Below are 288358 nucleotides of genomic sequence, written 5' to 3'. Positions count from 1 at the left end.
AAGGGGTAGGTGCTATTATTATCCCTTTTAACAGATAAGGAAACTGAGGTAAATGGATTAAGTGACTTGCCCAGCATCACACAGCTAGTAAGTATCTGAGACTGGATGTGAACTCAGGTCTTCCAGAACTGTAGCCGCTGTGGTATTTATATGCTTCTAATGGAGGATGAGAGAGATTAAATGACTTCCCATGATCTCACAGTTAGATATCACCCAGTTTTGAACCTAGGTCTCACCCAATTCCAAATTAGGTGATTTTTCTATTATACCACATTGCCTGAGAATAGGAACTTAATGAATGTTTTTTGATAGACTGATGGGTTAACAGAACAAGAGGGACTTACTTTGCTTATACTTGGTGGGGAGGTCCTGGAAAGAGGGATGTCCTGAGCTGAACCTGTGGATTTGTCATCCAGTGGCCCAGCCTGAGAATGGAGCCATCCTCAGGCTTACCCAGAAATACCTGCGCTGAATATGGTGCTGAAAGTGGTTTAAAAGTAGAAAGTCTAATTCTTCTCCATGCTCATCTATTTTCTCCCTTTACTTCTGGTTTCCCATTGGAAAAAAAATTAAATTGCCAAGAAATTGCTCCTCAGCAACCCCCCGCCGGCCCTTACTCTCTTCTCTCTTGCTGAGATTATAATTAGGGATCAGCAAATTTAAATAGAAAATCCATGAGCAGTGCTGGCCTCCATTTTTTAATGGCAGTTTCAGTTTATAAATCACACTTTCTTTCTCCTTTTGTCTCTGGGCTGTGATGGTGAGCCCCCCAGGCATGGTTGTGGAATCAGAACCCTGATTCCCCCTTGGTGGGACAACTGGGTAGGCATAGGTATAGCAGCTTCTATAGTTTCACAGCATGAGTTAGAAGGGCTGCTTTTGCTATGTCATCTTGTTTGCTTCAGACAAAATCATTGTTCCTATTTCTACCTTCCAGCTCATGCTCTCTCCTTCAGCTGCTGTTGCTAGATTTCCTGGTTGGTGTGAAATGCAATGTAGAGAAGGGAAGAGATAGATGCCTTATTTTTTAAAAGCAACATCTACTCTCTAGAGTATAACAATTAATATCTTAACACTCCACAGAACTGCAGAGAGGAGGCTTGGAGCAGTAGAAAGATGGCTGGCCTTGTAGCCAGGAAGACTTGACTCTTATAGAGCCTGTGAGCAAGTCACCTAACCCCTCAGAGCCACAGGCAACTTTTTATAATTCCAAGTCACTGAGGAATTGGCAACATGCCTCAGTAGAAAAACTTTCCACAGTAGGCATTCCACACGCTGATGAAATCATACGCCTAGACTATCTCCCTTCCTTACAATGGTTCTGCAGGCTTTTAAAAAAATCTTATTTTGATTGATACATGTATCTTTTATTTTACATGACCTTCATTTCTGAATATACCTCCTTGTGAAAGATAAATAAAAAGATTTAAAAAGAAAGAGAAAAACAAGTTCAGTAAAATTAACCAATGTATCAACTGTGTCTGACAGTATATTCTATATTTCATATCCATAGACCCCTACTTCTATAAAGAGTAGAAAGAGGTCAGTTTTCTTAATTCTTCTCAGGGACCATTCTTGGTCATTATAATTACACAACTTTCAGCTTCATTTTTTTTTCCTGTTCTGTTTACACTGTTGTAGCTATCGTGTGTATTGCTTTCCTGGTTCTTCTCACTTCACTCTGCATCAGTCCACACAAGTCTTTCCATGCTTTTCTGTTTTCATTATATTCATCTTTGCTTACAGGACAATCATATTCCATTACTTTCATGTACCACAACTTTCCCCCATTTGTTAAGCATCTACTTTATCTCCAATTCTTTGGTACAATAACAACAGCAAAAGGAATGCTTTCTTTTCTAAACTTCCACCCTTATTATCTCATTAGATACTCAGGTAGGCAGTAATGAACCAGAGACCACAGGACTTGGAGTTAAGAAAAACTTAGGTTCAAATTCCCTTCAACACTTGTTGGTCGTAGGATGGTAATCAATTCACTTCACCTCTCTGGGCCTCAGTTTCTTCAACTAAAAAACAGGAATAATAACACATGTCAAGCAGGGTTATCATAAGGATAAAATGGGATAATGTATGGTAAATGCTCTGTAAACCTTTAAGTGTTATAGAAACATCAGGGTAGGTACAGTCATACATTTTTGAAAGAGGAGGAAAGTGAATTCACAGAGAAGGGAAGGGATTTGCCCTGCCTGGACTAGTCTCTTGATTTTTAATCTACTGACCTTTCTACATATTCTTTGCTGTCTAGAACTGACTAGTCATATCGCTAGAATTTCCCACATGGCACTGCGATGTCTGTTAAAACGGGAAATGAAACTATAATGTTCCAGGAAAATGAAAGTGTCGGATAGGGTGTGGGTGGTGCTGACCCCCAGATCCTCTCTCTCGATGTGGGCTGGGACTGGCTTGATCATCTGTAATGGCAAGTAAAGTGGGACTTTTTGTTTTGCTCTTTTTGCTTTTGGAGTTCTAGTTGGTCTCAGCACTAAGGTAATCAAGTGCCTTTGATTGAGACTTGCTTTTGTTTGAATCCAGAGTCTTTGATGACCTGACTGAGTAACAAGAAAGCCTAAGTCACATGAGTTTGAGTCACATGTTTGTGATGCCCTTTCTGGGCTGACCCTGAAGAAATGTACATATACTCTGAGGTTAGCATTTTGCTTCGGGGGCTCACTCATTGGAAGAGCATTCATGTGATTTGGCCAGATAAGACTTTGGGTGGCTGTGAAGGAGCACCCTGGCTTTGAAAACCCAGATGTTAGCACTTCTCTCTCTAGTAACTACGTATGTTAGAAGCTCTATCTGCAGATTTGTTTTATTCGCTTTGTTTATATAATTTCTGCTTGTAATTTCTGTTTGTGTTTTCTCTGAAGTTCAGGATGCTGACTTTTTCCCCTAAACTAAATGAATGATATATGTATGTTTAATTAAAGTGAGATTGTAAACCCCTTAAAGTTACTTTCCTGAGAAAAACAGATCAAAAGAACCTGCGGTAGCAGCCCTTCTGTGTGCTGGTGTGATCGTCCTTACACCTCCAAAGCAGCTGCTAGCAGCATTGTTGTTACATCACCTCACCCACATCCTATCAGCCAGGGTGAGGTGGTCCCACAGAAGGAGGTAGCTACATTTCATTCTCAGTGTCCTAGTGGTGGGTAAAGACATGCATCTACTATTCACTGCGGTAGCTTCTGGTGTGCTTCCATTTAAATAAACCAACCAAGATCATATGATACCATTGACATAATGTAACATAACAACATAACATATGATATGATACAATGTAATAATATATTCTATATTTAGTGACTAGACAAAGAATATTACATATACAAAGTAGAATTTGTTTTTCAGTCACATCTGAGGTTTTCTTGGCAAGTGGTTTGCCATTTCCTTCTCTTGCTCATTTTACAGATGAGGAAACTGAGGCAAACGGAGCTAAATGACTTGCCCAGGGTCACACAAGGGTCAGACAGAAAGTGTCTGAGGCCAGATTTGAACTAAACTCCTCTGGACTCCAGGTTCAGCATCTATCCACTGTGCCACCTAGCTGCCCAACAAAGTAGAAGAGAAAAAAAGAAAATCTCATGTGAAACTTCAAAAAAAATCTGTTATGTACAGTTTGCTTCTTTAAAAAAAATACAATAATTTCAATATGTTACTTTCAAAACTGTCTTGCTTGTCTGTAGTTCCTTCTGAACCTCCTTTTACATTACCTGTCAATAATGAAACAACATAATAGAAAGCAACAAAAATAGTAATATAACAGGTCACCCACAAAAATGGGTCACATTCTCTCACCAAGGCACACAGGATCCATGTGATAGAGTTTGAGCAAACTTATGGAAACCCTTTAGTGGAGAACATGAGTAGGGAAAGCCATGTACCTGGGACAACTCAGCACTCTGGACTACAAACCTTGATATCTTTGGTCTCTTTGATGAAGAGTTTAAACCACAAGTCACTTTCTAAGTGGAATTTCTGAACCTCTCCACTGTCTTGCTGGATGAACTTTTTTTAATACTCTCAGTCTGTTGAATCAGTAGTAAGTTCTTTTTTTTTTCCTTTTTAATAAACATTAACTTTAATCCTAGGATCTGCAAACTTTCCTAGATTTGATTTCATGACCTGACATTATGGGGCCTTACACTATTTTAGTGAAAAGCAGTTTCCTTAAACCTTTGTCCTAAGAATGTATTTAGGTATACTTTCTCCGGCTGTGGGAGTAGTAAAGGGTAAAATGTCTCTGAGTGGTTTCCCCTCTCTCAAGCTATAGACAGGGATCCAGAGTAAGGCAGCTTTTTCCCAGAAAGTACTACAAACAATACAAGGTGCTGCATTTTCCAATCATCTCCCAGGATTGGAGAGTTCTCCAATCAGATCAGCTCCCAAAATTAGCTGCAGAGCTGGTCTTAGTTCAGAGTGGCTGCTATTATCTTTTTCTGTCTGCTCCATTTCTTTGCTTCCATCAACTTCTAAGCTCAATCAGCTTTTGGCTTCTTCTATAGCTTTTAATGTTGCTGTCTACTTTTTAATTCCCTGGCTTCTCTTATGGCTTCATAATTAACTCTCCAGCTTCAAATCAGGGCCTTCTTAGAGGAAGTGACCGACCTCTGTCCTAGGTTAAAAAAGCCCAACTTCACATTTCTGTCAGATATGACATGAGTAGTCAATATTTACTTTTCCCTAATTCCCCAAATAGTCCTTTCATTCAGAGTTTCCCAGCATTGCACTTAGGAGTTCTAAAAAGTCTTGTAAATTAAGCAATGCACCATAGCCATTTCTCCAACAGCAGATGCTTCTGTCTGTGAAAGGGCTGCTTTAAGTCAGGCCCTCTCAGGACTGTCTGTTCTTTCCTCAAGCAGCCTTTCTCTGTATTTCTCATGCAAATGTCCTTTATTTGTTCCTTTCAGCAAATAAAATGTCCTTATAAGTAAGGGTCAGTTGGCTCACAGCTAGAAGGGATCTTTGTGGGCATCTCGTTCAACCTCTTAATTTTACAGAAGAAGAAACTAAAACCAGAGAAAGGTTGAATAACTTGCCCAAGGCCATGGGTTGTCAATAGCAAAGCTGGGATTCAAACCTAGCTTCTCCGAATCCAAATGAAGCATTCTTTCCAGTACATTATAATGTTTCCCTGAAGCTTCATAGATAATGAATATCTGAAGGTCTTATGTAGTACTGAAAGATACTGGGCAGATTAGAGTTGTCCCTACAAGGACAGGCTTCCAGAAAGGACTTCCAGGAGCTGGGTACAGGAAGTTCAAACCACTTCTCAGGTCTATCTATGCCTCCCCCAAACTCTTTCAACTTTCTCCAGTCCCCATCTCTTCCAGCGGAGAAAGGAGCAAGGAAGGCCTTCCCAAGCCCACCCATATTCCCACAAGACATCAGTCTATATGACCATGGAGCAAATCTTGCTCATTGTGACCCATCTCCTCCCTCTCTGGCTCCCTGCTCTCAGTTTCAAACACATAACTCAATTTAAAAATCATCAGTTAAGTGAATAATCTCATGCATCAGGATAAGAGACAGTGTGGGGCACAATGGATACAGGACCACATGTCAGGAACACCTGGGTTCAAGACCTCCCTCTGATGAGTAATGGATGTGTGACCCTAGACAAGTCATCTATCCATCTAACTCCTCAGTGCCCTTTAAGGCTCTTTAAGACTATAAATTATAGATCAGTTATTGATCTTCACTGATGTAAAAAGCTCCTTTTATCAATGAAATAATAGAACTAAACCCCCAAAAAGTAGGAGTGCAGGCACAGATCAGGGCACAAAGGCATAAATAAAACAAGTCTCATTTCCAAGGAGTTTTCATCCTACTGGATGCCTAACAACACATAAACAGATAAAGTTTTGTGAGTTAGAGTGGTGCACATTAACAAGTGAGGGGATCTTCCTCTCTCTTTCCTCTGTCTCTGTCTTTGGTTCTCTGTCTCTGTCTCAATGGTCTGGACTTACCAGAGAAGAACATCTCTCCTGAGGCTTCCACTCCCCTGCCCTCACTCAGCATAGGCCTGTGTCCAGAGTGTGCCATGTGATCCCAGACCACTTTAACACTTCAAAAAATGTTATTGGGTGGGGGGTGGCACGGAGCGAAGATGGTGGCTGGTTAAGCAGGGGCTTGCTTAAGCTCCCCCCCAGGTCCTTCCAAACACCTAAAAAATGGCTCTGAACAAATTCTAGGGCTGCAGAACCCACGAAATAGCAAAGAGAAGCAGGGCTCCAGCCCAGGACAGTCTGGATGGTCACTGGGAAGGGTCTATCACATGGAGCTGGGAGTGGAGTGGAGCAGAACCCAGCATGGGCCACGCCAGGACCAACCAGACCAGGAGCCAGGTAGAACAGGCATAGCACCCTGAATCAGTGAGCTGTGGCAGTTACCAGACTTTTCAACCCACAAATGCCAAAGACAACAGAGAAGGTTAGTGGGAAAAGCTGATGGGACAGAGTGAAAGGAGCTCACCATTGGCCACCGCCCCAGGGGCCACGGAGGTGGTACAGCTCTGAGGCTGCTTCCAGAGCAACAGCTACAGTTGCTTCTAGCCCCAGGCCCACCTGGTGGGAGGAATTAAGCGGCAGATTAGAGCAGGAGTGCAAAGCCTGCTTTGCCCTGACGGGATCTGGGCCAAAACCCTGGTTGGTGGTTCTTGGGGGAGAAGGAGTATGGTGTGGCACAGCTTTCTGTGTAGAAGTAGCGCTGAAAACAGCAGCACAGCCCCTCAAGCTTGGGACAAAGTGCTCTCTACTCTACAAGCAGTCATATCCCGACGAAAAGCTCAAGGGTCAAGTCGTTGGCTGGGAACATGAACAGGCAGAGAAAACAGTCTCAGATTCAGACTCAGACTTTGGAATCTTTCTTTGGTGACAAAGAAGACCAAAACATACAGCCAGAAGAAGTCAACAAAGTCAAAGAGGCTACATCAAAATTCTCTAAGAAAAATATGAATTGGTCTCAGGCCATGGAAGAGCTCAAAAAGGATTTGAAAAAGCAAGTAAGAGAAGTAGAGGAAAAATTGGGAAGAGAAATGAGAGTGATGTGAGAAAACCATGAAAAACAAGTCAATGACATGCTAAAGGAGACGCAAAAAAAAAATACTGAAGAAGATAACACCTTAAAAAATAGACTAACTCAAATGGCAAAAGACTCCCAAAAAAAGCCAATGAGGAGAAGAATGCCTTGAAAGGCAGAATTAGCCAAATGGAAAAGCAGGTCTAAAAGACCACTGAAGAAAATAACACCTTAAAAATTAGATTGGAGCAAGTAGAAGCTAGTGACTTTGTGAGAAATCAAGATATTATAAAACAGAACCAAAAGAATGAAAAAATGAAAGACAATGTGAAATATCCCATTGGAAAAACCACTGACCTGGAAAATAGATCCGGGAGAGATAATGTAAAAATTATTGGACTACCTGAAAGCCATGATCAAAAAAAAGAGCCTAGATATCATCTTTCAAGAAATTATCAAGGAGAACTGCCCTGATATTCTAGAGCCACAGGACAAAATAGAAATTGAAAGAATCCACCAATCACCTCCTGAAAAAGGTCCCAAAAAGAAAACTCCTAGGAATATTGTTGCCAAATTCCAGAGCTCCCAGATAAAGGAGAAAATACTGAAAGCAGCCAGAAAGAAACCATTTGAGTATTGTGGAAACACAATCAGGATAATACAATATCTAGCAGCTTCTACATTAAGGGATTGAAGGGCTTGGAATATGATATTCTGGAGGTCAAAGGAGCTAGGATTAAAACCAAGAATCACCTACTCAGCAAAACTGAGTATCATGCTCCAAGGCAAAATATGGATTTTATATAATATATATATATTATATATATATAATTATATATATCATATAGAAAAGGAGGAGAGGAGAAGAGAGAGGAGAGAGAGAGAGAGAGAGAGAGGCACAGGTGTGTTGAATATGAAGGGGAGATGATATCTAAAAAACATAAAATACAAAATTAAGGGATGAGGAGGTGGGGGGGGAAATGTACTGAGAGAGGGAGAAAGAAAGGAAAGGAAAGATAGAATAGGGGTAAATTATCTCACATAAAAGTGGCAAGAAAAAGTGGTTCTGTAGGAAGGGAAGAGGGGGCAGGTGAGGGGAAATGAGTGAATCTTGCTCTCATTGGATTTGACTTGAGGAAGGAATACCATACACACTCAATTGGGTGTCTTACCCCTCAGGAAAGAAGGAGGAAGGGCATAAAAAAGGTGAGGCAACAGAAGGGAGGGCAGATGGGAGAAGAGGTAATCAAAAGCAAACACTTTCAAAAAGGGACAGGGTCAAGGGAGAAAATCCAATAAAGGGGGACTGGATAGGAAGGAGAAAAATATAGTTAGTCTTTCACAAAATGAGTATTGTTGAAGAGTTTTACATAATGACACATGTGTGATCTATTTTGAATTGCTTGCCTTCTTAGGGGTGGTGGGTTGGGAGGGAAGAGGGGAGAGAATTTGGAACTCAAAGTTATAAAAGCAGATGTTCCAAAAAAGTGCAACTGGGAAATAAGATATACAGGCAACGGGTCATAGAAATCTATCTTGCCCTACAAGAAAGTAAGGGAAAAGGGGATGGGGGGAGTGGGGTGACAGAAGAGAGGGCTGACTGGGGAACAGGGGAATCAGAATATATGCCATCTTGGAGTGGTGGGGAGGGTAGAAATGGGGAGAAAATTTGTAATTCAAAATCTTGTGGAAATCAATGCTGAAAACTCAAAATATTAAATAAATAATTAAAAAGAGTAAAAAAAGTAAAAACTGTTATTTTGTGTCTCATTTTTCATATTACTATTTTAAGCAAAGTTTGACAATTATTTTTAAAATAAGTTTTTTTCTTCCTTCTTTCTTTCTTTCTTTCCTTCCTTCCTTTTCTTTCTTTTCTTCTCTTTCCTTCTTTCCTTTTCTTTCTTTCTTTTTCTTCCTTTTCTTTCTTTCTTTCTCCGAGTGCACATCCTAACAAAATGGGTTATGCAAACCTATATCATTCATCTGAAATAAAGGGAGGGAGAACCGTCAGCATTATAACTAAAGCCCCCACCTCTTCTACCTCCCCTGGTCTTCTTTTACTACTTGAGAAAGTATTTGGCAGATTCCCTATGCCAGCTTCAGCTCTCCCAGCAGGCTTGGAAACACCTGCAGAAGCTCACAGAATTGAATGGGTGGACTCGGATGCTTTTCCCTACAATTCCCTTCTGATTGAAGGCCCCTCTGCTCTCGGTTCTAGAAGCAGCAACCACCCTGCTGGTGCAGTGCCCACTCACCAGCTCAGCACCTCGGTCAGGGCAAGTATTATGTATGATTGTAATTTCCCCCAGGCCTCAAGGAGTCACAACTAAGCATTACACTCTCTCTGCCTGCTCCTAAAATGTAAATAAACATTCTACCCTGCCAGGGAAGGGCCATAAATTGACCATGTCTCAGCAAAACAAAAACTTCTTTACCAAAAAGAGGCAAGTATTTTCTCTTGCTGGGTAGGGAAGATGAAAGGAGGACAAAGGAAAAGAAGGAAAAAAAGGAAAAGGGAGCGGGGGTGGGAGAGAGGGAGGAGAGAATGGATCTATGAGGGAAGAGGATAATTACATCTGCATAGCACCTTTCCCTTTCCACAGTCCTCATAACAGCCCTGAGAGATGGGCACTGCCAGGTATCACTCCCATTTTACAGAGTTGATAACTGAGATTCAGGGAGTTTAAGCTGTTATTTGGATAAAGTTCATAAGTTACTTACACCAGCAACACCCAGGTCTTTGCCACCCTTGGGTATATAACTCAGCTTTGGAATGAGCCCCAGATTGAGTCAGAGAATCTCGGTTCAAACCCCAGCCTGTGGCTTACTGCTCATGTGAGCCTGTACAAGTCGACTATTCTCTCTGGCCCTCAGTTTCCTTATTGATAAAATGAGAGCATTGGGACTACATGAACTGAATGTATGAGCTCTTCCCAAAAGTCTCCACAGAACCTCTGAGGGTAGATACTACAAACAAGGCTCTCATTTTACAGATGCTACACCTCCTGAGAGAACCTTGAAAGTGAAAATGGTTGAGGATACAGCCTAAGCCATAGAGCTGGAGACTTCTGGGTCATGTAACTGACCCACAAGATGGGGGACTAGACATTTTCTCTCTCACACCTCTCTAGAACAGAAAGCAAATTCAGCTGTCCCCATGGCCTAGGACAGTTAGAAGCCAAAAGAAGGTTTAAAAAAGTATGTATGTTTCTTGGCTGTGTGACCCTGGGCAAGTCACTTCACCCTGATTGCCTCACCAAAAAAAAAGTATGTATAGAATAATTATATATATAGAAAAATTAGAATCTTTGATGGTGAGTCTCACCAAAGAAGCCAAGCAGAGAACAGTTGATTGGGAATGCAAATATAAAGAAGTATAGGACAATATAGAAGAAGAGAATCAAAAAAAGCACCAATAATAAAAGAAAACATGTTCCCTAACCAAGTAAAACATACTGAACTTGAAGACTAGATGTGGAAAAACAATATAAGGATTATAGATCTCCTAAAAGAATGCCACAAGTCAAAAAATCTGAGCACAGTAATGCAAGAAATAACACAAGAAAACTGCCCAAAACTTCTTAGCACAGAAAATGAAATGTCAATTCAGAGAATTCACAGATCTCCTCCAGGAAAAACAAACAAACGAAAAACCCAAGACTGCCAACTCCAAGACACATAGTGGTTAAATGTGACAATTCAATTCAGATACAAGAAGTCTGACAAGCCATCAGGAGAAAGATCTTCAATTATAAAGGAAAGGAAACTTGAATAACACAAAACTACTCTATATCCACCAGAAAATGCAAGAGGGAATGAAATAACATGTTTCAAAGAGCGATGGCACTTCCGATGTAGCCCATCGTGACTTACCCTGCAAACCTAAGTTTACTTAACCATAGATGAAAACAAGATGAATTTCAGTAATGAAGACGTGGTTGAAGCGTTCTTAGAATGAAAACCAGAACTGAAGAGGCTGTTTGCTTCTTGAACACGCATACAACAGAAATGCAGGAAGGGTGAACAAATGCAGCAGCCAATGACAACAGAGTGATGTCAGGGAGACTATCAAAAGCTTTGTTTCTAAATATACAGGAGGAGACATGGTGAAGGTGTAAGTCAGGTGGGCATAACAATGGAAAGGTGGACCCAGAGCATTATGGCCAGAATCTCATGACACCCTACCTACAAGTGAATCAATGATTTTTACGTTATGGAATGGGGGGCTACATATAAGGGTGGAAAGGAGCAAGGGGATAGAGAGGAGTGTATGATGTGCCCAAGTCAAATCAGGGGCTAGCAACAAGGGGAGGTGACCCCTGTAGTTTCCCAGGAAGAGAACAACTGGCAGGGGAGTGAGTGATGAAGAGAAGGGGAGAGGGTGGAAAAGGGGGAGGAAGAGAGAGAGGCCTTGTTTGGTGGTGGGAGACGGTTCTATTGATGAATGACCCTATGAGTGAAGAGAGATGTTGAGTGAAGCGTTCTGTGAAGGGAGATGGGGGTCCTTGTGCTGGGTGTTGTCTGGGAGACTTGGTGCTAGAAGAGATCATTACTCCTACCTCGGGAGGGGGATTAAGTTGGAATTCCTGTAGGCAACTGGCACCTGGGGAAGTAGGAGGGCATTGACCCAGGAAGGAGATCTTGAGGCAGATGTGGAAAGAAGGTAATGAGGGGGAGGGTATAGGCCCATGGTGGGTGGGGGGCATCCTACCATGGGACAGAATCCTCTCTATTTCCTACAGGAATTGGTGCTATTCTGAGAATGAGGCACAATTGAAAAAGGGAATCCAAGGGGCAAGGTCTACAAGGTAGTGGTGGGAGGAGAAAACCCAGAGGGGAGAACTCAGAATGGATACTTCAGAAGTTTTGATTGTATGAAGAAAATGGAACATAAAGATAATTATAGGGATCATGAACCAGAGAATGAGTGTCTAAAGCAGACAGAGAAAACAGATAATGAAGAGGGGGTATCAAAAATGAAATTTTAAAAACTAATTAATAGGATTAGTTGAAGGGGAAGAGAGGAAATGAAAACCTATCCGACTAACTGGGGGTGGGGAAAGATGAAAAGATTTAAATAACCAAATAAAATCAAGAAAGACAATGGTTGGGGGAGGGATAGAAGAAGGAAGAGAATTTGGAGCTGAAAATAAAAATAAAAAATAAATAAAATAAAATCAAGAAAGAAAGCAATCAGTCAATAAACATTTAAATGCTGGGGACACAAAAAGGGGGAAAGACAGTCTTTGCCATCAAGGACATTATAATATAATGAAAAGAAAATAAGATAAAGGAATTAATTAATTAATTGATTGATTTTAAAAAGATAAGAAAAAGGAATTGATAAGCAAAACTTCAAATGGAAAGGTGTAACAAATAGCAGGGGAGGATCAGGGGTAAGGGGAACAGGGCCACCTTAAGAATATTAAGCCAGTCACAGAAGTACTAAGTGTCACAGTCAGGACTCAAACCTCTGCCTTCCAGCTCCGATGTTAGCTTCTGTCCACTATATTATGCTGTTTCTATATGTATAGGGTGATAGCTCTAGAGCTGGCAAGGACTTAGGAGGCCATCTAGTCCAGCCTCGTCATTTTACAGTTGAAGAAATTAAGTCACAAGAGGGTTAAGTGCCTTGCTTAAGGTGACACAAGCAGCATGTGCCAGAGGCAGGATTTGAACTTGGGCCTTTTAACTCCAAAGATTTCCAAGATGCAGCTCTTTTAACTGAATCACCTGGAGGATTTCCTTTGCTAGGCAACACAGCTATGTATGAGGGTTTGGCTTTATGGGGTTTTTTTTGTTTGTTTTTTAAATTCACTCAATGAGCAGCGTTGATGGTAGTGATGGGGTGGTTGGGTGCTTATGATTGGACCCCAATTCCAAGATCACATTTCTCCCTAACTCCAAAAAATACTATCCCTGACAGTTTTCTCCCCAGCCCAAGGACACTGTGCTTAGCAATAACTCATGAGTGTGCCCCAATAAGACAAGTTACCTTTCCCCACAATTACTCATGAGTGGGCCCCAGTAAGACAAACTACCTTTCCCCATCACAAGAACAAGCTGACCTCTGAAGAAATTCTCTTGTAAAAACAGGACTATCTTGTGACCACAGAATTATCATGTATTGATTCTAAAAGTTATCATACACAATCCAGAAGTCAAGCTATAGACATCAACTTTCGAAGCTATCTTGCTACAGATGTAATGGACCAAAAACACACCCCTGAGAAACCCCTTCCCCTGGTTTCCAGTAGCAAATGACTCCTGTGACCAAGGTTGTAAGTTGTCACCTAATTAGCATATCTGCCAGATAATCCACTGCTTTTCCTATATAAGCTTTAGCATCATTCTTGTTAAGTGGCAAGTCCTTGAAAAGCTCTGCCCGCCATATTGGTGTTACAATAAACCTCTTTCACCTTGACTTAGAGAATGCATGAGTCCATGAATTCATTCCAGATGACCCTCTCCTGTACTTCAGTCCTTGAGGGGTCCCTGAACCCCTTAAACCGCATCAATGGGAGGGACAGATTTTTTAAAATACTAGTTAATTAAAAATAAAAATAATAAAATATTTCAAAAATCAATCCACCTGGTCTCCCTGAGAAGGGTCTTCCACAATGTTAGCTCAAAGCACAAGATATTATACTTCCTATTTTACAGATGCCTAAACTGAAAGGTGCAGGACTTTGTTAGAAACAGGAAAAGAAATTGAGTAGAAAGTCTGCAAAGTCCCTAGGTTTTCACCTAGTCATCAGTGGAGCAAGCCGAGCTGACCTCAGACCTCCAGACCTCAGACAAGACAAGCAAGGAGTAGCATCAAGGAGTAGCAGAGTTTCCCCTAATCCAGAAGCCCACTGTTCCCAGAGACTCCTAAATCTCCTTGTGTACTGATTACCAATGAAATGGGGCTGGAGAGCACCCAACCCACTGTGCTGCAACCGAGCTATTTTAGCTGGGCTTAGCAAATTAATCTTCAAGCTTGTGCAGTTTTCCAGAGAAACAGCACATTTCCCAGTGAGTAAACACAATCATCTCCTTTTCTTTTTTTTCCAATTGTTTCTCCTCCCCCTCCTGCAGTCCTTCATAATGGAGGAAAGAAATTATGCATTGATGTAGCACTTTTAGCTAGAAACTAACGAAAAGGATATAAAGCAGAGGAGAGGCTCAGGGTCATAATAGAATTCTTTCAGAAATTGGGGGGCCTGGAGAAATCTTTTCCTGCCCACCCACCATACCCAGTTCCATGAGAGCAGATTGATTTATATCAGAAAGCTTATATCAGAAATCCCTTTTCTTCCTATTAGAATTCTACAAACTTGGAAATGATAGCTCACCTCTCCTCACACCAGGTTTGATGAGTTTCTGTAAGGAAAGACCAATATTAGCAAAATTGATGGGAATAGAACAGAAAAGCACTTATTATGATTCAAGAACTGAATCTGGAGTTGGAGAAGATTTAGGTTCAAATCTTACCAATGACAATTATGAGCTGTGACATCTCAGAAAGTCATTTGACCTCTCTGATCCTCCATTAGAGAGATTTACATAGCAAAATGCATAGAGAGTTGGCTCTGGAGTCGGGAAGAACTGAGTTCAACTCTGTGCTCAGAAACTTGCTAGTTGTGTGACCCTGGGCAAGTCACTTAACCTGCCTCATTTTCCTCAACTGTAAAATGTGGATAATACGAACACCTATCTTCCAAGGTTGTTATGAGGAGTATGAGATAATGTTTGTAAAGCACTTAATAAATTTCCTTCCTTCCCTTCAAGTGCTGAGGATACAAATACAAAAAAAAAGTCTTTGCCCTCAAGGAGCTTATAGTTTAAGAAGAAAAGATAGCATGTACAGGGTGTTTCTATAGTCTGGATACATAGCCAATTGATGGCAATGTGGAGTTGTTGCATCGAGTTCACATGAATTTTGCAAAGTGCATCAACCTTTGCTTCACAAATGATGGAAATCATATTGAAGGTGTTATTTCTTAATATTCTAATTAAATAAAAGTTTCATTTGTTTCATTTCTTGAAAATATGCATTTTTCCTATGTGTCCAGACTTTAGGAATGCCCTGTATACTGGAGTAGTGGCCAGTGACGGGGTATTTGGTATGGATTTGATTACTATTCTGAGAACTAGAGTGGATAGGGAAAGTGTAGATTGCCCAGTAACATGGCATTCAAACAGCCAGGAGTAGAGTGCTAGGCCTGGTTGAAGCTACGTGCGGTGAATGCCACCAAACAAAAGTCTAGAGGGTGTGAGAGTGGCAGCTTAGGATTCTGGGTCAGAGGTGGAAGGTGGTACAAAGGAAGATAGCAGCATGATGTTGACTGGGGAATGGTGTGGTAGGTCTGGGTGCAAGCTGCCTACGTCGAGGACCAGCTCCACCTGCCCCACAACTTTGTTTCAAGGAGATGTCATGGAATTTGGTGTGGTGGAACCAGCAGTACACTGATAAGTACTCAATAACTGCTCTCAAAAAAATACTATTGACACATTTTTGAAGTTTAATCTGTGTCATTGACCTTTTCTCCATCACTTTTGTAAGTCTAAACAATCAACAAAACAATCAAGTCCTTATTTTACAGTTTGCCAATTTCTGAGGTGCTAATGCTCACACTGAAAACTTAACAAATGGCTCTCCCTAGCCCTTGATCTGGCTCCAGCACAGCCATGGATGAAACCCATATCTAGACTATGGATCCAGAAGGGTACACCTGGGGGATTCTGGCTGTTAGAATCACAAGGGTTATTCTGTGCTTCTCAAGACTCCTGCCTCCTGGGAAAAGGGGGAGTCCTTAAAAGATAGAGCTTGGTCTGGGATACAGGACTTGGGCCCAATGGTGTCTGAGTATAAAATCACACCAACAGTGAGAGGTGGGAAGACCAATCTGATAATGGAAAGAACACTGGGTCAGGTGTCAGAGAACATGGATTCAAATTCTGCCTCTGATGCTTATGTAACTTTGGGCAGGTCAGCCTTCTCAGGCATCAGTTTTCTCATCTGTAAAATGAGGAGACTGGATAGAGATAATCTCTGAGACCACGTGCAGCTTTAAATCAATGATCCTTTAATTATTAACAGGTCAAACGACCTTGGAATTATAAAATTCCAAAGCTGAAAGGTAACATTTGGTGTTCAGTCATGTCTGACTTCTCGTGACCCCATGGACCACAGCAGGCCAACACTGGCCATGGGGTTTTCTTGGCAAAGATATTAGAGTGGTTTGCCATTTCCTTCCCCAGTAGATTTAGGCAAACAGAAGGTGGGTGGGTTGTGCTGGGTCACACAGCTGGTAAGGGTATGAGGCTGGATTTGAACTCGGGTCTTCCAGATTCCTGCTTTAGTCCTCTATCCACTAAGCCACCTAACTGCCTGAAAGGGAATATACCCCCTATCTGATGTCTGAGTCTCTCTCATTGCATTCTTTGACATGCAATCATCTAGCTTTTACTTGAATATCCATAGAGATGTTAAACTCACTACCTGTTGAGGTAGTGTGTCTACTGTATTGATGGACAGTTCTAATTCTTATGAAGTTCTTTCTTATGTGGAGATGAAACATGCTTCCCTATAACTTCTCTCCATTGATCCTTATTTTCCCCTCTGGAGCCATCAATCAATCAAACCACAAGCGTTTTTACTAAGTGCTGATTATATGTGCCAGGCACCAGGCTGAGCAGGAGGGGGCACGATGACAAGAGTCAAAGAAACAGTCCCTTCTCCTGGGGAGCTTACATTCTAATACAGCAACAGCATAAACTTTACAGAAGAATATAAACAACGTAATCAAAATGAGTACAAGGTCATTTGGAGAGGAGACACACTGGCAATTGGGAGGATCTGGAGAGCCTTTCAGAAGATGGCACTTGAACTGAGTCTGGAAAGAACCCAAGGGCTAGCAATGAGGTAGGCATGGGGGCTGTCAGTGCAAAGGTGCAGAGGTGGGAGATTCATGTGTGCTGAACATCGAATAGCCCAATCTGGACAGATCACAGAGCATGAGAGGATAGAAATGCATTAAAATGACTGGAAAGGTAGCAAAGGACCAGGTTGTTGAGAGATTTAAATATCAAACTGAGGAGTTTGTTTTTTTTTTTTCCTGGAGGTAATAGGGAGACAATGGAGTTTATTGAGCAGGGATGTCATAAGAGAGACAGATAGATTATTGGATTTATACCTTGGTGAAATCACTGTGCAACTGTTGAAGGAAGGACTGACATGTGGCAAGGTTTGAGTCAGGGAGATCCAAATAGAAAGTTACTGCTTTAGTCCAGGTGATAGGTGAATGGACCCTGAAATAGGGTGTTGGCTGAGTGGAAATGAGGGAACATATTCAAAAGCTTTTGAAGATAGCATTACAAGATTTGGTGACTGATTTTATATGTGGAATGTGTGATTCTGAGGAATTAAGGATGACGTTGAGATTGAGAATATGAGTGACTAGAAGGATGGAGGTGCCACCTTGGGCAGACTGGAAAGAGGGGTGAGGTTGGAGGGAAAGAGAACGAAATCTCTTTTGGTCAGATTGTCTTTGAGATACCTATGGTACGTCCACTTAGAAATGTACAGTAGGCAGTTGGTGATTCAGGAATGGTGCTCAAAAGAGATGCTAGGGCTGGAAAAGTAGATCTGGGAATCAGCTCCATAGAGATGGTAACTGAACTCATGGGAGCCAACGGAGTCACCAAGAGAAAGAATAGTGGTGTCAAATACTGTATAAAGGGGGATGAAGATTAACAGAAAGTTGTCTAGAATAAATCTAATACGTCTTCCAAATGGAAGGCCTTCAAATATTTAAAGGCAGTTCTCACATACAAAGGTACGAGTTAAAAAGAGTTTTTCTATGTTTTCCTTCTTTTAATTTTAAAATTTAAAAAATATTATCTCTTGTTTTTACATCATATATATATCCTAATACATCCTTTTCCCATCCCTTCCCCATAGAATCATCCTTTATAACAAAGAATCAAAAAGAGGAAAAAGAAGAGGGTCATCAAAACCAACCAAAACATTAAGTCCCACACTATATTCAGTGTTCCACACTGATAGTTCCCTACTTCTAAAAAGAAGGAAGTGAGGTAGCATATTATCTCTACTCTTAGTGGCCAACCTTGATTATTTAAATTTCGCAGCCTTCAATTTTAATTGCTTTGTTGTTTCTGTTCTTTCTCCTTTTTGTGATTATTGTATATATTGTCTTTCAGGTTCTACTTATTTCACTTTGCATTAGTCTATAAAAGTGTTCTCATATCATCATTTCTTACAGTACAGTAATATTCCATTATATTTATGCACCACAATTTGTTTAGGCACTCTCTAATTGTTAGGTAAAGGGCAGCTAGATGGCACAGTGGATAGAGTGCCCAGCCTGGAGTCAGGAAGACCTGAGTTCAAATCTGGCCTCTGACACTTACTTGCTGTGTGACTCTGGTCAAGTCATTTACACCTGTTTTCCTCAGTTGCTCATCTGTAAAATGAGCTAGAGAAGGAAATGGCAAGCCACTCCAGCCCCTTTGCCAAGAAAACCCCAAACGGGGTCGGAAAGAGTCACACACAACTGAAGTGAATGAACAACAACGGTTGAAAGGTATCTTTTTTGTTTCAATTCTTTGCTACCACGAAAAGTGCTGTTTTGGCGTACATGGGGATCTCTTTTTGCTACTTACCTCCTTGGGTGATGTACTGATTAATGGGCTTATGATCAATGCTTATGGACATTTAATTTCTTTCTTAGCCTAGTTCCAAATTTTGGCTCTCTGAAAAGATACCCCATCTCTCTCTTTGGGGGACAGATTCCCCAGGGTTGTGGTGACTCCTTCATAAGCCTACGTATCCAGGTGCATATCAGTGGCAGGTGGGTTTCAGGAAAATCACTGTGCCAGCTGTGTGAAGGAAGGAAGGATTGGTATGGGGCAATACCTCAATCAGGGATACCCAAGTAAGAGGTTCTTGTTATACTCTAGGTAATAAGCGAATAGGGCCTGAACCAGGGTGTTGGCTGAATGGAAATTTCATCCATTGGTGAAACTGTTCTCTTGGTGATCCTGAGATACTAGGATGATAAGCAATGAGGCCCTCACCATAGCTTACAAACAGCCCAGAGATTGTGGGGACCACAGGCAGAATTATCCAAGACACTGTGCATGTTCGTGATCAAAAACATTCATCAAGGATGCTTTCTTAATCCCCTTTCTCCTTATCTCCATGACTTCTTCCTAACCAAGGGAAGAATAAGTGAGCTCAGGGTCAGGAGCTAAGATGCCTTGGGCAATTCCTAACTTAGGAAGGATATTGATAAACTGAAGAGCATCCAAGAGGGCACAAAGGGTTTGGAGAGGGCCTCTGGACACCCATTAGTAGAGTTGACTGCTATGCACGTGTCTCATGTCTTAAGAACTCATAGAACTGTGGAGTCATAGACCATTGGAGAGGCCAGGAGAGGGCAAGGGTTTGGGAATGTCTATCTTCTCAAGCACTTCTCTCCTTGGCTTTCCAAAGTATATGGCTACATGTTTCTGACTCTCCTGGAAAGCAACCAAGCTACCATTTGCTGCCCCCTACTAGATGTTCTGGTGTGGCCTCAAATATGTTGTGTGGGTTTTGTTGTTGTTGTGACTTTGTTCTGTTTTAAGGAAACTGGCTAGTAATCCTTCCACCTCATGGATTTGTACTATCTGCTCACACCACAGCCAAAGGAAGGGCTGGCTATTTTCTAAATCACGTTAAATAAAACACAATTAGGCTTGATTTAATCCTTAGCTCCTCCTCTATTCAGAGTTCTCAATTATTGTATCCAGGCTTATGAAGTCTTGGAGAGTGGCCAGCTAGCTCCCTTGCAGCCCTTCTACAGAGGTTCCTCAGCTTGGATGTGAAAGCTTGTGTCTCTGAGAAGGGCCCTTGGGGTTGCTACACTGGCTCAGGCCAAAAAGGATTTCAGGATCTGAAAGGGAGGAAGATTTCTTGGATACAGAGAAAAAGAAGCTATCTCTCTGAGGGTGAGGTAGGAGGGTATATGGTTTTTGTTAGATGTGGAAAATATTCATTTGAAAATAAACAACAAAGAAAGGAACCAAAATTCTGGGCATTTGCCAGAAATGAATTCATTCCCTTCTTCTCCTTAGTGGAGACATTTGGAGTTGTAAAGCACAGGTTCTAATCTTTTTATTTTTAATTTATGAAATACGACAATCATTTTCATAACAGAATAGAATTTAAAAAAAGATGATTGCACATGAAAGTGCAAATCTGCTATGTACAACTAGCTATTCCTTTTACATATATAATAAAGTTATCATGTAAATTTCTTTTTTCCCTTTCTTTTCTTCCCTCTCTCCCTGCCCCTCTAGACATGGCTACCATTAGACATAAATATGTGTGTGTGTGTATGTATGTATATATATGGATGGATGCATATACAGCATATGTATATATACATACATGTGTGTATATATACACATATGCATATTACATATACACATATACACATTCATGTACATGTATGTATCTATACACATCTGTATATGTGTGTACATGTGTATGTATGTGTGTGTGTGTGTGTGTGTGTGTGTGTGTATGTTCAGTCTCTCTGGGCTTCCATTTCCTCATCTGGAAGAAGAGTGGGGCTGAAGGAAGGTCACAGGGGCATAGATTTAGATCCGGGAGCAATCTCGGAGACCATCAGATCCAAACCCCTCATTTTATAGGTGAAACTGAAGCTTAGAAAACCAGGGTTACACAGTGTCAGAGGCAGGGTTTGAGCCCAGATCTTCCTGACTTCTTTGTTCCATTTTCTGCCTCACTGCTGTAACACCCCACTTTTTAGCTCTGTCTCCCATTTCCCAGCTTTATCCTCAAGGACTGCAATCAAAGCTGGACAACTATTACCTTTGGAAAGGGTGTGCCAATCAGTTATCCTATTGTTTCACTCATCATCTTCCTGACTTCTCAGAGAGCAACTTCCTCCCCTGGTCACTACTCCCCTATATGTATTGTCTTCCCCATTAGAATGCAAGCCTCTTAAGGGCAAAGGGTAACTCACAGGGTTTAGCACATAGTATGTGATTTTTATTCGTTCATTTTTGATTCCTAGATCAGTGTCCTATGCTATCCTACACTGCTTCTGTTCACTACAATGTGTCTGAGACCTTTTCCAGCTCTAACTCTCAGGATTCACCTTTGGCATAGTCATATAAAAAGGGACAGACATTTCCAGTCAAAGGAACTAACTCTGCAGAAGCTCAGGTACCAGGTGGTTAGAGAACAATAGTGAATGTTGTCATTGCTAAGGAGGTAGGGATAGTAAACGGAGACACCCTGGGAAGGTGACACATTAGACTATGTTAGAGGGGAAGGGACTACGGGCCCTATACAGTTCCTTTCTTGTATTTGTGCTGAACTGCTGTGTCTGCATATACCAGTACCACCTATCTAACTCCAGAGGCCAAGATACCCTATCCACCCACCCCACCCCCACACCTGCCTCTCCAGGGGTTCATCTTATGGGAGGCTGCATGATACAATGGAAAAAAAGCTGCATTTGTCAATATTAATATTCTAGACCAATTACTTCACCTTTCTGATCCTCAGTTACTTCATCTCTAAAATGGGTTCGATATTTCTTCCACTCATCACTTCTTGGGGTTTTTTGTAAGGAAAGTGATTTGTAAGCATTAAAATACTATAAGAATGTGAGCTATTATCCTTCCTATTGTTCAGGAATGTTCGGAGAGGAGCAGATGGTAGTCCTGAGCCCTGTATCTGACCTAGCCCAACCAACCACCCCAAGAATAGAATTGGGTAGAAAGCGAACAAGAGGGGAATCTTAATGAAGAAACAACATAGTAGAAACATGTTTCTATCTGAAGAGCAATGTATGGAAGCACGCCCATTTTTGGTCAAGTGTATCTAGCTATCTAGCAGCAAATGACTAGATGGACTCTGAAGAATCCCGTAAAGATCATGTGGCAAAGGGTAAATAGCACTCAGTCTGGAGTCCAGAGTCAAAGTGGGCCTTAACAGTTCCTGGTTTTCTCAACCTGGGCTGCCAGTTATTAAGGTAAACAATTTCTACCCCAGAGCACTCTTCCAAATGACTCTGCTGGCAAAGCCCTGTTAGCCCAGGACTGCCAAAAAGAACAGCTGTCCTGTTGTATTGTCAGAAGATTTTGAGATGGAAAACAGTGCACCATCAAGACCGGCCAGAAGCCATTCAGAGGGTTTCTTTCCTCAACTGAATTGTGTTTTTTTTCCTTCCTCAAATAAAGAAATGAAGCCTACCTATGGAATCTTGACACCCAATCTGAAACCAAATGAATAAAAGGTGCAGTTTTACAAAAGCCCCAAGGGTCCAAGAGGAAAATACAACAGGTATGCTAGAAAACTGTGCAAAAATGGGTTGTTTATTTTATTGGGGGGCTCAAGATCCCAACAATTTTTTTATGATGCTTCTGAATGGCCAGATTGTGGCTGTCTTACCAACTCATGGGAATTACTATAGTCTTGTCCTCTTTATTGTCTGGGTATTTTCCAAACCAGCCAGGCTGTCAGAAGCGTGCTCAAATCTTATTGGTTTGGATTCTTTGAATTAAGAACAAGTGACAAATTAGCAGAAGACATGGTAAAGCTATACAAAGAAGTGGCTTGTAGGGTAAATTAAGAATTTTAAGAGAAATATAAAAATTTCTTAAGGGAATAAGCTTTAAGAGATTTTCCATGCAAACATGCTAGCTTCATGAGCACTCATTGAAATAAAACAACTGACTTGCTAATTATAAGCAGCCCACAAGTTGAAATTATTCTTATTAAGTCATTTATGAAGGTCTTTTTCAATTCATTGAAGCCACTTAAAAGTAGGTATTGATTAAGAGAGATATAGCTTGACTTAGTGAGAAGAGAGATTTGGAATCAGGAAGACTATGTCTGAACACAGGCATGCAGAGCATGGGCTGGGTGTGCCTGGATGTTACCAGGGAAGATGTGCTCTGCTCAGTCCTATGCCTTGACTTCTACTGCCTGTGTGGCATTGGTCAAGTGACTGAAACTCTCACTTCCCAGAACAAATCTCTAAACCAGCAGTTGCAAAGCAGGTACTAATTTGAATCTGTAGAGGGAATTTCCCCACCAGGAATTCCCTATGCTACTGAAATCATAGATTAGGCCTAAAACAACCAGCCAATTCCAACTTTTTCTGTGTGTGTCTTTCTTTTCCCTTAAATGAACCTGACTCAGTGGCCCTTCATGAGGCAGCTATGGGGTTCAGTAGGCACAATGCTGGACTGAGAGTCAGGAAGACAAGAGCCTAAATCTTGCCTTAGACACTTCTTAATTGTTTGACCCTGGGCAAGTTTAACATCTCTTAAGTCTCAGCTTTCTTATCTGTGAAACGAGAATTTAGGACTCAACAGACTCAAAATTCTCTTGTAGCTCTAAATCTATGCTCCCATGACTATTGTTAGGACTTTGTTGGGTCCTTGGGCAAATCAAATTGTGCCTATATTTTTTTAAAGGTGAAGTTAAAAGGAATAAGGAGAGTAACCTTAAGTGGGACAAGAGGTCACCAAAAAAAAATCAACATACAGACCACTAGGATGGGGAGTAGAGTCATAACTAGCTGAAATTGCATCTAGGGTAAATTCAATTGTGGGTGGCAGATCTGAACACAAAGGTACAGGGGACAATTTGTTGGAGATGGGTGGGAGCAGGCAGAGCAGTACAAAGGGAAGGGGGATAGCCAGAGAGTACAAAGTCACTGGAAAGAGGAAGCATGGAAGCCTACATTGCTGGAGAGGAGGTGTGCCCCCTCCATTCTGGCACCCTTTGGCAGAACTCAGTTGATTCCATGTTGGTCATGGTTCTCAAAGATCATATGGAAGAGAGATGGTTCCACTGGATTTTTTAAAATTAACACCAGCTAGCCTGAGTTATATACTTCTCCCTGATTCCATTTGCTTTGGCTGCTTCCTTGAGTCACTGTCTGGTGGTGAGCAGTGAAGTTCTTGAGATAATTGCCCCATGATCTCTAACAAGACAATGCAGAGTCATTTCCTTGCTTTCATTGAGCCATCACTGAGATTCCCTGATATATGGTGCCCCTTATCAGCCAAGTCACTCATTGTTTCTATCAATCTCCCAGTCATGCTTTTCAGAAATACCACGAGAGGAAATTGCAAAAATCACTAAGTCAGGAAGTATTCTTGGACCTTGGAGAAGCTGAAACAGAAACCAACAATTTCCCTTTGGCTTACTTCCTTTTCTGAAAGACTTGAGGTTTCTATACCCTCTGAGTGGCCAAGTAAAGGAACAAATGAAAAAAGCCCAAAGAAGAAAGGAGTAACATCCACAGTCCAGGCTAAGAGTCTCATAAGGGCAAATTCTCACCAGATAATGAAGGGCCACCAAAATCCAGTAAGTTGAAATTTTCAATAAAGCTTCCTTGAGTGTTCAGTTGGAAAGCCCATGGTAATAGCATCTATGTCCAATTAGCTTAGCTATTAAAGAGCTAGGTCATGAGGGCTAAGGCTATGGGTTCAATGTCCATGAGGGACAGTTTAGTTTGCTCTGCTCCATAACAACAGAGAGTAGTAGTAACCCAGAAAACCATTTTTTATAAATGAGGGCCATTGACTAAAAAGAGGCCCAGGCAAGAAAAGGTGAGTGATTTTTTTTGCCTTTTTTATATCTTTTGTACCTAGCACATTGTTTGGCACATAGTAGGCTCTATCATTGCCTTAGGTTGACTTAACTTGAAGCAAAAGAAACCCATGTATCACCAAAGCTCTGCCCTGGATCTTCTTATCTCCTTTCTCTTGGAGATTTCATTTGACCCCCTAGGTTCAATTATCATCTCTGCTCATATGATTCCCCAGATCTATATAGCCGGGTCTACTTTCCCTCCTGAACTCCAGGCCCTCACGATCAACTAACTAGCTGGTGCTGTAAAACATCTACACCTAGACATCTCATAGGTATGTCAAACTCAGTGTATTCAAAACAGAAATCTCTATCTTATCCCATTAACCTTCTCATCTTCTAAATTTCATACTTCTGTTGAGGTCACCTTCCAGGCATCTAGGTTCACAACTTCAAATTCTTCCTTGACTCTTCCCTCTTCCTCACCCCCCAGATACACTCACTTTTCAAGTCTTACTCATCCTACCTCCACATCATCTCTCACATCCAAGCTCACTTTCAAGATGTATAAGGAACCATTTCAAATTTATAAGAACAAGGACCATTCCCCAATTAATAAATGATCCTACCTGAGCCTACCCCCACTGGGTACCTTCATCTAGCTACACAATGCTGCCTAAAACCCTGAGAAGATTCTGTTCTGAGGCCAAAGCCCCCGGGAATTTTATAATTTGCTTGAACTTATTCCTCAAGATTCTGATAGCTGTTGTCTACCAAGCTTCAGGACATTCCCTTCCTTTCCTCGATGAGTTCAGTGCCTGGTTTACAGTCTTTCCTCCCCAGCTCTTGCCCGTATACTAGAGGCCTTCCATTCCACATTGCTATTCCTTTAAATACACTTGCCTCCTGATTCCTCAACTTACTCATTTGTCATACCCTACTCCTCTACCCCACTTCAGCTACACACAAAGATGATCAAATCTTTTATCTTTCTGTCACCTACAAATGTCCCACTTCCATGCTCTTGAATTCTGAAATTTCATCATCTCCTCACAATCTGTTGTCATCCCACCTCTCCCTCTTCCTTGAAACCCTAAAATGCTCTTCTTCATCCTTACCATAAACTTCAATTCCTCACACCTCAGTTCTTTTCCAGGCCATCACCCTTGCACTGTCTATACTCTTTTCCCTTCCCCATCTTGACCCTTTAGTGAAGCAGTTCAACTCTATGCTGTCCTCTTCTCTCAAGTCCTTTTGATCCTTTTACCTGTCACTGATCTTGTTCTGCCAAGCACAGATTATTCCCATCATCCTCTACCTTCACTCCTACTCATATGCTACTGAATGGAGCTAAAGAAAAACATGAAACCATACTAACTAGGTCCACTACCAATCGATGTTACATAATCTCAACTGGGGCCTCAATATGGCAAGGCAATCCTTTTATGCCTTCCTAACTGATATTATCCTACTCAGTACATCAGCTTTTCCAAACCTCTTCATCCCTCTTCAAACTTCCCATGGCTCCCCACCTCCCCCTCTCTCAGCTGGCAACCTTGCCTAATATTTCACTGAAAAATTGCGACTTTTAGCTGAGAGCTCCCTCTCCTCCTGTTTTTATCACTCAGATGCATTCTGCTACTATCTTTTCTTTCATCTTTGTCTCACATGAAGAAGTGGCCCTTCTTGCTAAGGCAAATCCCTCTACGTGCACAACTGATCCCATTCCATTTTGTCTTCTCCAACAGATTGCCTCCCTCTGTCACTTATCCTCAACCTCTTCCTGTCTCCTGGCTGCTTGCTTACTACCTACAAATACACTCATGTTTTCCCCAACCTCAAAAAACTCTCACTTGATTCAATCATCCCTGCTAACTATTGTCCAGTATCTTTCCTCCCCTCTGTACCTAAACTCCTAAAGATCATCTGCTATGGATGCCTTCACTTCTTTCACATTCACTTCTTAACTCTCTAATATCTTGCATCTGATCTCATCATTCAGCTCAAGTTGCTCTCACCAGATTTACCAATGATCTCTTTCTAAAAGAATAACGTTTTATTTTCCCCAATTATATGTTAAAACAATTGTTAACATTTTTTAAAGTTTTGAGTTCCAAATTCTATCCCACCCTCTCTCCCTTCCTCTCCCTCCTCCCTGAGATGGTAAGCAGTCTGATATAAGGTATCCATGTTCAAGCATGTAAAACATTTCCATATTAAACATTTTGTACAAGAAGTCACAAAAAAGAATGAAAGAAAGAAAAAGAAAAAAGGAAAGAAAAAGGAAAGTAAAAATGATATGCTTCAAATATTCAGATAATTTCAGCTCTTTCTCTGGAGGCAGATAGTATGTTTCATCATAAGTCCTTTAGGATTGTCTTGGATCCTTGTATTGCTGAGATTAGTTTCCAAATCTAATGGCTTTTTCCCCAGTCATCCTTCTTCACCTCTCTGTAGCTTTTGAAACTATTCATTACCCTTTTCTCCTAGATACTTTCTTCCATCTAAATTTTTAGAACACTACATTCTCCTGGTTCTCCTCCTTCTTGTCTGGCCACCCCTTCTCAGTCTCCTTTGCTGCATTTTCATCCAAGCCATGCCAGGTAACCACTGGTGCCCCCCCAAGGTTCTGCCCTACGCCCTCTTCTTTTTCCCCATCTCTACTATTTCACTCAGTGTTTCATCAACTCATAGATTTCATTATCATCATCTCCATTCTGATGATTCTCAGATCTACTTATCCAATCCTAAACTCTCTCCTAACCTCCAGAGCGGCATCTCCAACTCCTTATTATAGGTCTCAAATTGGATGCTGTATAGACATCTTAAACTTAACATGTCCAAAACCGAACTCATTATCTTTCCCCCTGAACCTTCCCCTTTGTTATCTTTCCTATTACTATAAAGAGCACCACTATCCTCCCAGTCACTCAGGTTCACAACCTCAGTGTGTCCCTTGATTCCTCACTCACATTCAATCTACATATCCAATCTGTTGACAGGTTCTATCTATTTTACCTGCATAGTATCTCTAGAACACATGCTCCCTTCTCTCTCACCTGGTACAGTCCCTTATCAGCTCACACCTGGACTGTGGCAACAGCTTTCTTATTGCTCTCCCAACCTCAAGTCTCTCTCCACTCCAGTCCATTTTCCAACCAGTTGTTAAATTGATCTTCAGAAAACACAACTCTTGGGGCAGCTAGGTGGCACGGTGGATAGAACGCCAGCCCTGGAGTCAAGAGGACCTGAGTTCCAATGTGACTTTAGACACTTACTAGCTGTGTGACCCTGGGCAAGTCACTTATCACTGATTGCCTCCAAAGGGAAAAAAAAAGAGAAAAGAAAACAGAACTCTTACCATGTCATTTCTCCTCTGTCTCTCATTCTACAAAATCGACAGGCTCCCTATTACCTCCAGTATCAGTTATAAAATCTTCTGTTCAGAATTCAAAGCCCTTCATAATCTGCCCCCTTCTTATTTTTTCAGTCTTGTGCCTTTCTATCCCTCCGCCAACTCTGCAGTCCAGTGACATTGGTTTCCTTGCTGTTCCTTGAACAAGATACTCAATCTCCTGACTCTGGGAATTTTCATTGGCTGTTTCCTGTGCCTGGAATGCTCTGTCTTCTCTCTGCCTCCTAGCTCTCTTCAAGTCCCAGCTAAAATCCTACCTTCTGTAAGAAGCTTTTCCCTCATTCCCCTTAATGCTAGTGCATTCCCTTGCTTGAATTGCTCCAATTTCTCCTGCATATGTCATGTTTCTGGATAGTTGTTTATCTATTATCTCCTCCATTAGACTGTGAGCTCCTGAAAAACAGGGAATGTCACTTGCCTTTCTTTGTATCATCAGTAATTTGCAGAGTATCTGTCTCCTACTGGATACTTAATAATGCTTGTTGACTAAATATTCATTGATTATACTCTTTGACCTAATGATATCATTACTAGACCTATTCCCCAAAGAAGTCAAAGAAAGAAGAACTCATAGTCACACACAAAAAAAATTTATAACAGCTCTCTTTATAGCGGCAAAGCGCTGGAAATTAGGAGTGTGCCCGTGAGTTGGAGAATGGCTGAACAAAATATGGTACACTAATATAATGAAATAGCACTATTACCATAAGAAAATATAAAAGGGATGGATCTGGGAAGACTTGTGTTGTCTGATTCTGAGTGAAGTGAGAAGAACCAGGAGAACAATTTATACAACAACAATATTGTAAAGACAAACAACACGATTCCAAAAGACCGATAATAAAATATGTTACCTACTTCCTGAGAGAGAGGTGAGAGTTTCGAAATGCAGAATGAGACACACATTTTTTAAGACATGGCCAACCCAAAAATTTGTTTGCTTGCCTACGAGTATTTGTTACAATGCTGTCATTGTTTTTCTCCCTAGCCCCAATATGTGCAGGAAGAGGGACAGGAAGGAGGGAGGGAAAATAAATGATTAATTTAGGAAAAATAAAAGTTAAACAAAGGGCAATATTGAGTTGAAAAAAGTTGCTATGAGGCACAATTTCATCCCATGATGACATCAAGTACTGAAAGACAACAAGAAATTATCCATTTAACCTGAGTAAGAAGGCCTTCATAGGTTCATTCATTCATTTTATTGAATGCTTCCAGGAAAAATATACAGGGGATTGTTAAAAAAAAACCGTGAAAGTAAATTGAACTTGCCCCCCATTGTAACAAGAAAGGAAATAAGACTAGTATGCATGCAGCACCTGACTCAGCACTGATTTCCTTATCCATGTCAGGAAGCTGTGGGCTAATTTTCCTTCTTCACTGGTTTACAATAGTTCAGAGTGTGATATCAACGTTGGCCACCAGGTGGCACTCTAATTGAGTTACCCATCCAGACCAGCCTTTTCAGTCATTCTCCATTGTGAGTAAATGGAATAGCCATTATTAACAGTTTCCAGCATCCCCACTGGCCATTGAAAAGTTATTAAATCAAAAAAAGCAAGTCTTCTTCCCAACCTTTCTCCAACTGAACCATGAAAACTTTTTCACTTGGTTAGAAATAAATTTCAATTGAAGCTGGGAGATGAAATGAAATACTAGTCAAATATTTTTAAAAATTAAATTTACTGTTTGCATCTGAGGACAGCCCACACTCCTCTGCAGATGTTTCACTCCCTCAGATGACTTCCCATGGCAATTAAATTTAGACACTTAGTATATTATGTGATTATATAGTCTTTGATAACATGAAATTAAATGCAAAAGAAATATATAATATCTCTCCACCAGTTCACACCCTCCTAAATGTTCCATGTAAGTAGGAGTCTAAACTCATATATTCTCAGCCTTTGGAAAAAAAATTAAATGGGAGGAGGGACATTCATTTCCCTTTCTCAGGCTCATGGGTTAAAGGGACACAGGAGAGATGAAGTAAAGAGAAGGATTCAAAGTTGTTCATGGCCCTCATGAGACTACAAGTGGCACTGATTAACGACTTCACTGGCTCTTACTGTTTCACATTCTAGTCATGTTCACTGCTCATGCAGTTGTTGCTTCTGCCTCAGTTTCCTGGTGCTGACATTTCAAAGGAATAAAGAGAGAGAAGGGGAGGGAAAAGATCACAAAATGTTAAATAGCTTGCTCTGTTGGATCCTATCCTGTTGCAAAAGGGAGGGTCATCTGGATCCCAGTTATATTTATCCCAGGTTGAGATCTCAGTAATTCTCCTTTAATCCTTCTATAAATTAGTTCCACAGCCCAGAAGAAAGTTATAATTCAGATAGAAGCCAAATCTAAGTCATCTTAATTTCATACAAACAACATTCAACTCAAGAAATACTCAGTAAGTACCTTCTATAGACAAATCACTGTGCTAGGTGCTAAGAATGCAAAGACAACGATGAAAACAACTTTTCCTCAAGAACCTTTTCTTCTATTTTAGGACTAACAAGATTATAGAATTATGTAACATTATAAGGTAAAATATAACAACAACCCTCAGAAAAAGATATTTTTAAAATGCTACAAGATCTCAGAGGATAGAAAGTTCACATTGGTTTGGTGGGAGAGGGGGATCAGGAAAGGCTTAAAAATGGCAGTGTTATTTGAGCCTGACTTTGAAGAATGGAGGGAGATTTTGACAAATGGTAGGGAAGGCACTTGATGCATATGGACAGAGTAAACAAAGGTAAGTGGAGAATTACATGACATGTCTGGGGAACAACAAATAATCCAGAATTTAGGATATATATAACAGAGTAAGTCTAGAAAGATAGATAGGGACCACAGAATTTGGGAGTTTAAACACTAGGCTTAAGAGTTTGGACTTGTATTATAAACAAATGGAAGACATTCAAAATTTTTGTTTAGCAAAGGAAATACAATCAATGGACCTTATCATTTGGTAAATTACTTTGGCAGGGGTGTAGAGCACAGGTTGATGAGTAGAAAGATTACAAATAAGCAGAAAAATTAGGTTACTGAAATAACCCAGACATGAGGTGGTGAGGATTCATATTAGGGTGTTATCAGCATCAATGAAAACGAAGCTAAAGATTTAAGTTGATAAGTTATACTTAAGAATAAGAATACATGATTTAGGATAAAGGAAGCAGTCAGAGCAAAGATTTTGGAATCATAGATTCAGAATTGGGAGGAATGTAGCGGCTATGTGGTCCAGGACCCTCATTTTATGCATGGGGAAACTGAGTCCCAGAGAAGTTTAGTGATTTACTTAAAGTCATGCAAGTTAGTTTGTGGCAGAGCATAAATGTAAACTTGTTCTTCTTCCAAACATGGACATGCTAGCTCCACATGTCACTTTGGAGGCTAAGCCTCCGCAAGATAATCCATTAACTTCGTGACAGTCCCTGAAGACCAATGATACAAGTTTTCATTCTCAGTGTCCCCTACTTACTGTCTACCTGACTCAGCCATTCTCTTTAACTCACTCACACTAATGGGCTCCCAGTAAATGAGGGAGCTTCCAAGTGAATGACTTTAATTCAGTCGCTTACAACAAATATTCATCAATTTATGCTTAACACAAGGCTGAAAAATCCATTGGCAGAAACTGATAAGCCAATGTTCCACACCTGCATAATGGACAGTCTTGGTGAGAGCTTGGGAGAAGAGAGACTTTGGTCTTCTGGCTTCTACTTTAAAGAAAGAAGACGCATGAGTCTAGATTCACTTCAGGTCTCAGAAGGGAGAAAGACTCTGAGGCGAAGCTGCCATGGAGAGGAATTGTCATCTTGATCATGTCTGTTTGCAGCTTACTATACTAGAGGCTTTGAGGAATTTCCCCTTCTATGAGATCTGGGACTCTTAGCTGAGCTGTGCTGACATATCTTGCTCCCAATGAGAAAGCTCATCCACTTTGTGTATTTTTTATTATACATTACTATCTGAATGCCTTCTCTAATTTCTGTATGCTATCAGCTTGCAAAATTGGATTGATTTGCTATTTGCTATGTATGTTCATTGTGCAGCTGGCATGTGGTGGGAAGGAAGTCAAGCCTTGGATATATAGCTTGGGGAACTCCTTCCCATTAAGGGATAGCAATTCTTTGGCCAAATGGCCAAATCTTGGCATTTCTATTTTCACATCTTTTGGATTCGACTCCATCTTTCTACTTACAAAGTCACCACCTAAGTTCATGCCTTCATCACACCTAACCTAGATTATTATAATGACCTCCCAAATGGTGTCTCTCAAGTCTCTTCACACTGTAGTCCATCTTCCATGTTGCTGCCAAATGATTTTCCTTAAGCTCATATATGACAATGTAACTTCCTTACGCAATTAACATCATGGCTCCCTATCCCATTGAGAACCAAATATAAACTCTTCTGTTTAGCTTTTAAGTCCTTCGCACCCTGACCCTAAACCTATATTTCCAGCCCTGTCCATTACTCCCCTTGCTATTTTTTTGATCATACTCTTCCCTCTTTTCCTCATATAGTACATCTTATCTCCAACCTCTGTGCCTTTGCAGTGGCCATTCCCTATGCCTATAATGCCCTTCTTCCTTCCTTCTACTTCAAAGATTCCCTCTCTTCCTTCAAGATACTGATGCAGCTCCAGCTTCTCCATTTTTTTCCTCCATTTTCTGATCCACTCCAACTGCAAATGCACTCCCTACCAAACTCCCTTGCATTTAATAAACATTTTGAATTTATTAAATACTTGTATTTTTTCTTAAATCTATTTTCACATACCCATATGTGTATTTGTTATCTTCCCTCCTAGAGTGTAAGAATTGTTTCATTTATTGTGTTTGTATCCCTGTTACATTACATTAGTAGGTGCTTTACAACTACTTGATGAGTCACTTATCTATATATTTCTATTTTCATATGTATTTTATTTTAATCTGAATTTATGGAATAAAGCAAGCATTTTCCATAACAAAGTACAACAAAAAAAGATGATTGTACACAAAACTGCAAATCTGCTAGGCACAATTTGCTATTCCTTTCAAATATACAACAGAATTATCATGTAACTTTCTTTTTTTTTTTGCTTCCCACCCCCAGCTCTAGAGATGGCCACCATTAGACCCAAATATGTATGTGTATATATATATAAATGCAATATATGTATAAATATATACATATATATAAAATTATTCTATATGTACTTCTATTTAGCAGTTCTTTCTCTGGATGTAGATGGCATCTTTCTTCATATGTCCTTTATAGTTAATTTGGGTATCTATAATAGTCAAAATGACTTATTAGCTGGCAATTTAGGGGTTACTGTATATATTGGTTCTGCTTATTTCATTCTGCATTATTTCATGCAAGTCTTTCCATGTTTTTCAAAAATCGTTGAGCTCATCATTTCTTATAGCATAGTAGTATTCCAGCACAATCATAGACTGCAACTTGTTCAGCCATTCCCCATTGATGGGCACCCCTGCAATTTCCAGTTCTTTGCCACCACAAAGAGAGCTGCTATAAATATTTTAGAACATATAGAAATTTTTACAACTATGATGGAAAATTATGAAATTTCTTTAAAATTTGTTTTAACAAATTACAAACATACTTTAAAATCTAATATATTACAAGTTTATTTTGGTGTTAATGAATTCGTTGAAGCTTTTTGTTATTCTGTCATTTCTCAATCAATGACCAATGATAAAAGTAGAGCTAGTATCATGAAGGTGTTTGAAAAGTATCTTTATATTTGAAGAGTTGAGAACCATTACTACCTATTACAGTCTTGCTTGTCCAGTGAGGAGCCTCAGATTGGAAGATTTTTGATGCTATTAGGCAGAGAACATCAGATCTTGACAAGTCATAGCTCATTAGATCTGAAAAGTACTTGAGAGCTCATGTAGTCTAACTGCCTTACTTTATGGAGTGAAGTAGGCTTGAGAAGGAAGTGGTTTACCCAAATTCATAGGCCTAGAGTGAGGCCATCAAGTGTAAGTGTCTAATAAAAATAGCTACAGTCAGCTATGTGTGTGGGAGTTCTGGTTTGCTGCCCTTCTCTCTGCCTTTTGGACTAGTCCTCCTAATAAGCAATTGTGTTAGAACCTATAGCTTGCCCATAGCTAGCTGTGAAACCAAACTGGGCATCTCAGTTTCCTGCTCCTTTCTTCTGAAAGATGAAAGATTAATTGGCCGGATGTTGCAGTTAGCATAGGCGCGCAGCAAAATAGAAAACGTAGAGGGACAAATTCAGAAGGAAATGGGACAAAGAGAAAAGATAGAGTTTTGTTAAAGATGTGGTCGTAGGGGTGAGGGCGGGGTAGGGGAAATGGCATGCAGGAATAGGAAAAGAGGTATTTTAATCTTAGGCTTCTGAGGATGAAGGCAAAACCTGTGTAGTAGGGAGATCACAGTGCAAGGAGGCAAGAGATTTGGGGTTTAGTCCCCAGGGTTTGCAAACTTGGAGAGCAAGCCCAAAGTCATCCTTGAATCTTCATTCTTATTCAGCATCATATTGAATCAGTTGCCAAGTATTTGTCAATTCCACTTTCCCAGAAACTCTCCAGTCTGTTCCTCTTTCCCCACTCATATTACAACCACTCTAATTTAGACCCTTGTCACAAGTCTCCTGGAGTATCGCAATAGCCCTTGATTGACCCTTCAGTATGCTTATTTGTCCATACTCTCCACCCTGCAGTCCCTCCTCCATACAGCTGCCAATTCTTTTCTTAAATATAACCATTTTGAGTCGCCTGTCCAAGATGCTCCTTCTAGGAAAAAAGTACCAACCTCTATTTGCAACTAAAGTTCTTTGAAAAATAGATCCAGCATGTCTTTCTAAACTGATCATGCATTACTGCCCATCAGGCTATCTACAGCTAGCCAAATGACCCTTTTTTGTTCCCTTCATAAGATATTTAGTTTTCCACCTCCATGCATTTACATACATTGTCCCTCATGCCCAGAATGCTTTCCATCCTGATTTCTGCCAGTTGGAAGCTCTAGCTCTTGTTTAGATATGGATTTGATTAAAAGGCCTTGAGGGGGACCCTTTCAACTCTCAGATTCTGCGAAATTTTATTTGCAAAAGTTTTTTTTTTTTTGAATAAGGAAGTATTTAGTGACATCCCCCACCCCTACTCCAGCTCTACTAAATAGCAACCAATGCCTCCATTAGAAAAAATACTTGGCTTTCTGGATCAAAATCAAAATATAGGAGCTAGTGAAAGGAAAAGTCTATTTCAATAAAGTGTGAGGTGTCTAGAATGGAGAACTGTGGTGGACTCTTGGCTGATAGGACCCAGTACATTGGGCATGTAAGAGTTCCTAGGTCCTTAGAGTAATAAGAATGATAATTATGATCACTTTTTTTCTTTACATTTTATGTTTTCTTTTTATAATGATAATTAGCTATGTCCCTATAGGGCTTCAGGGCTTCCAAAGCACTCTCCCCACAAAAGCCCTATGAAGTAGGTAGTGTCGGTATGGCTATTTCCATTTTACAGCTGAGTAAATTTTATCTCCTTTAATGTTATTCCAGCCCTGGAGGTAGGTATCTTATCACTTTCTATCAGCATCCATTATGGAAAGAGGGTGGTAGCAGTAGAAAGCCCTTGCCTAATCACTAAACATAAAGGCCTGATAATGAGGTATTAAACTAATAAAAATTTCTGCAGGCGAAGCGACCCCTTTCTGAAGTACAAAGAGGTCCTTTGATTGAATTAGAAAGTGAGCCTGACCTGATCCCTCTAGAAATTATGAACAAGTTCCTTATCTGAATTAGAAAAGAAGCTTAGTGATGGTCTGAGATGTATCATTGGTCCATTCAGCTGCCAAAGTGACCTTCCTAAAGTACAGTTCTGACCTGTCATCTCTGGTCATCTTGATCTATAACTTGCCACTGGACCCAGATGGCTCAGGAGGAGAAAGTGAGGCTGGTGACCTTGCATAGTCCAATTCACTTAAATCCAATTCAATTGCAAATCACAGCATCACCTCCCTGAAGTCATGGTCCTCTACCAGAGCAAGGACAAATGACAACAACAACAACCAGTCATCCCCCTACTCAATAACCTCCAGTGCTTCCCTATCACCTCCTGTATCAAATATAAATTCTTCTATTGATCTTCCAAAGCTCTTCATGACCTGTCCCCCTCCCACCCTACCTTTCCAGTCTTCTTACACCTAATACCCCCAATCTACTCTGAAATTCAGTGACATTGGTCCTCTGCCCTCAAACATGAGCTCTATTTCCAGTGTCCAGGCATTTTAACTGGCTGTTATGCATATCTGAAATATTCTCCTTCCTCATCTCTTCCTCCTACCTTCCCTGGCTTCCTTCAAGTCCCAAGTAAAATTCTTCCTTCTACGGGAAACCTTTCCTGACAGTCCCCCACCCCTCCCTATAGTGCTAAGTCATTCCTCTGTTGATTTCCCCCATTTGTCCTGGATGTACAATATCTTGTTTGTAAACAGCTGTTTACTTGTTGTCTCCCCATTAAACTGTGAGCTTGAGATCAGAGACTGGCCTTTGCCATCTTTGTGTTCTCAGTGCTTAGCACAACATCTGGCATATAGTAAGCACTGAATAAATGCTTATTGACAAACTAATTTAAAAGACAGAAGCAGGGGCAGTGGTGGTACTTTTCTGTGTCTTTTTTTCTCTACTTAATTTTAAACCCCTTGGTGACAAGGGCTCTATCTTATTCTTGTTTATATTACCCAGAAGATGCAGACCTGGACTTTATGCACAGCAATAGCTTAATGTAGAATCAGTGGAGATAAACTTTTGTCTAATTGATTTGATAATTGAACATTCTTCATTTTGCTTATCACCTGAAAAAGCAGTCTCAGTCTGGAGGAAGTCTTTGCTAGAAAGATGATTTTTCCAGCTCTGCCTAAACTGAGAAACTCTTTTCCTAAATCTAGAGTTGATCTGGAAAACAACACAAATAGTAAGGCATCTAGGTTGCATGGTGGATAGAGTACCAGGCTTAGAATCAGGAAGGCTTGACTTCAAATCTGTCCTCAGACATTTACTAGCTGTATGACCCTGGGCAAGTCACTTAACCTTGTTTGCCTCAGTTCTTCACCTGTAAAATGAGCTGGAAAAGGAAACGGCAAACCACTCCAGAATCTTGCCAAGAAAACTCCAAATAGGGTCAAGAAAAGTTGGATACAACAAAAAATAGTAAACATGACAGGTACCTTGTCCACTCTGCAGCCCAAAGGAATTCTTGTGAAGTCCAAATAGGTAGATACTTCTTGAAATCTGAAGCTATAAAAGTCAACCAGGCTATGACTTGAGGGGAGGAAAGCCTGTTACCGATTGTGATTATAACAGAATGACTGAATGAGAAACAAAAGCAACAAGGAACAAAAAGCTCATTTGCAGGAATCTGGCTCTTCCATGTTAAATTTAGAATTGCAAATTGGTCTCATCTCCCCCTTTTAAAAGATGTAAATCAGTTCTAAAATTCAGATGAAGAAAGACTAAGACAATTTTCTTGAAAGCCTCTACCAGATGGCTTCCTAAGGATATCTATGAGGGTGATTATGTGCAAATGTCAACCACTCTTTAAACACAACCCTGCTTGAGTCATATGTTAGTGCCTTTTGCTAGAAAACAGAGTAGATTTCGATCTTCAAAATACAGTATCTTTGTTTGAGAGATGCCATCATTCTGGTTAACTGAATATATCTCTTATATAGATTTTTGTTGTTGTTCAGGTGTTTTTCAGTCATGTCTGACTCTTCAGACCCTATTTGGGGTTTTCTTGGCAAAGATACTGGAGTGGTTCACCATTTCCTTCTCCAGCTCATTTTACAGATGAGAAAACTGAGGTCAATAGTGTTAAGTGACTTACCCAGGGTCACACAGCTAGTAAGTGTCTGAGGCTGGATTTGAACTCATGAAGACGAGTTTTCCTGACTCTAGGCCCAGCACCATCCAGCTGCCCATATATGGATTAGTCCCTTTCAAAGAATTAATCAAGCATACTTGCTGTAAAAATTATATAGAATAATTGTATAAACTCTATGGAGAGGGAGCATTAAAGATCACTTAGCCAGATTTCTTAATTTTAGAGATGAGAAATGTGCCCAGAAAGGTCATTGGATCGTGGTTTCAGATCTGGGAGAGATCTTCTAAAATCAAATAGTTCAACCTCCTCATAGAACAACTGATGAAAACGGGGCCCAGAGAAGTTGTGAATTAGCTAAGGTCACATAGATAACAAACAGAGGTAAGATTTGAATCCATGCCCTTTCAAAGGCATGCTCCTCCTACTGCTCCATACTGAAGGGGATTGCCCAATGTCACAGGGCCAGTGAGTAGAAGATGATAGGATCATAAATCTTGAACTAAAGAACTTAGAAGCCATCCAATCTAAGCCCTTCATATTAAGGTTGAGGAAACCAAGGCTCAGGCAGATTAAATGACTTGCCTAAGGTCACATAAGTAGAAGGTAAGAGGCAGGATTTGAGCCCAAGCCTTTTGTCTACAGACCCAAGTCAACCACTTCCCACGTTCTATCTGGGTTGCATCATGGCTACTTCCTGCTCAGGGCTGGCATGAGGCTGGGACAAACTGACAGGATAATCTGCCTCTAGACTCTTGTCTAGGCTTTCAAATGCTCCGAGGGCCACAATATCATTTGATTTGCCCTAAATCATGTTTGGAATACAACCTCCTCCTAGTCAAAACGTACCACGTCTTACTCATTCTTACTTCAAGGTAGGTTTTCAGTCACTTAAGAGAATACAACAACAGGACAGGTTGAGCATTTAAGGACCACACAGGAACTTAGGGCCTTTTGACCACCTACTTTTAATAGCAGAGACCCCTCTTACTTTGCCTAGAATCATTCCCAAACGGTCAGCATTTACCCACACCCTCCTTCTCTCCCCATCCCTGTGATACTGAATGGCTGCCCCAAAACAAATTCTCTCCCCCACCTTAGCTACCCATTGCCTTTTCCCCATCCACCTTGATCCAATCGACTGTGCTACTAGCTCTGGCCTTCTACCAAGCCCTCAATTAACAAACTTCCTCCCCTCTTCCACCACTTCTTATCTTGCTACTTCATCTTCTAGTTCTCACTGAGACCTGGCTACTTCCTGATGATACTACAACTCTAGACACTCCTCCTAGTACTGGTTAAACTCTTATTCACTACCATTTGCTAGGAGCTATGGCAAAGTTGGAATAATCCTTATTCCCTATTGCCACTTCAGACACTCTCTACTACCATCACTCAGCACCTTCTCCTCCTTTGATATTGATTCGTTCCAAATGTGTCATCCCGTATAGATTCTCCCCACTTTCTCAGTTCAGTGCCTGGCTCAGAGTCTTCTTCTCCACCCCAATTACTGCTCTCAGTCTATTGGACTTGAATATATACATTTACTTACCTAACAATACCCTAACTTCTCAGCAACACACAGGGATGGTAATATTCTTGATCCTACCATTACCTAAAAGTGTCCCATTTCTGGGTTCTAAATTTCCTTTCATATCACATTTTTTTAATCTTTCCATCTCTCCCTGTGCCTTAGTACTTCTAAGCATATTTTTCTCTACACCACAATCTCCAGACCCCGCTGAGGGCTGCTGTCCATGGAGAACATGGTTTGGGTCCCCTTGGCCTCGAGCCCAGGTCCAGCACCAGCAGCTAATCCTCCTCATACCTATGCTTTATGTGCTTACCTCCCCAAAAATATTCCCTGCTATACAGAGTTCACTTTTCACATAGTGAATAAGCCTTAACGCTTAGAGTGGGTACAGTCTAGGTTTGGTTACTGCGAAATGACCAAGTCTTGTGATTTAAATTAATTTATATTTAACTACCAGTGCTTTCAGCAGTCTCTACATTTAATATGTGTTGGATATTTCCTCTTGACATGAAGGCTCCACTAGCAGACCCAAGTACATCAAAACCAATCCCTGTACTACAATCATTTCTTCCCCTTTCCAGTGCAACAAAGACTTAGCTCTGGGCTGGGAAATTTTCTTTAGGGCTAATAGCCAGTTTGGCCACAACCCTTCAGAAGCAAAAGCCTACCAGGGCCCACAAGCCAGAAGCACCAGTGATGCAAAACCCTGAACTACCAGTGCCAGGCCAGAGAGCTAAGGAATTGAAGAAGTGGGACAGATCCCCGGACAGGACACTGTGCATGTGGGGAGCTGTGGTGCACTCCACCAGGCCTGAGGAAAGAGAAGCATACAGGTGGGGCCAGTTCTGACCATTCAAAGTCAGTTACAGAAGAGATCTAGTCTGGTAAACCATGAATTGACCAATGTGGGAGGAGGCTGAAACACCTTGAGATCCAGTCCCCAAGGAACCCACAATCATAGGAAAGGGAGTCAAAAGTGAGTGATAAGGAAAATAAGGAGGGGAGAGGAATACTGAAAGAACCAAAGATTCTGGAAAGAAGAAATCTCAAAGACCTTGAAGATAAACATATAAATCAACAGCAACAAAAATTACCCCCAGACCAAGGAAATGAGTTTAGGAATCTATGAATAAATACTGTAAAATGAAGGAAAATGATCCAACACTTGATGAGACAGAGGACCCTGTGGAATTTGAGAAGATGGAACTATAACATGTGACTGCTGAGTGGTTAAAAAGAGAAATGAAAATTATGAGAGCAGAATTTCTGTCTTATACAGCAAAAATCATGAGCAGAATAGAAAAACTTGAATCTGCAATGTTAAACCTCACCAAAAAAAAGAGAGAAAGAACAATATATTGGGAATGTGATTGTGAAAGACAACCCAGAAGAAGAGAAGCAAAAAACAAGAACATTAAGAGAAAATGTGTTCTCTATGCAAACAAAATATAGATCTCAAAGACACAATGCATAGAGATCCAGCCCCCAAGAAGAACATGGCAGGTCTCCCAGAAGAACACAACAGGACAAGTCCTGAACACTTTAATGAAGGAAATAATAGAGGAGAACTGCCCAGAACTTCTTGACATAGAAAATGACATTTGAAATTAAAATAAAATATAAATAAAAGAATAAAATAAAAATAAAAAAATAAAATTAAAGAATAAGAAAAATAAAGTAAAAAGAAAAGAAAGAATGAATGAATTCACAGGTCTCCCCAACAACAGCAATGACTCAAAGTTTGCAAATTCAAAGATATCAGTGATTAAATTTAACAGTTCAATTCAGAAAAAAAAAAAGTTCTGCAAGCCATAGAGAGAAAGACCTTCAAATACAAGAGGAAGGATATTGGAATAACCCAAGACTATTCCCCACCTACTAGAAACAGGAGAAGGGAATGGAATAATGTGTTCCAAAGAGCGCTGGCACTTAGAATGCAGTCCAGGTTGACCTGTTCTACAGATCTGAATTTAACTGCATGGGACAAAAGATGAACATTCAGTAATTAAAAGAAAGCTTGAAATATTTTTAGAAAGAAAATCAGGACCGAAGAGAATACAAACTTCTCAAACATACCAAACGCAGAAATTCAGGACAGAAACAGAATGACAACAGAAAGACCAATAAGAGATTTCTTTCTAAAATACACGAAGGGACCGGTGAATGAAGAAATTTGGTAAAGGTAACAATGAAGAAACAGAAAGGGTACTTTGGACAGAACTTGGCAATAACCTGCCTACAGGTGAATGGTGCTTTTGTGGGAAGGTACATGAAAAGGGGGGCAGAAAGAGGGGTACAGGGGATAGAAAGGAGTAAGAAATGTGCCAGTGTCAAATCAAAGCCAAAAAATTAAGGAACAAATGGAGTGGGACAGGCCACCAAGATAGGCCACTATGCATGTGGGAAGCTGTGTAGCACTCCACCAAGCCTGAGGGAAGAATACAGCATATCTCTGGGGACATTTCTAAACAACTTAAAGTCAGTAGGTGAAGAGGCCTAGGCTGGCGAACCATGAGTTGCCCAGTGTAGGAGAAGGAAAAGTGACCTCTGTGGTCATAGAAAGAGAAGAGCCTCCAGGGGAGTGGGTGAAGAGGAGAGAGGAAATGTTAAAAAGGGGAGGAAATGAAGAAGGCTTTGCTTTGGAAATAGGAGAGATTTCCACTGATAAATGCTTCTATGGGTGAAGGGAGATGAGGACCTTATCCTAGATGAGACCTGGGGGCATCTGGTATCTGAAAACTCTGTTTGTCCTGAAAGTGATGGCATTGGACCCCCCTGGGGCAATTGGCACCTGGAGGAGTGAGAGAGAATAGAGACAGGAAGGAGATTTCCAGGCAAATGTAGGGAGGGAAAAAGTCAACAAGAGAGGGTATAGAGCAATATGGGGGAGGAAGGGCCATGCCCTACCATGGGGTAGTGTCCTCTCTGATACCTGCACTAATAGGCATTGTTCTGAGAGTGAGGCACAATGGAAAAGTGGAATCAATGGGGTAAGCACCATGGGGCATTGGCAGAAAGTGCTTAGAGACCTTTATCAGAGACACTGGTTGTAAATATTTTTCTTCCAATTTTCTGCTTCCCTTCTAATCTTTGTTGCATTGGCTTTGTTTATACAAAAACTTTTCAATTTGGAATGTTGTTACATTGTTGGTGGAGTTGTGAATGGATCCAGCCATTCTGGAAAGCAATTTGGAACAATACCCAAAGGGCTTTAAAAATGTGCATACCCTTTGACCCAGCAATACCACTTCTGGGGCTGTATCCCAAAGAGATCACACAAGTAGGAAAGGGACCCGTATGTACAAAAATATTCACAGCAGCTCTTTTTGTGGTAGCAATGAATTGGAAATCAAGGCAGTGCCCATCAATTGGGGAATGGCTAAATAAGTTGTGGTATATGAATGTAATGGAATACTATTGAGCTATAAGGAATGGGGAACATGTGGACTTAATAATAACCTGAAAAGACCTACATGACATGATGCTGGGTGAGGGGAGCAGAACCAGGAGAACATTGTACACAACCACAGACATATTGCTTCTGTGATGACTAACTTTGATAAACTTGGCTCTTCTCAGCAACACAAGGCTGAAAGACAGCTCCAAAGGATTCACGATGGAAAGAGCTATGTATATCCAGAGAAAGAATTACAAAATCTGAATGGTTCTTTTTTGATTTTGTTTCTTCTTTCTCACAATTCATTCCACTGGTCATAATTCTTCTTTACAACTTGACAATTGTGTGAATAAGTTTAATGAGAAAGCATATGTAGAACATATATCTGATTCCATGCCATCTTGGGGGGAAGCGGGGGGAGCAGGGGAAAAAATTTGGAAATCAAAAACTTGTGGAACTGAGTGTTGAAAATTAAAAATAAAAAATCTAAAAATTTTAAATGAATATTAAAATTTGTTTTTAAGTGTAATTGGAGGAAATGAAACATTAAATATATATTTTTTAAAAACTTAAGAAAACTTTTCAATTTAACATAGTCAAAATTATCCATTTTGCATTTTGTAACACTATCTCTTATTGGGTTATGAATTCTTCCCTTTCCCATAAATCTGACAGGTAAACTATTCCTTGCTCTCCCAAATTGTTTATAGTAGCAGCCTTTATTCTTAAACCACGAACCCATTTTGACTTTATTTCTGTATACAGTATAAGTTAGCCCCGTTTGTACCATACCATTTTCCGATTTTCCCAGCAGTTTTCGTGAAATAGTGAATTCTTAACCCAGAAGCTAGATTCTTTGGGTTTATCAAAGAGTAGATGTAGCTATAGTCATTGACTATTGTGTCTTGTGTACCTAACCTATTCCACTGATTCACCACTCTGTTTCTTAGTCAGTACCAAGTAGTTTTTATGACTGCTTCTTCATAATACTGTTTAATATCTGGTATGGCTAGGCCACCTTCCCTAGCATTTCTCATATCTAAAATATACAGGGAACTGAACCAAATTTATAGGAATATAAGTCATTCTCCAATTGAGAAATGGTCAAAGGATATGAACAGGCAGATTTCAGAGGAAGAAATTAAATATATTTATAGTCATATGAAAAATGCTCTAAATCACTATTGATTAGAGAAATGCAAATAAAAACAACTCTTAGGTACCACATCTCTCCTGTCAGATTGGCTAACATGACAAAACAAAAATGACAAATGCTGGAGAGGATGTGGGAAAATTGGAACATTGTTACATTGTTGGTGGAGTTGTGAACTTATCCAGCCATTCTGGAGAGCCATTGGGAACTATGCCCAAAGGTCTATAAAAATGTGCATACCCATTGACCCAGCAATACCAGTTCTAGGGCCATATCCCAAAGAGATGATACAAGTGGGAAATGGACCCATATGTATGAAAATATTTATAGCAGCTCTTTTTGTGGTATCAAAGAATTGGAAATCAGAGGGATGCCCATCAATTGGGGAATGGCTAAACATTTTGTGGTAAATGAATGTAATGGAATACTATTGTGCAATAAGAAATGAGGAACATACGGACTTCATTATAACCTGGAAAGACTTATATGATCTGGTGCTGACTGAGAGGAGCAGAACCAGGAGATCATTATACACGATTACAGACACAAGACATCTGTAAGGAATAACTTTGATAGACTTGACTCCTCTCATCAATAAATACAAGGTTCAAAAACAGCTCCAAAAAACTCATGATGGAAAAAGCTATGCACATCCAGAGAAAGAATTATGGAGTCTGAATGCAGATTGATGCAAACTATTTGCTCTCTTTTTTTCCCTTCTTTTTTGGTTTCATTTCTTCTTTCTCATGATTCACTCTATTGGTTATAATTCTTCTTTACAACTGGATTATATTATATGTGAAAGTATATGTAGGACGTATATCGGATTACGTGTTGTCTTGCGGGGGAGGCGGTCAGAAGGAGGAGAGGGAGGGAGAGAAAATCTGGAAGCCTGATACTTATGGAACTGAATGTCATAAACTAAAAATAAAAAATAAATTTATTTTTAAAAAGTTCTTAGAGGGCAGAGCCTGGAATGGATAACTTGGAAGTCTTGATTGCATGAAGAATACAGAGAAGAGAAGGACCAGGTGATTATAGGGATAATAAATCAGAGAATGAGGGTCTAGGGTAAATATAAAGAGAAGATGAATAATGAAGAGAGTGAAAGAAATCCTTTTTGGCAAGGAGCACAAAAACAATGAAATAAAAAAAAACTAGTAAGTAGGACTAGCTGAAGAGAAGAAGAAAGAGGAATCAACCTCATTGAGGTAGAAAAAAAAAGAGGAGGAAGAAATATGTAATAAAATAAAAGTAGAAGAGAGGATCTAATAGCTGAAACCCTAAAGGGAAATGGGCAACAAATGAGAAGAGAAGATTGGAAGAAAGGGAAGAGAGCCAGTGGGAACATCGCTGCCTTAAAAAAGATTAAACTAAAGTAACTGAAGGGACATAATACTGTGTTTGTGGCAGAAGAAAAAAAATCATAACCTAAAACAGTTTTTGGAGAAACATTTTCCTCCAGATGGAGGAAAATATAAACCAAACTCTTATAAAATTAAATGTGAATGGATTTTAAAAATGAAATAAAACAAAAAAGAAGAATAGATTGGATAAGAAAATGAAGCTGTACAATCTGTTACTCGCAAGAAACACATTTACAAAATAAAGACATACACAAAATAAAACTGAGGGAATAGAAAGTAATTTACTGTGCATCAAGCAAATATAAAAAGTAGGTAATAAAAAGGAGTGAACAAGGAAATTATTTTTTATTGAAAGGAACCATAGACAACAAAGCAATATCAGTAATAAATTTATATGCCCTAAATGCCTTAGCAGCCAAATTCATAAAGGAAACATTATTTGAGTTTCAGGAAGACATAGACAGTAATCAATAGTGATAGGAGACTTTAATATTCCTCTCCCAGTTTTTGATAAGTCTAATAGAATGATAAACAAAAGGGAAAATGTGTAACTGAACAAATTGTTAGAAAAACTAGGGTTAAAAGACTTAAGACATCTTTTAAATGGGCCAGCAAAAGAAAATACATATTTCTCTGCACCAGATGGAACCTTTACAAAAAAAAAAATGACCATGTACTAGGGCAAAGAGATATTTCAAACAAATATAAAAATCCAGAAATAGCCAATATATCCTTTATGGACCACAATGCAATAAGAATAGAAATTGGTTCAGGGACAACAAACAAAAGATATAGATTCAAATGGAGACTTAACTTTGATCCACATGGGTCAAAGATCAAATCATAGAAACAATTAATTCCTATGTAAAAGAAAATGATAACAAGGAAATAGCCTACCAAAATTTCTGGAATGAAGCAAAAGCAGTCCTCAGGAGGAAATCATGTTCTTAGAATCATACATAAACAATATATAAAAAGAAAAGTTTAATGAACTGAATAGGCACCTTGAAAATTAGAAAATATGTGCAAGTAAACCTAAAATAAGCACTAAGGAGGAAATAAAAATTAGAGGAAAGATAGATAAACTGGAAACAAAAAACCTAGAAATGATAAATAAGGTTAAAAATGTTTTCTCTTTTTTAAAAAATAATAAACTAGTTATTTATTATTAACAAAATTGTTAGTAATCATAATAGTAAATTAGTCTTCTTAAAGACTAATAAAATTGATAAATCCTTACCTAACCTGATTAAAAAGAATAAAGCAGAAAAATCAAGTCAATAAAATAGTAAGTGAGCAAGGTGAAATCACAGCAAAACCAGAATAGAAAGAATATTTAGAACATATTATAAGCAGTTACATGAAAACAAACCTGAGAACACAACAGAAGTTTCAAAAATATAAAATTCCCAAACTATCAGAAAATCAGACAGAAATCTTAAAAAACTCAAATTTCAGAAAAAGAAATAGATCTAACTGTAAAGAAACTACGAAAGGAACAATAGCCCTCAACATATGCTTTATTCATTCTTTTCATATGGCTTTCTAACCATATGACAAGACCCATACTCACCAAAGTAGCCACATTAGAATTTTAAGATTGAACTACTTCTGAGGATGAATCACTTAATAATTATTTGTGGAACACCTGTCTCATTTCCAGTATTCATCTGTGTCTAACCTGTTGGTTCTTCTATGTAATCTTCAAAGAAGTGACAGCTCCTTCTGCCAAGACCACAAACACAATCTGATAAAACCAGGAAGACATGTTTTGAGTTCTCATTCACAGGCTTTTCTGCCTCTCTCACTTGGGGTGGGGTGGGGGTGCCCATTCTGTCAAGTCATTTATTGGATGCAAGTCATCTGCCATGCAATAGCAGCTCTTTGGAAGAGGTGGATGATCCCCTGCTCCCCAGATAAAAACAAGTTGGGAGAATTACCTTAATGTCAGAAATAGTCAACAAACACCCTTGGGGGATGAGCAAATCTATTACACTCAATATCTTTCCTAACCCCAGTCCCCTTAGCCCGCTCCAGTCTTGGCTAATAAATAAAGAAGAAGCCCTCTCCCAGTGTCATAGGATCATATATTTAGATCTGGAAGGGACCTTAGAGGTCATTTAGTCCCACTCCTGCATTTCACGGATGAGGAAACTGAGGCCCAGAGAGATGAAGTGGCTTAACCAATGTCATACAGTAGGAAACAGCTGAGCTATTTACTCAGATTGGAAAACAGGTCTTCTGCCTCCAAAGCCAAGGCTCTTCCCAGTGTGCTTTACTACATGTTGGGCTTCTTTCAACTCCAATTTATTGGGCAGAATTTGCAGAGGCTCAAAATCCCTGCTGTTCTCTTCTCTGTAAAAGAATGAGCCAAAGAGGTTTCTCCCTTAAGCTGTGCTATGCCTCAGAAAGAACCACAGCACTGTGATGATATCTGAAATTCATACAGCCTCTAACTTCTGCAAAATGCTTTCCATATATTATCTCATTTGACCACCATAAAAATCCTGAGAAATAGTTACTACGGCTGTTATCTCAGTTTAACAGAAGAGGAAGTTGAGTGATAAAGTGTCCTGCTTATCACCACATAGTTCTCCCTTGGGGGTGGGATGGGGGAGCATCAGAAGCAGAATTTGAACTGAATTCCCCTCACTCTAAAATCCAGCACTCTGGTGTGCCATCAATTCAAGCCAACTCAGTGAGCATTTATTAATTGACTCCTAGACAACAGGTGCCATGATGGATGCTAGGTTTACAAAGACAAGAACTCTAACAGTCCAGGTTCTCTAGGAGTTTACATCCTGCTGCTACAAAGAAATGGATTCAAAATTGATTTGGAAGACCAGATCTAAAGATTGGTGCAAAATGGATGTGTAAGTCTATCAATCAATTAGCATTCATTAGGAACTTACCATATGGGAAGCACTAAAACAGAACAGTCCTTGTCTTCAAGGAAAATACATTTTATATTTCACATGCATAAGTATATGGAAAATGTTTACAAAATAAGCTCAAGAAAATGGTGGAGGGATAGCAGGACACTAACAGCTAAGAAGATTAAGAACAGCCTCAAGCAACTCATCCAAGAGGAAGGTCCCTAGTAAAGGACCACAGGACTCGAAATTTGTCCCTATTCTGTTCAATAAATTCTACAATGACTCGGTGGGAGGTACAGATGATGTGCTTATCAAGTTTATGAATGACATGAATCTGGCAGGGATGAATGATAGGTTTAATGAGAACTCTTTTGCAATTCATTTTTACGTGAACCCACATGATAATAAAGCATTGTTGTTGTCAAGCCTATTTTAAATACCTAAGAAGGGGACAGGAGAAGTGAGGAAGGGTAATTGAGTTATTTACACCAACTGGCCATCAAGAAACCAATCACGTAGCCATTCCCCAATAGATAAGTGGCCAAAGGATATGAACAAACAGTTCTCAAAAGAAGAACTTCAAAGTGTTTGCAACCAGATGAAAAAATGCTCCACTCACAAGTAATGAGAGAAATGCGGATCAAAATAACCCTGGGGTTTTACCTCACACCTTGCAAACTGGCACAAAAAAATAGTAATAATGGCAACAATGTTGTAGTGGTTGTGAAAAGATAAGCATGGTAATACATTGTTGGTGGAGCTGCATGACCATTTTGGAAAGCAATTTGGAATTACACAAATAAAGTGACTACAATATCCAATATCTTATCTACCAATAAAAAAAGTCTCCATATAGGTATGTACGTATATACATATAGATAGATAGATAGATAGATAGATAGATAGATAGATATAGGTATATAGTGTGTATCTATGTATGTATATGTGTGCATATACATATATACATATATTGCAGCACTTCTTGTGATAGCCAAGAATTGAAAACTAAGTAAATGCCCATCCATTGGAGAATGGCTAAATAAATTGTGGTACATAAATGTAAAAGAATATTACTATAAGTAATGATATATGTGATGAATATAGAGAATCATGGAAAAATCTGTATGAACTGATGCTGAAGGAAGTAAACAGAGCCAAGAAAACAATATATGCAGTAACTACAATAATGCAAATGGAAAGGATAATGATATACCAAAAAGTTAAAAGAAAATGTAACAAAATTATAAAGATCAAGTGGGATCTGAATGAAGAGGTGTGAGAAGAAAGTCTGAACACATCCCTTTGTGGAGATGGGAGGTCTACAAATGTTACATACTGCACACATTTTGGGGACTTATTCGATGTATTGATCAGTTATGCTGCCTTTTTTTTCTCTCTAAAATAATACTGTTGGTTATATGGGATGTCTCCCATGAGGATAAGGGAGAGGGAGGCCATGGTGTTATAAGAAACAGGAAATATCAATTAAAATTATAAAAATTTGAAAAAAATAAACAAGGATAACTTCCCTTGAAGAACTTGGAAATAAGCCACTCTAATCTTTACAGCCACGTTAATAGACCTTTGGCACAGCCTGTTCTGTACTAAGTATTGATCATAGGTATTCTTCAAAAATAAGGTATAAAACCTTGAATCTTAGAAATGAGATTTCCATCCACAAAGGAGGATTTGTTAAATACCTGAATCCTGACATCCAGGAAAGATCCTAGGAGAAGTTGTGAAGTGGTGTATAGTGGCTAAAGCCTTGGACGTGGAGTCGGGAAGACCGGAGTTTAAATCCAGCCTTAAGACACTCACTAACTGTGTGACCCTAGGCAAGTCATTTAACCTCTTTCTGCTTCTGTTTCCTCAACTGTAAAATGGAGATAATAAAAGCATTTAACTCCCAGGGTTCTTTTAAAGACCAAACAAGTTATTTGTAAAGTGCTTAGCACCATAGTAGGTACTCAGTAAATGTTTATTCATGCCTTACTGTCTCTCTTTCCATATTCACTCCCCCCCCCCCACCCCCCACACACATTTGCCACTCCAACCTTGCTCCTATGCTCTCAGGAAAGAACTTGAGTAGATTTCTAGTGAGGCACCAATAAGCCCCAAAGTTTTACCTCTTCCAAGAGCTGTTCACATTTAACAGAGAACAAAAGTTCTTTATGGTTTAAACTAAAGTAAAAATAAACATGGTACCACAATTAGAATCACACAAGACTTGGCAGCAGCAACACTAAAAGACTCCAGGTCTTGGAACACTATATAGAAGAGCAAAAGAACAGGGTTTCCAGCTGAAAATACCATACCCAGTAAAGCTAAGCATAATCCTGAATGAAAAAAAAAATGGATTTTTAATGAATTGTCAGATTTTCAGAACTTTGTTTAAAAAAACAATAAAAACCTGAAGTTAATAACAGATTTGACATACAAGAGCCAAGTGAAACATAAGGCACATACCAAAGATCAATTACAAGAGAATCAATAAGAATGGACTGTTTACCTTTTATGTATGTGAAATGTATATCTAAGATTGTTATTAGTAATTAGGTAGTTCATAAGAAAGATTGGGGTAGACCTGAGCATAGTATGACTTCAGAAAGTAAAACCATTGAGGAACAGCTAAAAAGAGTAATTACCTTATACAAATAAAGTACAAGAGTAAGAACCAATACAAAGGAATTAGATGGGGGAGGAATTACAGCTGTTAGTTCTGGAAACCTACATTCATCAGGAATGGGTTCAAGAGGGAACAATACATATACATCTAGAAGAGTATAAAAGTCTTCTAAATTTAGAAAGAAATAAAATGCTAAGGCGATAGGGAGGGGGAAAGGATAAGGCAGGGATCTTTAGAGGGGAGGGTGAGGGAATAGGTTAAAGGTAAATATAGAAGGGTGCTTAGATTAATGGGAATGGGAGGATAAAGGAGGTATCATTGGTAGGGGCAGGGTAGATTAAGTAATAGGAGGGCAAAGTATCAGGCAGAAGTAAAGTAGAGGAGTCAGGACAGATAGGAAATAAGAGATATGCACAAACATAAAAAATGATTAGGAGTAGAATCTCTTAGGGAAAGTATATGCTTATATATGTATGTATGTGTACATGTACATATGTGTATGTATATATCAATATCTATATATAAATATATCCATACTAAATTGTAGGAAGGAGGGGAGAGGAAGGGCGAAAAAAGGAACAATTAAAAAGTGTACAGCAGAGAGCAAAAGAAAACCTACAAGAAAACAAAGATTGACAATTTTCAACACGGTGCACACAATCTTAGACATACATTTTATGTACATAAAAGGTAAACTATCTGTTCTTATTGAGTCCCTTGAAATTGGTTTTTGGGATGTGCCTTATGTTTCTCTTGGCTCTTGTATGTCAAATTTTCTATTAAGTTCAGGTTTTTGTGTATTTAGTATATAGGCTTTCTTGAAGTGGAAATTTACAGCTATATATTTTGAATTCTCTCTTACATTCTGTTATGCACACATGTTCTTTTTTCTTATTTTGTATTTATGTTCTAATATTTAAGTTTATAATATCTTTCTTTTTCATTTCCTATTATGTATTTAAGTTTTAATATTCAAATCTAAAAGAAAAAAAAGAAAAATAATAAACAACAAACCTTTAATTTAGACATTTCTGCCATCAAGAAGCCATATTTTCATGCCAAGGGGATGAGGAGGGACAAATGAAAGTGCCAGGAATCTAGGGCAAGGATCTAAGGATCAGATAGAAATTGGAAGTCAGAGCAGGCCCTAGTTGAGAACTGTGTGGGCCAGTGAGAGCCACAATTGATAGGGTCAGAGCAGAAGACAGGCAGACCTACAAGAACAATGAAGATACAGAAGGATTAACCCTCAAAGGAACAGAAAGAGGAAAGTCACTTTCTGTCTCATACTGCAGTTGCCTCCGGTCCGATCTCCAGCCTTCATTTGAAGAGGAGTACCTCCTTCGGTGATGAACTTTCTCACACCTGGTAGTATCCTTCACATCCCAGTGATTCTGAAACACCTCCTGATTCCTTAACCTCATCCTTTTCAGTTCTCCCACCCCAAAGTTCCAAAGTAGCTCCACGCAGTCCTTTCACTATGCCCTGTGGAATGCCTGTTCCATAAGCAACTAAATCTTCGTGCTAAATTTTTTCTTCTCCCACTCCTTCCATTAATAACCATTACTTAAACTGGATCCCTCATGATTAAACAGCAATTTTTACTCATTTTCCCCAGTAATTGCTGTACCTTCGCTCACTTTCTTCAGATCACCACTGTTCAAGGCAGAGGATTGGAATATTCCTTTATCCTCATTGTCATTTCCAGTTTCTTCCCCTACCTCCATCATTCAGGAACCTCTCCTCCTTTGAGGTTCATTCTATTTATATCTACCACAGAATCAAGATCTTGGTAGCAATTATCTACAGACCTCCAAATCATTCATTACTCTTCTTTCTTCCTCAATGAGTTCAGCAGATGGCTTACAATTTTTCTCCCCTCCCCAACTTCTGCCCCCATGCTAGAGAACTTCAACATACCTACTCTCCCTCAAACACTCTGACCGCTTCGTTTCCTAATGACTCACTTCCTATGACCTAGTCCACCACTCTACCTCAGCCACACACAAAGATGATCTTACTCTTGATTTTACCACCACCCAAAACTGTGTCACCTCCATGTTCAAGAATTCTGCAGTCTCCTTGTCTGACCATAATCTATTGGTTTTTTTTTTTCACTTTTCCCATAGACTTCCCTTACAAAACTCTACTATTTGTTCATATTACGACTTCAATCCCCTGGTCCCTCTATTCTCTCTTAGGTCATCTCCCCTGCCTTTGCCCATTTTTCTTTTTTTCCTCTTCTTGATCCCTTTGTGAAAGAGTTCAACTGTGCATTGTCCTCTTCTCTTGAGTCCCTGGCCCCTTGTGACTTTGTTAATTATTCCCTGCTATGTCTCAGGTAGGCCTTGCCATGTCTCCGCCTTGGATGATTCCCACAATCTATGATCTTCACTCATACAAATGTGCTGCTGAACAAGGTGGTTAAAATCATGCAATCATTCTGACTTGATCCACCACAAAATTACATTATCCAGCCTGAACTGGGCCAGTGTTGCTGCTAGTCAAACTGTCTCTGCTTGCCTTATCAACTCGCTATTCTACTTTCCATAAAAGGTTTTCTATAATTTTTCATCCCTCTTCAAAACTCCCATGACTCCCTCTCCTCCCACCTTCTCTGCTGAGAACTTTGTTTCATATTTTACAGAAAAGAAATTAAGGTCATTCACTGTGAGTTCCCTCTTCTCCTTTCTCCCTCATCTCATATCAATCATATGTCTTCTTTAACTATCTCCTCCTTCACCCTTGTCTCACAAGATGAAGACCCTTCTCATTACCAAAATTAACCCCTTCTACCTGTTCAAGTAATCCTAATTCATTCCTATTTCCTTCAAAAGACTTCCCCCTCTGTAATTCCCATTCTGCCTCTTATTTTCTATTGCTCCCTGTCTACTGGTTCATTCCCTAAAGCCTGCAAACATGCCCATGTCTCCCTCATCCCCCCCAAAAAAAACCCAAACTCTTACCTCCCCATTAACTATTATTCTACATCTCCTCTGCCTTTTGTGGTCAAATTCCCTGAAAAATTCATCTACAATGGGTACCTCCACTTTCCCTCCTCTCATTCTCTTCTCCACCCCTTACAGTTCAGCTTCTGTCCTCATCATTCCACCAAAGCTTCTCTATTCGAAGTTACCAATGATCTCTTAATTAATAAATCCAATGACCTCTTCTCAATGCTCGTTCTCCTTGACCTCTCTGCAGCTACTGGCAGAGTTGATCACTCCGTCCTTTTTAAGACTCTTTTCCCTAGGTTTTGTTTTTGGAATGTTGCTATTGCCTGGTTCTCCTTTCACCTATCGGACCATTCTTTTTCAGTCTTCTTTGCTGGACTCACACCTAAATCATGTCCTCTAAAAACATTCCCACCACAGGGTTCTGTCCTAGGCCCTTTTCTTTTTTTTTTCAACATTCACTTTTATAAGATTTTGAGTTCCAGACTGGGTCCTCTTTTATACTACTTTATTTCCTGATCTCATCAGCTCCCATGGATTTAATTACCATCCCTACGATGATGATTCTCAAATCTTTCTCTCCTATCTCAGTCATTGTACTGACCTCCAACCTTACATCTCCAGCTGCCTTTCAGATGTCTCAAATTTGGTGTCCTGTAGACATCTTAAACTCAATATAGACAAAAGTGGACTCATCTTTCCCCTTAAACCTTCCCCCCCTTTTAACTTCCCTGTTACTGAAGAGGACAACGCCATCCTCCCAGTCCCTCAGACTCACAACCTGGGTGTTATCCTTGGCTTCTCACTTATCTCTCACCCCCCATATCCAATCTGTTGCCAAGGCCTATCAATTTCACCTTTGCCACATCTCTCAAATACACCCCTGTTCTTCTCCCCGTTCTTCTCTGATACTGCCACCACTCTCCTTCAGGGTCACGTCATCTCCTGCCTGGACTATTGAAATATCCTGATACTGGATTTGCTGCCTCAAGTCTCTCCCCACTCCAATCTATCCTCCATTTACCCATCAAAGTAACTATCCTAAATAAAGTACAGGTACAACCATGTCACTCCTTTCCTCAATAAATCCCAGTGGCTCCCTATTGCCTCCAGAATCAAATACAAAATCTTCACTTGGTATTCAAAACCCTTCATAATCTAGCCTCCTCCAACTTTTTTTTATTCTTATAACATTTTCCTGATACATACACTTTGATCCAGTGGCATGGCCCCCCTGGATGTTCCTCAAACAAAACACTCTGTCTCTCAGCTCTAGGTGTTTTCTCTGTCTGTGCCCTATGTTTGGAATGCTCCCCCTCCTCATCTCCACTCCTTGGCTCCTCTGGCTTCCTTCGAATCCCAGCTAAAACTTCATCTTCTACAGGAAACCTTTCCCAAACCCTGTCAATTTTAGTGTCTTCCTTCTGATAATTATTTCTCCGTTGTCCTGTATATGGCTTGTTTGTTCATATTTGTTTGCTAGTTATCTCCCCCATTAGATTATGAGCTCCTTGCAGTCAGGGAATGTATTTTGCCTCCTTTTGTATGTCCAGAGCCTAGCACAGTGCCTGGCACGTAGCAGGGGCTTCATAAATATTGACTGATTAAGCAATGACCCCACACAGTTATTACAGGGATTTTATTTGTCCTTTATTTCCTAGTTTGTTGGGTGGGTGAGGAAGAGAAAATAAATCCTTGTTTATTGAAATAAAGTAAAATTTTAAAAAACACTAGTTAGAAAGTGGGAGACCAGCAGATGCTAGAGACATGAGTTAGCCCTCACTCCACCTAGCCCTCAACCAGGGGCTTATTGTCTCTTTCATTATTTACTTTGTATATACATGCACATATGCATGTCCATGTGCTATATATGTATGTATATGTATGTATGTGTGTATAAATGTGTGCGTATATATGTGTACATATGCATATGGATGTATATGATGTTCATGCTTTAGAATGGTAGAATGCAAGCTCCATGAGGGTAAGGATTTTTTTTATTTTTTGTCTGGCCTACCCAACATCTAGCACTGTGCCTGGAACATAGTAAACAATATATACATGCTTATTGACCTATTATTAAATCAGAGACCAGCCGAGAGGGATCACCAATTTAAAAAAAATATGTATCTTTAGTAAATGAGGCAATCTTTTATCTCATCTGAGGGGGGTTTTATGCTTCCTGTAAAACAGGGGTTCTTAACTCCTGTTGTTGGGTCCCCCTTTGGAAGTCTGATGAAGCCTTTGGAACCCTCCTCAGAATAGAGTTTTCAAATGCCTAAAGTAAATTACAGAGCTACAAAGGAAATCAATTCTGTTGAAATGCAACTAGTTAGCTCTCCAAGTTTACAGACTCCAGTTTAAGAACCCCTGCTATGAAGGTAGTGATCAGTTCCTCCAAGTAGAGCCAGATAGGGACTGGGTATATAGTCACTATTCAGGTTGAAGTTCTTGGCTACAAGGGAGCATGAGTTAAGGTAAAAAGAGCAAGTCATTTCCTGGTTCAGATGGGAAGATTTGGGGGGTAGGTGGGAAGGGTGGCTTTTCTCTTGCCCCTAAAATTGTACCATAAAGGTAGCTATCTACTCACAAAACAAGGCTAAGTCTATGGGAACAAACCTATCTGTTGCAGTACACATCTATCTTTTACTTCCCTAGAGCTATAGCCCGGGATTGTCTTTTGTCTCTTTTTGTAACCCTAGTGCTTGGCTCAGTGCCTGGTCCCTAGTAAGTGTTTAATATATGTTTATTGATTGATTTATTCCCCAGTATTAGCTGATAAGAGGAAGTTCCTCTCTCACCATATATTCATTACTGTTTCTGCTCAGTTCCAATTTATACCATCTAGTACATATGCCCCCTATCTTTCAGTAATAATCTGGGTGTGTCCCTGAACTGTGAAGTTATCAGGGAGGGCCAACTAAGTTTGTAACATCCCAAATGAGGACTCTTTAAGGAAGTCCAAAAAAGTACTTCCTGCCACCCACTCACTATTCACCTATTGAGTCACCTCAGTTAAACTGTAAAAAAAAAAAAAAAAAAAAAAAAATTAAAAAAAATGAATGAGTGAGAGGATGAAATCCGGAACTGTGAGCAAATGGAAAATATTGCTCCTTGTTGCCCCACACAATTCTGGCTTATGTTTTCCTTGTGAATGTCCAATCTCAGGGTGAAGGCGACTGCCTACCTGTTGTTTGTGTGAGTATCAGCCCCGACTAGCTGCCTTACTAAGGATGAAGTTTAGAGAAACGTTTTATGTGAGTACATTTCCTCTGTTTGCATCAAACAGATGATCCATAAGCATCCTTTTGCCAGGTCCCTTTCAGCTCTAAATCTATGACCCCACTGTAAATTCTCACAACTTGATGTGGGGTAAAGTCCAGCTCTCATTTTAAACTGTGTTATACCTAGTGATGTGGTGGTAAATATTTAAAAACCAGCTTTCTGGGGGGGAGGGGATGTACCAACAACACATGTTAAAGTTCTCCATTGTCAATATTCTCTCCATCATTTTTTTTAAGTCTAGACAATACATAAAACAATAAAAAGTCTCTGACTTGTAGCATTTGCCAATTTACAAGGTTTAAATGATCGCACGGAGAATTTAACAATCAGCTCTCCCATCAGTAAGATCTGGTTTCAGCACACTTCTTCCTCCTTGGGCATGCTTTTCTCTCTAAGCAAAACTTTGAGGTAGGCAAAATTCATCTTTGGCATTATAAGCAGGATGGAAAGGCTGGGATTTTGCCCCAGGAACTGATATAAGAAGAGAGGGTCAGCAAAGAGGGAACATCTCCTCTTCTCAGTGGAAGAGAAACAACTGTTCCTAAATGGCTTACAATTCTCAACCAACTCATGCTCCTTTTGGGGTTGGAGGAGAAGGCAGGTGCTGAAGTTTGGAGGAGGAGAGGGAGGGGAAAGATTGCTCCCTCTCCTGGTATGACCATGCCCACAGTCCTGCTATCTCTCCTGAGCCTTTCTGTGTCAATATCTAACAATGAACTTGCACTGGATACCAAGTTTTCTAATTTCACCTCTGATTAGTGACCAAAAGTCTCAGCTGTAATGCCCCATCCTCCTATAACTGAATTTATCTTCCTGGATTCCACTGGTTAGAAACCCTGGTTTTTCTACATACTTTGACAAGGTAATTCAACCTAAGGTGTTAACAAATACTAATGTTTATTTGCATTTTAAATGGTCCCTTTTGGAGATAAAACCTTGAGTGACTCTAATTTTGCGAATTTCAAGGAAGATGGTGGGAGTTTCTCAAAGTCTGCTCTGTTCATTAATTGTCTGTGATTGCCCCTAGGGAAAGTGCTTGGTCCTCACTTTGAATTCTCATAGCAATTTGTCCACAATTCTTAGGCACTTAGCACATCTCATCTTGAATTTTAGTTATTTAGGAACATGCCTTAACTTCCTCCTGGTCTATCAGGCAGTCAAGACCACCCTTGAGGTAAGGGAACAGGTTGTATTCATTTACCTCTCTATCATTCCCAGTGTCTGAAATAACGTTGGGCAGATAGTAGACATTTAATAAATGATTAAACGGCTAAATAAATGTCTGGATGTTCTGCTCTCCACAGAATAAGTCAAGTAGCATAATAATCCAGATAAAAGCTTCTCTTGGGTTCCTGGGATATGAACGAAGTGAGCTTGAGTTTAAATAGGCAAAGAGAATTGGAAAGGTGAGGTAATTACTTCCGATGAATCAGGACATTTAGAGAAAGAAGGTTTACTCAGCACAAATAATATAATAATGATCCCAACATTGGTACACAATCTTATACTATTCAAAGTAATTTTACATCTAATTCATAGCTGGTATTTTATAGAATTTGAAGGTATATCTACGCATATATGTATATATAGAAAGAGTATGTGTGTGTATATGTATACACACATACACATACAGATATACATATGTGTATTGTGTATATATCTATATGTCTGTCTCTCTCTCTGAGCTAGGTGGCTCAGTAGATAGGGTCCTGGAACTAGAGTCAGGAATACCTGAGTTCAAATCTATCTTCAGACACTTACTAGATATGATACCCTGGGTAAGTCACTTAACCTCTGTTTGCCTTAATCCACTGAGAAGTAAATGGCAAACCATTCTAGTATCTTTGCCAAGAAAAACACCATATAGGATCATGAAAAGTTGGAAATGACTGAATGGCTGAACAACTCTCTCTCTCTCTCTCTCTCTCTCTCTCTCTCTCTCTCTCCGTATGTGTGTGTGCACACACGTGTGCATGTGTACATATTTGTATGTATATACATGCATGTATTGTATATATGTATATACACATATGTGATAGTATTTTAAGGTTTGCAGAGCACTATATATACATATATACATATACATATTTGTATAGTGTTGTGAGGTGGGTACGATTAATATCCTCATTTTACAGATGAAGCTATTGCACAGAATTATACAGAAAGTAAATGTCTAGGGCAGGATCACCCAGTCCAAGGTCTGATGGCTGTTCATGACTGAATTCCAGGCCACTCTCGCTCCTTCCTCAGTGAATTCTGCACCTGGCTCAAAGTCTTCATCTTTATCCCAAATCTTGCCGTCATACTAGGATTCAGCAGCATTCATGTTGATGTTCCCTCAAATGCCCTAACTTCCCACTCTATTCTAAGGTTCCTCATTCTATGAATTGAACTGGTTATCTTTTAGGCATCTCAAGCCCAACATGACCATTTCAAAACTCATCCTTCCCCCCAAACCCACCCTCTTCCAAGTTTCCCTATTACTGAGAAGGATTTTGCCATCATTCTGCTCACCCAGTTTCATAACCTCACTGTCATCATTGACTATTCACCGTCACTTACATCACAGATCAGATCAGTTGCCAAATCTTGTAGTTTCTATGTCCACAACAAGTCTTGTATAAGCTCCTTTTTTTCCTCACAATTATGACCCTGGTTCAATCCCTCATCACATCTTTTCTCTATAAGCCATAATAAAAATCAAATTAGATTTTTATTTCAAATTTACAAATTTTGAAAGTAATTCAAATTATATTACTCAAGCTATTTTACAAAGTAAAAAATAAATGCCTAAAAATGTAGGTATCATGTTAGACTTATGAAATGAATGTGAAACCAATTGAGGGTAAGTCAATGTGTAATAGCTTCTTAATTGGTCTCTTTGCCTCAATTCTCTGTTCACTCCAATACATCTTCCAAAATACTGATTTCCTTAAGACACAAATATGACCATGTCACTCAGTCATTTGGTTAATAATACTTTGCTAAGCTCTGGGAATACAAAAAGAGGCGAAAGACAGTCTCTCTCCCCAAGGGGCTCTCAGTCTAATGGGGGAAATAACTAGTGAGCAGATACCGAAAAGCAAGCTATGTAAAGGATAAGGAGGAAATAATTAGCAGAAGGAAGGCATTAGAATTCAGAGGCCTTGGGAAGGCTTCCTGTAAGAAGGTGAGGCTTTAGCTGATACTTGAGGGACATCAGGGAAGTCAATCATCAGAGAGAAGGAAAGAGAGCATCCCCGGCAGGGAGCCAGCCAGAAAAATGCCTAGAGCTGGGACAGAGTATCTTGTTTGAGGAACAACAGAAAGGAGGCCAGTGTCACTGGATCAAAGAGTGTGTCAGGGAGTTAAGGTGTAATGAGAAAGAAGGTTTGGAAGAGGCTAAGTTATTAAAGTCATTGAAGGCCAAGCAGACGATTTTGTATTTGATTCTGGAGGCAACAGGGAATCAGTGGAGTTTATTGAGGAGGGAAGTAACGTGATTGCATCTTTAATTTATTTAGGAACATCACTTTGTTGGGTGAATGGAGGATGGACTAGAGTGGGGAGAGACTTGAGGCAGCAGATCCACCATCAGGCTATTGAAATAGTCCAGGTGTGAGGTGATGAGGGCCCACATTGGAGTAGTGACAGTGTCAGAGGAGAGAAGGAGGTTCATTTGAGGGATTTACAAATTGACAGACCTGGGCAACAGATTGGTCATGAGTGGATGAGAGATAAGTGAGGAATCGAGAATGACTTCTAGATTGTGAATCTGAGGGACTGAGAGGGATGTTGCCTTCTTCAGTGATAGGGAAATTAAAAAGGGGGAAGGGTTTGAGGAGAAAGTTTTGAATATGTTGAGTTTAAGATTTCTACTGGATGTCTATCTTGAGATGTCTGAAAGGCAACTGGAGATGTGAGATTGGAGGTCAGCAGAGAGGCTGGGACAGGAGAGATACAATCAAGGAGTGAAGTTATCATAGAGGGAGTAGAGAAGAAGACCCAGGACAGAACCCTGTGGGGTGACTATGGTTGGATGAATGATCTATGAGGATCCAGCAAAGAAGACTGAGCACAGTCTGATAGACAGGAAGAGAACCAGAAGACAGTGATGTTCCAAAAACCTAGACAAGAGAGTATCAACAAGAAGAGGGTGATCAAGGGTGTTAATGGCTGCAAAGAAGTAAAGAAGAATGAGGACTGACACAAGGCTATTGGATTTGGAAATTAAGGGATCATTGGTCACTTTCGAGAGAGCAGTTTTGTTGGAAGGATAAGATCGGAAGCTGGATAGTAAGGGCTTAAGAAGAGAGTGAGAGAAGATAAAGTGGAGGCACTCATTGTAGATGGATTTTTAAAGGAATTTGGCCACAAAAAGCAGAGGAGATGTAGCACGATAGCTAATCAGAAGAAAATTGTGAGGAAGCAATCTGGTGGAGGAGATGTGATGAAATGGGCTTACTTGAGCTGGAAGAGAGGTTAGCTTTGGTAAGGAGTGAGGATACCTCATTATGTGAGACAGGGTGAAGGAGGAGATAGTAGCAGAAAGCATGTGAGTGAGATGAGATGAAGAAGAAGGAAAAAGAGGGAGCTCATGGTGGATGACTTCATAATTTTTTTCTGAAAAATATGCAGTGAGATTCTCAAATGAGTTAGTGAGAGAGGGGGAGCCATGGGAGTTTTGAGGTGGGATAAAAGGTATAGAAGAGCTTCTATGGAAAGTGGGATAGTAAAATTTATAAGGGAGGTATAAAAGGATTGACTAACAGCAGTGAGTACCCAGTTGAGGTTGTATAACATGAATTTGTGGTGGACCTAGTCAGAATAGTTGCGTGATTTTTCTCTACCATTCTACCATCGGTTGGCAGCATATGTGTAGAAGCAAAAGCAGCAGATAATGGGAGCCATCTAAGGCATGGCACCATCAGTGATACGAAAAGGGGGTCAGGAACTCAAGAGAAGATAGTGTAGATTTTAGCTAGTTCACCAAAAGATCAAGGTGGGGAAAAGAAGAGAGAGTGGCTAGTGCAAAGGAGCTAGCCTGAGAGAGAATTGAGGGGTCAAGGGTTTGGTGGTCACAGTTTGGATAAAGAGTAGAATTTTGTAAGAGAAGAGAGAGGGAGAGATGGAAAACCAATAGACTGTGGTCAGATAAGAGGATTTCAGAATTTTTGAACATGGAAGTGTTACATTTTAGGGTGATGGCAAGGTCAAGGATATCAACATCTTTGTGTGTGGCCTAAGTGGGGAGGAGGAGTGGATTATGGGAAGTGAGTATATTGAGGAATTGAATGGTTAGAGTGTTTGAGGGAGAGTCAATATATAAGCTGAAGTCCCCTAGAATGAGGGCAGGAATTGGGGAGAAAAGGACAGTTGTGAGCCATGTACCAAACTTGTAGAAGAAGAAAGGAGAGTGACCTGGGAAGTGATGGGAACGCCACTCCCTTAAGTCCCCTCCCTCTGGCTCTATAAATTCCATTGGCTTCCTATTACCTCTACAATCAAATACAAACTTTTTTCTAGCATTTAATGTTCTTCACAACCTAGTCCCTTCCTATCTTCCCAGTTTTTCATATCACTCACTTCACACTCTGCCATCTTGTCACACTGCTTGTTGTTTCTCACACCCAACGCTATACCTCTGAGCCTTTTTTTACTGCCTGTCTCTCATGCCTGAAATATTATTCCTTCTCAATCTCAACTCTTAGAATCCTTGGCTTCCTTCTTCTTTTAGCTGAAAGGACAGCCTTCAGGAGACCTTTCCTGATTCCTTTGCACAGCTCTGCTCTTGCCAAAGCCTTGAGTTCTAAGGTTACCTTGTATCTATTCTGTATACATCTGACTAGATGTATAATATAATATAATATAATATAATATAATATAATATAATATAATATAATATAATATAATATAATATAATATAATATAATATAATATAATATAATATAATATAATATAATATAATATAATATAATATGATATAATATAATATAATATAATACGATACGATACGATACGATACGATACGATACGATACGATACGATACGATACGATACGATACGATACAATATAATATGATATAATATGATATGATATAATATGGTATGATATGATATGATAGGATAGGATGGGATGGGATAGGATAGGATAGGATAGACTATCCTATCATATCATATTATATGTTATAATACATCTTATTCATACATACATAATATATACCCACGTACATGTACATACACATTGTATTACTGTATATACATAAGTGAATATATAATGTGTACATACATATATGTATACAACATATCCACGTGTGAGCACATATTATAGAATATATACACATACATATATATATATATATATATATATATATATATATATGCAAAGAAGAAAACAGTGATGGCCCTTAGTATACAGTAAGTACTTAACAGGAGGAGGCTAGGTGACTCAGGGGATATAGTGCTGGGCCTTCAGTTAAGAAGATCTGCGTTCAAATATGACCCAAGCCAATCATTAGCTGTGTGACTCTGGGCAAGTCACTCAATCTCTGTTCGCCTTAATCTACTGGAGAAGAAAATGGCAAACCACTCCAGTATCTTTGCTAAGAAAATCCCATGTAGAGCATTGGTCCATGGGAGCGTGAAGAATCAGACAGGACTGAATGACCAAACAACAATAAGCACTTAAAAATATTTATTGATTGGTCCATTTTTATCACTTTATCTCTATAACCTACCAGGGTGGTAACTAGACTTTATTAGCCCCATTTCACGGAGGGAGAACTAAGTCCCAAAAGTTAAGCAACTATCTCTAGGTCACACAACTAGTCAGTAGCAGATGCATCATTTTCCACTCTTGATCCCTATCCTATTCCTTTCCTTGACACTGTATTGCCTCCTAAATGAACTCAATGAGATGTCTAAAATGATCAGATTTACTGGGTGATTACTGCCAGGCAGCCCCATTAAATGCTGTTCTTTCCACACGCTTAAATCTGTTAAAATGTAATCTTAATGTGTTCTATTAGACGTGGAAGCCAAGGCTCAGTTTCACCTTCTCAATGTGGTAAAAATCATTCAAACGGTAATTTTTCAAAGCTTATGATCAACATCATTTCCCAGAAGCACCAGGAGTAGCAGAGTTGCTGAAAAAGACCAGGACTTGAATGTTGAAGTTGGGACACACTCAAACTAATTTAATCTAAATCACTGTGTATCTTTTTGGTACACAGTTATCCCTTCCACATAATGATTTTCCCCATTGTGGTTTCAATATATTGCCGGTCAGCATAAGAAATTAAATGGGAATTTGGGGGGAGTTTCGCTAAGGCCAGCAGATGACACAGAAGAAGCTTAGTAACTCAGAAATGCATAAACTATATGTGAAGTATTAAATAATATCAACATATTTTATCTTTTAATACCATAATAATTCAGACTTCTTCTGTGATACGAAGGGAGGCAAAACAATTTTACATGGATTTTCCAGATCACAGGAGTGCCATGCCCCTTACCATTGTGACATAGAAGAGACAATTGCATATCCTTTATCAATCAATCAAGAAATCAACACACATTTATTAAGTGTCTGCCTTCTATCAGGCACTGTATTAGATGCTGGGGATAGAAATGCAAAAGAGAAACGCTTCCTGCCTTCAGTGAGCCTATATTCTCTTGAGGGAAACAACATGTACATATATAGATATATTTAATACATACAGAATAAATATAAGGTAATTTGGGGAGAAAAGAGGTGGATGTAAAAATTAGGCTTCCTATAGATGGTGGTGCTTGAGTTGAGTCTTGAAGGAAACTAAAAATCCTTCCAGGGAGAGAGGGAGTACATTCTAGGCATGTGGGATAGCCAATGAGAAGGCACCAAGATGGGAGATGGAGTCCTGTTGTATGAGGAATGACAAGTAGACCAATTTGGTTTAACTGCTGAATGTACGAAGAATAATATAACAATCCTGGAAAGGCAGCTTGGGGTCAGGCTAGAGGACTTCATACTTGATTCTAGAAGTAACAGGGAGCCTTTAGAGTTTATTGAGTAGAAAGTGGCATGACAGACTTGTGCTTTGTTCTGCATACAGCCATACATTCTTATTTGTAAACAGTTTGCTTGCCCCACCCAGTAGAATGGGAACTTCTGGAGGGCAGAGACAGTCTCACTTTTTATTTATATCCCCAGTGCCTGGAACATGACCTGGTACTTAAACAGGGACTTAATACATGTTTATTGATTGATTGAAGAGCTTTTTTGTTTATTTTTACAATATGAAAGGTACTAGATGAAGGAATCAGCAGGAAATTTCAGGAAGTTGAGCTGCTACTATGGAGTATAAGAATTACTGGGGAAGATGATGGAATTGTAACTGAATTATAGTTCTAGAAAACTCTCAACTACAAGACTTGCACCCCATGGAGTTTATATGCATGGCCTCCCTCACCTCCCAATCTGGCCCCATTCCACTTTTCTGGCTTTATTTCCCACTACTACTTTCCCCTATACAAACATGCCTTGTAGTTTCCCACCTCGATGTTTTTACTAATAACGTTGCCTTGTTCTGGAATTCCCTCCCCTATCAGTTCTACTTTCTGAAAGCTGACCTATTCTTTAATGCTCATTTAAAATGTTATTTTTTGATGAGCTCTTCCCTGACTATTCCAATAGGAGCAATATCTTTCTTCTCCGGTTGGCCATGGCACTTGATGCCTATATAATAAATGCATACATCATATGCAGTCTTATTTTAATATTACTTCTGTACTTTCTTATCTTCCTTCTGACATTGAAACATCCTTAGTCAGTCAGTCAACAACATTTATTAAGAGTTCACTATGTGCAAACCCCTGTGCTAAGCACATCCCCAAATACAAATACAAGGAGAACACAGTACTTGTCCTCAAGGAGCTTCCATTCTAATTCGGGAAGACAACACATGAGGCCTGATAGCTAAATCCAGGATAGTGAAGAATGCCTGGTCTGGGACCCTTCCCCAAAATGGAGATTCCACTAAGAACTCACCAAAGGGAAAAGAAACCTTCAGGAATAGAGAAAAGAAGCAGCTAAGGCATGGTAGCAAAGTGTGGAGAATGAGGGATGAAGAGTCTGGGATCCTTCCACAAAACAGAGGTTTCTACAATAGGGGTTGTGGTTGTGTTTTATTCCTTGTAGACAGGGGGACTGCCAATGAAAAGGCACTGAGATGGGATTTGGGGTTCAGTTGTATGAGGAATGACTAAAAAGACCAATTTGGTTTTACTGTTGAGTGTGTGAAGAGTAATGTAATAACTCTGGAAAGGTAGCCTGGGGTCAGGCTAGAGGAAATTGAGATTAATCCATGACACAAGGTCTCCCTCATAGCAGGTGCTTAATATTTCTCAGGTTTCTTTAAGAGGGACTTAACGTCAAAAGGAAACATGGCTCATATCATACGAAGTACTGTGTTCACTTTTGAACACCACGATTACTGAAGGACATTGATAAGTTAAAGAGCATCCAACAGGAGGCAAACAGGTTGGCAAAGGGCCTTCAATTGAGCCATATAAGAATCAGCTGAAGGACCAAGTGATGGTTGGATAGGATAGCTTTCTTCAGATATTTCAGGATCTGGCCATTGGAAGAGGTAGTAGACTTGTTTTGTTTGGCCCTAAGTGGTGAAACTGAACACAGTGGGTAGAAAATAGGTGGGAAATTTTAGATTTAATGTAAGGAAAAACTTTTAACAAGTAAAATTTCCCCAAAGAAGAAAGGGCTGTTTTGGGTGGTTGTGGTATCCCTCCTATTGTAGGTCATTAAGCAGGAACTGCATTGCCAATTGTCAGCTACATTATTGAGAAGAAACATTTCCAGGTATGGGCTGGACCAGAGGCAACTGAGTTCTGTTCTAACTCCGATGTATATATATATATATATATATATATATATATGTATATATATATATGTATATACACATGTATATATATCTGTATATATACATGTATGTATATATGTATATATACATGTATGTATGTATGTATATGTATGTATATATATGTATGTGTATGTGTATGTGTATGTATATGTGTATGTGTATGTATATGTGTATATGTATATATACACACATATATAATATATGCACATATACACATACATATATATACACACACATATATAATATATGCATATATACATATATAATATACACACATATATACGTATATACATATATACATACACACACATGTGTGTGTGTGTGTGTATAGGTTGTGCAGAGTTCTGTGATATGTAGATTTTGGAATGAATGGTTAATCTGAGGAAGGCTGCAGGACTGCTTGTCCCCATAGAGCTGGCACTGACAGGAATAGTAGACATAATCCAATCCAACCTCAGTCTACAAATGAGGAAACTGAGACCTAGAAAAAAATGTCTTTTGTTTTATTTTCGTTACATTTGAGTTCCAAGCTATTTCACTCCCTCCCTCCCAACTCTGCACTAGAGAAGGCCAACATTTGACACAGATATATATGTGAAACCATACAATACATAGTTCTATTTATCAGTTCTTTCTCTGGAGGTAGATAGTATCTTCCTTCATAAGTCTTTTGTAGTTGATTTTAATATACATGTAACTCAGAACAGTTTAGTCATTTCAAACAATATTGCTATTACTTTATACAGCATTCTGGGTTCTACAAATTTTACTCTTCATTATTTTGGGAGGGGAAGGCAAAGCAATTGGGGTTAAGTGACTTGCCCAAGGTCACACAGCTAGTGAATGTCAAGTGTCTGAGGCTGGATTTGAACTCAGGTCCTCCTGACTCCAGACCGGGTGCTGTATTCACTGCACCACCTAGCTGCCCCCTACTCTTCATTATTTCGTGGAAGTCTTTCCATGTTTTCCTAAAATCATCCTGCTCATCATTTCTTATAGCACAGTAGTATTGCAACACAATCATACACCACAACTTATTCAGCCATTCCCCAATTGATGGAAATCCCCTCAATTTCTAGCTCCTTGCCACTCTAAAGAGAATGGCTATAAATATTTTAGAACATACAGATTCTCATTCCTTTGCCCTGATCACCTTGGGAAACAGACCTATTAGTGGTATTGCTGAGTCAAAGGGTATTCAGTTTTGCCACTCTTGGGGCAAAATTCCAGATTATTCTCCAAAATGGTTGGGTCAGTTCACAGTTCCACCAACAGTGTATTAATGTCCAATTTTTCCATATCTTCTCCAACATTTGTCATTTTCTCCTATCATTTTAGCCAATCTGATAGATGTGAGATGGTATCTCAAAATTTTTTTTTAATTTTCACATCTCAAATCAATAACAATTTAGAGCATTTTTTCATGTGACTATATATAACTTTGACTTCTTCTTCCAAAACTGCCTGTTCATAATTTTTAATACTCAGAATAACTTAGTCGCTCACGGTTATTCTTCAAACAATATTGCTGTTGCTGTGCACGACGTTCTCTTCTGAGTTCTGCTCATTTTACTATTCATTATGTCATGCAAGCCTTTCCATGTTTTTCTAAAATCAACCCACTCATCATTTCTTACAGCATAGTAGTATTCCATCAAAATCATATACCACAACTTGTTTAGCCATTCCCCAATTGATGGGCATCCCCTCAATTTCCAGTTCTTTGCAACCACAAAGAGAATGGCTATATTGGTATGTACCTAGCTTCTGCCAAACTACTTTCTAGTTTTCCCAACAATTTTTACCAAACAGCAAATTCTTATCCCAAAAGCTTAAATTTTTACATTTATCAAACACAAGGTTACTATAATCATTTACTACTGTGTATTGTATGTTTCCTCTGTTCCATTGATCTACCTTTCTAATTCTTAGCCCATACTAGATAATCTTGAGAATTATTGCCATACATATATATTTATATCTATATCTATCTATCTATCTATATATATGATACAGCTTAAGATCTGGCATTGCTAAACCTCCTTCCTTTACATTTTTTTCATTAATTCCTTTCATATTATTGACATTTTGTTCTTCCAAATGAATTTTGTTATTATTTTTTTAGCTCTATAAACTATTTTTTTGATAATTTAATTGGGATGGCACTAAATAAGTAAATTAATTTAGGTAGAATTGTCATCTTTATTGTTTTGGTTAAGCCCACCCATGAACAATTAATATTTCTCCAATTATTAAGTCTGACTTTATTTATATAAAAAATTTTATATAATTATATTCATATAGTTCCTGGGTTTGTCTTGGCAGGTATACTATCAGGTACTCTATATTATCTATAGTTGTTTTAAATGAATTATCTCTTACTATCTCCTTAGAGGATTTTGTCAGTAACATATATGGAAATGCTGATGATTTATATGGGTTTATTTTATATCCTGCTACTTTGCTAAAATTATGAATTGCTGCAACTAGCTTTTTAGTTGAATCTCTAGGATCTTCCAAGTATACCACTGTATCATCTTCAAAAAGAGATAGTTTTATTACCTAATTGCTCATTCTGATTCCTTCTTCTTTTTCTTCTCTTATTGCTATTGGCAGCATTTCTACTACAACATTGAAGAATATTGGTGATGATGGGCATCCTTGTTTCACTCCTGATCTTACTCGGAAGTCTTGTAGCTTATCCCCATTACAGATAATGCTTGCTGATAGGTTTAGGTAGATGATTCTTATCATTTTAGGGGAAAATCCATTTATACTTATGCTTTCAAGGCTTTAATAAGAATGAGTGTTGTATTTTGTCAAAAGCTTTTCCTGCATCTATTGATGTAATCATGTGATTTTTGTTACTTTTTTATTAATATAATCAATTGTGTTAATAGTTTTCCTTATATTAAACTAGCTTTGTGTTCCTGGTATAAATTCCACTTGACCATAATAGATAAGCTTTGTGATATTATTGCTGTGATCTCCTAGCTAGTATTTTATTAAGCATCTCTGTATGCATATTGATTAGTGAAATTGGTCTATAATTTTCTTTCTCTTTTTTTGCTCTTCCTGGTTTAAGTATCAACACCAAATTTGTTTCATAAAAGGAATTTGGTAGGACTCTTTATTTGCCTATTATTCCAAATAATTTATTTAATATTGGAATTAGTTGACCTTTAAATTTTTGGTAGAATTTATTTGTAAATCCCTCTGGTCCTGATGCTTCTTTTGTTAGGAAGCTCATTTATAAATTGTTTAATTTCTTTTCCTAAAATAGGTTTATTTAGATATTCTACTTCCTCTTCAGTTAATTTGGTCAGTTTGTATTTTTATAAATATCCTTCCATTTCATTTAAATTGTTAAATTGATGGGCATATAATTGGGCAAAATAACTTCTAATAATTTGTTTAATTTCATCTTCATTAGTGGTATATTCACCTTTTTCTTTTTTAATACTAGTGATTTGGTTTCCTTCTCTTTTTAAAAAAATCATATTAGCCAATAGGTTATCTATTTTATTAATTTTTCATAAATCCAACTCCTGGTTTTATTTAACTCAATTTTAATTCAGTTATATTATTTATACCTTTAATTTCAGGATTTCTAATTGAGTTTTAATTGGGGACTTAAAATTTTGCTATTTTCTAGTTTTTTAAATTGCGTACCCAATCCATTGCTCTGCTTTTTCTCTATTTTATTGATGTAAGCATTTAAAGGTAAAAATAGTCCTCTGATTACTACTTTTGTTGCATTCTACAAGTTTTGATATGTTGTCTCATTATTATCATTCTCTTTAATAAAATTATTTATTGTTTCTATAACTTGTTCTTTAACCCACTCATTCTTTAAGATTAGGTTATTTTGTCTCAAATTATTTTTTAATCTATGTTTCCATGGTCCCTCATTAAAAGTAATTTTTATTATATTATGACCTGAAAATGATGTATTTAATATTTCTATTTTTCTGCATTTAACTATAAAGTTTTTATGCCCTAATACAGGGCTGTCCAAAATACAGCACACAGGCCCCATGTAGCCTGCAGTGCAATTTTATGCAGCCCACCTGTGGGTTTTAATTTTCACCAGTGAAAAAATAAAATAATAATTTGAATGGAATGCATATTAGATTTTTTAATTCCATCACTAATAAATAATCTCATTGATGTTAATTTTCTTTGGTGTTTTTAAGCAGACAGAATATATTGCATAGAATTTTCAATTGATCTGTCTGTACGATACAGACTAGTCAGTATGCACCTACCTTTATACTGTTGCGTTGTCGCTTTGTTGTTTTGTGTTTGCTTTCATGCTTTGCACCTTTGCCTGTTGTATTGATGACATGCATTCCCCCACTTTCTATTAGCGTACTGTATTTTTTTTTATTCTGGGTGTGGCCCTTGAATAATTATTTTATTTTTATGTGGCCCTAAGGTAACCTAAGGTTGGACAGGTGTCATATACTACTGAGAAAAAGTTTATTCCTTTCTATTCCCATTCAGTTCTCTCCAGATGTCTATCTTCTCTAGCTTATCTAAGATTCTATTCATCTGCTTGACTTCTTTGTTATTTATTTTTTGGTTAGATATATCTAGTTCTGAGAGAGCAAGGTGGAAATTGTCATTTTGTTATCTTTTTATACCAGTAATTCATTTACCTTTTCCTTTAAAAATTCGAATGCTATAGAATTTGATGCATATGTTTAGAATTGCTATTACTTCATTATCTGTGGTACCTTTTAATATGATGCAATTTCCATGCTTATTTCTTTTAATTAAAACTATTTTATCTTTAACTTTGTCTGAGATCATGATTGCTTCACCTGCTTTTTTTACATCAACTGAAGCATAAAAAATTCTACTCCAGCCCTTTATTTTTACTCTACGTGTTTTGCAATTTCTACTTTACCCTTTAATTCTAGAATTTCAGGAAAATTTTCTTTAATAATTTCTTGAAGTATACTGTCTAGACTTTTTTTAAAAAATTATAGCCTTCAGGTAGTCCAAAAATTCTTATATTACCTCTCCTTGATCTATTTTCCAGGTCATTTGTTTTTATAATGAAATGTTTCATATTCTCCTCTATTTTTCATTCCTTTGATTTTGTTTTATTATTTCTTAATATCTTATCAAGTTATTAACTTCCCATTGCCCAATTCTAAGTTTTAAGTAGTTATTTTCTTTGGTAAGTTTTTAGATATCTTTTTTCCCATTGGTTTACTTTCTTTTCATAATTTTCTTGATTTCCTTTCATTACTCATATTTCTTTTCCAATTTTTTTCTCAACCCGTCTTATTTGATTTTAAAGTCCTTTCTAAGCTCTTCAATGAATTCTTTTTGTGCTTGTGACCTTTTCACATTTTTCTTTGAAGCTTTACAGGAAGCAGTTTTTTTTTTTTTCTGAGTTTGAATTCTGATATTCTCTATCACCATAGCAGCAATCTATGGTCTGGTCCTTTCTGTTTTGTTTGTTTGTTTGTTTTTCACTCATTTTTAATGGCCTGTTTTTGGCTATTAACTTTATGTTAGAGTCACAATCTGTTCCTGGGGTGTGGGGAACAATATTTCATGTTTCCAGTTTTGTGTGCTGTTGTTTTCTGAGCTCTTGGTTCTTCCAGTATTCTATAATCCAAAGCCAGGTGTTGTCAATCCTTCTCTGGCTCACACCTTGGTCTATAAGTGACCTTAGGTAATCCTCTTTGCTCCTGAGCCTTGACCAGGACCCCTACCACTGCTGCCACCCCAAATTCTTTTGTGCCCTGTGGTCTCCCAGGCTGCTGCAAGCCTCAGCTCACCCTTCTGTCCTGGAACTGAAACTAGAGACTCTTCTCTCCTTCAAGTGACTACAAACAGCAGGATCCTTCCCCTCTACTACCCCATTCACCAATGTGTGCTAGCTCCTCCCTGCCAGTAGCCACAGTCTGGGACTGCATCTGGTCAGTATACCAGTGCCAGAGCCAGAGAAGGGCTCTTGCAATCTTCCTCTGATCAGCTCCCCAGTCCCTATTTGTGGGATGAAAGCTCCTGGAGCTAAGGTTTCCACTTACACAGCTATTCCCAGGGCTTGCTTTTTGTTGAACAGCAGTATCTGCCCTTGTGAGTACCTGCACTTCAGTCAGGCCAGACCACCACCCTGGGAGGTCAGATTTTCCTAAAGCCTTCCCAGTTGTCTTGGGTTGGATAACTGCTTTATCCTAACTTTTAATTATTTCTGCTGCTCTGAAATTTACTTTGAGGCATTATTTTAAGTTATGTGTGAGGGGATTTGGGAGAGCCAAATAGTTTCTTGCTTTATTGCACTATATTCCCACAATTCCCTTGTAAAGATATCTCTTATCAGCTCTTAACATAGTACCTGGCACACAATAGGTAATTAATAAATGCTTATTGGTTGATTGATTATCACTTCTCAGGAGTCAAAGGAATCTTAAGTTATTATGGGTGGCATGTTCCTTTGATAAATCTTTGAGGAGAAACAGAAATCGTTAAACAAACAAACAAATTTTCCTGCAGTTTTATTGAATCTATCACTATTTCAGGCAAATTCTCAGAACAGATTATTATCTAGCAAGCCATTGCTTAGCAGGGCCATATGTGTACAAATGTCCATTTGCACGTGCTAACAAGTCTGTATCTGTGTTTTTTGACTTTCTTTGTATCCTCAGAACTTGAAACTGTGCCTGGCACAGAGTAAGCCCTTCATTTTTTTTCCTTTTTCTGTACTGTTTACCTCTGTATGCTTCTCTTTAGGCTTGTATTTGAAGATCAAATTTGCCATTTAACTCTGGTCTTTTCATCAGGAAGGTCTTGAAGTCCCCTGTTTCATTGAATGTCCATTTCCATGCCTGAAAGATTATGCTCAATTTTGCTGGGGAGTTGATCCTTGGTTGTAGTCCAAGCTCCTTTGCCTTTCGGAATATCTTATTCCAAGCCCTCTGATCTTTTAATGTAGAAGCTCCTAGGTCCTGTATGATTATGACTGTAGTTCTGCAATATTTGAATTGTTTCTTTTTGGCTGCTTGCAGTATTTTCTCCTTGACCTGATAATTCTGGAATTTGGCTAGAATATTCCCTGGAATTTTCAATTTGGGATCTCTTTCAGGAGGTGATCAGCAGATTCTTTTGATGACTATTTTACCCTCTGGTTCTAGGACATCAAGGATGTTTTCCTTGCTGATTTCTTGGAAGACACTGTCCTAGCTTTTTTTCATTAGGACTTTCTGGTAGACCAATAATTCTTAAATTATCTCTCCTGGTTCTATTTTCCAGGTCAGTTGTTTTTCCAGTAAGGTATTTTATGTTTTCTTCTATTTTTTCATGCTTTTGATTTTGTTTAATTGATTCTAGATACCTCATAGAGTCATTAGCTTCTACTTGGCCAATTTTAATTAAATTGTTTTCTTCAGTTAGTTTTTGTACCTTCTTTTCTGTTTGGCCAATTTCACTTTTTAAGGAGTTGTTTTCTTCAGTGAATTTTTTTTTTCCATCTTGTCAATTACTTTTTTAAAGGAATTGATCAATATTTTTCTACCTCTCTAATTTGACCTCTAAAATCCTTCTTAAGCTCTCCCAAGAATGCCTTTTAGGCTTGAGACCAGTTCATATTCCCTTTTGAGGTTTCAGATGTGGATGTAGTATCAATGCTATTCTCTTCTGAATTCATATTTTGATCTTCCCTGTCCCCGTAGTAAAAATCTATGGTCTTTACTTTTCTAAGTTGCTTTTTGCTCATTGCGATTGAGTTTTTCTGGCTTTTAAAGCTGATCTCTGCTTCTGGGGCACAGCTTCTTGTGCTGGGGGCTTTGGGCCTGGTTACTGGTTTTGTATGCTGGGGCCTCTGGTACTGGCAGCTGGAAGCTGTATAATTCTGTAACTTACCTGGTGCTGAGCTGGAGCTGGCTGGTGTGTGCCAAGGCCAAGTAAGGTCTTTCTGAGTTTCCTCAGGGTTACACTGAAGCTCCCCGTGTGAGATGTGGGGGAGGGGTGGTCTGGCCACTGGAGGTCTCTTCCTCCCTGAGGACTGAGCTAGAGCACAGTTAGGTTTAGCCCTTGGTGGATACCCATCCTCACTGGTGTCTACCAATTCCCCTGGCTGTATGAAGGCACACAGGGGGTCCTGGTGTCGGCACTTGCCTGTTCCTCCACCCTGGGGTTCAGGATCTCCCACTGGTCCACTGAGGTGGGGCTTGCATCTGGCTTGCTGGGATGCCTCCTGTCCTGTACTGGTTTCCTTCAGTCACAGAAAAAGGGATCTTTCATGTTAATCCCCCTAGCCTCCCAAGCTAAAAAACTGCTGCACTCTGTCTTTCTGCTGGATCCACTGCTGCAGGATTTTTCCTGGGGCAGTATTTTCTGGGTTTTTCAAGGTCAGTAAGGGAGAGAGCAACTTATTGCTTACTCTGCCATCTTGGCTCCCAGAAGCAGAGTAAGACCTTTAGTAGATGATTATTGACTGACTACATTCTGTTCATGTATACATGCACATACCTTAATTTTATCAGAAAAAGACTCAACCAACTTGATATTTAAAAATATGTTTAAAGATTTAGGTCCTTTAATTGCACCTCCCACCCAGGCTGGGAGAGACAAGAACCCCAGCTGGGACTCTTTCTAGTCCCTTGGGAAATTACTAGGGAAGAAGATGAATATGTGATCTAAATTTCAATACCCCCGCCTCTCCCCCCATAAGCTTAACTTCCTTGTTTACTTATTTAGAACCCAGTAAAGGAAGTGGTAAAGGAAACGAGCTAGCTAGTTTTCTGAGAAGAGACCATATTTGTTCGTAGAGGAAGCCGTTGGAGTCTGGGCTACAACTGCCTTGTAATGCAGACACCAATTTGTCTTGTCTTATGAAGGAGACCTAGGTGCTGCTGGAAACTCGGAATTGCTGACTTTTACTACTGTTTCTGTCAATGGGTGAACCACTCATAGCCTGAGAGTGAGGGGTCCTCCAAAGAGCTAAACAGAAATGGCTTTGAGTAATGTACCCTACCGGTCCGAGGTCCTAGCCTGGGGTCCAGATGAGCTGGCAGAATACTTCAAGAAGGTGAGCTTTTTTTTTCACTTTTGGTGAAAGGATCTTTCCCCTGGAGGGCAGAAGGGTGAGAACTGCTTCCCCGGGGGACAAAAGAAGAGTTACTAGAGGACCATGGTCAGGTTTTTAAAATAATCAATCAATAGGTCATAGGTCCTTTTCTCCTTGAATTCTGAACTTGGACTAGAACTGATTTCTGAGAATTCCTGAGAAATTTCTGAGAAATCCCTGGCCAGCCATTTTTTTCCTATCTTCTCTTTGGTTTGACATCATAAAACGTCAGTGCAAGGGGATGCTCTCTGAAGTACTCCAATTCTCTTCTTAATTGAAGACTTTATAGATTATGACTGGTACAGGGTTGAACGTTAACATTTTAGAGCCTAAAGAGATCATCTTGTTCAATTCCCTCATTTGACAAATAAAAAAACTGAGACCCAAAGAGGAGAGCAAACGACTTGTATAAAGCCACAGAGTTAATTAGTTGCAAAATAGGTTCTAGGACCCAGGTTTCCTGAGTTCTAGTCCAAGCTTCTAATAAGGAATCTGAGGTCTTTAGTTTTCCAATGAGGGAATGAATGCTTGATGGGACCAGTAAAGATAGAAAAGCACCATATCCTGGTTGGGGGAAGTCTAACTCCAGGAACCGGAGAAGGTACTGACAATGCCTACTGGTGACTCTGATCTTCCAAAACATGGCAGCCTCCCATGCCCACAGACCAAAGTCAAGTGACAATGAGAACCAAGTAATTTTCAAACCAGTTTTCAGGTTCAAGGGCTGGGAGTGATCCTGGAGCCAGTGGAGTTATTAAAGGCATGAGACAGTAGAACCTGGGTTGTTTTAATCATGGAGAAGAGAGGAGGAGGGAGGAGGGGAAGCAACATTTCCTAATGAAGCAGCCAGAAAAAGACTTCCTCAGACTCTCCCCTCGGAAGAGAAATTCATTAACCATCAAATGAGGTAATATATGTAGAGCATTTTGCAAATATTAAAGCACTTTATAAATATTAGCTGTTATTATTCACCTCCTTTAATTCCCTAAATCAGAGGCTCATGAAGGTCCAGGAAAATGGAGGAGCTTTCATGTCCCTGTTTGATTGTTTCATAGGTTTAGTCTTGCTTCCCCAACTGAATAGTAAACTTGAAAGATGGGACTACATATTCTATTCCATGGTAATCCCCTTTCTTACCCATCCTATCCCACAAAGCCTATAGGGACTTTCACTGGAGAAAGTGGAACCAAAATGACCTCTAAGCCCAGAGTGGACTACAAACCCTAGATTAGGAAATAGGAGATGACCTCCACCTCTACCCATAACTTGTTATGTGACATTGGACAATCTTCTTCACTTTCTGGGCCTTATTTTACCAATCAATAAAATAGGAGGAAGGGTGGACTCAAATTTTCAAAACCCTTTTCATGCATTTTTTTTTCTAAATGGAGCTCAATGGGAGAGAGATTTTTGTTTTCTTGACTCTGGTTGGTAGGGCTTTCCATTTACATCTCTAGAATTAAAGTCACCTTACCTAAATGAGCACTATGCAAAGAACCTTCAGTCACTGATAATAAGTTAGAAGAATACCATTTTACTTTCCCCAGAATACAGGACTACCAGACATTATCAGGCAAAGACCTTGAGGACATTAAAGCTCAACCAGAAAGTTCAGTCTTAATTATCTAGTAAGGGAGTTAGGCTAATATTTTATCCATAAATTGATGTGATAGCAACCTCTTCCTCCATGGGCTAGCCCTCCAACCCTTTGCAACGAAGAACTATCCATAGCAACAGTCTGAGAACTAGTGAAAGACTCTTATAGCATTCTGAGTGGTGGCAAGTCCCCAGCTTTTGGGGAAGCAAGGGCTGGTTCTGTAGCTGCTTCCCCCATTGCTAGGCTCCCAGGGTTATCTGACGATGGTGGAGGGGGAAGCAAGAGACAATTCTCGCCTGCTGATGACAATGCTCTTCCCTTTCTGTTGGCAGCTTAACTACAAAGATTGTGAGAAGGTAGTGAAGAAGCACCACATAAGCGGTCCAAGGTTTCTGGTAAGCATGGCCAGTTATGTGGCTGGATTTCTCTTTGGAATTAGAATATCTGAATGTTCCTCTCCCCACTGTCCCATCCAACTGCTTTTTCAATGCAGTGATCCTGGACCAGGCTGAGGCAAAATGGACAAGTAGCAAAATTTTGTTTTTGGTGCCCTCATCCCAACCCCACTCCAACTCTGAATATCACTGCTTCAGTGTCCAGTGTGTACTCTCTCTCTTTCTGTGTCTCTCTGTTTCTGTCTCTTTCTCTCTGTCTTTCTGTCTTTGTCTCTCTGTCTCTCTCTGTCTCTCTCTGTCGCTCTCTCTGTCTCTGTCACTCTGTTTCTGTCTCTGTGTCTGTGTGTGTGTCTCTTTCTGTCTCTCTCTGTCACTCTGTCTCTGTCTCTGTCTCTCTTTCTCCTATAAAATTCTAATTTCAAATCTTTCATTCACACTAAGGTATAAGTGACTGATAACAGCTAAACTACACAAGTTCTAGAAATTCAAAGAATAGGGATGCAGACAGTCTCACACTAAAATGAATATAAGATTATTGTGGATAAAGGTATGCAAGTCACTAATGAAACACTTATTCATTCAAAAAGGATCAGTCAGCAAGCCTTCATTAAGTGCCTACTTTGTGCCAATACCTGTGTTAAGAGTTGAGTATACAAAGACAAAAGTGTAATATTCTTTGCCTTCAAGGAGCTTATTTTCTATTAGAAGAGACAACCTGTGCATATATAAATATATAAAAATAAATTAAAAGTAATGGGGAAGGAGACTGAAACTAGATACTAAAACATGATAAAGATTCATTCTTTTCTTCACTGCCATACCTAGCCTAAGCAAAGTTGCATTTACAACTAACTGAGTCCTATTTGGTCCAAGACACTGACTGATTCTCTATGGCCTGTACATATTATGGGGCTATGGGGTTTTGTACTAGGCCAGGCAAAGGAAGCTAGATGCTTTAATATAGAGAGAATCAACTACAGGTGCCTTTGAACACTCTGATCGTGATAAATTCAAAGTTAGGGGTTGGTAAACTTTTGTTTGGAGCCAGGGCCTACACTCACAGATAGTCATCAAGTCACCATGTGGACATTCTCTCCCCGCTCTGGGTGAAGGGAATTGATATAACCTAATTGTACCAAAAGCTTCAGGCTCCACTTCTGGGACACTTTTCACTTCTATGAAGGTCAAAGGCTTCAAGTAATGTCTAAGTTCTAAGGATACAATCTCCACATTTGAGAGCATAAGCTTGTAGGAATTGTAGAAATCATAATAGTGACAAATTGTCACTGTGATTGCACTAAAGCCTCTTTCCAAGCTCTTTATTTTTCCCTGATAGTTACGTAACTAAGGATGAATTGGCTTTTTTCAGCCAAATGGGAAATCTTCCTGGAGCTGTCCATAGAACAGGTGTGCCCTGCTAGGGTTTAGGATAGGGAAGTTACTTTAGCCCTGAACTTCCTATAAATCAATCAATCAATTAATCAATAAACATTTATTATTGTCCTACTATGTGCCAAGCACTGTGCTAAGCTCTGGGAATACAAAAAGAGGCAAAAAAAAAACCCTTGCCTTCAAGGAGCTTATACTCTAAGGGGGGAGATAACATACAAGCAAATATATACAAAATAGGGTAGATGCAGGATAAGTAGGAGATACTTATCAGAGGAAAAAGATTTAGAATTAAGAAGGATTGGGGAAGCCTTCCATAAAAGGATGGGATTTGGGGGAGCAAATTAGTCACGGAATTAGCATCAGAAAGGATTTTAGCAGTTACACAATCCAACTTCATACCCCCAGTATACCCCTTCTACTTGAATATTTCTCCTTATTTCTAGAACTGTCTCTTTTTCATTTCTCAATAGCACTAGTCATTCAAAGTTGTTGTTTTTTTTATATTGATCCCAAACCCATGATACATAGTGGGTGTAAGCAGGTTAAACTACATCACAGATTAGGAATTGCATAGGGGAAGCAATGTACAGGAGATGGCCAGAGAAATAAAAATATGATGGGAAAAGAAGAAAAGTCAAGTCCTGTGTCAAAAGGAATACCAATGGACAGCCCACATACTCTAATGGTATACTTGTAATGTCCAGATAACTCAAGGAAGCCTCCCAAATGGATAGGCATGTCCTAAGTATTAAAATTATGGGAAGAGATATGGGCAAGAGTCAAGCAGAATGGGCAGGCATGGATGGGTTGACCTCTACAAAATTGAAAGGAATTCCCATATGAATGAGATCGAAGTTCCACTGGAGTGTTCATAGGCAATAGCTAACATGTACATTGCACTTTATATATATGAGTAACTTGATCCTCATGATAACTCTCTGAGGTAGGTTCTATTTTACTTTATAGATAAAGAAACTGAGACAGATAAAGGTTAAGTGACTTTCCTAGAGATCATATAGCTAGTAAGTATTTGAGGCAAGATTTGAATTCAGGTCTTCCTAACTTTATGTCCGATACTCTATCCACTACAGCAAAGTAGAACAATCCTCTCTCTTCTGTAGGATAGCCCTGCAACAGAAATAGCTACCATGTCTCTCCTTTATTCTTTCTTCTTCTTACCAAAATGAGATGGTAGCTTCCTATGATTAAGACACTTATACTTACTTAATACAACCTCAGCCTGTGTTAGTTGTTTAGCAGCTCTATCACATGACTGATTCATACTGAGTGTGTCATCAACTAAAAACCTCAGACTTTTCCCCGTATAAACTGCTTCCAAGTCAGGCATCCCCCATTCTGAGCCCCGTTCATCATCTCCCATCCCTCAGCCTGTCACATGAACTATGGGGGTTATGCTGATATAGCACAGTGTCGTGGGAAGAGACAGATAGCTGGACTCTGGAAACTTGTCCTAGTCTCATCTTGACACTAATATCTATGTGACCCTGTAGATATTGATGCTTTCTAAGCCTGCATTCCCTCCTCTGTAAAATGCAGAGTGATCTTTAAGGTAATACTCAGAAATCTGACAGTCTGTGATTCTGAGATTATATGATTCCAGGCCCTCACAAGCCCTCTCTGGGGCTTTTCTTCAGACTTTCCTATGAAGAAATGGTTTCCTCTTCTGCTCTGATAACATCAGGGCTGCTGTTTCTGATCTTTTTGGCTCCAAACTGTTACTTGAACTCCTGCTCGATCTAGCCTCCTTAGAGAATGTTTTGGTTGCCCATGAAATGAAGGAGGAGGGAGAAGTGAAAAAGAGAATTAGAGAAGGGGACAGTGGCCAGAAGGCTTTTGTCCTAGAATATACTTCAAACTCGGGTTTATGCATGTGCTCTGTGGAGGCATCTTGGTGTTCACTGATGAAGGGTTATTGGCATTCTCAGACACCCCAAAATATGACTTCCATCAGTCTTCAAAAAATCGTTTTATTTCTCCATACAACCTTGTCTTAGATTGTTTGGCAAAGACTGACCTTAAGCCCTTTTTACAATAGCCTGATGAGAGTTCTCCAATAGATAGCTAATCTAACCTGCTTTGAAAAGCAAGATATCTGTGTACTGGTAACCAATCAAATGAAGTGATTGTGTTTTTCTATTCAATAAACAAGCTGAATAAATAAAGGAATGGGACCTAGATGCTAGCCCCTAACCTTATGCTCTCAATTCCTCCAAATATACACTACTCATCCCCCACCCCAATTTCAGAAACAAGCACATAAGACTCCTAGCCCACTATCTTTAAAGATGGCTAACACAAGGATGACAGTATCCTGAGAGATCAGATCATCTGCAAACCCTAAGTCATTAGGGACCAGGGCTTAAATGGCTAAAAAGTTCATAGCCCCCAAATCCCAGCCAATGGGCACTAGGATACCAGCATAAGTATGAGATTTAAATTATGGCTGTTATCATTATTATTTATAAAGTAATTTTCTTTTTTGTAGTTTATTTTTCTATTTTATTTTTATTTCATTAAATATTTTCCAATATACATTTAAAAATTTTTGGCATTTATTTTTTTGGAAAATTTTGAATTCCAAATTCTCTCCCCTCCTCCCACCCCTCCTCCCCACTCGTCGAGAAGGAAAGCAATATGATATCAATTGTACATGTAAAGTTATGCAAAACATAATTCCATATTAGGCATGTTGCAAAAAGACATACAAAAAAAAGCAAGAAAAATAAAGAGAAAAAAGTATGCTTCAATCGGTATTCAGATTTCATCAGTTCTCTCTCTGGAGGTGGATAGTATTTTTCATCATAGATCCTTTGGACTTGTCTTGGATCATTGTCTTGATCAGATTAGCTAAGTCTTTCACAGCTGGTCATCTTTGCAATGTTGCTCTTACTGCATACAGTGCTCTCCTGGTTCTGCTCACTTTACTTCGCATTAGTTTGTATTAAGTCTTCCAGGTTTTTCTAAAGCCATCTCTGCAACCATCCTGCTTGTAATATCTTTTTTTTCTTTCTCCCAAAATTATTATTTATTTATCTTTAACATTCTTTTCTTTTTGAATTAGCTCCAAATTATCTCTCTCCCTCCTACCCTTCCCCCATCTGCTTGAGAAGGCAAGGAAAATATCAATTATACATGCAAATTATGCAAAACATATTTCCCTATTAGAGATATTAGAGAGATACCCTCCCCCCTCCCACAAAAAAAAGAAAAATAAAAAAGAAAGTAAAAAAAATTTACTTCAATTTGCACTGAGTTCATCAGTTCTCTCGTTAGGGGTGGATGGCTTTTTTTTTTTTTAATCACAGCTTCTTTGGAATTGTCTTGGTTCATTGTATTGATCAGATTAGCCAAGTCTTTCACAGTTGATCATCAATACAATATTGCACTTATTCTGCACAATGATATCCCTGTTTTCATTTCACTCATAGAGGTCTTACCATGGTTTGTTTGTTTTTTAAACCACCCCCTATCCATTTCTTATAGCACTGTAGTATTCCATCATAATTATATGCCATAGCTTGTTCAGCCATTCCCTACCTAACTGATAAACATCCCTTCAACTCCCAATTTTTTGGTACCACAAAAAGAGCTGCTATAAATATTTTTGTACATGTAGGTCTTTTTTCTTTTTCTTTGATTTCTTTGGGGGTACAGACCCAGTAGTGGTATTGCTGAGTCGAAGCATGTGCAAAGTTTTATAGCCCTTTGGGTATAGTTTCAAATTGTTCCTCAGGATAGTTGGACCAGTTCACAATTTTACCAACAGTTTATTAGTGTACCTATTTTCCCTCATCTCTTCCAACATTTGTTATTTTTGAAAGATGTGAGGTGGTACTTCAGAGTTGTTTTAATTTGCATTTCTCTAATCAATAGTGATTTAGAGCATTTTTTCATATGACTATAGATAGCTTTAATGTTTTCATCTGAAAACTGCATGTTCGTATCCTTTAACAATTTATCAATTGGGGAATGGCTCTTATTTTTATAAATTTCACTCAATTACATATGTACATACATACATGTATATTTGAGAAATGAGGATTTTATTAGAGAAATGTGGCATAATGGATAGAGTGCCAGGCTTACAGAGAGTGAATTTAGCTAGAAAATGGGAATTTGCTTACAACCTATTCTGCATCATCACAGAGCATGATATAACTTTGGCAGGGGGTTGGGGGAAGGGGACAGGGGTCAGATGGAATCCACACTTGTGATTTCATCTTCATATAGAACTGCAAGTGTAGAAATTTTCCCCATCAATGCAGATAGACAACAGGAGAAATTTATATTTTTAGAGATTTGCCCAGGGCAATGAGAAGTTAAGGGAAGTTAGCTAGACATCATCTCTAATCTAGTATATATCAGAGAAGGAAGTGGAACCAAAATTTTCTTGAATCTGAGATCATCTTTATATGGTATCAGGCTATCTCTTTTACTATGAACAAATGAGTGAGTGAATGAATGAGGTACTGGGCATAGAAAGTGCTTAATACAGGTTTCCAGAAGTTCTTTGTGTCTTTTCACGAGTTGGAATCTACCCCTTCTCACATCTGCCTCTTAGAATCCCTAGCTTCTTTCAAAGCTCAGCTCAAACACCATCCACATGAGGTCTTTCTGGCTGCCTTAGTTGCTAGTGCCTCTCTGCCCTCCACTTAGCTTTCATTTATCCTCTAAGTGTAAATTTTGTCTCCCTTTATAAAAAGTAGACTCCTTGAGGACGGGGACTATCTTCATTTTTGTTTTTGTATACCCAGTGACCAGAACAGTGCCTGGTATAAAACTGATGCTTAATAAATGTTTGTTGGTTGGTTGACTAATTGAAGGATGAATAATTCTGGGTCGCTGTGGCTGACACCCCCAGGATGCAGTCTCCATCAGCATGAGCCCTTAATGCTCATTACCCTTAAAAGTGGATATAAGGCCTAGCAGTAATGTTAGATGGCCTGATAGAAGCATGGCATCTTTATGAGACTTGCCATTGGGCTCACTCCAATCTTGGCCTCAATAGGGAACAAGTATAATGGACAATGGATGAGGAAACAAAAGACCAGGATGGGAGCTGGCTCTGCCAACTCATTATCTCCATAACTTCAGGCCAGTTCCTTAATCTCCTTTACCCTCATTTTGTTCTTCTCTAAGATGGAAACTATAGTATCTGCCTAATTCACAGGACTCCTAAGAGATTTAAATGAGGCAGTAGAGGGGAAAGAAAGTATCAAGTGAAAACTAAGGCTATACTGAGATTAAATATTGTGACTAGCGGCTGCCCTTGTCACAGTCTTTGCATGCTTGCTAAAAGAGTTTGAAGAACTGAGAACTATAAGTCGCTAAATGTTCTTCCATTTACTCTTGACAAAAACGATTGAACTAAAACAGTGTTGGCAGAGGCCAGAGAAAGAATGCAGGGTTTGGAGGCAGAGGAATTGGACAAAAGTCCCAACTGTGGCACTTTTTATATATGTCAGCTTGGGCAAGTCACTTCTTTCCTTTGGGCCTCTGTTTTCTCATCAACAAAAGAGAAGGTTGGACTAGATGTCTCTGAGATCATTTCTACTCAGCCTATGATCCTATGCCCTCTTTAGATGCTCTTACTCAGCCTTCAGAGGTTTAGCATTGCTGCCATTGGTAAAAGAGACTGTCTGACAGATGAAAAATTGAATGGATGACAAGGAGTCTTGAGTTTCCTCCAAAAAACTATAAGGGGAAAGGTATATAAACTTGGAAAAAAACTCAAATAAACATGGCACCAGAGGTTTCCTTGATGGAAAAAGGGAAGAGGCAATGACAGACAGATCTTAATTCCTTCTAGGAGTGATTCCACTGCAATCTAATCTACCAGGCCTAGTGAAAGGGTAAAGGCCTCTAATGTCTCTATTCTGGACCAATAATATGCCATTTGTATTTTTGTTTCAGAACCTGTCTGAGAATGATATTCAGAAATTTCCCAAGCTCCGGGTACCGTAAGTACTCTTATCTATTATGAAGTATCTCTTATGAAGTGACCCAGCTTGAATAAAGATGGGAGGAAGCCATTTTAAACTATTATCAACCATAAGTCTTATATGCTTGTTTCTGAAATGAGAGGAATGACTAGAGTATTGGGAAGAAAGGAATGGCTGGTGTCCAGGCCTTTGTGACCTTGGAGAGTTAGCTTATTTGGAAGATAGAACATCTCCCATCAGCCCATTTTGTTGATGATGGTTGGATTTATGGTCTATCAAAGCCCAGGTTCTTTTAGGGACAGTTAAACCCTAAGGTGGCCTAAGGGCATGATACCTAGTTCCTGGGGCCATCCTTTTGGAATTGGAGAGATAACAGAATATCTAGGCATAGGGTCAGGGACTGGAAATGAGACTGGAAATTGTGATGGGTAATCAAGGTCAGATTTAGAACTGGAAACAACTGAAGACATAATCTAGTGCCACCCACCACCCATTTATTTTACAGTTTAGAAAACTAAGGCCCAGAAAGGTTAATGACTTGGCCAAATATCACAGTCAAAATTTTAATTGTGGTCCTTTAATTCCAATCCTGACACTCTTTCCACTGTACCCCCTTTTAAAGTAAGAGGTCAAAGAAAGATCTGGACAAAGGTTTGTTTGAACCATATTCACAGTTTGTCTGCCATCCACAGGGTGAACTTAAAATGGAACCCTGTTTTCTTTTCCCCCTTTTTATAGTCCATATTGAGTAATAATGGACTCAGAGACAGGAGACCTAGATAGGGAGCCTTGGTTGATAAACTCTTCATGTTTCTTCCTTGAGGACTCCATGATCCTTCCTTGAGGAGGATCAAGTACAGATTGGAATCCTGGCACAGACGGGGTAGGGACTGAAGGACAGTGGACAAGTCAGCCAGAACCGAAAGAGGAGCTTGACCCTGGAGGGGAGAAAAGTCCTAAAATGTAGAGTCAGATCCAAGCTAAAAACAAAAACAAAACCTGTGGATTTCAGGCCAGACCTGTGAGGTTTCTATGACAATCGTTATTAAAGGGATACATGCAAAAGAAGTAAACCACGTGATGAAGGACAAACCTAGGAAAGCAAAACTGATTAAGTGATATAGAGCGGAACTTCTTCCACTGTGTCACCATGAAAAGCTATTAGGGACAGTATTAGAACTCTTACCAAATATGATCCTGAGCAGAAAAGATGTTAGAACCAATGAATCCATTTTCCATTGGGAGAAACAAAGGAATTTGAGAAATTTATACAGGAATATATGGAGAAGCACCAGGAGAAAAGGCTCAAGACTAGAATTTAGAACCTCTTGGTTTCTTGTGCTTTCTTCAGATTTTCTGGCTTTATTACCAATAACCCTAAGCTTTAGTTGGGGGAGGTGGCATAGTGGATAGAATGCCAGGCCTGGAGTTAGAAAGACTTATCTTCCTGAGTTCAAATCTGGCCTCAGAGACTTACTAGTGGTGTGACCCTAGGAAAGTCACTTAACCCTGTTTGCGTCAGTTTCCTTATCTGTAAAATGAGCTAGAAAAGGAAATGGCAAACCACTCCAACATCATTACCAATAAAAAAACAAAAACAAATGTAGTCATAAAGAGTCAGACATGACTGAAAAATGGCTTAACAACAACAATGCTTTAGTATGCAAGAAGTGAGGAAGGAGTCAATCAATAAACATTTTATATAGATAGATATAGATATATAGATAGATATATATAGATATATTGATATGTAGATATGTGTTCCTTCTTTCTGCCAGGCACTGAACTGGGGACTGGGGATACAAAGAAAAAAGTGAGAGAATCCTTGCCCACCAGGAGCTTGGGGAAGGCAATATGAGCATATATAGGTCTATATAAAACTTTCTTTTTTTTTTAATGTTCTCAGAATTTAATACACATATACATATCAAGGAAAAGATATGCCTAATGGCAAAATCAATACAAAATGTTAAAGAATTTGCTATGGAGGACAACGTTAACACATCACAACATAGCAGCAATTACAACCACCATGTCAGTAAACCCTCATGCAGTAACCTGAAAGACAACAATCGCAAACCCAACTTTTCTTTTTTTTTTTGTTTTTGTTTTTGAATATCTGTTTTTTAAAACTTTGAGTTCCAAATTCTCTCCCCTCTTCCCTTCCCACCCATCCTCCCTAAGAAGTCAAGCAATTCAACATGGGCCACATGCATATCATTATGTATAACCCTTCCACAATACTCATGTTGTGAAAGACTATATTTTGCTTCTTCTTAACCTATCCCCCTTTATTGAATTTTCTTCCTTGACTCTGTCCCTTTTTGAAAGTGTTTGTTTTTGATTACCTCCAGCCCCATCTGCCCTCCCTTCTATCATCCCCCCTTTTTTTATCTTCTTCCTCCTTCTTTCCTGTGGAGTAAGATACCCAATTGAGTAGGTGTGGTATTCCCTCTTCAGGTCAAATCTGATGAGAGCAAGATTCACTCATTCCCCCTCACCTGCCTTCTCTTCTCTTCCTACAGAATTGCTTTTTCTTGCCACTTTTATGTGAGATAATTTACCCCATTCTATCTCTCCTTTTCTCCCTCTCTCAATATATTCCTCTTTCATCCTTTATTCATCTTCAACTCACCCTGTGCCCGCTCTCTCTCTCTCTCTCTCTCGTATATATATATATATATATATATATATATATATATACACACACACATATATACATACATACACACTCACATATACATATATATATATATACATGCATATTCCCTTCAGCTACCCTAATACTGAAGTCTCATGAATCATACACATCATCTTTCCATGTAGGAATGTAAACAAAACAGTTCAACTTTAGTAAGTCCCTTGCAATTTCTTTTTCTTGTTCTTTTTCTTGATTACCTTTTCATGCTTCTCTTGATTCTTGTGTTTGAAAGTCAAATTTTCTATTCTGCTCTGGTTTTTTCACTGATAAAGCTTGAAAGTTCTCTATTTTATTGAAAATCCATATTTTGCCTCGGAGAATAATACTCAGTTTTGCTGGGTAGGTGATTCTTGGTTTTACCATTGACCTCCGGAATATCGTATTCCAAGCCCTTTGATCTCTTAATGTAGAAGCTGCTAGATCTTGGATTATTCTGATTGTGTTTCCACAATACTCAAATTGTTTTTTTCTGGCTGCTTGCAATATTTTCTCCTTGATCTAGGAGCTCTGGAATTTGGCGACAATATTCCTAGGAGATTTCTTTTTGGGATCTATTTGAGGAGGCGATCGGTGGATTCTTTCAATTTCTATTTTGCCCTGTGGCTCTAGAATATCAGGGCAGCTCTCCTTGATAATTTCTTGAAAGATAATATCTAGGCTCTTTTTTTGATCATGGCTTTCAGGTAGTCCAAAAACTTTTAGATTATCTCTCCTAGATCTATTTTCCAGGTCAGTGGTTTTTCCAATGAGACATTTCACATTGTCTTCCATTTTTTCATTCCTTTCGTTCTGTTTTATAATCTCTTGATTTCTCATAAAGTCATTAGCTTCCACTTGCTCCAATCTAATTTTTAAGGTAGTGTTTTCTTCAGTGGTCTTTTGGACCTCCTTTTCCATTTGGGTAATTCTGCCTTTCAAGGCATTCTTCTCCTCATTGGCTTTTTAGAGCTCTTTTGCCATTTGAGTTAGTCTATTTTTTAAGGTGTTGTTTTCTTCAGTATATTTTTCACTATTTTTTTGGGTCTCCTTTAGCAAGTCATTGACTTGTTTTTCATGGTTTTCTCACATCCTTCTCATTTCTCTTCCCAATTTTTCCTCTACTTCTCTAACTTGCTTTTCCAAATCCTTTCTGAGTTCTTCCATGGCCTGAGACCGGTTCATGTTTTTCTTGGAGGCTTTTGTTGTAGGGTCTTTGACTTTGTTGACTTCTTCTGGCTGTATGTTTTGGTCTTCTTTGTCACCAAAGAAGGATTCCAAAGTCTGAGGCTGAATCTGGGTGCTTTTTCCCTGCTTGGCCATGTTCCCAGCCAACCTACTTGACCCTTGAGTTTTTCAGTGGAGTATGACTGCTTGTAGACTAAAGAGTTCTATGTTCCAAGCTTGGGGGGATGTGCCAGCTCTACCACACCAGCACTCCTCCTTCCCCAAGAACCCCCAACCCAGACTGGACTTAGATCTTCAGCAGGCTCTTCACTCCTGCTCTGATCCGCCACTTAATTCCTCCTACCAGGTGGGCCTGGGGCTGGAAGCAACTGCAGCTGTAGTTCTGTAGCTGCCCCACTTCTGCTGCCCCCAGGGCAGTGGCTGAACCTCGAACTCTATCACCCTGTCCCCAGCAGCTTTTCCCACTAACCTACTCTGTTGTGTTTGGTGTTTGTGGGTTGACAAGTCTGGTAACTGCTGCAGCTCACTGATTCAGGGTGCTAGGGCCCGCTCCACCTGGCTCCTGGTCTAGTTGGTCCAGGCCACCCACACTGGGCTTTGCTCCACTCAGCTCCTCTCCCCTCCGCTCCCAGCTCCATGTGGGATAGACCTTATCCAGAGACCATCCAGGCTGTCCTGGGCTAGAGCCCTGCTTCCCTCTGCTATTTTGTGGGTTCTGCGGTTCTAGAATTGGTTCAGAGCCATTTTTTATAGGTTTTTGGAGGGACCTGGTTGGGAGCTCACACAAGTCCCTGCTTTCCACCCATCTTGGCTCCTCCTTTTCAAGAATCCCTATATAAAACTTTCTCAACAAATACAGGGTTAATTTTGGAGAGGAAGACACTAGTGGCCCTGGAATTCAAGCAAGGTTTCATGCAAAAGATGGCCCTAGAGCTGAGTTTAATTCTAAAAGATGAGGATGGGGGTATGGGGAACCTCAAATGCAAAGGTATAGCAATGTGAGAAAAAACAAAGCCAGTTTGCCAGGACTGTATAGTGCATGAATGAAGGAAAAAGCATTTATTAAGCACTTACTGTGTGCAAAGCACTGGACTAAATATTGGGGAAACAAATGGAAAAGCAAAGATAGTCTCAATCTTAAGAAGCTCATGTTCTAGTTGGAGGAGACAACACACATAGGAAGGTTCACCTACAAGGCAAACGGAAGAACCTTAAAATCATAACATTTTAGTTACAGGTCATATGGCAAAGCTAAAGATTCCTTAGCATGCAGGTCACAGGGCAATACCTGGGGGTGTGGAGTGAATAGTAGCAGAGAAGATGGGGTCATTTTCAGTAATGCTGGACTCTTCATGACCCCTTTTGGGGTTTTCTTGGCAAAGATACTGGAGCAGTTTGCCATTTCCTTCTCCAGTTCATTTTACAGATGAGGAAACAGAGACAAATAGGATTAAGTGACTTCCCCAAGGTCACAGAACTAGTAGTGTCTGAGGCCAGCTTTGAACTGGAGGAACATGAATCTTTCCGACTCCAGGCCAGGCATTCTATCCATTGAGCCACCTAGCTTCCCCAAGAAGATGGTCAGTTAGATTACAAACTAGAGTATAGAGAAAGGGCTTAACACGTAATTTGACTGGAAAGATGTTGTTCATCTTTCACTCTTGAAGAGGACCAATGACATCATGGGGTGATGTCTTGACTTGCTTGTGAATTGGATCGAAGTGAGACAGAGCTGCACAAAGTCCTCAGTCTCACACTCTCCTCCAGAGTCCTCAAAGTTCAGTGGCAAGACAAGAGTGAAAAGGACTGGAGATGGCCCAGCATGAAATGGACAACCTTGGCCTTTCTAAATTTAGGTCTCTCCAAGGTCTCAGCTTGTCTGAGGCCACACCCATTTAATGATTAAAGGCTAGGTAAGAACTGAGACAAAGAGAACCCATTTTGCCAGCACAAAGACAAAGATCTGGGAGAGGAAAACCCTCAGGGTTTCTTGCCTGGACAGAAATCAATTGCTATTTATACTCATTCTAAACCATCAAAACCTAAACTCTGAGCCTCTGAGGTTTGGGTTGGAGCTATTATTGAGAAGAAGAAGAAGAAGAAGAAGAAGAAGAAGAAGAAGAAGAAGAAGAAGAAGAAGAAGAAGAAGAAGAAGAAGAAGAAGAAGAAGAAGAAGAAGAAGAAGAAGAAGAAGAAGAAGAAGAAGAAGAAGAAGAAGAAGAAGAAGAGAAAGAAATAGCAGCATTCCCCAACTTCTGATCAAATTCCAGATTGGGTCCCCAGAGGTGGCTACTACTCCTCTCATGGTTCTAGAGATAGGGTTAGGAAGAAAATGAAGGAAAGAAAAACAAAGGGATGAAGTCTAGGCTAAAAAAATAAATAAATTCTAGGAACCCAGTTCCCAAAGTCTTATCTGCCATTTTAGTCACAATAATGGAGTGCCTAACAAAGCGAGAGAAGTCCGTTCTTTCACTTATTCATTCATTCCAGAAGTATTAAGTACCTACTGTGTGCCAGTCACTGCACTAGATGCTGAAGATGCAAAGGCAAAATTAAACTATCCTTGATCTCAAGGGGCTTACGTTCTATGAGGCAGCATTAGATTCATATCTTTAGTAACATCAGGACCTGTATTTCTAGTATGAGATCCACGTCTCTGGCAAGTGGAATCTATGTCTCAAGTTGAGGACCAACATCTGCAGCACAGGGTCTATATATCTATGAGCAGGTGAGGAAGGAGAGACTTAAGGGAGCTCTAGAACTTGGTTAGGCCATACCTAGAGCCCTGTGTCCCCTTCTGAGTGCCACATGTTGGGACAGATATTGACAAGCTGAGGAGCAGAAAGGTAAATGGCCTGGTGACAACTTTCACTTGTCCATCATATTGGAGAGGATCGGACTGGGTGGGGTCTGAGGTCCCTTGTTCTTTGTGACTAAGCACCCTGTCTCCTCCCCCAGCTACTCCCTATGTGTGCTGGATGGTGTGGAGACTTAGCTCCCCAGTTAAGGAGAAAGAGAACCAAGCCTGAGGCAGGAAGATAACACTTCTACAGTTATTTTAAAAGATGAAAAAGGTGGTATGAGTCACCACACTGGAAGCTTCAGCCCTGAAGGAGACTTCAAGGCCTGCACCCCTCAGCTCAAAGAAGGAAGCCTAGGGAGAGCGGAAAGGGGATGTCACGAGAGGCAGCCACCCTCCCCTCCCCCCATCCCCCCAGCCCATTTTGGTGTCTCTGAGCTCATTGGTACAGAAGTGTCATGAGGCCAGGAGCTCGGGGCTGAGAGGTTCCCTGTGGCCATCCCTGGTTCTTCTAGCTGCACCCCCAGTTGTAAAGGCAGTGATATTTATCCTTTCTTCCTGGTTCTCCTTTTCTGTAGACTCCCTCCTATCCGCTCCTCCCCCCACCGCTAGAGGCCCGGGAAATTAAGTAACCTGTGCAAGGCCACATAGGGCTATATTTGAACCCAGATCCTCTGAGATGATCAAAAGGAATGAATTTCTAATTCAGTGATTTCAGGCTGATTAAAGACTAGCGAGAGGAGGAGTTGAAGTTGGGGGGAGTAGGAAGGGCTCATCTGATACCCCTTAAATCACACTATGTAGGCAGGCCCTGTCTGACCCACAGACAGCCCTAGCTGAGAAGAGGCAAACCCCCACGGAGAGCTCTACTGAGGACAGCTGGTCCTCCCAGACGAGGCTCGAAGAGCTTGTTCAGTGTCTCAGATCCCTTGGTTTCTATCTCACTTGGGCTTCTAGATAAGGAGAGGAAAGCAGGGTTGAAGGGCTTAGATCTCTAGGCCAGGCAGCTGATTTTAAAATGTGCAGTGTTTTGTGTTCTTGTGTTACTGAAAAAAAGAAGTCAGTTTCCTTGTCTGGGAAACATGGGGGCCTGACTCAATGATCTCTAAGTTGTCTTCCGGCTCTGAGGGTTCCAGGGTATACGTCACCAGCTGAGTGGGGAGGAGAGATGAGGGAGCAGATAGCTGGGACCAGAGGGTTAGTGACAGTGGAAGGTGCTAAGACAAGTGCAGACCTCTGAGTTGTTAGAAAGAAAGGAAATGGGGCTGTTCCCTTGGTGAGCAACAGGGCTCACAATTCATAAAGGAGAGGGAAGGAGAGGGTGGGGCTATAGGGAGGCAGCCAGGCCCTGGGTCACAGTGTGGAATATTGTGGCCATCCCCCAGTCTTAGATCACTTGCCTTTTGTTGTTTTGTTTTGTTTTGTTTTGTTTTGTTTTAGCACTGGAAAGAGTGCATGATTTGAAACCAAAAGAACTGGGCTCATGTACCACCTTTCGCTGTGGTAGGCAACTCAGTTAATCTCTTTGGGTCTCAGTTTTCTCATAGGTAAAATGGGAAGAATGGTGGCTTAGATGACCACTCAGGTCCTTTCTTGAATCTCTAGCTGCTGAGATTGGGGAGCAGGGTCTATGAGATGGTGGGATTGGATTTCTTCTTTTCTTCTGTACATTCCAAGGCCATGGCAGGCTGAGATGATTTTTTTTAGCTTGTTTTTCAGTTGTTTTTCAATTGTGTCTCACTCTTTGTGAACTCATTTGGTTTTTTCTTGGCAAAGATACTAGAATAGTTGGCCATTTCCTTCTCCAGCTCATTTTACAGATGAGGAAACTGAGGCAAACAGGGTTAAGTGACTTGCTCAGGGTCACACAGCTTGGAAGTATCTGAGGCCGGGTTTGAATTCAAATCATCCTGACTCTAGGCCCAGTGCTCTATCCACCCCCCCACCACCCCTTTTTTTCTTTTTAGCCCAATACAGTAGAAAGAGCACTGGATTTGTAATCAGAACTGGTTTCAAATCTAGGCTCTGCTAATTACTATCTGTGTGAGCTTAGGCGAGTCACTTAACCACTCTGTTCTTCATTCTTCTCATCTGTAAAATGAAGGAGTTGATCTCCAAACAAAGAGGTGGTGGATATGAAATATAGAAAAAGACATACATTTATGTAGATAGTCAGTGGAGGCATTTGTTTTATTTGATTATACATATTTATTACAAGGGATTTTTTTTTCTTTGGGGGGAGAAAGACATGGGAGGGAGAGAAAATAAATTCTTGTTAATTTTAAAAAAACAGAATAGAAGTTACATTAGTAAAGTAAAATTAAATGAAAGTTAGGCTACATAACTTCTAAAGTCCCTTCAATTTACGGAGGAAAGGTATAGACAAAGTACTATGAGGAATCTGAGGAGACAGAGATAACTTTTGCTTGGATATGGAGTGAATCTGAACAGGTTTTCAGAAATCAGAGTGGGAAGAATCTATTCCAGAAATAGAGGTTTATTTGAACAAAGTCAGTCAACCTGTCAATACATATTTATTAAGCACCTGCTATGTGCCTAGTACTGTGCTAAGGACTGGAGATACAAAGGAAGTCAAAAAAACAGTCTCTGCCTTCAAGGAGCTCTGAGCCTAATGGGGAAGACAATATGCAAGCTATTATATGCTAACAAGTTACAAACAGGAAAAATTGAAGATAAGCAGCAGAGAGAAGACACTAGAAGGAAGAAGAATCTGGAAAGGCATCCTGTAGCAGGCAAGATTTTAGTTGGAACTTGAAGGAAACCAGAGAAGCCAAGAGGTGGAGGTGAAGAGAGAGCAAGAGCATTCTGGGCATGGGGGAGAGTCAGTGAAAATACCCAGACTGGGGAGAAGCGGGGGAGAGGATGAGGACAGGGAGACAAGAGTACTCCAGTTTGACTAGAAGGTGGAGTACATTAAAGAAAGCAGTATGAGATAAAGTTGAGCAGGTTGGACTCTTAGACCTAAAAAAAAAAACAAACCCAAAAAATCAACATAGATATAGAGCCAGAAGAAAGATTCCAGATTGGCAAAGACCTTGCATTCCAGAGTCAGAAGTTCCTATGTATTCAGTAAGTGATGAGGAATCATAGAAGTTTGTTTGAGCAGCAAAATGACTTGATAGACCTGTGCTATGAAGAATCCTTGATCAGTGTGACCAGAGCAGGGTTAATGCAGAGGCAGAGAAACACATGCCGATTTCAATAATCTAAACATGGTGAGATGAGGCCTGGAGGAGAGGTTTCATACAGGAGAAGTTCAGAGGTGGAGGCAGACACTAGGGTGGTGATGAGGAATAAAGTCCAGGGCTTGACATTGGTTGGATAAATGTGTTAGGGAGGGGTCAAAGCTGACTGAGTTCTCTGAGATTCTGTCTTAATATCTATATAGATTTGAAGCTCTACGAGGGCAGGGACAGTGATTTGAAATTCTTTGTAGTTCAATCTCCCACAGTGCCTAGCACAACTGTCTATCTAGTATGACTGCTTCTCAGTACAGTATGGGGAATAGAGGCATGGTGATACCACTCGCGGTGTTGTACAGCGTTGGTCCTGGAGTCAGAAGACAATCCAGATCCTGCCGCTGATCATTATTATCCATGTGAATTGAGGCAAGTTAGTTGCCTGGGGCTTCAGTTTACTCATTATGTAAAATGAGGGATTTGGACTAGATGTCCTCTAAGGTTCATTCCTCCTCTCAATTTATGATCCCATTATAACAATGACCACGCTGGCCCCTCCTATCTGAAGGCCAGGGATGGTACTTTTCACCCTTTCCCCAGAGTTCTCCAGAACCCTTAAGGGGGTGTCAGAAATGGCTATCTCTCTGTCATTGGTTCGCGTCCCCAACAATTTTGTTCTCCTAGTTTTAGGGGGTTCAAGCACTGGGTGGTGGCAACTAGGTGGTGCAATGGATAGAGTGCTGAGCCTGGAGTCAAGAAGATGAGTCTTCCTGAGCTCAATTCTGGCCTCAGACACTTCCTAACTATGGGACCCTGGGCATATCACTTAACTCAGTTTGCCTCAATTTCCTCGCCTGTAAAGTGAGCTGGAGAAAGAAATGGCAAACCACTCTAGTATCCTTGCCAAGAAAACCCCAAATAGGGTCACAAAGAGTTGGACAGGACTGAAAAAGTGACTAAAAACAACAAAATCGCTCAGTTTCATTTAACCACTCAACAGCTTAGCTTTTACAAAGGACTATTTGTTTCTAATGTTTAACAAGAACAAGCACAATTTCCCCTCCCCCCCAATACTTGGAAACCATAACCCTGTTCCCCTCAGTCTCCTGGGTGGGGTGAGGGATTAGGTTCAGAGCTGGTCCCACCAAGTCCCAACCCCAACAATCTGCTGGGCTCCTGTCCTGGCACGCTGGCTCCTGAAGGCTTCACTGATCAGCTGGCTGGGTTATCTGGCCTGGAATCCTACTTCCAAGGTCCCTGGGTCTTGAGCTGCTAGGCCTGCAGCTTTTAGTACCTTCACCTAAAGACAAATGAAACAGACCCAAACCACAAACCCCATTCTTGGGGCCACAGGGTGTAAAGGGGAGAGGTGGAAGGCAGCCCTTCCTCCATACTCAGAGTGAGACTGTCTCAGTCTGGGAGTTCTAAAGGTGCGGCCTGTTCCAGTCATACCACCGATGGAAAGAAGCTGATCTCCAATAAGTGGCAGGAGAACAAAGGATGGCTTGTCCCATATAAGTAGGACCTTGCTCTCTCTAACCCAGGTGCCTCAGTCTTAGGCAGCAAAACCCTTGCTTACACTATGATTCTCCCTCTGACTAAGGGAAGCATTTGTGAAATGCCTGAGGCAGATTAGGAATTCAGATTCATAAATTATTAGAGCTGGAAGGGGTTTTAAAATAATTTAATCTAGCATGATAATTAGAAGGGATTGTGCCTGAGGCAAATTCAATTAAATGTGTTCGAGGTGTATGTATGAGTGTGAGGGAAGGAGAGGGGTACAGGAGTTAGAGCACTTACTATGGATGCGAATATTGCAAGGAAGGGAGTGGCCCATCCTCCAAAGAGTCTGGCCCTTGGCCCTGAGGGGCTTGAGGAGTAAAGGTGGGTCCTGAGAGAGAAGTGTCATAGATAAGTGAATAAAGTGTAAAAAGTAAAATGATAGATCTTTGGTGGGGGTAGGAAACCAGGGCCAGGTTGAACCATTTGCTTCTAGAGAACTTTAAGGCAAGACATGGGGACAACGGTCAGGGAGAAAAATCGGGCCCCTGCCACATGCTTACCCCATGCCAGTGTCCTGGACCGAAGCCCCATTCACCTGTTCTGTTCGTTATGGCCCTAATTCAGTCCTTCCTTCTCATTTACAGTACAGAGTGTGGCCAGAGAGAAAAAGTCACTTGCCTAAAGTCAGCCCTGAGTTAGAGGAGCCAAGACTAATGATTTCTTGACTTCCAATGCCCTTCCCAGGCTGTCTCCCTTCTGCTTCCTCCTCCCTCCTTTTTCTCTGTATACATTGCCAACAACCTCCCAAGAAAAAGAAAAGACCCATTTTCATCTTTCCATGGAACAAGAGCAACACTGGCAGATAGTCCCTGGGCCTCCCTTTTCTCTAGTGCCTTCTCCACCCCATACCACCACCACTACCATAGTTCAGGAACAAAGCTTTTCTCTGTGTAAAGTTAAATAGGACTGCTAGGTAACACAGGATAGAGCCCTGTGTCTGGAGTTAAGAAGACCTGAGTTCAAATCCAACCTTAGATACTTACTATGTTATACCAGAAGCGAGTGAGACACGCCACAGAGTATAAGTTTTGAATGGAGAAGTTTATTAGCCCGCGGTCATTCGGGGAAAATTCCCAAAGCAAATGACCACGTTTAAACCGAGAAGGTAGTTTATATAGACAATACAGGATTCAGTGCTTAATTATCTCTTGAAGTTTACATAAGTTACTTTGCAGACTCAGCAAGCCTGTGTTATTTCACTTTTTATGACCATGATACGTTAGAGGAACCTCTTGAATAGATTGTAAATACAACATATCAGATAGCTGACAAAGTGTCAACTGGAATTACAACCCAGGATCTCTGTCTCCAACTTTTGCCATAACTCTTGAAGCTAGGAAGGCTCAAGATATGGTAAAAGTCATATAATTCAAGATAATGTCTAGAGCCAAGGCTTCCATCCTGGTAATTAGCTTACATTCCTTGGAAATGTCTTAGGGGCCCAGGACACTCGCCAACTAAGTCTGTTTTTTTCTTATGCAGACTGGGCTTTGCAGTTAGGGGCTGGGGCAGGGTTTTTTAGCAATAGCTGGCTACTCAGGTATCACAACTAGCTGTGTGATCCTGGACAAGTCACTTAACCCTGTTGGCCTCAGTTTCCTCATCTGTAAAATGAGCTGGAGAAGGAAATGGCAAACCACTCTGGTGTGTTTGCCAAGTAAACCTCAAATGGGGTCACAAAGAATCAAACAAGAAATATCTGAACAGCAAACAACAATAAACATATAGAGAGAATCTACTCCAGGCCTTGCCTTGCTGTGGAAGATACAATACAGTAGAAGTATAAGGCATTTTCACCTAGCCTGAAGGAGCCTATAATCTACTCAGAGAGACAAGACTTAAAAATAGGAAATTAATGGAAAACAAGACAGGGCACCAGATCATGCTTTGTAGACGTATGCTATGGGCTTCCTGGGAGAGCTAGAGCTTGAGAGGGTCTTGGAGGGTAGAATAGTGAAAAAAAAAGAAATCTAAATTCTGAGAATGGCACAAGGTGGGGAGTATGAGGGAGAGTGAGAGAAGTATAAGAGCCTGAATTTACTGGGGGAGAGCCTTTATGGGACTATCTCAGGTGGGGCTTAGACTTGGTATAGTTTTCCTGGTATTTGTGCTTCAAAATTGAATTATTACAGCCTAAAGAATAAATAGCAAGGTAGTGCACTGCACAGGGACATTTTTGGACTTGGACAGGGATCTGCTGAGGCTGCTGCACCCTACAGGGCTTGGCTATTTTAAAATCAAGTGTAAGTGCATGGCCTGAGTCGGCTCACAGGAGACCGGTTGTTGTCAGATGTTTATTAAACGACCAGCATTCATCTGGAAAATGCAAAGCGTGCTTTCAGAATAGCCAGTTAATTTCCTCATCTGTATGGAGAAGCAATCGAAGATGGGAATTTTTCTAAATGAGCCGTGTAAAAAGGGATGGGAGAACTGGCAGGGTTGTGAGCCTGATGGATCGGAGTGAACAAGTTCAGAATGAAAGCATAAGAGAGGAGGATTTGACTTCAGAGCGCCGGGGCTAAGATGCTGGCCCTGGACATGGGTAAGGAGGCCCTGCTGGGAGGCAATGTCTCTGGGAATAATGAGAGCTGACATTGCTAACTTTAAGACTTGCGAATCTCTATAATAACAATAGTATTGATACGGTAGTTTAGTTTACGTCGCCTTCCTGATGCCGTGGTCCTCTTCAAGAATGAAGGACAAGTAACAACAATTTTCTCATTTAATTCTTGTCACAACCCTATTATAAGTAGGGGTTGTTATTAGACCCATTTTACAGATGAGGAAATCAGTTTGAAAGACTTGCTCAGAGCCACTTCTAGTAAGTCTCAAAGGGAGGAGTTGAACTCGGATCTTCAGATGTCAAGTCCAACATTCTATACACTTTGCCACCTGATTGCCTATTCTTTGGTTCGTTCATTTCTGACATTTTAAGATCCCATTTGGCAAAGATACTGGAATGGTTTGCCATTTCCATCTCTAACTCATTTTTACAGATGAGGAAACTGAGGCACACAGGGTTAAGTGACTTGCCCAGGGTCACACAGCTAGGAAGTATCCGAAGCTAGCTTTAAACTCAGGAAGATGCGTCTTCCTGACTCTAGGCTTGGCACTCTAACCATTGAGCCACCTAGCTGCCTAGGCCTGCGCTTTACATTACAGTGTCTCACTCGAGCAACCCTGTGAGCTAAGTTCCATAGTTACTATTATCAGTATTGCCCATTTTACAGATAAGAAAACTGAGGCTAGGTGAGGTTCTGAGACCTTTCTGGTGATCTACAAGCCTGGGTCTTCCTGACTCTTCTTCCAACACTATCCACGAAGAGACAAGACATCCAGGAAGGGAAGAAAATGGCCATTTGTTCTCGTTTAGAAGTGAATGGAGGCAGCTCGGGAGATGATGTTGGACTCGCCCTCCAGCTGTCAGACTCTCTCTGCCTCAGTCTCCCCATCTGTAAAATGAGATAATGACACCTACATCACAGGATGTTGTGAGGAGAAAATGCAGTACCATGTGAAGCACATTACAGACCTGTAAGTGCTACACGAATTTGAGCCATTATAATAATAAGTATTATTAAAATCATCTCGAGGGACACAACTCCTGGCCTTACATAGGCGAAATGAAGCTGTTTTCCAGAAAACATAAGGGGAAAAATCTCACCAACCTCTTTTTCTTCACTCTTACACAGAAACCTTATAAAAAGGATATACCTTTGCTCTTTGGGGGGACATGATTAAAGTGGCCATAATGTCTTACATTGGTTTGGTATTGCCACTGCTTTTTAAAAAAAAACAGTTTCATGAATATTATGTTATTTGAACCTTAATGATGGCCTACACAGGGTAGGTTTTATGATCTCCATTTTAAAGATGAGGAAACAGTAGCACAAGAAATCCAGGGATTTGTTCAAGGTTCCTTGTGTTAGTGAAGGAGATAGGATTAGGATTTGAATCATCTGATCTTTTTCTTCAAGCAACTTAACTGGGCAGGACCTAGAGAGACCTTGTTCTGAGTTTCTTCTCATTCTGCTTCTCAGCTAATTCAGAGGAACAAGGAAACCTGCTCACTCCATCTCTTTCATTCAGTAGAAAGAGAGCTGTTGCTTTCCAATCACTCACTTATCCCCTCACCCCAAACTCAACCTCTTTCCCTGGCCCTGGGGTCTTGAGTGTGTGCGGGGAGAAGGGAAAATGAGTCACCTCCAGCTGTTTACTGCCTTTTAAGGCAAGGGGAAGGGAATATCAGACAGGTTGTTGCTGGTTCTCAGGAAAAGGCTTCACTTAGCCAGCCTTAGAAAGGACTGCAGGGAAAAATCTGACTATACCTCAGCTTGGCAAACATTCTCCTAAATACCCCGGGTGATCCTGAATGGATGGAGAGCCTAGATAGGCACGACTTTCTGCAAATGCAATTGTCTGGCCTAATTCTAATTCTCTTGTTAGCCCCTTGTTGCAAAACCAGTGTGGTTGTGTGGTTTGATACTTCCTTCCTTTAGTAGTTACATGAGCTCTGGTGGCCTCATGATGTGAAACATATATACATACACACACACACACCCCATAGATATATAGACATGTATATATATATATACACATATACATTCACATATATAAATATGTACACATATATGGTATATATGCATACATGAACGTAAAACAAAATTTTTAATCTAAGTACATGCAGTTTTTCCAAGAAGCATTTTGATTTGGGTTGGTTTTAAATTAGAAACTCCAGGCTGGTAGCCATGTTGGGTGTACGACTAAAGTGGAATGGAGAAAAAGTTTGTTGGTTGAAGAGTCCTGCAAGAAAGTTATATAAGAGTTCATCAAAATAAATATTGAAGTCCCCAGGAATACGGTAATAAAGTCCATAAGCCAAGTGCTAAAGAAATGGAGAATGTCAGGCATAAGGATCAGAGAACACGCTATTGCACAGCCCTTAGAAGATGACATTTCATTGAGTGTGACGGAAAAGGTGTGACAGTCTGGGGTGGAGCAAAGCCAAGCAAAGAATATATCCATCCTCTTCTTGTCTCTTTGAGGTTGGGACGGAAGGAGGAGTGGCTTCTACTGGAGGTGATCTAGTCACCAGTTGGTTTCTTTTTTGAGGTTTAGTTCTGACAGTGGTAAATAGTCCTCCATATTTGTTCCTTATAGTATATTGACATCATCCTTATAGAGCTTTAAGTAACCCATATACTCAAGGGATGTCAGAATCAATTTGCAAGTATTCATTAACCACCTACTACATGCTGTGAAGGAGGCAGCTAGGTAGGTCAGTGAATCAGAGCTCTGAGCCTGAAGTCAAGAAGACCAGAGTTCCAATCCAGCCTCAGGCACTTACTAGCCATGTGACCCTGGGCAAGTCACTGAACCTCTGTTTGCCTTAATCCACTGGAGAAGAAAATAATAAATTATTCTCGTATCTTTGTCGAGAAAATTCCATGGACAATACTGGAGTGATATGGTTCATAACGTCACGACGAACTGGACATGACTGAACAACAACACCACACAATGTGCTAGGTTCTGGGGATCCAAGAAAACAAAAATTAAACAGTCCCTGCCATTTGAATGTAAACTCCATGAAGGCAAGGACAGGCTTCAGCTCAGCACAGTATGCAGCAGATAGTAAGTGCTTAATAAATCATTTTTGCCTGCCCTCAAAAATTTTACATTCCATCAAGGGAAGGTTTTTCAGTCATGTCTGACTCTTTGTGATCCCATTGGATATTTTCTTTGCAAAGATACTGGAGTGGTTTGCCATCTCCTTCTCTGGCTCATTTTGTAGATGAAGAAACGGGGGCAAACAGGATTAAATGACTGGCCCAGGGTCACACAGCTAGTAAGTGGGTGAGGCTGGATTTGAGCTCACGTCTTCCTGATTCCAGGCTCAGAGCTCTATCAACTTCATTATTTAGCTGCCCTATCAAAGGAGATAACATATACATGTATAAGCGTATTAATATTTAATGCAAAATAATTTTGCAGAGAAAGAAGTTACTAGTCATGATAGAGATCAAAAAAAGTTTCCATGAGTAAGTTCAGCTTTAAAGGTATTGAAGAAAATGTCAATACTGTCCTATGCACAAGGCAGGCAGAAATCATTGTTATTAATTCAACGTTATTCTAAATCCAAGTATTGTTCTGCTCAGAAAAAAAAAATGTCCAAACTGGCAGAATCTCCTCATGCCATTAGACATCTCCTTAACATAAATTTAAAGCAGCATTTATGGAAATCTTGAGCAAAGAAAATGTCACAATATGATAAAAACAGTTTGGAGTTAACCTCCTTCTCCCATCTAATAAAACAGTCGTACCTTAATCTTTCCAGAACACCCTGGGAGAACCAGCTTCCTAAAGCCACTCATCTCTCTTTGACCATTCCCCCCCTCAGGAGATGTAGAAAGAAATCTAGAGAGATCAATGGAATCTTTGATCCCTGCCCAATACCACAATCCCTTCAGAATGGGCAAAGTAGGCACTGCCATCAGGTGGCTCTTCAAGGGTTGGGTTGAAGGTGACTCTTCATAGAACTGACTGATAAATTTTTAGAAATTAACAAACTACAAATTAGGGCTTGTTTTAGAATGTTTCGTTGATTGTCTAGATAGAAGGGGTCTAGTCGAGACAAGACTGTCTAGTCTAAAAAGTAATGGAAAAAATGGTAATAACATAGATTAAAAGTTAAGATATAGCATTACATTTTTTTCTTCTTCCTGGAGATCCAGTTAAACATTTACCAACACAATATTATTCTCTTCAATGCTTTGGGAAGGTGATAATCTTAGCCACAAAAGAGGTATTTCTTATTCTAAGTTTTGGTACCATCTTTAATCCATTTTTCCCAGGTCTCAGCCTTCATTCTTGATGTTCTTCACAGTTCCTAAGAGAAAAAGGGTTAGTCAGGCCTAAGAGAAAGAGGAAAGGTCTGAATTAGACTTTAGACTAGAGGAATATTTATTTCTTAATATTTTTAGTTGAACCAAACAAGGAGATTTTGAAATAAGCTTCCACAAAGGGAAAAAAGGGATTCTAAGAGGTAGGCATGAGGAGAGAATGAGAGCTAGCCAGTGCATAGGCACAGAGATGGCAGAGATTGCTGTGTTTGAGCAACAGCAAAAAAGCCTGTCAGGTTAGACTTTGTTGTGTTTGTTCAGTTGTGTCTGACTCTTCATGACCCCACTTTGGGGTTTTCTTCACAAAGATACTGGGTTTGTCATTTCTTTCTCCATCTCATTTATACAGATGAGGAACTGAGGCAAAAGGATTAAATGACTTGCCCAGAGTCACAGAGCTAGTATGGGTCCAAGGACAGACTTGAATTCATAAAGCTGAGTCTTCCTGATTCCAAGCCCAGCGCTCTATCCACGGCACCACCTAAATGCCCATCTACTTAGATCTTAGAATGCATGAAATGTTAGCTGTATGTAAACTGCATGGCAGAGGGGAAACAGTTAAAGCTTTTATACTACGATAGCCAAGGGAAGGCTGGAGCATTTTACGAATGCACCAGCTGATGATGAGCAGGTCCCAGGAACTCCTGAATATACCAGTCACAGTCACAAGTAGGCTAGATGAAGATAAACACTGGGGTTGGCAGAATTCCTTTCGTGTCAGGGGCTGCCAGGAATTCTAGCTGTTTTCCTCTACTATGCCCTCTCCTCCCTCTGGGATTCCCCTCCAGACTATATGCCGTGTAGAAATCCAGAGCTCTCCAGAGAGGCAGGAGGTAGAGTAAGCAAAGCATTGGGCTGGAAGTAAAAAGACCTGTATGACTCCATGCTAGTCACCCACCCTGAGCTTCAGGTTCCTGATATGCAAAATGAAATAAATAGGCAAATAGATAAATAAATCAAAGGATGAATAAATAAATAAACAAGTTAACATTCTTGCACCACCTAACAGGATTGCTAAGGTTACTGTGTGAATGAGTTGTTAAAATAATATGATTCCTAATCGGAAGAGACCTAAGATTTCATCTGGTCCAAGCTATACCTAAACAGGAATAGACAATATAATGTTTCTGACAAGTGGTCATCCAACCTCCTCCTGGAGAATTTCGGTGGAAGGGAACCCGCTATCTGCCAAGACAGGGCATTCCACATGGGAACAATCCTGGTTTTTTTTTAGGAATTTTTACTTAGTGGAACTGAAATAATGCTTCCTAGCAACCTTAACTCATTTCTCCTAGCTCTGCCTTCTGGGGCCAAGTAGAACAAGTCTAATCTCTTACATATATATATAGCCATTAAAATACTTTAAGACAAGTAGCTATCAAACTTGCTTTTTCTCCAGTCTTCCCCCAGGATCCTTCAATAGGATGTGTCCTATGTACCATTATTTAGATGTTTGTTCCCCTCCTGGCCTTCCCTCTTCTACCAGCTCTGCAGTCTGCCAACGTTGTTCTTGAAATGGGGCTCCCAAAACTGAATGCAATAGTCAGGTCTGGCATAGTCTGATCATTGCAGGTTTCTATAGGAATATTGTTTCACTGGATGTAGCCTAAGACCACAGTTTCCCTTTTTGTTTTCTCTGGCTGTCCAGAATAGTTTGGTGACTCATGTTGAGCTTGTAGTTCGCTAAAACCCACAGATCTTTTTTTCAGACAAATTGTTATCATGGAGACTACCCTATCTTGTATCCAGGAAGATTTTCTTTTTAACTCAAGTAAGACTTTACGCGTATCTCCGTTATTAGCATCACACCGTTGTTCTATCCTGTTGATATCTTTTTGGATCTTGATTCTATGATCCAATACGTTAGCTCTTTTAACTTTGCGTCAGCTGTAATTTTGATAAAAATGGCATCTATACATTCATCTGTCATTAATTAAAACATTAAACAGTAGAGATGGCTAGGTGAAGTCATGAGATACCTCCCTCCAAGCTGACATTGAGCCATCTTCAAGTTTTCTAAGTACTTTAAGATTTAGTTTGTTTAGGACAAGAGACTTTTAACTCATCAAATACAGCTAAATGATCTGAGGCTATCTGCTCAGTTATCTTGAGTTTCAAGTCCTATTAAATATTTTTTGCTTTATCCTTTCTAGTCCAAGGTTCATTGAACTTTTCAGGAGTTAATTGATAATAGAAAATAAAAATTATTTCTGCCTTCTTTCTGCCATTCATTATCATGGTTCCATCTCCCTGATGGAACCTTTTGATCCTCTGCTTTTCTCCAATCTAACTGAAAAAAAACAACCTTTTTTTTTTGTCCTTAGCATTTACCTCCAGTTATAGCTCACTATGAGCGTTACTGGTTCTGACACCATTCTTAGAGGATCCTATCAAATTTTTGTATCCGTCCACTATTCTCTATCCTTGCTTCCATCCTCTCTATGTACACTCTTAAAAATCTGAATTGGAGAATGAGCTCCCAGTGCATCCATTTTGGTCCCTTTCAATAACTCCCTATGTTCTTCATCATTGAGACTATTTATATTTGTGTTTTCAAAATTCCCTTCTTGAGTGTTTCCCTGTGCTTCTTGGATCTATGTTGCCTACAGGATTTTAGGCTAAGGGCCTAAAGTCCTACCGGGCCTTTCTCTGTGAAATCTTCTCTCCACAAACTGAGGGTATCCATGACTTTCCCTGCCTTTCTGCATTGTTAATTCTAAGATAGAATTAATGAAGATGGAATCCTCCTCCAAACCCTTTTCCTATCTATCTTTTTTTATATCAGTGGCTAGTTCCTTCTCGGTAATTAGACTTGGGTCAGAATAACAGTTCCTGTTGTCACTTCCTCTATTTTTTGAAGTATCACATTGTCATCAAGACAAAACAATAATGCTTTAACTGTTTTGCTTTTGGCACAGAGAAAGCTCTAGTAGAAGAACTTGGATTATGTCCCTAGAACTCAGGGCTCTGACAAGTGCGATTTTGCCTTATCTTGCCCAGACCATCTCACCATTTTCCAGCCTCATCCAAATCATGCTGAAACATGCATAACTACCCCCCCAACACACACACACACACACACACACACACACACACACACACGCACACGCACATGCACACACACACACACACCCCTAGCTCCTTTTTAAATGCTGTCTTCCCCTATTAGAATATGAGCTCTTTAAATGTAGCGGCTGTCATGTATGGTGGGAATTTCTTAGCCTGAGTTTCTTGAGAACTCAGGGAGAATCTTCCCCATCTGAGTGACAGGAGGTCAAATCCAATTAATTAGAGAGGTATTCAATGTTTTTGGCAGATGATCTTATAGTAAAGATGATAATACTGCCCAAATTAATCTATAGATTTAATGCTATATTAACAAAATACCAATGGTGTAATTTTTAGAATTAAAGAAAACTGATATAAATCATAGGGAAGAACAAATACTTAGGAAAATCAAAGGAAATAATGGTGGCAGGTAACAGTAAAACAGAAGGGAGAATAGCATTTTTGCCTTTCACATTATTTTATAAAGCAGTGATTGTCCATACAATCAAATAGTGGATTAAAAAAATAGAAATCTAGTAGCTAGATTAGCTATGGAAGATTTAGCTACAAATATTCACAGCACTCTAGAATTCAATAAAATGAGAACCCAAATTCCTGGGGAATAAAATTATTTAAGAAAAGCTGAATAGGAAATTTGACTAAAATTGTGTTTTGATCAGCATCTAATATAATACAGCACAATAAATTCCAAATGGATAAACTTTTTAAAGATTTTAAAAATCAGACCATAAAATTAGAGGATGTCATGTGATAACTTTCGTAATTGCAAATAGGGGAATAAATCTTAACTAATAACATTTTGAAGGATAAAAGACAAAAGATAGTTTTAATTATATGAAAACAAAACATTTGGTAAAAATAAAATCAGTACAGCCAGAATAAGAAAAAATACACAAATTTTGATGGGGGGGTAATATTTATGTTAAACTCCTCTGACACAATTCTGATATCCAAAACCAATAGGGAATTGATACGGATCTATAAGATTGAGAGCCCTTCTTCACTGGCTAAGTAGTCAAGGATAAGGATGTTAACACAACATTTCTGAAACAAAAAATAAAAACTATCATCTCAGTTTTATTAATCAGCTAAGAAACAGAGAACAGAAATCATCATCAGTAAAACAAGTTTTAAATTGTTGTTCATCAGTCAGCTAAAAACTAAAAAACAACCCAGAAAAATCATCCTAGTATCATCAGTCAGTAAGAAAAAAAGTGTTCAAAATGTGAATAATGAGAAAAATGCAAATTAAAAACTCTTAGTTATCACTTAATAGCCATTAAGTTGTCAAAGATAGTAAAATGAGGACATTTGCAATGTTGGCAAGGTTGGTAGAAAACTGAAACAGTAATTAACTGCTGTTAATGTTGAGGCTTAGTCTGTTTTTGAAAAGAATTGAGAATTGTATAATAAAACATATCAAATCATTCATGCCCTGTGACCCACTGATTGTACTACTGGATTTATACCTGAACAAGTTTATTGACAAGAAAAATAGAACTCTCTAGGTAAAAAATTTTCCTAGCAGCACTATAAACATAATAGCAAATAGTTAATATGTGCCCAACATTTGGAAAGTGACTAAATAAACCATGGCATTTAACTATAATCAAATATTTTATTCCTTAAGAAAAGCAAATATGAATAATTAAAGGAAACATAGAAAGACATAGGAAGTGATATAGAATGGAAAAAGGAGGTCCAAAACAGCAGCTTAGAGATGAACTACAATCATATAAATGGAGACATTAGCTAATAACCAAATACAAATGAAATAACAACGGACAATGTCAGTAATACCTTGTATAGTCAAAACCCTCAGCCTTTCTTTCCTTTAATAAATAGTGAACTCAAAAGTATATGGCTCTCTGAGAGGCAGTTAGGTGGTACAGTGGATAGAGTGCCAAGCCTGTATTCAGGGTAGTAGCAGTATTAACTTCTTTGAGTACAGGTTGGATTTCATAGCTATTTTGGCTCACTTAGAGTACACAGTCAAATCAGCAACAATCTGTGTGGCAGAAAAGAAATGGAGAAAAAATGTGAAAACCTTGGAGTGACAGGATTCACTGAAGATCAGGTTTGATCCTGTGGGAGAATGCATTTCTCTGTGGTTAATTTTTTTTTGGATGGAGGCAGGGCACTTGGGGTTTAGTGACTTGCCCAAGGTCACACAGCTAGTAAATGTATCAAGTGTCTGAGACTGGATTTGAGCTTAGGTCCTCCTGACTCCAGGGCCAGTGCTCTACTCACCACACCACCTACCTGTGCCCTCTGTGGTTAATCTTATCAAAAATCCCTGTGTCGGCAGGTAATTTCTAAAATGGTGGGGGCTTCTCTTAAAATAGAATAGTTCTTATTGATCTTGTTGTTGCCAGTCAGAAGAAAAATCAAGTATCATCCCCATAGCTCTGTTTCCTTGGCCTGAGAAGTCACTTTGTTCAAAGAGAGGTTTTCCCAAAACTTACAGTACTCAAGTTATGTCTCTGTATGCTCTAAGGTACATCATCATGATTCTCCCAGAAGCAGAAATCAGGCTCCCTTGTATCTCTAGATGGGAAGATGTCATTAGAGGTACATGTACTAGATCTCCATTCTAGTAGGAATTATTATCGCATGTTTGGGGGCAAAGAGAAGAAATAGGCTTGACAAGAATGGATTGCTCCTGGTAGGGAGCAGAAAGCTTAGAAGAGATAGTAGAGAAAGCATTCATCCAGCAGCCAGATGACAGGAGTCTATCATGGCTTTGCTGCTCTTTTGCTGCATGATATGGAGCAACTCAGTTTACTTTCTTGGATCTCAGTTCTTACAAAATGAAAAGGTTGGATTCGATGACCTCTCATGTCCTTGTTAATGCCCTCATTCTCTAAGGCTGGACATATAGAATAGGATTGGACTATGAGTGTTTTGAATGCCAGGTAAAGTCTGAACTCAATCTTCTTGGCAACTTTTGCTTTGCACTGTCTAAAGAGTATCATAAAGCTAGTTACACAGACTGAGCGATGGCTCAGACTTTGGCTTTGTAGTTTTGATGTTTTTGTGTATTTTTTTGTTTTACAGAATTTTAAGCAAGTTAAGTCAAGAAATCAACAAGAATGAAGAAAGAAGAAGTTTATTTGCAAGGAAGTGAGTTGTGCAAACAATGATTTTTTTATTTCTTAAATTGATAATTTTTCTTTAACAAAAAATAAATATATACAAACATACACATACAAATCATAAAGAAACATACTCCCAAAGCAATTCAGCAAACCAACATAAAATAGCAACTGTAAGTGATTGCACATATAACTGTGTTTCTGTTGTTCAGTCGTTTCAACTGTGTCCAACTCTCTGTGACCCTATTTGGAGTTTTTTGGTAAAAATACTGGAGTGGTTTGCCATTTCCTTCTCCAGCCCATTTTACACATGAGGAAACTAAGACAAACAATGTTAAGTGTCATAGGCTGGATTTGAACTCAGTTTATGGGTTTTTTATGACTACCTCAATCTATGGCTTACCCTACCATCAGACAGGCATTTTTAAAACTGGTGGCTAGAAGACATATCCTAAACTTTTAGTAGGCCCTTTATTCCTGCTTAGTTGGATTCAAGACAATAATTTTCTACTCATAAAAGTAGGAATGTTAATATCCATGTCATTTGTCATTTCAGGACTCATGCACCAAGATTTACTGAAGAAAGAGGTAATAGTTTATGATTTGGGGTAACAATTTGATTTAACCGGCAATTAATATTTGAGCTATTATGGTTCCAAGTTGTTTGTATGGGTATCATTTAAATAGCTTTAGTGGTCTAGTTATCAAATTGTTTACTTAAGTAAATATTTGGGCAAAGTTTGGTGAGAAAAAATGAGCTTGCCATCCAAGATTCAACCTCTCACCCTTCTAGATCCCTGCTCCCATGTTTTCTTTCCTGAAGTGACTCCTCCCCACAAGAGACAAAGATGAAAATGATGTAGCTACTGAAAGGCCAGAATACAGTGTCATCTTTCTGTTTCTCCATTTCCTCTCAGAGAATTCCTTTGAATTTATCTCCTACTTGGCTTAAGTTATGGGGACTCAGAGTGGAATTTTAATTTACCTTCTAATTGGGTTTCAGTTACCCCCTAGAAGTTAGGAGTGGGTTTATATCAGGTTGGGAAGCCATTCTCCCAGTTCACTAAGGGAATCAGGAAAATCACTTAATTTTCTCAGCCTCACTTTCCACATCCCAAAATTAATGGAGTTCCTTTTAGCTCTAAAATGATGATGATGAAGAAGAAGAAAACATCTTGAGAAAAATGCCTAGAATTTCAAGGAGAAAAGCCTTGAAACAGTCCTAGACAATGCTGAATTAGGCCTTTGTTCCATCTAGTTTCAGGACTCAAATATACTCTGATATCCTTTGAACTTAAATATTATTGTGCAATATGAGTAAGCATTGTGGGAAATATAGAGAAGTAAAAGATGTGGTCCATGCCCAAAAGCAATCTCCACTCAAGTGAAGGACAACCATATTTACCTACAAGATAGCAACTAGTAAAATGCTAGGACATGTATGGATTTAAAATTCTATAGACAGTGAGGAAAGGAGGTCATGGAGTTGGAATGAAGAGGGAAGAGCTACCAAGAAAGGCTTCACAAAAAAGGGTTTAAAGACAGATTTCAAGAATTAGAAGGTTGATAATATGCTGAGAGAAATGATTATTTCTTTCTTTTATTAATAACCAATTATTTAATTAGGATTAAAGGGTTTTCCACTTCCATACCCAGAAACTAACCATTGTAGGAAATCTTGGGAAAAACTTAGCCAACCAGGCTGAGAGAATTGGTGAATTCCTGTTCATGGTGTTTGGTCAGACAAGTCAGAGGTAGAAGTGGATTCCCTCTTTGATATGTACATGAATAAGTATCTTTTACCAAGATTTGGGTGATCCAAGTCACATACCCCCTAAGACCCTCATTAGAATGAGTGCACATCTGATTATAATAATCATTTTCTCATTAATTGTTAATCACTTAGAGTTGATTACCACCCTCAGGAACACCCACTCTTCCAAAGGTATATAAACTGTGAGCCCACCACCATGATTGGTCTTTGGCATTCAAAAGTGTCACTGACCATTTTATTAATAAAATGCTAGAATTATTAATAAAATTATTCATTACCCAGAAACTATGTGCCTCAACCTTTTTAAAGATCACAATACTAAGGATACAAAGGCACAGGAAAATATTTTGAGAAAAATATTATTTTCAGAGCTTTTAGTTTTGCTCCTCAATAATAAACAATTAGGGAGAAAGCACTTTCCCAAAATGTTTTCCCATTTTTTTTCCTTTAGTCCCTTCACATTTTTACCTATACTGAAAATGATAGTTTTATGAGCAAATCAAGTTACATACAATGTATTTTGTGTTCCAAACCGTAAAAAGTGACTTGCACATTTTTGAAAATGGTCCCTAAAATTATTGCATCTAGTTAGTCAATCATCGAGTATTTGTTAAGTATCTACTAGGGGCCAGCCAGTGATAAGCAATGGGGATTCCAAGAATGATAAAATACAGTCCATGCTCTCAAGAAACTCACAATGTAATGGTAGAGAAGACATGCAAAGAACTATATACAAACAAGATTTAAACAAGATAAATGGGAGATAATCAATAAGATTGGGAGATAATCAATGGATAATCAATGGAGATAATCAATAGATTATCTATTTCAATTTGCTCCTAGATTCCTAGAACTACATTGGAAAGGACCTCAATAGCATCTATCCCAACCTTCTCATTTGACAAAAAAAGAAACTGAAGTTCAGATAACTGATTTACCCAAGGTCCTACATATAAGGCTCCAGAATTAGGATTCACAATTGGGTCCTTTGGTTCCAAATCCAGTGTTCTTTCCACTCTACCACAAAAGTCCTTATCACCCTTCCACCCCCAAAACCTTGGAGAGTCCAAATTTCCTGAGATTTCATGTCTCTAGGACATTGCCATTCCTTTTATATTGAGCCTTGAAGCAAGGATACGACCTGAATAACCCAATGAGATACCCCAGAGATGCGTATGAACAATTTCCAAATGTTTCTAGGAAGCATGAGGCAAAATTGGAGGAGTTGGGAATGGAACGAGGGTAGGATGGGAAGAGTAACTTTTCTTGCTATGTTTATTTGATGCCAATGATTTATGTTTACTGTTCCTCCAGAGTTCCAAGAAGATGATGATGGCTGGTCATCTTTTGTGAGTATTACATGCCCAGTACCTTGCATGGAATACGCACTTCAAAATTTTGCTTTCTTGCTTGCTTGATGTTAGTTATTGTCTTAGTCTCTAATTTTTTTTTAAAAATGTGCTTTCTAGTTGGGAGAGGAACAACTCCCAAAAGGGGCAACAACACTGACTCAGATGAACCAGTGCTTCAGCACTGCTTCCCAACACCCAACATGAACCTAAAAAATGATAATGTAGTTGTTCAGTCACTTTTCAGTCATGTCTGGGGTTTTCTGGACAAAGATACTGGAGTGGTTTGCCATTTGCTTTTCCAGCTTATTTTACAGAGAAGGAAACTGAGGCAAACCAGGTTAAGTGACTTGACCAGGGTCACACAGCTAGTAAGTGTCCAAGGCTAGATTTTGACTCAGGAAGATGAGTCTTCCTGACTCCATGCCTGGAGCTCTATCCGCTGCTCCACATAGCTGCCCAGAAAATGATAACTAAAAAAAATGGTAATAGCTCACACATATAGTGGGCTTAATGTTTTAAAAGTGGTTTATGTATTGATCAATCAATAAGAATTTATACACCTCACCCAAGGGCTGAGGATACAAAGCCAAAAGCAAAGTAGTCCCTGCCATTGAAGAGCTTACATTCTAATATGGGAGCCATCAGGTACATATACAGGTCTATACAAGATGCATACAAATTGAGTAAAAGTTCCCCTGGATGGGGAAGGCACAAGCAGCTGGAGAGTCTGGGAGAGACATCCGGTAGGAGGTGCTGCTTGAGTTGAGTCTTGAGGAAAACCAAGAAATGAAGGTGAGGACAGAGAACATTCCTAAGATAGGGGACAGACAATGCAAAGAGTTAAAGATGGGTGATGGAGTATCATGTGAAATAGCAAGAAACCCAAAAGATGTAGAATGTAGTGAGCGTGGATGGGAGTAATGTGTAAAAAGACTAGAAACAAGGGAAGGGGACAAATTGTCAAGAGGTTTATATGTCAGATGAGAGTAATTTATAATTGATTTCATTGGTAATAGGGAGCCATCACACTTTATTCAGTACAGGGACTGACAGGGTTAGACCTGCATTTTAGGAAAATGACTTTGTTAAGTCTTGTGAAGGTTGGACAGGAGTGAGGTGAGATTTGTAGAACAGAGTCTATATAGGAGGCTATTGCAACAGTCTAGATAAGAAGTGATTAGAGCCTAAATGAGGGTGGTGACCCTGGGAGTAAAGAGGAGAGGATATATGTGAAGAGATGGTGTAAAGATGGAAATGAGAAGATTTGGCAGCCAATTATAGAAACATAGGGCAAGTGAGAGTGAGGAAGGAAGGAAGGATATACGATCTCTTCTTTCCTCATCACAATGACACTATAAAGTATGTACCAGAAATACTTTTTTTTTTTTGGACTAAACTTGAGATTTTGTTGGTATAGGGAGGTTCCTATACCAATGTGTATATTTGTGTGTGTGTGTGTGTGTGTGTGTAGGAAATGTAAATTCACTGAAGACCTGCTAGGTATTGCTCCAGACAGGATAAAAGATCACATGCACTTAATTCTGTTCCTGCATGATTGATCTCCTCTGCTAGGTCTCTATATTTTGAAAGCTTTTTGTTCCACGTAGTTTGGAGAATATGAACATTCAGTACAGGAACAATTATTCAAATGTTAAGTTTTAATAGATCATTGTAATATCTGGGAAATTTTAGGCCACGGTTTTGTCTGTGCTAGTAGTCTATGGGGACTTGTCATTTGTCAGCCTATAAAAAATAGTGAGCTTTTATGGTATAACTGTACCGGGTCATATCCTGTTGGGTGTTTGTTAAGTGTTAAATTTATAAAGCCTGCAGTGATAGGGTGCGTAGTTTCTACAGTTTTCTTGGTATAAGGCTTAGGATGTCTAAGTTGGGGATGATGGAGAACACCATGGCAAGGCAAAGAGTCACAATGTAGCAAAAATATTTTTATTAAAGCAATAGAAAAGGTAAATTAGGGTAACTTTATTCTACAGCAGGAAAGGGCCCCACTAACATCCCTGTGGAACAAGTCTGCGAGACAGGGAACTCCCAACATCATGGGTTTTATCTGTGTAAAAGTAGTAGTATGCTGGTAAAGGTTTAACAATTGATTCTCTGATTAATAAACAAAAACAAAAACAAACCTGAGGGTTTTTAAGGTTAATCTTTATTATTAACATTTTCCCCATCAATTTCCTAAATCTAGAATATCAACAAAACAACAAACCAAGCCCTGAGTTGTAGCATTTGCCCGTTTCTGAGGAGTAAAAGCTCACACTGAAAATAAAATAATTGGCTCTCAGAAGCTGGTTTCAGCTGGTCAGAGTATTACTTCTTATACTAAATTGATTTCTTTAGGAGTCAGTTTAACATCTGGGTCCTATATAGCAGCTGTTACCCACTGTTTAAGAAGAGTGGCTAGGTAGTGCAATGCATAGTTGCACACCTGAAGTCAGGAAGACTCACCTTCCTAAGTTCTAACTCGGTCTCAGACACTTACTAGCTGTGTGATTCACTTAACCCTGCTTGCCTCAGTGTCTTCATCTATAAAATGAGCTGGAGAAGGAAATGGCAAACCACTCCAGTATCTTTGCCAAGAAAATTCCAAATGGGGTCATGAAGAGTCAGACGTGACTGAAAAGAAACTAAATAATAAAAATGTCTAAGCACTTGGGTGTTATAAAACATATAGGGACAAATAACGGGAATCTGGTTGCTGGGTTCAGGCAGAGGTCACTGCATCTCTGAAACAAAGAGACCTTTTATTCAGTTTCTCTTTAAGTAAATAAATGCCTCAGCAGAATTCCCTGTTGGAGAATACTCTGTTGCATAATGTACACTAATCACTATCAAATATCCTTAAGGATAAGACTTCTATAATTTCCAGTGATTATAACCTAGTCCTGAACACCCATCACAAACTTGTCCATTCAGAGAAATAAATCTATATGACTTAATAATTTGTTCTTTCTTGATGTGTTTTTGTTAAGTTCATATGGATGTTACACGTGAAGGGCATTTTGACTCCATTCTTGGATTTTAGCCATTCCATAGGCTCTATTTGGTGATAAATTACTTCCAGTTACATATAACAAATCCAACGGTGCTTGCTTGTTATTAACCCTCGCTGTTCCCACTCGTGATGTATGCTTATTTTAAAAGTATTTCTGTAGGCTTTTTTGTTTGTTTGTTTTACTTATTTATCAAGTGCTCTAAGAATGTTTATCAATCTTTCTTCTTCTTGGTGAGAAAATATTAATCTTTCTATTGCTGACTTAATGAGATTGACCTGCTTTTTCAATTAATATTTTTTTGGTTCAATTACTTTCCAAATCTATCTTTATCTATTTTTATATTTTGAAGCCATGCGTTAAGTGGTATTGTGTAGGTATTAATCTCTTTAAATGTTTTCTTCCATATCAGCTTTGATCTTAGGATGCCAGCAAGTCAGTCATTGCCTTCTTTTGAGATTTTTGTTTTTTTCCTTTTTAAAAATTAATTAATTAATTTGTTTTAGTTCACAACACTCAGTTCCACAAGTTTTTGAGTTACAAATTTTCTCCCCCTCTTTCTCCTACCCCCTCTCCTCCCAAGATGGCATGGAATCTGATATAGGTTCTATGTATATCTTCACATTAAAATTATTTACACAATTGTCAAGTTGTAAAGAAGAATTTTGACCAATGGAATGAATCATGAGAAAGATGTGACAAAACCAAAAATAAAGTAAAATTTAAAAAGAGAGAGAGCAAATAGTTTGCTTCAATCTGCATTCAGATTCCATAATTCTATCTCCAGATGTGGATAGCCTTTTCTATCATGAGTCTTTTGGAGCTCTCTTAGAACCTTGCATTGTAGAGAAGAGCCAAGTCCATCAAAGTTAGTCATCATAGAAGCAATGTGTCTGTGGTTGTATACAATGTTCTCCTGGTTCTGCTCCCTTCACTCATCATCAGATCAAATAAGATTCTCCAGGTTCTTATGAAGTCCATCTGCTCCTTGTTTCTTATAGCACAATAGTATTCCATTACATTCATATACCACAATTTGTTTGTCCATTCCCCAATTGATGGGCATCCCCTTGATTTCCAATTCTTTGCCACCACAAAAAGAGCTACTATAAATATTTTTATACATATGGATCCTTTTCCCCCTTGTATGATCTCTTTGGGATACAGCCCTAGAAGTAGTATTTCTGGGTCAAAGGGAATGCATATTTTTACAGCCCTTTGGGCATAGTTCCAAATTGCTCTCCAGAATGGTTGGATCAGTTTTCAACTCCACCAACAATGCAATAGTGTTCCAATCTTCCAACATCTTCTCTATCATTTATCATTTTCCTGTTTTGACATGTTGGCTGATATGACAGGAGAGATGTGGTACCTGAGAGTTGTTTCGATTTGCATTTCTCTAATCAATACTCATTTATAGCATTTTTTCATATGATGATAGACATCTTTAATTTCTTCCTCTGAAAACTGCCTGTTCATATCCTTTGACCATCTATCAGTTGGGGAATGACTTCTGTTCTTATAAATTTGACTCAGTTCCCTGTATAGTTTAGAGATGAGGCCTTTGTCAGAGATGCTGGTTGTAAAAATTCTTTCCCAAGTTTCTGCTTCCCTCCCAAACTTGGTTGCATTGGCTTTGTTTGTACAAAAACTTTTCAATTTGATGTAATCAAAATTATCCATTTTGCATTTCTTAATGCTCTCTATCCCTTGTTTAGTCATAAATTCTTCCCTTCTCCATAAGTCTGACAGGTAAACTATTCCCTTCTCTCCCAAACTGTTTATAGTATCAGCCTTTATATCTAAGTAATAAACCCATTCTGACTTCATTTTTGGTATATGGAGTAAGATACTGGTCTATGCCCAATTTCTGCCATACTATTTTCCAGTTTTCCAAGGAGTTCTGTGAAATAGTGAATTCTTATCCCAGAAGCTGGATTCTTTGGGTTTATCAAAGTGTAGATTACTTTATTCATTGACTACTGCATCTTGTGTACCTAACCTATTCCACCGATCCACCACTCTATTTCTTAGCCAGTGCCAAGTAGTTTTGATGATTGCTGCTTTATAATACAGTTTAGTATCTGGTATGGCTAGGCCTCCTTCCGCAGCATTTCTTTTTGTTAATTCCCTTGATATTCTGGATCTTTTGTTCTTCCAGAAGAATTTTGCTATTGTTTTACCTACCTCTATAAAATAATTTTTGGTAATTTGATTTGTATAGCACTATTCTTTTGAGATCTATATGCTTGATGTATCGTACCTTTGAGGGGACCAAAATATCTGTAGCTATTGCCTTCATCTGTTAGTTGAAAGTGACCTTCAGATTTGAGCTTAATGCCTTCAGTTTCAGTCAATAAGCATTTATTAGTTACTATATTTTAACTAAGAATTTTGTACGAATTTTGTACTTATGAAGTTCAAATGGCATTTTGGTATCATTGGAGAAGCTATGAGATAAAAGAGCTATTTGATCTGTTTTCTTTTTAAAAATATTTATTTATTTTAATGCATTTGTAATCTGTCCTTCCCACTTCCTCCCCCACGTGAACCAAGTAAAATAAAATAAAATAAAAACAAAAGCTTCTATATAAGCAAGTGTAGTCTGGCAAAAAAAAAAAAAAATCCCTCCTTATCAGCCAGTCTGAAAATGTGTATGCCAGTGTTTTGTTTGTTTGTTTGACCATTCATCACCAATTTGGCAGATCAGTGGCAAATCTCAACTTCAATCCTTTGAATTCATGTTTTCCTATTTCACTGACCTGAATTATAAAATCTTTCAGTTATTTTTCTCAACAATGTTGTTGGTGTTATATAACTTGTTTTCCTACTTCTGCTTACTTTGCACCATACCAATTCATAGAGATCTTCTCAGTTTCCTCTGAAACTGTCAAATTTATAATTTCTTATAACACACTAATTTTCTATTACATTAATATACTATAATTTCTTTAGCCATCCCCAAGATCGAGATAGCCATTAGTTTCAGATTTTTGATGACTACCAAAAAGCTGCTATGATAAAAATTTTAAACTATTATTTTCTTTTTTCTTTCATCTTTTGAGGGGTTTTTCCTAAGTAGTGGTATAATTGGATTAAAAGGTATAGCGTACAATTTAATAACTTTTGGGGCATATCTCCAAATTGCTTACAAGAATAGCTAGATAATTTCACAGCTCCACCAACAATGCAATGGTATGCTTGTTTTTTTTCCCACAGCCCCTCCAACATTTATCATTTTCCTCTTTTATCATCTTTGCCGGTCTGAAGGGTGTGAGGAGAAACCTCAAAGTTACTTTAACAAGCATTTCTCTATTTATTAGTGATTTAGAACATTTTTCATAGTATTGTTGGCAGTTTGGATTTCTTCCTTTGAAAACTTCTTGTTTATATCTTTTGACCATTTTTTTCTGTTGATAAATAGCTTAGTTTTATGTGTTATTATATTATCTAATATATGCAGAGAAACTTTTTGTAAAGGTTTGTCCCCAGATTTTCCATTCTGATTTGAATTACATTAGATTTGCTTGTGCAAAAAATAATTTTATAGAATCAAAATTGTTAATTTCATTTTGTGTGATCCTTTTTCTCCCTTGTTTAATCATGAACTCTTCAAATCTATAGATTTGAAAGGTAATTTTTGCCTTGTTCCTCTAATTTGATTATGATATGACTTTTAATATGTAGCTCATACATCCATTTAGACATAATCTTGGTATATAGGGTGAGAAGTTAGTCTAAACCTAATTTCTTCCAGACTATTGTCTAATTTTCCTAGCAATTTTGTCATATAGTGACAAGATAGTGCTCAATTCCCCTAGTCACAAGGTCTTTTGGTTTATTAAACACTATGTTACTGTGTTTGCCACTACACGTTGTGTATCTGATTTGTCTCACTGGTCCACTTTTCTAGTTTTTAACCAGTATCAAGGCATTTTAATGATTACTGTTTTGTAATATAGTTTGAGATCTAGTATGGCTAGATGTTTTTCCTTCTACTTTTTTCATTCCTCATTAGCTTGAGATTCTTGACCTTTTGTTCCTCCATATTAATTTTATTATTTTTTCTAGCTCTAAAAAATAATCTTTTGGTAGTTTGATATAGCACTAAATAAGCAAATTAATTTAGGTAGCATTGCTATTTTTAGAATATTGGCTTGACCTACCCATGAGCAATCAATGATTCTACAAATATTTCCGTCTACCTTTATTCCTACAAAAATACTTTACAGTTGTATTCTTGTATTTGTTGGGTGCATCTTCATAGATGTAATCCCAAATATTTTATAGTTTAAGTTTTATTTTGAATAGAATTTTTCTTTCTATTTCTTTATGCTTTTTGTGTTGGTGACATTTTGGTTGACTCTAGAATTTTTTAAGTAAATCATATCATCTGCAAAATGAAAAAAAAATGCTTCCTCTTTGCCTATGCTTATTTCCTCTCATTCTTTTTCTTCTTTCATTGTTACAGTGAACACTTTTAGCACTATGTTGAACAGCAGTGGCAATCATAGGATTCTTCACATTATCCCTGATCTTACTGGAAAAGTGTCTATTTTCTATTACACATAATATTTGCTCCTAAATTTAGAAAGATACTGCTATATTAAGGAAGTACTATTTGTTCCTATATTTTATAGAATTTTTAATAAAAATAGGTGTTGAATTCTGTTCAAAAACTTTTCAGCATCTATTCATAAAGTAATATGATTTTTATGATTTATATTATTTATATGATTCATTTTCTGTTCAGTCTTCCTTGTGTCGAACTAACTTTGCATTCTTGATGTAAAGCTAATCTGCTCAAACTGTATGATTTTTCTTATATGGTATGGTAGACTGCTTCCATATGATTTTTCTTATACGGCATGGTAGACTGCTTCTAATATTTTACTTAAAAGTTTCGCATTCATTTTCATTAGGGATATTAATCAGGTTTTTCAGCATTTTCTCTTGTAGCAAGATGATATTCTATCAAAAATCTAAAAGGCGTTTTTCTTTGTTTTACAAACAGTTTATGTAATACTGGAATTAATTGTTCTTTGAATGCTTTATGGAATTAATTTGTAAATCCATCTTGTCCTGGAGTTTTTCTTTGGGGCTTGATTTATGGCTTGCTCAATATCTTTTTTCTGATAATTGGGTAATTTAAAGAGTATCTTTCTTCTTTAGTTAATCTGGATATTTTATATTTTTGTAAAAATTTACCAATTTCCCCCAAGTTATCAATGTTTTTAGTATGTAACTGAGCAAAATCATTGCTGATAATTTCCTTTATTTCCTGTTCAATTGTTCTGAATTCTTTTTTTCATTTTTGATATAAATAATTTATTCTTTCTCTCTTTAAAATCAGATTGGCTATTTGTCTATTTTATTACTTTAAAAAACAGGTCCTACTTTTGTCAACTTAGTGAGCCTTTTACTGTGAATTCCATTAATCTAGTTTTTAAAATTTCCAAGCTTATTACTTTGTCCTTGAGGATTTTTGATTTGTTTTTCAATTTTTTAAAGTTACATGACCAATTCTTTGATTTGTTCTTCTTAGTTTTTTTTTTTTGTTAGTGAAAACATTTAAAAATATAAGGTATCTACTAAGAACTACTTTAGATACATTCCACACATTTTATTATGTTGTATTGTTGTCTCCTTTTCATAATTTTCTTGGATAAAATTTTTATTGTCTTTGCAATTTGTTCATTTATCCACTAGTTCTTTAGAATTACATTATTTAGTCTTGAATTACTCTTAAATTCTTTTTTTAAGAGCCCTCTATTGAATATAATTCTTATTGCATCACGATCACTGAATGATGTAATTAGTATTCTGACTTTTCTCCATTTCATGAAAGTTTCTATGCCTCAATACATGGTCAGTTTTTGAAAATGTGCCATGTACAGCTGAGAAATATATAAATTTCTTTTTATTCCTATTCATTAATCAAATAGAAATCTATCATCTCTGATTTTTCATAAGTTCTATTTGGGTCCATAACTTCTTTCTTATTTATCTTTTGGTTAAACTTCTCCAGATCTGAAAAAGGTACATTAAGATTTGTCACTATTATAGTTTGACTATTCAATTTCTCCCTCCAACCTTATTAGCTTTTCCTTTAATTTTTAGATGTCATGTTATAAGGCGCATGCATAAAAGGATTAATATTTATTATCTATGGTGCCATTAAGCATAATGTAATGTCCCAGCTTAAGGTAGTTAAATGGCTGAGTGGATAGAGTGCTAGGCCTAAAGTCATGGAGACCTGAGTTCAAATCTGGCCTCAAAAACTTACTAGCTATATGACTCTGGGCAAGTCACTTAACCTCTGTTTGCCTTAGTCTATTGGAAAAGGAAATGGCAAACCACTCTAGTATCTTTGAGAGAAAGAAAGAAAACCCCAAGGACAATATGGTCCCCAGGGTCATGAAGAATTGTTCATGACTAAACCAAAACAACCATTTCCCTGCTGATCTCTTTTTCAGCATGTCTATATTTACAGTAGTTTTATCTGAAATCTTTTTTTTTTTTTTTGCTTTTTGGCAGGGCAATCAGGGTTAAGTGACTTGCCCAAGGTCACACAGCTAGTACATGTGTCAAGTGTTTGAGGCTGGATTTGAACTCAGGTCCTCCTGACTCCAGGGCCGGTGCTTTACTCACTGCGCCACCTAGCTGCCTCTTTATCTGAAATCATAAAGACTAATCCTGTTTTTTTGAGTTTAGCGGAAGCATAATAATTTTTGCTCTAGCCCCTCATTTCAACTCTGTGAATATTTATATTTCCAGTGTTCATCTTATAAATAACATATTGATAGATTTTGTTCCTTCTGCCATCCCTTCCTGTTTTATGTTTGAGCTGATCCTTTTTTCATTCACTATTATCATTGTTAAATATGTCCTTCTCTCCATTATGTCTTCTCTTTGCTCCCAATCCCCTCCTTACAAATAAGAAGGCGGTTAAAGAAAAGGAGTTTACCTAACGCTTAATGATTCATAAATGAAACAGCTCATTTCTATCTGTTACAGCTCTTCTCTTTCCCTTGCCCTGACCCTGCTCCCATGTTTTTGCTTTCTTCCTTTTCTTTTAATCCCCCTTAACCTTTCAAGTTCCTCTTTCTAGAATCAAGTTTCTTTTTCTTACAATTATTCTCTTACATATCTCGTCCTGTCCTTTCTCTCTGACCCCTTGTCCCTGTCTCTCCTTATTTCTTTTTTTAACGTATCTTTATGTCAAAATTTCTATGTGTGTATATGTAAGTGTGAATGATTTATTCAATTGTCCTTTATCCAGATCAGATGAAAGTAAAATTCATGGAATATTGATCCCCTATTGTCTTTCCTCCATAATTGCATAATCTTCATCTTATGCATCTCTCCTAAATAATAAAGTTTTTCCTACCCTTCCTCTTTTTTCTTCCACAATGAAGTTACCCATCCTTCCTAGTTTTGTTTTCTTATTAAATCATCAAAACAGAACATAACCACCCATAGGGCTTCTGTAATTTTTCCCTTATGCTATAGCCCTTAAAGATATTAGGATTTAATAAGTTTTCCAGTGTAACTATATAGCTTGATGTCATTCATGTACATCAAATGATTATTGCGATGCTTTGGTTTAGCACTTTCTTTAATTTGAAAGCCATACTTGATTCTGGTATAAAGAAATGATAATGAATTTAAAGCTAAGCAGAACCATAATTGGCTTAACTTGTCTCCCTGAAAAGTGCCATATTTTATATCAATCATTCTTTGCATTATTTTTGACATTTTAAATAGAGAATAGTTTTCCAAGTGATTATCAAACATTCCAGCGTTTTCACTATTTGTGAATTTATTTTCATATACTTTATACAATTGCAGTACATAGATAATCATTGATTGTGCAACTGAGTTAAAGGGATCATCGTTATGACATCATCATCATTATCATCTACTATTACTAATATTAATACTACTAATACTAATACTGCGACTATTACAATAACAACCCCAACAACAACTACTACTACTACTGATGTTGCTGCTACCCTGAGGGTCTTCCCCTCCCAGTTTGATTATTATTACTTTTTTTTGTGGATTAAAGGCGCCATCCCTTGACTCACTTCTTAAAGGGACCTTTTCATGATGAATGGGCGTTACCTCATTCAAAGTAAGAACCTGAGAAGACCTTAATCCAAAAGGGCCAGGGTTTCCCATTGCATCCTGGGCCATGTCCGGTCATCCTGATGAATATCTGGCCACTGGACCCAGATGGCTCTGGAGGAGAAAGTGAGGCTGGGGACCTCGCCCGGCCCTCCCTCCCTCAAATCAAAGTCAACTGCAAGTCATGGCATCGTTTCCCTGATGCCGTGATCCTCTTTGACAATGAAGGACAAACACAACAACAACTACTACTACTACTACCACTACTACTACTACCACTACTACCACTACTACTACTACCACTACTATTACTACTACCACTACTACCACCACCACCACTACTACTACCACCACTACTACCACTACTACTACTACCACTACTATTACTACTACCACTACTACTACTACCAGTACTACCACTACTACCACTATTACTACTACCAGTACTACTACTACTACCACCACCACCACTACTACTACTACCACTACTACTACTATCACCAGCACCACTACTACTACTACCGCTACTACTACTACTACTACTACCATTACTACCACTACTACCACCACCACTACTACCACCACCACTACTACCACCACCACTACTACTACCACCACTACTACTACCACCACTACCACTACTGCTACTACTACCACTACTGCTACTACCACTACTACCACCACCACTACTACCACCACCACTACTACTACCACCACTACCACTACTGCTACTACTACCACTACTGCTACTACCACTACTACCACCACCACTACTACCACCACCACTACTACTACCACCACTACCACTACTGCTACTACTACCACTACTGCTACTACCGCTACTACCACTACTGCTACTACCACTAGTGCTACTACTGCTACTACCATTACTACCACTACTACCACCACCACTACTACCACCACCACTACTACCACCACCACTACTACTACCACCACTACCACTACTGCTACTACTACCACTACTACCACCACCACTACTATCACCACCACTACTACTACCACTACTACCACTACTGCTACTACCACTACTGCTACTACCACTACTGCTAGTACTGCTACTACTGCTACTACCATTACTACTACTACTACTACCACTACTACTACTGCTACTGCTACTACTGCTACTGCTACTACTACCACTACTACTACCATTACTACCACTACTACTACCACTACTACCACTACTACTACTATTACTACTACTACCACTACTGCTACTACCACTACTACTACTATTACTACTACTACCATTACTACCACTACTACTACCACTACTACTACAACTAGTACCACTACTACTACTACTACTACTACCACTACTACTACCGTTACTACCTGCTACTACTACTACTACCATTACTACCACTACTACTACAACTAGTACCACTACTACTACTACTACCACTACTACTACCGTTACTACCGCTACTACTACTACTACCATTACTACCACTACTACTTACTGCTACTACCACTACTACCACTACTACTACTACTACTACCACCACCACCACCACTACTACTACCACTACTACTACTACTATCACTAGTACTATTACCACTACCACTACTACCACTACTACCACTACTGCTACCACTACTACCACCACCACTATTACTACTACTACTACTACCACTACTACCACTACCACCACTACCACCACCACTACTACTACTACAACTGCAACTACTACCACTACTACTACCACCACTACTACCACTACCACCACCACCACCACTACTACTACTACTACTGTGATTTTCATTTCTTGCTTAAATGAATTGGCTTTCGATATTAACTAAAAGCCAGGCATCGCAACAGGACTTTTTCATTAAAGAATTAGTACTCTCAGTTACTCTAGGCAGATTTTATGTCAGTAGCAATTAGAATCAATGACCAGTGGTACCTTCTGTCCACTGGCAGCCAGTTAGAATTACTCCTCTATTAAAAGAAAATAAAATTCCCTTGTTTTTGAGATTTGGGGTCTTTGAGAAAGACTATGATGTTCAAGTTGGTAGAAATAATAACTTTTCTACTTATGACACCTTACATTTTTATGGATTTTCTATTGTTCAAATCCAGTCACATACATTATCTCCTTTGACACTAATATGCGAAAATCACTTGAAGTAGGTTGGACAAACATTCTAATTTTCATTTAATGGAGATGTTCTGTGGCTAAATGAAAGGCACACATGTAGAATGGCTAAGATGTATGACTTTTTTTTTACTAGATTCATAACTCTAATATTTGTATTGCTTCAGGAAGTATGGCGTTATTAGTTCTTTCTATAGAGATATGTTCATGGGGATCATTATAAAAGGCTTCTAACCTCACAGGCACAGGCACTATGAAGACAAAATAGTTTCACCTTCTTGGACCAACAGAATGTAGTGGAAGGAGCACTGGTCTTGGAATCAGATTCTGACATACCCTAGGACAGTGATTTCATGCTTCTGAACCTGTTTCCTTATCTGTAGGTCTTTCATCTATAGTTCTGATACGAATTTCATTATCTGTAATGGCAGTCTTTGAATTGAAGGCAAGTGAGTTAGAAATCAACAACTAACAAAATTGCAGTCTATGTGATTAAAACGCCTCCACTCAACTCCTCTTCTGACCTTATCTTGGCATACAGGTGACCTTGGGCTCTTCAGTCAGGTCTAGCAGACAATATGATCTATCAAGATCCTACTGAGCTTGAAAGGCTGCAAGTAAGGCCCAAATGATGGCCCATCGTCTGCTGTTTGAGGGTCAGCCTAGCTAAGTCAGAGAGATTCATAACCAGTCTGGCCATGAGGTAAAGGAATTCCATCCATCGAAACTATCAAAGGCCATCTACTGAGCTGCAGAAGGGTTTCAGGCCATATTGGTAGGGAGTAGTTCACATCATTAGAAATCTTTGAATTATTTAAACACTATTAAATAGATGGCCTAAAAAGAGAAATCATGTATACGAAGAGGTGACACGATTTTTTTTTCCAGGTACAGGCCATTATGATAAAGTAGATAAAGCTACTGTAAATATAGACATGATAGGGATCCTAAGAGGCAGTTATACAGAGAGAATGCATTGAGGGCAGAGGGGACAGTGTGATCAAAGGCAGGCAGATAGGAAAATATCCAGTTTGGGCAGTAGGTGATAGACCAGTTTGTCTGAGACATAGAATATGAGAGGAGTAATATCAAATATTCCTGAAAATATAGGTGGGAGCCAGTTGTGGCAGACGTTAAGTGCTTGGCTTAGAATGTTGTGCTTTATTCTAGATAATTCTTTCATTTTTTAATCCCTAGTTTATTGCCTTGTGTTGCTGGTCTTATGTGAATGTGCCACTTATTATTTGAGTGACCTTGGGCAAGTCACTTAACTCATCTACATCTCAGTTGCCTCATCTGTAACATGAAAGGGGTCGGAATAAGTGACCTCTAAGGTCGTTCCCAACTCTAACGTCATTCTCAACTCTTTATCTGTGGCTAGCCTTTTTTCTTTTTGTGTCCATGTTTTCAATAAATCTATTCATGTCTGTAGTTGTGAATTCTCAGCCCAGTAAAAATGCTTTAGCAGCAGTATTTTCAATATTCACAGGGTCAGAGGGGGGGAACTATTGTATTAGTCATGTGACTGTAGAGGAGATAGAAGTGAGAAATGTTGTGAAGGTAAAAATTGACAAGACCTGAGAAGTGATTTCATATGGGGATGAAAAAAGAGGGAGGAGTTAAGGAGACCTTCAAGGTTGTGAACCTGTGCGACTGGAAAGATAGTCATTTCCTTTCTATAAATAAAGAATACTGGAGGAAGAGTGAGCCCAAGGAAGAATACAAGGAATTATATTTTAAACATGCTGAGTATGAGATCCTAATGCGACATATAGTTGGAGATATCCCGCAGGCAGTTGGCAATGGATAGCAGGAGTTTGGGAGAGAGATTCAGTCTGTATGTATAGACTATATAGAGATAATAATTGAACTCATGGGCCTAATGATATCACCAACAAAGAACAGAGAGAGAGAGAGAGAGAGAGAGAGAGAGAGAGAGAGGGAGGGAGGGAGAGAGGGAGAGATGGGGGAAACCCATGTTTAATACATAGCCAATGAATGATGATGAGTCAAAAGATTCTGAGACACTGAGAAACTGGAGGAAAACCAAGAGAGAGCAATGTCTTGGGACCCAAGAAAGGGGAGAGTGAGGAAGACTATAAAAAGCTTAGCAGGACTCAAAAAGAGTGTAGAATGAGGAAAAAAGACATTAGTTGATGGTTGCCCAGGAGAGAGCGGTTTCATTGGAGTGGTAAGGGCAGAAGCTAGATTTTCAAGGCATTGAGAAATGAAGGGGAAGTAAGTAAGCTCCTTGAGAGCCAAGACTGGCATTTTTTTGTCTTTGTAATTCTCAGCAATTAGCCCAGTGCCTGGTGCATAGCAGGCACTTAATAAATGCTTGCTGATTAATAGAGGAAATGGAAGAATTAGAGGGAATATAGTAACTGTCCAGGCATTTTATGGGTTATCACGTACAAGCAGGAGTAAGGCTTGTTTTACTTGACTCTAGAGGCCTTGAGGTTGGGAGGTTGGGAGGTGTTCTGAAGTAGATTTCAGCCACATATAAAAAAACTTCTTAAAAACTGAAGTTGTTCAAAAGTGAAATGGGCTGCCTCGGGAGGTAGTAATGATAATAATGATAACAGTAGCAACTCTGCTATTAATAATAATAATAATAATAGCCAGAATTTATGTAGCACTTGAAGGGTTGCAAAGGGTTTTTCATCTATTATCTTATTTGATCCTCACAGCAACCGTGTGAGGCCATTATTATCCCCATTTTACAGATGGGGACACTGAACCTGAGAGAAGTTAAGTGACTTGTCCAGGTTCACAGAACAAATTAGTGTCTGAGGTGAGATTCAAACTCACTCGAGATCCAACACTCTTATCAACGGCACCACCTCACTTCCCATTCTATTCTTCTTCCAACTGAAAATGTTTATATTCTTGGAAAATTGAACAAGATGTGTTCTGAACACATTATCCATGTCCCCATTCCAGCACAGTTCTCTGGGGTCTTGGTGAGTCTTCAAAGAGGGGTTGTATGATCACAAATCTGAGTTATTGTCAGGGTTAGATTAGCCAGCTTCTTTGGTCTCCCAAAATTTCATCCTTCCATTCTGTGATTCTGAAACACGGAGATCATGCTCTCCGGATATCACAGGATGTTCACAATATGGTTTTCTGCAATTTAAATTTCTACAGTATTTCAATGTGATATGAAGCTATGTGAGTTATAATTACCGTTATTCTTTCTGTCTCACAGGTTTTTCTTATTCATTTAAATTCATTTGGAATATTTCAGAGACCATTCTCTGGATCCAAGCCAAAGTGAATGCCAAAATCACATGGCCAATTATATATAGCCAGTCCCAACCATATTCCACATTCGTCCGTCTTCTTGCCACCTGCCCTGTCATATCTCCTCCTCCTCCCAGCCATACCCTGCTTCCTCTTTCTTTGCCTGGAAAGGCATGTTAATCAATTTTCCTAAGGTTTCACTCACTCTTCCTGGGATTTTCCAGAACTCTGGTCATTCCTCTATATGTGTCATCTTCTCCTATTAGAATGTGAGCTCCTTGAGGCCAAGGGCCATCTTGCTTTTATATTTGTAGCGCCATACTTGGCACATACTAAATGCTTAATTCTTTTCCTTCACTCATTTAATTTATGACATCCTCAATTTGAGTGCTCCCTCTACTTAATGCTGATCACAACACATTCATACCTCTTCATCTTATTCAATTCTTGTCTAGATGTTCTCATAGTTCCTCCACAGGGGGCCTATTCAACAATTTTAGTAATTTATGAATATTCATGTAGTACTTCAGTCATTCATATTTTATCCTTCATTCTCACCACATGACCAGCTTCCAACAATTTCTGATTATATATTTCCTTAATTTTTTTCAATACTTCTCTTACCATAAGTAATAATTTCTAATTGGCCTACTTATTGCCACCACTTATAACCATACATAGAGATATCTTTTGGGTCAACCATACCCTTCTGGAATCCTAGTGGTCTAAGATTCTTAGCCTGTTAATATCACTAGAAGATATTAGTGCTACAAAGATGGCATTATCATTGAACGTGTTGTATAATTGCTCAAATGTGATTCACTCCTCACCTATTTATCTCTAGTCCCCATTCGCTCATGTGAGACACCTAAGCAGAAGAGCAATTTTCAACTGAATTTCACTCTGTTGGGTCAGATTTTTTTTTGTATTAACCAAGTAGTGTTGTATTCTCTCCACCACCTGGTCAATTGTAAGATGATGTAACATACAAGCTGTACAAGACTGTGTTTGAAAAACTGTCTAGTCCTGTTTCATGTTTATATCAAGGAAGTCCTTGGATTATACATTTATTACTTTCATAAAGATTTTATAAGGATAAGACAGTAGGTACACAGGTTGGTTCTTAGGATACAAATGTAAAATATTCATTTCCATCATTATCAGGATGAGGATTACGAAAGTCCAAATGAAGAACCGGATGATGATTATGAGTCCCCCAGTGAGGATGTGGAAGATGATAATGGCTATGAGCCCCCTCCTTGCAGTTATGATGACAACATACAGAACACAATCCTTCCTGCCAAGCTTCCTACAGGCTCCGTGTACATAGGTAAGGGGCCTAGATTTTGCTTTTCCTCAACTCTGGCAGGTGGAATTAAGAAGTCTCCATTAAGATCTTACTTTTTATAGAAGAGATACCATGAGAAAGTAGATTGAGGGTAGGGGATAGAGGGTCAGCTTTGGAGTAAGGAAGACTTGGCTTCATTTCTGAGACACACCAGCTATGTAACGATGAGAAGTCACTTATTCTTTCAGTACTTCAGGTAATTCTCTAAAATGATAAATCACAGATTGATTGCCAGTCTACAATGGAAGAGGAAGTTTCCACACCAGGAGTTCCCTACAGCTAGATCATCAACCCCTCTTCTCCCATCCCAAAAAAGTAAATCTGGCAGCCTTGCCATTAATCTAACTTGTGGTTCATCCAGGTTTTTCATTTGTCTTCCCTTCTCTAGCTCCCTACCATTTCATGACTTCTCAGCTTTGTGAGAGGCAGTGTGGTATAGTGGATAGAACTCCAGCCTTGGAGCCAGGAAGATCTGAATTCCAATCCTGTATACTGGTTGTGTGACCCTGGGCAAGTTTCTTAATCTCTCAGTGTGCTTATGCAATTCTATGACCACAAATTGCAAAGAAGATGTCAACCTGCATTGGTAGAGAAATTTACTAAGAACTCCCTACAGCAAAGAAATCACGGGTCTAATTCCTGCTCCTTGCTAGACTCCAAATCCCTGAGGTCACTACTGTCCCTTTCAGTTATCCAAATATAAAGAGGGAAGTTGCGTATGGAAGAGAAGGGGCCCCACTGGGCTTTCAGGGTGACTCCATTTTAAGGAGCTGATTACCAGAAGTTGTCATCTCCTGCCTCTTTTCCTTCATTGTATGTCCTCTAAAATTTTTTTGTCTTCGTTCTCTTCAGACAGGCCCCCACTTGGGAAAACCCCTCAGCAGCCTCCAGTTCCCCCTCAGAGACCCTTACCAGCCACTGGTGGCCGGAACAACACAGTAGGTTTCTTCTGCTTTTAAATGACTTCATCTTCATTCTGTTCCAAAGACTGCCTTAGACTTGAATAAATGCAGGAGTCCTCTCAACTGGACTACAATTTCCCAATATTGAAAATAAATGGGAAAATTTACTTTAAAAGAAATATAAACAGGACCAGCTTAACATAGTAACAATATATGGGGCTGTCTGTATGACCTGTTTTCAAAAAATACCGGGAAAGTCCCTAGATTTTTCAAACAGCCCTCTCCCTTGTTGGCTGATGCCTGATAAAATCTTTCACTCTTCAATTAGATAAAAAATATAATGTATCCGTCTATTTGGGGGAACAAAAGTCACTTCCTCTTTCTGGGTCTCATTTTTCTCATCTGTAAAAAGGAAGACTTGGACTAATTAACCTTAAGCACCTTTATTGCAAGCTATAAAGTTCTAGAATCCTCTGATTGTAGTGAACACAGCCTTGAAATTCCTACTGAGGTATATAATTGACTGGTAAGAATCCCTGAAAATGATGCAAAGATTGGAGGAGACTGAAAGGTAGCTGTTGAGATGGGGGGGGGGGGCACAGAAAGGAGAAGTTAGTATGGTTTGAAGACGAACCTAGCGTCAACAGTTTGGCTGAGGCTTAGTCTAAACATAAATATGAAACCTTCCCCTCCCTCTTCCCTGGCCCCAAAATGTCACCTTGTAACAAGGACATCTCTTCTTGAACAGCCTCCTCTTCTTCCACAACCCGGTCATGAAGAGCCTCCTAGAGGCAGAAATCACCGAACGCCCAACTGTAAGTACAGCTCTCTATCTCTACAGACCATTCATTACTCTCCCCTTCCAACGACTGGATCATTCCATTTATGCCTGTGATTCGCTTTCAGTCCCAGCACCATCCATAGACAGAAGTAAAAAGCCACCGTTGGATCGTACATTACCTCAATTTGAGAGAGATTTGGGAATAGGTGAGTTTATGTCTCATATCACAGGCGCTGTCTTTTCTACGTTTCTAAACAATGATGTGTATAGCAAAAAAAAAAAAAAATCATTCGGGAGGGTAGAAACAGACTTGGACTGGAAGCCAGGAGGCTCGGACTCTTTGTCCTGTCTCTGCCACTGAGTGACCCCAGGCAAGTCATTCACTGAACTTTCAGTTTCTTCAGTTGTAAAGCTAGATTGGATTAGATTCCACTTTATTTAACAAATGGCTACTATTAGGCAGCAAGGTGGCACAGTGGATAAAGTATGGGCCTTGACTCTGGAAGACCTATGTTTGAATCCTGCCTCAGGCACTTCCTAGCTGTGTGACCCTGGGCAAGTCACCAAACCTCTCTCAGCCTCAGTTTCTGCTTCTGTAAAATGGGTGTAATAATAGCCACTACATCTTTGAGCTGTTGTGAGGATCTAATGAGATAATAATTGTAAAGCCCTTAGCACAATTCCTAGCACATAGTAGGTGCTTAATAAATGTTAGCTTAATAGATGATGATAATGATTTACAAGTTATTATAAAAGTCCTAGAACAGTTTTAAACTAGTAAAGCTTAACACCCTATATAAGAGCTAGCTCTTTTTCTGTGCTAGACTAGAATACAAAGATTTGCTGCAGGGAACTCAAATACATATTATCCTAGGAAAAGGAGTGTACATATACAGGGTGGGCCTGGTCGTAGCACTATGAGAAATCTGGGCAGGTACACAAGGCTTTCACCTGGGGAACAGGAGAGTCACTCAGGACAGAGGAGGTAGAACCTTAAAGGGGGAGCCTTGAAGGAAGGGATTGGAGTTGGAAAGGGGTATCCATCTATAACCATGTGAACAAAGACACAGAATCAGGAGAGAGCAGGATAATAACAGGGTCACTGAGCAATAGTGTCTGACTTGAATATGAAGGATGAAGAAGGGAGCAGTAAGAAATCATGCAGAAAAGGTAGGTTGACACTACGTTGTGGAAAATCTTGAGTGCCAGGGTCAGGAGGATCAAGACCGGTTTATACTTTATGTATTAGGTGATGGGAAGCTATTAAAAACTTCTGATCAAAGGCATGCCATGATCAGAGGTATTCGTTAGGAAGATTATTCAAAAAATTTCTATAAAGGATGGATTGGAGATGGAATAAACTAAAGGTTAAAGAAAAAATAACCACTTAACTTTCAAAGTAATATGTTGTTGTTGTTCAGTCATTTCATTAGCGTCTGACTTTTTGTGACCTTATTTGGGGTTTTCTTGGTAAAGATACTGGAGTGGTTTGCCGTTTCCTTCTCCAGCTCCTTTTACAGATGGGGAACCTGAGGCAAACAGGGTTAAGTGACTTGCTCAGGGTCACACAGCTAGTAAGTACCTGAGGCCGGATTTGAAATCAGGAAGATGAGTTTTCCTAACTCCAGGCCTTGCACTCTATCCACCATGCCACCTGGCTGCCCCTTACAGTAATACATCTGACATCTGTTCTATACTCTCCATTGATGTGACCACCAGCCAAGTTCAGACCATCATCACCTCTTGCCTGAAGCCTCCTAATTCATCTCCCTGACTCCAGGACTCTCTCTTCTCTGATCTATCCACAACTCAGCTTGCCTAATTGATGTTCTTAAATCATTGGTTTGACCAAATCCCTTCCTGCTTAAGAAGCTCCAGTCTTTTCCTCTTGCTCACAGGATAAAATATAAACTCTTCTGCTCGACTTCTAAAGTCCTTCATAATTTGGCTCCAGCCTTCCTTGTCAGATGCACTATGTTATCCTACACTTACTCTACATCACAGTCAATCTAACCCACTTGCTTTTACTTAGAACACGTCATTTCCCATCTTCTGTCTTTACATAAGCTTGAAACCCATCCCTGGAACGAATCACCTCACACTTTTGCCTCCTAAAAACTCCATGTTCCTTCAAAACTCACCTCGATCATCATTTCCTAGAGGGAGCCTATCTCTATCCTCCCAGTTAATAGGATTCTCCCCTCCCAGAAAGTACATGGTACATATTTTGCATTTAATTTTCTGTGTTCGTATTGTTGCTCCTCCACTCCTCTTCCTAAAATAGAAGTTCTTCAATTAATGTAAGTTTATTTTTGTTGTTTTCTTTCTAGTGCCCAGCACAATGACTGCCTTATAGTAGGTGCTTAATGCAAAGTTTGTTGAACAGGACTCCAATGAACAATGGTGGTTATAGTGGGAGATGAGAGGACAGGATGGATGTGAGATATGGCAGAGGCAGAATCAGTAGGACATGTCAAGTTATTGGATCCTAAGTTACTAGGGGAAAGGGTAGCACCATCTACAGAGACGTAATCAGATTGGGGTGAGGGAGGTTTTGAGATGATGCATTTGTTTTTAGGCATGCTGAATCTGAGGAATCTGGAGCCCATTCAGGTGGAGCTATATGGCAGGTGGTTGGAAATACAGGACTGAAAAAAACTTTAATGAAAGGAAGTTAGTTTGAAGTCTCTTCCAGGTGTACCATTCCATAATTCTGTAGTCCCTAGTAGAAAACAATGCCACCGGCACAGATGGCCATCCATGACCTCTTCTCTCATCAAGTCTCCAACTCTCACTCCCATCCCTATGGTTCACAGGTGGCCTTGCCCACTATTTGACAAAATCCTACCATGCCTCTCCACTCCTCTAAACTTATGGCTTCATACATCCTCTATATTTTCTTCAGTCCCAAAGTAAGGCTTTCCTCAGGGTTAAAGCTAACTCCTCCAACTGTGCTTTCAGTTCCCATCCCTACTTGCCTCCTCTTTTACATTGTTTCGTCAGTTATCTCCTCTCTCATGCATCTTCAGTATCCCCCTCTCTGTCAGTTCTTTCTTTCTCAACTTACAAAAAAATGCTTAGGTATCTCCTGGTGGATGATTAGGTATCTCCCCTCAACCTTACTTATCCCCTCAAAAAGTAGTTTTTGTTCTCTGTTCCCTCTGACCAATGTACGTCTAGAAGGGCCGCCTCCACTGCTAGATGGCTCACTGGCCCCTCAAACTCAACTTGTCCAAAATGGAATTCCCCACCTTTTCCCTACTTTATTAAGTCCCAAGGCCTTTCTCTCCACCTACATTTTCTCTTCCTCTTTATGGCACCATTGTTCTCTCAATCATCCAAGGTTTGTTGTTGTTGTTGAGTCATTTCAGTTTTGTCTGACTCTTCGTTACCCCATTTGAGGTTTTCTCGGCAAAGATACTGGAGTGGTTTTGCTTTTTCCTTCTCCGGCTCATTTTACAGATGAGGAAACTGAGGCAAACTGGGTTAAATTACCTGCCCAGAGTCACACAGCTAGTAAATGTCTGAGACTGGATTTGAACTCAGGAAGATGAATCTTCCTGACTCCAGGCCCAGCTCTCTAATTACTGCACCACCTAGCTGCCCTATCCTTACATCTAACTATTTGCAAAATACCATCCATTCTATCTCCAGAATATATCTTGAAACTCTCCTCTCCTCTTCACCACTCACGTGGCCCCCACCCTAGTTCAGGCCTTCATCACCTCTTCCCTAGACTATTTTGTCCCAGTCTCCCAGATTCCTTTTCTCCTTCTAGTGGATGCCTTCTCTAATCTGTTCTTCACTTTGCTTCATGCAGAGTCTTCTTAACATATTGTTCTGAATGCAAACATCTCCTTCAAAATTTAGCATTTTACAAAATGAGCTGCTGCCCAGAGAATGTGGGCAAGTCAGCTGACTTTTTATTAAAACTTATTTAGACATTAGGGTACAGGCTATGTGGGGTTTCATTTGTTTATTTTCTGGTATTCTTCATATGGTGTCCTCAGTAAGACCCAAGTAAATTAGAAAACAGATTTTATGAAAAGAAAAAACTATCACAGAACAGTAAGACAAATCAAGCTGTGAAAATGAAACTCTAGGCATATGGCTTATCACCCTGAGGTCTTGAAAGACCCATTTCCAGGGCTCTGAAACCCTGGGACTCTATTATACCAGAATAAAGCTGCTGAAGCCTTCAGACAAAATAACAAAATGCCAAAGAAATTTCACTGAATGGTTTTTCATATGCTAATCCTAACCATCATTCTTATGATCCCACATTCATCTTAGACTGCATGCAGGTAATGGAGAAGTAATTTCCTGTTCTAAAAGAAAACCAAATTTGAGCTACATAAGGGGTTCGGCAATAAGATCTGCTCAAGGAAACTAAGAAGAAGCAAAAGGCTATATTCAAAATCCTATTGGCTAACTCAGTGTAAAAGCTTCTCTTGCCTCATGAGCACAGTGCAAGGGAGCATTAGACTAGGAGTCAGAGGACCTAGGCCTGAATCCCTACTTGGTTATTTATGATTTACATGGCCCTGGGCCCACAGCTGCTACACCCCTCTATCTAGACCTCACTTTCCTTTTGTGGCATACAAAGGGGTCAAAGGTTCGCTCTATATTATCTCTAAGGGCCTCTCAAGCTCTGACATTCTAAGATTTTTCTGTTCAATGGCAAAGTCAATATTGTTGCCTATAGTGGCACCAATCAAACCTCCCTGTTTGCTAGGACTTTGGGAAGCAGAAATCAAACTGATTTTCTGAACCTGATTTCTTTGGTGGGGGATTAGAAAGAGGACAGGAGGAGAAAGGGGGAATAGTGGTTTTTATATTTTTTAAGGTCCAAATTGCTAGGGGTTTTGTTTATTTGGGATGGGGGAGGGGTGGTAAAAGTTCTTAATTTCTACCTTTACATTTTGAGCACAAGTTTAATCAAAATCCTGTTGCTCTCATTTTCAGCAGAGAAAAACTCTTTCACTTCCTGTTTTAAGTGGTAACTAAAAATGTTTAGAATTTTATTTTTATAAGGAAGTATCCCTCTGACCCTGTGAATATTGAAAATACTGCTGCTAAAGCGTTTTTACTGGGCTGAGAATTCACAACTGCAGACGTGAATAGATTTATTGAAAACATGGACACAAAAAGAAAAAAGGCTAGCCACAGATAAAGAGTTGAGAATGACGTTAGAGTTGGGAACGACCTTAGAGGTCACTTATTCCAACCCCTTTCATATTACAGATGAAGTAACTGAGACACAGATGAGTTAAGTGACTTGCCCAAGGTCACTCAAATAATAAGTGGCACATTCACATAAGACCAGCAACACAAGGCAATAAACTAGGGATTAAAAAAAATGAAAGAAAGAAAATATCTGTTCTATTTATGAATGGTTAAGTACTCCTGGAACCTCAATGTTCTTTGCATCTGTTCTTGTCTCTGGACTTCAGTTTCCTCTTCCACAAAATGAAGAGGTTGGACAAGATGGTCTTGAAGGACCTTGCTTACTTGCTCTAATAGTCTTAATCTGAAGGAAAACGCTTCCATAATTGAAACCTTCACACCTGTGTTATTTGGCTGAAAAATGCTTGCCCATGCATCAGACTGTTTCTAAGTCTCAGTTAGAGAATTGTAAATTGAATTCAAGACATAAAATTTTTTTCATTTGTAATTTGCAGGGAAAAAACCAGTTTTTCCTGATAAGGTAAGACATCCTTTACCTTAAGACAGCACAATGCATATTCATCCAATGGAACATACCAAAGATTCTGATACATCTTTCATTGTATTTTACAGCCTTTAGCTCCTGCACTGAGGTAAGGAGAAAGGAGTACTTGGGACATGTAATAGAACTCTAACCCGTAACATTCAGTTGACTTTCTTTAATACATCTGGTCTCTAAATACCACAGGACTGCTGGGGATCACTTACCTAAGTTACAGAAGCCTCCTTTGCCACCTGGAGAAAGACCTGAGAGAAATTTTAAGAAGCCACCTGTACCAAAGTAAGGTTACCTCTCTAGTACACCATGAGAGTCATCCAACTGATGATAATTTCTAAAAACATATCTGACACACAACCAATGACATGAAAAGAAAAATAATGGAAGCCATTTTGTACCAAATGGCATGTTTTGGAAGTTGGGGATTGAGTAATGTTCAGACTCTAAAAGTCAGATATGAAATAACATGCAAAAGTACATGAAAAAAGAAAGGCACAAAAGAAATCCTGACAAGTAAGAAAATAAAGAGTTTTAATCAAGGTAATGAGAATTACTGTGCTTTTCGATGATAGCATTCCCAGCAGTGACATTTTTCTCTGAATATGTCTAGCAAAGCATCTTATACAGTTCAAGGGAGACTACTACCACCATTTGTTCTTCTTATGGTGGTAGAAATAACTTGGCTACATTTCCTCCTCCCTTTCTCTACAGGAGCTTTCTCCACTGTCTAACTTGCAGTGTGTTAGAATGTATTGTGGTGGTATCTTTTTGGTTGAAGACAAGTTTCTGGTACATTTTTCAGGGGTATGAATGGTAAAGGAAAATGAAGACTTTAGGATCACAGAGATGGAAGGGTGCTCAATGACCAGTTCATACGGCCCCCCTCATTTTACAAATGAAAATACTGAAGCCCTTTTACATAACTTAAACAAGGTCACAAAGCTATGTATAAAGGTGAAGAATACTTTGGCAGAGCTGCAGCCCATGATGTTTTCTGTTTCTTAGTCCAAAGCTATCTCAGAGCAGCAATCTCCACCAAATACAGATGTCAGCAATGACTTTTAGGCAGCTGGTACGAAATCTGTAACACTGCAGTGTTGCTCTGGGAAAATCAAGCTAAGTCAGTGTGGAAAATCCTCTGTGCTGCAGCATTTTCCTAATTTCTTCCCTTCACAATGTAAGGGAACATGACCAAGAAAGGAGCCTGTTTATTTTAAATCTTTTCAATTTTTTGAGGGATTTATTTTCTGTGTAACTTGTGTGCGCTGGTTTAGGAGTCAAATTGCCTGTGTTCCAGCTCCAGCTCTAACACTACCAAGTGTATGACCGTGGGCAGCTCACTTGCTGTCTCTGTATCTCAGTTTTCTCCTCTGTAAAATAAGGTGGTCAGGTTTAGCTGATCCCTAAGGTGCCTTTCTAGCTCCAACATGACATGATTCTATTTTAATGGCAACCAAAACTATGGTTTGCTGAATAAATTTTTGACTATTATTTCCATTGGTAGTTCTAAAGAGGACTTTCTTCTTATTGACCATCATATTGACAGAGAAATTTATTGCTGCAACTCTCTTTATACACAAACACCCTACATCCTCCTCTTTTCCCAGTGGTTTTGTTTCATATTTTAACTAATTTAAATGGGCTAGCTTCTTGGTGATTTAAACTTAAATATCAAAAACAGAAACTTGTTCATTCAAATTCCAACCATTTCCATGGGGGAAGAAATTAATTCTTTTTATTCTTCCAAATTCATTTTCAGGCATGGATGGGAAGCAGACAGAAGAGGTGATGTAAGTACAAAACAACCTGCTGTTAATATGATACACATAAGTCACTGGGGGTTGGGTGGGGTGGGGCAATCAGTCCACGCTAGACAACATGAGAGCAATCTCTCAGAAGCAGGTTGGGAGAATCGTCATGAACCTAGGCCACATGCCCAAATTTTCAAGGTCTTTGCTATGCCCTCCTGACCTCTCAAAATGCCAAATATACAGCTTATACCATGGGTCACCCAGAGAATGATTAATTAAATTAATTAATCAAGTTTTATTCAATATCTGCTATATCTCCAGGCTATGCTTTATACTGGGTAGTGGGGAAGGGCCATATACAGGGTATTAAGTCAGTATTTCTAATGTCAAGTGAATAGCTAGGTGGCAGAACAGTGAATAGAGTGTCAGGTCTGGAGTAAGACTCATCTTTGTGAGTTCAAATCTGGTCTTATTTACTTATACATGTACTAGCTGTGTGATCCTGGACAAGTCACTTAACCCTGTTTGCCTCAGTTTCTTTATCTGTAAATTGAGTTGGGGGGGCACAAACCACTCCAGTATCTTTTCCAAGAAAACCCCAAATAGAATCACAAAGAGTTTGACACAATTGAAAGAACTCAACAACCAGAAAACTGTTAAGAAGCAGACAGTTTATTTGAAGAGATAAGACTGGTGCACTTAAAACAATTAAGGAATATCACCAGATTTAATTTAATTAAGTCCTGAATTGTGATACAAGCATTTTGAGAGTTAGAGATGAATATGTACTTGAACAATAGGTTTCAGTTATCAATAGGAATAATGGTCAAAAAAGCTATTTATCAGCAAAACTTATCTTTAGTTGCCATTGAATTAGAATCATGTCATGTTAGAGCTAGAGACGGACCTTAGAGATCACCTAAATCTTAGGTGATAGACAGAGTAGTGATTAGGAATTTTTGAACTGGAGGTAGGTGGGAGGGATGGTAAAGGTATGGTTGCCAGTGGGAATGAAAGCATTACCTGAGACTCCTTCTTTGTTGCTAAAGATTAGATGGTTGAGGGGACAAAAGTGTGTCTTAGGATAATGCTACATTTTGGTGCTTCGAGACAAAGCCCCTTTCTCCCCCATCTAGTTATGGCTCTGGCAGTAGTCTTAAAGGATTGGAAGGATTTAAATAAACTGAGGAGTAAAAACAGGCTGAAAGGGCAGCATGATCAAAAACAGGAATGAGCAGGGTGTGTTTGGGGAACACTTAAAACAATAGCAACATGTTAAGTGCGATGGGGGTGGGAGCAGTGGTTGTAGGAGACAAGGCTTAACACATCTTTACCAGAGAAGGGTAGACACAGACTATGAATCCAGACAACCTTCCTGACCTTTCTCAGTTGTAAAATGGGGATTATAATAGCACCTACCTCCCAGGGATATTTCGAGGATCAAATGAGATAGTATTTGTAAAGCACTTAGCATGGCACATGGTAGTGGTAGAGCCTTTTTCAGTTGCATATGACTCTTTGTGACCCCATTTGGGTGTTTTTTGGGGGCAAAGATACCAGAGTGGTTTGCCATTTACTTCTCCAGCTCATTTTACAGATGAGGAAACTGAGGCAAACAGGTTTAAGTGACTTGTCCAGGGACACACCACTAGTAAGTGTCTGAGACTGGATTTGAACTCAGGAAGATAAGTCTTCCTGACTCCAGGGCTGGAACTCTATCCTCTGTGCCATCTAGCTGCCCCAGTACATAGTAAGTAGGTGCTTAATAAATGTTTATTTCCTTCATCTTTCCCCGATGGGCTCAGTGATAATGTTTGAGACAATTCTTTTCTTGAATGCTCGGTATAGTATGGGACTACATAAAATGCTTTTGTTGGCTAGTTCAATTTAGTCCTTATCTATATGCAGCAAGAAAACAAGATAACTCATGATAGCTAAGGTATTCCTTTTAAAGATCAATATAATACTAAAAGGAAGATCAATATCATTATCTAGGGCTGTATTTTTCATGAAGTGTGGCTAGGCTAAACCAGAAAAACTACTTTCACCCTGTTGCTGTCTATTTTCTAGACTCTGCTTTTTCTCAAGCTAAACTTAGTCTCCTTACACAATTAAAGATAAAAGAAGGAAGGAAACATCGTTTATTAAGTACCTACTGGGTGTCAGGCACTGTGCTTATATCTCATTTGATTCTCACACCACCCCAGGAGGTAAGTGCTCTAATAGTCCCCATTTTACAATTGAGGAAACTGAGGCAAATGGAAGTTAAGTGACTTGCCTAGGGTCACGTAGCTAGTAAATATCTGGGGCTGGATTTGAACTCAGGTTCTTCCTAACTCCAGGCCCAGCTTTCTATCCACTATACCATTTAGCTACTACTAACAAGAAGAATAATTTTATTTATTAAAAAGTTTTCCACATAAAAATAATACTCGTACTATTACTGATCATTATTATTGTTTGCCGATAATAACAGGCATCTAGGTGGTACAGTGCGTTGAGCATAAGGTCTGAGATCAGGAAGAACCTGAATTTAAATCCAGCCTTATATATTTACTAGCTGTGTGAACCTGGGCAAATAACTTAACCTCTGTTTTTCTCAGTCACCTCAACTGTAAAATGGGGACCTTTAGAGTAACTACCTCCCAGTGTTGTTGTGGGGATCAGATAAGAAAATATTTATAAAGTGTCTTACACATACTTACACATGACTTACACATACTAAGTACTATAGACGCGGTAGCTGTTATTAGCCATTAGTGAAGAAAGAAGTCTAGAGGGTCAGAAGTGGAGCCCAGGGAAGAATGAACGAGATATTACAAAGAATGATACTGACTTGTCCCACTTTCTAAATTTTTATAGAAAATCTTACTATTCTTCACAATATATTTAAAGTGAATTAATGTGATACTGATTAAAAAAAAGATTGGTTGATCCTCATAGAATACCATTGAGATAGCAGTGCCTTGGGAATAACTGAAAGAATAACGTCTTATTTGTTTTCCTCCCCACTCCAGGAAGAAGATGATGGTATGTAAAGAAAATGCCACTTAAATTATTCCCCTTCATCTTTCCAAATGGTCCTTCAAATGAAGATATTTCATATAGGCAAAGCAGAGGTCTGATGACTGCCACGTCATGTTAGATAAATGAGTATAAAATGAAATTATTTTTTTAGGTGAGGAAGGAGGCAATGCAGATTTCATCAGAAACTTAAAGTCTTAGAGAGTTGCCTAGAAGCAGTGCTTCTTAAACTGCAGGTAGTGATCCCATGTGGGTTTGAGATGGGGTCCCCAGTGAAAAAAGTTTAAGAAGCCTTGACCAAGGGCACAGAAGTTAAGTGATTTGCCCATGGTTACATAGCTAGTATGAGAGCACCCAGGCCTGCCCAATTCCAAGGCTTCTTTTCTACTTATTATACCATGCCGTCTCCCTTAATTAAGTCGACAAGAAAAATCTGTTGAGCTTATGGATAATGTTGCTGGATTTCTGAATTTTGCAATGTAATTATTAAAACAAATGCACTGCTTGGTGGTTAAAAAAACAACCCAGATGCCTACACTTATCCCATCTCATATATGTGGAAAGCATCAAGGTAGAATCAGTATAGAAGTATGATAACTTTTTGAACAATCTATTATTTCTGAAAATAGACAGTTATTTCTACCAACCTAATGAGTCAAAGGGATAGCTAGATGGCACAATGGATAGAGCTCCAGGACTACAGTCAAGAAGACCCAAGTTCAAATGTGGCCTCAGACACTTAGTAGCTGTGTGACCCTGGGCAAGTCACTAAACCCTGTTTGCCTCAGTTGTCTCATCTGTAAAATAATCTGGAGAAGGAAATGGCAAACCACTTCAGTATCTCTGCCAAGAAAACCCCAAATGAGGTCGTAAAGAGTCAGACAGTACTGAAATGAACAGCAGTAACAAAGAGTCAAAGGGGAAACATATCATGTGAATGTAACATAAAACATACCAAGAGAACTTAAAATCAACTCTTACATAAAATCGTATCATCATAGTTATGTCACTTAGGAATTCCAAGAGGGAGAATTAGCCAAAATACCTTTTGGAGGATGGGCCACATCTTTAGAATTGTGGTCTAATTAGAGGCAGTGTTTTCCATTGTTATCACTCCCTACACCAGCTCTGTTTAAATTCTAGCACCTTAAGCAGAAGTGTTAATGAGTGAGCATTGTAGGTAACCACGGTGAATGCATTTACCTGTGGCGATCTTAACTGTTCTTTTCTCTTCACCATAGCGCACCACCCTCCTCCTCCGGCTATTCCCTCTTTCACTTCCAACACTTTCCCTTCAAGATCTACCAAGCCACCATCCAAATTTCCCCAATCAGGATCTAACAGTATGCCTGGGCCAATCACATCAAGGTTTGTCTACATCATTGCCTATTTGTAGGTTTTGAGCTAATATGATGTCTGTTGCCATTCCAGAGCACGGTGGGGCACAACTTCCCGGGCCAAGAGGTTGTGCCAGGTGGGTTAATGGGGGAAATGGGTCATAGCCGGGGTCAGTGAAGCCAACCCTTGACCACAATGCAGGCCAGTCCTAGCATTCTCTGTTTTGGCTTCCCAACTTGGCAATGCTGATGGCCTCTATCATTGCCCTAACAATAGAATTAATACCTGGAAAAGAAGTGAGGAATTTGAAAAAAAAGAGGCAAACAATTTAGGAACATACACACACACACACACACACACACACACACATGCACGCGTGTGCTACTGGCCTAGGAATTGAGAGAGCTCTTACATTCTGAAATAGGAAAGTAAAATAAAACAGATAAATAATAAGTACCATAGATAGTAAGTGATGTGACAGTAACAGTTGCTGTCCAATCCATCATGGTTTAAGCATCTCAAGGATCAGAATAGGAACAGTACTTTTCTAGTTGTTACTAAAAAAAAAAAGTCAGAGTCAAAGTCACAGGATGCCAGCAGGAGGCATCTGATTACATCCAGTATTAGTTTGTCAGGCTTTTATCATAATATTTAGAAGACCCTGGAATGAGCACTTCAAGAAACGGTCACCTCTTCTTTACTGTGTTCTTTGCATTTAGGGTAAGCAGATGTAAATGAAGTAGAATTTTTACTGTTTCCCTTCCCTTGACCCTGACGATCCCACCCACTGTTTCATTTACCTCTAATTCTGTCTCCACAGTAATTTTCCAACAACTACATCACTGCCGCCATACTTGTCAAAAGGTAAGCATGTGGTTTAGAACTTCTTTTGTAGTTGCTACCACACCTACCCTACTTTTGGGCTCACAGTAGACTTTTTTTAAACTATGGTATAGTCTTGCAAACTTGTTGAGAAGGAAGATCAATTTTTCTTTTAAAAAGTGACTTCAACAAAAAATTCCCTGGCAGGCTGAGGTAACATTAAATTAAAACCAGGTAGGAGATTTAACTATCCACGAACCCACAGAGGTTTAGGTTTGATGAATTTTTAGCTCCAAATATCTGACCTGGTATTAATGTAATGTTTAGCCTATCAGTGGGCATTTTGTTATAGCCTTTTAAAAAAAGATCTGGCTATATCTGTCAAAAGTTTTTAAAAAGCACTATGATATGAGGGAATATAAGTGGTATAACAGCACATCCAGTGCTACATACCTGTAATATGCATGTATTATCTAATTTTACATATGATATGTACTATTCTGCAGCTGAAGGCTATAATAACATGGTGTACTGGATAAAGGATGGGCCTTGGAATCAGGACAACCTCGCTCTGACATAAACTGGCTGTATGACTCAGGGCAAGTTGCTAGATCCTTAGTGTCCAAGGCAAATCATTGATCTTTAATATTGAAGGGAAATTCAAAACCAAGAACTGTCTATACTGATGAAATCACAGGTGGGTGGGTAGGGTGGAGATGGAAACAGAGTAAAAACTTAATATACTTGGGCAACAGGTGTTTCTTTTTTCATTTGTAGCCTCTAAGGTATCTAGCACGGTTCTAGGCAAACACGAGAACCTCTGTTTGCACCTATTATACAGCATCTATATTCTATCTCATGGTTATGTGTGCAATCATTTGAAAGTCATGATGCTGCTATGGAAAGAGCACTGAACTCAATAGCATTCAGGAGAGCTGGGTTCTTATGTAGGCTTGCACACTTACTGGCTGTATGAACTTGGGTAAGCCATTTAACCTGAGCCTATTTTGTCATCTCCACACGGAGGGTAACATATGCCTTACCTATGTCAGAGGAAAATGAAGAAAATGCCCTGATAATATGAGTTATTATTGTTGTAACTGCATTTTGTGAGTTGTATGCACTTTAAAATAAATATTTTTATAAATCGAATTGTTAAGAACGTTACTAATTCCAAGAATATTATAATATGGTTGGGAACAAATACTTATCTATGTGAAATAAGTAGAAAACAATACAAGATAACAATGTATTCCATAAAAACAAGACCTAGCATAGGACCTTGCTCCCATTTACTGTTTTCTGAATGTAATTGAATTGCATGACTAGCTTGTGTGTTACTGCCTGTAAGTATTTTAGCAGCTGAAAAAAAGGAGAAATATAGGGCTGGTGTCAGAAGATCTGGGTTCTAGTCTTACTACTTGAATGACCCTGGGCATTTTTTTATTAACTGATTTAATTTTTTTTGGTAATACTAAAAGTCACCCAAATGGGAGTTTCATATTTACAACAAATTACAAGCTTCCTTCATGAATAGCCACGAATTTTCGCTATACATAGGAATACAACACTGAGCAGATCCAGACAGCTTCAGAAGATTTTACCTGGCCTCTCTGGCCTCTCTGGCCATGCTGCATCGTAGGCTGCAGGAACAGGGAGCTTAATGTCTCTGTGCCTCAGTTTCTGCTACTAAAAAATGATGGAGTGGAGTGGAGTAGATGATCTCTAAAGATCTGTACAATTCTAAAATTCTGTGTGAATGTAGTACTTAAACCTCTTTAAGGAGGGGTAGGATTTAGATTGGTAGACAGGAGGGAGATGTCCTATGTAGTAAATACTAATGGGGAAATCACAAAAATGAAGTTACTCTGAAATGTATCTGCCATATTGAGGTAATCCACATCATTAATTATCCTCTCCCATTATATCTGCATTAAGAAGAAACTAATATCACTATCGAATTGATCTCTCACATTCCATAGAGACAATTCTTACAAATATCTCTGTGCTTGAATATTTGTTCCAAATTTCCTCCTTTTTCATAAATAAATGAAACAGCATTGATTAAGTACTCATTATATGCAAAGCATGGTGCTGATTACTGGGGTTATAGATGGGAAAGCATTGCCTACTGTACTGGAGGGGAAAAAAAGGATAGGGAAGGGAGGGAAAGGAGGAGGAGGAGAAGGAAAAGGAAGGGAGGAAAGGAGGAGAGAGAAGAGTTTTTGAAATCACAGAAAAGAACAGGACAGAAGGAAAGCCAGAAAGCAGGTACAGGACAACTTTGAAAGAAACATTTTGAATTTATTATATACTTATAGAGAAAAGGAGCTGAATACAATAGAGATTCATGACTTGAAGACAGAGAGTGCTGTTTCATGTTCAGCCATCTCTTTCTGTTAGACTGTGTATATGGAAGTGCTCATTTTAGTTGGTGTTTGTCAAGATAGGATTTTTAAAAATAACATCCAGGAAAGTTTAGAAAAATTGACATTTCTATGACACTTTGTAATTCATAAAGGATTTTCATAAATACGAGATATTTTAAAAGTCTCAGTGCCATTTTAAGCTATTAAAGTTTAAAGTGGCATTAAGACTTCTGCAATGCCCAGTGTCATCTCATTTGATCTGCACAACGACCTTGTAAAGGATGGCAAATGTTATTATTTTTGTTCTGCTGTCAAAGGTTTCATGTCATTATAGACCCGTTTGATAATGATGCTGACAACAACAAAATAACAGTAATGATGATTACAAGAACAGCGTTTACATAGAGCTTGGAGGTTTGGGAAATGCTTTACAAACACTATCTCATTTTATCCTCCCAACAACCCTGAGCGCTAGGTGCTATCATTATGCAGAAGTTAAGTGCCTTGTCAGAGGTTACTCAGCTAGTTGTGTCTGAGGTGGGATCTGAACCCAGGTCTTCCTGACTCCACATCTAATGTTCTAGCCACTAATCCACCTAACTGATACATTTAGAGAAGAATGAGATGGAAGCCTTGCTATGAAAAAAACAGAATAAAAACTAATGCTTTTGAAACGCACTGTCAAAGATAATTCCATGCTGCTTTGGCTAACAACTTTTATTTGGATACGATGATGAAAAATAGCTTTAGTAAGTATTATCACTGCATTATTACTACTGTAACATTTAAAAATCTATAGTTGTACTAGGTATTATATAAAAGACCAGTTCCCTCAATAATGCTACATAATCTTCATTTGCATGGAATCAAAATGATATATTACTGGTAGCTTTAAAACATACACATCTGGAAGATCATTGGAGATTAAATTTTCTTCATTCTGTGATAAGCAGAATTGCACTGTGTCATCCAAGCAGATATTATGGTTTCTGAACTATATAAAATATTTTTTATCACTGACTCCTGGAATATTCATCAGAACAGTTTAAATGGTATTTGAGAAAAACAAAATATTATTTAACAGAAGTATTAAAAATGTTATAGCAAATGGACTATCTTGCTAAGTTTTAATCTATAATTTTGAAGGGGCTCTCAACAGACCACCGTCTAGAGGTCCAGCTGACGGAAGACCCTTGCCAATTCCAATTAGGCAACCACCACCATCTCTTGGGGATGAAGAGGTAGGTAGAATGACCCTCAAGTCATTCTTCATATGACTACTTTTGAAAACATTTTAATTTTCTATAACAGAGTTATCAGACACCCACTGCAACACTTTCAAGTGTCCTCAGAACCAGAGTAAAATGAAATAGGAAAATACTTAACAATATGAATTAATATAATGTTAGTGTATGGTCTTCTAAATCAATGTGAGCCGTAGCCTCTGTTTTTATTTGAGTTTGGTACCACTGTTCTACAGCCTTGAAATTACTTCATGGGTGAATTTATAAAACAAAATAAAAATTAACAAAGGATTCTAGTTGCGGAAGGGAAAAAAATGAATTCTTCTCTATCTGGACTCCTTTGAGTTTCAGCCAAATTTTGGTAAATACAAAGCCCTTCTGACACAGGCAACTAACCCTGTTGCCTCTCACCAAAAAAGAAAAACGATTTGCTGTTTCTGTACATTTTCAGGCTTGTCATAGTGGAATTTTTCTTTATGCTAGTTCCATTTTCTCTGCTGGCACACTTGTGTGTACATAATTGTATATGTGTCAGTAATAGGATCTTATAAGTTCTATACTGGGCAGCTAGGTGGGGCAGTGGCTAGAGCACTGGGCTTGAAGCCAGGAAGACCTGATTTCAAATTTGGCCTCAGAAATGTACTAGCTGTGTGACCCTGGGCAAGTCACTTAACCCTATTTGCCTCAGTTTCCTCATTTGTGAGACAGAAAAGGTAATGGCACACAACTTTAGTATCTTTGCCAAGAAAACCCCAAAAGGGGTCACAAAGAGTCAGATACAACTGAAAACAACTCAACAACAACAACTACTAAGTTCTTTATAAAGTGAATACTAATTCATATTTGTATTTTTCATGGTCTTCATGGTGAAAGTTAGTATAAATGAAATGCATTCTGTTAAACATTCAAATTCTTGAAACTCTGATAAATTATTTTATTAACTAAGCTTCCCTAAGAGACTAAATTTCCTTGGATATAGGGACCATGATATACATACATACATACATACCTACATGTGTGTATGAATATATATATATATATATATATATATATATATATGCCTCTTAGTACTCTCTCAGTCCCTTAGGATAGTGGTTCATCCTATGTTTCTAAAAATGAAACAATTCCACATTTTGTAAAGAAAACATTTCAATTTATAGTGAATTTTTTGATGATTCATGTCTATAAAGCTGTGTGGGACCAAGTAGCATTTAAACACTCCTAATTTTTCACTCTGCTATATTAGCAATATCGGCACAGTTCATTCATCTGCAAATTTTTCTTTTACAATTTTCAGAACTCAATGAATAATGATTGGTATGTGTCGTATGTTACTCGAACAGAAGCAGAAACTGCTCTTAGGAAAATAAACAAGGTACAGTAATAACATTTACTAGGGATGGGGTTGGGAGAGGAGGAGTGAACACACCTTTAGCTGTGATAAAATTTGAAAAAGTATACACAAATAGAAAATTAAGCATAATTCTAATCTGTGTTTACCTAATACTCCCAGGTCACTTCAGTCAAAACTACTGGTTTGACTAATTTATTTTCCATTTAATAAACTGATTATTTATATTTGACTATCAATTGGGAGCATACAGATATAGACTAATAAATAGACTAATCCAACTGGCATCAATTCCCTTCTCCGGAATGATATTTACTTTAGATCTCTTCACAAAAAGTAGCTCTCATTTGACTTAAGGAATAATTAAAAAAAAAAAGTTGTTGTTTGTAACCCTGACCTTACTCAAATTCTTGACAACATGACCACTATGCAACAACATTTTTTATTGATAAATTATTAGGTGGGGGTGGGGTGGAGCCAAGATGGTGCTGTGAAAGGAAGGAACTATGGGACTCTCTCACAAATTCTCTCAGATACCTCTAAAAAAGTGAATCTGAGCAGATTTAAGAGAGTTACAAGCTACTAGTAGACTAAGAGGTACAGGAACCCCAAGGCACACGCAAGGCACCAGACCAAACCAATTACTAACAAAGCCCAACAGCAAGAGATAGAAAGAGAAATTCCATTTAAATTACTCTAGACACTATAAAATATTTGGAAGTCTACCTGCCAAGACAAACCCAGGGCCTATGTGAACATAATTACAAAACACTTTTCACACAAATAAAGTCAGATCTAAATAAGTGGAAAAACATCAATTGCTCGTGGTTAGGCCAAGCTAATATAACAAAAATGACAAATTTACTTAAATTAATTTACTTATTCAGTGCCATGCCAACTGAACTAACAAAAATTATTTTACAGAGCTGGATGAAATAATAACAAAATTAATATGGAAGAACAAGAGGTCCAGAATATCTAGGGAATTAATGAAAAGAAATGCTAGGGAAGGTGGCCTAGCCATACCAGATATAAAACCAGATATAAAGCAGTAGTCACCAAAACTACTTGGTACTGGCTAAGAAACAGAGTGGTGGATCAGTGGAATAGGTTAGGTACACAAGATGCAGTAGTTAATGACTATAGCAATCCGCTATTTGATAAACCTAAAGAATTCAGCTTCTGGACTAAGAATTCACTATTTCACAAAAACTGCTGGGAAAATTGGAAAGTGGTAGGGCAGAAACTGGGCATAGACCAATATCTTATACCATATACCAAAATAAAGTCAAAATGGATTCATGATTTAGGAATAAAGACTGATACTATAAGCAATTTGGGAGGGCAAGGAATACTTTACCTATCAGATTTATGGGAAAGGAAAGAATTCATGACACAACAAGAGATAGAGATCATTACAAAATGCAAAATGGATAATTTTGAGTATGTTGAATTGAAAAGTTTTTGTATAAACAAAGCCAATGCAACAAAGATTAGGAGGGAAGCAGAAAATTGGGAGAAAATCTTTACAACTAGTGTCTCTGATAAAGGCCTCATCTCTAAAATATACAGGGAACTGAGCCAAAATTATAGGAATACAAATCATTCCCCAATTGAGAAATGATCAAAGGATATGAACAGGCAGTTTTCAGAGGAAAAAATTAAAGATATCTATAGGCATATGAAAACATGCTCTAAATCACTACTGATTAGAAAAATGCAAATCAAAACAACTTTTAGATACCAAATCTCTCCTGTCAGATTGGCTAAAATGACAAAACAGGAAAATGATAAATGCTGGAGAGGATGTGGGAAAATTGGAACACTGTTACATTGCTGGTGGAGTTGTGACCTGATCCAGCCATTCTGGAGAGCAATTTGGAACTATGCCCAAAGGGCTATAAAAATGTGCATACCCTTTGACCCAGCATTACCATTTCTAGGGCTATACCTCAAAGAGATCACAGAAATGAGAAAGGGACCCATATGTACAAAAATATTTATAGCGGCTCTTTTTGTGGTAGCAAAGAATTAGAAATCAGGGGGTTGCCCATCAGTTGGGGAATGGCTGAACAAGTTGTAGTATATGAATGTAATGGAATACTATTGTGCTATAAGAAATGGGGAACATACAGACTTCATAATAACCTGGAAAAACCTACATGGTATAATGCTGAGGGAGCAGAGCAGAAGCAGGAGAACATTATACATAACCACAGATATATGGATTCTGTGATGACTAACCTTGATAGACTTGGCTCTTCTCAGCAATACAAGGTTTAAAGACAACTCCAAAGGACCCGTGATGGAGAGAGCTATCTACATCCAGAGAAAGAACTATGGAGTCTGAATGCAGATTGAGGCAAACTATTTGCTCTCCTTCTTTTTTCCTTTTTTTTCTCCTCTTTTGTTTTTGTTTTTTTAGTTTTGTTTCTTCTTTCTCATGATTCATTCCATTGGTCATAATTTTTCTTTACAACTTGACTACTGTGTAGATAAGTTTAATGCAAAGTTATATGTAGAAGATGTATTGGATTCCACGCCATCTCGGGGAGGGTGTGGGAGGGGGAGAAAATCTGGAATTCAAAATTATGCAGAACTGAGTGTTGTAAACTAAAAATAAAAAATCTTAATTTAAAAAAATTCAAAAAAAATAAAAAAAAACCTTCCAGTGAGGTCGAAAAAAACCTATTAGGTAGCAAGCTCCCTTAAGAGATTATAATTTCATTGGATTTAAGGACTATGATATACCTATGCATAAAAATATATATATATATCTACACAAATAGTTGTATCTTAGTATTCTGTCAGCCCCTAGGACAGTGCTTGGAAACTAGTTAGTACTTAATAAATGTTTGTGGAATGAATGACACATTTCTTAAATCTTCCCCATGAGAAAGCTATGCCTTTTCTTCACACCAGCAAGTCAAAGCAACTGAACTGAGTCCCTGTGAGATGCCATCCTCTTTAAATCCTACTAGGATATAGATGCTTATTTCTACCTGCCAAAAACCTAAACAAAGTCAAATATGCCATAAAAATGCTAGATTCAGATCAGATGATTCCTAGTAGTTGAAATAAGTGTCAGTTTCCTGCTTCCTCTTGGCTCTCTATCCACTCATCTCCCAGCTAAATCTAATATTTTTAAAAGTGGGTCCTTGTTGGTGAACTGATTTCAAGGGAGCTGGTTTTGCCATTCCCTCTGAAATTGTGTGCATATATATTTTTCATTGGGTAGATGAAGCCAATAATGAAACTCATAAAATGTAGAGATTTTGCCTACAGTTCAGGAGTCTGAATTTCCCTTGTGAATTCTTTATTGACAGCTTCTACTGAATCCTAGATGTTTGCTCCTTGACATCAGTGCCACAGAAATACTGACACCTATTCCTAACATCATAATAAAAATTTCTTTTGACACTTCCTTTTAGGATGGCACTTTCCTGGTGAGAGACAGCTCTAAGAAAACAGTTACCAACCCATACGTACTCATGGTGTTGTACAAAAATAAAGTGTATAACATTCAAATTCGTTACAATGAGGAAAATCAAGTTTACTTATTGGGAACTGGGCTTCGAGGAAAAGAGGTAAAGGACATTTTTTAAATGACTTCTTTTCTGACTAATTTTCTGGAAAAATTAAATAGATATGGAATCATGAAATGCAAAATCCTTAACACATTCTTTGAAATTCATTCTGCAAGTCAAATATTAGATTAGATAAAGCATTTATTAAGCACATGCTTACTATGTGCCAGATATTGGGCTACTAAACACAAATATTCTTTGTTTTTTTTAACCAATCTCTATAATTGATAGTTATGCTACTGCAAATTTCTAGGATTTTAGGCCTTCCTGAAAAACAAAGAAACCAAAGCCACATTAAAAGACTTTGGTAGAAGAGTTAGGAAAAGGGCACATACAGCATGACGACAAAATTGCTGATTAGGTAGTTATGAAGATGCTTGTTTTTCCTAACATTTGGGGGTTTATCTTAAGACTGTCAAACTGGTTTTTCCTATCCTTTCCTCTGGCCAAAATTCCCAGGCTTGTCACTTATCAGAGGACTGTGGAATTACAGCTGGAAGGAAGTTACAAGCCACAGAGTCCAAACCCCATTATTTCACTCATGAGGATACAGACTAGGTGACTTATCCAGTGTAACAGAGGTAGTACAAGTCTGAATCGGGATTTGAACTCAGGTCTTCCTAACTCTTTACTGAACCATTTGATTGGTTCTACCTAGAACTATCTGGTGCCTCTGTCAATCAGTTGTTTGCAAAAAAAGGAATTGATGGATTTGTAGATATTGGACTTATCCTGCATAGAAAGTACCTAACTGCTCTCTCCCTCCCCACCCCAGACATCACAATCTTTTCCAAAAGTTGAGAACAGTGAATAATTTCAGAATGTAAAATGGTATGCCGATAATATTATTAATTTTCCCCAGAAGCATTTTTGTAATTGTCATGTAGATGGACATCAAATAAAATTTTATCAAATATCTGAGTACATGAATGTGTAAATAACCTAAATGTTTTTCAAGGAATAGCATGGCATAATGGGGGAAAATAGACCTGAGTCAGAAGGCAAAGAACCAAGTCCTGGCTCAGTCATTCAGTAGCACTGTGACACTGGTCATGCCACTCAGACATCTATGCCTCAATTTTTTTAGCTGCAAAATGGAGACAATAATACTTTTGTACCTTTAACATAGGGTTTTTGTATGGATCAAATGAAAGAATATGTTGTAAAAATGCTTTATAATAGCAAAATACTATATAAATAAGTTATTGAAGCTGTATGTTAGGTCCAATCCTACATGATGGAAATAAATTCTAAAAAAACAACTAATCTTATAAAATTTTTTAAGACTATAAATTAAACTGATTATAGTAATAGTAGCACCTTATACTACGTATAAAGCATTATAAGTTTCAAAGCTCTTTGATATATGTATATATATATATATATAATGTCACTTAATATTATGTTTAGAGACATAATAAGACAGCTATTACTATCCCCAGTCTAAGATGAGAAAACTAAGACAGAGAAGGTAAATAATTTGCTTAAGGTCATATGTCCAGATAATAGACATATAGGCTGAGAAACCTGATCTCCCAATATCTAGTCAATCTATCTTTACCCAAAACAATATTTTGAGGGAGAAATGATAAATATCTGTATCATGAGCAACAATGGCCACAAGATTTAAGGAAACTAACAACTTATGCAGGGTTCAAAAGTAATTTCTTTTTTGTATACTACAAGTGTTTTGTTGGAGATTTATGGGAAAATAAGATTTACTTAAGATGCTCTGCTAAGATTTTAATGCTCAACTGAAGTCTATTAGTATTATTACCACAAATGTGACAGGTTCCCTATTACTTGTACTCACCAAGCCTAAGGAGTCATTTTACCTCAATTCATGCTATTAATTCTAATCCTGAACATGTTTCCCTGTTTTTAAACCCTCAGGATTTTTTGTCAGTGCCAGATATCATTGACTACTTCAGGAAAATGCCACTTCTGCTTATTGATGGAAAAAACCGTGACTCCAGAAACCAGTGCATGTTAACGTATGCTGCAGGGTATCCTTAGGAAACTATCAAGCAAATATCAGTCTCTTCTTCATCTGTCAGCACAGGAAGGTGATCTACTACCACCAAGCCCATGGACAGTGACCTCAAACTAAGCATAAAACCTGAGTTTTATTGGAAATGAGGTTCTATTCCTTTCGTTTAAAGATGTTTTTGAAAGGAAGTCTATTACAGATGAGATTTCCAATTATTTATTATTCTTCAATATCTCTAAAACTGCATGAATGATGATGTTCACACTTCAAGTGATCTCTAGTAATTCAATTTATACAGATTACATATAAGTTTTTTTGAACACCTACTTAATGTGTATTTTACACATAACTTCCAGCAAACATTAACACTTAATTCCATTGAGAGGTCAAAAGTTTATGTCACAAATTGATTTCTATTATAGATAAAACTTGTGTCAATATGTAGCAATCATTAATATTTGAAACTAAACTATTTGTATTAGTAATTTCAAATGTTTGTAAACATAGATCATTTGTTGTTAAAAGATAAAAAAGTGTCTTTTTTCCCTGTGTTCGGACTGAATTTGTTCTTTTAATTTATATTGTTGTTTTTGTATAACATCTATTGCTTGGTCCATAATTCTATTTTCTTGGGTTTATAGAAAATTTCAAGCTCAAAAACCCAAGGAAAAAATTCTAAAATTATTAACTATATTTTGCTTATCTAACTAAAATGGGTGGGCTGAATTCTAAGTTGTATGTTATTCTTTTTTGCAAGCATATCCTTCATGAAGAATCAGGTATTCCCTTCCATTGTGGTATCTGCTCTCATTAAAACAAGGGCTTTTCAACATTTAAGGTGTGTATAATGGGCTCAGCCTGACTCAGATTGGTCCTCTGGTAGTTTAGGTCTGGAACAAAATGAGACACTTGTAGGTCAGTCAACAGTTAATGAAGGGAGGTTTATTTAGCATCAAAGGGATAATCATAATGAATATAGCACTCAGCTCAGGTAAATCTGGCCCCCTCTCCCTCCATATGGAAACAGGAGTTAACTGGGTGAGATGTGGGTGACTCAGGCAGTAGCAGAACCTTGTTATGCCTGACCTGAGGCCAACAGGAAGCTGTACCTACAGCTAGGTGGTTTGAGACTCAGCCTCTTAGGCAAATCAAGTCTTGGGAACAGCTTTCTTAGGTTTTAGCAAAGGAACTAGCCTATATGGAGGGGAAGAGGAAGAGTGGAAGAGAAGGAAGGATATACCCTAGCTAGGCTTTAATACTGTGAACTATTATATAAAGAAAAAGAAATATTATCATTATGGAAATTGGACCTTTAAAAACATATTTATTTTTGATGATAGTTCTATGATTTGTGCTTCTGTTGTGACTGATATGAAGTTTTATCTGTTATTTCATTGCAAAGCAGCTGCAGGGGATTTAATGAAGACTCTTTTAAAGCAGTAAAAACATCCCTTATGTCTATACTTTTTTATAAAGTTTTTGGAGTATTTTAGAAATTTCTCTAAGAAAATCCTCCCAATTGTAATATACCATCTTCCTTCCTAGAAATTTAGCTTGCTTACATTATTAACATTATTATTTTCCCCTGGATCTGTAATTTTATTGCTAGAGAGAAATTACCACATAGAATCTCCCTCTACTAGTGCTGATGGGAAACTACGCTGCAATTTATAGTCTTAGAGTTGCCTAGAACCCTGAGGGGTTGAGCACTCTGTCCTGGACCAGCTCTCTAACCACTCTACTACGATGCCAACCTAAAGGCCTACTTTCTCATTACTAAAAATTCTTTTTGAGAATTATAGATATGTATATATGTGTGTATATATACTTACATACATATATTTGTATATATACATAAACATGTACACATGAATACATATATACATAAAGGGTTTTTAAATGAAGATGTGAGATGTGAGAAGAAAATAGGCAGACTTTCACAAACAATATTCTGAAGCAGACCACCTCTTTACTATCACACAATTGACCAAAAGGTATAGTGAATACAAGATCCTACTGTTTTGGGGACTATTAAAAATGCATTTAATTTGGTAAAGAAAATTGAAATCTTAAAGACTTTTCTTGGACAAGGTTTCTCCCATGAATATATTAAAAACATATTGCAGACCTTGAAGAAAAGAGATTATTTGTTTGATGACCAGAATTATTCATATCAAACAAGGTGCATGGAGACATGCTGACCAATGTCTAGAGTGGAGTAGTTTCAAGATGGATTCCTTAGAGGTAGTAAGATCACATATGTTAGTTGTATCAAGTCCTAGAACACTGTAGATCCTTCTAAATGATATATCTATATCTCAAAAGAGGTCATCCTAACTATTTATACTAGGAAAAGTGAGGTAATGAAGGCCTACTATCTAAAGTAAACTGTTCCATCAGTGTACACACACACACACACACACACACACACACATGTGTGTGTGTGTATAAATGTGTACATGTATATATGTGAGTATACATATGCACACATACATATGTATGTGTGTCTTAAGACTTTGAAGATACACAATGAACTAGGACCAAAACTGAATAGGAAGAGGAGAGGGCTAGATTGCATTTGGGAAGTTTCTAAGTGCTTTTAATGATGTCCAGTGTCTCCCCTAAAACAAAAGTGTGTCTGGTTGTTTTTTGTTTTTTACATCAATATTCTTCCAGTGATGGTTTATGGCTAAAAAACAGAGGATACCAAAGTCTTGAAGGAATTAAAGTTGCAGGTGACCAAAGGACAATGAAGTGCATGATAAGTATGATTAAGGTGCACTATGATATGAAGGAATTACAGTGTGCGATAAGTGATATAAAACACATCATCAGAAAGACATATAAACAGAAAAGGAGGTGGTGGGCTAGTCATGTAAAGAATAAAAGACTGATTGTTACATAATGTTTTAGTAGTTCTTAATCTGGGGTCTGTGAACTTAAAATATATTTTGATAAGTATATTTCAATATACTCTATTTCCTTTGCAATCATATGTATTTTATTTTAATACATTTAAAAACATTACTCTGAGGAGTCCAAGCTTGACCAGACTGACAAAGGGGTCCATGATACAACAAAGGTTATTAATCCTTTGGATAGATCTGGATCTCTCATAGAGGTTCCATGGGACAAAAGCAAAAGTCAAACAAGATGAGGAGATGTAAATGGATTGTATGATTGGAAGGAGTACCCATGGGATGACAGATCCATCTAAAAAAAGTTATCAGAGTATGGAAGAGTATTTATTAAAAGATGGTTCCAAAGAACAATGAGAATTACCACCAAACTTCAGTATGATGTCACAAAATCTATTCACCAAGTTGAAGATAAATTGTACTTTCAGCAAATAAAGTGCTAATCTGATTCCTTATCATGGAATAGAGGTGACATTCTTGAAGCTTTCCAGGATCATTATGAAGCAAACTGGAAGATCCTAGACCCGCAATCTACTAAAATTCCAATTATGTTCATTCTATTATATCTCAAGGCTTTATCCTAGTCCCTCTTCTCTATATACACTCCCAGGAATCTAATCAACTGCCATGGCTATACCCATGACCTCTGCGCAGATGATCACCAGATCTAAATATCATTTTGTCTCCTGACCTCCACTCTTATACTACCAACTGCCTACTGGATAGATGTTTTATAGCTACAGGCAATCTTCAACATTTGTATAACTTTTAAGATTTTGAGCATTCGCATGCCTTTATTAGTAACCACTTTCTCATTGGCAACCTTATCCACATTCTCAGCTGTGCAAAGTAGGGAAAGAAATGAGAGATGAGATGTGCAAGAGTTTATATCTGCATAAAATTGTTCATCGATCTACTCCAGGAAGTGCTAAAGTAAGCTCTCACATGTGGGATGAAGGAATTGAAAAAAATGAAAAAGTGGCTAAGTTTCTGGGCAGATGAGATGGTGGTCACCCCCACCCTCTTGCAGGCTTTCCGGAGCACACCCCACCTCCCCCACTACCTGTCCCACCAGGCTCTCAAGTGCTCTAGTCAGTGGACCTGGTGAAGTGAAGCAGCACTGCACATCTAACAGACTGAGCTGATACTTGCAGGAATTCCAAGGTCCAACTGGGCTCGGGACTTACTCCCAGGCATGTGCTTTCCATAGGGAACTTTTCAACCCCAAAGCCAGAAAGGACCTCCTTGGCCCCTCCCTATCCAGTCCAGCATTGCCTCTCCTCTCCCCTGCATTTTATTGGTTATTTCATGGTTACTGTGTTAGGAAAAGTACATGTTACCAGAATTAATGTTTTGTTTTAAAGAACTGTATATAGAAAAGTATAGCAAAAGATCAGTTTTTGGTGGTTGCAAGAACCTAACTCCCTATTTTCCATAGGTTCAAAAGAAAGAAAAAAATCAAATTACCAGTATAAAAAAATGACAAAGGCAAATTCATAATCAATGAAGAAGAAATAAAATTATTAGGAGCTATTTTGCCCAACAATTTGACAAGAAAAATGACAATCTAAAAGAAATGGATGAATATTTACGAAAATATAAATTGCCCAGATTAACAAAATAGGACATAGAATACTTAAATAACCCTATTTTAGAAAAAAGAAATTGAACAAGCCATAAATGAACTTCCAAAGTGGGGGGGGGAAGCCATGACTAGATGGATTTATAAGTGAATTCTTCCAAAAATTTAAAAAATAATTCCAATACTACATAAATTGTTTGAAAAAATAGGTAGATACCACCAAATTAATTTTTGTCTTTGTATCCCCAACATTTGGGGCAGCTAGGTGACACAGTGGATAGAGCGCTGAGCTTGGAACCAGGAAAATTTATCTTCATGAGTCCAAATCCAGCCTCAGACACTTACAAGCTTCGTGATCCTGGGCAAGTCACTTAATCTGTTTGCCTTAGTTTCCTCATCTGAAAAATGATCTGGAGAAGGAAATGGAGAACCACTCCAGTATCTTTGCCAGGAAAATCCCAAATGGGGTCATGAAGAGTTGGACATAATCGAAAATAACTCAACAACAATAACATCCCCAGTACATAGCATGGTGTCTTGTACACAATCATAGTTAAATAGCTGCTCATTAAACCAATGAATCAGTGAACAACATACTGACTCTTAGTTGGGCAAAGACTTTAATGAAAGAACCTTGTCTTGTTTCTCTATCATAAAATGAGGACGTTGGAGAACATGGTTCCTAAGGTCTCTTCTAATTCTAAAATTCAAAAAATATTTTTCAATGGGCAGTTTCTCTGGCTTTTTGGCAAAAATTTTATTTTTCTAAGGGCTGGAGATATCTTTTATCCACATTTTTTTTCTCAAGTGATATGAATGTGCAGTAATGGATATATAATAATATTTAACTCATCACAGGAAAGATGGTGTGGTTCAAGAAAATGCACACTATTAAGTCAGAGTTTCTCAAAAAGGGGGTCAATACAACCAGAGGACTTTCAGGGGGCTTTATTGTGTAGACAGGCTGCAGAACTCCACACAGTTGTACAGTATCAATGAACTTTTGGTTGTATGTTGGCTTAACATGTGAGCTGATCTTGTTTATTTGTAAGTCCTTTTGTTTTATTCAATTATTAATATTTATAACAATACCAAAAAAGATCATAAGTGTACAATTTGAAGGGACATCAGGGATCACCTGAACCAGCCCTCTTTTTTTTGCAGATGAGGAAAATGAGGCCCAGAGAGATAAAATGACTTGGGAAATGCCACAAAAATAGTATGTGGCAGAAACAGTATTGGAACCAATGTTTTCTAACCTCAAATCCAGCATTTGGTCCAATGCACTGCATGGTTCAAATTAGGGACAATGTTTGGAAGGTGAATTTGGGGACAAATGGAACAAAAAGTTTGGATACTATTGCCAAAAGTGAAAAACAGTAAATGTAATAGGTCCATTGTTAGTGATCATGGTAGTTCCTTTTTACTTCAAGCTGGATTAAACCCACCCTTAGGATAAAGGTTCAAGTTCTTTGTCCCATGGACAATTTCATGTCATTCATTTATCTAGCTACTATTTAAAAGAACATATCAGTTGAAATTAACCATTGTTTAAAAGTTGAAAAGCACTAAGAAATAATACAAAATTACCTTCCAAATCAGTCAACATTTAATGAAAGTTTTAATAAAACCGTCATCTTTTAAATCTAGGATTACCTTTATACATATAGTTTAACAATCTGAAAATGGGAAATTCTTGCTTTTTAACATTCAGACATCATTGCTCAAAGTAGGAACTAACTCTAATTGATCTGATATTTTAAACTCTTCAGAAACAATGTTGTTTTCTTCTACTTTTGCTATAGCTTCTGTCTTCACAGGGTGACTAAAATGCAAAATAAGATCACACAGAAGTAACTTGGTGAGCTCTGTATAGAAAAAAGATTGCTGAGGTCATTAACCATACTGCCATTGTTTTAGTATACATTTTAAAATTCTTCAATAACTTTTACCGTAAACAATGATCAACAAACCTTTCAATATAAGAAAAAAACCAAAGGCTTGTATAAGAAAGTAAAACTTGTTAGGTAGATACACATATGCAATATATATTATATATACATGTACACACATATATTGATATATGTACATATACACACATATATGTATATGTTTTAAATTTAACAAAAAACATACAAAAATGCTATTTATATCCCCCTTCTCCATTTTTTTCTTCTTTGCATTAAAATAAGTTTTGTTGGTGCTCTTTTATTGTGTATCTATCACCTACCCACTAATCTACTGCTGCCACCCTATCAACTCATGTAGAAACTTTCCCTTATAACAAATATGTATAGTAAAGTAAAAGTAATCTTAACACTCTGGTCAGTCTGAGAAATCAAATCTCATTCTTCAGTACATGTCCTTTACCTTACTATCAAAGAGTGGGAGGTATGTTTCATTATCAGTCTTTTGAAGTCATTATTCTTCACTATTTTGATCAGTCCAAAATCTTTTCAAAGTTTTGTTTTTTCATATTGTTGTCATTGTGGAATTTATTTTGTTGATCTTTTGCTCACTTAGCTCTGCATCAACTTAAATGAGTCTTTCAATGTTTCTTTGAATCTATCATATTGACAATTTCTTATGGCAAAATAATATTCCTATATATATGTATATATATACACACACACATACATACGTACATACATACATACATACATACTATAATTCACTCAGCCATTCTCCAATTGATAGGCATCTTTTATTTTTGGTTCATTGTTTTAAAAAAAGATGCCTATATTCTCATAGATCTTTTCCATTTATCTTTGATCTACTTGGGATAAATCCTTAATAGTGGTACTGCTAGATCAAAGAGTACATACAGTTTAGTGACTTTTTTGAGAATAGTTTTGTTTTCTAGAATAGCTAAACCAATTTGGAGCTCCACCAACACTGTGCCTGTTCTCCCACAATCCTAACAATTGTTATTTTCCTTCTTTGTAATTTTTATCAATCTGAGGAGTAGGCATAGGGTTCTCAAAGTTGTTTAAATTTGTTTTTTTCTATTAGTTATTTGGAGTATGTTTTCATATTGTGTCAATAGTTTTCATTTCTTCATTTGAGAACTTTTATCATATGTTTTTACCATTTATCTATTGGAGGCTGGCTCTTATTTTTAAATATATGTATCAATTCTCTATGTATCTTGGATATTAGACCTTTATCAAAGAAATTTTCTGTAAAGATTACCTCCCCATTGCTTTTCTTCTAACTCTAATTGGATTTATTTTGCTTGAACAAATGCCTTCAATTTAAGGTAATCAAAAGTGTCCATTTTACCTTTTACTTTTTTCTTCATCATTTCTCTTGAAATTCTTGACATTTTATTCTGCCAGATGAATTTTATCATTTTACCTAGTTCTAAATTAACCCCCTCCTACTATTTTGGCTGCTATAGCATTAAATATGTAAATTAATTGAGGTAGTATTGCCATTTTATCATATTACCATGACCCAGTCATGAAAAATTCATGTTTGTCCATTATTTAAGTTGTTCTTTATTTCAGCAAAGTATTTTATAGTTGTACTTAATTGTCAATTGCTAGTTGTTCAATGATAAGTAGGTTGATTCCCATATATTTTATATATTCTATAGTTACCTTTAATATCTTTTTTCTATCTCCTCAGGTTAGTTGTATTAGTAATTGACCAAAATGGTCATTAGTTTTTTGAGTTTACTGTATATTTTGCTACTTTGCTGAAGTTATTAATTTTTTCAATTAGTCTTTGGTTGAATAGCAAAGATTCTGTTAGTAAACCATCATATCATCTGTGAATAGTGATAGATTTGTTTCCTCTTTACCTAAGTTTATTCTAAATATTTTTGCTTCTCTCTATGGTTAACTTGCTTCTCCTTTAAGTATTTAGAATTGTTATTCAATGAATATATATTAAGTTTCTATGTTATTTCATTAACTACCTATAATGTGACATAGTATAAAACATACTATAAAGTATAACATGGTTTTCCTATTTATCTTTTTGACCTATTCCTACTATTGTTCTGATTGAAATCATGGTTGCCAGTCCTGCTTTTTAAAATTCATTTGGAAGCACAAGAATTCTTCTCTAGTCATTCATTTATCTTTGTGAGAATCTTTGTCTCAACTATATTTATTTTAAAAATAGATTGTTAGAATTTGCTTTCTTCTTCGTTATATTATCCTCTTCAGTTTTATGAATCTATCTCTTTCACAACGTTATGAGTGTTTGTTATATTTCCTCCTCCATCATATCCATACTACCTTCTATTCTAAACAACAAAAACTGGTGAAAAGTAATGAAATCAACACTAATGACTTATAATTGGAGCACTCTGATTTCACTCCTTTGCCTTTTCTATCTTCACCCAAATCAGATTGATCTAACCCTTTCTCACTATTCTTTTAATTCTTCCTTTATAGCTAGTCCTTTGTAAATGAATTTTATTTTGCTTGTGACAATTTCTTCATCAGCTCAATCTACTCTTAATTATCTCTCTTTCCACTTGTTCTCCTGTTGGTTATAAAGTACTTCAACACTAAAGCTTGTGTATGTTTTCTACCTTATTTGGCCTGTTTCAGATAAGAATGGAAGGTTCATGAAATAAATAGCTCTTCCTTCTCCCTTCTCCTATTTGTATATTCTTTTCAAGATAATATTAGCTTCCTTACTTCTTTCTCACTTTACCCAGTGTATTTTAGTATATTCATTTTACTTCCCTTTTCTTTACTTTACAGTAAACAAACAAAACCACATTCATTATCTAAGTTTCAATTTAAGGTAACTGGAGTGTTTCAGAGACAATAAGGTTCTGAATGTCTCTTCTCCCCCATTTGTAAGTAAAACAATTTGATCATCATTTATCCTACTCAAATTGCTCAAGTGAATCTACCTTTCTAGGTTTTTCTGTTTACTTTGTATTTCAAAGATTCTACCCAGCTCTGGTTTTCTCAATAGGAATGTCTGAAAGCCCTCTATTGTAATAAAGATCCATTTTTTTGCCCTGTATAACTATACTGAATTTTGCAAGATATGTTATTCTTGGGTATAGACCTTTTTCTTTAGCTTTTTGATATACTGTATTTCAAGTTTTTCTTTCCTCAATGTAATGGCTGCATAATCTTGTGTGACCCTAACTGTGGTATCCCAGTACTCTCTTTTTTTCTGCCTACTTGAGAGTATTTTTCTTTGATCAGGAATCTTTGGATTTTGGTTATGACATTTCTTGGTGTACTCAACTTCAGGCTTCTTTCTGGAGGTGACCTGTGGGTTCTATTTTTATTCTGCCATCTTTCCAAAAGTTCTGGGAAGTTTCTTTTATGATTTCTTGAAATATGAATTCTTTGTTCATAGTCTTCAGGAAGCCCAATGATTCTTAAGTTATCTCTCCTTCTGTTTTCCAGCTCAGTTATTTTTGTTAGAAGATACTTCATTTGTTCTTCAAACTTTTCAGTTTCTTTACCTCAAATATTTCTTGTTGTCTTATTGAACCATTGAGTTGTTTGCTCCATTCTATTTTTCAGAGTGTCTACTTCTTTGGTAAGATTTTCCACTTTCTGTTCTAAGCTATTTTCTCTTTCTAAATGTTCTAATTTCATTCTTTATTTCTTGTTTCAATTCTTGCTTTATCTTTTCCTTACACTCTCAGAGTCCTTGTTGCCAGTCTATTCTTTGTTCTGAGACTCTACTTGCAGCTACAGCAGAGTTGTTTCCTTCTTCTGGGGTTTTATCTTCAGATTCTCTTAATCCACAGCATTTCACAATTATATCAGTTTTCTTCAGCTTATTTATGTCTTTAGCTTCAGTTTCGAGATTGGGATAGGTCCAATTTCGCCCCCCCCCCCCTTCCCCATGAGCCTCAGATGCAGGCTAGTTCCTTTCTCCCCATTCAATGCCAGACTCTGCTGTATTAAGGTTAAGCCCTGCTCCTACTGTAAACCAGGTGACATTGTGTAGTCTTTCTTCTGAATATTCTGGCTGGCTCTTTGTCCAGCCTCTCCTATTTCGGTCTCCGGCTGGGAAATTATCTTAAGAAAATCAGGTTTATATGAATCTGTATTTAGAAAATGTAGGGGAAGGGTAATGATTAGAATTACAAAAAAAAGTACTTTAATGTAAGGGTTTTTTTGGTAATCTAGTTAACTTGGTGAGAGTAAAATCTGATCTACTAAAATTTTACATAAATATTTTCATAAACAGCTCTATCATGTCAGATGAAGAATACATAACTAATAAAAAGAATCATGGAATATTAAAAATGAAAGGAATATTAGTATTTGTTCACTTCAGATGAGGAAGTTAAAGTTCAGAATGTCTGTGACTTAAATAAGGTCATAAGCTATTTGGTGGCATATCCATTATTATAACCCAAACCTCCTGACTTCCAGCCAAATATCAGTTGATATCTCCTGTCAGCTCTAAAACTCAGTTAGATAATTAATTTGGCACAATTTCATTTGTTGCACTGTTTTAGACACAAAAGAGAATACTTTCTGGCCCCAAAATTCAGTAGACAATTAGGAAGGGGGAATAATACGTTAACTAAGCAGAGCAGAGACACACACTGGCTCTCTTCTTTTATAACAATAATAAGCAAGCAATTTGACTTCTAGAGATTTCATACTTACCATCCATCTTCTTCAGATCCAGAGAAACTTTTTCTATATTTTTAATTAGTGCTTTTAGGTTGAACTGCTCATCAGCAATATAATTCTTAAACATTTGTCTGAAAAACAAAAACAAAAACTGACAAAAAAGAAGTACTTTAAGTTACTTTCAAATATATTTTTAGAGCAGATGCCCATTAATTGGGGAATTGGCAAGTAAATTTTATAAATTTATAAATTTACAAATCATATATATTATTACTCTTACTTCCGTCTGAATCAGTTCATAAATCTTCCCACCTTTACCTGAATTATTCTACCATTTCTTGTAGTGTTACACTACAAGTAGTGTAGTAAGTAGTACAGTAAGAGTAACTATTATATATATATATATATATATATATATATATGTATATACACATACACACACGCACACACACACACACACACATATATATATATATATGTATATATATATAAAACAGTAATACAAATGGAAAGAATAATAAAAATGAAACTGAATACTGTTTAATTATAATGATCAAGCCTAGTCCTAAAGAAGAGATGAAAAAATGTACCTCTCTGTTATGGAACTACAGTATTAGTATGGTTTTGGTATGGTGAACTATTAGTATGGAACAGGGAAGATACTGTCAAATTTGGTTAATGTGCTGATTATTTTTGCTCAAGTGACTTTTTTCCCCTCTTTTTAAAAAATTTGTTATAAGAGATATCTCTCTACATTGGGGAAGAAAGAGTGATATATTCAGAAATGAAGATGCTAAAAATCAAAAGATATCAATAAATTTAATTTTTAAACCCAGAACTGAATTTTTTAGTCTTTTTCTTTGAAATCTAAGTGAGAAAACTGAAATAAAATCATTTATGACATCATATGTGTCATCTTGTTTTATGTTATTTTTTCAACTGAAAATATTTCCAGATAGGTTATCCAATTCAACAAACATTTATTAAACATGTGCAAGACACTCTGCAATATATTGGGGAATATACCATGATAAAAAATATCATGATTCTTGGCTTCTAGGAGCTTGCAGTCTAATACTGATAAGAGAAATGCACAAGAAAATGTACAATACAGGGTAGATATACTAAGGGAGAATGAAAAATTGAAGCATTGTGCTATAAGAAAATTTCAGAAAGAAGAAATCACTTTCACCTGAGAGGATAAGAGGTTACTGGAAGAATGGTTTCTGAGCTGGGCCATAAAGTAAATATCATATTTCAAAAGGCAAAGATGCTAAAGGGGTATATTCAAGGGTGTACTGGTAAATGTTCAATGACCAGACTCTCTGGGGGGAAAACGTATGCATACACTTTTAAGATAAATCTGCATTATGAACACTTAAGTCTAGAAAATCAACAAAACAATAAATCAAGCCTCTTTGTAGTACCTACTGATTTCTGAAATATAAATACTCTCAATGAAACTTTAACAGTCTTGGCCAGATTAGAGCTGGCTTCAGCACACCTCTGAGAATATTCCAGGCTTGTGTAATTGCATGGAACTGGAAGAGGGCAAGATGAAATTAAAGAACAGCTAGTAGTCTATGAATAAGTTCAGGAAACTAAGCTGGAATCAGATTGTAAAAAGCTTTAGGGGGGCAGTGCCAAGATGGCAGAGTAAAAGCAGAGACTGGCTTGAGCTTTCTCCCAAACGCTTCCAAGTACCTGTAAAAGTGACTCTAAACAAATTCTAGAACAGCAGAACCCACAAAATGACAGAGTGAAACAAATTTACAGCCCAAGACAACCTGGAAGATCAAAAGGAAAGGTCTATTGCACCCAGTTGGGAGAGGAACACAGCCCAGGGCAAAATGCACTGGCATAGACTAGGCCCCAGCTAACCCAGAGGAGGCCTCAGGGGACTGAATCACTGGCAGATCTGATATTTTCCAGACTTCTCAACCCAGAAATGCAAAGGACAACTTATAAGGTGAATAAGAAAGGTCTGTTGGACCTGGGTGAGAGAAGAGCACAGTCTAGCTCTATCCTCAGGATGGCGGCAGCTGCAGTAGTGGCTGTTTCCAGAGCTCTAGGCCCACAGACAGTGGTGGGGGGATCCAGCAGCTGATCAGAGGGGGATTTGAGGGATCTCTTTGCTGGTGCTGAGGAAGGATTCTCTTGCTTTGTTCTGGGTTGCAGTCCTGGGTGGCAGTCCTGGGGCAAGGAGGAGTGCTGGCATGGCTGAGCTTGTGGCAGCAGTGGAGAGGGAATCTACCTCACAGTTCCCAGGCAGAAAAGAGTGCTTGTGGTCACTCAAAGACCACGGTACAGGTCAGGAGAGGAGTAAACATCTCTCCTTTGATCATACCACCTTGGAAAAATTGAAAATTTACAGGTCCCTTGCACAAAACCCCTGAAGTTTGGGACAGTACACCCTCTGCACTAGAAGCAGAGCCCTACCTTAACAAAGAGTTAAAAAGTCAAGTAATTGGCTGGGAAAATTAGCAAACAGCCAAAAAAACCTCAGACTATAGAATTCTACTATGGTGACAAAAAAGATCAAAACATACAACCAGAAGGAGACAACAAAGTCAAAGCTCCTCCATCCAGAGCCTCCAAGAAAGTTATGAATTGGTCTCAGGCCACAGAAGAGCTCAAAAAAGATTTTGAAAATCAAATAAGAGAAGCAGAGGAAAAATTGGGAAGAGAAATGAGAGTGATGCAAGAAAATCATGAAAAACAGGTCAACAGCTTACTAAAGGAGACCCAAAAAAATAGTGAAGAAAATAACACCTTAAAAAATTGACTAATGCAAATGGCAAAAGAGGTCCAAAAAGCCAATCAAAAGAATGCCTTAAAAAGCAGAATTGACCAAATATAAAAGGAGGTCCAAAAGCTCACTGAAGAAAATAGTTCCTTAAAAATTAGAATGGAGCAAATGGAAGCCAATGACTCCATGAGAAATCAAGAAATCATAAAACAAAAACAAAAAAATGAAAAAAATAAAGGACAATGTGAAATATCTCATTGGAAAAACAACTGACCTGGAAAATAGATCCAGAAGAGATAATTTAAAAATTACTGGACTACCTGAAAGCCATAATCAAAAAAAGATCCTAAACATTATGTTTTAAGAAATTACCAAGGAAAACTGCTCTGATGTTCTGGAACCAGAGGGTAAAAAAGAAATTGAAAGAATATACCAATCACCCCATGAAAGAGATCCCAAAAAGAAAACTCCTCAGAATAATGCAGCCAAATGCCAGAGTTCCCAGGTCAAGGAGAAAATACTGCAAGCATAAAGAAACAATTCAAGTATTGTGGATAACAAAAGATTTAGCAGCTTCTACATCAAGGGATCAAAGGGCTTGGAATATGGTATTCCAGAGGGCAAAGGAACTAGGATTAAAACTAAGAATCACCTACCTAGCAAAACTGAGTATAATCCTTCAGGGGAAAAATGGATATTCAATGAAATAGAGGATTGTCAAGGATTCTTGATAAAAAAAAACAGAACTGAATAGAAAATTTGACTTTCAAATACAAGACTCAAGAGAAGCATGAAAAGGTAAACAGGAAAAAGAAATCATAAGGGACTTATTAAAGTTGAACTGTTTATATTCTTACATGGAAAGATGATATTTGTTACTCATAAGATCCTTCTCAGTATTAGGGTAGTTGGAGGGAATATATACATAGAGGGCACAGGGTGAATTCAATATTAAAGGATGATATCTAAAAAATAAAATTAAGAGATTAGAGAGGAATGTAATGGGAGAAGAAAAAAGGAAATGTAGAATGGGGTAAATTATAAAAGAGACAAGAAAAAGCTTTTACAGTGGAGGGGAAGAGGAGAGAGGTGCGAGGGAATGAGTGAACCTTATTCTCATTGGATTTGGCTTAAGGAGGGAATAACATACTCGGCTGGGTATGGAAATCTATTTTATCCTACAGGAAAGTAGGGGGGGGAAGAAGATAAGAAGGGGGATGACAGAAGGAGGGGCAGATGGGGGAGGCAGTAATCAGAAGCACACACTTTTGAGGAGCAACAGGGTCAAAGGAGAGAACAGAATAAATAGGGGACAGGATAGGGTGGAGGGAAATATAGTTAGTCTTTCACAACATGACAATTATGGAAGCATGACTACAAATGGATAACTTACATCCAATTGCTTCACTTCTCAATGAGGGTGGGTGGAGGGGGAGGAAGGGAGAGAATTTGGAACTCTAAGTTTTAAAAAGGAATGTTGAAAATGTTTTTACATGCAACTGGAAAATAAGATACATAGGCAATGGAGTATAGAAATATATCTCGTGCTACAGGAAAATAGAAGGGGAAGGGGATAAGAGAAGATGGAAGGGGAAATGATAGAAGGGAGAGCCGATTGGGGGAAGAGGTAATCAGAATGTGTGCCTGTGTGTCATCTTGGGGTGGGGAGAGGTGGGGAGAAAATTTGGAACTCAAAGTCTTGTAGAAGTAAATGTTGAAAACTAAAAATAAATTAATAAAAAAAAGGAAAAAAGTTTTAAATGCCAAGCTCAGGAGGTTGTAATATAGACAACACTCTAACTGCACTGAAATGGTCTGATGTATACATTAATTTTGGTAGCTATGTGAAAAATGGACTGGAAAGTAGAGAGACTAAAGGCAGAGTCCAATTAGGTGGCCATTTCAGATAGTCTACCAAGGTCCAAACTTCACAGAACAAATCCCTTTAATAAAAAGATTTGTTTTGTAAAACTTGGACTCAGTCAAAAGGCCATACCCAAGGACCTAGAAGGTCACATGTGGCCTCAAGGCCACAGGTTCCCCACCCTTGATCTAGAAAAAAAGGAAATAGGGGTCTCAGCTAGGGTGATGGTAGTGTGAGGAGAAAACAGGTATAAAATATTGTGGGGGTAGAATTGACAGGATTTGACAGCCAATCAGATAATGGGGGTGAGTAAGAGAAAGAGTTAAAGATAGTTAGCTAGTTTTCTAGGATGTGTACCTGGGAGGATGGAGATGCTTTCAATAAAAGCTAAATCAAACTATTGCCACAAGATGGGGACATTACAATGGAAACAATGATGTAAAATTAAAAATAATAGTTTAAATTTTAGATACTAATAATCAGCTAATTTTAATATAAATTATCACCTATTATCGATGAATGGCACAAATATTCTGAGTAGTAGGAAAAGAGACTTTTTTCATGTAATGGCTCAACTATGTATTTAATCTAGGATTTTCCATTTTGGTGATATAACTTAAAAGTGTTCCAACTACAAGGAAAATTCAGCAACATAAAAATTTCATTCATTTCAAGTGCAACTATTTCACAGGCATTTAAAAAAATGCCTACTGTAGACAAACACTATCCCTACCTATAAATTTTTTAAAAGTACAAGACATGGATGGTCCTCTCTTCCCTGAAGAATATGTTCTAGTTAGGAGCAAAAGACACACAGTTTTAGGCTTATTGCCCCAGATCACTATTTATAATGGTGAAAACAAACTAAATTTTAACACAAAGAATTGGTATTTTTGTCTTCTGCCTGAGTCAGATATATTGACCCTGAGGGTACATGGTCCACTGTTTAAAACACACAATTTTCAAGTCAAAGAATATCTATAAAAGAAATGAGTTGTTATGGTTTTTTTGTTTAAAGTATTCACACTCATGAATTCTTAAATACTACCAGAGGACTGCCAGTCAACTTACTTCCATTTGCATGCTAGATCAGAAAGAGGATTATAGATACTCGTAGGATGAAAGTACTAGAAGGGGCTTTTAGAGATTATATAACTCCAACTCTTCTATTTTTGAGACAAGATGAGATAGAAGAAAGACACAGAGTGAAAAGTCAGATGACCGCAGTCTGAATTCTGGCTCCTCCCTTTACTTGACCAAAGACACCAAGTCTCAGAATCTCTTTGATCATATTTAAAATGGGAATACGAATGCTTGTACCACCCATTCATAGGCTCGCTCTGAGAAAAGCATTGTAGGAGACCGAGGCAAAGATCAATTAAACGTCTTGCTCGACATTACCGTTAAATTAGTGACACTTCAGATCTACTAACTCCCAGCCCAGGGCTTTTCTGCCACTGTCCATCCTTATCATCTGATTTGAAGAACACAGAAGGAAAGGGCCCCACAGGGAGCTAAAGGGCTGGAGAGGGGAGATCTCCTTGGAGTCCGTTACAGGCTTATTCCTCTCCCGCTTGATTTCACTTTATTCAAAGGGCTTGCAGGAGTTGCCCAACAAAAGAGAAGATGGTGAGATCAAAGTGCAGCCTCACAGGGGCCTCATGCTTTGATATCTGGCTAGGTCACACCAGGACGGCCACCCTCTCTACCTGCATCTCCGTACGACCAATAGAATCTGGTTAAAGATAATAGATGGCATTTATATAGCACCTGGCGCTTGAAGAAACACTTTCTCAATTCTCTGAGGCTGGTAGGGCAGACAGCGATGAAGTTTGCACATCCGTCGTGTACAAAAGCCTAAGGAAGGGTAAAAGGAATAAAGTGGGAAAGGATATTTAATTAGCAGTTAGTCAAGATCCTAATTAATCCTAGTTTGACCGATAAGCCTATTCCTGATTTTGGACAATTCACTCCCTCCTTCTTAGAGTCCGTCTCTCCCCAATGCCCCTTTAAAAAAAAAAATTATTCTGAAGCAGGTACAGCTCTGGACTGGAAGGTTCTTACTAGCTCAAACCCTAGCTGGTTGCTGGTTTTGGGGATTTGCACGGCCCCGGCAGACTTCCCAGTATCGCATTCAGACAGTCCTGAATCCAAGTGCTACCTCAGAAACATTATTTGCCTGAACCCCGAGGCAACTAAGGCCATAAATTAACCGAGTTGTTTATTTCCATGGGTGGAGGCAATTTCCACACCGGAAGTTCCCTCAGAGGGCTAGAGTGGAGAAAACGAACAGAAAATAAACCATAGTCCAAAGGACCTGGCATTTAAGTACTAGCTCTGCCACTTAGCAATTAGGCTGTGGCCAGGTGACTTTACCTATTGGCGCCTCGACCCTCTAACCTACAAAATACGTATAATTTACTCATCCTACCTCCCTCACAATAGAGTTGTGGCAATAGGCTAAGTCTTAGAGCTACGGGGGTACAGCGAGGTCGGTCGGCGGGCGGGAGAGAACTCTCCTCAACCACTCTCCACCCCCCCCCCCCGCCCCTTCCTCAACCTCCCCCTCCCCCCAGCCACCAAGGGTGTCAAAGGAGATTGGCCCAGAGGAGGGGAGCGGGGCCCTCCCACAGAACAACTAGGAGCTTGAAAGGAAGCCACCGGGAAAGGGGAATCCGGGAAGACCGCTTCTTCTCCAGAAAGGATTTAGGATCCTCCCACCCCGCACCAGACACCGAATCACCTCCGCCCCTCAGGGACAGCCACCACCTGCTGCCACGCCCCACGCTGAGCCTCCCCAGTGCATGCCGGGAGCTAGAGCGGCCTGCCTACTTCTGATTGGTCGCTCCCTCTCTCCCCGATGCATGCTGGGACTTGTAGTCCAGCCGGCGCCAAGCCTCTTTCCTGGTACATCTTTTAGTGACGAGAGCGAGCCAGTTCCCAGGTCTCCTCTGACAAAATTCCTGCAGCTTCCAAAGCAGGGACCAGAGTGAGGTGAGGCCTCAAGAGGACAGAGCAACTTTGACCCCAGTGCTCCTGTGAGATTGCTATAAGGAAGACCGGCAACTCCCTATCCTCTCATCCCGAGAAAGAGCTATTAAAGCCGGAAGGTGCAGGGACTAGAGGGAGGGGCTTAGACTCAGGAGGACCTGAGTTAGAACGCTGCCCCGGACTGGCTCAGTGACCCTAGGCAAAGGCAGTTACTGTTGTTTAGTCATCCTTCTGCCTTGTCCGACTGTCCGTAACTCCTTCGGGGTTTTATCTTGGCCAAGATACTGCAGTGGTTTGCCTTTTCCTTTTTCAGCTTATTTCACAGACGAGGAAACTGAGGCAAATGGGTTTAAGTGACTTGCTCAGAGTCACACAGTGTCTGAGGCTGAATTTGAACTCAGGTCTTCTAAATTACAGGCCCTGCGCTCCATCCACTGTGCCACCTAGCTGCACTTAACCTCTCTGTGATTCAATTTCCTTATTTATAAATAGTGCTGATAATAACACCTCCCTCACAGGGTTGTTGAGATGATCAAATTATGTGTGTATGTATAGGCTATATATACATATGTGCACATATGCGTGTGTGTGCATATACAAATGTGCGTGTGTGTATTTACATATACAAATGTATATATGTTTAAGAATGCTTGCATATATGTATGTGTATATTGTGTATCTATACACACACAAAACAGAATTTTTCATATATGCTTCCCTTACTTCCCCAATTAATACATAAAGCTCTTCAAGGCTGGGACTGTATGGTGTCCTTTTGCTTTTCTGCCTCCAGGGATGAGAACGGTTAATACCAGCCAGGTGTTGGCTAACAGTATACAGGCAGAAATAGAGGGACAGTGTTTCAGGTCTTAAATTTAAATTAGTTTCTGGATTTTGCTACTGAAGAAGAGATGTGTAAGAATCAAGTCATTTGGGTCTCATTTTTTTCCTTTAAAAATGATGATTTCAGGGTGACCTCAAAGGTGCTTTCCAGGTTCTATATTGTACAATAATAGGATTTGTGCAGAATATAAAATCTGAGAACTTCATAGCTGAAAGAGACTTCTGAAAGTCTTGTTCCTCTTCTTCCATACTCCCAGTACAATACTCTCTCCGTTGTGCCACTGTGGTGCTTCTGAAAGGAAGAAAGCTGAAATAGGGAAACCTGAAGGAAGCTAGTAGATTTAGCAATAGAGCTGGAACTCACATCTGGGCCTTCTGACACCCAGGCCAGTGATCTTTCCACTATTCCATATCATGGTACAAAGGAATCATAGCGTTTAGAACTAGTGGGAAATTTAGTTATCACCTAGTTCAACCTTTAATCTGGAACTATAATAGGTACTGTTTTATAGCTGGAAAAACAGGCTCAGACAATTAAGAAACTTGCCCAGGGTCACATAGTTAGTACATGTCAGATACAATTCAAACTAAGGTCTTCCCCAATGTCTATGAACTCTTTAAAATATATATATTTTGATAACTGTATTTTAGAATAATTGCTTTCCTTTGTAATTAAAGAGTTCATAGACCTTGGGTAAGGTCTTCCCCATCTCTAAGCCCTGTGCATCCTCCAATATACCATTAACTTCCCTGGCCTTTGCTGTCCTCTTATGTAGAATGAAGGGGTTGGATTAGATGGTTTCCAGCGACACTTTCTGCTTGAAATCCTATAAACATTTTTTTTCTTCAACAAAGTAAAGCCTTAAAAGATAATATGCTATCCTTAAAATGTATCTCTAACATATGATGCTCAAAAATCCGTCTTCCTTTATGTTTGCAAATATAATATGTTATAACATCCACACAGGTTGTAAGCACTGACTCTAATGTTAATCAAATAAGAGGGATTAAAGAGCTGGTAAATTTTCTCATAAAGGGCAAATCTGTTGTGAAGCAACAAGGTAATTAAGCCATTTATGGTGCAGAATGGGAGTGCCTTTGTTGTTTTTATTGCACAGTCTTGACATGAAGCATTCATTTCCAGGAAAACAAATTGGGGTAAATGCTTCTTCTTCTTTCACTAACTCTCAGAGCTCTCATTTACATCATCTGTCTGCTCATTACCAATTAAAAGTGCAGACTTTTGGAAGCCTCAGAGACAGACTTCTTTCCTGACTGAACATAAACTCCCTTTTTGAAAATCCCCTGTATGGAAGTGAACAATTAGAACACTTTTTTGTCATATTTAACAATCTGGGACATAGCAACATAAGCATATGTTTTTCTCATTACCTGTGTTGCTGCACGTGCCACAGATCTGCTGTTGAGAGAATGGAGATCCATCTTTCTGGCCAATGTCTTCATTCTAATCAGATAAATATAGATGCCAGTATCATCATCAAAATTTTGATCCCAGCCACGGATGGAAGAAAAACTCCCTTTAATTCAAAACTGTAATCCTTACTTGATTTTCTTCTTTGAGTCACTAATACTATGTTTAAAATAGTTGTTTCTTCAGGAAAAAAAAATGTATCTTGAAATTGTGAAAGAAATGATTGGTGAAAGACTATACTCATCATTGTTACCTGAAATGTTATAGCTCCTAGGTGGGAAAAAATCATTCACTATTCTATATCCCTTCTCCCCAATCCCACCCCCGCCAGACACACTGTGAAATGTTTTCTGCAGTTTGAAAACAAAGCTGGTGCTAACAAAACCCATCTCACCCAAAATAGGAAGAGCAGCACATGATGCATTCAGGTTCAGTTCCTGGACAGTTCCATCCAACACAACTACTAAATCCCAATGTTCAAATTAAAACAATCAGTTATAAGTAATCTGACATCCTTGGGCATTTCTTTTTCCTCCTCCTGTACTTAAAAAAGTAATCGAGGTTGCAGCTAGGGCTGATAGAGAGCTCAATATGAGATACAGGTTAATGCTTTCTGACAGTCACTGCAACCTTTATTTCCTGATCACCCCCAGTGACTTTCCCTTTGCAAAGTATCTTCCTTCCTCAAGAAGATTTATACTTCCCAATTCTGTGTTTATAACCATCAGCTCGCCAATCAGAGAATTTCTTTCTCTCTGTCTCAAAATAAAATATGCTCTTAATTCTATCATTCGCCCTCTAAAACAATGACATATTTTCCCTTGACATTAAAAGATTGAATTTATGGTTGATATTACACTCCTCCCACCCTGATGGTTAATTAAATGAAACAAAAATTACTGCATTTTGGAAAGCACTGCTAATTTTCTCAAGGAAAATGTTGCTTTAGAGAGCCTGAATAGGTGTTGGTGCTGTTACAATATATCTCTTAGTCTCTTCTTTTTCTGTTTCAGAGGCTTCCTGTTTTTTACTATTTGAATATATTTGTCTCTTATTCATTAATTAATACCAACTCTTTCCTTCTTCCTTTTTAAACTCTAAACATCTCTTAGCTGAGGAGTAGTTGTTAATCCTGTTTCTTTAGAATCCACAAGCCCTTCATCCAGAGCTGAAGGGAAACCTATTTGGAGTTACTAAAGTCAGAGCTAAGAGTAGCCATGGTCTAGATCAGGGCTTCTTAATCTTTTCTATGTCAGGGACCCCATTGATGACTGACAAAGCCTATGGACCCCTTCTTAGAGTAATGCTTGTAAATGTATAAAAAGCATCTAACTACAAAGGAAACAATTATGCCAAAATACAGTTATCAAAAATATTTTTTAAAGAGTTCATAAACCTTGGATAAAGAACTCCTAGTTTAGAGAGCTATGCACTTAGATTCATAAAACCAAGTTCACCTAATTGGATGGGAAGGTGATTTGATTTGGAATCCTTTTCCTAGCAATCTGACAAGCATGTGTTTTCCCTAAATTTATACTGTTATTCCATTCTGATGTCCACATGCTCCAAAATGGAAAGCAAAATATGTGCATCAATTATTCAGATTTAAATGCTTTTGTCAGTTTCAGTTTTTTTCTTGCATACACACATATGTAGGTATATATATATATATATATATATGTATATATATATATATATATATATTCACACACACATATGTGTGTGTTTATATATTTTTGGTATTTATTTACCTTGATTTATTTTTTGTTTACACATATACATACATGTACTATATATATATACATAAAGATATATATATATATATATATATATATATATACAATATATCTTTATTGGTGTTCAGTTGTTTTTCAGTCATGTCTGACTCTTTGTGACTCCATTTGGGATTTCTTTGGCAAAGATATTGGAGTGGTTTGCCATTTTCTTCTCCAGCTCATTTTACAGACAAGAAAACTGAGGTAAACAAGGTTAACTGGCTTGTCTAGGGTCACAGAACCAGTAATTGTCTGAGGCTGGATTTGAAATCACGAAGATGAGTGTTTCTGACTCCAAGCCTAGCACTTTATCCACTGTAGGACTGGTTGCCCCCATGCATACATATATACATGTGTGTATGTGTGTGTATGTATGTATATATGTATGTGTGCATACATATGTGGGTATATACACGTGTGTATATACACATGTGTGTGTATGTGCACCCACATATACATACATATATACATATGTACATATGTACATATACATATATATGTATATGTGTATATATATAATGGCAGGTTTTAAAGTTTAGGACTATAGTACACCTGTGTTCCATAGAATCAGATTTTCAGAGCTGGCCAGAATCTAAAAGATTATCTAATTCAGGCCTCTTTTTTTACATAAGAGTTAACTGAGCCAGGAGAATAAAGGAGTCACCAAAGGTTACAAAGCTGCTTAATAGTAGAGCCAAGACTAGAACCCGTATTTCCAACCTCTGAGTCCATTTTTTTATCATACAATGCTGTGTGCATATATAAGGCTCATGTCTGAGATTCAGAGAATGAAAGTCTTCTACAGTGGCTAACTTTGGTCGAGATGATACAAGACAAAACCAAAAAACCCTAAAAATTGGGAGCAACACAAGGGAACTATACTCTAAGATCCGTAATAGCAAGAGTCCTGTCATTCAACTTTGTATCACCCACAGCCTTGACTTTGGTCTGCACATAGCGTGCACATAATAAATATTTATTTAATGAATCAGTGGATGATGGATGGATGGATGAAGTCATGCACGAGCATATGGGACTTCTTAGAGCTGTTGATGTATATTTTGGGAGAAGTTCTTACCCTAGAAGTTATACAGGTATATCGTTTAACAAGTTTGTGAGCACCGAGGTATCCTTGGTTTGTTTGTTTTTTTTTTCTCTACACCTGGAGAATGATAGGAGCTTCAACCAATCAAGAAAACATCTATCTCCTCATTTTAAATGCTACTGTTCAGGTTGAGTCGGTTTTTTATTGTGGAATATAGACTGAAGAGGTAATGGACCTATGAGGGGTAGCTACATTGCTGGTCTGAATGGGAACAGGCCCAGAGACCTTCAGAATGCCATCTGTATGAAGGATAATGATATTTCGGTCCTCAATAAAATAACTATCTTGGCCATGGATCATTATTTGAATAAAAATCAAATGACTTAGAATCTGTCCAAAATGAAGGATGTTTTAATACTTTGTGTGTGAAAATGCTGGTATTTTGTTTCTTTTTTATTAAACAGATTTTATTATTTTTCAAAACCTTGTCAGCATAATCATCTTATGGGTGGATGAAATATGCAGCCTGGCTGCTGGAGGAGTTCCTTCACAGCAATTACCTCATGGCACTTTCGCTGTAATTAGGTTTTCGCCCAGGATTTTTCCCCGAGTTGGTGTAATAAATGAAATATGACCAGAATTTAAATTTGTCAATTACATGCAAGCTTAGTGCATAAACACACAACAGAGTCGCAGATTCCAAGTGAGAGGCTGTTCCTGGGAGGCCGACTCTCTGAAAATTAAAATGGAAATAAAACTACTGACTGGCAAGAGGAAAGTGGCCCCAGAAGAAGGCAGATTTCCCTGAACAGCCATGTACTGATCCCACCTAACAGCATGTGTGTTCTTGATTACAAATTCTTAAGCATGAAACTGAACTTGGAGAGTCTGAGGAATGTTTCAGTTCAACTCATCTATAATAATAATAATAGCTAACATTTACAAAGCACTTTACATATATTGTTTCATTTGATCCTCATGGGAGAAAGGTATTATTGTTTTTCATCCTCGTTTTACTGTTAGATAGATAGATGTTGATGTTCAGTTAGTTGTATCTGACTCTTTGGGGTTTTCTTTTCTGGGGGGGGGGGTTCAGTTAGTTGTGTCCGACCCCATTTGGGGTTTTCTTGGCAAAGATACTGGAATGGTTTGCTATTTCCTTCTCCAGCTCATTTTACAGATGAGGAACTGAGGCAAACAGGGTTAAGTGACTTGCCCAGGGTCACATAGCTTGTAAGTGTCAGAAGCTAGATTTGAACTCCTTCCTGACTCCAGGACTGATACTCTATCTACTATGCCACCTAGCTGCGAGAGAAAGAGGGAGAGAGAGAGAGAGAGAGAGAGAGAGAGAGAGAGAGAGAGAGAGAGATGTCTTTTAGAAGAAGTTTTATGGAGATAGCTATATCCCTCTTGTACATATCCATAGGGTCTGGAGCACTGTAAGGATTTGCTCCACCCCATCTCCCCAACCCCCTTGTAAATCCCATAGAGCAAGCTGACTTCTCCACCTAGCAGGACAATCTCTAGTCCAGAGAGATTCCCGTTCACTGGGTCTAAAGGGATCTGTTTTGGACACTTGCTAGAATGGGTTTATGACTTCATAGCTGGGCTCACAAAAACTTAAATTCCTACTTAATGACATCTCTATAATACTGTTTGTAGCGTTATGCAACTGGGCTCCTGTGGACTTTACACTATTTGTGTATTTCAATCCAGCTTCTGCACAGCCCAAGAGATTCGTTAAATAAATATTTATTATGTGCATGCTATGTGCAGACCAAGGTCAAGGCTGTGGGTGATAGAAAGTTGAATGACAGGACTCTTGCTATTATGGATCTTAGAGTGTAGTTCCCTTGTGTTGCTCCAAATTTTCAGGGATTTTTGTTTTTGTCTCGACCAATGTTAGCCACTGTAGAAGACTTTCATTCTCTGAATCTCAGACATGAGCTTTATATATGCACACAGCATTGTATGATTAAAAAATGGGCTTGGAGGTTGGAAGTACAGGTTCTAGTCTTGGGAGGGCGTCCAGAAACTCTAGCTGCTTAACAACCCTGAAGAAGCTGACCTGGCTGCTAATAACTGCTCCTGTGGGGACCTCTGCTGACCAGAACTGGTTGGTGAAAAAATCTGGAAATCTAGGCTAGAGATTGCCCTGCTATGAAGGGAAGTCAGATTACTTTGTGGAACGACAGATTTATAAGGGATTTGGGGAGGTGGGGTTGGCAGATCTTTACATTGCTCAGGACCCCCTGGGTGTGCCCAAGAGGAACATAGCTACTTCTGACAATTTCTTTTCTCTAAAATCCTAGAATTTAGTGACCAGAGATCACAGATTTAAAGCTGGAAGAGTCTTTAGAAGCTATCTACCCAATCTCCTTAAGTTACGGATAAGGAAATTGAGCACCAGAGAGATTACATGACTTGCCTGTGAACACACATGTAGCACGGAACAGAGCCAAAATGTGAACCCAGGTTCTTGAGTTCAAATCTGGCATTCTTCCTGGCACTCCACTGCCTTAAAAATCACTTCAGAGGTCATCGTGGTGACTCTAGGTTCACAAATTACTTTTGCTGCAAACTACCTTAAGCAAATAATTTCTTTTTTTGACCCTAAGCTTCTTTGGTACTCTACTTTTCCTTGTTTTTAACTAATACCACACTATTTTGATAAGCGCTTCTTTTTAGGTCTGGTAATACCATGACCCCTTTATTTGTACTTTTTCACATCACTTCTCATGTAATTCTACCCAGGTTGTCCCTCTCAACTCAGGATATGCTTCAAGGCTCTGTCCTCAGCTGCCTTTGCTTTTCCTCTAGACTGTTTCCCTTGGTGATCTCATCCACTCCCATGGATTCAGTTATCATCTCTGTGCAGAAGATTCTCAGATCTCCTTATCCAGCCAGTCTTAACTTCTCTCCTGACCTCCAGGCTCACATCTCCGATTATCTATTAGACATATTGAACTGGATGTCCTATCGATATCTTAAACTCAACATATCTACAACAGAACTCATTAACTTTCCCCTAAACTCTCCCCTCTTCCTAACTTCCTCCCAGGATAGGCACTGCCACCCTCCCAGTCACCTAGGCCCACAACCTCACTTTCTTTCACCCTCCATATCCAATCAATTTCCAAGTTCTGTTGATTCAACCTTCCTAGCATCTTTTTTTATGTGCCCCCTTCTCTCTTGTGATGTTACTACTACCCTGGTGCCTTCTCATCCTGAAACTTCCTTCCAGGCTTAGAGCTGTCTCAGCCTAGAATATCCCACTACCGTGTGAATGCCGTTTCCCATTGGTGAATTCCTTGCAAGGTTTCCATTTTGGAGATAGGCCATGGATGGCCATGTTTCATTCTCTTCCTGGCTTTGCTTCTGGCTCTCTAGACTTTTCCATGTGTCCCTCCTCCCCTGCCCTTTCAGCTCCTTTTTATGTGTTTTCTTCCTACATTTGAATTTACAAGGGGAAAAACTTAAGGGCAGAAACTATCTTCCCTTTTTACTTATATTTATAACCCCAACACTTGCACAGTGCCTGGCACATAGTAAGCTCTTAAAGAATTGTTATTGCCTGCCTTCTTGCCTGAAGCAGGCCCTTTGTCATCTCATGCCTGGACCATTACAATACTGTTCTGGTTGTTCTCTCTACCTCGCGTCTCTTCCCTCTCTAGGCCATTCTCCAGTCAGCTGTTAAATTGACCTTCCAAAAGAATGAGTCTGACCACGGCACTTTTTCCACCCTCCCCCCAATTTAATACACTCCAAGAGTTCCCTATTAACTCCAGGATCAAATACAAAACCCTCGTTTGGTTTCTAAAGCCCTTCCTAACATGGCACCTTTCCACCTTTCCAGTCTTATATCTTACTTTCTTTCCCACTTCCCTTCCCAGTGATCCAATGAAACTGACCTCCTCCCAAGACACTATTATCCTTTGCCTTCAGTTCCACTGACCATCTTTTATGCCTGGAGCTCCCTCCCTCCTCATCTCTAACTTCTGGCTTCCCTGGCCTCTGTCAGGTTCCAGATAAAATCCAACCTTCTATAGGAAGCCTTTCCTTAATGCTAATGCCATCCCTCTATTACTCTCTCCAATCTGTACACTTACTTGTGTGCATGTTGTCCCTCCCATTAGACTATGAGTTCCTTGAAAACAGAGGTTTAAAATTTTTTTTGTAGCCCCAAGCACTTAGCGCAGTTCCTGGCACATAGTAGGTTCTTAGTAAATGCTCGCTGACTGAATTTTTGCATATTTGAATGATTTTTATAATTATTTTATCTAACTCTACAAAGTATCCCCTAGGTTATTTGATTAGTATAGAACTAAATATGTGAATTAATTTAGGAAATCTTGTCATTTAAATTATATTGGCATTGCCCAGTCATGAGCAGTGAATATCACTCTGGTTATATTTTCTCTTATTTGTGCAAACAGTGTTTGGTGGTGGTTGTATTTTGTAGTTATTCTGAATGTAATTTATCTTAATTTATCTATTTACTTATCTATTATCTTATTTCTTTATAAATGGTTGTGATTCTTATGGATTTATTGTGTACTTTATTGAAGCTAGTCATTTAAATTAGTTTCCTTCTGATTCTCTGAAGTTTTCTAATTCTACCACCATGTCATCTATGCACAAGGATAATTTGGCCCCCTCTTTGCCAGCTCAGTCTCTTCTTCTGTAAACTGAAGGTGTTAGACTATTTTCAGTTCTAAATCCTACGATCTATAACTGAATTCAGATCACTTGCAAAGACTAATCTTGGTCTGAGAGACAGAAGATGAAACACATTGTTCCTGGTAGAATGGTGAGGAACTAAGTGTGACATATGGATGTGTGCATGTATACATATCTGTTATATAGCTATAGATGTATATGTGTCTGATATATAGATAATGTGAAAAATGGGTTTTTTTCTTAGTAATCAGTATCTTGGATACTCAGAGCTTCCCCCCAGCCATGCCAAGCCCCCCTTCTCCAGTGTTCTTCAGAAGGACCTTACTGATGAAGAGACTGCATTGGGAGTTGCTTGGGTGGAGACAGATTTCTTCTGCCTAGATAGCCCAAGTCTGGGAGTGGTCTGGTGTGGTAGGGGCGGGGGTGATCTGATAGAACGGGCATTTCCTCTGTCAGGAGGTCAAATGATGGCAGGGCAATATCAGCCCCTGCTGAAAAGCTATATAAACTGGGCACTCCAACCCCCGAATTGAGCCCGTTCTGGACTGTAACTCCCATGTAGTGCATGTTGCCAGCTTGTGAGAGAAATAAAAATGTGGACACAGTCTTTCTTAGATCAAACTCTGTTTTTGGGGTTGATAAGATAAATACAGATATGTAAGTCTGAGATATAGATATGGATATATATGTATATGTGTCTGATATATAGAAATATGCATATATACATGATATATAGATGTAGATATATGTACATATGTATATGCATATATAAATACATACATATATGTATGCAGCAGCTAAGTGGCTCAGTGGTCAGAATGCCAGGCCTGGAGTCAGGAAGACTTATCTTTGAGAATTCAAATCTGACCTCACACATTTGCTAGCTGTGTGACCCTGAGCAAGTCACTTAACCTTGTTTGCCTCAGTTTCCTTATCTATAAAGTGAGCTAAAATGGCAAACCACTCCAGTATCTTTGTCGAGAAAACCCCAAAAGAAGTCACAAAGGGTCACACATGACTGTAAACCTACTGAACAACAACATACATGTATACATGCATATATCTGTATTTATATATCAGACTCGGTAGCTTCAAAGATCAGAGTTGTTCAACTGTATTTCTTTATGACAAAGATATTCATTAGGAGTGGAGTATTATCTGCAAATGGTTGTGGTATAATATAAAAGTTTCAGTAAAATCTTCTTTAAAAGAAAATACTATGATCTAATCCTATACTCTCATTTTGTAACTGAGGCCCAGAGAGAAATGGAATGCCTAATGCCATACTGAGAGTTAGTGACTGTGCTGGGATTCCACTGCAGGCCTCTTGTTTTTCAACTGCTTCATTTTCTTTCCACTCCCATAGGCTGCCTAGCACATATTTCCTACGTATCCTGAAAAACTTAGCGTGTGTTCTCCTTCCCCTTCACCATGCTTATCAGTGTCTGTCATAGAATGAGGAGCTAGATGAAGGACACTGCTGAGGGGCAGAATTTTTTTTTTGTTATTAATGTATTTCATTTATCCACTGATTGAAATGTTTTAGAATAGTTCTAATACTTCTCTTGTCTTGGAAAGACTCTGTGTGTGTGTGTGTGTGTGTGTGTGTGTGTGTGTGTGTGTGTGTGTGTGAGGGAGATATTGAGAGAATGAGAGATAGATTGAGAGAGAGTCAGAGAGAGAGAGAGAGAGAGAGAGAAGGAAACTGTGGGGAAAGCATAAAAGCTGCCAGACTCCCTGATACTCAGCAAAGGAAAGTGCACAAGGTACAAGGGTACCTCCCAAGAGTGGGAAGTGAAATTGCTAAGTTTTCTGAGAGGGCAGAGGTGGCTAGGGCCAGGGCAGGTAACTACTGCTCTTACAGGGGGGTTGGCCCTAAGGGAAACTGCTTGGCTGATCCATTAGGGTGACATCATTGATTCAGACAAGAAGGCCTTCATGGTTTAGGTGTCTCTGACAAAGAGACAGATGTCCCCAAAGGCAACAACCCACAGAGAGTTTGCCTTTTATTACTATTTCTGATTTATAGCATGAGCCCAGCTTCAGGCCTCCAGGCACACTCTTGGAGAAGTTGTGGAATTAATAAATCTGATCCATTTCCTGGTTAATTTATGGCTATGAAAACATTTTCAAAGCATTATTTTTTAAGGCCTAAACAATCCTAAACCATCCAAAAGCCCCAAGACTCATAAAAATGTTTATGTTCCCTATGCTCAAGCCAGAGTAAGCTGGGCCCTTCCTGTTCCCATGCTTTTGCCCGGTCTGATATTCAATTAAATTTGATCAACATTTATTAAGCACCTATGTACAGAGCACTGGGCTGGACACTTGAGCAGACAACGCTTGGATGTGATATCATCTCTACTCTCATGCAGATTACATAGTATAGAGGGATAAGACACATACAGTTCCTGGAATACAAAATAATGCCAGAACATATGGGCTTCATTACTTCTGCACAAATGCTCTATATTATATACATTTTCACTAAATGTCATTTGCACTATCCCTGTTACGCCACTTCATTTGCCGTATGAAATTGAACTAAGAGAACTAGATCTTTCTCTTTGAAATTCATAGTTGACTCTTCTTATGGTTACTAGGAGAAGAGGAATGGCCAGTTACTCCAGAGGACATTTTAATCTCTTAATAAACACAGCGGAAAATTGAGACTTGCACTGAGATTCTCTATCAAAAAAAAATTATTTGACACAAGTGGTAAGGAAGGGATAATGGGTGGGTATCCATTTCCATTTTTTTAGATGAACATGAATAAGTAATATTTTCATCGATTGTTTATTTTGGTCTAGACCTGACATTTCAGCCCTCAGCCCCGACTCTTTCCACTGAGGCACGTCAATATCTTATATATAATTCATAGTCTTTGAGAGTTGCCCAGGGCATGTGAGTTTCAGTAACTTTCCCAGGGCTAGTGAAGGTTAGATGCAATATTTGAACTCAGATCTTCCTGATGCCTGATGGGCCCAAGATTGGGCGCCTATCCACTGCCCTTTCTGGGAATAAGTTAAGACTCCATTATTAATTCCAATGTTCTTTCCAACTAGATTGCACTGTCTCATGTCCTTTTTTTTATAGCCTGTCCCTTCCCATAGTGCCTTGGTAAACAGGTAGTCAATAAATAAGTCTTAATTGTTAAGTATCAGTATTAATAACCAAGAGTATTTGGGTTCTAAAGATAAACACTTCTTTAACTTCAAGGGTATGATGACTCAGAGAAGACGACTTTCAGTTCAGTATAAGAATCATAAAACACGTTCTGATTTTGAAGTGAATGAATGAAATGAATATTTCATAGGAATGAATGAATGAAAAAGCATTTATTAAGTACTTAGTATGCATCAGATATCGTGCTAAGCCTAGGAATACAACTACAGAAGTGGAATAATCTTTGCCCTCAAGGACCTTGTAGTCTTATAGGGGGGAGATAACACACATAGGGAAATAGTGGTCTATGAAAGGAATTTTGATCTGGGATGGTGAATCAATCCGCAGGGCAGTTAATTGACATGTCCTTTCTCAAAGCAATGATTTTATTTATTTGATTGCCCAGAGCAAGAGGAGATCATCTTACAGATGAGGAAACTGAGGCAAATCGGGTTAAATGACTTGGCCAGGGTCACACAGCTAGTAAGTATCTGAGGCTACATTTGAATTCACAGAGATGAGTCTTCCCAACTCCAGGCCAGGAGTTCTATCCACTGTGCCACCTAGCTGCCCCTCATGATAGGGCACTACCCTGTAAAGAGACCCTGAGACCCTAATACAAGGCTACTTCTGGGGAGACTGAGATGGAAGACTGGCTGAAGGAGGGGGCCAGAGCAGAGCAGGAAAGAAAGTCAGCCCATCACACTCTTATATCTACTGGCTATGTGACCCTAGATAAGCTGCTTTTCCCCTTAGGGCCCCCAGCAACAATCTGAGATGATAAACTTCAGAGAAGGTGCCTATCTCCTTTGACAGAGAGGGCTTCATCATGCAGGAGCTCCTTATACCAATGAAAACACAGGTCTAGTCTGATCTCTAGCCTATTCTTGCTAACTAAGTGTTAAACCCTTATTTATTTAAGCTCTTCTTATTTCTAAACTGCTGAAGGTCTGCTGTTAGTACCTTATAAATCTGGTGCACTCCAACTGTGGTCTGGGAAAAAGCCCTGACCTCCCCACCTCTGCTCTGCACTCGTCAAGGGTATCTAGATGGAGATTTCCACTAGCGTTCCTCCCAGTCCGGCACTGGCCTTTTGGAGGAGGGGAGCAGCTGTGCTTGCTGGGGAGAATGTAAATGACCATAAATAAATCCTGTACTTCTTCACCTGGAGCTCACAGATTGATGAAGCAGTGGGCACTTTGGGCCTTATAAATTTTTCAAAATTAAAGCTTTCACTTTCAGGCAGCACTTAGGGATCTGACATCTCAGTCCAGATGACATGTCTGTGCTTCAAAGGCACTGAATCATTTTTCTCATCTGCTCATTAGCATTCTAGTCAGGGGCAATGGGAATGAAAACAAAGTGGGTAGAAGAATATTTCTTATTGCCTAATATCCTTTGGCACTAAGGAGACACACACATCTCCAGCCAGTTCTTCCCCAAGCTAAATGAGATGCCCTGTAATTGAATCAAACAGAAAATGGAAAGGGACCATTCAGGGGATTTAATTGCCACTTGGACCTTCCCTGGATAACCTAACAGCCTTTTACCAATGATAACTGTCTGGGGATTTGTGGGTGGGAATCTCTGCAGAACTTATTCCTCTCTCATAATTGGGGCACATATTTCTCCCTGTGATTCCAGGCATCCCTTTATTTCAGGGCATTCCTTCATCATTACCTGATCACCAGGTATCTTTCCAGACTTAATCAGAGGCCAGGTTGGTATTGTAGGAAGATCACTCTCTCTTAGGGTCAAAGGATGTGGCTTCAAATCTTGCCTCTGACACTTAACCGTGTGATATTAGGCAGGACTCTTGGCCTGTAAAACGAGAGGGTTTGAGTAGATCACATCTCACGTTTCTTCTAGCTTTAAAGCTCTAATCCGTCGAACTCCCATTCCCTCTTTCCTATGCAAACCTTCTACTCTAGCTGGATTGTTTTCACTCTGTTTTCTATGCACAACCTGTGACTTCCTATCCCCAGGACTTTTTTCTGTATACTTTCAATCCTCTTCTTCCTCCTATACCAGTCCCTGTCGTCTTGGCCTCTCCCAAAACCTTTCTATTTATGGGTTAATTGGTAAATTTTAATCATAGGTAACAGTAGATTCCAACCCCAACTCTCAAAAGCATCAACAATCACAGAAGGGGTTCAACCCCTCCTCTCATATCCCTCCACCCTACCCACTATTTCCAGATCTTTAAGGAATCCTCTCATTTATCTCTCAGCAGAAGTGATGCACCATTTTTAAAGGAATCACTATGATTAATTCCTTGGAGTGGCTTCATTTTATAAGGTGGGAAGGAGCCCCACAAAGCTTTGTTGTCCTCAAGTACTTTCTATTATGTAAACTCTTTCAGAGGATCAGTCTGTTCAAATGAGTTGCTAAGTAATTTGTTGCTATGGCAATATTGGGCTGCCACCAGTGCATAATAAACAATCTTTTCCAACTCTCAGCCTCAACACACAATCCTCCATTATCTTCCTGCAAGTTCTTCAGGGGGCACAATTTGCTAAAGCTTTTCATTTTAATTATCAACTCTATCGTGATTCACTTGCATTTCCTCTTTTCCATCATACCAGTGTCACACCAGGAGGCCCAGAAAATGGGCTTTGACCAGAATGAAATATCTCTTTGGGTGTTGGGGTAAACAGCTTTCAGCTCTGCTAACTTTTGAAGATGTACAGTAGAAACAAATGCCAATCCTTTGCTGATTGCATCAAGGTTACTTGATCTTCACTGCTTAATTGGTTTGTCATTTTGGATAAAACTCCAGTCAAAGCACAGATAGACTTTGTGTATAGACACATTAAATCTTACAACCTAGAAAATTTGTATAACATAAAGTTTTCCAATTTCTAACCTGTCACCAATTTACTGTGAGAGAACATTAGGTGGCACAGTGGATAGAGCCTTGGTCCTGGAGTCAGGCAGATGTGAGTTCAATTGATCACCTCAGATACTTAATAACTATTTGATTCTGAGCAAGTAACTTAGCCTCTGTTTGCCTCAGTTTTCTCATCTGTAAAATGAAGATAATAATAGCACCTGCCTCACAGGGTTGATCAAATAAGATATTTGAGCACTTACATCTCTACATAGTGGGCACTTAAAAATACTTATTCCTTCCATCCACAAGAAATACTTGATATTAAGAAATGCTAATACACCTCCTTAGTCCTCAGGATTGAACACCCTCATCCAATCAAGATCTATTGATCCCACTTCCCCAGTGTTTCTTACATTTGTCTCTTCTCTATTCACCTAGCCCCATCCTAGTTCAGGCTCTTATCGTGTCTCTCCTAGACTATTATATCTCTAGTCATCCCGATCTATGTATCACCACTGGATCCAGACAGCTCAGATGAGAAAGGTGACTTTGCACAGCCCTCCCTCACTTAAATCCAATTCACTTGCAAGTCATGGCATCACCTTCCTGGTGTCCTGGTCCTCTTTGAGAACGAAGGACAAGCAACAGCAACCTAACTGGTTGAGAATAAAGGACACAAAACGACAACCTAACTGGTCTTTCTGTCTTCCATTCTCCAATCTAGTTTTCACACAGACCCAACAAAATAATCTTCCTAAGGGACAGTTCTGATCTCGCCATTCCCCCCCTACAGTGTCCCCCTTTTCTTCCAGGATAAAACATAATATGGGCAAGTAGTTAGTGCAGTGGATAGAGCACTGGGCCTTGAATGAGGATGACCTGAGTTCAAATCCAAACTCAGACACTTACTAGCTGTGTGACTCTGGGCAAGTCACTTAACTTTCAGTTTCCTCATCTATAGAACGAGCCAAAGAAGAAAAAAGGCAAACCATTCCAGTACTTTTGCCAAGAAAATCCCAAATGGCATCATGAAGTGCTGGACAGACACAACATGCTTTTCCTTGAGGGTCAGCTTAGGTGCCACTTCCTTTTGCCTTGACCTTCGATCTCCCCATCTGAAAGTTTTCTCTCTCCAAATATTCCAGGGCCACTTATATTTTTTTTCTTTCTTCTTGGTCTCCATCATTCCTTACTTCCTACCCATTTGTGAATATGTCCCATCCCCCAAAGCCTCTCGAGGGCAGGGATTGTTTTGTCTTTGTCTTTGCATCTCTGGTGCCTATCAAAGTCCCTTTTACATAGTAAGTACTTATGTTTAGTCAATTGAGTTGACCAAAGTATTATCAAGAACCTTGAGTCTCAGGCTATTCTAATACTGTCTCATCCATCCCTCATATACCTACCAGAATAATGCACAAACATACACTGAACATGTCACTTCTATACCTAAGAAACTTTAGCAGTTACCTATTGTTTCCAAAAGAAAATATAAACTCCTCAGCCTGGCACAATCTTGCTCCAACCTCCCTTTTCAGTTTTACTTTAAGCTGTTCCCTTTCATATATTCTCTGTTCTAGCTAAAATAGACTATCGGCAGTTCCCCAATCTCATGCTGCCCTCTCCCACCTGATTATCTGTGTAGGCCATCCCCTGCTACTTCCCCATCTCTACATAGTAAAATCCCTCTCTTCCTTCAAGGTTCAGCTCAGGTGGCTGCCTCTTCCATGAAACTGGTCCTGATCTCAGCTAATTGTGTTTTTTTTTTAATTCTTCAAACTTTTCCAAAATACTGTGTCTGAATTTGTTCTTTGTCCATGTGTCAGTAGCAGAGTCTTCATGGACACTTATTAGATGTCCCTGTTGACACTGGTAGTGCTACCAACAAAATAGGAAGCCACATCGAGTTCATTTTCTTGCCTTCTACAACCTATCTAGGATGGGTGTAGACCTTCCAAATGGCTACATCGTCCCCACTGTTCACTGGAAGTGACTTTCCCACAAGTCCCTGGACTACTCTCCTCCCTCCTCCCAGCTCTCTTGCCCTGATTCATTTTTTATCTAGTGGCATAAGGAAGGAAGAAGAGAAGAAAAATAATATTCCACTCTGAAATAAGAGAGTTAAGGAAATCTCAATTTGTTCTTAGCTCTAACCTCACATTTGGGAAATCTCTTGCTCTTGCTCCACTAACAACATTCCTAAGACCCAGACTATTGACTCTTTTTTTAGTGACTGTGATTTGTTTAAGCATAATAAAGTGAATAACCATAAACGGAAGTGTACCATAGCAGAGCTGTAAAGAAACTGCTGCTTGACCATCCTTACCATGCCCTGGGCATAAAAAGAGGAAATAGAGGAAAGAATTGTTTACTGGGAACTGCCTGGATCTGCTCTACAGAGAATTAGAGAAAAAGGGTGTGGGGAGAGGCAGTGGGTTCCTCATGGGGAATGCAGGGTTTGGATAGGTCTCCATAGCTCAGACTGGCACAATAGAGTCTTGTGCCTCATGTTCCATGAGGAAAGGCTACTGGGGCCAGGCCAGGAGTCTTCTACTTACCCCTAACAACAGGGAGTTCATCACTTTCTGCTGTCCCCTCATAGCCTGCCTCCTCAGTTGAGGTTACTGAGCGCTAGAGCTTTCCATCTTGTGCTGGGTGTATCATATCTCCTGAGGGGCCAGAGCTAAAAGTCTTCTATCTGCCCAAAGCAACAACCTCCATCTCTGCCAGCATAAGGCAACTTCCACCTCCTTCTGCCAGCCCAGTCACCCAACTGGGATGTGTTGAACCTCTGATACAAAGAAGAACGACCCTCTCTTTGACTTCAGGCTTCCTATCTCCTGCTGTGCCAGTTCTTTGAGGGTAGAAGAATGGTGTCCTCCAGTCAATTGTGAACATTCTCACATCTGGTCATACTGTTCACATCCCAGTGACTTTGAACTCCTGTAGATCACCTTTCAAACCCCATTCCATATTCCATATAACTTGATTCCTCATTCCAACCCCCTTTGATACTCCCATTGGAATGTTTCAACCTAACTCTACCTAGCCCTTCCACTGTGCCCGCTGGAATCCTTTCTCTCTCTCTCTCTCTCTCTCTCTCTCTCTCTCTCTCTCTCTCTCTCTCTCTCCTTTCTCCTCTCTCTCTCTCATATAGCATATTACATTATATATATATATATATACATATATATATAATTTTTATATATAATTTTCCTTCATCTTAAATCTTTTCCTCTCCCATTGCTTCTCTCTACTAGCTCTTACTGAAACCTGGTTTCTCCCTCCAACCCCCACTTCTAATATATAGCCTCTCTGTTTCACCCTTTTCAGGGCTGGCTACACCTTCACGCATTCTCCTCAGCTTTAAAGGTCAATGTGGAGAGTTAGAATACTCCTTGTCATTTCCAGCATTCAGTAACCACTCTTGCTTTGAATTTCATACTATTTGTATCTACCACCCAATCAAAATTCTGGTGGCAGTTGTCTAGAGAAGGCCAGGTCACTCCCCTTTCTTTTTCAATGAGTTTGATACCCAACTCACAATTTTTCTTTCCTTCCCAACTTCTACCTCATACTAGGGGACTTTGACATATATATTGATTCTCCCTCAAATATTGTAATTATTCAGTTCCTCAACTTAGTCACCTCTCATGAGCTACTCATCCATCCAATCTCAATCATACACTAAGATGGTCATCTTAATCATACTAAGGTCATACTAACCTTGCCATAACTTACAAACATACCACCTTAATGTTCAAGAATTCCAAAGCCCCCTTATTTGAACATAAACTATTGGCTCTTCACTTCTTCCTCTGCCTCCCTTTACAAAACTCGGCTCTTTGTCTGCACTGTGACAGACAATTCCTGTACCTCCCAATTCTTTTCCAGGCTATCTCCCCTATACTAACCACTCTCTTCTCTTGTTCCCTTCTTGACTCCTTGGTGAATCAGTTAAACTCTACATTGTCCTCCTCTCTTGGATCCCTATCCCTATCTATTCTCCTTATCATATCACCCATTACATCCAACCAAGCCTTAGCCTTGGATTACTCTCGCCATTTATTGCCTTCACACCTACACACATGCTACTGATGGTAATTAAACCCATGGGAGTTAATGAGATCACCAAGTATAGAGGGAGAAGAGAAGAGGCCCAAGATAGAATACGGAAGGATGCCAATGTTTAGCTGGTGTGATCTAGATGAGGATGCCAGCAAGGGAGACAGAAATGGAGAAGTCAGATAAGTAGGAGGAGAACCAGAAGAGGTGTCCCAAAAACCTAAAGAGAAGAATACTAGTATGAAGGAGAAAAGGGAGATCAGCAGTGTGAAAGACTGCAGAGAGATCAAAGAAAATGACCACAGAGAAAAGGCCACTGAATTTGGCAATTAAGAAATCATTAGTAATTTTGAAGGGAGCAGTTTTGGTGGAATGGTAAAGTTGGAAACCAGATGATAAAGGATTAAGAAGAGTGTAAGAGGAGCCAGTACCTTCTGCTGTACTGAAGCCCAAGCCTGGCTGCCAAGATGCCGGCATACCACTCCTCTCTCATGGACCCCAACACCAAACTAATTGGAAACATGGCACTATTATCCATTAGCAGTCAATTCAAAGGACCAGCTCCCAGAGAAACAAAAGACATGGATATTGTGGATGAAACTATCTATTATTGCAAGGACAATGTCTTCTTCAAAAACTATGAAATTAAGAATGAAGCTGATAGGACATTGATCTACATAACTCTTTACATTTCTGAATGCTTAAATAAACTCCAGAAGTGCAAGTCAAAAAGCCAAAGAGAGAAAGAAATGTATACACTGGGAATCACTAATTTTCCCATTCCTGGAGAGCCGGGTTTCCTTCTTAATGCAATTTATGCCAAACCTGCAAATAAGCAAGAAGATGAAGTCATGAGGGCCTACTTACAGCAGCTGCATCAAGAAACTAGGCTGAGGCTTTGTGAGAAGGTCTTTGATCCTCAGAGCAACAAGCCCAGCAAGTGGTGGACTTGCTTTGTGAAGAGGCAGTTCATGAACAAGAGTCTTTCGGGGCCTGGGCAGTGACCAGGTCTTGTGCAGTCATCCCCACTGCAGAAGCATTCACCATTTGGCAGCAAGATGTACACAGTTCTTGGCCTTTATTTCATAAAATTTTATACCAAGGAAGAAGAGACACATCCTTACTGGAAAAACCCTTTACTTTTTTTTATGTCACTCTTATATCAGGGTTTAAGGATCACTGAGAATTTTTGCAATGTTAAGCTGGTGCTTAATGAAAATAAAATAGATTTCTTAAAAAAAATAAAAAAATAAATAAAAAGAAGAGTGTAAGAAGAGAGAAAGTGGAAGTACCTATTGTAGACAAACTGTTTTTTTATTTATTTAATCTATTTAATATATTTAGTTTTCAGCATTGATTTTCACAAGAGTTTGAATTACAACTTTTCTCCCCATTTCTACCCTCCTACCCACTCAAAGATGACATATATTCTGGTTGCCCCATTCCACAGTCAGCCCTCTCTTCTGTCATCCCACTCCCTTCCCATCCCCTTTTCCCTTACTTTCTTGTAGGGCAAGATAAATTTCTATGCCCCATTGCCTGTGTATCTTATTTCCTAGTTTCATGCAAAAACTTTTTTTTGAACATCTGTTTTTAAAACTTTGAGTTCCAAATTGTCTCCCCTCTTCTCTCCCCACCCACCCTCCCTAAGAAGGCAAGCAATTCAACATAGGTGTGTATCATTATATAAAACCCTTCCACCATACTCATGTTGTGAAAGATTAATTAAATTTTGCTCCTTCCTAACCTATCCCCCTTTATTGAATTTTCTCCCTTGGCCTTCTCCGTTTTCAAAAATGTTTGCTTTTGATTACCTCCTCCCCCTATCTGCCCTCCCTTCTTTGTCCCCCCTTTTTTATATTCTTCCTCCTTCTTTCCTGTGGGGTAAGATACCCAATTGAGTGTGTATGTTATTCCCTCCTGAGGTCAAATCCGACGAGAGCAAGATTCGTTCATTCCCCCTCCCCTGCCTTCTCTTCCCTTCCTACAGAACTGCTTTTTCTTGCCACTTTTATGTGAGGTAATTTATCCCATTCTATCTCTCCCTACCTCCCTCTCTCAATATATTCCTCTCTCGTCCCTTAATTTGATTTTTTTTTTAGATATCATCTCTTCATATTCAACTCACCCTGTGCCCTCTGTCTATATGTGTGTATATATATATGTGTGTATATATATATGTGTGTGTGTGTGTGTGTATGTATATATAGATATACATATATATACATATATATATATATATTTCCTTCAGTTACCCTAATACTGAGGTCTCATGAATTATACACATCATCTTTCCATGTAGGAATGTAAACAAAAGAGTTCAACTTTAGTAAGTCCCTTATGATTTCTCTTTCTTGTTTACCTTTTCAGGCTTCTCTTGATTCTTGTGTTTGAAAGTCAGATTTTCTATTCAGTTCTGGTCTTCTCGCTGAGAAAGCTTGAAAGTCCTCTATTTTATTAAAAATCCATATTTTGCCTTGGAGCATGATACTCAGTTTTGCTGGGTAGGTGATTCTTGGTTTTAATCCTAGCTCCATTGACCTCTGGAATATCATATTCCAAGCCCTTCAATCCCTTAATTTAGAAGCTGCTAGATCTTCTATTATTCTGATTGTGTTTCCACAATACTCAAATTGTTTCTTTCTGGCTGATTGCAGTATTTTCTCCTTGATTTGGGAGCTCTGGAATTGGGCAACAATATTCCTAAAAGTTTTCTTTTTGAGATCTTTTTCAGGAGGCAATTGGTGGATTCTTTCAATTTCTGCATCAGCATAACATTGCAAAAATTCTCAGTGATCCTTAAGCCCCAACATTCTTAATAAAGAGCTTTTCCAGTAAGGATGTGTCTCTTCTTCCTTGATATACAATTTTTATGAAACAAAGGCCAAGAACTGTGTACATCTTGCTGGCATCTTGGCAGCCAGGCCTGGGCTTCAGTACAGCAGAAGGTACTGGCTCCTCTTACACTCTTCTTAATCCTTTATCATCTGGTTTCCAACTTTACCATTCCACCAAAACTGCTCCCTTCAAAATTACTAATGATTTCTTAATTGCCAAATTCAGTGGCCTTTTCTCTGTGCTCATTTTCTTTGATCTCTCTGCAGTCTTTCACACTGCTGATCTCCCTTTTCTCCTTCATACTAATATGCTTCCTTTAGGTTTTTGGGACACCTCTCCTGGTTCTCTTACTTATCTGACTTCTCCATTTCTGCCTCCTTTGCTGGCATCCTCATCTAGATCACACCAGCTAAACACTGGCATCCTTCTGTATTCTATCTTGGGCCTCTTCTCTTCTCCCTCTATACTTGGTGATCTCATTAACTCCCATGGATTTAATTACCATCTCTATGCTGATGATTTTCAGATCTACCTATTCTGTCCCAAACTCCCTGCTGAGCTTCAGTCTCACACCTTCAACTGCCTTACAGACATTTCAAATTGGATGTCCAGTGGACATCTTAAATTTGATATGTCCAAAATGGACACATTATCTTTTTCCCTAAACCTTCCCCCTACTGCCTTCCTTATTATGTACAGGGCAACATCATCCTCCCAGTCAGTCCCTCAGGCTCATAAATTAATTGTCATCCTGTATTCCTCACACACCATAATCCAATCTGTTGCCAAGGCCTGTGGGTTTCATCTTTACAACATCTTTTGAATACTCCCGCTTTTGTCCTCTGACACTGCCATCACTCTAGCAGAGACCCTTATCACCTCACACTCAGACAATTGTAATAACCTCTTAGTGAGTCTGCCTGCCTCAAGTCTTTACCCACTCCAGTCCATCTTGCATTCAGTCATTAAAATGATTTTCCTAAAGCTCAAGTTTAATCATGTCACCCCCTGCTCAACAAATGCCAGTGGCTCCCTATTGCCTTTGGGATCAAATACAAAGTACTTTGTTTGCCATTCAAAGTCCATTCATAACCTAGTTCCCTTCTACATTCCCAGTCTTCCTATGCCTTGCCCCAAAACGTATGCTTGATCCAGTGAGACTGGCCTCCTGGCTATTCCACAAAAGAGACACACTTTCTTTTGGTATTTTTTTCTGACTATCCCCCATTCCTGTAATGCTCTTCCTCCTCCACCCTGACTACTGACCTCTCTGGCTCCCTTTAAATCCTGACTAAAATTCCACCTTCTGTAGGAAGGTTTGCCCAACACCTCTTAATTCTAGGACCTTCATTCAGTTAATTATCTCCTATTTAGCACAAACACACATACACACACATACACACACACACACACACACACACACACACCTTGCTTTGTATACTTTGCTTTCATATTGTCTCCTCCATTAGATCTTAAGCTCTTTGAGGGTAGGATCTATTTTTTGCCTCTTTTTGTATTGCCATCACTTGGCATAGTGCCTGGCACAGGGTAGGCACTTAATGTTTATTGATTGATTGATTGATAGCAACAGTGACTGAGATCTCATAGCAGCTGCCAGCCTGGTCTGTCTTGGAATATTGATGTCTCATGGGGGCAAGACTGGTCTGTTTCACCAATGCAAACACTGTGATTCTTTACCTGTTTCAGGGGTCCCCCAACTGCTCCTTCAGTCACCTTAGCCCTAAGTGTTCTATCTGGGCTCATTTTTCATTGCATAGCAGCAGTAAGGATAGGAGGAACAAACATCAAATATCAGCCAGATACTAGTCTCAGGAGCCTCTCCCCGTATGGAAAGAACAGCCTGGAAGTTCACACTAGAAGCATGTTCAAGGGTAAAGGAATTTGGGATTCATCTGTTTGGGTACATTGGGATCTTTGCCCTCATGTAGCTTATCTTTTCTTCCCTGGTATCTCACTGCTGTCTTTTATTATCAGGCCATCCAAGAAAAAGAAGAGCCATTACAAGAAGTCTTTCTTAAATTCCCATTGCACGCTACCATGTGCTGCAATTATCCATGTATATGTTATATGCCCCCATCAATCAATCCATCCAATAAGTATTTATTAGGTGCCAACTACCTACTAAGTCCCAGACAATGTGCTAGATTCTTGGGATACAAGTACAGAAAATGAAAAAGGATACCATTTTGTGATGAGTTCACATTCTAGTAGACTGTAAATTTCTGTCCTTTTTTCATATTTGTAAGCTCAGAAACTAGCGTGGTGCCTTTCACCTGGAAGGACTTTAATATATTTTCATTGAAATGAGTGGAAAAAAAATCTGAGAACCTTTTGAAGTTCATTGCAATAGCAGCCATGCCTTGGCAAGATGACTATGGCATTGGTATGTAAAACAGATTGGAAGCAGGGAGAACAGAGGCAGAAATGGGATGGCAGTGCAGTATAATGGGAAAAATCTGTGTTCTAGAATCAGTTCGAATACTATCTTGGGTCCCAGCTTCATTACTTTGGATAAGGACTTCAGTTTCCTTATCTATAAAACAAGAGGGTTGGACCAGATAGCTTCTGAGGTCCCTTCTATTTCACAATCTATAAGATATAATAAAATTTCAGGATTTGACTAAAATCAGAGAATATTTGAACTGGATGGACTTTTAGAAGTTATCTAACTCAACTTCATAATTGTATATCTAATACAGCAGCAAGCTAGACATCATACAGCTGGTGACATTGGTCAATCTGTGTCTTTTATCAACTATTTAAGTTTGTCCTGGAGTCATTGTTCTAGGGTTGCCTCTCTTCTCAATAGGGGAGCTAGGGCTGCCCAGATAGATAGATAGATAGATAGATAGATAGATATAGATGTGTGTGTATAAAATTAAACTATGCATACTTCTATTTATCAGTTCTTTTTCTGGAGGTGAATGGCATCTTCTTTCATAGGTCCTTTGTAATTGATTTGAGTATTTAGAATGCTCAGAATAACTTAGTCGTTCATAGTTATTCTTTGAGCAATATCACTGTCACTTTATACAATGTTTTCTTGGTCCTGCTCATTTTACTTTTCATTATTTCATCTTTCCATATTTTACTAAAATCAACCTGCTGTCGCAACAATTCAGCTAGCAGCTGCTGTGGGGGTGAAAGACCAACACAAGCTCAACAACAAGAATGCTGCCAGCACAGGTTCTTTTGATCAGCTTTACTAAGGAAAGTAATGTTAAGGAGTTAACAAACTTACTTTAATCCAACACATACATATAAACTCACTTAGTTCAGGAGGATAAGCCAGCAACCTGAACTTCAGAGCAAATACAAACAAGTTACAAACATACACACAATAAACAGACCAGATCACAATTCATAGTTACCAAGAAACCATCAACATCTAGGTTGACAAGCTGGGGAGCTCTTAACAACGGCTGGCCCAGAGTAACGCTCCAGTCCTCCTGTGGCTCAGAGCCCCAAGCAAACAACTCTGTTCTCTCTTTTTATACAGTCTTTAGACTTCATCAAACGACATCTGAGCAACCAGAACTTAGGCTCCTACTATTGGCTCTGGTCGTAGCAACTCCCCTTAGGATCCTGGGGGCTTCTGGCTTCTCTCAAACTAGTGAACTAGTTTGCTAACCAGACTGGGGTTTAGCACCTAGTTAAACTCAATCAAAGGTACTTAATTAATTTAGCATTCTAAAACAGAAAAACAGTCCCAACTTAATTAATATTACACCTGCTTATCATTTCTTACAGCACAGTGGTATTCCGTCACAATCCTATACCACAACTTATTTAGCCATTCCCCAATTGATGGGTGTCCCATCAATGTCCAGTTCCTTACCACCAAAAAGAGAGTGACTATAAATATTTTAAAACATAGAGGTTCTTTTCCTTTTTCCCTGATCACCTTGGGAAACAAAACTAATAGTGGTATTGCTGGGTCAAAGAGTGTACATACACAGTTTTATAACTCTTTGGACACAATTCTAGATTGCTCTCCAAAATGGTTGGATCAGTTAGCAGTTCCACCAACAGTATTAATATCTCAATTTTTCTATATCTCCTCCAACATTTGTCATTTTCTCCTTCTATCATTTTAGTTAATGTGATGGGTTTGGGATGTTTTCTCAAATTTGTATCTCTCTAATCAATAATGATTTAGAGCATTTTTTATATGACTATATATAGCTTTAATATTTTCATCAAAAAACTGCCTATTCATATCCTTTGACCATTTATCAGTTGGGGAATGACCCATATTCTTATACATTTTACAAAGTTCTCAATATAGTTGAGATATGAGTCCTTTATCTGAGAAATTGTCTATAAAAATTTCCCCCAATTATTTCCTTTCCTTCTAATCTTGGCTACATTGGTTTTATTTGTACCAAACCATTTTAACTTAATGTAATAAAAATTATCCATTGCATATCTCACAATGCTATCTCTCCTTTACTCTTAAATTCTTCTCTTATCCATGTCTAATAAGTAATATGTTCCATGTTCTTCTAATTTGTATATAATATTTCCCTTTATATCTAGATCATGTATTTATTTTGACTTTATCTTGGTAAATGGCGTAAGATATTGGTCTATACCCAATTTCTGTCAGATGGCTTCCCCTTTTTCCCAATAATTTTTACTAAATAGTGAATTCTTATCCCAGAAGCTTAAATCTTTGCAATTGTCAAGCACAAGGGTATTACAAAGTTAGCCACTTAGTACTATGTTTTGTATGTCTACTTTGTTACAATGATCCACCTTTCTATTTGTTAACCAGTATCAGATAGTTTTGATAATTACTGACTTATAATATAGTTTAAGATTTGGTATTATCTATGTATGTGTATTTTTATAGTCACGATTTTCTGGAATCATGCCTGATCAGTTGTTGTGTCCATTTTTTAATAGTTTTTCTATAGTATCAAGTATGGATTAATGTATGGATAGACTAACAAGTCAAGCATAGCATGTCCTGTCCTCCTATTGACTTTGCAGGGACTCCAATCTCTTTATAACACACCCTGCTTAACAGCCTCTTCCTAAAAAGAGAAAGGATATTTTGTTTTGATTTTGGTAGATAATCTTGTGCTGTGGAAGTCAGAAGGACAAAACCAAGCAGGCATGATGAGAAGCACACCTTAGAATTCTGCACATCTCTTTATGAGGTGGTTTTGGAAACAAAACATAACAAGATGGAAGAATGGATTTGTATTTGTCTGAAACAGACACAGGGTGGTGTAGGTGGAAGAAGTAACCCCAGGTGTTCCATTTTTCTTCTTTTTAGCTACAGTATATTCTTAAATTCTTAGCATGTTTTCCTCAACCCTGGATTTTCACTGGGTGTGGTATACATTAATGGAACATTACTAGAAAAATATCTTAAAACTACAGTGTAAATGCTAACTTAACCATATTGGTATGTAATCAAAATTTCATAAAAAGGGGGAGCATCTTTATAAAATTTGTGATGTTTGCAAATGTATTTATGGGGGGAAATCCCATTAAATTATGTTTCTTTGAACAGTATACCCCCCCCACACACACACACAGAGAGAGAGAGAGAGAGAGAGAGAGAGAGAGAGATTATTTTACCCAGACAAGTATTTTTGCAATAATTACTGGATGAAAAAAAAAAAAACATTTATTACCTTTTGAGGAGATCAGTAACAAAATCATGACAATACAAAAAGCAAAAGATTTGATACTGCTAAACCTCCTTCCTTTACATTTTTTTCATTAATTTCTTTGAAATTCTTAACCTTTTGTTCTTCCAAATTAATTTTGTGATTAATTTTTTCTAGCTCAGTAAAATAATTTTTTAGTAATTTAATTGAAATGGCATTGAATAAGTAGATTAATTTAGGTAGAATTGTCATTTTTACTATATTGGCTCTGCCCACTCATGAACAATTAATATTTTCCAATTATTTAAATCTGACTTTATTTGTTAAAACAGTGTTATATAATTATGTTCATGTAGTTCCTGGGTTTGTCTTGGCAGGTATGCTCCCAAGTATTTTATGCTGTCTATATTAATTTTAAATGGAGTATCTCTTACTATCTCTTCTTGCAAGGTTTTTTGGGTGACATATAGAAATGCTGATGATCTATGTGGACTTATTTTATATCCTGCTACTTTGCTAAAATTATTAATTGTTTCAGCTAGCTTTTATGCCTACTTCAGAATGCTAAACATCAATTGTGTTTTTGGCTCTAATCTAAGGGGCTCTCCCCAGGAAGAAGAGTGAAAGAAGGGAAAAAAGTTTTTTTAAAAGGCTTTAAAATACAAAAGTGAATTCAGGTGTGCAATAGTAGTTTTATTTCCACATAGAAAAAGGGATTGTAAGTAATCAAGAATCAGAGAATGATTATAGTCAGTGGAGTGGCAAGGCTCTTTGGATCCTTGTCAAATAGTTTCTTTGAAAGGGCTATTACTTTGCTATATTACACTTTACTTCCATTGCACATAGCTTGATCAAGTCCAAGTAGGCTCTTTATTTCCACTGGTCTCTCCTTTTTCATGGACAACTATTTCCCTCTTGGTAGGTCTGCCTCTGCTGCTGGTGACCTTGTAGCCCCTCCAGTTGATGCCACCCTGTGGATGGGGTGCCAGGGAAGGGGAAGATGCCAACTGCCTTTTGAGATCTCACAGGACTTTGCACCAAAGGAAAGAGGACATGAATGGGAAGTGGTCCCAGATGAGGCACCAGCTTGTCTAGGAAGCCATGAACTTATGGCTTGTAGCTAGGTGGAGAAAAGTGAATCATTCCATCCACCCCTCTCTCTATCACTCAGAGGGTTGAATTTGACACTTCTAATCTATCAGGAAGATCATTCTTCCTGAATGGTAAGAATCATTCTTCTTTAATAGATCCAGAAAGTTCCAACTCAGTATCCAATTCTGAGAGTCCTCATGGCAGTCAGAGGATATCCAGGCTAGGGGGAGGGCAAGTCCCTCACACATACCCAAGAAAGTCTTATGTACTACTGAGGAAACAGAGCCCCAGAAAGAATAAATCACTTTCCCAAGAAAATACAGGTAGTAAGGAACAGAGTCAGGATTGAATCCAGGTCTTTTGACCCCAGTTCTATTGCTCTATCTACTACAACACACTGCTTCTCATGAAGCAGCAAGCTCCATGTTAAAGATGAAAAAATGCAGCCTAGTGAAGTTAAGGTTACATATTACATCAGTGAGAACTTTGCATCCTCAGGGCCTTGCACAGGGCCTGCTCTGAAATAAATCCTTAATAAATGCTCATCGGATTGACTGAACCCGGACCAAAATATGTGTGTAGCCCATAGAACTGGACAAAAAGGCCTTCATGGAGTTAATTAGCTATTAACTTGAATAGTACACAAATTACCAGTTTATTTTCAGCCAAATCATAGAGGTTGTTGCTAGGCAGCTATAAAATGAACAGATGTGCTGAATAGTCTGATCATAATGGGCTTTATAGCTGTTTCCATGATTGTTAGGGCACAGTCTGTTCTCCTTCATCTGAAGACCAGAGAACCTTCTCATCTAGGCAATGTCAATTTGGCAGTAAAGTGTACTGATTAACAATTCAGCAGATTATGAGTCAGGAGCACCTTTGGGTACAATGCAACATGCTTCAACACATTCTTCATCAAAATATTCCGTGTTTAAACTAGGCAAGGTATGATGTTGCCTTGTACAATGAAGTCAGAAAAAGGGTATTAACAGTTCCTGATTACTATCTCAGGCATGGAGGGGTGGAATCAACCAATTAATCAACCAAAAAATATTTATTAAGGAGCAGTTAGATGGTGCAGTGAGTAGAGTACTAGCCCTGGAGGAGAACTTGAGTTCAAATCTGGCCTCAGACACTTGACACACTTACTAGCTATGTGACCTTGGGCAAGTCACTTAACCCCAATTTCCCTGTTGTCCCCCTCCAAAAAATATTTATTAAATGCCTACTCTAGGTAAAGAATTATGTTAGCTGTTGAGATGACAAAAATGAAACAATCCCTGCCTTCAAGAAGCTCACATTCTTTTGTTGGGGGGTACGGGAATGAGATAGAGACAACAAAGACATAAGAATTTATATGCATGTATATATACAAGCATAGATAGTTGTATAGATAGTAGGGAGAAAGAGGAAGAAGCATCTGAAAGGATCAGAAAAGATCTTGCATAAGAAATGGGCTTTGAGCTAAGCTTTGAAAGAAACTAGGAGTTCTAAAAGTAGAAGTGAGGAATGAATGAGCCCAGGCACAGGAGGAGGGAGAGAGAGGCAGCCTATGCAGAGGCACAGAATTGGGTGATGGGTTATCATGTGTGAGGAACAATGAGATGGTGGATTTGGCTGGATCATAAGGTATGTGAAGTGAAGTGATATATAAGAAGGCTGGGAGGTTGAAGCCAAGTTATGAAGGACTTTAAAAGGCAAATAGATGAGTTTATATTTGATTACAGAGATAATAGGGAGCCACTGGAATTTATTGAGCAGTAAAGTGACATAGTTTGTCCTATGCTTTAGGATGTCACTTGCACAGCTATGTGGAGGATGGATCAGAGGGGAAAGAGACTTGAGGAAGAGAAATCTATGAGGAGGGTATTATATTAGTCCAGGTGAGAGATGATGTGAACTTGAACTAGAGTAGTGGCTGTATGAGGAGAAAGAGGGGAGCTGATGTGAGAAATATTATGAAGATAGAATCAATGAGATTTTGTAGCTGATTGGGTGTGTGGGGAGATGGAGAATGAAGAGTCAAAGATGTGTCTAAGGTTGTTAGGGGGAGATTAGAAGGATGGTGGAATCCTTGATATTAAAATAGGAGCTTGGGAGATATGGGTTTTACCTAAAAGAGAATTAATTCTATTTTGGATTTGTTTGGTTTGAAATGTCTGCGACACATAGAGGTAGGTTGAAATGTCCAGTTGACAGTTGGTGATTCAGGACTGGAGCTCAGGAAAGAGACTGTGGCTAGATGTATATTTCTGAGCGTCATTGGCATAAAGATGACAATTAAACCTATGGGAATTTATGAGGTCACTGAGTAAGAGACAGAGTGTGTAGAAAGAGAAGAGAGGAGAGTTCAAGACAACATCTTGGAGTACACCCTCAGGATGAGTGATATGGATTATGCTGCAGCATAGAAGACTAGCAAGGGACATTGAAGGAGAACCAAAAGAAAGCAATGTCACAAAAAAACCAAAGGAGAGACACTATATAAGAGGAAAGGTTAAAACAACCATGTTAAATGTTGCAGACAGGTAAAGAAGGTTGAGGAGAAGCCAGGTATATCAGTATTTGAACCAAGCATTGAAGTCCTTCCTGTTTGTGTGTAATTTGAATTGGGGGAAGAGAATATCTTTTTTTGGAAAGCAATAAGATATACATACATACGGCAATTTCTCAGAGTCAGATAGCTATTTTTATATTTGGACATTTTATCTTTAAGCATTTTTGTTTATTTTACAAAAACAATTATGTTTTTATTTAGGCATTTTGTTTTGATAAATCATTTACACTCCAACAAACTCACAGATACCCCCAAAGCATAACTCTCTTAAATATTTAAACAAAATAGCATGAAAGTGATTAATGCTATTAGTACATGCAGCCTTATACTTGAGGAATTTATCATTTTGTATAAGAAAAGGACAGCTTTATTAAGACAGTAACAATTTTTTAAAATAAATTTTATTGATATCTTTGGTTTTTTACATCCCTTAAATTTCTCCCTTTAACCTCTTCTCTCCCCTCCCAAGAGTTATCCCTTATAATTTATTTTTTAGGAAAACAAAGGAGGAAAATCAGCAAAATCAATCAATGCACTGAAAAAAATCTAACTATATATGTGTGTACATTTGTGTATCTATATGTGCGTATATATACACACGTACATACATATACATATGTATGTGTATGTGTATGTGTATGTGTATGTGTATGTGTATATGTATATGTATATGTATATGTATATGTATATGTATATGTATATGTATATGTATATGTATATGTATATGTATATGATGTTTTACAGCCATGAATACCCTACTTCCACAAGGGAATAGGGGATTGGGAGGGTATTTTTACATGTCTCTTCTTTGGGTCCATGTTTGTTCTTTATTCTTTGTGATGTTGCAACATTCATTGTTAATTATTTTGTGGTGGTTGTTATTGATATTTACCTTGATGTAATAGTGTATATTTTTTCTTGTCTGTTTACTTTGTATCAGTTCATGTAAGTCTTTCTATGCTTCTCTATATTCATCAAGTTCATTGATTCTTATAGCACAGTAATATTACATTACATTCAGGTACCATGTTTGCCTAGTGATTCCCCCAAATTGATGGATATCTACTTTGTTTTCAATTTGCTGCTCCTGTAAAAAGTGCTGCTATAAGTATCTTGGGGTACATGGGTCATTCTTTTAATTAATGACCTCCTTGGAGCACTGTAATCTCTGGGTCAAAGAGTATGGATGTTTTAGCCACTTTCTTTGAAATTATAAATTGTTTTCCAGAATGGTTGTATTTATTCACCACTCTACTAGCAATATATCAAGTACTTGCATTTCTACACACCCCACAACATTGATACTCCCGTTTTTTCCATCTTTGCCAATTGCTGGATATGAGGCAAAACCCTAGTATTGTTTTGATGCAAATTTCTCTTGATATTAGTGATTGAAACGTTATTTCTTATAGTTGTTAATAGTTTGTACTTCTTTTGGGAACTGTTTTTTCACGTCTTTTGAACACTTCACACTTAGGGAATAAATTTCAGTCTTATATTTCTCTTAGTTGTCTTTCTATTTTGAATTACAAACCTTATCTGTGAAATTTAATACAAATTTTCCTCATTTTTAACTCCTTTTCTTTTTATCCTGCATATACTAATTTGGGGAAGGGAAGATAAAGGTATTTTCATTCCATATGAACAAAGTTATCTATCTTATCTTTTATAATTACCTCTGTTCCTTGTTTGGTTAAGAATTTACCTCCCACTTGTAACTGGGAAAATATAGGTGGTACCAATGTTGTCTATTGTATTTTATCTGAGTTCCATTGTCATTTAAAATTGTTTTCATTTGTGCTTTGTTATTATTTAGTTTTTGTTGTTTTTTTCACTTTATTATTTTGTACATGTATTCCCATATTTCTTGAAATCCTTCATATCTATTGCTCCTTATGGTGCAGTAATATTCCATTATATTCATATGCTATGATTTTTTTCAGCCATTCTCCAGTTGCAGGGCATACAGTTTGTCTCTAGTTGATATTGCAAACAGCACTGTTATGAACATTTCTGTACAAATAGGTCTTTTCTTGCAGTCAATTACCTACTTGGGGGGCATAAACACAATAGCGGAATCTCTAGGATAAAGGATATGAGGAATTTTGAAACTTTCCAAAAAAAACTTAAAACATTATTAACAACCACACCAACAATCCAAAAGTTTAAGCAAACTTGGCAACCTCTAATGTTCTATGAAATATCACAAAGTAGCCTGTGGAAATGTTTGGAGTATACACACTGCTGTCTTTCCAATCATCCTTCATTGTCTCTCAATATATATATACACACACACAATTGGTTGCCAAGTGTTATTGAGTCTACCTCCAAAACATTTCTCGTATTCATCTCCTTTTGTCCAAGCCTACCACTACCATTCTAATTTAGGCTCTCACCAACTTTCATTTGCACTCTTGTCTCCTAATTGATTTCCCTTTGTGTTCCGCCTCCAATCCATCCTCCACACAGTTGCCAAATAGCTCTTCCTAAAGCATAGATCTCATCACGTCACTTCCATGCTCAAGACGCTTCTAGAGCTTCCTATTGTCTCTGGGATAAAATGTAAACTCCTATATTTGGCATTTAACGCCTTTTGCTGTCTAGCTCCAATATATTTTTCAAGATTGAGTTTGTATTATATTCCTCTATCTCCATATACCATACTGGCCTACCTACTACTCCCATACATGTTTTTCCATCTCCATGAAGTAGCATAGTCTGTCTTTTGCCCAGTCTTCCACCTGGCATACCTGAGATGCTCAGCCTCCTCACCTCTACCTCTTAGAATCCTTCATTCCCTTTAAGGCTTAGCCCAAGTGAAGCCTCCTATGTAAGGCCTTCAATTGTTAGTGTCCTTCCCTGCTAAAAATACACTGTATGCATTTTGTATTTATTTTTAATGCACATATTGTTTCTTATATACAGAATGTAAGCTTCTTGAGGGCAGGAACTATTTCCTTCATATTTCCTCAGTGCCTAACACAATGTCTGGCATATACATACTCAATGTTTAATAAATATTTATTGTATTGAATTAGTTACCCTCAATGCTAAATTAAATGATTTCCTAACAGTAGAAACTATAGAACCTATGAGACATTTGGACTAGAAAATAAATACCTTAGAAAGCTCCAATTTAATAATTGGTATATTCATGCAGCTCTCTCTTTTTGCCCATGGAGAAACCATGCCATAATGACAACATATAGTCATTTGAGGCCTTTCAATCTGTGGTAACCAATCAATCAACAATCATTTATTTATGTGCTGAGCACCAAAGATTTAAAGACATGAAAAAATCCCTGTTCTTAGAGAGTTTATAGTCTAATGTGGGGAGACAAATTAACATATAGAAGAACATAAAGAATATGTGCAGGGTATCCCAAAAATCTTAGTGTAGTTTTTGAGATATTAAACGTTAAACTTTTGGGACTCCCTACATATGCAGACTAAATAAAAGGTAGTTAGGGAGAATGGGCATTAGCAATTGTCAGTGTCAAGAAAAGCCTTGTGCAACACTTGTGATACTTGAAAAAGTGATACTTGAACAAATAAAGAGCTAGTTTCTTTGTATTTGCCCTAAATAACCCAAAAGACAGTGAAGGATGGGACCATAATTGCAGTTTATTCAGCAGGGCAGCACCAGGGTACTGCTCTGGGAGCAGCTCACTTGTGCAGTTATTGTGACCTGCCTTTGGGGGATAATCCAGGGGTCTTCTCTCAATTTCATTGCCAGTCACCCAGGATCATGGTCAAAAGTCCACCTGGGTATATCCACTTTGCCAACAAATGAAATGAAAACATAGAGCATGCATGTCAACCCAAACAACTTAATGAAGGCCAATCAGAAGACTGGCCCTAAGCGGGTCAGTGATCAATTGGTGCCTGTAGGTAAGGGCCCAGCTAATTCAGACATAGCAGAGACCAAGCACCTTGAAAATCATTATCCTGGAGAATCTGGTTTTGCCTTCTAGAGGCATTCTCTTACCTCCCTTCATTAGCTGGAGACATAGAAGCTGTCAATAAAACCACATTTCTGATTCCTTCTCTGTCACAGTTGATGGGTGAATTTCCAGCCAATCTAATTTCTCAGCTACTTACCCTCACCCTTCTCTTTCATCTTCCTGTTTCTCAGCTCCAATGTTTGCTCGAGGCAGTGATTTAGGTAACTTAAGTGAGATTTCATATTTCAGTTCAGACCAAATGGGGGATTGTTTCTTTTGTCTTCCAAATCTCATAATGATCTAGCAAATGAGTGAGCTAACTCATTGCTCTATCTCTTGCAAACCTCCATTACTCAATGAACATACAGTCACTATATGCCCACCACTGTGCTAGGAACTGTGGGTCATACAAAAGTTTGTGATAACAGTTTCTGCTCACAAGGAAGGTACACTCTAATTAGGGGGTCCACACACACACACACACACACACACACACACACACACACACACACACCACTTGGAGAATACTTCATGGTAGAATGTAATGATGGGTACAATAGCACAGGACAACTTATTCCTTTGTTCATTACTCATAACACCCCACCCACCAAAAATTATTCATATATATTTTGAATTTAATTTTCTCAGGACAATGTTTCTCCACCAATGGAGTATAAGTCCTTTGAAAGTAGGGATAGTTTCCTTTTTGTTTTTGTAGTTGTAACATGAAGCACAATGTCTGGTATATGTTAGGCACTAAATAATTTCTTGTTTTTGCTTAAAAATAAATCACCATATGTATCATAAGCTGGGATTGTTTATATAGGTTCATCCTTTGGCTGGTAGAAATTTCAGTTCACTTAATGTAACGACTGGCTTAGAGGGCCTGATTTATAGTCAGAAAGACTTGAGTTCAAGCCCTGTCTCTGACACATTAGCTGTGTGATTGTAGACAAGTCATTTCATCTGTCAGTGCCCCAGGGGACTCTTTAAGAATTTATGTTTTAGAATAGTTGCACCCCCTCTAGGGAGTTTCTGTACTGGGAGTTCCCCATAGTGGTATCATCACAAGTTTGGAACCTCATGCTCCATTCCTTAAATTGCTCCCCCCTCAAAATACTGAAGAGGGGCTGAGAAACCCTCTGTAGCTGAGGACCAAAGTCCACTGGGTATGCATCTCAAGTGCATTTGAGGGAAGGAACCCCTTACTGTTCTTTGCCATCCACAGACCAATGGAAAATAAGCACAAACACAAAGACATATACATAAATGTACATGAAAATTCAGTCCAGCAAGTTGACTTGAGATTTTTGAGGTTTGCCATATCTGTTGTCAAGTCAAATCAAATCAAGCCAATTAGCATTTGTTAAGTGTCTAATAAGCTTGGTACTGTGACTGAGAATGCAAAAAAAAAGAACCCCCCCCCACCAAAATAAAGAGTACACAAACAGGTATTTATAAATGAGAGAGAGAGAGAGAGAGAGAGAGAGAGAGAGAAAGAGAGAGTTGACAAATTGGAAATAATCTCAGAGGAAGGCATTTGTATTAAAGGGCATTGGAAGGTATGACTTGGCCTGAGACTTGAAGGAAGTCAGGGAAGCTAGAAGGTAGAGACGAAGAAGAGATTTCTAGGCACAGGAAATAGTGAGTGAAAATGCCTAGAGTTGGAAGATTGGAGTGTGTTTTGCAAGAAACATCAAGGAGTCCAGTGTCATTGAACACTGCCATTAAAGTGGACATGGAGGTGACTGAGGCTTAAGAAGACTGGAAAGATAGGAATGGTCAGGTTATGAAAGGCTTTGAATGTCAAAGACAGGATTCTGTCTCTGATCTTGGAGGTAATAGGAGCTATTGAAGTTTTTTGAATATGGAGGTGAAATGGTCACATCTGTGCTTTAGGAAAATTAATTTGATATTTGAGTGGAGGGTGAACTAGAATGGGAGAGATTTGAGACAGGCAGAACAATCATGTTATTGCAATAGTTCAGACATAAGGTGATAGGGCCTGCATTGTGGTGGTATAGGGTAAGGTAGCAAGAGAAGAGAGAAAGGGGCTTATAAAAGAAATTCTGCAAAGATGGAATTGACATGATTCAGTAACATATTGGACCTAGAGGGTGACAGAGAGCGATAAGTCAAGGATGACAGTTTGAGTTGTGAGCCCAGGTGCCCAGGAGGGTGAGGGTGCCCTCAAAGCTAATAAGGGAGACAGGAAGAGGGGAGGGTTTGGGAAGAAAGCTAATGAGTTCAGTGTGGGACATGTTAAGTTTAAGATGTCTATCAAGTGTCTTGGAATAAAGCTCCAAAGTAATGTATATTCCCTTTCTCCATACACATATAGTTTTTTGATATTATTAGGAGGAATCCTGAGAACAGTCCCAGAAATCTCTAAGAATGAATTTTAAGGAAGAATTGAGTCAATGTTATGTTATTAAAGGATACAGAATTTCATAAAGTTAGATAATCAATCTTGTATTTTCCTTGGAGGCAGTCACTTACAACGACCGGTGTACGGAACTTGGGGGTTCGTGGGTTGGGAGTTTAAATGCCAGCTGTGCTGTTTACTGCTTGTGTGACCTTGAGCGAGCTAGTAAACCAATCTAGGCTGCAGCTTCCTCATCTATAAAATGTAGGGGTTGGACTAGATGACCTATAAGGTTATCCAACTCTAGATCTATGAGATTCTGACCTCCAAAAAGGGGAGGAACCAATGCTTTTTAGGAGCTGCTGAAGCCATTTTTTTTGAGAATGGAAACAAGTATCAGCAGGGGGAGCTATTTCCTTAGTAAAGCTTTATTAGACGACTGTAACATGGAACTAATCATAGAAGCACTTACTGTGATAGCCTGTAACTAGAAACAAATAGATGCACTTCAATTGGGAAATGACTACAGGAAATATGGTACGTGAATTTGCAGAAATAAATATGAAGAATTTAGAGTTGCTGGGGAAGACTTGCATGAACTGATTCAGAGAGAAGTAAGAGAAACAGGAAAATGATATCCACAATTTGCCAAGAAAACAATACACGCAACGACTGCAATGGTGTAAATAAAAACTAACAACAACAAAAACAAAGAGACTAAACACTGCCATTGTAATGGTTAAACTTGTTCCCAAAGAAAAGATGAGAAAATAAACCTTCCTCCCTTTGCAAAGGTAGAGACTATAGGTGTGGAACACTGAATATGCAGTCAAGAGTTGGTTGCCATGTCAAGTATACTGAAATTATTTTTAGTCTTCTCTTTCTTCTTTTTGTAAAAATTATTTCTTACAAAGGATGGATCTCTGGGTATGAATATAGGAAAATAGACTTAAAGCTGGGAGAGACCTTAGAGACCCTCTAGGGAAACTGAGAGTCAGAGGTTATGACTTGCTCAAAGTCACACAGGTACCAAATGATAGGGTTAGGATCCAAACTCAGGTTCTTTGATCCCAAATCCAGGTCCCTTTCTACTGCAACAAGCCGTTGAGTGTGGGGAGGGATATTTTTAAAAATGAAGATGAAAATGTAACGTAGAGTTCAAAACAAAATATGTCAATAAAAATTACCAATCATACAAAAAACTATAAAAAAATAAAAAAAGATACTTCACTATATTGTATGTCACAGTTCAACCCAACCCAAATCCAAACAGGAATCCTCAATAAATGTTTTTTCAACTTTTGATAAAGTGAGAAACATAAGAAATGATAATCTCCTTGAGACAACTAAAGTGGCACAGAAGATAGAGTATTGGTCCTGGAGTCAAGAAGACCTGAGTTCAAATCCAACTTCAAACACTTCCTAGCTGTGTGACCCTGGGAAAGTCATTTGGGGATCATAAAAGAACCTACCTCCCAGAGTTGTTGTCAGGATCAAAAGAGCTATTTGTAAAAAATTAAGAGAGTGCCTGGCACATAGTAGGCACTTAATAAATGCCCGGTTTCTTCCTGAGGGGAATTCTGAGCATTTAGTAGGTGCCCAAGGAGTAGTTGTTGACAAACAAGAACGTGTAGTACAGTGCAAAGGGTGGTGGTTACTTGGAGTTAAGAATTTAATTAGATCCCTGGTTCTGCCTTTTACTACCTGTATGGTCCTTGGGTAAGTCTCTTAACCTCTCTGGGCCCCAGTTTCCTCAACTGTAAAATGAGATAAATGGACTAAAAGGCTTTAATTGTCTTTCCTAGTTCTAAATCTGTGATCCTCTGAAAGCATATATCTGGCAGCCTCTCTGCTTCTGACATGTTGTAAGGTCATGGGCAACTCACTCATTCTTCTTGTACCTGAAAGGATCATAAGCTTCTCAGATTTAGATTCAGAAAGGGCCAGAGAACCCTGTCCCCATTTTCAGGAAAACTATTCACCCCTGATTTTTCTAACAGTGGAAAAATTCTAGAGCCCATTATTAAAGGGATGATTTGCAAGCATTTAGAAAAGGAAGTGGTGAGCACTAAAAGTTAACATGACTTCATTGAGAAGATGTCACCAGACTAATCTCATTTTCATTATTTGACATGGTAACTAGATCTAGGAGATGCCAAAGAGTTAAGTTTCAGCAAATCACTTGACAGAGTCTTTTATGTTATGCTTTTGGATATGATGGAGAGATAGGGACTAGATGATAGCAGGGTTCAATGGATTTGGAATTGGTTGAATAACCAGACCTAAGAGTAGTCACTAATGGCTCAATGTCCAGTCAGATGGAAGTTTCCACTGTAGCAGCCCATTGATCTATCCTTGACCCCGTGCTATTCAACATTATTATCCGTGCTTTGGAGGAAGGAATCAATGGTATGCTTGTCATATTTGCAAATGACATGAAACTTGGAGGAAAAACTCCTGCAAAGGAATGTGGATCCAAAGAGGAAAAAGTGACTGAATTGGGTAAGCTAAAGTTAAAGAGGAACAAGTTTAAACTTCTCCACTTGGGTTTCAGAAATCAAGTTCAGAAATACAAATAGAAGTACCATGGTTAGATAATAATCCCTGTGTGTATGGGGCAGGGGGTGGTGAATAAGGAAGGAAATCTTCAAGTTATAGGAGACGGAAAACTCAATATGAAAACAGAATGACATGGCAGTCAAAAAAGCCAATACTCTCTTGGGCTATATTTAGAGAGACATAGTATCAAGAACCAGTAAAGTGATAGTTCTGCTACTCTCTTCACTGGTCAGTCAATACTTGTTATGTTCTGGGAACCAGATTCTAAAAAAGACAGACAAGTTGGATCTCATCCAGGAGAGGATATCTGGGATGATGAGGAGAATGAAGGTGTAACTGGAAACCAACAGCAATCATCCCTGTAAAGATGCATTGAAAGAACGAGGTATGTACTATTTTTAGTCTGGAGAAGAGGCGATGAAGAGGTGGCATGATAGCCATCTTTCCATATCTTATAGGCTGCCTGGTAGGAAAGTGATTAGCCTTGTTATGCTTGGCTCCAGAAGGTAGAAATAGTAGCAATGGGTGAAAGTAGTTGAGGAGCAGATTTAGGCTTGATGTCAAGAAAAACTTTCTAAGAATCAGAGCTGTTGCAAAATGGAATGGGTAGTCTCTGAAAGTGCTGAGTTCCCTGTAACTGGTATTCTTTAGGTAAAGACTCGATGGCTACTTGTTGAGAATGTTGTAGAATGGATTCTTGGCCAGGTGTGGGCTGGGCCAGATAGCCACTGGGCTCTTCAGTGCTGTGATTTATCTAGTCTAATTCCCCATTTTTTAGACAAGAAAGCAGAGGTCCAAAAATTGTAAGGTCACACAAGAAGTAAGGGCAAGAGCTGTATTCTCCAGCTGCAACAAAGGTAAATAGTTGTCTTTCTATTAGATACAGATAGTGTGAAAACAAATTAGCTGAAAGATATCAATGGGCTTTGGGTTCTTTAGATGAAAGGTATAGTGCTAAGTCAAGGGATACGGCCAGTTCTAACTGGGAGTGCCAGTGTGGTATGATAGAAAGAATACTGGATCTGGAGAAAGAAGACCTGACTTTGAGTACAAGCTCTGCCACTTACTAACTGTGTGGACTTAGGTGTTAGACTGCCTCCCAAACTGAAAGTCTACAGAGCCATTGTGCTGACCTCATTGTTGTATACCTATAAACCCTGGACAGTCTACCAGCACTACGCCAGGAAACTGAATCACTTCCGTTTGAATTGTCTTCGGAAGACTCTGAAGATCACCTGGCAGGATAAGATACCAGACACTGAGGTGCTTTCTAGAACTAAACTGCCAAGCATTCAAACTCTCCTGCAAGACAGAGCAACTATGAAGGGCTGGCCATGTTGTTTGAATGCCAAACATATGCTTGCCTAAAAAACTATTTTATGGAGAACTCACACAGGGCAGGTGCTCACATGGTGGTCAGAAGAAGCAATACAAGGACATCAGAGAAGGTGCTATGCTCTGCGAGCAAAGCAGAATTGAAGTAGCTCAACTGAAACACAAGATACACAAATTTAGAGAATCTACCCCAAACATTCACATGGACTATTTGTGCCCCACCTGTGGTAGAGCATTCCAAGTTCGTATTGGTCTGATCAGCCACAGTCCAACACATTGTAACTTGACTCTTAACATAGTGATGTCATTTCAGTCCTTTTCGAGAACAAATGACAATAACCAAACAACCTTAGGTAAGTCACTATACTTTTCTGTACCTAAGTTTTCCCAGTTATATAAAACAAGATGAAGATGATGATGATGGTGGTGATGATGATGATGATGATGACAATGATAATTTAACTCCAGTTCACCATTTGTCACAAGGTTATAAGATCACGTATGTATAGTATTTCATACACAGTAAAGGGCTTCATAAATGTCAGCTATTGTAAGGTGGTTAAGGCAGAAAAGATACCAGCCTACATTGATAGAAGGAGTTTTATATCACCATAATCTCCAAAGATATCCTTCTCTCCTCTCCTAAGTAGACGGTCATCCCTTGCAACAAAAAATTTTAAAAAGAGAGGGGAAAAAGGTCTTTCAGCAAAGTTAACCAACCCATCAACGGAGTCTGACAGCCCATGCAATGTTCTACACCTATCATCCCCCACTCTGCAAAGAGAGGGACATGAGTGTTCTCATCTCTTCTTCAGGGAATAGTTTGTAAATATATTATAAGTTTACTGTTTTGAGTTTCTTTCTCTTTTAATCCTTTCCATTTAAATTGTTGCATTCTTTGTACTTACTGTTTTCCTGTTTCTGCTTACTTAACTTTGCATTAGCTTATGTTTCCATAAGCATCTCTGAGTTTTCCATTTCTTATACTGCAGTGTAGTGTATAACACCCAGTTTGTTTAGCCATTCTCCCCAAATGATGGATATCTACTTGTTTCCAGTTCTTTGCACCTACAAAAAAGAGCGCTATCAATATTTTGATGTATATGAGATCTTTCTTTCTGACTGATCTCCGTAGGTTGAATGAAATCTCTTAAAAAAATATGGACAATGTAGTCACTTTCTTAGAAAAATTCCGAATTGTTTACTTTTATGCAACAGTGCCCTAGTGTGCCAGACTTTCCACAACCCATCCAATATTAACTGTTACCATCTTTTGTTATTTGAGGAAAAACCTTGAAATTGGTTTGATTGGCTTTTCTACTCATTATTACTATTGGAGCCCTCTTCAACATATAATAGTTTGCAATTATTCTTTTGAGAATAGTTTGTTTATATCCTTTGACTACTTATACTTTAGGAAATGTCTCAGCCTTGTCTCTTTGTGTTAGTTCCCTATATACCTTTAAATTCCAGCCCTTGTCAGAGACACCTAATGCTAAAAAACTTTTTTTTTCCTAATTGGCAACTTCCCTGTTGAATCTAGTTGTATTTATTTTTTAATACTTTATATTTCTAAAGTTCAAAGCAAGTTCATAGCTATCACCTCATTCAGCCTTGTAACAACCCTGTGAGATAAGCAGGGCATATACTTGTTTTAGAAGGAGAAAATTGAGGCGGTGAAAAGTTAAAAAAGGAGAAACCAGACTTTCTGAATCTTGTTCTTACACATCAAACTGCAGTCAGTTTAATGAAGTAAGTAGATGTGAGTAGGGAGAATATATGTGAAAGTACTTTGAACACTTAAAAGCATCCTGTAGTTAGGAGGGTTATTACCACTGTGGGTTTTGGTATCATTTCCATAATTTTTATCTTTTAGGATGATATATGGACCATTTCACATTTCAGAAATTGTCCATAAGCAAGTATGATTTGGTTGTTTCACTGGGAGGAAGGCATCCTCTCTTATGATAACAATAGACATGTATATAATGCTTTAAGGTTTGTGAAGTGACCTACATACATTATCTAATTGGCCATTTTACAGACGAGGAAACTGAAGCTCAGAGATAATGACTTGCCCAGGGTCATACAGCTAGTAGGTAACTAAATCAGAATTTGAATCCAGGACTTCCTGACTCCAAGTCCAGAGCTCTTTCCACTGTACCAGAGGTGGGTAACCTACAGCTTTAAATACAGCCTCGAGGCTGCAGGTTCCCCACCCTTGTACTCTACCATGCTATAGTTTATTGATGTTCTTAAGTTGTTTTAAAGTCGTTCTTTCCTTTTCTTTTCCCCTGGAGGAGGCAAACCACAAGAACCTTGTCCGCATCTAGTGTAGGGATTTGCAGGAGGCCATTTCAAATAATTGTCAAGTTCTCCTTGATTTCTCCCCCCACTGGGATTGCCTGTCACGAAGCCAGAACAAAAAGGGCTTTCTTCTTGTCTTTTTCTCTGGTGCTCTTTGAACACATTCATTGGAAAATGACAGGCGGCTGCTCTATTGTTTTCTCAACTCTGAAGTGGTACACCATATAATCTTCTCTCTTGTGTGGCCTGGCCTCTGAGACCTGTTTGACGAGGTCTAGACTTCTGCAAGTGCCTGTTAATACAGTTATGTGTCGAACCTTCGGAACTGGCCTTTGATTACACAGACTGGGCTGCGGGCAATTCATCTGTGTTCTGTTGTAAAAATGTGCCCCCAACAGAAAGCACTTTTGCACAAACTGGACACGTGAGTAAGGATAAACTTATCTGACAGAAAACATGAGGCCTAGTTTGACAAAATGCACCAGTCCTGGTTCTGTGTTGCCAGACCACTGAGGGGCCTTAGAGAATCTAAATAATTACTATTGGTTACCAGAGAATTGAAAAAAAAGTTTTCTCTTTTTCCTTTAACCAAGTTCATGCCAAAAAAAGAGAGAGAACAGATCTTATCTTATTCATAATTGATCTTGATTGATGAGACCAAAGGGGAACCATAGAAACCAGTTCCACTCAAGGAAGTACTGCATATGCTATTCAGTATTGGACACTGGGACTGCATCTCCTGGATGCCAGACATCTGGCTGAAAAGTAGAAATATCCATTTTTTCAGCCATGTAGCAATTATTTGGGGATATGGAAACATATGATGATAGCCCAGAACCTTTACTTTTTATCTAGTTCTCTGATGTTGGGAAACTATAGCTTGCAATGGAGTGAATTTGCATTTTAAAAGCCCTGCTCCTTGAGTTTCTGGTACTGGATTGTAAAAGGAGCATAAGCTGTGTATTAATTTAATGATGATTTGATAATGCCCTACTAGTATTCAAATCAAGCATGGCTGAATAGGACTGAAGAAAACAGAAAGTCAGAACACTACCACCATAACTTAGCTGCCTTTCTTGTCTTCCTCTGCTACCCCCTTCTCACAATGATGAGTTTCTCCTGGAACCTCTATTTTGAGAAAGGGCCCAGACAAGTCATCCTCCATTCCCCAAATTTCACCATCATGCCTCTGTGCAGGTACCTTCTACCCACCTCCCACCACCACTACCACCACAGGCTTTTTAGGTCCATTTTATGTGTTGTATTCCCATTAGAGTGTAAGTTCCCTGAAGTCAGGGACTGTCTTCATTTTCACTTTGTGTACTGAGAGCTTAGCACAATGTTTGATGTCTAGTAATCACTTAATAAATGCTTGTTGATATTAATTGTGATGATGGAGAGGGCAATAAAGCTTTCCTAACTAATTTCTTAAGAAGTCTTAATTGGGAAATAAGATGTGTATGAGTATGTTAGTCTAAAGACAAGGGAAGATCATGTTAGAAAATCCCATATCAGTTGTGAGCTGATCCAGCTCTTCTGGAGAACAATTTGGAACTATACCCAAAGGCCTATAAAACTGCGCATGTCCTTTGATCTAGCACTACTAGGTCTGTATCCCAAAGGGATCAAAGAAAAAGGGAAAGAACCTACATGTACAAAAATATTTAAAACTGCTCTTTTTGTGGTGGCAAAGAATTGGAAATTGAAGGGATGCCCATCAATGGGGGAAGGTCTGAACAAGTTGTGTTATATGATTGTAATGGAATATTATTGTGCTATAAGAAATGATAAGCAGGATGTTTTTAGAAAAACCTGGGAAGATTTTATGAACTGATGCAAAGTGAAGTGAGCAGAACCAAGAGGACACTGTACACAGTAATAGCAATATTGTAATGATGATCAATTATAAAAGACTTAGTACTCTTATCCATACAATGATTCAAGACAATTTCAAAAGACCCATGAAAAAAATGTTATCCACCTTCAGAGAGAAATTTGCAAGAATGATATCATATTGCTTTCCTTCTCAGTGGATGGAGGATGGGCAGGATGGAAGGAGAAAATTTGGAACTCTAATAATAAATAAATGTTAAACCTAAAAAATAATTGGGAAATATTGAACAAAATAAATAAAAATAAAATTCAACATTAAAAAGAAAGAAAGAATGAAAGAAAAAAGAAAGAAAGAAAGAAAGAAAGACAAAAAGGAAAAAAAGGAAACCGATCAATTAGGGCAAATTTGGTTTATGTTTATACTGTGAGTGCTAATTATTTGCCAAAAAATAATGTGGCATCATAGATAATGAAATGGCCTCAGAATCAAGCCCAGCCTCTGCCACATATTGGTTGTGTGGGCCTGGTCAGGTCACATAACATCTCAATGCCCTAGGAAAATTTCTAAGATTGTAAATTGCAGAGGAGGTGCCAACTTGCAGTGTTAGAAGGAGTTTGTGCCCTGGTAATTCCCTATAACAATGAAGTAACAGGTCTGAAGCAGAAAAAAAATCCCAAAACATTAGTTACTTTGAAATAAAGCCTCCTAGGCACCTAGGTGACACAGTGGATACAGTGCTGGGCCTAGAATCAGGAAGACCCAAGTTCAAATATGGCCTCAAACACTTACAAGCTATGTATTCCTGGCCAAGTCACTTAACCCTATTTGCCTCAGTTTCCTCATCTGTAAAATGAGCTGGTAAAGGAAATGGCAAACCTCTTCCATACCTCTGCCAAGAAAACCCCAAATGGGGCCATGAAGAGTTGGACACAATTGAAAAATGACTTAACAACAACAAGAATTTAGTTTATGCTTCCTCTGTCATAACCGGAGCAAACAACAATCCCCCACATACACCCCGCTTAAAAAAAACCCTGACAACCACTCTCTCCATTCAATGACATTTAATCAGGCCATATTTTAGTGTAATCTTCACCTTTGTTTATCAAACAAGTTCTGGGTGAGTGACAGGGTTGGAAAAAGGTAAATAGTGAGAGGGGCTATGGGATTAACCTTCAAGACTTTAGATTAAAATGGGAGTTTCTGACTCTCTTATCTGTTCTTGGTTCCCTTCAGGGAGTTGGCATATCAGACATGGGTGACTACAATGTTTGATCTTGCACTGACTGGGAAAGGACCTTACTCTTGGCTCATCTACACATTTCTCTGTCAATTGCTCACAACAGAGGGCAAACTGCCATTGATTAACCTTGATTGTTCATGGTTCAGGTGTCTGGAACATATTCAGTCAGTATTAGTCGATTGGGATCAAGTTTTATTTCAGTCCTGTCTGGTTCTTCATGTCCCCATTTGGGGTTTTCTTGATAAAGATATTGAAGTGGTTTGTCATTTCCTTCTCCAGCTCATTTTACAGATAAGGAAACTGAGGCAAACAGGATTAAGTGACTTGCCCAGGGTCACATAGCTAATAAGTGTCTGAGGCTGGATTTGAATTCAGGTCTTCCTGACTCAAGGCCCAGCACTCTATCCACTGAGTCACCTAGCTGCCTCCAAGTTGGGGACATTTTATTTTCTGCTTTTTATGAAAATAGCAGTTTGACTCCTTTATTACATAGGATCAAATGAGATAACGTTTGAAAAGCATTTAGCACAGTGCATTGAAGTTGCTCATTCCCTTCTCCTCTTTCCCTTTCCATTCCCTTTGGGACTTCTGGAGAAGAGGCAAGTGGGCAAATCCTGTCAGAGAGGCCAATGCCATAATACTGCATGAACCAGGAAGTATTCTCACCTCACCTCCACTTTTCAGAAACCCTAACTTCTTTCAAAGTCCAGTTCAAGTAACATCTCCTCCATGAGTCTTTCCTTAATCTTTCCTGCCCCACTGCCACCATGTTGTTAATTCTCTTTCCATTCCTTTTAATAATAGGATCATAGAGCTAGAGATGGAATAAATCTCAGAGGCCATTTAATACAACTCTTGGGCTACACCAAGTACAATATCTTATGATGGGGAAATCGAGGCCCAAGGAATTTAAGTGATGTGACCAAAGTCTCAGAGTTAGTAACCATCTAAGGCTGGATTTGAATTCAGATCCTCTGACATCAGAACCAATACTGTCTTCACTGTATCTTTGTAGTAGTTTGAATTTTCAGGTGCCCTTCAATGGAAGGTAAGCTTCCTGAGGGTAGTGACGGTTTCATTTTTTTGTTTTATTTTGTTTTGTCTTTAGCCACAGTGTCTGGAACACAGTAAATATATTTGGAACTAAATTGAATTACACAAGAGCCATTTCTGACTCACTTTTCCTACGTGGGTCAAAAAAGTCTGAATGAGTTTCAGAGAACTGTGGGAAAATTTTTCTCATGATATGAAAGGTTTCCTCGAGAGTTACAATTAATCTCAAATTATCCTGTTTATAATGAGTAGATAGAACAGCTAGGTAGTGCAGTTTATAGAGTGTTGGACGTGGAGTTGGGAGGATTCATCTCCCTGAGTTCAAATCCGTCTTCAGACACTTACTAACTGGGTGACCCTGGGCAAATCATTTAACCCTGTTTACCTCAGTTCCTCATCTGTAACATGAGCTGGAAAAGGAAATGGCCAAGAAAGAGGTAAATGGGGTCACAGAGAATCAGACGTGACTGAACAACAACTTAACAAAACAAAAAAAAATGAGCATATACCTTAAAAGGCAGAGCAGTGGAATAATCTATGTATTGTTGATATGAATTAATCATGGCCCCATCTTCAAGTTTATGAGGTCAATTGATTCGCAATTACTTGCTAAAAATATTGTAAGTTTTCTCTCAATTTTAACCTCAAGAATAGCAGCAAGTAAAATTTAGACTGTTTCTGCATGACTCCAAATCATTAAAACACACACACAACACACACAGTGTTACTCTGTTGGCTGACATCCTATACACCAAATGTATTATTGACTGATGGAGCCAACTCATGGTGTCATGGCAACTAACCTCTCTGATAACATCACCTAATCTTTTTTCACTGAAGCCCACAGTGAGGCAAACTCAAACTGTACCTTTTATAAAACTCTAAATACTCAGATCACCCTAATAAGGCTTGATTTCATGGATTCACCTATTCACTCATTCATTTGGCTACGTTTGCTACTGGGTTGGTTCCATCTCCAACTCAGTCATCCTGTGAAGTTGTATCTCACACAGTAGACATGAAGAGTCTATAAAATGGATACGTTTTCCATAAATAAATCATTATCTTTTTCGTTTATCTGTCCTGGCTTTCCTGCCTCCTTGCTACCCATCAATCTCTCCCTAGGACTGTGAATCCAAACCTGCAGTTCAATCATTTTTAATCCTCCCCCCACCTCTGGCCTTTTCATTCTCTACCTTTTCATACCAAACAGATTTAGCTGTCATTCAGACATTTTGTTTCCCAGCATTCAAATAAATCAGTGATAATCATCCCCTCTTCGCTTTAATTTGGAATCGCTATAATTTGTTTGGTTTGTTTAGAGACAATATATATGGTCCCAAATAAGTGACAGAGAAAAATAGGCCTCTACTGACCTTTCCTATCACTCCCCAGGTTTGTTTGCAAGGACACAAACATACAAGTGGGCACATATAATATGAGTTCCAACATCATATAAAGGGATATTTAGCCAAGAAACATGGCATGTTAGTTGTTGAAACCTTCTTTGCATTCCCTGAAACAAATGACAATATTGCAAGTATTTTCCTTTCTAAGCAGTAAATAAAAAGTCTTTTATGTTGACAATGATAATATTATATTTTTAAATCTATTTGCATTTTGGTATTCTGTGGATTTTAATGTTTCCTATAAATCTCACTGCTGAGGCACATTAAGCTTCACTCAGTGAGAAACAGCCTATTTTATCACAGGCTTGGACAGCTACTGAAATCTTGTGCTACATTTTACCTGTGGGATTTTTAACCAAACATCACCGGTAAACAAATTCTCAACGAGAAATTACTTCTTTTTCTGCTTTTGCATGTGTGCATTTTGGCATGTGTACAGGAAAGGACCCAGGAAGATGCTCGCTTTGCGGCACGATCAGAATGGATTTCCAGGAGGGGTGCTGATCCCTGTACAAGCCCTTCAGATGTGTCTGACATGCCTCTGTTGTCACCAAGGAAGCAATCAGGTACTTTATCCATACCTGAATTCCTGGTCTGGCAACACAGATTAGGTTCCATGTCTCCATCACAAAATTGAAATGAGAACAGAACAGCCTTTGGATGTTGAATGGATAAGCAATGCTGATGGCCATTGTCTTCTGGCTCTTCCAGGTGTTTTCCAGGTCCCTAGTGATTGCTTCATGGCAGCCAGGCCAGAGTGGCTCTGTAAGGGAACACTGCTCACCAAGGGTACTTGGCATGGATTATAGGAGCATAGATATTGAGCTACAAGGGACATTAAAGATTCTCGAGTCCAACCCCTTCATCTTACAAATGAGGAAACTGAGGCCCAGAGGGCAAATGGTCCGTGGTCACACAGCAGTGTGGGAGGCAATGTTTGATCCCAGGTCCTCTACAGCTTGATTCCGTGGTCTTTCTGAAAGACCACATTGCCTTAATTGAGATTCTTCTTCATATCAGGAGAGCGAATTATAGGATCATAGATTTAGAGCTAGAAGAGAACATCTAGTTTATCCCTTCATTTTGTAGATGAGGGACTTGAGGATCTTTATCATTGCTGTTCAATGGTTTTTCAGTTGTGTCTGACTCTTTGTGATTCCATTTGGGGTTTTCTTGGCAAAGATAGTGGAGCAGTTTGCCATTTCCTTCTCCAGTTTGTTTTACAGATGAAGAAACTGAGGCAAACAGGGTGAAGTGACTTGGCCAGGGTCACACAGCTAGTAAGTATCTGAAGCTGTATTTGAACTCAGAAAGATGAGTCTTCTTAACTCCAGACCCAGCACTCTATTCATTGCAGATGCCTCAGGGAGGTAAAAAAAACCTACCTAAAGGCACACTGGTCATCCAAACATAGTCTGAAGTAGCTGGTGATGATCTGAGAACTTCCAGGTGATCAGTTATAACAGTAGTGTTTCTAACAGGACACAATTGCTATTCTGTTGTATGACATGAATTATTTTTTCATGCCCTCATTGTATTGTCTTGATATAAGGCAGCACTGTCCTTTACCTGGTGAGCCCATTTATGTCAGAGCAGTAGGTAGGAGTCGGAGGAGTGCATGGTCGGCGTGGCCCTGAAGATCTCCATGTTAATGAGTATCTAGACTCCTGCACAGCCTCAGTTAGGTAATGTCTTGCCTCTGTTTCAAACTTTTAATGGAAAAGTTCTACTTCATAGACAGGCAAAATTCAGAAAATGCTTATTTAATTTTGTTTCAAGCTATTTATCTTTGTCCTGCTCTAAGGAAATTTCACTCAAGCTGGAGTGGTAGATAGGAAAAGGCTAATAAATGCTTTCACATTTTTATTGGACTTGTGACTTATTTGAATACTGGTTTTTCGAACTGAGCTTTTGAGTATAACATTTGCGGATGAAATTGTCCCTTTTATTTTCAAGATAATTGAATCCCACTTTTCACTCTCCATTTTCCTCTATAAAATCAAAATATTGTTTAGATCTTCTCAATGGGTGGTTAAACAAAATAGAAACTGCGGTCCCATAAAATACAGGCTGCATAGTGTTGTGGAAACAGTATTGGATTTGAAGGCAAATGACATGGGTTCAAATCCCACCTGTTAGTTATTATATTTGTGACCTCAGGTAAGTCCCTTTCCTTCTTTGCCTCCATTTTCTTCCTCCATAAAATGAGTGGATTGAACCAGGTGATAGGGAGAGGAAGCGTGATACAGTGAATAACATGCTACATATGGAGTCATGAAGGCCTGGGTTCAAATCCCACCTCAGACATTAGCTGTGTGACTCTGGGCTTCAGTTTCCTCATCTTATAAAATGAAGAGGTGGAGCTAGATGCCCTCTAATGCCCTTTCTACCTCTAAATTTACAATCTAAAAGGTCCTATACCCTATGTGAGTTTAGAACTCCTATGACTTCCAGCATAACAACTAGGGTGTTATTGGAGCCAATAATTAAATTTTCGTTGTGAGCATTTAAACCTCAGAAATCAAGCTACAAATCAGGGCGTGACTTATTGTGTTGTTGATTGTGTAGACTAAAGAAAAGTGATGAAGAAAATTTTGGTAATATAGATTAAATGTAAAAGCATGTCCTGCATTTTCAGAAAGCCAGCTGTTAAACATTTACCAGCATACGGGTGATATAGCTATCAATGCTATATGACTGTGATGACCCACTCCCCCCATCCTATTATCTATACAGTCAGAGTCTGAAAATAGTTTTACATTCTAGTTTGCTTCAATGTTTTATAATATCCAAAGAATGCCTACAAAGTACCATGGGGTCATGGAGAGTCAGGACAAATCAGAGAAATTTTCCATTTGCCAAGTAGCAAGGCTATACTATTTCTTGCCCTTCCTTGCAGCTGCTATCCTGGTTTGCTGTGTTCCAGGTCATAACAAAGAAAGCTGACTTTGATGGTTGACTCACAAGATAATGCTGATGTCTCAAAAAGCAGCAATGTCACTGTCTGGACAAACCCACATGTCTTTTGGGGAGAGCTGTTAAGTCAAAAGGGTGGTTTGGGGTTGCATGTAATAGGGTGGGTACAAATAGAGCTTCATGAGGTCTATTTGGTAGCCAGAGTCCCAGCCCTACAGTGATATCTAATCCAATGGGTGTTAGCTAAAGAAAGCTTAGATGTTTTGGCCACTGGGTACTCAACCACAATGATTACTCTTTGTATTGCTGAGCTAATAGGGCCAAAGTTATTTGTGTTGAATCCCTGCTTAGGCCAGTTAGCTTTGAGAAAATGAGCATGAAATATAATAGGATCGTTGATTTAGAACTCGCAGGGACTTCAGGCAGGGGTCACTCAGTCCCTGATTTTTCAAATGAAGTGAATGAGGGTCAAAGATTTGTCTTCTTTCCTCTCTCCCTCCTTCCTTCCTTCCTTCCTTCCTTCCTTCCTTCCTTCCTTCCTTCCTTCCTTCCTTCCTTCCTTTTTTCCTTCCTTCCTTCCTTCCTTCCTTCCTTCCTTCCTTCCTTCCTTCCTTCCTTCCTTCCTTTTTTCCTTCCTTCCTTCCTTCCTTCCTTCTTTCCTTCCTTCCTTCCTTCCTTCCTTTCTCCTTCCTCCCTCCTGCTCTCTTCCTTTCTTCTTTCCCTTCCTCCCTCCTACCCTCCCTCCCTCCCTTCCTTTCTCCCCTTTCCCTTTTTTCAAATATTATAATTCAACACAAAGATAGACTGAAGAAGTAATAAACCTCTGTACCCTTCTATTCAGAATGATAAATACACATAATATAGTATCTTCATAAGTAAGTCCACTGTGTTTATATTGAGCACAGTATGGTACGAATAGTGCTGAACTTTGGGTCAGGAGACCTGAATTTAAATTTTGATTCTAATGTTTATTACCTTGCTGATCTTACACAAGTATCTTGCCCTCTTGGGGCCTCACTTTACTCAACAGTAAAATAACTAGATGTTTGAATTAGATGATCCAGAAGGTCCCTTCCAGCTGAAAAGTTGAAATGATGATAACTTGCCCTTCTGAACACTCCATGCTTCCTAAGCCTTTTCATGTGCTTCATCTTGTTGGATTTTCATTGCTACCCTATGAGGTTGGTAGCATCCCCATTTTGTGGATGGAGAAAGGAAGCTGAGATCTGAGAGATATTGAATGACCTTCTCAAGGTCACCCAGTTAAAATGAGGAAACTTCCATTTGATCAGGTTTGGGGAGGGCAAATACAGGAATGTTCGTGTTTTCACATTTGTGTAGCCTCTCTGCTGTGCTATAAATCTTTGGCAATGAGTGACACGCACTGAATTAGGCTTAATTAAAATTCACTCCTAATTAGGGTCATTACTTAAAATCAACTCAGTGTAATGAGGCTGTGTAATCATAATTAAGTCCCAGGAACAGAATTGGAAAGCAAGCAGCACCCAAGTAAAACACTAACCTAATACGAGATTGAAACAACAAATGATTCAAGAACATAACCTATTCTGAACCACCAGAGAGCCGGCAAGGAAGCTTCTAAACCTGAAAGTTGCAATCAGGAAGAAACAAAATAACTTCAGAAAAAAGCTGTTGTTATTGTTTTAATAAGTGGTTCTACAGGCGCAAGGTGCTATATGGACTAGGGAAAGAGCTCTGGCTTTAAGGTCAGGAAAGCCCGTGTTCAAGTTTTGTCTTTGATCCATGGCTATGTGACACCAGGCAAGTCACTTAAACTCTCAGGGCCCCACACAAGAAGACAAAAGAAAACAAAACCAAAAAATGCAAGGCTCAATGCTATAGGGTAAACACTCCAGAGAGATACAAAGTGGTCTGTAGGGTCTGATTTTATTCAATATCATTTGTCTCCATTGCATTTGGTGACAATCATGATCACCTAGAGAGAGGCAGCATATCGTAGTGGAAACATTACTGACTTTAAAGTTGAACAACCTGGGTTCAAATCCTGACTCTGTGGGACATTGGGCAAGTCACTTAACCTCTTTGAGACACAATTTCCTCGTGTGATAGGGTTGAAATATACCATTTTTTGAGGTCACTCTCCACCTATGATTTACCTAGGACCTCCTGAGATGAAGCAGAAAGACTAGCCTTGGACTCATAAGACTCAGGTTCTAGTTCCTGTTATGCCACCAACTGATGGTGTGACTTTGGACAAGACCCTCCAACACCCACCCTGTGCTTCTGTTTCCTTCTTTGTAAAAGACACTGTGATCATCACAGTCCTTTCCAACACTATTATTTTATGGGTTGCAAATGTTCCCACCAAACATCTGGCAGATAGATGTGACTATCATCAAAATGAGAAAACCCCACCTCTAATTTTCTTCAGCTTATCTTTTTTTAGGAGAGAGGAGAGGAGGTAGATCTGTGATTTTACTGGTGTTGGATATGTATCTGAATATGGTACTCCCCTGTGCACAAATCTTCAGCAATTTCATATTGCCTCTAGGATAGATGACAAGCTCTTCAGTTGAGCTTTTAACACCCTCTATATTCTATATCCTGCCTACTTTTCCAGACTTATTTCCTGCACTTCACATTTCAAATTGGCTTAATAGCCCTTCCTCGGACTCAAAATTCCATCTTTTGTCTTGCTATTTTTGTACTGACTGCCCCTCACTCCTGGAATGAGAATTCTCCCTATCTATACCACTTAACATCTTTAGTTTCCTTCAAGACTCAGCTCAGGCACTGTCTTGTAGGTGATGCCCTCTCCAATGCTCACAGTTGTTAACATTCTCTCTTTCCCCAAATTATATTGATTTGCTTATCTGTGTCCATGTAGATTGTATTTAATTTTCAGGTCTGTATCCCCACTGCCTAGCATGCATCATGCGTATGATAGGTACCTAATAAAATGTTTGATGGTAATTGATTTGAGTGTAAGACTGAAAAATCACAACCCCTATATGCGTTAGTAGACAGACAGTAGTGTGAGTTTTGCTGTGGCCAAATAAAGTCATCCTCCGGTGGCTCTCCAGCTCAGGTGAAGAGCCTTTTCTCCACATTCAGCTATGCCAATCCTCTCTGGTATTTGAATCTCTTAAAGCTAATACGATCTGCAAGGTTTATGCTTGGCCAGCATAAGCCAGCATATGGCCTTTGGAAACCCAGGTTCATCTCCATGACACAGTGAGAGATTCACCATATAGCTTTAGTGGAGCAAAAATAGCTCATGTTCATAGACTTTACAAAAGTTTTATAACTTCTTTATTACTACATAATTATAATAACAATAATTTTTCTATGTAAAATATAATAATATTACTATACAACATTAAAGTTTGTAAAATGCTTCGCATGCATTATCTCACTTGATCCTGCCTATATCCCTATGAGGTAGGGAGTAAAAGTATTATTTTCTCTATTTTATAGGTAAAGAAAAAAGGGTCAGGCAGTAGGATAGCCTGCTACAGTGGTAAGATAACTGGTTCTGGTTTCAGAGGACCAGAGTTCAAATCTAGCCTCTGACATTTACTACCTGTGTATCTTTGGGCAAATATCTTAAAATCACTGTTCCTCCATTTTCTCACATATGTAAAATAAAGAGTTTGGAACAGATGACCTCGACAGGTCCAGTCCAGCTTTAAATCTATGATCCTTAAGTTGTGATTTGTGTATAGATGGTTGGTGTCAGAGACAGTACTTGGACTCAATTCCTCCTATGTGGAGTCCGGTCAGTTTCCATTATGCCATGTTCCCTAACATGAAAGTGTCCAACCATGGTCCATAACATAAGTGTATCCTAGCATGTTCTCTGGGGAAGGTAATGATGGTCTTTCTATGAGAAGTCCTTTCTTATTTCTGAAGGCCCACTATAACTCTGAGTCTATAATCTTATGATTACATGAATAAAGATAATTTGGGGAACACCAACTATATTGCCCAGTCTGACCACATATTTCTCCTTTCCCTATACTTTAGTCTTTCTCTCCAGGAAGTATTTTGAATGGGATCTGAATTTTAACTAATTAATTAATTAATTCAATAGAGGGACAGTATATTATAGGGTAGAGGTGTCAGAGTTGTAGCCTGAGGACCTCTCTTGAGTGCAGAACCAGATCAAAATGTAATTGGGAATTTTTAATGAAATGAAACTACAATACACCATAGGTAATGTTAATTTATGATTTTCCAAGTCAATAGGAGGCCAGCAGGGATCCATTTCTATGTGTGCTTGACACCATTGTGTAGAGGATAGAAAGTCAAGAAGTTTTGCTTCTGAAATCTCCACTTGAACCCAGGTTCTTAACTGTATCTGATGGATAGAGTTCCCACACCAGGGGTCCACTATATGGATGAAACTGGAGAGTTACAAAGTTTAGCTAAACACAACATCTTATCTTCTTAGAGCTTACAGATTAGTGAGGGGATAGGTCACAAATATATTTAACTAAAATAATTAATACCACTTTAGAGATCTGCCCAATAAGGTCTCAGGGCTGTTGTGGAACGAATACTGCCAGCTTTGGAGTCAGAGGACCTGAGTTATAACCCTGGCTTTGTCATTTATTTCATGTGTGTCTGGCAAGTTATAACTTGCCAGTTTCTTCATCTGTAAGATGAAGAAGCTGAATTAGGCAAATTCTAAAATCTTTGCTGTCCTTTGAACTTGAACCTCTCATATTTAGTCTAAGTCTGAACTACAAAAAGACTTCCTTGGTGTTTTTAGTTAACTGGGTCCCCATTAACAATGCTACATCCATCATTCTAGGCTCAGTGGGTCCCATTTAGGAATTTTACCTTTTGATGCCTATGCTGGCTAGTTTGACATTATGAACTAGCAATTTCTCCTCATAGGTCACCCAACTGAAGTGTCAGTGATACTCTGTCATTTCTTACTCCCCAGAAAGCCAGCCTAAGTCAGATTAAAGCTCTCTCAACCCTTGTGTAAAGTGATGTAATTTAGAACCGGAGGGGATAGAGATCGATTAGTCTGACTTCCCAGCCCATGCAGAAATTCCCTTTATAACACCCTTCTCAGGTAGTCATTTGGCCTTTGCTTGAATATTACTAGTAGTAGGAAATTCTAACTACCAAGGCAGCCTATTCTACTTTAGAAAATTCCTCTTTTTGCTGAGTAAAACCTGTTTTCTTGTAACTTTTGTCTCACCGTGAGAGGTTTGTATCTATCTTAGGAGCCTTTGTGGGAATCCTCTTGGACACCTGTTGCCTGAAACTCTGGAAGTACCAGAGGCAAAACATGGTGAACTTATAAGCAAACTACATGAGGAGTATCAAGACAGGGTGTCTATCTCTAAGAACTCTTTTCATCAGGGAGACACCTGGAAGCAGTGGGGTTGATTGAGTGGGAATGGTTGGAGCTTCCACAGGGACATGTAGGCTGGGAACACTGCCATGCTGATCTAGAGAAGGGAAGGATACAGAACTATATTGCCCCAAGAAGTAGAACTTACAGTACAGTATAGGCTATACACATTCTCATAATTTCCATCAAGCCTGACTCCTACAAGAGCACTTGAACTGGCCAAGATTCACCTGCCTGCTCTGGTTATAAGAGAGGAAACACAAACTAACTTCTTCTTCTTGTTGGTTATTCGGCATTTCTCAGTTATATCCAACTCTTTGTGACCCCATTTGGGGTTTTCTTGGCAGAGATAGTAGAGAGGTTTGCCATCTCCTTCTCCAGTTAATTTTATAGATGAGGAAACTGAGGCAAACAAGGTTAAATGATTTGCCCAAGATCAGGTAGTTACTAAGTGTCTGAAGCCAGATTTAAACTCAGGAAGATGAGTCTTTCTGACTCTTTATCTGACACTTTATCCACTGTCCTACCTGGTTGCCCGCATAAACTAATTGAGGTGCCCACTATCCCGAATTCCATGTAACTATACTCCCTAATCTTTTTTTTAACCTCAGCGTCTGCCTTGTCCTCAAATACTCCAGGCCCCTGAAGTCTCTCTCAGAAGAAGCTGATGGTTCTTCTGGGGATTCAATTGCCCAGTGGTTTTTATTTTTTTCTGAGTATTCACGATCACATACTATAGTAACACAATGAACATCGCCTTCTCTGCTCCCCACACCCCAACCTCCCAACAACCTCTCTGTCCTTCAGCAAAAGAGAACATTTGACTCTATTTACACTAAATACAGATAGCTTAGCTTGATGGTTTTTGTATTTTGGGAACACTACACCACCATCCAGTCCTAGCAGGAAACCTCCCCACTGAAGGTCACGAGGGGCTGACTTCTTATAGGTTTTACTCTTTTGGCAAAGTTTAGCAAACATATTATCTTGGACAAAATATGTGATGTAATGTTTATGAAAGATCATCGTGTCTCCTTTTGCAGGTCTGTGAGGGATGTGAGTGTTACCAAAACACTTTGCTGGGACTGAACTTCCCTACCCTTGACATGTCCTCTATCTTTGGTAGTTCTTCCTGATATGGATTCTGAAAGTCATTCTCAAGTGAGGGTATGAACAGCTAATTCCAGAAGCCACTAAATCCAGGAGGAAAATAAAGCCAATATCTCACATCGGACTTTTCAAAGTACTGTCATGGTCGTTTTCTCATTTGAACCTCATAATATCCTGATGAGGCAGTGAGGACAAAGTGTTAATATCTCCATTTTACATATTAATAAATGGGGGGAATGATTTGGTTCAAGGTGCGAAGAAGCATAGAATACCTCCAGCAGGGAAGAATTAGAGGAAGCTAATTAGGAAGGATATAGGATATAAGGAAGAGAAACTTGGAGAATGGGTAAGATGTTGATAGCTAGAAATGAAAAGAGATAGAGAGCATTCCAAGTAAAAGGAAGGGCATATGAAAAGGGATGGAGGTGGGAAAACTTAGAAAATGTTGAGAGGATGGAGAATAATTTAGTTTGTCTGAATACAAGATGAGTCTAAGGAAATAGTGGGAGATAAAAACAGAAAGGCATGAAGAACCATAAATTCCAGAGTAAGTAGTTTAAACCCGATTCAAAGTTCAACAGGGTTGCCGGGTACTCAACAAAATCACAGAATCATAGATTTGGATGGGGCGTCAGAGGTCATTTAGTATAACTCATGCCTGAAACAAGAGGGACCTCTGCCCCTTCATCTAAAGACTTCCAGTGATGGTGGCCCTCATCTTAGAGCAGCTGGTTCTGGATTTGAGCAGGTTTTATTGTTAGGGTATTTGCCTGAAGATGGAATCTAAATCTTCCCCTGTGCAACTTTTACCTTTTAGTGGGAATTCTGCCCTCTGAGACCAGTCTAATATCACTTCTACAAGGTGATTCTTCAAATATTAAGACATTTTTTAGGGGGGGAAGGCAGGGCAATTGAGGTTAAGTGACTTGCCCAAGTTCACACAGCAAGTAAGTGTGTCAAGTGTCTGAGGCTGGATTTGAACTCAGGTCCTCCTGGCTTCAGGGCCAGCGCTCTACTCACTGCGCCACCTCGCTGCCCCAATTCTTCAAATATTTGAAGACCACTATCATGGTGCCCCTTATCCTTCTCTTTTCCAGGCTAAACATTTCTAGCCTTTACTGCTGATAGTGTATATTAGTCCCATATTTACAATATATGCAGTACCAGATCTAGGCATCTCATAGATGCAGGTGTTCCAGCAGTATGGATTGCAACTTAATCAAGTAACCTGTACTGTGGGATTCTTGCCAATGGCCTCTCCTACATCTCTCACCGAATTCTAAGCAATATGCTTCCTCATATTCTCTTGACATCATGGATATTAACCGAACCTGATTATTCCTGGATCCATTGGTCATCAATGGTCCCACGGTAATCCCTCATTCTCACTGAACTGGACTGCATTTTCTCCAAACCATACATTTCTCTGGTGACTTTCTTTATAATGATAATAACAATATATCACTTTAAGATTTGCAAAGCACTCCATATGAGTTATTTCATTTGATCTTCACAATAGTCCCAGAAGATAGGTAATATTCTTATCATGGTTTTACAGATGAGAAAACTGAGGCTCAGATAAGATATGTGACATGCCGCTGGTCACCCAGCTAATATGCCTCAGAAGTAGGATTTGAACCCAGGGCTTCCTGATGCTGAGTATATTACTTTATCCCTTAGATCACAATCTGTCTTAGCACCCTGGTTGTCTTTTTCTGGATCTTCTGATTTTCATCAATGTCTTTCCTAAAATGTCACTCAGAACTGAACAGCATACTTTAGTTGTCTTCTGGCCTCTAAATGCCATTCATTGCTTCCTTTCTTGCCTTTCCTGGTGAAGTATTAAGATCTTAGAAGTATTAAGATCTTACATGCCACATTGTTGACTTGCGTCAAGCTTAATATGCACAAAAACCCCAGATCTTTTTCTCAACAGTCATTCTCTAACTATGCCTCTACCACCTCATTCAGAATTGTCCTTTAAGAAGGTCATTTAGGAAAGGCTATAAAAATAGATTAGAGAGAGTGGGAACATTTCATTGGAAGGAAGGAAAAGTCTAGAGAAGACAGGCCTGAGCCAGCCTGTAACAGTAGTAACAGGGACAAGGCAACATGGAAGCCTTAGATTCCTGGGGAGGTCACTGAATGGCCACCCTGAGGACAAACTTCCCACTTCAGTTTTGCTAAAGGGCAACCTGGCCTGAGGCCAAAATGAGCCTGTCTTTTGGGATCCCCTATCGAGCTTGGTTCAATTCAGGCTTTGCAGATGTGTCCCTGTATTCCATTCCTGTGCAGTAGAGCCACATGGTGCTCAGGCTCTGCTTCTCTCTCCTAAAGCCGTTGTCTCCTGCATGCTGATGCCAAGGACACAGGGAGCGTGGTGCTCTTTTATTCATAATGCCTTGCAGGAGTCACACTTTTCCAAAGTCTGTGCCCATGCCATCCAAGCAGCGCCCAGAACAACTCCGGAGGCAACTGACAGAAAATTTGCCAGTGAAGTGAGTCCCAGGGATTAAGGAAGAAGGGGTGCTTTTCTTTTCTTATTTTTTTTACATTCTTTTCCCTTTTTCCTTTCTCTTCAGCAAAGCCTCATGAGCAACCCTTGATTCTAAACACAATGGGTTACCAAAAAAGTGTAGGAATTCCAGTTTGATTTTTTAAAAAAAAATTCGTAGATGCATTTTGCTTTTACAAGACGTTTATCTCCAAATATGTTTCCCCTGCCTCTCTCCATAGCAAGCCTCCTTTTAAAAGAAAGTTGTTGTTTTTTATTTGTTTCTTCATCTGTTTTAAAGCTCAACACAAGCAACCAACACTTCTACTAGCTCTTGAGTCAGACCTAGATTCATAGCCCACCTTTGACATTTACTGCTTGTGTGGCCTTGGACAAACCACTTCACTTTATCTCCGTTTCCTCATCTGTAAAATGGAGGAACTGGACCAGATGGAGTATGAATTCCCTTCCAGGTCTGGATCTATGATCCTGGTATCTGAGGAGCCACATCTGACAATACAGGCAGCATGCCACACCCACAACCTCCTGCCTCTTTGATGAAAGAAGTGGGATACATTTTCTTTTTTCTTTTCTGGAGGTCCAAGTTGGTCATTGTTAATATACAATGTTCATTTTTATTCTTCACATTCTTTTGTTTATTGTTGTAATTATCATGCTTATTGTTCCCAGTTCTCCTTACTTGACAACAAATTATTTCATGTGAATCTTCCCATGTTTCTCAGAATTCCCTATATTCCTTGTATCTCCATTACACAATAATGTTCTATTGTATTTGTTGTTCAGTTGTTTCAGTCATATCTGACTCTTTGTGACCCCGTTTGGAGTTTTCTTGGCAGAGATACTGGAGCGGTTTGCCATTTCCTTCTCTAGCCCATTTTACAGTTGAGGAAACTGAGGAAAATAGGGGTAAGTGATTTGTGAAGGGTCACAAAGGTAGTAAGTATCTGAGGCTGGATTTGAATTCAGATCTTCCTGATTCTAGGCCCAGGGCCCTTCCCATTGCTCCAAATCTCAGACCACAGTTTGCCTAATCATTTTCACACTTGGTTTTCAGTTCTTTGCTCAGCTAATTTTTAGAACAACTAGAGAAACTCCAAGCCCTAAGGCTTCTGATCAGACCTAAGTCTCTGGGTTTCTAAACTCCATGGTGTCACTCTGAGGCCAAGTGATAGAATTACTCAGTCAGCCACTCAGTAAATAAACACTTATTAAGCCCCTACTATGTGCCAGGCACATAAGCTAAAAGACTCAGGATTGGTTGACAGGGTTCCACTATAAGATTCTAACAGCAGAACCAGCAGTGATTCTGGCTATGAGAGTTTTTGTTTTTATTTTTAGCTATATGTGAGTTAATATTCTTAGTCAAAACTGAGAGAAGAAAAACTATTCCCAAAGCTGAAGTCATCATGTCCCAACTTCTAAAAAAAAGATTCATTTTTTAAAAAAAAATTAGTTATTTCTAGAAATATCCCCATGCCTTTCATACATAGAAATCTTCCCTTGCAGCACAGAAAGAGAGCAGACAGCTTGGTGTGGAGATGGTCAGGAAGTGGCACAAAGGCCTGGTGCCAGGCAAGAGAAGATTAAAGTTCATCATGTAGAGCCTGGTGTCCCTGGTGTAGAGACCTAGATTCCAGTGAGAAAGGGAGTATAATACTCCACAATATTCTTATAAATACAGCTTGGTCAGTCACTTCACAAACAGTGAGCACCCACTTCATTTCCAATGCTTTACTGCAGGGGCACACAGTCTCCAGACTGAAAGATGAGGTACCATGCCCATTTCTTAACAACTCCTTCTTTACAGTAGTAGAAAAACTCATTTTACTTCTCTCCTGGATGGACCACGCAAAGGTTTTATTTCTCATAAGGCAAAGGCAAGAAATGTTTCAGGAATACAAATCTTCTCTAAATACTATTTTTTTTAATTAGACGTACTAACAGTGGGCAGCGCTCTTGTCCAGTGTTCTTTCCACCGGGATTACAGATCTCGAGGTAGAAAGGACATTATAGCTCACCTACTCCAGCCTTATTATTTTAGAGATGAAGAGACGAAAGCCCAGAATGGGGAAAGGATTTGCCCAAGGTCATAACAGAAGTAACAGAGTTGGGGTTCAGACTCAAAACCTCTGACTCCAAATCCAGATTTCCTTCCTCAGGTCATCTCTACATTCAAAATGGAACAAACTTCCACATTGTAAAGTGGCAGGTCTCAGGATCTGTAGACCCCTCTTCTTATAGACCCCTCCTATCTAAGCAGCTCCTCACTTAATTAAGGTCCCCTTCCCTCTGGTCATGGTGCTTTATTAAGGAGACCCGGGTACTTCCCCTCTCTGTTGGTGCTGAAGTTCAGAGTAGGGGTCATCCTGAAGAAAAAGACCTTTTTAAACTCCAATTCATGAATCAATCAACAAACATTTGTTGATTGCTTACCTGGTAGGCAGTGGTGTCAAACTCTAAGAGAAGCAGGGGGTCACTGAACCATATATAAGGATCCCTGCGGGTTGCATATTGACTTAGGAAACAATATGTTTATATAATTCTTTATAAAAAAATTAATACAACATATCAAAATCAGATAAGAGTTACATTTTAATCTGTTTCAGACTGAACTTGGGAGTGTTGTGGGCCACATCACCCACTTGATGCCTCTGCTTTACAGGCCTGGGGGATTTGAAGAAGCATAAGCTATGGTCTCCTATCCCTGGTTATTCAACAGAATATATGAGAAGATAATTAATATGAAGAGAGTGGGAGATGGAGAAAGAGAGAGAGAAAAAGAGAAACCCAAAAAGGCAGGGCTTCAAGTCAAGAAGATCTGGGTTCAAATCCCTCCTGCGACCCTGGAAAAGTCATGTAACCTCTGAATTCCTCAACCAATTCCCTAGTACTTATCTAAGTGAGAGGTGTATTGTAGCTACCTTAATGGAAGACATTTCCCCACTGGGAGTCCCCCTTTTCCTGCCCTTTGGTGAAATTGCAGGTCTTTCTTTTTCAAATATATCAATATCTGTAGCAATAACCATAGTTAGAGCCATTATATTTTTATGTATACGGTTACTAAGCACTTAGGAGTTCAAGGGAAAGAAGAGTCACTGTAACTTGGTGTGGTCAGCAAAAGTGTTACAAAAAATGGTTGGACCCAACCTGGACCTTGAAAGATGGATAGTTTTCAGGTGGAGAGAATGTATGAAGGGCATTTGAAGCCACGAAATCCTTCCCTAAGGTTGCCATGACCAACTATATACTAATATATACTAAGGCTAGAAGCTCCTGGACTTTATTAAAGGGCAAAGTCAGTATTGAGCTGGAGGTCCCCTTGTTCCCTGTGGAAGACATGCATTTTCTCTCCTCTCCGTACATTTTCACTGGCTGTTCCCCTTGTCTGGAACCTCCTCCCTCCTCATTCCCCCAGCTTCCTTTATGTCTCGGCTAAAGTTCCACTTTCTGCAGAAAGTCTTTCCCAATCCCCCTTCACTGCTATTACCTTTCCTCTGAGATTACTTTCTTTACCCTGTACAGATCTTAAGGTAAATAGTTATTTGTATGTTGTTTCCTTCATCAGATGGTGAACTCCTTTAGGGAAGAGAACATATATTTGCTTTTTTTTGTCCTTTGCACTCAGCAGAGAGATTAGCACATAGGAAGCATTTAATGAATGCTTTTTTTAAATTCATGGAACAAAGCAAATATTTCTATAACAGTACAATAAAAAGATGATTGCACATGAAACTGTAAATCTACCATGTACAACTTACTATTTTCTCCAAATATACAACAAAGTTATCATGTAAATTTATTTTTTTTCTTCCCTCCCCTCCACCCCACCCGAGAGAAGGCTTCCATTAGATATAAATAGGTTTAATGAATGCTTCTTGACTTGACTGGACTTCAGGGAATCTGAGTTGGAGTGATAAGCCAAGGAGCACAGGGGGCTCTTTATAATGAACCCAGAGGATCTTTCTGAGCTATGAAAATTCTGACCTAAAGACTATCAAGGGGACTTTACTTCTGTGAGATTTTTCTGTTTTCAAAGCCAAGTAATCCTAAACAAAACAACCTTTCTCCTTTCCCCTTCCCACTCCATAAAGCACTGTACCATTTGACTCTGGCTCACTTTTCCAGACTTAATCCATACTATTCCCCCTCCATTCATTCTCTATTCCATTAGAATTTGCCTACTTGTCATTCCCCAAACTTGCCATTGAATGTCCTTCCCTCAAGTCTTCACACACAATCACTGGCCCCTAGTTCTGGGGAATCCGCTTCTCCTCACCCTTATCCTCTAGCTTCCTTCAAGGCTTATCTCAGAAGCCACCTCCTACATGAAGCCTTCCCCAATATCCAACAACTCTTAGCTCTCTCCTTGAATTGCTTTCTCGATACTTCATATTTACTACTATGTGTATATGTTGAATCCCCTAGTAGAAAGGAAGCTTATGGAGAGCAAGGACTGTTTCATGTTTATCTCTGTATCCCCAACATTTAGCACAAGTGCCTGGAACAAATTTGGCACTAAAATAACACTTGTTGAATTGAACTCAATTGCATTGATTAGCCAAAGCTGTGAACTACTTTGTGACTCTAGACAAGTCCCTTTCTTTTTCTGGGTCTTGGTTTCCTGTAAATACACAGCTTGGTGGGGTGGTATAGTACATAGAGCAGAGTGCTGGACTTGGGGTCAAGAAGAATTCATTTTGAATCCTCCCTTAGACATTTACTACCTGGGTGATCCTGAGCAAATCAGATAACCTCTCTGAGTCACATTCTCCCCATCTGGAAAATGGGGGGAAATGATGACCCCTTTCGCACAGGGCTGTAACAAGAATGAAATGCAATCCTATTTGTAAAACGTTTGGCAAACTTTAAAGTGCGATATCATTATTAGCTATTGTTATTATTTATTGTTGGTAGGAGTGGACTAAAATGATTTCTAAGGTTCCTCAAAACTTAAAAAAATCCCATGACTCTAAGATGCTACATGGGTGGGAGTACTTACTCTTATTGCTCAACATTCAGAAAGGGCATATGATTTTGAGAGAATTCCTCTGACCCAGCCTACCCTGCACCCCTTCCTCATGCAAATTAATTTCCTTTCTGGGCAAAGTGTGAGACAAAGTGAGCTGGATCCAGTTTCCCGAAGACGGAATGTTTTTACATCAACAATCTTAACTCTTGGGCTATTTTCAAGCTCAGTATGGGAGTTAAAGATAGTTCCCATTTCCAGGTGTGCCTGCATCCTGGTCAAACTTGTCTCTTAGCTGCGAACCTAGGGTTAGGTTCCCAGAGTAGGTATGGAATATCTACAGCACACAGTTGGAGCTCATGATTTTATATACTTCTGACATATCACAGAGTGAGACATTAGCAGAAGCCCTCTTCTTGTAACCTGGTCCTTGTTTCAGGCCACTCAACCTTACTTAATTTCTTGTGGTGTAGTAGATAGAGACCTGGATTTGCAGTCAAGAAGAACTGGGTTTGAATCTTGCCTTACCCACTTACTAACTGTGTGAACCTGGGCAAATCACTTAACCTTCTCAGCCTCAGTTTCTTCATTTGTAAAATGGGGATAATAATAGCACTTACCTCATAGAGATTATTTTCAGGATCAAATGAGATAAAATATTGAAAGCTATGTAAATGGTAGCTATTTTTATTGCTGACCCAGGCAGGAAAAAGGAAAGAGAGCTTAATTATGTGGATTGCTATTCCTCAGTGTCCTTCACTTCCAAAGTGAGACTCAGATGCTATACCTGGCGAGGGGACTAAGAAGGAACAAGGGGAGAGAAAAAACTCATGTTACTATGTATATATGTATACATGTATGTGTATCTATGTACATATATATTCATTTACAGCTACATTATTTGTGATAACAACAACCTGGGAACAAAATATGAGTCTAATAGTTGAGGAACGGCTGAATAGACAGTAGCTTATGTATGCAACAGAATATTATTGTACTGTAGGGAATGATGGATATGAAGAATGCAGAGAAACATAGGAAGACATATGAACTGTTAGAGAGTGAAGAAAGCAGAGCCAAAAAGAATAATCTATATGATGATCGTAGCAATTTAAATAACAACTACACAAGAGGCATCCCCTCCCTCAAAAGAAAACTCAGGTTAATTATAACAGATAATGTGGATATCATGGCATCCAAGTGCAAACCATTCATTTGCTGACAAACTTCAGAAACACAATTAGCTAACATTTATAGATACTTTTATAGATAAATTTATATAGACAATATATAGATAATTTTATAGATAAATTTATATAGATAATATAAATATAGATAATTTTATAGATAAATTTATATATAAATAGCTAACATTTGTAGATAATCTTAATTTTACATATATAATCTCATTTGATTCTCACAACAACCTTGTGAGGTAGGTGTTATTATTATTATATGATGTATATAATATGTATGTATATATGTGTACAATTTTACAGATTTAGAAGATGAAGCTGATAAGCTATATGACTTGCCCAGAATCACACAGCTAGTTAAGTATATGAGACAGGGTTTGAATTCAGGTCTTCCTGACTTCAGTCCATTGCTACCTACTGTATCACCTAGTTATCTAATAGGTAGTTCTGTTTAATTATTTTCAAATAGTATACTTTGTTGTTGGGAAGTGTCTATTATGTCAAAACAAAACATATCAATAATTTATCAATAATAAAAATGTTTACACCCAACAATTCTAGGACTGAGGCACCAGCATCTAAGCAAGGGGCAGCGACAGCTATATCTGCCCAGACCAAGAGAAATTTTATTCCCCCAGATACACTGGTGATTAAGAAATCCCTATGGTTGACCATGTGCCCTCTTGAAGTCAATGAAATAGGAGTGTGTGTGTGTTTGTATTTATGTTTCTTCGCTCATTTTATAAAAAGAACTGCATCCAGATGGCGGAGAGTTAAAGGAGGGGCTCAGAAGCAACTCTAGGATAAAGTCAAGGGCAAAGTACCTCCCCTGGGTCAGGGCTAAGGACAAAGGGCAAAAGAATGCCCCTAGAGGTGAGCAAGCAGGATGATAAGAAGACTAGAAACTATGTCATCCAAGGATCAGCAGAAGGAACTAGGGGTGGTTGGCTTGCATAAGAGAAGATTTAGGTAAAGTATTTGAAGGGCTTTTTATGTGAGCCTCAGCTTCCTCATTAGTAAAACTCAGGAAGTAGGATTAGATGATCTTTAAGATCCTCTGTGATTCTAAATCCTATGATCTCACTTGATCTTCACAAAAGCCTATTAAGATAGAATCATCCCATTTTACAGAAGAAGGAACTGTGGCTTAGTGTGGTTAAATAATTTGCCCAGTCACCTCACTATTAAGGAAAGGAACCCCCTCTTTCTGATGCCTCAGTCTGTGCAATTTTCATCATCCAAATGATTAATTGCTCCTTATATGGCATGTTGTCTTACAAGGCCTATTCTGAATTCTGATAGGTCAGAATTACCCCATTATGTCACCAGTTCTTGGAATCTAAGGATCAAACCAACTCATCTCATTTTCCTCCTTTGGTGAAGTGCACATAAAAGTCTTTTGCTCCCTTCCTTCCTCCTTTTCCTCCCTCCCTCACTTTTTAAACTTTCCTTCTTTCCTTACTCCCTTTTTTCCATTCCTCTCCCTCTCTTTCCCTCCCTCCCTTAAAATCATGGGGAACAAGGGTGGGTAAAAGAAATATTTGGGTAAAGAAAATAGACCAGATTGAACAGAGTATGCAAAACATGGAAGAGAATAATATGAGATAAGGTTATGAAAGGAGTAGTGCCAAGTTATGGAGGCCTTTGAAAGCAAGGAAGAGAAATATGAACTGTATATGGCAGGAACCAGACCTAGGCTTTTCCCGTTGCTTCTTCCATCTGGACAACTGAATCTTCAGAGACAATTTTCAAGGTGAGGGAGTGAGGGAGTGAATAAGAATTTGTCAGCCACACTTGGAATTCTGTTTTTGGTTAGCACAGGAGGGCAAAGGCTCATTAAGTCTGGACTTCAGTTAGAATTCTGATCTTTCTTTCTCCCCCTCCCCACTTAATAGTATTTTTTTCCAATTTCGTGTAAAGATAGTTTTCAACATTCACTTTTACAAGATTTTGAGTTTCAGAAATTTTTTCTCCCTCCGTGCCTCCTTTCCCCCACCCCCCAAGACAGTATGCAATCTGATATAGGCTATACCTGTACAATCCTATTAGACATATTTCCACATTAGTCATGCTGTGAAAGAAGAATCAGAACAAAAAGGGAAAACCATGAGAAAGAAAAAAAAAAGAGAAAAAATAGTATACCTCAATCTGCATTCAGACTTCATAGTTTTTTCTCTGGATGTGGATAGTATTTTCCATCATGAACTTTTTGGAATTGTCTTAGATCATTGTATTACTGAGAAGAGCTAAGTCTTTTAAGGTTGATCATCGCACAATGTTGCTGTTACTGTGTACTGCATTCTCTTGGTTCTGCTCACTTCAATCAGCACCATATAAGTCTTTCCAGGTATTTCTGAAATCTGCCTGCTCATCATTTCTTATGGAAATTACACTAATGTACCATAACTTGTTCAGCCATCCTCCAATTGATGGGCATCCCCTCAGTATCCAATTCTTTGCCACCACAAAAAGAGCTTCTATAAATGTCTGTACATGTAGGTCCTTGTGCCTTTTTTAAAGTTCTGATCTTTCTATGTATTGGTCTCAAGCCTACGGAGCCCAGAGCAAGGTAATGTCCCCAAAGTCTAGGGTCCTATAAATGGTTCATCAAGGCCTAATCATGACTAATTTTTTGTAAAGGTTAAGACTTTTTGTCTGCTCTGTACTCTGGGAGCATGACTAGAAGGAAACAGTAGGGCTGGAAATATAACACTGGCTGAAACTCAGTTGGAGAAACTGTGATGGTGCCTTGTAACAAACACTGGCCTTAGAATCAGATAAGGCCTAGGTTCAAATCTCTGCTCTGTCTCGAATTAGCTTTGGGATCTTCGCCAAGTCATTTTCCCCTTGACCCAGAGTTCAGTTTCCTCATCTATCTTTTTTTTTAAAAGAGGGAGTTGAACTAAATGGTTCCTCAGTTTCCTTGTAGTTCTAAATCTGATGAGCCTATGAAGGAAAGGGTAGTTTGCATAGTGGAAGACCACATTTTTCTGGTAATTTATTTGGAATTATAAATCCAATCACTAACTTGTACACGCCATTGGACTCAATGGAGGCTCAATGGACTCAAATAAGTCAAAGCCAGAAGTATAGGTCCCATATGTGGGGGAACAGGCATGGGAGGTAGTAACAAAGATGTTGAAACAAAATATGGCGAATCTAGTTTCCAGACTCAAAAAGGCTGAGGGAAGGGAATGATCTCCGTGATGTAGAGGACATGCTCTTTTAAACATGTCCATCTAAAGAGCCAAAGGAGCAAGGGCTTCCCCTCAGCGCTGCTCCTTTCTTGTTAAATCTAGGGGTCAGGCTGTCCTTGACAATCCTATCCAGCCTTGTAATAAACCTGGAGAAAGTGCAGCTCTGTCTCCTGCACCAAAAGCTTCATCCTCTAGAGGGCAGCGTGGGCTTGGGAAACCTAGGCAGAGAGACATTAGCGCTGAGTTAGAAACGATTTGGACTATAATGTGAGCAGAGAAGAAACAAAGACAGAGCAAAGAAACTAGTCTTAGACAAGATTCAGAAGATGAACTGCCTCTACAACATTTTAGTCCTATGGGAGCTTATAACTTTTTAGTTTGGGAAGCACAGAGTCCTCCAACAGGATTGTGACTGACGAGTCAGAGGGGAGGAGTATGGGAAAAACACTAAATTTGGAGCCAAGGAATGAACAAATGAATGAATGAAGCATTTATTAAATGCTTATTATGTACCAAGCACTGTGCTAAGCATTGTGGATACAAATAGAAAAATGAGACCATTCCTGTCTAGATCCGATTGTAAATATCATTTTTGATATTTACTCCTTGAGTGACCTTGGGCAAGTTAAATTCCACTCTCTGGGTCTAGATTTTCTCATCTATTAAATGAGGGGATTGGACTATAAGATCTCTAGGGTTTCCTGTACCCCTCTAAATTCTCTTATTCTTAATTATCTCTCTTTCCTGGTCTTTGTAATTGGTCTTCCACAAACAAAGGTGGGGGCACTATTAGAAAACTATTGAATAAAGGAGTCAGAGCCATGCACGTGGCCTATGTTGAATTGCTTGCCTTCTTAGGGAGTGTGGGTGGGGAGGGAAGAAGGGAGACAATTTGGAACTCAAAGTTTTAAAAACAGATGTCCAAAAACAAAAAAAAAAAGTTTTTGCATGCAACTAGGAAATAAGATACACAGGCAATGGGGCATAGAAATTTATCTTGCCCTATAAGAAAGTAAGGGAAAAGGGGATGGGAGGGGAGTGGGGTGACAGAAGGGAGGGCCGACTGGGGAATGGGACAACCAGAATATATGCCATCGTGGAGTGGGTGGAAGGGTAGAAATGGGGAGAAAATTTGTAATTCAAACTCTTGTGAATATCAGTGCTTAAAACTAAATATATTAAATAAATTAAATAAATTTTTAAAAAAAATCTATCACTATACATTACACCCTGAAAAAAAAAAGTCAGAGCCATCTGAAGGTACTTCAGGAGGCACATTTTGGGAGCACTTTCCCATCAGGCAGTACAGGTGAAGAGTAGTATGGTTCACTCACCAACTTGTGTCCCCAGAGACCTGAGGTGGTTTGACCAAAATTAGCGGGCTGGGGATGGCAGCTTCCTCTGTCCACACTTTCAAAGCCACCCTGTGTTCATTCTAACTGGATTTCATCTATATAGAAATGCTTAAAGGTGGCTAAACAAATTTTAGTACAAGAATATAGTGGAATATTACTGTTGTAAGAAACAACAAATACAGTGAATATAGAGAAACATGGAAAGACTTTGCATAAACTGATGCTAAGTGAAATTAACCAGCCAGGTTTGTAAAATAATGACAAAATATAATTAAATTCAAACAAAATATGAAATCATTGTAATATATAATGTAATATAGAATATTGTTATACATAATTATATGTATAAGATTAAAATAAAAGTCAGGAAAGCAATATTGCCCAATAACTATAATGTAAATGAAAAAAACAGCAACCACCAAATAATGCAAAAAGAAGGTTGTAAAATTAACTGACAAAACCAAGCTTGCCTACAAAGAAGAACTATGAAAAGCCTCTTTTTCTCAACTCCTTTGAAGAGGTAGAAAGTAGAAGTCTGTGGTTGTGGAATGCTGCATCTATTGTAATATTTTTTAATGTATTGATTGGTTTTGCACATTTTTTCTTCCTTTTTATTTTTCTGTAAAAATATCTTTGTAATAAGGGAACAGCTCTCAAGAAGATGAGAAGGGTGGATATAGGAGGAGAATCTTTCAAAATTATACTAGTCAAATTTTATTAAAAAAATTATGGAGACCATAAAGTCCATGTAATGTGCCTCATGGGAGCCCAAAAGGGCTAGGGGTATATGATGGAAGAAAACTGCCACCATGGGCCAAGAGTATGCTCAGTTTATGCCATTTGTTTCTAGTTGGAATGGACAAGGAAAACACCAAGATAATTTATTTAAGGGATTGGGAGAGGATAAGCAAGTAGCAGAGAGAGTCTAACAGGGGTAGGGAACGTGTGGCCCAAACCAGTCCTTTGACTAAATCTAAACAAAGGGCTGCACTTGAGGACCTGGAAGACCACATGTGGCCTTAAGGCTGCAGGTTCCCCACTCCTAGCTAAGACAAGGTAGCTTTTTAATCCTTGGAACCAAAGCAAGAAACTAGCTTACTGCCCCAGCTCCAAGCCCTAGGGAGGGTTAACTGACCACTTCGAGTCAACCATGTCTTCTGCACATGTGGGGAGTATACTGCTAGGCTGACCTCCCCTATCTCTGGCCTCTGGCTTCCACAGGCCAGGCATTTGAGATCAACTTTGGCTAGGAGCTCATTCATTGCTATTAGCTGCTGTCACGGCCCTATTGTGGTTTAGATTAATGTCATTGTCTTTGTGTTACACACCATTAGAGAGGAGTGACTTGGCAGACAACAGAAGATGTTTAATGCTATTCTCTATAATCCCTACACCTGTCTGAGATGGGCTGAGTCTTCTCCTAATAGGATGATGAGGGCTCATTACTTCAGAGAGGTGATCTGGTATAGTGGAAAGAATATTGGATATTTTTTTCCAGTAAAAGACTGGGTTAAAATCCCTACTCTCATTTACCAGTTGTTTGGCCTCAGGTAAGTTACTTAATCCATTTGGGCCTCAGTTTCCTCATCTGCGAAATAAGGGGGTTGGACGAGATGACCTCTAAGGTCCCTTCTAACTCTTAATCTATAATGCTATGATCTCCTTATATTTGACCTTTCGAGCCAGGCTATTACAATTTTAAGGGGGAAAATCTGGGAACTTTCAAGCCGGACAGTTAAGGGGAAAGTATTTAGGCTGCCTGGAATTCCAATTTACTGGTGATCCTTTTCAAGATCAATTCTATGATATTTTGCCTTCCAAAAGTCTTAAGTCTGAATGTTTTACCAAGCGATTTTCTATATTACTCAGGAAGCAGAAGACCAGATTAGTATGGAATTATTTTCTCTCCCTTTCAGCCTCTTCTGCTATTCAAATGACATTCAAATTTCTGATTTGAATGATTTGGGTGGTAATAATTGCTATTTAAAATTCAGATTCAGGTTACTTAAAGGTCTCTTCCTCATTCCCTTTATCTCTCCCAGAATTCCCATCCCAATACCAGTTCCCAATCTGTTTGTCTTTCTCTTTCTTTACTATAGATAGATAGATAGATAAATAGATACATACATATATATATATGTATATATATATGTATATATATATATATACACACACATACAGAGAGAGAGAGACAGAGACAGAGAAGCAGAGAGAGATGGAATTTGAATGACTGGAACTTACTTCTTAATTCAAACTAAGGTCACTCAGTTAAGTTCAGAGTTGCTGCTATTCCCCCACTCCATCCACTCCCCTGTACCCATCCCCCATCCCCACCTAAAAAAGAGCGAAACCATTTTTTGAAATAAGTACCCGATTCAGGCCAAGAGCTGGGAGACTCCAGGGCCTCCATGAAACAGCCTGACCAGCACCATCTTGTCCAGGAATTGTCACTAATTTGTGTGTGGGGGCCCAGCCTAATCAACTAATCATAAAGTCAAAGACCTAGAACTACAAAGGACATAAAATGCCTGATAGGCCAACCACACCGTTTTACAGATGAGGAGACAGAGGTCCAGAGTGGTCTGGTATCTTACCCATGGTTCCAAGGGTGGTAAGCATCAGACATGGGGTTTAGGATCATAGGAGCCAGAAAGGACCTTGCAGGCCAGCTTCTAGTCCAACACTTTGATTTTATAGATGAGGAAGTTAAGGCCTAGAGAAGTTCAATGACACACAGGTAGTGAGAGGCAGGATTTAAATGTAGGCCCGTTGCCTCTTGATTCAGTATTCTTTCTACTGCTGGAGGATCGTAAACAGTGGCAACTAAGTGGCTCAGTAGATAGAGTGCTGGGCCTGGAGTCAGGAAGACTCATCTTGAGTTCAAATCCAGCCTCAGACACTTACTAGATGTGTGACCCTGGGCAAGTCATTTAACTCTGTTTGCCTTTGTTTCCTCATCTGTAAAATGAGCTGGAGAAGGAAATGGCAAACCACTCCAGTATCTTTGCCAAGAAAACCCCAAATGGGGTCACAAAGAGTCAGACATGACTCAAAATGTCCCAACAACAACAGCAAGGATCATAAACCAAGGCAGAAGAGAATTCAGGAGTCATCCCTCATTTTATCCTTGAAGAAAATGAGTACACAAAGAGATTATTTGAGTTTCCCCCAATTATTTAGTAGGTGATGGGCTTATATTCTGAAATTTAAGGCCTTCCATGACCTAGCTCTAACTTCCTTATCTAGAATCATATCCCATTGCTTCCTTTAAGATACTCAACACTAGCCAAAGTGGGCCACTAGCCATTACCTGAACTGGTTCCTGCCTTCTCTTGACTGTGCATTTGCCCAGACTTACCTCTATCCCTTGAAGATTTCTCTCCATATATTGAAATCCTTCCTTTCCTTTAAGACTCAGCTCAGGTAGTACCTCTTCAAAGAAGTCTTCCCAGATTCATCCCACTAGAAATGATCCCCTTTTCTCTCTTTGTTTTTCCCTCACGCAAAACTAGGCACTTAATAAATATAGGCATTCTTTTAATTGAACTGAATTTGGAGTGGAGAGTATGATGTATTGTCAAGGATGTTATCTTCTAAGGAAGAGGATTTTCATTTCACTACGAACTTTGTTTACTACCTCTTAATGCCTGAGTTTCCTCATCTGTAAAATGGGATAGTGCTCAAACTACCAACCTTACAACGTAGATGTGACAAATAGGTTTTAAAAACCTAAACCGCAAGAACTATTTATTCCAAGGAGCAGATGGACTTCATTATAACCTAGAAAGACTTATATGAACTAATGCTGAATGAGGGAAGCAGAACCAGGAGAACATTATACACAATTACACACACATGGTATCTGTAGGGACTAACTTTGATAGACTTGGCTCTTCTCATCAATGCAAGGTTCAAAGACAGCTCCGAAAGACTCACGATGGAAAAAGCTGTGCACATCCAGAGAAAGAATTACGTATCGAGGCAAACTATTTGCCTCTTTATTTTCCTTCTTTTTTGGTTTTGTTTCTTCTTTGTCATGATTCATTTAATTGGTTATAATTCTTCTTTACAACTTGACTATTATGTAAATAAGTTTACTATGAAGATATATGTAGAACCTATATCGGACTACATGCCATCTTGGGGGGTGTGGGGGGGAGAGGGAGGAAGAGAAAATGTGGAACTCAAAAACTTGTGGAACTGAGTGTTGTAAACTAAATATAAAAAAATTATTAAAAAAAAACTATTTATTCCTCATGTGACTTTGAACAAGTCACCTCTCTGGGGCTCAGTTTCTCTACCTGTATGTAAAGGAAAGATTAAAATAACCTGGTCCCTAAGGTCCTTTCCAGCTTTGGCATTCTATGATTCCACTAACTGGGAACAAGCCACAGGAGGAGAAGGAATCAGGAGTCCGAGAGAGAGGAAATGCAGATAGGATCTGAAAGGGATGATGAAAAGGTGCCAGAGAATTATCTACCTCACAACATTGTCCAGAGCCCTGCCCTATACAAATTCCTGCTCCTAGAGAAAATCTACTTGAGCATAATCATGATCAGGAAAGACATGGGAACATCCTAAACTCAAAAGATCCAGAAACATGTCAACATCTACATACAAGCAGATGCACACTGGGGTTTCAAACATGAGACATGAGCTGTGTGTATGTAACAGACTTCAAGCTCTGGCTGAAGATGGATGGTCTTACAGGTTGGTCTTCTGTTTCTGGGGGCACGGGTTGGGGAACTCATTAATAAGTTGTTGTCTTTTTAAAACTCCTCCTCTTTGAATCAGACTAACAGTATGTTAGAACTAGAAGGGCCCTGACCTTTAGAGATCCACTTTAGTCTAAGAGTTCCTAGCCTTTGTCTGCATGGCATGGATCTCTTTGGCAGACTGTAAAAGCCTGAGGACCCTTTCTCAGAATAAGGTTTTTAAATGTACAGAATAAAATACAAAGGGTGAAAAGGGAAATCAAAGATTAGTAAAAATAAATATGTAATTATTTTTCCTAAGTTCATAGACCTCCTGAAATCTATTCACAGATCCCATGGGGATTAGAGGATTCCAGGCTTAAAACCCTCAATTATAGGCCAATGCCTTCATTTTGCAGATGAGAAATCAGACTCTGGGGAAGGAAGCAAGGAGTACTGGACAGACGTCTGCAAAACCAGAAGACCCAATTCCAAGCCCTACCTTTGACACATACTGCGTGACCTTGGACAAGTCATTGACCTCTCAGTGAATTCTCTGGGCAACTTTCTAAGACTCTAAGTTTCATCTAATTATAATAAAAGTACTACGTACCAGGGACAAAGATAAGCATTTTATAATTATTATCTCAGTTGATACAACAACCCTGGGAAATAGGTGTTTTTATTATCCCTGTTTTACAGATGAGAAAACTAAGGCAAAGTCACTTGTCCAGGATCACATAACTAGTCAGTATCTGAGGCCAGGTTTGAACTCAGGTCTTCCTGACTCCAGTCTGGGGCTCTTCACTACAACCACCCAACTAGCTGCCCCAAGATGAAGATGTTAACCAGCATTTGCAAAGGGAGCTTCCTTTCCTGGGTGTTCCCTATACCAACAAAGTTGCAGGTCCAGTCTTTATCCCATATATTTAAAGCTGGAAGGGGCCTTAGAAGATAAGTCCCACCCCCTCATTTTCCAGATGAAGACACAAGTGCAGAGAAATTATGTGCTTTGCTTTGTGTTATAGTACAATTATCCCTTCCATATCACAGGGGTTTGAGGCACGGTGCCCCCCAAGGTCTGGAAAATCCATGTAAAATTTTTTGGCCCTCCTTTTGTACCAGTGAAGAGGTCTGAATTTTTTCTTTTTTCTTTTATGGTGTGTTTACAATACCTTATTGTAAAGTGTGGGTTGCTATCATGCAATATTATACATATAGTTTATACATTTCTGAGTTTCTAAGCTTTTCCTGTGTCATCTGCTGGCCTTCATGTGTTGTCTCTGACTTCTGCAAAACTCCCCCCAAATTCCCATTTAATTTCTTATGCTGACCCACGACATATCGAAACCACAATGGAGAAAGTCATGATGTGGACAACTAAGTGTCTGAGACATGATCTGAACCTAAATCCAGGGTCTTATCCTGCATCTCTCCTGTGCTATCTAGGGCTAAACCATGAGCTAGTGAAAGAGAGAAGGCTTCAGTTCAGGCCTATTGACTGTCTAGTGTTCTCTCCAGTCAACCACACTGACTCAAGGGTACTCCTTGGACCTTTGCTCAAAGGGAGTCAATCTTCTCCTTTTAGCTTTGGGAACTGCAGTGTGGGATGTGTTTGTTTCCTACCTAGCCTGGGTCATTGCTGTTGTGATGACCTTCAAGGAGATCACTTCCAACTCCAAATCCATTTTCTATGATCCTGTGAGTTCTTAAGCCATTTCTGCTTCTTTCCTTTCTTGGGAGAGCCACTCTTTGGCTCATTCACAGTAGTTACTGTGAGAAATTCTTCATAAATAGAATGCCTAGTGCAGCACAGCTGCATATCGATGGCACTCTGCCTTTCTCCAAAACCAATCTAGAGTTCATGAATTTTTTTTAACATTTTAATAAATATATTTTAATATAATTGATTTCCTTTGTGAGTGAGATATAGAACTCCCAAATGATAAAAGAGCTTAGCATGACATTCCCCTCATGATGCATTCCTGGGATCTTTGGCCAAAACTATGGGTTAAGTCAAACCTGAGGTGACATGTAGATAGTCTATTCCTTTGACATAAAATAGTCGATTTGATTCAACTAACAATAAAATCCCATCCCAATTTTCACAGTTGGTGCTCCTTTAGAGTAGGGCCTATCTTTTGATTTTGTTTTTGTCTCCAGCTCTTATCCCAGAATAGGAACACAGTAGGAGCTTAATAAATGCTTGTTGACTTGTTGAATAGCTTCTCTTTCATACTCTCCCCAAATAAATAGCCCATGTCCTATCTGAGATTTATTGCCATTGTGTACTGTCATCTAAGCCATGAACTAATGATTTTGTTAGTAAGATTCTCTCAGAAGAGTATCACATCCCAGGGTAATGTCTTGCAAAAATGGTTTGGTCTTGTCCTTCATCCCCATGCATAACATTTCAAATGCTGATTCTACTATCTACTAGCTGTATCACCTTGAGTAAGTCCAACACCTAGTACAGGTCCTGGGACATAATAAGTGCTTAATAAATGCTTGTTGGTTGATTAAAGTCATCTCCCCACTCTCAAATCTAGTTTCCCCATCTTTATAGCAAGGGAGTTTGACCAGTTAATCTATAAGGTCTTAACCTACTCTGATGTTCTGGGGTTCCGTGTTACCTTGCTGTTCAAGAAGACGGTGCAGATGGTAAGATTGTCAGGGCAGTGATGGCCCAGCATCTGTCCAGGAGAGAAATTTAGTTGTGCCTAGGAGAGAGATCTTTCCCAAGTGTTTTCCAAGGAAAGTATGGAGATCTTGGTTCAAAGCCTGTCTCTGCCTCCAACTCTCTGTGTGACCTTGAACAAATTACTTTCCCACATGGACTTCCAGCTTCTTGCTCTACTAAAGGAGGAGGCTGAAATAGCTGTTTCCTGAAGCCCCTTCCAGATGTGACATTTTATGTTCTTTGTTCTAAGGTTCCTTCAGGCCCTGACATTCTATGATTCTGAGATTCCTTGAGTACTGTGGCATGATGATGTTTGAATCTCATTTTCTTGGAATTAATACTGTTGGGTTCATAAGACGTATACTGAGAATTGAAAGGGGTCTTAGAGGTCACCTAGTTTAACTTCCTCATTTAACAAATAAGGAAACTAAGGACTAGAGAGGTAACATGGCTGGCTCCAAGTCACACAGGTGGAGGAGTCAGGATTTGAACTCAGGTCTTCAAACTCTGGATCAAGCACTCTTTTCACTATGCCATGATGGTTCTCTGATATGAAATTTTCTCACCAAAGGGAACTTCAGAATCCCTTGTATAGAGTGGATGACATGGGAATCTGGGGGTGAAAGGATTCATCTCATCCATAAAGTAGGTGTCTATCTTTTGGGGGAGCTTGGTTCTAGCTGCTGGATTTGAACTCCTTTTAGTGATTCTTTTTTTCAGAATTAATGGTAGCAAAACCTAGCTCCACTAATGACCTAACTGCTATTTACCTTGAAACCCAGACCCAGAGTTAGGCTGCCCCATATCACCAAGGCTGTCCCTGGGGGGTGGGGGTTGACTGTGTGCACCCTGTATTCTGTTATGGTTTGGCAGTTGCTCCTCCCCACTCCTCAGCCAGGCTCCATTCCTCCTGTTTATCCTGTAAACAAGCCAGGGCTCCCCACTGTCATCTGGAGGGAGAGAGGGAGGAGGGAGCCATGGGTAGAGCAGCTCAGGCCTGTTTAAACCATCCTTGGGACCTGCTGCCCAATGCAAAAGCTTGCTTCCCATTGGCTTGGAAATCGAAAGGGATAGCTAACTGCTGCCTTATCTTTTTTCAGGCACGAGCGGAGCAGATGCAATCGAATAGAGTTAGCCCTGTTATGTAATGAATGAGCCCAGGTTAGGAGTCAGGAAATGTGGGGGGGTCTCAGTTCTGGTTCTACCACTGATTAATGGTGCAATTTTAGGGAAATCACCTCAGCTCTGCGGGCCTCAGTTTCCAACTGTGCAAATTAGAGATAAGGAAACCTTACTATTTAGTTCACAGGTGAAATTCAAATGAGAAAATGTATATGAAAGTGCTTTGAGAAGAACATGCTGCTATACAAATGCAAACGATTGCTAGTGTTTCTTGCCTTCCCAGATTACTCTTTCCCCTCCCCCCATGATACCCTCAAAACTTGTTTGAGAAGTTCACAGACTCCCTCAGATGTCACTGAACTAGTGCTGGGAACCCTTGATCCACAATGAAGTGGGATTTTTCCACTTCATTTTATTGGAACAGATCTATCCTCCTGGGGAACCTGAACAGTAATGTTGGGGCCTCGTTGACTAGCCAGTAAGTCAACGATGAGAAGGTTTTGCATTGGCACTGTTCTTTTATCTTTTCAGACATGGTCACATTTGATCCTCGTAATACCCCTATGATATAGAAAATATATTTATTATTACTACCATTTGAAAAAGAAGAAACTGAGGTTCAGAGGGATTGTGGGACTTGAGGGTGGCAGGTGCTGATAAATACGAATGAATATGCATTCGTGTTTCTATAAGGCTGGAAGGTCTCCAAAGTATTTTCTATACCGCAGTAAAATGTAGGGCTCACAAAACACTTTACTTACATCATCTCATTGGATACTTATGACAACTCTGTGAGGCAGGTGCTATTATTATCCCCATTATACAGATAAAGAAACTGAAGGTCGAAAAGATTAAATGATTTGCCCAGGTCTGCAGAGCTAAGAAGGAAGGAGGGAAGAGGGAGGGAGGGAGAGAAGGAGGAAAATAATAGAATTAGAGCTTGGACAGATCTCTTTCCACTAGATCTGGGGTTCTTATCCTCACATTATGGACCGCTTTGGCAGCCTAATGAAGCCTATAGACCCTTTACCAGTATAATTTAATATAAAAAATGCATAGGATTAAGCAGGTAGCCGCATATTAAAACACTTACCGAAAATTTTTGCAACCCAAATTCATGGTCCTTAGGTTAAGAACCCTAACATTTGACTCCATTTCCTCCCTCCAAGAGACCTAGGGTAATAAATTGGCATGGTGAAGTATCTCTTATGTTCCAGAATTCCTACCAGGAGAGGTAATCAATGAATTGGGAATATCCTGACGATACGCCACACTCAGTTTCAGACTAACTTCAGAGACAGGATTACTTCCTAAAGCAGTTGACAGAAAGAGAGCTCACTTGGAAGGGTACAGTCTGCAGGTTGGGCTAGGGTAGAGGAGTTTACTCTCTGCTCCAACTGTCTCCCTTTTCATGCCTTCTCCCAGGGTTTAGGGAACCATTTTCCTTCCTCTTCGGTCCCAACTACCTATTCTTCCACAAGATTTATCTGTACTTGTGCCCCCGTCTATGTAAGAGGCTGCCTCTTGCTGCTGGATGCTAATGCAGGCCTCTGACTTAGGGACCATAAACTCACTGATCCATCACTACCTGGGCCATTCATTAAGTTCTGGCTCTGAGCCTGGATCCAAGGAATTAAAAAATGTGAGGTGCCCACAATCCAGTAGGGTGCACGTGTCCACATACCTGAACAAGTCTCAGATGTTTTCTCTGCATTTGTTAGCTTTGGGAAGGTACAGGATTCAGGTAGTGCTATGAAAAGCATTGGATACCAAAGAAAAGAAAAGGTATGCTCCCCTAGAAAATGGTTTGACAGTTCTCTAACTCACTCCTTGATTTATCTCTTTCCTTCTTTTCTGGGAAGAGGTGAATTCAACCCAAACTTTGCTCTTGATTGTGATTTCCAGAGTTTCAAGATAGTCTACCAGACCTCAGTCTCTCCACAGGCTCTTAACCTTTTTTATATCATAGATCACTTTGATAGTCTGGTGATGCCTATGAGCCCCTCCTCAGGACAATATTTGTTGCCTACATTCATAGCTATGGGAAATGTTGAATTTCAGCTAGAGGTTAGAAAAAATATTTTCCCCCATCCAAATCTAAGGATCCCCTGATATCTATCCATAGATCCTTTAGTAAATAAGTCTTTGAGGCAAGATTCAAACCCAAGGCTCTTGATTCCAAGTTAGGCAATTTTATTTACTATGCCATATTACTTGGCAAGTCACATCATTTCAATGGGACTCAGTTTCCTCATCTATAAAATAGATGATGTATGAATAAAAGATATAAATAAAGTTTATTTTTTAAAAATCAGAAGGTTTAACTAGCTTTTTTCTGACTGTCCAGATCTAAATGATGATCCTATGACCTGTGATCCTTCCTGGATAAAAGGTTCCTCCACAATATTTTTGGCAAGTGGTTATCCAGTCTTTGCTTGATTTCCAGTGAAATCTTTTACATTGTTTTTTTGTACTAGACATTTTTATTCACCATTTTGTCATTTCCCAATAATAAGCCCTGTCTCCTAAATTCTCCTTGATAACAAAGAATTATAGTTAAATAAAACAAAGCCACATATTCGCTATATCTGACAATACTTGGCTATTTCTGCACCTTTTCTTTCCCTCAAAAGGTAAGTTCCTAGCCAGCAGAGATTAATTCAGTCTTTGTCCTTACATCCCTACCATCTAGGACAGTGCCTGATACATAGGCAGAGCTGAATAAATGCCTATTGATTGGCTGGTTGACGTCTCTGCATAGAGGAGGGAGTCATGTCACTGCTGATGCCTTGGAGTCATTGTATCAGTTAGAGTTCTGTTGTCTTTCAATACTGCTCTCCTTGATTATCTTTGTCACACATAACACCACAAGGCAGATGAGCTCATTCTGCTTTTGGGTGCATCTCATTGGTTGAATGTTTCCCCATGTTATGCTGAAATCTGCCTCATTGGCACTTCCAGCCATGTTCCTAGCGCTGCCCTCTGGGGCCAACCCAGACAATTCTCTTTCACCTGACTGCCCTTCCAGTACTTGAGATGAGTTATCATGCCCCAGCTAAATCTTCTCTTTAACACCTCCAGACCCTTGGAAGGCATAACCTTCAGTCCTCTCGAGGAAGTAGTCGTCCTCCTCTAGTGATGACTTTCCTCCTTTGTCCTTTGCTCCAACCCAGGGATAGGAGGGTAACCCCTTGATGGTACAGCACTGCCCAGCCTCCTAAGCAAAGATGGACCTACACATTAAAGAAGAGAAAGAAGATGTTATTACCCTCAAGTCCACCTCTGGGATTGACTGTTTCACTTCTCCCTCCTCTCCCCTCATCCATCTGGTTGAAGTGGGTTTGCAAAATAGGTTTACACACACACATACACACACACACACACACACACACACACACACATTTGATTGCTATACTGCTTTTAGGAGGGCACGTGGATAATCAAATAGGATCTCTAAATCACCGGTGTGGAAAGATTTAGGGAGATAAAACCCTGCCTGGTCTGGGCAGGTGTGGCTGTCATTGTCCCTGGGTGTCCCTGACCACAGGCTCCCCCTCGGGCTAAAAGCATGAAGCCAGGGTGGGTAGAAGGTGCTAGGGGTGAAGGATTTCTAGGAGAGTTTGGTACTGTGTGCACATACACAGAGACATGCCCATGCTGGCCCAGGCAGCCCCATCACTAGAAAAAACCTGTTCCCCATGCTGGAACCTTATCCCAATGGGACAGTTGGGGCTTTGCCTGCTAGGTAAACACAGCTAAACCACTTGTGCATTTTCCCTGGAAAAAGATTGTCTGTTACCTCCCCCCTCCCACCAATCTTAAATTCCCACCTCCACACACACATACCTCTTCATTTTTCTAGGGCCTGGTTCCCTCTAAGTAAACCTAGACCAGTGTAATTCAGGAAAAGTCCATGGAAAATGAGAAATCCCAGGTATACAAAAATACCTGTGCTGTGAGTAGGAAGAACATTATATTTTGATTCAGAGACTTGGATTTGAATGTCAATTCTACTATTCCCTACCTGTGGGACCTTTGGCAAGTCACTTAAAACCCCTGGGCCTTAATTTCCTCATCTGAAAATTTATGAGATCAGACTAGCTGACCTCTAAGGGCCTTTCTAGCCTAAATCGTCATTGTCAATTGCCAATCCCAATTGTCATTATATCTCTCCCATGTCTCGCCATCTCCAAGATATTGAATAGAAAAGATAGCCATATTTTCTTTCTCAGGTTTATGGCTTTATGGGTGCAGAGGGATGAATTAGATGACCTCTCTCTGAGTCAGCCAATCACGTAACGAGAATATATGTCATGCCTATGATAGGTTCAGTCATCCCTTTTGTCTTGAGAAAAATTTGGACACATCTCCTCAATCCTTTCTGGTTGTAAATTCTATGATCTCATGGTCCTGTTGATTGCTGAGTCATGTCTGACTCTTCATGATGCCCGATGGGGTTTTCTTGGGAGAGATGCTGGAGTAGTTTGCCAGTTCCTTCTTTAGTAGATTAAGGCAAGAGGTTAAGCGACTTGCCCAGGGTCACACAGCTAGTAAGTGTTTGAGGCCAGATTTTAACTCAGAACTTCCTGACTCCAGGCCTAGCACTCTACCCACTGAGCCATCTAGCTGCCTCCCTCATGGTCCTAGACCAGTGCAAACCAGATGAGAGACTGTAGGCTCTCTGTAACATTTGCTGAGTTATTGAGGTGCCTGAGAGCAGAGGATTCCTGACTCTCCAAGAGCTGATTATCCAGTTATATTATTACCTAGGCTTTTTGCTCATTCTATTAAATCTTTCAGGCCAAGAGTGTGACACATAGCAAAGTGGGATTTCTTTGTAGGAAAGGCATATAATTCATTACCAAGGCCTGCCTTAAATGGGGAGAGAATTTGGCTTCCTCTTTCACAAGGTCCTCAGAGGATCCTGGAATCACATGTGCAGATCTGAAGCCATCTTTTCTGTTACAAGCAAACCAGGAGCTAATTCTCTATTTTTACTGAAAAGTAAGCAAGAGAACAGCAAGAGAGATTTGTGTTAGGATAAAGGGAGAGGATTACTGACTAGGGAGGGTTGGGAAGGGAGGAGGTGACACTAAAAGGAATTGGGGAAGAATATGAGGTTGGGTCAGAGGGTGGAGTGTGACTTCTCTTCCCTGATCATTTAGAAGATCAAGGGAGACATAGACCATTCTGGGCTGGAGTAAGAACAGTACCATTTGGGGATGAGCATTATCTCAAAGAGAAAAGGCCAGACCTGTGATCTAGAAGGACAGGTGTCATGGAAGAGGCATCCTAGAGTAGTGAGAGGCAAGGTTAGAATTATAGTGAGAAGTGGTACATAGTAAAATAAACACGGTAGTATAACAAGATAGATACATAAAGCATTTATTAATCTCTTTTTGTGTGCCTGGTACTGGGTATACAAATAGATGCAAGCAAGACAAGCCCTACTTTCAAGGAGCTAACACTTGTGGAGGAGAGGACACATAAAGGGGTGCTAGAAGGCAGGGGGAGGAGATATGGTTTGGTTACAGTTCAGAGGTTAGGTGGAGGCCTGGATCCAAGTAAATTAAAGGAAAAACTCACTTCTCAGGGCCCAGGCTGGTTCTAGGGGTGAAGAGGCAGCATGGGTTGGAGGGAAGTCAATTAAGCAAATCCGGCTTCAGACACTCACTAGCTGTGTGACCCTGGGCAAGTCACTTAAACCCTGTTTGTCTCAGTTTCATCATCTGTAAAATGAGCCAGAGAAGGAGATGTAAAATTGCTGCTGCATCTTTCCCAAGAAAACCCCAAATGGGGTCACAAAGAGTCAGATATAATTGAAAATTATTGAATAACAACACCTATTAAGTGTCCTCTAGGTCCCAGGCCCTATGCAAGATGTTGGAGAAACAAAGAAAAATGAAAGCAATGTAGGATTACGTACATAGTAGGAGCTTAATAAATGCTTTCTGTATCTATACACCACAGTATTTGTTTTACTATGTGCTGCCTTTCTCACTACTCCAGGACACCTCTCCCATGACACCCCTCTTCCTACGTAGGATAGAGAGGGAGGCAGTGATGGTGCTTTGGAAAGGGGAGTCAGAGGACGTGGGGTATCCTTGAATTGGAGTTGTGGCCAAGAAAACCTCTTAAGACTCCCTCCAGCTCTTAAACCTTACGACCTCTAGGGGGCCCTGCAGACAAGAGGAAAACCTAGAACGACAAAAGGTTTTTAATGAGAAAAGTGTTTCAAATGTTAGAATCATAGATTTAGAAATAGAAGGGTGAGATCTTGAGGGCCCAATAGTCCAACCTCAGAGAAATTAAGTAAGTTGGCCGTGGTCCCTATGTAAATGTGAGTTGTTATTCTAAATTGAGAAAATCCTTGATTTTTGACAATCCGCCTTAGCAGAGGCAGTGAACTGTCCTAAAAGATCAGTGTTCAAGACCTACCTCTGATGGGTATTGGATATGTGTCCCTCAATGAGGTCTCTTTTTTTTTGAGGGGGGAAGGCAGGGCAATTGCCCAAGGTCACACAGCTAGTAAGTGTGTCAAGTCTGGATTTGAACTCAGGTACTCCTGACTCCAGAGCCCGTGCTCTACTCACTACACCATCTAGCTGCCCCCTCAGTGAGTCTCTTGATCTTTCAGTGGCCCAGGTAACTCTCTAGACAGTCAATGAGTTCTCTACACATAAAGCCACAAATATACATCAAATGTGGTAACTGACTGCCCACAATGTGTCCAGAACAGTCCTAACTAGACCCAGATACAAAGACCCAAGAGCCACGGCTTCCAAAGAGTCTGGAGCCTGATAAGGCCACTGTTTCCTCCCCGTGGTCGAGGTTCTATTAAGTATAGGCACAGCGTCTTTCAGCATTTATATTAATACTAATATTATAGCTAGAAGTTATCATTAACAGCTCTCAATTTTTTCCTGTCATTTTGAAGGTTCATTCATGAAAATAATATCTGGCTGCAACTTGCTACCTGCCAACAACTCCCATGACTTTTGGGTGGGGGGATAGGATGTCAGAAGCTTATATGATCAAGTTAGGATCCCTAATCTGACAACCCTTGATTTATTTCAATCTCCTCATTTTTACAGGTAAGGAAACTCTCAGTGAGAGTGGAGTAGAATTGGTGTCTGAGGTCCCTTCCACCTCTAAATCTGTGATTGTGGAGCTCAGATCACACATCTAGTTAGTAGCACAGCAGTGTAATAGAGTAAATACAGCACCAAACCTGAGTTCAGATCTCTCCTTTGACACTCACTAAGCAAGCCATTTTGCTTTTCTGGTCCTTAATTTCTTCATCTGTGAAAGGAGGGCGGTGTGCTCCAGACAGCCTCGAAGATCCCCTTAGAGCGAAGTCTCTGCTCAGATCTCCCAGCTCCTAATCTAGTGCTCTTTCCAAAACATAACCTTGCTTGTTTGTTACGTAAAGAGCTATATGTCCATTCAGTGCTTTTCGTCCATCTGGTCTCTAGATTTCTGTCCTCCACGGTGTTCGCCTTGGGCTACAAGCCCATCGCTGCTAACATCAGGGACTATGTTCATGTGACTCATTTCCTACAAAGTTCTGCCGTTGTTGTTTGGTAGTGTCTAATTCTGTGACCCCACGGACCGTTGGTGCATGGGGTTTTCTCAACAAAGATATTGGAGTTATTTGCCATTTCCTTCTCCAGTTTTAGGCAGGGTTTAAGTGACCCGGCCATGGCCATACAGCTAGTGTCTGAGGTCAAATTTGAACCCTGGTCTTTCTGACTCCAGGACCAGCATTCTATCTACTTTGCCACTTAGCTGCCAGAAAAAAAATTCACACACACACACACACACACACACACACACACACACAGACGCACACAACAAAAGCTCAACACAAACAATATATGATAAATGGTCCTGTGACTTGAAGGCTGGGCAGCTAGTTGTTACAGTGGCTAGAGTGCTAGGCTTTGATTCAGAAAGACTTATCTAACTGAGTTCAAATCTGGCCTCAGATACTTAACTAGCTGTGTGACCCTGGACAAGTCACTTAACCCTGTTTACCTCAGTTTCCTCATCTGTAAAATGAGGCAGAGAAGGAAATGGCAAACCACTTCTGCATCTTTGCCAAGAAAACCCCAAATGGGGTCATGAAAAGTCAGGCAGGACTGAAAAATAGCCTGTGCCTTGCATTTTGTTAGGCATCTTGGGGGTTTAAGTGTGGGGATTGGGAAAATGCTTGAAGAAAATGGTAATGGTTTCCTTCTTTGTGATCTAGATCTCTCTTACTGCCAACCCTGGAATGAGGTGGTAGAGGAATTATTAGCAACTCTCCCCGTGTTTGCCTCTTTCAGTTTTTCTTCATCGGTCTTCTTTCATCACCTCTGTCCCCTGCCCCTATCCACACATCCCATCCCCTGCACTCTTCCCACCCATCGCCCAGTACAGGAGGAACTTAGCCAAATGTTCAGCTTTTGGAGACAGTTTCCTACTGAGCTCTCTTTGGCAGTGTCAACAGCTGGCAGAGCAGAAAGCCCTGACAACTGAGCTCAGCTTGGGGGAAGAAGATGGGAACTAGCGATCATAGATGTAAAGCTGGACGAACATCACATTTAGTCCAACCCTCTCATTTTACACTGGAGGTAAACAAAGTCTAGGGGAGTTAAGTACGGCTATAAAGACTTTACCCTTTCTCTGTCCCCACACTCACTCTCTCTCTACGGTCCTTGGATACTTAAGAAGAATATTCCTCCAGATTTTGTCTTCTCCTTGTTTGAACCCCACCATCTTCCCCTCAGGAAGATCTTGTGGGCCCATTACTGTGTACACCTCTACCACCTGACTGGCTCAGAGGAAAACTTGGCGGTTCTGGTATTTCTCTCTTTCTGAGATGTTTTCCTTGTAATGGAAAATGAGGTCCTGTGTGCTTTGGATGACCACCACATTTTTTATTTTTTGCAGGGGGAACTGATGGGCTTGGACTTGGCTCCAGGAATGGATTTCAAAAACCAGCTGAGCACTAGTCCCGATTCATGACTTATATTCTCATTCTCTACCTTCCACAGTCTAAACTCCGTTCCCCAGGTATCTAGGACTTACTTTCAAGTTGTTCTCTCCTCAAAGAGAAAGGAGTCACGAGATTATAAAAGATCATTATATATGTTCTGCTGTTTAGTTGTTTTTAATTGTGTCTGACTCTTCATGATCCATTTTGGGGTTTTCTTGGCAAAGATACCGGAGTGGCTTGTCTTTTCCGGCTCATTTTACAGATGCGGAAACTGAGGCAAACAGGGGTTAAGTGACTTGGCCAGGGTCATGTAGATAGTAAGTTTCTGAGGTCACATTTGAGCTCAGGTCTTCCTGACTCCAGGCCTGCCCTCCATTCACTGTATCACCTCCCTGCCCTTTAAAAGTGCTAGTTGCTTAATAGTTAGCCCTCCTAGGAGCATCTTCATTTTGAAAAAGCAGGAAAGGGAGAACAGATTGCTTGACACTAAAGAGTGAAGGAAAAGATGAAGGAAAGACCTACTATCATGCCTCCTACATGTCAAGCATTGTGTAAAGTGTTTTTCAAATATCATCTCATTTGATCCTGACAACCTTGCAAGGTCAATGGTGTTAGCACCCCCATTTTACAGTTGAGGAAACTGAGGCTAACAGGGTAAGTGACTTGCCTAGGATCACACAGCTAGAGCCTACATTTGAACTCAGGGCTTCCTGACTCTAGGGTTAGTCCTCTATTCATTGTGCAACCTAGTGGCCCCAGGAGGAACTGCTGATGGTGAAACATCAGGAATCAGGGGATGATCATAGGAATCTAGAGGTAGTTGTGGGTCATTTTGCTCAACTTTCTCCTTTGACAAAGAAGGAGGTAGTTATGACATCATAGAAGAAGCCTTGAATTTGAAATCAAATGTCATTGCCTGGAGCACTGGGCCAGGAGTTGAGAAGATCAAGGTTCAAATCTTGCCTGAGACTCTTACCTGAGCAAGTCACTTAACGTCTATTGGCCTCAGTTTCCCCAACTGTAAAATGGGTGTGATAATGGCATCTCACTTACAGGGTTGTTGTGAGGATAAAATGAGATAAAGTACTTGGCATAGGGCCTGGAACGTAGTAGATACTATATAAACGCTAGCTGCTATCATCATCGTGCTCCGTCACCGTTACACAGCCTGGATTCAAATCCTACCTCTGCCACTATTACCTGGGTGATACTCTGAACAAGCCCCTTGTGCTCAATTTCCTCATGTGTCAGGTCAGAAGATCAGAGGAGGGGATCACTAACACTAGTAGGTTCAGCTCTACCATTTTGAAATTGGGGCCCAGAGAGAGTAAATGACTTAGCTGAAAGCATTCAGGTAAGTAAGAAGGAAATAGCAAATCACTCCATTGTCTTTGCCAAGAAAACCCCAAATGGGGTCACGAAGAGTCAGACACCAATGAAACAACTGAAAGACAGCAAAGTACGAAAGCACAGTCAGAATTTGGACCCATATCCTCCGACTTCAAACCCAGTGTTTTCCTGCTGCATCCAATTTTCGCACTGCCCGTGGTCCCAATATTTTTAGGACCATTCCCAATGCTCTTCCTATCACAATATTCAAATGATCAATGGCTCCTATTAGGGAACCCATTTGTTTAATTTGGGCCACTGATTATATACATAGAAGAGATGCTTAGGCTAGCGTAAGTAAAAGCAAAGTGGATTTTTGTTAGTATTTTTTGGAGTTTAGTTTTCCAGGACCCACGGCCATGACAATCTCTTGTCACCAGGTGTTAGATATGAGTTCTATGGTTAAAAACATCTTCACCATGACCCGTGTAGATTGTAAGGGCCAGATGTCACCTGTTTAGATTGTAAAGGTCAGGACCCTGGAGGGGTGGAGTGTTAGTATAAAGCAGGTGGGCACTAGTCAGTAAGTGGGGAACCTTTAGGGTTGAAACACACAAGCTAGGATGTTGTGTGTCCCTTGATCAGCCCACATCAAAGCTTGGGGGGGGGAATGTGTTTTCCTCAACTGGCCCCCATTGAGGCTTGAGGAGATTTAAGGGAATGCACAAGTTGTGTCTGTCTCGACTGGCCCCATAGAGACATAGGGGAAGTTGCCCTACCCCCTTCTTGCCGGCTGCTTTGAGAAGGGTGATTAGGGAATGTTGTAGGAGTTGGTGCTCAGCAACCCTTGTGAGAAGGATAGATGAATAAAGTCTGCATTGTTTAATTAAAGTAGGACTGTTAACCCCTTTTGAGCTGTCTTTCCTTTATTTTTTTATTTTTTAATTAAGATTTTTTTTATTTTTAGTTTACAACATTCAGTTCTGCATTATTTTGAGTTTCAGATTTTCTTCCCCTACTTCCCAAGACAGCATGGAATCTAGTATATCTTCTATATATCCAATATAACTTCGCATTAAACTTATTTACACAATAGTCAAGTTGTAAAGGAGAATTATGACCAATGGAATGAATCATGAGAAAGAAAAAAACAAAAACAAAGTAGAAAAAAAACAAAAGAAAACAAAAAAAGGAGAGCAAATAGTTTGCCTCAATCCGTATTCAGAATCCATAGTTCTTTCTCTGGATGTAGATAGCTCTCTCCATCATGAGTCCTTTGGAATTGTCTTTAAACCTTGTATTGCTTACAAGAGCCAAGTCTATCAAGGTTAGTCATCACAGAATCCATATATCTGTGGCTGTGTATAATGTTCTCCTGGTTCTGCTCCACTCACTCAGCATTATATTGTATAGGTTTTTCCAGGTTATTATGAAGTCTGTTTCTTCCCCATTTCTCATAGCACAATAGTATGCCATTACCTTCATAAACCACAACTTGTTCAGCCATTCCCCAGTTGATGGGCATTCCTTTGATTTCCAGTTCTTTGCTACCACAAAAAGAGCCGCTATAAATATTTTTGTACATATGGGTCCCTTTCCCATTTGTGTGATCTCTTTGGGATACAGCCCTAGAAGTGCTATTGCTGGGTCAAAAGGTATGCACATTTTTATAGCCCTTTGGGCATAGTTCCAAATTGCTCTCCAGAATGGCTGGATCAGTTCACAACTCCACCAGCAATGTAGCAGTGTTCCAATTTTCCCACATCCTCTCCAGCATTTATCATTTTCCTCTTTTGTCATGTTAGCCAATCTGACAGGAAAGAAGTGGTACCTAAGAGTTGTTTTGATTTGCATTTCTCTAATCAGTAATGATTCAGAGCATTTTTCATATGACTATAAATATCTTTAATTTCTTCCTCTGAAAACTGCCTGTTCATATCCTTTGACCTTTTCTCAATTGGGGAGTGACTTGCATTCCTATAAATTTGACTCAGTTCCCAGTATATGTTAGAGATGAGGCTTTTATCAGAGACAATAGTTATAAAGATTTTCTCCCAATTTTCTGCTTCCCTCCTAATCTTTGTTGCATTGGCTTTGTTTATACAAAAACTTTTCAATGTAACATAATCAAAATTATCCATTTTGCATTTTGTAATGATCTCTATCTCTTGTTGTGTCATAAATTCTTTCCTTTCCCATAAATCTGATAGGTAAACTATTCCTTGTTCTCCCAATTTGCTTATAGTATCAGACTTTATTCCTAAATCATGAACTCATTTTGACTTTATTTTGGTATATGGTGTAAGATATTGGTCTATGCCCAGTTTCTGCCCTACTGTTTTCTAATTTTCCCAGCAGTTTTTGTGAAATAATGAATTCTTAGCCTAGAAGCTGGATTCTTTGGGTTTGTCGAAGAGTACATTGCTATAGTCATTGACTACTGCATCTTGTGTACCTAACCTATTCCACTGGTCCACAACTCCATTTCTTAGCCAGTACCAAATAGTTTTGATGACTGCTGCCTTATAGTACAGCTTAATATCTGGTATGGCTAGGCCACCTTCCCTAGCATTTCTTTTCATTAATTCCCTAGATATTCTAGACTTCTTCTTCTTCCAGATGAATTTTGTTATTATTTTATCCAGCTCTGTAAAGTAATTTTTGGTAGTTCAATTGGTATGGCACTGAATAAGTAAATTAATTTAGATAAAATTGTCATTTTTATTATATTAGCTCGACCTAACCACGAGCAACTGATGTTTTTCCATTTATTTAGATCTGACTTTGAGTGAAAACACCTGGAGTTCTGGAATTTGGCTATAATATTTCTTGGAGTTTTCAATTTTGAATCTCTTTCAGGGAGTGATTGGTGGATTCTTTTGATGATAATTTTACCCTCTGGTTCTAGAACCTCAGGGCAGTGTTCCTTAAGGATTTCTTGGAAGATACTGTCCAGGCTCTTTTTTTTCATCATGGCTTGCAGGTAGACCAATAATTCTTAGATTGTCTTTCCTGGATCTGTTTTCCAGGTCAGTTGTTTCTCCAATCAGATATTTCATGTTTTCTTCTATTTTTTCATTCTTTAGGTTTTGTTTGACTGATTTTTGATGTCTCATAGTGTCATTAGCTTCTACTTGCCCAATTCTAATTTTTAATGTATGATTTTCTTCCTTTAGCTTCTCTATATCCTTTTCCATTTGGTTGATTTTACTTTTCAATGAGACATTTTCTCCATTTATATTCTGAGTCTCCTTAACCATTTCACTGATTTTGCTTTTTAAAAATTTGTTTTCATCAGTGAATTTTTTTTTCCATTTTTTCTTTTACCTCCCTACTTTGTTTTTTAAAGTCCTCCTTGAGTTCTTCCAGGAATGCTTTTTGGTCTGGAGCCCAGTTCACTTTCCCTTTTGAGGTTTCAGATGTGGGTGTAGTGTCTATGCTGTCCTCTTCTGAATTGGTATTTCGATCTTTCCTGTCTCCATAATATGAATCAATGATCTTTGAAAGCTTCTTAGTCTTTTTTAGGGTGTTTTTTTCCTCCTCCTTTCTAAAATGGATTTCTGCTTCCAGGGCTCAGGGGGTTCTGTCCCAAGTTTCTTGTGTTATGATCTAGCTTTATGTGCTATGACCTCTGGTTTCATGAGGTGTGGGGGAGGAGTGGTCTGGCTGCTGGGAGTCACCTCTTCCCCAGGACTGCTGTACAGCATGGGTGGTCTCAGCTGTTGTCTGTTCTGGTATCTGCCACTTTCCCTGGCTGTGCAAAGCCATGCCCTGGAATTGGCGTTTGTTAACTCCACCCCCTGGGGCTCAGTTACTCTCGTTGTTCTGCTTAGGTGAGGGCTACTGGGACACCTCTCTTCCTGCACTAGTCTCCTTCCCACCACCCCAACTTCTCTTGCTACTGAATCCCCACTTCTGGATCCTCTGTTTGGTAGTATTCTCTGGGTTTATTCAAAGGAGGGATGAGAGCCATTTTTACCTGGCCATCATGGCTCCTAGAAGTCCAAGAAGGTGAGTTTCAAATCTTTAGACTGTGGGTTGGAGGGCTCTGGGCTAGCTGCTCCGACAGCTGCAGGCTCTGTACTGGTGTCTCCCATAGCTCCAACAGACTCCTGTCCTGGGCTGAGAATCCTGGGACTTGATCGCGGCCATAGCCAATACTTCCTCCCTGTTCCTGCTCCAGCATTTCACTCGCCCAGTGCTCTCCCAGACTGGCATGTTGGCTACTGTCTTTCCTTTATAAAAGCAGATCAAAGAACCCATGCTAGCAGGCCATCCTGCAAGTGCTAGGGTACTTGCTAATACAGCTAGACATGCAAAGGAACGCTGACAGCTCCTATCCCTTTCCATTGGTGGTTAGGTTTTGACCCAGGAAAATGAGAAAGAGTGGTTTGTTCCTGGTGCCCAGCCACGATACAGTGGGAAGAACACAAGGTTCTGTGTCTTTCCCCCAATGTTTCCTACCCATATGACCTTGAGTAGGTTACAATGCCCCTGGGCTTTAGCTTCCTAGTCTGTAAAGTGGGTGAGGTAGACTAGATGACCTCTGTGTTCCCTTCCAGCTCAGAGGCTATGATCCTATAGGATGCAAGTACCAATCAGCAAATGCTTCCAGCACCAGCTCTAATATCCTCTATGTACAATTAAGCTAAAGGTGTAGTTGTTTGCTTCAAAGGACTTGGAAACAATATGGTGTTCTAGAAGGCAGTACCAAGGAGGTCTTGAAGCTAAAAGAGGTGAAAGCAAGGATAAGCATAGGGAAGACAATCAGGGAGACTAGAAGAAGCCATTTTAATGGCTTTTTGAAGCATGCCATAGACAGTCTATGGAGGCACTTCATAACATCCCTGAAAGAAATCTCTTTGCATCTTATTGATCTCCAACCAGGAAAATACAGGCTCAACTAGATCTGTGTCTGCGTGTTTCTTTGTTTCTCTGTCTCTGCCTCTGCTTGTGTGTGTGTGTGTGTATGTGTATGTGTGTAAAAGTGTGCATGTGTACCAAAGGTAGAAAAGAAGGAAACCATAATTGACAGCCTCATAAAAAATGCTCATGGCCGGAACCAGGAGATGCTCCATTCATTCGTTCTTGTGTATTTCCTCCAAATAAATGTTCTTTCTGTGTGATCAGCTAGTAACAATGAACTCATAATGTGCAAATCTGCATGGCCATCAGGACTAACAGAACAAAAGGCACCTTTAGAGATCAGATTATCATTGTTAGTAATAATAATAACACATTTCTAAAGCATTTTAAAGTTTTACATTTTTGTTATACTATACTGCATAAAACAATGATTTTTAAAAAGTGATATGCCCTTTAAGTCTTGCTCACTTAACATATTTTTTCTTTTTGCAAAAGAAATTTTATTGATACATTTGATTTTTATACCTCACCAGAATTTTTCCCAGTATCCTTTTCTTCCCTCCTCCCAGAAAGCTGTCCCATATCATAAATACTATTTTTTTAAGAAAAAAAAGAAAAAGAGGAAGAAGAGAAAATATCCAAAAAAAATAATCAACATATTAAAAAATCTGAAACTATAACAAAGTGTTTCACATCTTGGACTTTGCAGCTATACAGAGGTGATGGTTTTGTGGTTGTTCTGCCCAGTTATATTGCTTTTGTTGTTGTGTGTGTTATCTTGGTTCTGCCTACTTTGCTTTGCATCCGTTCATATAAATCTTTCCATGCTCCTCTGTATCTATCCTATCTGTCATTCTTTATAGCACAGTAATATTCCATCACCTTCACATATCACAGTTTGTTCAGTCAACCCTTAATTGATGGGCATCTACTTTGTTTACAATTCTTTGCCACCACAAGAAAAAAAGAAGAGTGCTACTGTAAATGCTTTGGTGTCTATGAGGGCGCTTGAAGGTTTTACAAAGTCTTTGATCGCAACAACACCCAGAGGCGGAGAAGGAAAGTGTTATTTATTGTTTCCATTTTATAGAGGAGGGCAGTGTGATACAGTGGGAAGAGTACTAGAGTCAGAGGACCTGGGTCTTGACAAACATATAAACATATATTTGTTATTGTAATTATTTTATTTGTAATTATTTTAATGTTATTGTATGTAAAATAATGTAATTATATGTAATCATACATATAATTATACATATATAATTATATGTAAAATATATGATTATATATTTTATATTATGTTTTTTATATATTTTATATTATATTTCTATATGAAATATGTAATTATATATAAAATAATCTGATTATTTTAATGCTATTATAATTATTTTATTGTAATTATTAGATTTGTTATTGTAATCATTTACCTGAATTTATATAGCACTTCAAGGATCTCCATAACAACCCTGAGAGGTAGGTGCTGTTGTTATCCCCATTTCATAGTTGAGTAAACTGAGGCAAACAGAGCTTAAGTGACTTGTCCAGGAGTCACACAGCTAAGAAGTGTCTTCCAGTTTTCTATTCACTTCGCCACCTAGGTGCCAATATTCTTTTTAGACTTGAAGTTTCTGGCTAAGGATATGCCTTCCATAACCTTGTAACCTTGACCAGGGAAAAACAGGAGGTTTATCCCTGAGAACCTGAGTGCTACTTTCTTTGTCTATCCTTGGAGACAAGGAGATCAGCAGTGACCTGATTGCTTACACACAATAGCTCACATTTATGTATCTCTTTAAGGTTTTCAGAACTCTTGACATACGCTATTATTATTTGATCTTTGAGATTCTGCCCAGTGACCTGGAATCGTGAAGGCATGTGCAAATCCATGCTTCCGTCCAGGTTATCAAAGCAACGGCTGAGCTAAGAGTTTAGTGAGTATCTTCTTTGCCTTAGGTTTCCCCGAATTTAGTGAAAAGGGTGATGGAATGGGAGTGAGGAGGGTAAAAGATGTATGAAAAAAGCTGTGAGATTAGGGTCAGGAGATATCTGTTCTAACCTCAGCCTTGCCACCATGATGACATTTGTAGTTATGGCATCTTGTGATGCCATTTTGTAAGGCCACTAACTGTTATAGATGTCTAAGCCTGGGGGTGGGGGTGGGAAGCTGTGGCCTTGAGGCCACATGTGACCTTCTAGGCCCTTGGGTGAGGCCTTTTGACTGAGTCCAAGTTTTACAGAACAAAGCCTTTTATTAAGAGGATTTGTTCTATGAAGTTTGGATTCAGTCAAAGGGCCACACTTGAGGACCTAGAGGGTCACATGTGGCCCACAGGTTCCCCAACCTGGTTTAAGCTGTTTATTGTTATTAACCAATTCGGGAGGAAGATGGGAAAGGGATTTATTAGAACCTTACCCCATCCCACTGTTGGCACAAAGGTTATTCGAGGTTGAAGTTTCTTTTGTTGGCACACCTTTTGGCACCATCCATTGTTCTCTGATTGCACAAGTGGAGTTTATGAGTTTGGCTGGTAAATGTTGGACATGTGGGTAGTTTGAGGTTTATCAGAGTTCTATGCAGGGCAGGGAGAAAATAGTCACATCATATCTTCACTACCAAAAAAAGGCAAGGGTATAATGACGTTCGAGATCTGGCAATCACCTGGTATCTTGGATAGTTAGAGAACAGTACTGGCAAGGCTTTCATATTGGATGAAGAAAAGATCAGCATCCAAAGGATGCCCTCTTAGGGGACCTAGGAAGAAATAAAGGTCTCAGGCCAGGCAATCCAGGCCATTCAAGGATAGGTAATCTTACTCTTTCAGAATAAGATATAGTTATTCCCCAGTTCTAGACTTTGGCTTCAGAAACCATACCATAAGAGGTCAGTTGAAGTAACCAGGGATGCTTAAGCCTAGAAAAGAGCAAATTTCAGTTGTTCATTTATTTTTCAGTCATGTCCAACTCCATTTGAGATTTTCCTGGCAAAGATACTGTAGTGGTTTGCCATTGTCTTCTCCAGCTCATGAAATCTATTCATGGACCCCTTGGGTATACATATATTCCAGTTTAAGAACTCCTGAACTAGCCACAGTGACAGGGAAGCAGATTTTGGCTACATTTAAGGGAAAACTGCTTTGTAAGTAGAATAATCCCAAAGTGGAAAGGGCTGCTTCAGGATATAATGTTTTCACTGTCATTTGAGATCTTTGAAGAGAGGCTAGATAGCCATTTGTCAGGAATGCTGTAAAGGGAATTCTATTCAGATGTGGGTTAGGATACATGATCTTTTAAAAATTTTATTTATTTTATTCTAAATTTAAGAAATAAAATAAGTATTTCCATAACATAGTAGAATAGAAAAAAGATGATTATATATGAAATTACAAATCTATTATATACAATTTACTATTCCTTTTAAATATATAATGCGGTTTTCATGTAAGTTTCTTTTTTTTCTTTCCCCTCCCCCATGGTTACCGTTAGACACAAATATGTAGGATGCATGATTTCTGAGCTCCCTGCAAACTGAGTTTCTTCCCTAATTGATACTAGGAGGGTCTCATTCTGAAACAACAAATCATGGGATTCTTAGACTCCCAGCATAGGAAAGTTAATGGACAAGACCCTGGTGGCCTATTGCAGACCTCCCCAAAGTCCTAAAGGAAAGGTCTGAAGTGACCCAAATCAGAAAATGCATGATAATGGTCATCCTAAGCATGTATGTACATGCCTAAGTTTTGTTATAAGCCAAAGATTTAAGATTTGTGGACTTGAGTCCTTAGAGTGCCAGAGGTCAGTTAGTACAAGTGATAGGATGGCCTATTTCAGCTCTACACAAAGGATGTCTTAACACAAAAGCTTGCCCCATGCATTCTGCATCACTAGAGGTATTCAAGAAGAGAAAGAGCGAACACTTTCTGAGTATGTTGTATCAGACGGGGAGTTGAAATAGCTAACGCACCATGGTTTAAGGGAAAGAATTGCCCCTAACTTCCTGTGTGACCTTAGGTACGTCACTTTATTTCTCTAGGTCTCAAAAATTAGGGGATCAGATTAGATGCTAATTTTTAGCTCTGACAAACATGATGCATGGTTGGCGAAATGAATGCATTTATCCTAACCATGGCAACAGTGATACCTGACGTAATCAGACCAAGTCTAAAAGGAGAAAGATAGGTTGCAAGGAAGTAGAAATGCTGATGAAAATGGAAACATCCCATTTTATTTTCTGCAAACATATACACTCCTTCCAAAGCAGGAATCTTGACACTAATACCAAAAGAATGTTCTTTCTTTCCAGTGTGTCATGAACTTGTTTATCAACAGAACTAGTCACCTGTTGGATGGTATTGTAGATAGAGCATTGGATGTGGAATCAGGAAAGCTTGGGTTCAAATTCCACCTCAGATACTGGCTGTTTACCCAGTTAACTGAGATACCCAATGAACCCATGTTAGCTTCAGTTTCCTAATTTGTAAAATGAGAATACAAATAACTGTAGTACCTACTATGTGGTCAAGTCATTTAACTTCCCAGGACTTTAGTTTCCCTATCTATAAAATGAAGGGGTTGTACTAGGTTGTACTAGGTGGCCTCTGAGGATCTTTCCAATTCTAGCAGTATGAGGCTATGAGCCTGTCGATAGTGGTGAGGGTCCAATGAGATTTGCAAATCTTAAAATTCTATAAAATGATCAGCTGCTCTAGGTATCTGGGAATCTCTGGAACCCAAGTCCACAGCATACAGTACCTGATTATTCAGGTAGATGAGGGCAGACTGTTGGGAAGAGAAGGCATCACTTCCCATATATATGATTCTGGGGTTGTAGACAGATCCACATCAAGCCTGGTTTCCTTTCACCTTTTTTCTAATTCTAATTTCTAATTTCTAATTCTCACCTTTTTTCTAATTCTAATTTCTAATTTCTAATTCTCAAATACAAGGTACCAAGTCAGCCTTAAATTGTCAAACAATTTAAGAACTTATGAGCTCAACTGTATAGGTCTCCGTGCCCAGGAACTGCCCCGCCGGAAACAAGCAGAGTAATAAATGTTTTAAAAATCAAGTAATAAAAATTAAAAAAAAAAAGGTTTGAAATCCAGCCCAAGTGCTAACTCTTGAAAGGGGCTGTTTGTCCTAATTGATGCTTGACAATTAAACAGGTTATACTGGAAATGCTGATGTTGCTCAGACCTGAGCCAGCTCTCCTTTGCATCCCCCACCCCCTTCCCATCACCCAGAGAAATAACAGGAAGGAAATATGTTGCCAGATGAGCTAACACTCCAGAAAGGCCTACTACAGCGGCCACTTCCAAATAACAAGTAAATTCATGGTCCCCATTTGAGCATTGATATCTGAAGTGACGTGGGTGAGACACAGGATTAGGATAGAGTTGTTGTGATGGAATAAGATTAGGAATAAGGCTAGGGGACTGAGTTAAAGAAAGAGGATTGCAGTTACAGGTTTGGGTTAAGGTGGTGGGCTTAGGGTGAGATATTAGGGCAAAGATTAGGTACAGGGGTATATTGTTGGTGTCCAGTTGCTTCAGTCATGTCAGACTCTTCATGACCCCATTTGGGATTTTCTTGGCAAAGATACTGGAGCAGTTTGTCATTTCCTTCTCCAGCTGATTTTACAGAAGAGGAAACCGAGGCAAACAAAGTTAAGTGACTTACCCAGGATCACACAGCTAGTAAGTATCTGAGGCCAGATTTGAACTCAGGAAGATGAGTCTCCAGGCTAGGATTAATTGGGATTAAGATGAGGGGTTAGAGTTAGGATTATGGTTTGGGTGGAGAGTTAGGGCTTGAGTAAGGTAAAGTGGAAAGTGAATTGAAGTGTCACAGGACCTGAATTTGAAAACTCTACCACTCTACCACTCTACCACTCTACCACTTAATTCTCGTGTCCCATTTGTAAGTCACTTAACCATGATGGGCCTCAATTTTCTAATCTCTAAAATGAAAGAACTGGACCAGATGACTTCCAAAGCCCCCTCTGGCTCTAGAGGTGTGAACTATGATCCTAAAAAGTTGTGGCTAAGGGGCAGTTTAGAATCAGAGGGATACTTAGCACTGTCCCTCTAATTCCCTTGCTCCATTGAGACACAGTTTTTCCCTCCTGAAACATCTATACCTAGTCCCATCACACTGTCATACCTTGGTGCCTGGGAATACTGGAGGTGGGGAGGGTGGGTAATGTCCATTTGGAGGTCCCAGCCACTTCTGACCCTACAAGGGCTATGCTAGACATTCCCTTAGGGAATTTGTAGGAAATGCTATCTTCTCCAGTCAATGCGCATTATGACTCACAATCAAAGCACTTACTGTGTGCCAGGTACCATGCTAAACTCCAGCAGGTCATGTCTATTTAGAAGCAACAGGGAACTCATCAGAGAAGTGTGAGGTGGGAAAACTGGGGAAGGGAAGAAGGGGGAGGGGAATGAGAGGAACCCAAAAGGAGCAAGGGAGGAGGGAGGAGCTGGCTGCTCCCTGTGTTTTCAGTAAACAAATGTCGGGTGGCTGAGCAGAGCTCTAGCCCTCCTGGAGAGGCGGGAACTCTGTTGATGGAAACTGCCCTCTCCCCACCTTCCTGGATTATTAAACTGGAAAGGTCAGGTTTGGGATACATGTCAGGAAGATCTTCTCTCAATCATCAAACTTCTAGCCCTGTTCTGTAGTCATAGCCTCCTGCTGGCCTATTATAAACTGAAAGAAACCTGGCCTTCTTCCAGAGCTCTCTTCAGCCCCTGTGATTTTCAGTAGACACAGCCCGGCCTTGAATGCTCCCTCTTGTCTGGCCGTTGCTTCTCTTGTGAAGGGAAACAACTTAGTATAACAGAAAAAATTCCTGATCTGGGAATCATACCACTGGGGTTCTATTCCAGGATCTATCTCTTAACTAGTTTGATACTGGGCAAGTCAACTCCTTTCTTGACCTTGGATTCCATGTCTATTTTTCCTGACAATGGAGCTGATGGGATGGAGCCAGCAATGTGAACCATGGTTCCGGACTCATAGGCTTCTGTGTAAAGAGGGATAGACAAGTATATAGAAGGTAGGGGTGCTGGAAGCTTAGGAGACACTCTGACAATATACTTTAGCAATATTTGAGCAGGGGAGGAACACTTCTGGCTAAGAGAGAGGAGCAGAAGGAAGGGATTCAAGGCAGGCTGCAAGGGCAGCGCCTGAGCTGAATCCTGAAAGGAAGGTAGGAAATTTGAATGACTGAGGAAGACTGAGTGCTTTCCAGGAATGGGAGAGGGCCTGTACAATTGCATGGAGGTGGGAGATGGCATGCCAAGATATCTAAAATAAAGTCTGTGTGAAATGAAGTAAAGTGAAGTAAGATTGGAAAGGTAACCAGATAGCCTTTAAATGTGAGACTCGAGATACTTTGTCCTAGAGATAGGCGTGAGCCAGTGAAGTCTTTTGAATGGCATAGAGACATCCAGTTTTGGCAATTGTGTACAGGTTGGATTGGAGAGGCGAGAGACCAGAGGCTGGGAGGCCAATTAGGATGCCATTACAACAGTCTATGTAAATGATGGGACCTAAACTGGAGGGGTGAGTGAGGGAATGCAGCAGATATCAGAAATGGTTTAGAAACAGAACTGATCTGAGGAGGAAAGGGAGAGTTAAGGATGACTTGGAAGTTCTAGCCTTAGATGACAGAAGATGTGCTAGAATTTATAGTAGTGAGTGAATCATAAATTGGGCTTAGAAATCTTTGTGTTTTATGGATCTCCAAGGCTGTAGGATTTAACCCATCTCTACGACGTCTCACCATGTTTTGTAAAGTGGTTATATCATTCAAATTCACACTGTACATGTCCATGGGACTAGAACCAATGACCACATTGTACATAAAGTGAGGCAACTGGTAGTTCAGTGGTTAGAGCACTGGGCCTGGAGTCAGGAGGACCTGAGTTCAAATCCCACCTCGGGCACTTCCTAGCTGTGTCACCCTGGGCAAGTCACTTAATCTCCGATGGCCTGATGATAGGATCCACTGCATCCACTGGAGAGGGAAATGGCAAACCGCTCCAGTATCTTTGCCAAGAATAGCCCTTGGACAGTTGGTTCACAGGTCAGGAAGAGTTGGATGTGATTGATTGACCGAATGACAACATAAAGATAACTTCAAACAGTGTGGATTCGAACCCATGCAACCACTTCATGGGATTTAGTTCACACCAATCAGGACCTAGGTAGAATATTATCACTTTCCAAGCTATCTATGTGCCCATATCTATCAGCCCTCACTCTGTCTTCTATTTTGTTGCCTCTAATTTTTTGTGGTCTAGGGACCCAAATAATCAAGGTTGTAAGACTTTTACATGAAGAATTAATAAGGGCAAATGTTACTGTGCTATTAGAAATGGCAAATATGATGAATACAGAGAAGCATGGAAAGATCTTTATCAACTGATATAAAGTGAAGTAAGCAGATCCAAGCAAATACTAATGATGACTATAACAATATAAAAATAAAAAAAAAATGAATGCAACAAAATTATAGAGATCAAGCATGGCTTGAGTGAATAGAGATGAGGGGAAAGTCCCAGCTCACACCTTTGTGGAGGCAGGGCACGTTTTCAAACTTTTTTCAATGTACTGATTAGTTGTGCTGGTATTTTTCCTCTTCTTTTTTGTCTTAAAAAACATTTTTTGTTAACATAGGATGGCTCTAGGAGGGGAAGGAGGAAAGATAATTGGGAAAACTATGGGGATGTAAAAAAAAGACATCAATAAAAACTTATTTTAAAGAACACTATGGGAACCTATACTATTATTGCTTATTTTAGTACTTCAAGGGTTTTCATTTCATCAGTGTGTTGCTCTCTCCACCCAGGCAGCATCTACTAAGCACCTACCATTGCCAGGCACTGTGCTACACATTGTTGCCATTTGTTTGCTCTCTAAGAGGACCAATGACATCAGGAGGGTGATGTCTTTACTTCTAAGTGAATTGAATTTAAGTGAGGCAGAGCTGTGTAGAGTCATCAGCCTCACTCTTTCCTCCAGATTCATCTGAGTCCAATGACAAGACATAGGTCAGGATGACTGGCGATGACCCCAGATGCAGGGGGAGACCTTGGCCTTTGTAAGCTAGGGTCTTTCCCAGGTCTCAGTTTGTTTGAGACAACACCCATTCAGCAATTAAAAGCTAGGTAAAAAGTGAAGCAAAAGATGGCCTATTTTGTCTTTGCAAAAGAATGAATTTGGGAAGGGAAGACCCTCAGAGTTTTTGCCCAGAACAAACAATTGTTATTTACACTCACTCTGGGCCATCAAAACCCAAATAATTAGGAAGTGAGGCTTGGGCTGGGATCATTGACAGCCAGAGTAATTTGGGTTTAAAGGCATAGACGAGTAGCTCCATTTGAGACCGAAAGGGCTTTAGGGGTGAACTGGGACCTATTATGCCAGAGTGATTTGGGTTTAAAGGTACAGTCAAGTAGCTCCACTTGAATTAACAACAATCTGTGAGTAGGAGTCACTGCTGAGCATTAGGGATACATAAAAAAGGGCAAAAACCTGGGCCTTGCCCTCCAGAAGTTCACATGGTAATGGGGAGACAGCATGCAAATAATTATGTGCAAACAAGAGATCTGCATTATAAATGAAAAGTACTCAGAGGAAAGGGCCAAGGGAGGGATGGAGGGGATGAAGAGGACCAGAAAAGCCCTCTGAGAAGGAGGGTCTTGAGTTGAATCTTGAGGGAAGCTAGGAGGCAGAGGTGAGGAAGGACAGCATTCCAGGCACCTCTCCTTAGATCATACTACCTTGGAAAAACTGAACACTTAAGATCCCCAGGACTAGCTCTGAAAATAGCAGCATGAAAAACCAAAGCTAGGGATAGTGCCCCTTCCACCCCAGAAGCAGAGCTCAACTTTAACATAAAGTTAAAAGTCAAGAAATAGGCTAGAAAAGTGGGTGAACAAAAACAACAAAAGAACCTTAGCAAAAAAAAAAAAGTTACTATGGGAACAGAGAAGGGCAAGACACAAATGTAGAAGACAATGTCAAAACAGCTATGTGTAAAGCTTCAAAGAAAAATGTGAATTGGTCTTAGCCACACCCCCCCCCAAAAAAAAGACTTCCTGGAAAAACCTAAAAAATATTTTGAAAAACAGAATAAGAGAAGTAGAGGAAAATTTGGGAAAAGATATTAAAATTATGCAAGAAAATCATGAAAAGAGATTCAACAGCTTGGTAAAGGAGGCACAAAAACACACTGAAAAGAAGTTTAAAAAGCAGAATTCACCGAATGGAAAAGAGCTCACTGAAGAAAACCATTTCCTTAATATCAGAAATTGGCAAGTGGAACCTAATGACCCCATGAGACTCCATCAATATTTCTATATATTACCAACAAAGTCCAACAGCAAGAGACAGAAAGAGAAATTCCATTAAAAAAAAAAACTGTAGTTGATATAATTTGCTTATTCACTTCCATACCAATCAAACCACCAAAAAATTATTTTACAGAGTTAGGAAAAAATAATAAAATTCATCTGGAAGAACAAAAGGTCAAGAATATCAATGGAATCAATTAAGCTAATTTTAAGGAAAATGGCCTAGCAGCACCATATCTCAAACCAAATTACAAAACGGTAATTATCAGAACAATCTGATACAGGCTAAGAAATAAAGTGGTGGATCAGTGGCATTGATTAGGTATGCACATAGTAGTAAATGACCATAGTGATCTAATGTTTGGTAAATGCAAAGACCCAAGCTTTAGGGGTGAGGACTCACTTTCTGCCAAAAATTGCTGGGAAATTTGGAAAGCAGTTTTACAAAAACTAGGTAGAGACCAAACATTTCCCACCATGTACCAAGATAAGGTCAAAACAGGTAAACAATTTATACATAAACGATGATACCATCAGCAAATTAGGGGAGCGTTTACCTGTCAAATCTATGGATAAGGGGATTTCTGACCAAACAAGATATAGAGAACATTACCAGATATAAAATGAATAATTTTGATTACATTAAATTAAAAAGGTTTGTACAAACAAAATGAATGAATGCAGCTAAGATTAGAAGGAAAGCAGAAAATGGGGGGGGGGGGAACTTTACTGTAAGTTTCTCTGATAAGGGCCTCATTTCTCAAATTACCGAGAACTGAGTCAAATTTATAAGAATATGAGTCATTTCCCAATTGATATTCAAAGTATATGAAAAGGCAGTTTTCAGAAGACAAACTCAAAGCTATTTGTAGTCATATGAAAAAAATGCTCTAAATCATTATTGATTAGAGAAATACAAATTAAAGCAACTCTGAGGTACCACCTCATGCCTGTCAGATTGGCTAATATGACAGAAAAGAAAAAATGTCAAATGTTGAAGGGGATGTGGGAAAACTGGACGCAAATACACTGTTGGTGGAGTTGTGAACTGGTCTAACCACTCTGGAGAGCAATTTGGAACTATGCCCAAAAGCTATAAAATTGTGCACACCCTTTGACCCAACAATACCACTACTAGGTCTATATCCTAAAGAGATCAAGGAAAGAAGAAAAGGACCTATACATACGAAAACATTTATAGTAGTTCTTTTTGTGGTAGCAAAGAATTAGAAATTGAGGGGATGTCCATCAATTGGGGAATGGTTGAACAAATTGTGATATTGATGTTGTGATTGTGATGGAATACTATTGTGCTATAAGAAATGAGGAGCAGGATGCTTTCAGAAAAACCTAGAAAGATTTACATGAATTGTTGTAAAGTGAAATGAGCAGAACCAGGAGGACATTGTACACAGCTACGACAATATTGTTAGGATGATTAACTATGAATGACTTAGCTATTCTCAGCAATACAATGATCCAAGATCCAAAGGACCTATGGTGAAAGATGCTCTTCACCTCCAGAGAAAAAAATGATGGAGCTTCAATGCAGATTAAAGCATGCATTTTAAAAATTTTATTTTCCTTGTTTTTTTTTGCCTGCATTTTCTTTCACAACATGGCTAATATGGAAATAAATTTTACACAACTACACATGTATAATCTATATCAAATTATTTCTCTTCTCAATAAGGGGGAGAGGGGAGGAAGAGAAAGAAAGAATTTGGAACTCAAATTTTTTAAAAAAATTAATATTAAATTGTTTTATGTATAATTGTAATATGTGTATGTATGTATGTATAGAGATTTCTCAGGAAATTTCTACTGAGCTGACATTTCTTATGTACCTCTCTGTCATTTTGAAGAGTGTTAGGAACTGGATTTAGGAATCCAAAATTTCTACACCTGGGTTTTGCAGGTGCTTGAGACAAACTTTCACTTTGCCAGAATCAACCTGTGGGAGGCCCCAGAGAAATTGAAGTGATATAGGCCAGCATTCACCCAAAATGAAGCAGTCCATCCAGGGAAAATAATGACTTTACATTCAGAAATACTTTACTGGTGGATTTTCCCTTCTCTAGAGCAGAGTAGGTTTGTGTTAAGAGTCTCTTAGAATTTTATTAATAATTCTTTGTTATCAGAGTCTTCCACAGTAGCTATGAAAATTGTCCCAGGCTTAAAATCACTAGCCAAAGATTCAGGCTGGGACTTCTTCTTCTTCTTCTTCTTCTTGTTTTTTTTTTTTTACAAAATTAATCCCTTTGGGGCTTTCCATTGAAAGAACTGGGATCATCATTGCTTTGGCTACAAAATATTCTCTTTTTTAGATTCTCCTTTGAAATGTACACTGTTAGTTACAAAATATGTGGTGAAAGTAGACCAGCAAAGATGGTGGTGTAGTAGGAAGAGATATAGTCCAGCTCCCCCCACAACTATTAGCATAAAGACCTAGAAAGACTGCCAGAATGAAGAGCAATCAGGAACTCAAAGGATATGATTCTTCTGGCCAAAGACCATGAATTTTGTCCACAGGTATGTGACAGGGCCAAGAACTATGGAACACAGGTCAGCTGGCAATGTGATTGTTCTGACACCAGAGTAGTTTTCCTCAGGCTCAGATCACAGCTAGGCTAGTAGCCCTGTCTGTCTACAGCTGCAGAGTCTTCCAGCTAGTTGGACCAGGCAAATTTTTAGCAGAGCTCCACCATGGGACAAGTCTGCAGCTGTGTTGCCTAGAAATTAAATCAGGGTCTGGAGTCTTAAAAGGCACCAAAAGAGTGACCAGAACAAGCCTTACATTAGACTGCCAATGGTTTGTGAAAGTTTACTTCTCCCTAGTTTAAGCCATCCCTCTGATTATAGAATAATGCAGCACCAAAAACCCAGGAAAAGCAGCAACGGGGTTCTAGAGAATATAAATCAAGACCAAGAAGGCCTTGACATTTCATCTAGAAGTGTATAGGATCTGGCCTTAATACAAAGACACAATCTGGGAATTAAGGTGGAAAGAATAAGCATAAAACAACAATAAAAGACTCCCACCGTAAAGAACATTATAGTGACAAGGGTGTCCAAAATACAAATCCCAAAGAAAAAAAAGCCTCAAAGAATGTAACTTGGACACAAAATCAACTAGAATTCCATGAAGAAATTAAGTAAGAGTTAAAAAAAAAGTGGTACAAAGCTTTTATAAATAAAATGAGAGTGCTATAGGAAAGAATCAGGGGGAAAAATGATAGATACGATAGAAAGAAAAATTAATAATAATAATACAAGAGATCTAAAGCCTTTCGCAGGGAACGTATTCCTTCAAAAATCACAATGGATGAAATAGAAGTTAATAATTCTGTGAGACAACAGAAAAATATAAAACAAAATCAAAGGATTGGAAAATGTATCTCATAAAGGTATCTCATGTCAACTAGATATCTCATAAAAGGTATCTCACGAGAAACAGGTTAGCCAGAAAACAGATCAAAAAGAAATAATTGAAGAATCATTGGTCTTCCTGAAAGCAATGAACAGAAAAAGAGCTTAAATATCATATTTCAAGAAATCATTAAAGAAAATTACCCAGAAATATTAAAATAAAAAGACAAAATGAAAATACGAAGAGGCAACTCATCATCTGAAAGCAAAAAAAAAAAAAAAAACAGAAAAAAATTCAGGGACATCGTTGCTCAAATCCTGAGCTTTAAAGTCAAAGAAAAAATAGTGTAAGCAGCAAAAAAGAAAGAGTTCAAGTACTGAAGAAACACAGTCAGGACCACAAAAGATATTTTTAAAGACAAAATATATAGGCTAACAACCAAAAAAACCTTACCCACCAAAACTGAACATATAAGTTTTTGTAAATGTGCACTTCGGAGTTTTGTTTGTTTTTTGTTTTGTCCTTAGCATTTCTTTTGTATGGAGTAGGTCAAGAGTTGTTCTAGCTTGATCTATATTGGATATCAAGTATCTTCCTTATTTGCTTTTGGGGAGACTATAGATATAAGTCAAAACTAACTTTAAGTGGTTCTCCCTGGGTTTCTTTGGTGGAGTTCTGTATGTTTTATAAGAAGGGAGGTTCTGAACCCTCTCTTTCAGGGTCAGGCTCCCACCACACATGAATCTGGTCCATGAACATGAGTCTAGAGTTTAGTGGAAGCTTAATGCTTAGTCTAGAGCTTAGTGGAAAGGGTTTAACACCCAAGGCTTCCCTGGGACCAGCAGCAGCTCTATGTTTTTATATATAATATGTACATATGAACATACGTGTTTATGCATACACACTCACATGAAACTACCTTGAGGTTGTAAGCAGCATTTCTCTGAAATTCTTGCGCTTTTTCATTAATAGCTGTAACCTCTGCTAGAAAGGAGACTTTCTATACGTAAAGTTTATTGGCTTTATCTAAGAATACGAATTCCTTAAGTAGGGCTAGAACTGAATTATTCTGGCCCTTGGGACAATTAGAAGAAATCTAGTTCCATCTTGGAGGCTTTAGGTTCCTTTACTTACCACTTCCTCTCTCTCTTAAGCAACAATTCCTTGCTTCCTATAGGCTTTGTCAGAGAAATTTAAAGAATACTTTAGGACCAGAGGCTGTGTGGTTCAGTTGGGTAAACACTGGATTTGGAGTCACTGGACTTAGATCAAATGCCTGCTCTGTTCCGGAACTATCTAAATTGCCTTGGGCAAATCACTGAACTTCTCCAGGCTTCAGATTCCTCCCCTATAAAATGGGGGTAGTGTTGAGCTATGCCCTCTGTGAGGTCTCTCCCAACTTAACTCTGTTATCCTGAATGACCTTTGCCCCGGCTTCCAACTCTAAGAGTAGTGACCCTAAAGTCATCATTTATACCATTCCATGTGATTGTTAATAATATTAACATTTAAGTGATGCTGAGGCCCCTACTTGCAGAGCAGCTGTTCAAGCATTTATTAAATCACTTCGTCTCAAGTCATACCCTCATACTGTGCCTCAGTTATCCAGGGATTAGTCCTAATGGTATTTAACAAGTTCTATGCAAAAAACCAAACCAAACCAAAACATTCATGTAAATAGTATATGGGAAAATGTACCAGCAGGAAAACAGATCTTCTATCTCTGTTCAACACATGGGTAATCATATCCTACTTAACTTTTGGGGGTCATTTTGGGGCAGTAGAAAGCACAGTGGGAATCAGGAGACCTGAAAGTTAGGCCTGGCTCTGCCATTAAATTTTAGCCCAAATCAAGCCAATTGATAGTATCTACTGAATAGCAGACAGTGTCTTGTACTGGAAGGATTTGCAGCCAATGGCCCCAGGGTTAAATTGCAGTTTTACTGCTTGCATTTCCCCTGCCTCTCTGAGCCTCCATTCCAGAAAGCACCTTTTAGTTCAGATTCTAGGACAAATGTTGATGCATTTGTTGGGTTGATTTTTTAATTGAAAGAAAGGAAATATTGAATATTAACCAAAGGAAAGAGCCCTCAGATTACCCCACAATTTGGCTTTACTTTCCTTTGTTACAAACTAACCTTTAAAAGGCTTTTGTTTTAAAAATAAATTTAAAAAACTGAAGGAAGCCCCAGATACCGACAATTGACTTGTTTCAATATTTAGGATAAACAACCAATTTTATGTTCCACAGGAGCCCTGGGAACCTTGGGTAAGAAACAAATGAGGACACAGAGAGAAAGAATTGGCTTCTCCCTTTCTCCCCCACTTCCTCACCTGGGCAATAGACAGCGGAGACCTCCCTCTTTTGGGGTAGAAGTGTTCAGGACTTCAGGCCTGGGTTTTATCTGTCAGGGAAGATTTTTATTGGAAGATTTTGTTCTTTAGGTAAAAGCAGAGGAAAGGAGGAGTGCCCCACTAGCCAGATAACATGAGCTAGCAATTTCATCACCCACCGACCTCTCGCCTCTGACTACTGGGTGGCCCAAAGTGAAAATGCTCCTTGGAGCACATGTGGTATAATGGAGAGAGCACCGGGCTTCAGTTTAGCATGGTACAATTGAAAGAGAACTAGATTTGGAGTCAGAGAACCTGGGTTCAAATACTGATGATACAACCTCATACGAGTTACTCAGTTTCTCCGATCTCATCTGTAAAGCGCAGGGTTTAGACTTGATAACCTTAAAGTTGCGCTGTGATTCAAGTCTTGGCTCACTTCCAATGGACAAGTCACTTTTTGTTTTTGAATCTCAGTTTCTGCATCTGTAAAATGGAGAGAACAGTACCTTGTATTGTTAACTCAGAGGGGTTGTTGTGAGCATCCCAAAGGTTCCTACATAGCAATTTCTATGTAAATGTTGACTTTTGTCATTATAAGTCTAAGATGGGAGTGGTAGTGTGTGGTGTGTGTGTTGAGGAGGAGGGGGGTAGCAGCCCTGAATCTTCTTAGCCATCTTTTTTTTTTTGAGGAGGGAGGCCAAGCAATCAGGGTTAAGTGACTTGCCCAAGGTCACACAGCTAAAAAGTGTCAAGTGTCTGAGGCCGCATTTGAACTCAGGTCCCTCTGACCCCAGGGCCGGTGCTCTACTCACGGTGCCACCTAGCTGCCCCTTAGGCATCTTTTCTATGAAGCCTTGACTGACCAGTACCACCTGAACATGCTCTTTACCTCTCTGGACCCTGAAACCATTAATAGTCCGTACCATCTCATCTGGTATTTAATTATATTTACTATTGATTTTTTCTATGCCAGTATAGCCTGGCTGGCCTGACAGAGCCCAGATGAATTCAGTAGGTACACTGAATGGATTGAAGGGAATTTGAGGAGGGGGAGAGCACTGATGGTGGGGGAAGGGGGAGGTTAGGGAAAGGATGGGGGCATGATTGAGGAGGCTGTACCAGGGAAGATTCTTGGAGGAAGATTCTGAAAGGTAGAGATGAGTGGAAGGGCATTCAAGGTCTCATGCAAATGAACATATGGAAGTGACAGATGATGTGTCAAGTTCATGGAGGAGTTTGCAGTCTTGTTTGACTAGTGTGTGTGTGTGTGTGTGTGTGTGTGTGTGTGTGTGTGCAGAACACATGAGTATGCGAAGGGATGAAGTAGCGGTAGTGATAACTGGAGTTTATATGCTAGCATTTACAAAGCACTTTACAAGCATTATTTCATTGGATCCTTCAAATAACCTTGTGAGATAAGTGCTCTTCATAGTAATTCCTATTTTAGAGATGAGAAAATTGAATAATGCCAGATAACCCTGAATGG

General features: G+C 39.1%; 3 protein-coding genes across 4 annotated transcripts; 2 read left to right on the top strand and 1 right to left on the bottom strand.

The window, feature by feature from the left end:
• Positions 1–75826: 75826 nt before the first annotated feature.
• LCP2 (lymphocyte cytosolic protein 2) lies at positions 75827–156364 on the top strand. Of its 2 annotated transcripts, none has more exons than XM_036752980.1 (21): positions 75827–76082; positions 78051–78113; positions 85440–85486; positions 109925–109990; positions 110519–110550; positions 113051–113085; positions 130760–130925; positions 131796–131881; positions 132594–132660; positions 132752–132832; positions 138308–138333; positions 138426–138445; positions 138541–138633; positions 140111–140141; positions 143120–143132; positions 144558–144600; positions 145285–145328; positions 148802–148896; positions 150197–150274; positions 153682–153837; positions 155731–156364. In XM_036752980.1, the coding sequence occupies exons 1-21, from the start codon at positions 76005–76007 to the stop codon at positions 155851–155853; spliced, it is 1443 nt and encodes a 480-aa protein (XP_036608875.1). In that variant the 5' UTR covers positions 75827–76004; the 3' UTR covers positions 155854–156364. The 2 variants fall into 2 exon arrangements, with proteins under 2 accessions (XP_036608875.1, XP_036608874.1); XM_036752979.1 differs by lacking the exon at positions 144558–144600 and adding an exon at positions 144368–144494.
• Positions 156365–161913: 5549 nt separating this feature from the next.
• C3H5orf58 (chromosome 3 C5orf58 homolog) lies at positions 161914–173276 on the bottom strand. Its single transcript, XM_036751620.1, has 3 exons — positions 173228–173276; positions 166939–167036; positions 161914–162195 (listed from the first exon to the last, which is right to left on the bottom strand). Exons 2-3 carry the CDS (start codon positions 167030–167032, stop codon positions 162038–162040), a joined length of 252 nt encoding a protein of 83 aa, XP_036607515.1. The 5' UTR covers positions 167033–167036; positions 173228–173276; the 3' UTR covers positions 161914–162037.
• A 21535-nt stretch (positions 173277–194811) lies between these two features.
• LOC118844482 (actin-related protein 2/3 complex subunit 3-like) lies at positions 194812–195368 on the top strand. The gene has a single exon (XM_036752376.1). The coding sequence runs from the start codon at positions 194812–194814 to the stop codon at positions 195346–195348; it is 537 nt and encodes a 178-aa protein (XP_036608271.1). The 3' UTR covers positions 195349–195368.
• Positions 195369–288358: the final 92990 nt, after the last annotated feature.

The sequence above is a fragment of the Trichosurus vulpecula genome, chromosome 3 (assembly GCF_011100635.1).
Source record: "Trichosurus vulpecula isolate mTriVul1 chromosome 3, mTriVul1.pri, whole genome shotgun sequence".
NCBI lineage: Eukaryota > Metazoa > Chordata > Mammalia > Diprotodontia > Phalangeridae > Trichosurus > Trichosurus vulpecula.
This window is presented reverse-complemented; position numbering and strand designations above follow the sequence as displayed.

Coding starts and splice junctions, on each gene's coding strand:
- LCP2 (XM_036752979.1), top strand. CDS start 76,005: ATGGCTTTGAGTAATGTACCCTACCGGTCCGAGGTCCTAGCCTGGGGT. Junction 109,991..110,518: donor AGAAGTTTATTTGCAAGGAA/GTGAGTTGTGCA, acceptor TTGTCATTTCAG/GACTCATGCACCAAGATTTA. Junction 138,634..140,110: donor AAGAAGCCACCTGTACCAAA/GTAAGGTTACCT, acceptor ATTCATTTTCAG/GCATGGATGGGAAGCAGACA.
- C3H5orf58 (XM_036751620.1), bottom strand. CDS start 167,032: ATGTTTAAGAATTATATTGCTGATGAGCAGTTCAACCTAAAAGCACTA. Junction 162,196..166,938: donor GGATCTGAAGAAGATGGATG/GTAAGTATGAAA, acceptor TTTTCTATACAG/AGCTCACCAAGTTACTTCTG.
- LOC118844482 (XM_036752376.1), top strand. CDS start 194,812: ATGCCGGCATACCACTCCTCTCTCATGGACCCCAACACCAAACTAATT.